The sequence below is a fragment of the Zeugodacus cucurbitae genome, chromosome 4 (assembly GCF_028554725.1).
Source record: "Zeugodacus cucurbitae isolate PBARC_wt_2022May chromosome 4, idZeuCucr1.2, whole genome shotgun sequence".
NCBI classification, from domain to species: Eukaryota; Metazoa; Arthropoda; class Insecta; order Diptera; family Tephritidae; genus Zeugodacus; species Zeugodacus cucurbitae.
In genome coordinates this window covers 56535332-56795191 of record NC_071669.1, presented here as the reverse complement: position 1 = coordinate 56795191, position 259860 = coordinate 56535332, and the positions used below count along the sequence as shown (strand labels likewise).

The window sequence follows — 259860 nt, the reverse complement described above, 5'->3', positions numbered from 1 at the left end:
CTGTTCGATACGCCATTCTTCAAATTTTCGAAAATTGGCAAATAGAAGATAGCTCCCAGCATAATTCTTGAACTCTAGCACTTTACCGATATGAAATTAGAAAAATTCTCAGTAAAGTGCTTTTGCGAATTATAATAACAACAACAACAACTATTTTGCTTGAGTACAAATTTGTAAACGAGTTTGCTGCAACGCTCGACCATCAAAGTTCTTTGCATTGCATAAGTTAGGGGTGCCAAACTAATACACTCATGCTCTTATTTACAAAGTCACATATGTCATATTTATATAAATATTTTTGAGAATCTACATACATACTATGTGTATTTGTGTATGTATGTATGTATACATGAGTATTTATGTATGTATGCATGCAAACACGTAGAAACCCCTGACCTGTCTTACGAATTTTTCAAAACAGCAGATTTGCAAAGATACGCACAGACGAAATGGTTTACTCACATACTCATTTATATACATATATGTATGTATGTATGTGCTTGAGATTGTATATTCCTGTTTTCTTGCACCTAGCTATAATTACCACTTGGAGTTTGTCTGAAAACTGCTTTCAAAATTTCTTCACATTTATTTGGATTTAAGTATTTCTCAAATGCATACGAGCATAAATTCGAATGACGTGAAGAATACAAAATTAAATGAATTTGATTTATATGTATCCATAAGCTTGGTTTGTTCGTATCCTTTTGATAATACTACAGAACTAGTTACGGACTATATTGGCTCTATTTCTGAATTAATTAATTACTTCGGAACAAGTGCAGAATAATACAAACAGATTTCGAAACGAGTTTGGGTTCCCTTAGAGTAGTACGGCACCATTTTAAAGTTAGTAAAAAATATTTCGAAACCAAAAATTTTACATTCGGGACCTTTTCGGGATTTGACATTTTTTTTTCGGAACCAAGGTATAAGAAATAGTAATTCAATAAAAAAAATAATTTCGAGACTAATTCAGAATCAGTTCGTAAATTTCGGCACTCATTCGGGATTTGTCATATTTTTCGAGGCTAAGTTACAAGTAATAGCAAATCAAGAAAAAATAATTTCCGAAGTAATTCAGAAGCATTTCGAAATTTCCGGGACATGACATTATTTCGGAAATTTGATACAAGTAATAGCAATTCAATAAAAAATAATTTTCGGGACTCTTCAAGATTTGACATTCTTTTGGGGACTAAAGTACAAGAAATAGGAATTCAATAAAATATTATTTTGAGAATAATCCGGAATCACTTCGTAAATTTCGACACTCATTCGGGATTTGACATTGTTTCGGAATTATGGTACAAGTAATAGCAATTCAATAAAAAATAATTTTCGGGACTCATTCGAGATTTGAAATCTTTTATTGGGACTAAGGAACAATAAATAGCAATTCAATAAAAACAATTTCGGGACCACCACGACATTTTGGTCAAATGTGACAAATATCATTCGATATTTGACATAATTTCGAAACTATGGTGCAATAAGTAGCAATTCTATAAAAAAATAATTTTCGGTACTTATTCGGGATTTGACTTTTTTCGGGAGTAAGGTACAAGAAATAGTAATTCAATAAAAAATAATTTCGAGACTAATTCAGAAGTACTTCGTAATTTTCGGGACTCATTCGGGATTTGACATTCTTTTCGGAACATATTTCGAAACAATGATGCAACATTTAGTAATTCGATAAAAAATTAATAAATAATTTCTGCGCTAGTTCGGATTTACTTCGACATTTTCGAGACTAATTACGGGACTAATTCTGCATTCGCTCAAAATTAATTAGAAAGAAATTTTTCCGGCATTTTCGGGATTCAATCAATTATTGAAGAGGAAAGCTCACTTTTGGACTATCTGAGCATAAAAATAATTATCAGACCGAAATAGTCGTCATAAAGGACGAGAAAGTAGTAGAGCTGATTATATGCCTTAAAAAATTTATTTAAAAAAATTCTAAGAATATTGGTCAGTTTATGCGTAATTTAATTTTGGAAAAAATATTTTTAATCTACAATTTGATTAATATAATTTTGAAGATTTTTTATGTAAATTTGTATACATCTTACCTTAATATATATATTTCATAATTTCTGTGTTGGCATAACCTCAGAGAAAAAATCCAAAAATACACATCAGCAAAGTGTGCTTAGTAACATGTCTACTACAGGATATCGAATTTATTAGATTTATCCTTGGGTGTATGTGTACTCTGTAGCGCTGTAATGTGATCCTCAAAGGCATAAACTCGTGAGCCACTTAAGCCAAGGAGTACATAAATAACTGTAGATACTCACATACGCACATACAATCCAACAAACCAACAATAGTAACATTCCAGCACAACAACAACAGGAACAACAACGCCGGCATACGCAATATGGTCGCAACAAATGCTGAATATATTTGTCAAACGCACATACTCGCATGTACACAGCAAAAGGCAAATAGTAAAATATATACATATGAAAACGCTCAAGTCATTTGAAGAAAAATGTTTAACTCTCGACAATCAAAGTGTCCTGCGAAAAGGACATTCACATTCGAGAGTTCAAATAACAAGCAGCAGATGCGCACAAATGCCACTTCCTACATGAGCACAAACACACACACACATACTCATATGCATTCATATACATACATACATTTCGTAGATAAACATAAGTGCACAGACATTTTCGTTAACTTGCCTTGACTATTTGTGCCGTTCAAACATGTGCCGCAACAACAAGACAGATGCGAATGCATACTTGTTTGTTGGTTTCCATAGCCAGCAAGTAGGTGCATATTTCGTCGTCCTGTAGATGCATGTTTGTATGTTGTTGTAATAGTTGTTGTAAGTCGTGCGCGCCTATAAGAAAATACTATCTATCTATCAGCGAAGGAGTGTTATAAAATTAAAGTAGCAGCGTCAGGAAAGTGCAGCTCACTTAGTTGAGTATCTACACATGTACATACGAACACACACACACTGAGGCGCATGTGCACACGGTTGTCTTAATGCTTGCATGCATGCATACTTATGTGAACGCTTAAATAAATAAAATACTTGAACAGAAGTTGAATGTACGCACGACTGCAATTGTCATATATGTATGTGTATATATTTATGTATCTCTCTATGTCATAAGGGTGGTCCTTAAGATCTAGAAAAATATTTTTGACAACAATTTTTGCTCTCAAAGCAATAGTCGAAACTATTACAAATAAGAAAATGTGATCCTCATTGAATATCGGGTCCAACTTGGGTCAATATACAGGTTTTAAGGGGTTATATACAGTTAGAATTTTCAAAAAATCGATTTTTTTTATTTCATTTTCTTAATGTACATATATTTAAGAATACACACAGAAAATTTCATATCGTTCCGGTGAATATTTTCAAAGTTACAAGCAAATTTGAAAAGGCATTTCAGAGTGCTTGGAAGTAAAAGGACCAAACTTTAAACGCGTTTCTCTCAAAATGGTGTTTTCAAAGTCGGTGACCAACATTACTCGAAAACGGCTAGACCGATTAGTCTCAAATTTTAACATGACCTTCTTAAATATATTTTTTGGTAATTAATCGAAGATTTTTTCTCTCCGATAAATATTTTTTTTATAAACAATTTAAGGCCGAAATTTCGGTGAAGAATCGATTTTTTTTTTTGAGAAACCGCCATTTTGTCAAAAAATTTTATTTTGCTTATTTCTTCGATTAATTACTAGATTTAACATTACTTTAACGAAATCTGTTTGGTTTTTTAATTTCGGATGATCCAGTTCCGAGATATAGTGGTCACCGCAAAACGTATTTTTTGAGAGGAGCTCCTGGAGATCAGCTGTAGCTCTTTTTCAAATAAATATTTTTACTAGTACTAAGTCTTAAAATACAGTTAAAAGATACCATAATATGTGTGTAAACTTTTGGATCAATAAATTAAAAAGTTTTCTCAGAAAAAATTCTGGAAAATTCACTTTTTTTCGGCCGTCTAACTGTATATAACCCCTTAAGATGGAAACTTAAGCGAGACCAAAAATTTAGTTGTGATATCCCAATATCAGCGATTTTTCTTTCGAGATAAAAATTAAATTTTTTTTATTTCGAATGGATAATTTTTAAATTTAAATTTGAGCAACCCATTAGGGTTTAAACGGAAAAGTTAAGGCAGTAGTCTGCTTTAGAAGCCGAAAAAAATCGTTTTTTACCAATTTTTTTTTTTGAAAGAGAAGGAAATGTTTGCGGTAAACAGAATTTTAAGACGATAGTGTACTATATTTAAGGCTTAAAAAACTATATTTATTAGTAAAAAATATTGAAATTTTTTCAAAGTTGTAAGTATTTTCCTGGAGCGCCTGGAGTCTGCACTTGTAAATCGGTGCCGGTGATGGAGGTCGTGCGATGCATCTGAAACAGTCGAACCAATATTTTGTTTTTTAATTTTTATAAGTTTCGTTTTTTTATGAACTAAAAAAATACCGGAGAAGTTATAAAATTCCAAATTTTTTCGAAGTTTGAAAAAAAAATTCACTTTTTTAAGAAAAAAAATTGACTTTAAGTTGGAAAACAAGTAGTTTAAATAATACTTTTGTCCGACTTTTTTAGTTCAAATAGAAGATAATTTAATACTGAAGCTAGATTACTTTGGTTTTTTTCGATCGGACATATATTCTTTTTGCTATCGGCGGCACCGTTTTCCAACTCTTGTGAAAATGAAAACTCGAGAAAACGCGCTTTAAAGTCTGCCTGAGCATTCGCACCTGCTCGACGCTCGGCCACTAAAACTGTTCTAACTTCGAAAATATGTCGAATTGGCCTCTGGAATTTGAAAGACATATTCTTGGATAGTTTTTGAAGAGATTTAAATCAAAACAAAAAAATCGATTTTTTGAAGCCTGTAAATCAGACTACAGCCTTAAATAAAACAAAAACGGGTTTGGGATATCAATGAAATTCCATATGACTGTGAAAGTACATTCGATGCCATTATATATGGAAATCAATTTCTTTTGCATGGTCACCACGGGCACGTTTGCCGAAGTCCAGACGCTGAAAACAATCTTCGACGGTTTTCAAGCATAAATTGGCCGATAGTGCTGCAATTTCAATTTCGAATTTCGTACGAAGCTCATCAATCGCTGCTGGCTTGTTGCCAAATCGCATAACCGGGGCGGCCAATTGACTAGGTCATTTGAGTTAACACGTTCACCAAATTTGGTTCTCAATAAATCGATTGAGACATTCAAGTCGATATCATCCAATTCGGGCCAAAAATATTCGATTATCATTGAGCGGTATCGATTCCCACTCCCAATAACGTGCCTGTCCAGATCATCACGGAAGAAGTACGGCCCATTACCCGCGCTAAAAGGGTGGAGGCCAAGATCTTTTCGCAAAATTCGCCGCAACGACGTCACAGAGATGCGCATTGCTTGAGAACGACTCGTTGTTGGATCGTATATCTGATGATGATCTGATCCATGATGAAATGTCAAATCTTACTGAAGAGAAATGTCAAAATAGCGGGGAAAAACATGGAGTTGTTTGCTGTCCCTATCGGTCTACTTTTGTAGCGCCCCTTTTGAAAACCCTTTATTTTTAAAAGTGATATAAATTATTGGGGAACTTGGAGTAAAAAAATATCTTATTTAAATACTCGTATAACTTTATGAGTTACGTCGAAGAAAGTGCAGAATAATGTGAAACAATTTCGGAACGAGTTTAGAACCACTTCGAAATTATATGCTATTCACTGAACTATTACAGAACCATTTAATATTTAGTAAAAACTATTTTTGATCATAAAAAATTGATACTATTTTGGAGAAATGTTCAACAAAATGAAAAATAAAATCGGGACTAGTTCGGGACCACTTCGAAAGTTTCCGGACTTAAGAGGACTATTTCGGGATTATTTTAGAATTATCAGAAAATTATTCCGAGAGAAATATTCGACACTTTTATGGGTTCTGAGACAAAAGAAACAAATATATTTTATTTGGCAATTTTAAGGACAACTCTAATGTACATATCCATACATATATGTATGTATATAAAGCTGAAATAGGATTATCTTTTCTTATTGAGAGATTTAGCATAAACATTCGTTCAATAGATATTTTTAAGAACCATCCTAATTTACCTACATACATATATGTATGTAAGCATGCATCCTGCTGTACTAGGACTCTCTTTATTTCACAGCCACATTCCTTGTTGTCCTACGAGTATCGTAGAAACGCTGTGAGAATTGACGCCGCTGGCTTAAAAAGCGAAAATTTCTCAGCGCATGAGTGCTGTTGCAATAAGTTTGTCTTTGCAGTAAGCTCGAAGTGATGAGAACCAATACAACAACAACATCAAATGGAGTGTCAACAAGCGATAGTTATGCCAAGGAAGACGCTATCGTGTTGACACACACATACACAAACAGGAGTATATGTATATATATATTCTTGATGTTTATTGTGGCTTCAGCGTGCGAAGCGCAGAGGCAGAGGCAGAGGTAAAGCACGAAATGCCAAAACAGTAACAACAAAAGTACGTTCGCCACTTCACACAAAGGTGCACACAGTTCTCTCTGTATATTTCTGTGTGTGTGTTTGTGTGAGTTCCTGTGCCTGTGTGTATGTAGGTATCGATGAGCGCACACCGTTGCCAACAAACCAAATAATGCATTAATATTATGACCTTTGTTATAGTTGTCGTTGTTGTTGTTGCATTTGTTGCTTTTATTACTGTGTGGAGTTTTCAGCTTTTCCGAAATCATGAAAGGAGCAGATGTTAAATTTTTTCCATTGTTATTATTATTATTCCTTGACATGGCTCGGCGCGGCTGGGCATGACTGACTCGCTATTGTTGTTGTTGTTGGTTGGTTGGTTCGTTGGATGCCTGTTTGCAGCCTGCCAATACAGTAACCAACTAGTACAAACGCAAATGCTGATCATTGTTGTTGTTGTAAATTTCGCTCACCTATATGTATTTGTTGTTGTAGCTATTAATGCTGTTGTTGTTGTTACTATTCGTATTGTAGTTGTTGTTACTGTTGCTCTTCCTTTAGTGACTTGATCAAATGTAGGCACTGTTGTTGTTGTTATTATTGTTCTTTTTTTGTTGCTGTTGCTGCTGTCATCGACGGACACACACACACATTCATACGCTTGCAATTGTTTTTGTTTCTCAGTCCTTTTGCCTTTTTTAAAGCGATTACTTACTGCATGGTTGTCGTTGTTGCTATTGCTGTTTTTGTTGTGCTCCTTGGCACATTTGCCCTTCGCATTGCGCAATGCAGTTGCTGTCATGCAATAAACTTAATGATGTTCCTAATGATGGTGTTGTTATAATTTCATATTGTTGTTGTTGTTGTTGCTGCTGACACTTCGACTGCGGCAGATATGATGATGTGTATTGCAATAATGAGGCTCTGACGCTCATTTACATAAACTAGTTATATACTTATATATCATTGTATATACATATGTATGTCTGTATGTATGCACATCCGTTTTGGCCATAATAGTTTTTGTTGTTGTCCTTAATTATCTTTGTTATATGGCGAATGTACACTTGAGTGCATAATTTGTATGTTGTTGTTGTTGTTGTTGTTGCTTCATTTTAAACACTCCATCGTTGTTGTTATTGTTGTTGTTGCTTGCTTGTTTCGCTACGTACGCCATTCGCGCCGCAGCAGTTAATGAAGATGAAGCCATTCAACGCTTCCTTTCATGTGTCAATATCCTTGTGAGGAAATTAAAAGGCACGAAACTTTTGTTGCTAGTACTTCGTTTACAACAACAACAGCAAATATAATATATACATACATATTATATCATCATGCAAAATTGTCAGAGGGTTAAAGGATCTATTGCAATCGACTTGTTGTTGCTATTTGCAATTGCAACCGTTCAACTTGTGTTGTTCGCATTTTTAATAACTCGCTTGTTTTTGCGCGCGAATGTTCAAAAAGTTTCGCAACATTACTCATTTGAATAAAATATTAGTTGTAGTAAGTATATTATTTGAAACGGAAAATATTCAAAAAAAAATAAAAAATACAAATATGTTTTCACAGAAATTAATATTAAGGCCTTTGAACTTTTAAAAACACTTAATTGTTTTGCAAAGCAAAAAATTTTAAATTTTGAGAATTTTGTAGTACAAAATTTTCTAATCGAACTTTGTGGAGCCTTGCTGGTTGATTATACCATCTTCATCTTACCAAAGTGTTTCGTACCAAGGTGTTCGTTTATAAAAATAAAACCTTTATTACCCATGGGAAATTATACTAAATTCTCTCATTAACGTCTAGGTGGAAATAATTCCAGTTCGCCGAAGTTAAAAGTCACATTATCATTATGAAGTGATAGTAAAGCTTCAAAACCAAACAACCGAAGTGTTCATGAACTACACTACAGACATTTTGTTATCGCTGTAACAAGTTTACTGTTGTTCCGATTCTTTCAAAGGAAGGTCTCTAAGGTCAAAAGGTTTCTTCTTCAGCATGCAGTCTAACACAGATAATTATCCTAAAGATTTCTGTAGTGGTTTTAGGCCGGATAGATCGTCTACTGTTTCCAAAAGTATGTAAGTATGGCTTAGATTAGTACATCGTCTTCAAAATGCAGTTTGTTCCAGAAACCTGTAGCGATTATTTTCACTGCGTCACCACTTTTAGTTCGAAGAACATAATGTTTTTAGGAAATTTCTATCTCTTCATACATAGATCACTACCTCTTTATACAAATAGTTATCTCTAAAAGATTTCGGCAGTCAGAGTCTATGTTTTTGAATTGATCTCTTGCTTAAGCGGTTACATGGGTTTCGTGGGTTACATAAAACATAATTTTTTTTGTTTCATAAATTTCTGCAACATCTCAAGAATATTATTCTAAATTTTCAAGTTGATCAGAATAATAGTTTCGGAGATACAGTCTTTGGAAGGTGTGCGCTCCAAGTCAGGTATTGTTGTTACTCAAAACTTTAAACTCGTTTTTCTCGGAACGGTGTTTTCAAAGTCAGTTGTCAAATTTTCTCGAAAACTACTACCGACCTTGATGATATTTTGCACAGGTGTTCGAGATACAATTTACTCGTGCTTGAACAATTTTTTTTTTTCAATTACAACTATTTGAAAAAAAAAAACAAAATGTCAAGCAAATTTGGCCCAATTTTTTATTTTTTTTGGAAAAAGTCTGCCAAAAATCCAATTTATACTTTTTTTTTGTCTTTCCTTCGTTCAAGCATGAGTTTATGGTCTTACCTAAAACACTTATTTTTGTTTTTTCATTTCGGATGATCCTATCAGGAGTTATGCTGACAACTAGGACGCACCTTTTTCCGAGGAATCAGTTGGAGTAGTTTTAATTTTTTTTTTAGAAAATTTCAGAAATCGTTCTTTATATATGTTTCTATAAAACAGAAAAAAGTTTGAATTAAAAGTAATTTTTGGAAAAGTGTCTTAATCAGTTATGAAGACCATGTACATTATCGCTCAGATATTTGAAAATCCAGCTATTAGTATTGCCGCCAATCTCTGCAAATATTTGTATACAATTATTCAATCATTACTTTAAAGGAACTTATCCTGAACAGATCCTGCAAATCCTGCAAAGCATTATTTGGGTCTCTTTAGTGGCTTTTAGTATTTCATAACATTCCTTAGCTTTCTATTCGGTATGATCGTTTATTATCATGAAGAATAGGCGCTCGTTTTCCAGTATTGAACTTTTTAGTTGTTTTCGTACAGGTTCGGTATTCTGAATTGCTTTCACCATTTCTATGTCATATTAAATTTGAATTTCGCATATCGGGAGTTTGGGCTTACAAACAAAATAGTTGAAGGCTGACAGATGACGGCTCTATGTCTAAGTTGAACTTAAAGTCATGTGGTGTGACTTTGAAATTTATGATACTGAAATATTTCTAAAAGCTGAATATTGTACGAGAAGCTATTCTATAAGAAGTTCGTCTCAAATCATCATACAATTATGATTTATTTCACTAAAAAATATTTGCCATATAACACTAAAAATTATAAAACCCCAAAAATCATTTAATCTAAGTATGAAATTGTTCATATTTTTCAAAACTCAGTATAAGTATTTTGAAAACCTTCACTGATCTAAATTTTCAATTAAAGGAAATAATGAAGTGTGACATTAAATGTAATTTATTGCATTTTAACAAAGGATATAACTAAATGTATGTATGTTTGTAAGTAGGTACTATTATACCTTTTCAACTTTCTCAGTTCTACGCAACTCGGTAGGATACCACCGAAGGATCGAAGGATTCTGATTGTGTGTTTGAGTTTCTAATTTTATTCTCTCATTTGCCTGATACTACAATTATCACAGTGGTGGTTGTACCTGAGTATTTGTATTTGTGTTGCTTTTGATGTTCTCTCGCATTTTTATGTAGGGATTCAATACTTGTATTTTCGCACAACACGTTTGGGATTGAGGTAGCTCTTTAAATTAAGGTTCAGCAATTTCTGATAAGGCTTCGTTCTTCGTTCGTTTTCACATTGTCACAGTTCAAATCCAGAAGAGTCATGGAATTTCTGCACTATTAATTAGAGTTAGAGCGATTGGAGTAGAAGTGGCAATTAAGACAAGTAAGGAAGTGATGCAGATATGTAGTACTCATTAACGATGAGATGTGCCTGGCGCTGGGTACAAGGGAAACCTTAGATCATCAATAACTCTCTTCATTCAACTCAAGAGCGCGCGAAAACTAATTCAGGATATCAGCAAAGTTAAAAAAATATTGTTGTAATTCAACATTGTTGTTGCATTATTCGTACTGTATTTATACATAAAACTAAAGATCTGGTTTGTGTTGAATTTCCTGAAAAGGGCTGATGTTATACATTAGATTTGAGTGATGCCTAAATTTAGTTTGATATCAAAGTATTTAATTTCAATTAATATAATGGTTATGTGAACCTCTTTCAGGAGTTGAAGAATGATATTAATGCTGATCTTGGTTTAACTTAAAAGATCATAGAATGTAACGTATCGTCTAAATATCGTTCTGTTATCCAAAACATAGAGCAGTACTCACGTTATAAGTGATCACGAGAGCTAAGATCTAAAAGTTGTCTCAGGATAATAAAAATTGTAAGGGTTTCCAAGTTGTTTTATTCGTTTATCGAATCATAGTGCTACAGAATCTCTCAGATCAAGATTGTAGATTCAATACTCCTTGTATTACCTTAAATATGAATCGTTTGGATTCTGAAACTTGTAACATATGTTTCATCCTGTATTGTGAAAATACCATTTTTAGTTGTTGCGTCATTATGCATGTTCTATCAACTCATATCCAAAGCTCTATAGATTCTTGAATGTTTGCACGTAGAACAAAAATGTTTACCAAATAGTGAAAGCCAAAATTCTTGATAATTGAAAGGAGCTTCAATATAGGATTTTTAAGTACTGATTATCTGGAATATTGATATTGAGAACTTTTTTAAAAAATATCTAATTTCTAATTTTCTTACCTTTTCCTTAAGAATAATTAATTTATACCAACTCATTATTTATTTTTTAATTTTTAATAAATCTATTTATTTTCAATTATTGACAATAATACAAATTGTTTTTTTTTCACATTTTATCGCTTTTAAATTATGTAATTATTACAAATATCTTTTTTTTGTTTTGCTACAAATTATTTTATGCTAAAGATCGTTGAAAGTGTTTTTTCGCTTTTAATTTTTTAATGTTACATGATTTGGAGTTTTCACATGAGTGTTTTTTTGCTTTTGTTTTTGTTTTTGTTTTTGTTGTTCGCTAGCATTTTGTTTTAACAAATTCGTTACATATAAATTATTTAAGTCTCCATAAATTAATTAAGTAAAACAATGATGGAAGAGCGCATGCGCGTGTGTGTGTGCTGCCGCAATTCTACGCGTGACTGTATGCCGCAAAGCGCTTGTTGTCAAGCTGATGTTGGTCCACTCAATTCGCCGCTATCGTACAAACGCAACAGCTCGGAAACCAAAATGAGTCCGTGTAGAGATTCTGACCGTTGGCCTGCAGCGCGATCAACCGTTTCTGCACGAATTTCTGTTCACATCTGGAGTTGTAACCGTTGGGCAATTGGCAGAGATTCGAGCAGGTGTTCGAACTGCAAAAAAACGGAGTAATCGGAATACAAATGAGAATGAGGGCATAAGATAAATGTGAAATAAAGTAAAAATAAAAAATAAATGAATTTACAATAATAACAACAACAACAATATGTGTGCTATAAGAAATGCGCTTTAAAGGTGCAATAAAAGCGAAGTGGCTGGTTGGCGAGCGGAGTATGCCAAAAATGCAACAACAACAACAAAAACAGTACTGATGATACGTGTGCAGCTCAGAACGTATCCTGTGTGAGGTTCGCACGCAATTTTTTTGCTGTTTTTTTGTTGTTTTTCTTGTAATTGTTGTTGTTGTAATTTTTTGCTGTTGTTTTTTTTTGCTCAATGCACAATTTAATGCATATTACACACCCATACATACTCATCTGTGTATATTCTCTACCTTTGCCTCCATGTTGCACACATGCGCGTTAGCGCCGCCACCGTAACAAGTGTTTGTTTAATTAAAATTTGTGTAGGTAGATATTTCTCTAAGGTAATTCGCATGGCTACTCATTGTAGCAAGGAATTCACATATTTATATATTATAAAAAAAAAAAATAAATATTTCTCAATGCACCATGTTGCATGCGCGTGCCTTTCCCTACCATATAGTATAAACGTTTTTTTTTTTTTTTTGCATTTCGGTGCCCCTCTCAGCTGGTATCCCCTTGTTGTTTGACGTGTTCGCGTGGCTATCGCCTTTATTTTTGTCCCCTAGCAAATCATCTTGCGTTATCCCCTTTTGCTGCAAAGTCACTTTGTACGCAATTTTTCTGCTAGGGGAACCTTTCGTAGCATATGCCACACACACACACGCCATACACTCATATAAAGGGTAAGTATGTACCCTTGCTCTGTCGAGCAAACCCTGTGCCAACCAATATACGCATACTTGCGCACAAATAACAAGCAGGACCTTCCTTAGTTCCTTCGTTAGCATCGCCAGCCAGTCAGCGGGGTTTACGCGCATGCGCAGACATTTCCTTTGCGTTGTGACCCAATTTCAGTGCAGTTATTTTTAAGAATTTTTCACAGAAAATTTCATTTTTGAATTATTAGTGAGTGCTTGTGTGTGTTTGCTATTGTTTTTTTGTGCTGCGAGGTGTTAAAATGTATTTAACCGCAATTATTATTGGTCTGTGTGATATCATCAAAAATATTCCCCGAAAAGCAGCTCAAAGCAAGCAGGAAACTATGTGAGCTCCCTCTCTCACTCTCCTTCTCTTACTCTATCATTGCACTCATAGCACAGAAAATCGCATTCAAATTTGAAATATGCAAGTAATACAATGCAAGCTCTACCAAATATACTATGTACCGTTCTTTCAGTGTGTACCCCTGTGTGTGCTATGAAAGCTTGCATGCAGCTAATTTGTTCCCCTGATTGATTGTTCGTTTTGAGGGTTAGGACTGTGTCAGTTTGCCTTTGATTTTCATTTTATTTTACTTTACAGTTATATTATTTATGTGTCAATAAGTGTGGCGTGCAGCGCGCTGAAAGCATTGAAGGGGTACACGCTTTGTTCCCAAAGAAAAAAATAAAAAAAAATTGGCATTTATTTGGTTATGCATAACGCCAATTATAACTTATTTAATTCAACAAAGCGTCAGTTGTGTGTAAATAAATATGTGTTTTAGGGTAAAAAATGCTTTCCAGAGCTTGAATGCACATGGAATTTGGCACGATTTTGTTCCACTTCTCTAATTTGTGCTCCCCTGCAATTATTAACTTGAATGGATTTCGGAGTTGGATAGTGCATGCACCTATTTGGACAACAAATAACGGTATTAAATTCACTTAAAAATTGATAAACTATTTATTGAACCGTAAGGGTTCCAGTATTTCGCATACTCCCAACAAGATTCTATATTAGATCATAAAAATCTATGTGGTGACAAAAAAATACATTGATGATGCACAAATTTTGTGCAAATTCTTGACCACTAATGATGACTAAGACAGCAAAACAGATATTTCATTTTGTCCTTCTTCATTGTTGAACTCTAAATTCAATATAATAAACACTGATGACGTTGTTTGGAGTGACCTCTGAACTCACGACGGAGCGCTAGGCATCGGATTAAGCTTTTACAGGACCAATCCAATCAATTAAGATTTTTGAGGGACTAACCTCTCCATTTCGAGCTTCCGTACTTTTTAAAGAAAAACACGGAAAATCAAATTTAATGGAGAATGTTTATTGTCATTCGAAGGAACATTCTTGGGAATTCATTCTTTAAAGATTATCGGTGTGATTTCGCGATCTTGGTGGCCAATCGACCGGCACATTATCTTCCCACCGAAGTGTTCTCCCAATAAATTCATTGATTGATGCGATCTGTGGCAAGTGGCACCGTTTTGTTGAAACCAAATGCCGCCGAGATCACGAGCTTCAATTTCAGGCATCAAATATTCGGTTATCATGGCGCGGTAACGGTTTTGAAGAAATATGGACCGATGATTCCACCGTCCCATAAACCACACCAAACTGTTGTTTTTTATGGATGAAATGGCAGCTCTTGAGTCTTTTAAGGTTGCTCTTCATCCCAAATGCGGCAATTTTGCTTGTTTACATACCCATTGAACCAGAAATGGGCCTCATCGCTGAATAGAATTTGGCTCGAAAACGTCGGATATTCTTGGAACTTTCCAAGAGCCCATAGAGCTCTCCACGGTTTTCGTGTACAGTCTCAGCTACAGCTGCTATATTTTCTTCACTGCGTGCTGGACGTTGTCTATTCGGTCGAATATTATCCAATAATGATTCTTTACAGAACGTGAAATTTCATAATAAAGTTAAACAATTTGTGAACGTTATACTGACAAAAATAAGATGATAGCTTGACACGACTCACGCGTTATCTGTCAGAAAAAGGCTATTGATAAAAGTACCGCTGCTTGGATCACCCTTTATATATAGAGTGCATAGCTATAGTGATAACTTTAGACCTATGACCTTTAGACCTTTCTTCACGTTTCCCTAAAATCTGAGAGGTGTCAAAAAAGTAACTTATTTGAAAAAATTTTAAGATTGAAGCTCTATTCTTAGCGTAATTAAGGAAGCGGTGTTTACGAAAGATATCCAACTATATTTCAACAACTAAGGGTAGCCTCTTTGACTTGAATCATTCAGTATAGGAGTATGCAACCATCTTAATGAGTTTGAGGTTATGGCTTCCGTAGCCGTTTGCAAAATGTTTGGGAATTTCCCAATGTTTTATTTTTGTCTTTGAAATATCACTATCAAATTAACCGAAATTAAAAAAATGTATATTTTTTCAAACTCTCTATCCTTTCATCAAACTGAAATTTAATTAATTTATTTTCAGTGTGAAAACTCTTCCCAGTAGTGGTATTAATTATTTATTTTCATATCTAACACCCTGTGCTATTTTTTTAATTTTTAAATACATTTTAAACACCCTACAAAAGTTTCTGCGCACTGCTGGCACCTTGTGTTTATAGTAAAGAGTAACTGTATAATTGGTTATAGCAAACTTACGCGCATAATTCCGCCTTTACCATTTGGCGCGCTGTACTCGCCTCATTCACCACGAACATCCAGTTGCCTAGCAAAAAGATAAACAAAAATGCTATAATTCTACAAAATAAAGAAATACACCACGAAAACTGAAACTCACCTTTACTGTTGAGCGCCGCTTGTGGTGTAATAAATTGTGAAGTCGTCTTGCAGAGTGTCTCCCGACCGGGACTTTGACGTTTGGTACGCGTTTTGGCACCCTTATCGACGCCAACGATATCCAAGAGATCCATATTAAGTGAAATGTCACGTGACAATTTCGATGATGATGATGTGCTTTGGGAGGATGAAGAAATGCTAAAGAGAATGAAAATAGAATTTAATACTATAAGTCAAGGTTGTAGAGTCTCTATGCAATTACCTGCGTTTCGCACGACTGACCGACATTGGATCGGCATCGGTGTCGTATGTGGTCAAGGCAGCGCTAAAGTTACCGCCCACCTCCACGCCCACCACGCCGTCAATATTGCGTGATATGCGTTTAAGCCAAAAGGCGGGGCTATTCGACGTAGCTTTGTGACTACTACTCTCCCCTCCACCGCTGTAGCTGTTCACCTGATTTTTGTTCAACCGTTGACCAGCAGAGGTGTAGAAAAGAAAGCTGAAATTGTTGTTGTTTTCATTACTTTGGTTCAAATAGTAAATATTTTGCACTCACGTTGGTGTCTCTGTTGTCTGTGATTTTGTTATGATGAATGTATTTTCACTGCTGCTTGCAGCCCCAGCTCCCACACCGCCATTTCCATTTGCACTCGGTGTGCTATATTTGTAGCCATTGAAATCGTCCCCACTATTGTAAGGGCGATTAAAAATAAAAGCTGGATCATAGAAGACTGGAGACTCGTGCCACGTCAACGCCGCGAATTCATCCCAAGATTCGTCCACAAGCAAATTCTTGGCCTCGTAACCCCATTTATGTACGAGATGCTTGATGAGATAGCTGTAATCATGCAAAATGAACTTAGAAAGGAGTTCAGGAGCAAGGCGGTATTAAAATTGAACTTAGAATAAATTTTGTATTGCTAGATGCCTTAATCCGAATTTTCTTGCATAAAACGTTCCCTAATGTCTTAGTTAAGGTAAATTGAGTAGAAAATAGTTTTGAAGTCCTAGGAAATGAATTTCTTCAAAGACGTGTCTAAAACCTTCTTTCTTGAATCAAAGTCTCTAAAGTCATTCTAATCTTGTCATATGCTTAGGAATTCATCACTTTATTCAGCTACCTTTCCCTTGAGCTGAATAAGTACTGAGATCCAAAAGACCTTAAAAGTTTGGGTAACTTTCACTCTTGATGAATTCTTAAGTAAAGCCTATAAAGCCATGCTAAGCTCTCCAATGTGCTTTGGCATTCAGCATTTTATCCCAAAGACATTTTAGAATTAAATACTTTAAAGACATCTCGTCATATACTTAAGAATTCAGCTTTTTATTCAGCTACCTTTTCCTTGAGCTGAATATGTTAGTGCTGAGGTCCAAAAACTTGAAATTTCAAATAGATATTTGGGATCATGGGCATGGTTTTTATATGCCGGACTCCATAGATGATGGATGACTTTGAGGGCAATAACGAGCACATCATAGGTGAGATTGAAAACCCTTAACTATATCTAGAAATCATGGGATAAAAGGAATGGAGGACGATGCAGATTCTCCCCGATCCAGAGGACAATATTTGAGAAGTTGATATAATATAGGGATTTTTGGAACTGTAGCCAGATAATGTCAAATCTTGAAAATGATTTTAAGTTATGGAAACATTTATCAGTAAATGCTATAAGATATAGACCACTGCAAAAATTTACCGCAACACTGTGCACACATATATGACTATAAAAAGCAAAAGTTAGGTGTAACTTTACACTCCAACCGATTACGTATATATACAAACTTGCTTTGTAAAATTCATTCAAAACTCGGCCGCCACAGTTAAATCAACACATCGAACAACTAATTCTAGTTACGTGCCAACAAAAATGTACGAAACGGTAAAAGTGTGCGAGACTTAAATACAAAAACAACAGCGCCACAAATAAAGTTAATCATAATGTAGGCAATCCATCAGTTTATTGTGTTTTGTGTGACATAGAGACGGACAGATGGACAGACGGACAGAAAGCGGCCTCAGATAGACGGACAGTCCGACTAAATGAAATTTTGGTGACTAGGCCAACGAAACAGGTATTTTCTCCAAAAAGATCAACAACAAGCCACTAACAAAAATAAAAAACCCCAAAAAAAAAAACACGGAATAAATAACAATAAAGTTGTGTAACAGGCCTTCGCTTAAAAATACTCGTACACTTACACTTCTACGGAGACATGTGTTAGCTTGAATTTACATAAATAGTATATGTTAGGCCGCAGGCGTAGGAGGCTTAAAAAGCAGCTATTTACCAAACGCATAATATATGAGTTTTGTTGTCTAAGTTTCGGAGCTAATATCGTTTAATACAGTTAATAGTATAAGATATATTTGTAGGCATTGATGAAGGATCGTTTAAGCTGTCACTAAGTTTGTCTGCTGTCATTGACCTACTTCTTTATAGAAATGTGTGTCTTGGTTCTTTGAAAACTGGTTTGTTTTCTCTCTTCTCTATTATTGATTTTGCTATGATTGTGATATGTGAGCCCTGGTACTTCAAAATTATACAGAGCCCATAGCCACTGAGTAGACAACAGACAGTAGATCCAAGCAAGAGGATTTTAGAAGAAGGTTTAGAGAAGCACTAGGAAGTGTTCTAATAAGCTATAAGGTTTAATAGTGTGTATTCAGTTATCTAGAAAGTTTCCTAACAATCGCTAGTTATCAATTCCAAGATTATACTAGGCCTAGTAAAAAAATCCATTATTTTTGGATAAAATTTAATATTTTATTTAGCATAGCTAGAATGATACGATTTCGGTTTTTGATTTTCGAAACATGCACCGTTTTGTTAGATAACTCCTTGACATTTTGAATACATTTTCATAAAAACCTGTGTTCCTCCTAACAAAAAACAGGGACAGTCGATTTTTACAAGATTCTTTTGAGACGAATTTTTCATCAGCAAATTTATTCACCATAGACAGTAATAGGTTGTAGTTCCAGAACCGTGCTATAAGTGGAATGTATAAGAACTTGCTAAATAAGCTCCCAAAACTTCTGACGAGTTACTATCGGTATTTGTAGCCTTCAGTGATCCTAATGGAAAGTGCCGCCTGACCTTGATTCGATCACGGCCGTTTTCTCTTGAAATTGGTGCTACTGAACCACTTTACATCACGACTACTCATCTGATGTAGAAATCTATCGATTTTGTGTCGATTCGCTGTTGGAAATTCGGTCCATAAGGATTTTAGCGATAACTCGAGTGGCACCCGTGCAGGGAGTTTTTTTTTGTCAAGTAATATCAAAATTTTCTGAGAAGTTTCTTTAGTACGAAGTTGTATCTTTATAAGCGTAATCCGAAAGCATACAATGCGGCATACAATTCTCTAAAGCTATATGTATATTGGAAATTTTATATTGGTATTTCCTATTACTAGACCTTATATACATATGGAGATGGGGTCATGTGTTGAAGTTCCTGCCATTCAATTGGGACGGGCAGGAACGATTCCTTTGCATATTTCTCAAGCAGCTCACGACTTATGGTTTTAGAACAAGTATGCTCTGGGTACACAACATACATCCGTTTGGAGGTGAGTTAAAGTGAAAAGGCGAAGACTCCTTCTGTGGTTGTGCGTAGGGGTTGGAGACCCACTACATAAAAACCCATCAAACACCAAAAATGAAAACACAGGCTATAATCGCAGAATACGCCACATATATATAATATATACCTATATATGTTTCTTTTGGTCCGAAATTCAGTTCATCAACCTTAAAATCAAAGAACAGATATAAGAACTGAAACGTCTCAGGCTTAGAGTGGTTCTTACCGAGGTTTCTTCGACTGCTCTAGGATCAAATGAGAGTTTTCAACGCTCCAGATTAGACCATTTTTCTCGTTTTTCCACCGGTTGAAAAAAAATCTCATCTAAAAAGTATATTTTCATATCATTGTTCCAAGATATGGTAATGACTTTCTGTAGAATCTTCTAGCAACTATTCCAAGGGCATATAACATGATCTCTGGCGAAGTTAGACAATTGATTTTATTTATCCAAATTGATCTCTTCAGTTTCTTTACTATTCCAAAGACATTAAGAGGTTAGACTTTGTAGTTCGATAGGTGAGAACACTTAGATTTCTAAGAAACTCTTCTTTTGAACTGTTGTTTGTTAGTTCGTATGTATAGAAGATTTATATTTAGATTTATGGCTATGCAAATGAAAATTGATAATGGCAAACAAGTGAATTAATCCGGATAAGAAATAAATTTTGTTTTTGTATTTTGGTAGACGTGTTTTAATTCTTGTTGTTTTAAAGATTTTACATTTTAATTTCATTTACTGGTTATATATTTTTTTTAATCAGTAGAAGTGACAACAAATTGTGTGTTGTTTTTACAAGATTTGTTTTTTGTTTGTCTCGTTTTTTTGAGAACTGGACTCAGTAACAGCGGCATTTGGAGCAAAATCTTATTTATTGCCGCTAACTTAGACTTATTTTGTAAACAAACAACGAGCATACGTAAGCAGTAATTTATTGCCACTTAAGCCTTCAGACGTCTACTACACTTCAGCAATGACCACTTTAAAACTACTTGTTTTATAAAAGGCCTCTAAGGAATTTCTATATAGCAGACTACAGACTACAGACTACAGAAATTGTGATTGTTAGACAAACCTACTTAATTAGCACACCATACCATAAAAGTACCAATATTTGCTATTTTTATGAACTTCGTTTTTTGTTTATTTTTTCTAGACCAGGTTTATTTTCTGTTCATAATTTCGGTGAGCAACAGAAAACTATAAAAAATATTGGCGCCAAGACAGTCACCGTTACCGGCTTTGCTTAATTGCTTAAATATTAGCCACTGGTGTATAGTGGTTTTACCAGAAGATTAGCAATTTGCTTGACCTTTGTTTAATTAGCTAATAATATTGAAAAATGCGAATTTGCCAGCGTAAAGAATGCTGGTGCTCATATCGTCTCCGTGATATACATATAACATTTTTTTTAATATTTTTGTTGGGCAATTTATGAGGAGTACATAATATAAATTTGCATAACTTAACGTAACGTAACTTAACATGAATCAACGTAACGTAACTTAAAGTAACATAGCATAACATAATATATCACAATATAACATAACAGTATGACATAATTTAACTTGACTTAACTTAACTTGACTTGACTTAACTTAACTTAACGCAAGATAACATAACAAACATAACATATCACATTATAACACAACAGTATGTCATAATGTGACTTTACTTAACTTAACTTACCGTAACGTAACGTAACGTAACATAACTTAACGTAACATAGCATAACGTAACGTTACAACGTAACACATAACATAATATTTCACAAAAACATAATATATCAAAACTTAACTTAACGTAATTCAACAACATAACGTAACTTAACGTAACGTAACATAATTTATATAACTCATTGAAAACTGACTATATATATTAGCCGAAAATAATTTTTTATTGACTTACCCTGGATAATTGTCCACGTGCTCGCAATATGTGCGACCGGGTCGAGCACATGATGGCGTTTGTCCCGGCGGCGATGGTACAAACTGGCACGGTGGCGCTCCATATAAACCGCAAGACGGTACACTGTGCGCTAATGTTGTATAAACTAGTATCTGAAAGAAAGAATATGCAAGATTTAACAATCCGAATGACCAAACCATAACAGTTAGTAAAGTATTTTCTAAATTCAAGAACCCAACCGCAACTTTCTACTCACATATTACATAACTATTTACTTCTTATTATTATACTTATTGATTCGGTGAGATTTAATGCTACAATTAAAAAATCGATTTTCACACTCGAACTAACTTTTAATTGCCAGCAGCGACTACACAATGTGCTGTCAAGCGGCTACATACATAAAATCTTGACCAATAAAATTCTCATATGTGACTAACTACTTGTGATTTAATATGTGTTTGCCGCTGCTCGTTAAACTAAATGCATATATTTTAGCAGCTATAAAATATGTGAGTGTGTTTGTACAACGCATTCAACTTACCACATAAATAAGACTAAAGCCATAATTACTATAGAAACGAGAAATAATACTCTTCATTGTGACATAGATGCGGAGATATCTACGAGTAGTCTATGCATTTGTGTGTGTTGACGTTCGAGCGCGTTGAAACAGCTGAAAAGAGGAAGCAAAAAATCGAAATTATTCTTTGTTAGTTAGTTGATTTGACGGAGATATTGGTAGATTTCAATATAATAATATGCATTCCTATATACTACTTTACAATAATTACTTTGAACATAAATCCAAAATTTCAAAACAACTAATGAATACTGATGATTTATTGAGAATTATGGCATAAATGGTGGGGGTGTGGGTATGTAGGCATCAAAATGAAAACTTCTTAGTCATATGTCAAGTTTATGGAAAAAATAATATTTAACGGTATGTCTTGTCTACTTCATGCTTTGCCATTTCAATGACAACTAATTCAACTAAAGCCAAATAAAAAAGGGCTCAGATTGTCATCAGTTTTGGCATTTTATTAATTCATACTAAATATTATGGAGGGACATAGGGAGCGTTTCGTCATATTTTAAAAATTAGCCTAGATAATACAAATGTCTATTAGTAAAGTGTAAAAACGCCCAGCCAGACATTAGATGTTTTTCTGTATTTACTGCCTATAGATCTATTCTGTAAGCAGCAGACATCGAAATCTGTCTTTTTAGAAAAAATAGATACCAAAATCATCTATACGGATAGCCAAGCGGCTTTTAAATCACGAAGTCAAATAGAATATCATTGAAGATAATGAAGGAATGCTTGGAGCTGTTAAAGACACTAACATCATATTTCACGATGAACCTGCAATGGGTTTCAGGACACAGTGATATTCCTGAAAACTGCGAAGCAGATAAACTAGCCAGACGGAGCACCACCTTACATTATTTTATGCTAATCAAGAGGGAATTTACATACCTCTGGCAAAGTGCAGATATTTCTACAATTATATAAATGTGGCCTGAGTGGAATAAGAGCCGCATATGTCGACTATTAAAATTTAAAAGGAATGACACAATAACCCACTGTCTAATTGGGATACACGCCAACAGAGGGGATTACTGAAGAAGCTGTCAAGAAGTAAGGAAGAAGAAACTATAACACACCTTCTGGGAAAAGAATCACAACTATCGAAAGCGGTTTCCTCGATGATGTGTCGGAAGTTGCACATTTCAAACTATGCGGAATTAGATAATTTTATCAAGACCACAGGGTGCTTCAAAAAGGCCTTAATAGTGTGAAGGGATCCCAGTCCCAAAGGTCAAGCTGTGTCGACAGTCAACCATCTAATCTAACCTAACCTAAAGGGTATTTTTTGGACGTATCGTTTCTTAATGAGGCTATATTTTTTCAGTGGTGGTCTTTGGTTGGACGACTGTTACTTGATTTATGCTCAGTTGGTTTGACAGAACAGACTTACTTAGGAACAATGATTGAGACGTGCGGTCTCAATCGCTTCTATGCTCATAAATTGGGCATCTCTTGACATTAATCGAGCGTTTTATTTCCTTTTAAAAACTACATTCATGTCTAACAACAAACATCAAACCACATTATGCTACTTATGACCTTCTTATCTAAATTTATTGATATATCTCACTCACTCGTTATGACAAGTTAAGACACTGAATCACTTTAGGCGATATTTATGATATTGATCCAACTACGTCAAAGATTATCAATCAATCAATTTATCCATTATTAAGCGAGACGCTCTAAAAGAAAGTGTTCCATGAGAAGTAGGTTTGGTTGTAGCCAAGCACTTTTTTAAATGTTTAGCCTATTCACATGACAGCCTCCTTACTGTCAAATTCAATTACTTTAGGGGTGACACTTTAAAAATCCATATTTTGTATTTTTTGCATATTCGATAGTTTATACTTTCGGTCGTATCTTGAATAGTTTTTGAATGGTAGCGTTGTAAGGAGTGACCGCTTACAGGTATAAACCTCTATAGTTGAAACTTTAAACACGTTTTTCACGAAACGACATTTTTCAAAATTGCTTACACATCATAACTCAACGAGAAATTGACCGATCGACTTCAAATTGAAACTGAGTATTCTTGAATATATTTACTATATAATTACCGATGATTTTTTTGATTGGTTGAAAATGGCCATTGTGGCAATAAAAAATGACAATTTTTTCACTACTCATTCGGCCGGAATTATGTCAGCAGTTGGGGAACTTTTTGTTGGTACCCACGAAGACAGCACATATCTCCGTTAATTTTCAATATTTTTGTAAAAAAATCTTTAAATATATATACAAAATATTAAAAAGCTACGAATAGGACGACCTATCAATTGAAAAAGAGGTCAACTGAACTAAGGATCAAAGGACCCTTTATTGATTATTAAAAACAACTTAACTACACGATCTTTTTGAAGAAAAAAATGTTTCTACAAAAGACCAGAGAACAGCAAATCAAAATTCAATAATAGGTTTAACGCTAATTGAGTTCTAATTTATATATATTTTTGGCGTAGGAACCGCTATAACCGCTTTTCTAATTTAATCTTATTTAATTTGGAGATAATTACTTTTAATACATTACCACAATTGACAATTTAGCAAATGCATCAAAAGTTAGTGCCATTTAATTAGTTACTTAATAAGTAACAATCATTTCCTAAACCCATTAATTCAAGCAAATCAAAAGCAAATACTATAAATTAACAGTTAATAAGCACGAAATAAACGTCAGCGCAAGCGCAAGTGGGCGTTGTGCCCAGTAGTCACTCATTAAGATGAATAAGTACTTACTAAGTAGTTAACATGTCATAACTATCAATTAACTATTTTAAAAATATCTTTCGTTTATATCTTTTCAGTATTTTGTACTGTTGCTTTTTATTGTTAGATGTTGCATATAATTAACGGGTGTCTTTAGGCGCTTAGGCAAATAAATAGAAATTGTCTGTTACAAAAGTGATAAAAAATACTATAGTAATATTGTTAAAAGTGCAACAAAAACAAAAATATGCACAACAACAAAAAAGTGCAATAACAACAAAAAAGTGAAACAAAAAAGTGAAGCAACAACAAAAATGTTGTTAAAAATGCCGTCATGACTGGCTCATCGTTTGTTAGAAATTAACAGTCAATTGCTGTCAGTTAACTTAGCCATGCTTAATGCCTTAGTGTTGTTGTTGTATGAGTAAGTAACCATTTTATTTCTCTCATTAGAAACGTGTGAAAGGTGACAATTGGAGATTTCGATTTTTTTCAATATTTTTTCCCAACTTTTTATTTGCAATTTTTTTTTTTCATTTATTCCACTTTCCGCAGCTTGTTCACTGATTTCGTTGCAAAAAATCTCAATTAACTTGTTTATTGCAGTTTTATATAAATTAAATCTAATTGTGTATTCCAGTTAGTACTCGCATCTGTAAGGAAAAGTAAAATGTCGTTTTTTTTTTGCTTTTATTTTTATTTGCCAATTTTCATTGTTTTGCGCTGCGTTCATTCGGATTACATGTGAATTTCGCAGCAACCAGTGGATTATGCCGGTTATCTAACGTTTTGTGAACTGAATTTTAAGTTACACATTATTCTTGTAATAACGAACAGATGTTTTAACTTTGACGTACGTACACACTACATTTGATATCGCCACTAAGTAAAAAAGGCTAGAGTAAAACTGGGTACCAACAATATTGAGTAGGTTAGGTAGTAAAACACCGGATATAGTTTCCGGAAATGGTAAGGTATTAACGATCTAGCTGTAGAGAGTTGGTATGTCGTGGAAAACCCTCATGTAACCAATTAGGAATATCCAACATGTTTTATTTCAAGTGCGACTGTTTCTGAATATTTAATAAGTCAACCATATAATATTCCCAACTAATAGATTTAGATATTGTATAAGAAAATGAACATGAAAATATTCCTCATTTTTGAGTTGCTTCTGTTGATATTAAACGTTAAATGAAGCGCATCTTTAGCATCTGAAGCGGTCTTTAGCCAGCTACAAAGTGATTTAAATAATTTTTACGAAGCGTTTTAATTTTGAAGTAGGCAGTTGAAGATTACTTTTTCTTATACTTATAACTTGAGTTTTCTTGACTTTCCGGTCTACCACATCTATGGCGAGTGCCGACTAACAATAGGTTAAACTCCAGTCGATTATACTTTGATGTGATATTGTGTAATTTGATCGAAAAAATTCAAAAATTTCTAACGCCTGAAAAAAATTCTGTCGACAATTAATACCCCTGACAGACGGCGGCGTTAATCCGATTAATTGGAGAGTTATCTCAGTTAACTCCGTTTGCTAACCCCCATTTAATTCTCAAAATTTTAGAGAGTTAGTAGGAGTTAGTGGCATTTTTGTTGGCAACATTGTTAAATTAAGCGTTTGAAAATCATTCACAGTCGATGACCGGTAGTCCATAATCGCTCAGTAGGGTTAAGATATACATAAAATTTCAAATCTATACCAATATTATAAAGAAGAAATATTTCTAGGTATGTTTGTAATAAATGAATTCAAAAACTACTGTACAGATTTCAAAAATTCAGTCACTATTGGAAAGCTACATCCAGATCACAACTTTCTGGAAAAAGTTCCCTGGTGAGGCTATCAAAAAGCCTCCGTAATGGAGAAGCTTAATCTGAAACTGAAAATCGTCTTGCAAGTAATTCTCTTCGCATCGCAAAAGAGTCGACTAACGAGCGCTCGCAGCTGCTTGCCGAACAAAATTTTAAAACATCGCAAGTACGCGCTTGAGAGTCGAGTACGAAGCATGAGCAGCGGCTTGAGGAACAAAATATTAGAAATATACAATCTAGTACCAGGGAGTCGAACTCTGAGCCATTCCCAACGCCTTCATAACCAGAGAGAAAGACAACTGACATCAAAGACTAGAGGTCGTAATCATGTTTTTGCTCATTAAAAAATAGTAATTTCATGTTCCAATTTTCCTCATTTTACTTTTTTAAAATGAACCCACGCAAGAAACGGGAAAGTACATACACATGTATGGGAGAGTGTGTATATGTGTGTAAAAACGTATAACTTTTAAAATGTTTGTTTAAACCCGAAGTCGGTGCGGTCTGCTAGTAAGAATTATAAGAGAAATAGAGGAAACCATCTACAGCTTTGGATTGAGCTGCTATCATACCACAAAGAAAAAACACTGCGATTGAACCCTTTACTTGTTCGTATTGTTGTAGCGTTAGAAAACATTCTTCAAATTATTTAGAGAAATGCTGCCGTATCTACAGATTTGGTTTTGAGTTGTTATTTAAACCGAATTTATATAGATATGCCCAAATGTAGACCATTAAAACTATTCTCGAACATTCTTTATTTAGTTTTATATTCTAAGGCTCATAGACTTTACATCTCACCTGCTAGAAGTATATTAGAAAAGTATCAGTGATTCCTCCTTCCATGCAGTATATATAGTTTTCAACTCTTCTACGATCACTACGCCAGTGATATCAGAATCCGCCCTATCTTTAGAGGTATTCTACCAACTAAATCTTTAGTGTACCATATTTATATTGCTTTTTTCTTCTTTTCTTTATGACATTGTATTTTTCTAACTTCAATACTGTAAAATAATATAATAACACTAGACTATGTATTGGTTCAAATAATTAATTGTTTTTTTTTTTAGATTCAGTCATAAATAGTTTATAGTTTAATCTTTCTTGGGTCATCTGATGTTATGTCGAGGTATTTGGGATAGAAATGCATCGACCTAGAAATTTCAACAAGATATTATATTGCAATATTTTTAAATCTAAATAGCATAATAGGTAATAGGATACAATTGAAACGCTTTCAAATACGATCCATTTTATATATATCGATTGAATGATGATCCAACAAAAATACTAATATACCCCGTTTCTATAGTACATTTTTCCACCAAAACAAAATGTAAGAGAGAACAAATATATTTCTCTCTTGTGTAGTTACTGAACCCGAATTTTCAGTGAAGATTTATAGTTCCTTTATCCGCACAACTATCGAATAGTTTTTATAAATATCGGGGAAGTACTTTTCTCACCTAAGTGAGCACATTGACTTAAATAAATCCAAGCCAAAATGTCAAACCAATTTATGAAAGCTTGATATCATTAAACTCACCTAATAATTGTTTTAATTGAGCGCTTAATTTTTAATTGCTGCTTAATTAGTTAATTTCGCTAATGAATACCAACAATAAAAACAACGGTAGTAAATCAAATCAATTACCAAGCACTACTTTAAACTGATACAACTTTTATTAGCAATTTTTCCAACTTAATGACTATCTAAATGACGTTCTGATTAGTTATATATGCGCAGTGCGAAAAACTATAACACCTTGTAAATTGCGAGACAAAATGTTTTCGAGATGTTAACAAAAAGTGTATTATATAAAAGCGATTTTTTTTAATAAAGAACCTAGATTGTTAAATTGTATAATGAATAATGTATACTTAAATGATTGTTATACCATTTAGTTTTGGTATTTGATTTTATAAACAATTATGGTGCAATTTATTTGTTAATATAATCATTACCTATAGTCATAATTGCGTAGTTAAGGCGTACACAAACTGCTTTGAAAGGCAGGCAGCAGTGCGAATAAATGTGAAATAAAAAATTCAATGAAACAATAAAAAATTGTTTTGTCATTTTGTTATATGCACATTCACTTTTAACAACTCAATTAGCACGCAATTCAATTGAACTGAAATAAAACGTTTTCAGACCGTCAAATGTATGCGTAAACCAATAAATTCGATACAAAAGCTGCGTTAGCAGATCAAACCACTTTTTATGTCGAGCAATGACGTACAAACTATTTATTTAAAAAATAAAAAATAAATATAACAACAACAAACAAACAAATCAATTACAATTGGTGTTTCAAACTACTTTCAAGTATTCAGTCTGAGCAACGATTTTCAATGTTCGCCTTGCATGGTCATTGAAATACGCCACACACATGTTGTTCTTGTTATTGTATGCACACGCAATAACAAGCTTGAAAACATAAGTTGGCCGTTTTTTTCCTCTTTTAATTAAATATAAAGTCATAAAGTGTTTTATTTTTGTTCCCACATAGCATGTACTCATATTGTCTTGGTAATAAGAACCTGCGCGTATGTAGACTTCCGGGAGCGTAACATGGCAAATTGAAAGTACAGAAATGTGGTTCAATGCTTGGGCAATGGAAATTTACATATGTGCAAAGTTTATGTACACAACTCAATATGTTTAAATGCTCAGTCCTCTTAAGGAGGTTGTCGGACTACTTTTACATTTCTTGCTTTAATTAAACAAATACATTTGGAGTACATAAACTATTGAAGAGTAAATGAAAAATATTTTTGCCGGAGGACTGGTCCTTATGAAAGCAATCTGAGATCAGTTGAGAAAGATGATTACTTGGACTCCTTCATATTGATTCCTGCGTCGAAGGAAGCCGACCTTCTGTTCATACTGATCTTACAAAAGGAGAAGAGGTCCTAATATCGACCCAGAAAGTCTTAAATAATAGAAAAACTGTTTTAAAATATTGCTCAACCTTTGGTCAATAATTTTCAAACCCAAAAATATACCTCTGGCATTCAAAGGTTTCAGATAAAGCCTATCCAGTATGCAAAGGGCTTTCTAAACTCATCGATCTCGAAATTATAAATTTTTTTTTTGAAATTAGTTCAAATTTTAATCCAAAAAAACGGCTGACTGTTTCGCACATTCTTAGAACAAATACATCCCTGATTTCACTTTGCTTGAAAACGTATTCAGCGACCCCGAAAACCACCGAGTAACCAGTTTCGAGCGATTCAGAATTAAAAAAAAGCGTCGTCCATTTTAAATCCGCAATTTTGAATTTTAGAAAAACCGACACCGGATTTGGAAACAAAAGCTACCCCGAAAACCTCCGAATAACGAGTTTAGAGTGATTCCGATGAATTTTTCAAAATAGCGTCCGCCATATTGAATCTATTTTGAATTTTGAACCCGATTTGGAAACAAAAGCTACCCCGAAAACCCCCGAATAACAAGTTTCAAGCGAATCCGATGAAGTTTTGAAAACGCTGTCTGCCATATTAGTTCTATGACAGAACCCTGATCTGATGGCGTTAAAAGAACCTCGGATTCGGATTTAATGACCCGAAAAAACATAAGGCACACTTAGTGAGACCACCAGGTCATGACACAAATTATTTTTTGTGTGACTGTGTTATCTTTATCTAAAAGTTATTTTGAAAGAAATATGTCCAATTTCGTTCCTTTTATACCAACTTCTTCTTTTCTTATGCATTTGGTACCAGTCGACCATTTTCGATTCACCATTTTTATCATTGGGTATAATTTCGCATAAATAACAAATCAATTTTATTGTTCAATGCGCTCTATTCATACCGAATGCCATTGACACACCAAATACACAAAGCACTTAACTACATGCGGACCTTAGGTCATTCTTATTACCACTTCAACAGGTGTGTATGCGCATAAATATACATATAAGTCCATTCTATGGACATATGTACCATTTGCATGAATATTCATGAGGGCGCGTACAATGCGCTAATTGATTTTGCAAGTTAATCAATCAACTTTTTTTACAACTCTGCATTGAGGGTGCCAAAGTGCGAAAAGAAAACAAAAGTAATATGTGAAAGAATTGCTCAACCTTGTTTTAGTGTTTTACTCCACTTAGCGGTATGTCGTAATAATATTTCCTGTGAATTATTTGTGTTTGTGTGTGAGTTATTACTTTTCTTCCGGGTACAATGCGGAAAAGAAATATTTGTATTAAAATTCTTACATAGGTGATCTCAGGAACAGATTAGAAAAGATTAAGATCTTCTAAATGCTCATTTGACATATCTCTTCAGTAAGATTTGACATTTCATTATCAAGAGCGGCCGGTTATTGTGAATGGGAATCGCTACCGCTCAATGATAACCGAATATTTTTAGCCCGAATTGGATGATATGGACTTGGACAATATGTGATTCCAACAGGACGGCGCCACAAGCCACACAGCGAATGTCACAATCGATTTATTGAAAACCAAGTTTGGAGAAAGTGTTATCTCACGAAATGACCCAGTCAATTGGCCGCCTCGGTCGTGCGATTTGACGACGTTATACTATTTCCTGTGGAGCTACGTCAAGGCTATGGTCTATGCCAACAAGCCAGCCAAGATGATTGATGAGCTTCGTACGAGTATCGAACTTGAAATTGCAGCACTTCCGCCGATTTATGCTTGAAAACTGTCCAAAATTGGGTTCAGCGTCTGGACTTCTGTTAGCGTGCCATGCATCAAGTTCCATAATGGCATCGAATGTACTTTCACAGGAGTAAAGAATTTCATAGGTACCCCAAACCGTTTTAGTTTTACTTAAAAAAATTAAAACTTTTGTAGCACTCTTATTGAAAACCCCTTTATATACGAAATACCAAACGGAGGGCGAAAATAATGATTAGGGGTACAGTATCTATCAATATATTGGGTTAGGGGATGGTCTATACTAAAGAATATGAAGGCTGGGATAATTCGTGGACCTTTTTCATTCATCTTCGCCTCCAAGCTATATTATAATCAAGATTATTGTCATAATTTTGCTACGACATTTTTTTTCTTTACCGCTTGGTATATGGTCCAGAGCCAACCGGAAGTTTGAATATAGGGATTAGGGGGATTACTGGATCGTATTTATTAATTTATGAATAATTATCTGAAAATTATAGATTTTGAGAAATCTTGATAGATTGACTGATATTTTCATTGCTAATAAGGTTCTCATATTCCGTAGCTGAGGGCAGGAAAAGCTCGATTCTAATTTCGCGCTTACCATTCTCCCCACCGGTCCGTCCCAAAACTCAACCAAGTTTGTTCGAGTTATTTGGTACTGTGGCGATCTTGACATTAGGATTAACCTAAAATTTTCGATCTGATTGAGACTTATACTGAGTGTTGATCACTCTATCAATATAAACTTTTAAGCAATATGCAATTTTTTCAGTATTTTGAGCGTTTGATGCACTCAATGCAATATATTGCTAGAGTATAAAAAAGAAATTTGGCTTAAGTTTGGAATATTTATGGAGGCACAACCAACATGTTCATTTTAAAAGTGGGTTAGATCGCGAATGTGATAAAGAAAACGAGAGAAAACTGGCTAAACTCATTAATGATGCGGAGTATTCTCTCAACTTTTATATACGTTATCAGATCACTTAAAAGATTTACGTGACAAATCAATCTTATAAGAGACTTATTCCGCATAATAAAAACTAATTCAAAGAGATCAGAAAACTATACAAACAAAAACACTGCAACAACAGATAATACAACAGAGTAACGTAACGGTCAAACCGCCCGCACTACAATAGATCACTTTAGTTGTCTTTTTGTTGTTGTTTCGCACAATTTCGCGCATTTATTTGCATTTCAATGCCGGTCACTGTGCTAGAGACTAGAGACTAGCCCAAAAAATTCAAATTAAACGAACAGATTTTATTAACGGGTGATTTTTTTGAGGTTAGGATTTTCATGCATTAGTATTTGACAGATCACGTGGGATTTCAGACATGGTGTCAAAGAGAAAGATGCTCAGTATGCTTTGACATTTCATCATGAATAGACTTACTAACGAGTAACGCTTGCAAATCATTGAATTTTATTACCAAAATCAGTGTTCGGTTCGAAATGTTTTTATCGACAAATTTTGTTCAGCGATGAGGCTCATTTCTGGTTGAATGGCTACGTAAATAAGCAAAATTGCCGCATTTGGGGTGAAGAGCAACCAGAAGCCGTTCAAGAACTGCCCATGCATCCCGAAAAATGCACTGTTTGGTGTGGTTTGTACGCTGGTGGAATCATTGGACCGTATTTTTTCAAAGATGCTGTTGGACGCAACGTTACGGTGAATGGCGATCGCTATCGTTCGATGCTAACAAACTTTTTGTTGCCAAAAATGGAAGAACTGAACTTGGTTGACATGTGGTTTCAACAAGATGGCGCTACATGCCACACAGCTCGCGATTCTATGGCCATTTTGAGGGAAAACTTCGGAGAACAATTCATCTCAAGAAATGGCCACCAAGATCATGCGATTTAACGCCTTTAGACTATTTTTTGTGGGGCTACGTCAAGTCTAAAGTCTACAGAAATAAGCCAGCAACTATTCCAGCTTTGGAAGACAACATTTCCGAAGAAATTCGGGCTATTCCGGCCGAAATGCTCGAAAAAGTTGCCCAAAATTGGACTTTCCGAATGGACCACCTAAGACGCAGCCGCGGTCAACATTTAAATGAAATTATCTTCAAAAAGTAAATGTCATGAACCAATCTAACGTTTCAAATAAAGAACCGATGAGATTTTGCAAATTTTATGCGTTTTTTTTTTTTAAAAAGTTATCAAGCTCTTAAAAAATCACCCTTTATAACCTCATGTATTGTTCCATATATACATATATATGCATATATTTATTTATATATATATCTTATATATATCAAATGAGTGCTTGGAGTTGCTCGCACAATAGATCACACATTTTTTTTGCAATGCAATTTACTTTTGTATATTTCTGTATGCTTTTGAATTTCTGCTCTATGTGTCCTCTAGCCTCTACTAGCAACTTTAGTATATTTACTTCCCGGCTGTGTTGCGCAGCGTCGCTGCAAAATGTTTGACAGCCATGACAGATATTATGCAAAGCAATTTTTAACGGTTATTTCAACACTTTTTCAGCAATTTTTATTTAGTCGCTTACCGCTTACCGAGTTGTTGTTGTTTGGTGTTGTACACAACCAACTGTTGTTTGACAAAATCTATGAATTTTTTGACAGTCGAGTTGACAGCAATAGTTTTACCCAAGTCACAAATGTATGTATGTATATATGCGTTGGTTGTGGGCTTTTTGTTTGCTGTTTATGGTTTTATACACTTTAAGACAGCGTTAATGTGTTTTATTGCGTGGAAACTTTGCACGGACCATAAATGAAGCATCACAGCGCATAGTTGCTGAACTGTCAGATTTTTATCTGGTTGTGTTGTGATAGTGCGCTGTGCTTTTTTCTGTTTTTCTTGTGTTTTGTGTTATTAGCTAATCTCAACAAAGCCGGCTTTGGCCATGATCATTTGACGCGTGTAGCTATGCTTTGAGATTTGACAAGTTTTTGGCGTTGGCTTCAACTATTTTCTATCTATGTATGTATTTATGTATGTATTTATGTGGTTGTATTTATGTGTGTTATGTGACGTCTACGCCCTCAGCATGCACTCAAAGTCACGCAATAGTTGTTGTCTGTAGCTGTTTTTAGACATAAAATTTTGACGAAACAATAAGTAAAATGAATCAACGAAGTGTTGTTGTATGAAATACAATAAATATATATGTAAATATATATACAAGCATTACTATTTATATACACTCGTAAAACTATAAAAAATCAAGCAATATGCGGCTGGTTAAAAAATAAAAAAAAATTTGTTAATAGCTCTGCGGTCATATCAATCAATCTTGTTACTTAATTAAGTGTGAACATTTGAAAAATATTTTTTTTTTTGTTTTTTTCTTTTAATTTTTATGTGCTAAATGGCTTTGTCGCTTTAACCTTCAGTACTAAGTTTATTCGCCCAAATTTGGCATTGTCGCCGATTAGTGTCAAACTGCCTTCCTAGTTTCCTTAAATTGTCTAGCGATATCTCTTGTAGATTTATGTTAAGTGTTGGCCAAAATTTGATTGGAAGAAAAAACAATTTTTTTTTCTGTATTTAAAAATCTTTCAAATAGTCTTTGCTAATATAATTTTACTATAAATAGCCAGTATCCATTTAGGCATAAATGTCACTCGACTGCTATATAAATCAATTATAGTAGTTCAGCTATTATATCCAGCGGCAGTTAATAACAAAAACGGTAAAGATTAATCTCAGAATAAAATGAAAATGTTACAGTTTCGAGCTTAGCGCTGCTTAATATGCGCTAATTTGGCAGTCGAATGAAAATGGTTAACAATATAGAAAGATACTTATGCCTAATAAGCGTAAAGCGATCAACTTAGAATGAGTAGTGACCATGAAGATATAATAAATCAAAATATAGTTAAAGAAAATACTACAAATGGCGGTAGTTAGTAGTCGCTAGACAAGATATGATGTCACGTGACGTGCTGTAAAAGGTGTTATGATTTCGATATATAACGTACTAATGCTTCTACAAAACAAATAATACTGTTATGCAATACAAACTATTGAGAAGAATTATGTGCAATTTAGATATTTGATATGATGTGATACTAAGTCATGTGATAAAAATCATGTGATGTGACTTAACGTCACGTGATGCATTTGAAGCAATAAAATAATGTCAAAAAGTGAAAAGAACTTCTGGAACTATTTATTTTTAATTAAATTTCTCTTCTTATTTAATATTTCATCAATAACTTGTTTACAGTTCGTCATGTTGTGATATGCATTTCTTTGATGTGATGCATAGATCTCATGTCTATCAAGTAAGACATTTGATGAATTAAAAAATAAAATAAAATAATAATTATTAGTTAGCGAATTCAATAAGCAGTATATTTTCCCCAATTTTTCATATGCAATTTATTACTTCTATGGAAGTGTGTCTCAAACTCGTTTCCCGGCTTCTTATCGGCATATTCTGTTAACTAAAGTTGCAAAACGCCTAAAAATCATCCTAGCAACCTCTTATATCAAATTTGTGAAAGTTTCAAAGCGCTTAATTGAATCTTGTGTATCTCTGGCAACCATTCACAAGAGTTTGAGATATGACACAGGACTGAACTCTTGTCATAAGGATCCGTACATTATGGGGTTAGGTAGTTTCAAAAATTTAAAATTTTGAAAAAATATTGTCTTATTAAATAGCGCAATATGTTTAAAATATTATCCAAAATATGAATTCAATCCGAGTTATATTCTAAGAGATATACCCTTTGGAAGTTCCATCCATCAGGCACCGTCAGTACAAATGTTAAACTTTAAATACATTTATCTCAAAACTCAAATTTTTAAGTCAGTGTGCACAATATCTCAAAAAGTTATGAAGCGATTTTGATCAATTTTTTTTTTCAAATAGTTAATGAACGAAGGATTTTTTTTATATCTTTATTATAACTATCAAGCCAATATATGCCGAAAAATTTACAAAAAAAAGTGAGTTTTTTGGTTAAAATCCCGTAAAAAATTCAAATTTCAATTTTTTTGGTTTCCTTCGTCCTTTAACTACAGCCATCCATATACTATCGAAATATTTTTGGTTTATTGATTTTAGATGAACCAATGAGTTATGATGTCCATCGCTAGACCTTTTTTTGTACACGTCATGGGAGATAAGGTGACAACGGAGGAGTTTTCGGAATTTTTAAATAAACATTTCACAAAATACTGTTTAGATATGTATTTTTGATACGCTGAATTGTTTAAATGAAATATATGATTGTATATATTTAAAAAAAATTGTGAAAATTGCCCTCTGAAACCCACTTAACCCCTTGATAAAGCTGTTGACTATTATTATCACCTGAATATAAGAGAAAATACACTTCGAAGAAATATTAAATATGATATCCTAAAATCTCTCGAACAAATTTTGGGATACAACTCGGAGCGGTTCCCCTTAACAATCCATAGAAAACGATCACGGTCAATTATCTTTCACCTAATGATGATAACCTTTTACAGACCCATTCCTGGCTAAAAATTCAGAAATATGATTTTTAGACATAATTTGACCATGGCGCCACCTGGAGGGTAAATTTTTGCTAGTGTGATTTCCTCTTCCTTGCCTGTAAATATCTCCTACATAAGTCAACTCCACCGAGATAAGCAATAATTGATAGTTTTGGGGAATAATTCGAGTAGTTTAAGGACCAACGACGTCCATATATAATCTTGGATGAAGTACGTCATCATTATTTCAAAGGAAAGACCAGTCAGCTTGCATAGGTATGGTGTCTATAATTTTAGGGCGCGCATCTAATAAAATCATTTTATTATCTTCAAAAGCTAAAAAACCAGCTAAGAAGGTTGAACGAATTAGCGGAGAGACAACTTCATGTGAAGCAGAAGAAAGCAAAGAAAAAAGAAGAATGTCGCTATAATCGGTGCAACGCCCTCAAAGGCGATTATGTTGAATAATAAAATTGATTTAAAAAAATTATTTTTTTTTAACCGATACGAACAGGCTAAAGACTGTCTAGTAACCAAAACAGTTCAAATAACACATAAAAAAATTATATAATTTATAAATTATAAATAAATTATGCAAAAATACAAAATTCACAAATCACACAACATTTTCATAATAACTTCTAATAAAACTAGATTAGAAAGGTATAAAAATAACAAAATTTCAAAAATCACACACCCACGCACGTACATATATATCCTAACAAATATATATATATATATATATATATATATATATATTTATATATATAGATATATAAGAAATCACTTACATTTGCTTTCGTATTCTGTTCGCGTTCGTGCACTTTACAGATTATTCACACTTGTGCACGCTCTTTATATAATCCACGCACGTGCTGCTTCAAATCGAGCACTATCCAGGCTGTTTACGAATGACAAGTAACTGCCTAGACGAATTCGAATCCGAAATGTGTTTTGGGCGAATGCAAAAGAGCTACAATTTTTTTTTACTACAACTTAATGAAATTCAATGCGAACCGCTAAATTCAAATAAACAAAAACAAAAACGAAAAATTAAATAGACACACACAACTGTTTTGTTTTAAGCCAATTCTTCAACCGTTGTCAGTTGGGCGTACAACATCCGCACACAAATCACAACAATTTCACTTGTGTTATTTTATCGCAGCGCGCATCGAACGCACACATTTAAATTTAAATTAAATAAAATTTATTTTTGTTTTTATTTTTTGATTTTATTTTTATATAAAAAAATTTAAACTTTTTTGAATTTTTTTTATTTTTTTTAATTTTTTTTTATTTTTTTTAATTTTTTTTTATTTTTTTTATCTTTTTTTGTGTTTCAAACAAGCAAAATTACCAATTTGAGACACGATTTAACGCAGCTGAATTTGTATTACTTTTTGATTTCCTGAAAATTCGCAAATGAATACAAATGGGAGTATAAAATATTTCGGGCTTTAATGGCAAAAGTGTGGACTATTTGCTACAGCGATTCTGGTGGCACACTTCCACAAATATTTAAGCAGTTCAATTTAAGTATTTGAAACACTGGTTTAGGTGCAAAACAACAGAAAACAAGTTGAAAGCTTTCTAAACGCTGTGAATTTTTATTTCTCTATTTATTTGCTTTATTTTTTAAATTTATTTGCTTTTTGCACTACTCACACACACAACTAAATCAATTCGAGCACGTTTTTTTATTATTCGGAATTTGTAAATTCAGCAAAATCGTTTAAAATTTTTTCTTAGAAAAATATTTAAATTTCAGCTTAAAATTCTTTACTTTACTCTTTTTTTTCAAATAATATTTCTACAACGACTGCTATTTCGTTTCACGCGTCGCCGCAAAAGCACGTCCGTTCAGTTCGGTATAACTCGTCACTTTGCGCAAGGCATGCGTTCACTTCGCTCGTTTTCGTGCTGCTCACCGTTGCCAACTACAAAACCTACTGACGGCCTTTGCGTTTTTTTACGGCCAAAAGTCTGGACCTTTTAGTCGCTCACTTCACTTGTGTTTTTGGGTTCACTCACGTAGATGAGGTTTTGTGCGCTCAGTTGGGTTAGCTCGCTTCGAGTTTGTTGCTTAAATCTTTCGTTTCGTTTGAGTGATTTGGTAAGGCGAGCGCCTTGCACAGTGTGTTGATACCTTATAAATAGTAGATATAAATATTTTTTTGGGATTTATTGTAAGGAATTTATAAAGTTAGGTTAGGTTAGTCTAAAAATAAAAAAAATAAAATATAAAAGCGGCCTGAATTATTTTTGATAAAGCAAAAGCAAGAATACAATAGATGGATAATAAAGAAAAGTTAATGGATAGATAATCATAAGTATTATTCATTAATTAGTAAACTTAAGTCGCCGAGGAGCAACATTTAATATTTAAAAAATTCTTTATTTAATTTAGGACATTTTAACGTTAAAAATATAATGATCGTTAAACGCAATTTCATTTAAAATTTCTGGAAATATTACAGTAATAAACGAGATATACTTTCAGATAAGACTCGCGCTATTCAGAGAAATGGACTAAATATTGAGCTTTGTGGAATATTAAAAATTTCTGGGACCCTCTCTCAGTATTCTAGCGCAATATTCTTCGAATAAAGTTGTTTAAAATCAAATTTGTGGAATACTGAAATATCTAAAAGCCTTTTTAGGGGTTAGGGGTAATCAGAGACACGAAAAAATGAAAATTTTCAGTATTATTTTTTGCTATTAAATCATGTCATTTTATAAAAGTAATAATATGGCATTATTACACGATGTTTTGACTTGACGTCACGGAAATTTGAAAAAAAAAATTATAATTTCCAAAGTTATAGCTGATTGTGTTGACCCAGTTCCAAAAACATGCTTCTTGCGTTGACAAACATAAGTAATTGGAGATTCAACTAAAATCATTCGGATAAGAAATATTAGTTTTATAAATACTATAGATAATCCTGGACCTGGATCGAAGCTTTGTTGTGTCTTTTTTTTTTAATTAACAAAATGGCGGCCTCAGGGAATTTTTTTCTAGATTTTCGAGAAAAAATGTACAGTTAATTGGTCTTGAAAAAAACAAAATAAAAAAAAACCAAAAAGCTTCGATCAGGCTCTGAATTATTATGTATACTAAAAGCTGTAGAAATTTTATTAAAATCTACTCAGCGGTTTTCGAGTTACAGTTGTCACCAGTTCAAAAATCATAGTTTTGAGAAAAATACATTCACCCTAGCGTTTTGGAGTGCTCTAGCATTGTTATTTGTCGAATAACTCGAAAAGAAATTATCGGATCAATTTCAAAAATTTCAGAGAATATTTTAAGATATTACACTTAATGAAAATGGAAAATTGATTTTTTGATCAATCACGGTTTCTTTCCATTATTACAAAAGCTTTGGAACCCAGAGTTATAATCACTATATGGATCTAATCTTATCACAGTTTTTCATATTCCTATTCTTCTTCTTTACTAGCATAGACACCGTTTGCGCGATTATAGCTGAATCAATAAAAGCGCGCCATTTTTTCTATTTTCCTATTTTTCTCGCAGGTCGCTCTCCACCTGATTTTTCCAAGGTCTTCCTCTTCCTCTGCTTTTCCCGGCGGATACTGCATTTTATAGATTATAGATTCTCACGATTGGAAGTCAGCCTGAGACACCTCAGATTGAAAAAAAATTCGTATTGAAATCTCCTCAAACTTTTTCAAACCATCATATCACTGAGATTAAAAAAAATTTTAAGAACTATATAACAATGCCGACCAGATAACGGTGCTTTAGTTTTTATTTTTTCAGATACGGATTTATGGACTCCAAGCATACGCGTAGATCCTATCTATCAATGTAGAATAACTTTTTTTTCAATTTTTTTTCAAGCTCGCCCCACTGTGCGCACGCAAGACGCTCTAGCAGAATGTAGGCGCATCGAGTACATATTTTTTTCTATAAATGCATTTATTTTGTTTTTTTTTCAACTTCAAAAAAAGAATTTTAGATTGCAAAGCTGTAAGCGAGTGCGCATGTGTGCATCTGTTTGAGGCTCGTAATATATACTGTTGACGGTGGGTAGGCAAAATGCCGGTTTGGCAGCGCGTTATTACAGCTGTTTTTGTCGTAGCAACTAAACACAATTGATTTGCTTTTGTCTAAATTGAATTTGTGTGCTTTTCGTTTTGCTTTTTATTTACTTTTAATTTAATTCTTTTAATTTTTTCTAGCGTCTGGCTTTTATGCTCGCTATGAACTGGTTTTGAGCGTTTTTCTATTTCATTTGCCTTAAACGCGCACTCGCGCTCACACTTTTAAGCGTTATTAATTAATTATTCCATTTCGTTACGAATATTTCGGTTTGTCGCCACTTGCACGCGATAACTCGGCGCTGCGTCGACTCCGACTCCGAAGCCGAAATTTTGTGAGTCGCCTGAAATTTCGTGCATATATGCATTTGACCAGATGGATTATTGTGCGCTTTGTTGCTCGACCGGCTTGGCATGCCATTTAATAGTAGCGCTGCGTACATTGTTGGCATTTGCTGTGAGTTGTTGTTGTTTTATAATATATTGTTGTTCGCGCCGGTAGCAACGTGCGCGTGTTGTACCAGCTGCTGTGTTGCATTTTTGTTAGTGTTCTTGTTGTTGTTGTTGCTGCTTTAAACACCAACTGTGATGTCACATCGCACATGGAGGTTGCTCCAAAAAGCCAACGGCATTTTTTCAGCCTGACGTATCAATGCGATCGCGCAACTTGTCGACGCATTTGCCGCATACATGCATACACTCATATGCAGTTGAATGCACGCGCATTTACATATTTCAACAGATCTTCCATTTCTGGTTTTTGCATTATGGCGCTTTTCTATTGTCTCTAACTATTTTTAGACAATTTATGTGCTATTTCGTGCGGGTTATTTATGGTTTTATTTCCTAAAATTAGCTTAAAATTTTCCTCTTCTTCTTCTTCCTCTTCTTCTTAAGTGTAGGCATGTGTTAAAAATGCATAAATATTTTGTTTTATTTAATAGGCATTTTGTACTATGTGCTGCGCAACAACTTTACAACCTCCACGTGGTTAAGGTGAACTATGGTTAACAAGCATTAGTGATAATATATATGTATGTATATAATTAGTTATTTTTATTTTCAACGCTACACATTAAAGAGAAGTGAGCTAAAATTTTGTCACGTACGAACTACTGATAAGATTTAGTATAAACATCCATAGAGTTAATAAATGTGTATATAGTGACCGATCTAGCTTTCTGAGAATTAACTGCTACAGCTAAACTTATAACTACCACGTTCAATTGAGATAAATATGTCACATTTGTGTTTTTGAACATCTTTTATTTTAAAGTGGAGTTGAAAAAGTGATTGTACAGTTCAAGAGAAGAAAAAGGGTCTGAATAAAGAATCATCAATAGACTATTTTAATATTGTTTTTAGACTAAATTGATACATATTTATAGAACTGCACTGCGACGTAGTGCTGAGTTGGCAGCTGGAAACTTTGAAACGCGTTTTTTTTTCAAAACTGTGTTTTTCAAACTTTCCTCCATCGCACTTTAAAAACGGCTTGACTGAATTACTCGAAATTTGTGAAAATTTATCTATACTATTTATCTATACTACTATTATTATATCTTTTTACTGAATAAACTCAAAAACTACTACTACCGATTTCAAAAATTCTTTCACCATTGGAATGCTACATTCACCATGAGTAACATAGGCTATATTTAATTATTATAGAATCTTATTATAGTCCTCAACATTGCGTATAAGGTTCTGTCGAGCGTATTGGGTGAAAGACTAAAGCCCACCGTCAACAAACTGATTGGACCTTATCAGTGTGGCTTTAGACCTGGAAAATCAACAACCGACCAGATATTCACCATGCGCCAAATCTTGGAAAAGACCCGTGAAAATAGGATCGACACACATCACCTTTTTGTCGATTTGCGCGATGTCTGAATTTGGTATCCCCGCAAAACTAATACGGCTGTGTAAGCTGACGTTGAGCAACACCAAAAGCTCCGTCAGGATCGGGAAGGACCTCACCGAGCCGTTCGATACCAGAAGAGGTTTCAGACAAGGTAACTCACTATCGTGCGACTTCTTTAACCTGATGCTGGAAAAAATTATAAGAGCTGCAGAGCTAAATAGAGAAGATAAAATCTTCTACAAGAGTGTACAGCTACTGGCGTACGCTGATGATATCGATATCGTTGGAAACAACACCCGCGCCGTTAGTTCTGCCTTCTCCAGACTGGATAAGGATGCGAAGCGTATGGGTCCGGTGGTGAACGAGGACAAGACGAAATATCTCCTGTCATCAAACAAACAGTCAGCGCACTCGCGTCTTGGCTCCCACGTCACTTTTGACAGTCATAACTTTGAAGTTGTAGATAATTTCGTGTACCTGGGAACCAGTATTAACAGCAATAACAATGTCAGCCTGGAAATCCAACGCAGAATCACTCTTGCCAACAGATGCTACTATGGACTAAGTATGCAATTGAAAAGTAAAGTCCTCTCTCGACGAACAAAAACCAAACTCTACAAGTCCCTCATCATTCCCGTCCTACTTTACGGTACAGAAGCGTGGACGATGTCAACATCCGATGAGACGGCACTAGGAGTTTTCGAGAGAAAGGTTTTGCGGAAGATTTATGGTCCCTTAAGAATTGGCAACAACGAATACCGCAGATGATGGAACGATGAGCTGTATGTGTTATTCGACTACATAGACATATTCCAGCGAATAAATAAACAGCGGCTACTCTGGCTAGGTCATGTTGTTCGAATGGATGAAAGTGATTCAGTTCTGAAAGTATTCGATGCAGTACCCGCCGGAGGAAGCCGAGGAAGAGGGAGACCTCCACTCCGATGGAAGCACCAGGTGGAGAGGGACCTGGCTTCGCTTGGTATAACCAATTGGCGCCAAACTGCCAGAAGGAGGGATACGTGGCGCGCTGTTTTGGGCTCGGCTATAATCGCGTAAGCGGTGTCTACGCCAGTCAAGAAGAAGAAGAAGAAGAAGAATCTCAACTTTCTGAAAATAGTTCCCAGGTGAGGGTATCAAAAAGACTCCGTGATGGAGAATCTTAATCTGAAATCTGAAACTGAATTTTTTTTTTCAAATGTCTACCAAAAGGCCACCGCTAATTTTTTTTTTTATTTCCGATAAGCCAATCAGCCAGAATCGAGCAGGAAGCCCTTTTATTCGAGGCGTTGTTCAGAACACTGTAACTTATGTTCTACACAATACTTTTAGCATAAAATTTTTATTTATCTTGTCGATATGATAATAAACTTAACCTATCTATTTACTGGACGTAGAAAAAAATTCTGAAAAATCACTAAAAAAAGCCGTCACATGAGATGACCCCCTTAAGTCAAGAAGAATTAAAAATGCTGCTTGTCTAATGGACGTTACACGTTCTATCGAGTATCCTGACTCATTTTACTTGCAATAGCAGGCTAATCAATGAGTAGATGCGCAGGTCTTTCTGTCTTCAGGTAAAAGAAACCACATTGATCTGACGAGCAGATTCCCTGACAGTGCACAGCGCCACTATTGCCTTAGTTTGTTCCTTGAGAGCTTCATTATTTGCTTAAACCTTTTCTGGTTATAACCCCACTACTTGCCCACTCCTCTTTACGTTGGTAATCTCTGAAGAAATGTAGACCCACTGCAATAAAGGGCTCTTTTGCTAGTTGGTCAACAAGTTCCCTGCCTTGTATGTTTTTGTGCCAAGGATCCATGCATAGTTATACGAGGGCTGCTATATATATTTCTGGCCTAATAATGAAAATAGGAATATTTATCAACGAAAATGGTTTTATTGTTTTTCAAAATATTCTCCATCAAGATTTATACACTTTTGCATGCGCTCAAACCAACTTTCGAAGCACTTTTTTTGAGCGATTGTTAAATTGTGCGGGATCCAACGAGAACAAACCTTTTTTACGGCCAGGTGTTGCATGCAATATCGAATGTATGCTGGTCGTGCCTCTATCTGAAGGTATGTTACATGGCGGTATTGCATTATCAGTTCACGTACGGCATCGATGTTTTCTGGCACAACGGCTGTTTTTGGACGACCTTCACGGAATTCGTCTTTGAGCGAGCGTCGGCCACGATTGAATTCGTTGTACTAGTTTTTCACAGTGCTATAGGATGGTGCTTCATAGCCATACAAAGATTTTAGTTCATCGATGCACTCTTGTCGCGATAATCCACGTCGAAAGTTGTGAAAAATGATCGCACGAAAATGTTCACGAGTTAATTCCATTTTTTGACCGAGATAAATTTTTTAATTCCCTGTAAATAAAACAATTCACGATTAAATGACAAAACGTTCTGAGTGATATTATGCTAAAAAATGTCAAACTTTCCAATGGAAATGTCAGATTGCACCTGGCAACACTTAGTGTTGCCTAGGCCAGAAATATATATAGCAGCCCTCGTATTGTTGTTGTGGACAAAACTATTGAGCATTTTATTGCAATCCAGTGCCAGTCTCTATTTGATTTCAATGGATCATACTGTAAAGAGCTAAAGCTAAAAAGCTACTTGACACTAACTAACAATAACGTTATTTTTTCCGAGCTGGTTCCTCTCAAGAAAAATCTGATCGCACTTAGTAATGGCATAGACTTCGACTAGAAAAATTATAGGGAAACATATCATGGACACTAACAGCTTGAGGCGTGATCCTACCTGGAAAAGGTGTCGTATTTAAGTATTCCTTGAAAGTGGGGTCCTCCCAGTCGTTCTTGTTATTGTTTTGATGATAGTTCAAACTATTAGATTAATATATATATATAATGAATTTACCAATTGAATTTGGCTAAATTGAATTTGGCTAAATTTCTATTACAAGAAGTAAGAAAAGGCTAAGTTCGTATGCAACCAAACATTTTATACTCTCACAATTTATTGATGAAATTTTATTAAGACAACACACAATATACTAGTCATATACTAGCCATAAAGTCCAATATAATAACGAAAATCATCATATATAGTAAATTTAAAAACTTAGAAAATTTACCTTTAGGCACTGAGGTCTTCATGTTCGATATCAGGGACCTTGAAAAATTATAGTCTGATCTCGACAATTTTTTCACAACATCATTGTCACATCTCAAGTACAATATTTGTGTAAAGTTTTATTCCGCCATCTTTATTGGTTCCTAATGTATATATTATAAAGTGAAGAAATAAGATGGAATTCAAAATTGAGTTGTATGGGAAGTAGACGTGGTTGTGAAGCGATTTCAACTATTTTCATGGGGTACGTAAGGGAAGTGACTGCAGAAAGTTTGGTTCATATAGCTTTATTGATTTGCGAGATATATATAAAAACCCTAATTGGGGTTGGGTCTACGTCAATGTCCCACAAAAATTACATCCAAATATGCCAATTTCTAGTGCGATCTATTACACATATTTTATGATACAGTCAACCTGCTTTCAGATTAAAAAAAGGAGAATGGGCGTGGGAGCAGCGGCCCACTTATGGCTCAAAAGCATTATCTTTGGAAGTACTCGACCAATTTCAACTAAATTTGGTACATAATATTTTCTTTATATCCTGATATTATATTCTGAAAATGGGTGAAATATGGAACTCGGACCAATAATCACCACATCTTCCTTATACTATATAAAATGATGTTCGCAACTAGTGAATTTTATGCCGAATACGAGCATATGGGTCAATTGTGTATTATCTTAAGAACTAATTTACTTAGCAGGAGTATAAAATGTTCGATTACACCCATACTTAGCCATTCCTCACTTGTTTAGATTTAACATTGAACAAAATGTTCCCAAGATCAATTAATTTCGAAAGTTCCCAAGAGCTGATAATAATATAATGAGATTTTTTTTAGATCTGAACTAGTTATGTATTCGCATTTCCATGCAGAATATGAAAAAAACCGATAATTATCATGCCATCTATGGTACAAGTTATCCATAACAAGTTGCAACTGTTGCTAGCTCAATTACAAATTGTTGTTATTGAGTGGTTGTAGATACAATAAAATAAATAAGCTTGTTGAAATGTTACACATTTAACCATTTATCGGCGAACACGAATCAGCAAATTTATTTGCTTAGCGCACTTTAGTTTTTAATCTCAAATAAATAACTAAAACGGCGATTTGACATGCTAACGACAACGAGTTCCGTGTCGCCACTCGCAACCAAATGTTATAGTTTTAATTGCTTGGCGATAGATACTGGCGTTGTATGCGAGATATGTGAGCATAAATTAGAATAGAACATGTCACGAATTCGCATGCGAACTGACACAGAAGTGACATTTCAGTTACGCAAGGCAGGTGGGCAAATATGCAAGATTTCCATTTAATTTTTTTTTTTTTGCTTCTCAAATGCATTATGACCACCAGATGTAGTGGCTACACACGCGACATTATTTAATCAACTCCGTAGTAGACTTTTACAAAGCAAATTATTAAATTATTGTGGACGCTTTTTATTTTTTGGGTGGTTGACTATGAGAAACCGGAAATTTCAGCCAACTCCGGAAGTTGACAAACTGCCTTTGGCCAATATCGATTATTTATGACCGACTCGTTTCTAGAGTTATTTGCTAGCAGACATCAGCTCGTTTATACATGCATGAATATTTATCTGTATATACAGACTTACTTACCATATGTTTAGCCTTAGTCCGTTCCTTGTTCGGTTGCTTGTCTTCGTGCTTCTTGTTCACGTTTCTGTGATTTGGACAATACTTGTCATTGTTTGTTTTACACTGTGTGGCCAAACATATGCAAATTGCATGGATTAGTGATGAAACGAATAGTGGAGCATGTATTCGGTTATTGTAAACTCTTTTAAACATTTTAGAAAAATCGAAATTTCGAAAAAAATCAAAAAAAAATTATTAAAATAAAATATATATCTCTATAACTCATATCTCATAGATAGATTGTCTAATAATTTCCTTTCCGATGATAGCCGACACATCTGGGTCCATTTCGGTTTCCCAGACCCGACAATTCATCACCTCTTCTATTCTATTTTAAGGTGAATATTAAGAGTAATACAGTCTTGAAAAGATTACCGATGAACTTTTAAACCGACACTGATAAAAAATGCGTGAATTAGAACAGAACGATCAGAAGAACTAAAATGAATGTGTAATGAAGGAAAAAAAAATAATTCTCCCAGAAGCTTTAATTTCTTGTGAATCATTTAGTTGAAAATTATGTTTAAAGATGACCCAAAAACTATTTTCCAAGTCTGAAATATTTGCTTATTCTTAATTCTTATCGAGCTTTAATAGCTTTTTTTAGAGTATTCATTACTTTTAAATGACTTAGATAATTAATCATATTTGCTTTGACCTTTAAGAGTTATTTTTAATTCTTATCGAGCTTTGAGAGCTTTTTTATAGTAATAATTACTCTTTATTGGCTTTGAAAGCTTATTTTTAATTCATATTGAGCTTTTAGAGCTTTTTTCAATGATTCATTACCATCGAATGACTTAGAAAGTTATTCTGAATTGTTCTCGAGCTTTTGTTTTAGAGTATTCACTACTAGCAAATGGCTTGGAATGTTATTATTAATTCTTATTAAGCCTTTGGAGCTTTTTTTTATAGTATTAATTACTATTTAATGCTTTGAAAGCTTATTTTAAATTCCTATCGATCTTTTAGAGCTTTTTTCAAGGATTCATTACCATCAAATAACTTAGAAAGTTATTCTTAATTTCTATCGAGCTTTTAGCGCTCTTTTTTCAAGGATTTATTATTATCAAACGACTTAGAAAGTTATTGCTAATTGTTATCGAGCTATGAGAGCTTTTGTTTTAGAGTACTCATTACTAGCAAATGGCTTAAAAAGTTATTATTAATTCTTATTGAGGCTTCAGATATTTTTTTCGAGTATTCATTCCTATCCAATGACTTCGAAAGCTTATTTGTAGTTCCTATCGAGCTTTAGAGCTGTTTTCAAAGATGTATTAATAGCAAATGGCTTAGAAAGATATTCTTAATTATTATCGAGCTTTTTTAGAGTATTAATTACTATCCAAAGTCTTCGAAAGCTTATTTTTTAATTCTTATCGAGCTTTTAGAACTTTTTTCAAGGATTTAATACCAGCAAATGGCTCAGAAAGATATCCTTAGAGAGCTTTTTTTAGAGTATTATTAGTATCGGGTAGTCATTACGATCCAATTACTTCGAAAACTTATTTTTAGTTTCTATCGAGCTATTACGGCTTTTACGGCTTTTTTTCAAGGTTTTATTAAATGTCTTAGAAAGTCATTATTAATTCTAATCGAGCTTTGAGATCTTTTTTTAGAGTATTAATTACCATCCAATGACTTCGAAAGCTTATTTTTATTACTTATCGAGCTTTTTTTTTAATTTTAATTTTATAAGATATACATCACAAAGACAAAACTTTGATACATGGCTTCTCAGCCAATAACGGCACAGTAGCCCCTTTCTTGCGGTATTCTTAATCAAAAGCTCAAAAACTTATACTCTGTACCAAAATATTTAAGATTTCCTTATTTGCCTAATGAGCTTCAAATGGCTTATGGGTTGTTCTCTTCTCTAACATTGTTTTAATGAATCACTTTCGATTTCGTCCATTATTCACAAAAAAATGTCTGGCGATAGCAAACTAACTCCCATAAAAGAATTGTAAATTACTCATACGCTCGCCAACTCGCTTTCAGTGGAAAAGAGTTCTTGCGACATAGCTCTGACGTGTGTTTTCGTGATCTTTTGGTTTTGTTTCTCATTTTTGCTAATGACCAAGCCTATCTGTGATCATATGGTTTTCGGTCTTCTTTTATTTTTAGTTTTTAAAAGCACGAAGGTCATTTCCAAAGAGCTTTAAACTCATTGTTTCACTTTTATTCGCCTTTGTCCGGCTTTTCTATAGTTTTAGTCTTTTTGCGTCTAATTTAGTGTTGCTTTTGTTGTTGTTCTTTAGAAATTCTGAAACAAAAAAAAAAATTGCATACATTAACTTATTTGCGAAGACGTTGGCATAAATTTCAAATTCCGGCTTCATTTTACAGTAGCAAAAACATACAAACAGACACACTCATATATATATATCTATAGTTATATATGAAGATTTTGCAAAGTGACCATAACCGAGAGATGCTCACTCGTTTAAAGAAGCATTGAACCGCGCCGATTAGTCACTTTGCTCGTGATATACGCGTTTACTGCTCTGACATTGTACCCCAAATGGTGGTGTGGTTGGCATGCGGTTAAAGAATTTTTATCAGCTTCTAAATATGTAGTATACGAAAATACTGAATTTAAATTGTGTTTGAAAATTCAGAAAAAAAAAATCATTAATTTTTTTGTCTTTTTTGTCTGCCATTGGCGCCGCTTATTAAGTCTGACTGCGGATTCAGATGAATTGATTACAATATAATTTTAATGACCATCTTAATTATGCAACCAACTTTTTGGTGAATTTAAGTTCGCTATATGCTTATAAAGAAAAGATAAAGAATTTCACGAATCGTTTGAAATAATAACTCAAATGTGTTTGAAATCGAAGTGAAGAAGATAATATAACAAAGTGGAGAGAAGAATAGAGTGGTCAGCAGCAAAGCAGAGAAATCACATTTCGCATCAAGTAGTGTTTTGAGAATTTTCTAAGCAAAATGAAGTTAGTAAATCAGTTATTTTAAAATTTAGTGATAACTTTCTGAGGTATAGAAAATTAAATAAAGCACATTCTTTTGAAAATCATACTAACTCTACTTCAGAAAATTACCTTGTAATTCTTTTCACCGGAATAATAATCGTATTTAAAAATTAGGAAAATACAGCCCGATTTCTCTTGTTCTGTGTGAAAAACTTGAATACTTTGTCAGATCATCCATCATCAAAATGACCCTGAAAAGTACTTATCGAAAAGTTAAGTATCGACATTACGATTTTAGTAGACAAATTTTCAATATTTTTTCCAAAACTAAATTGCTATCATGGAACCGTTCTCCATCATCAGACCTATATTAGATTGGCAAATATCTCCCTTCCACTTTTTTTGCTCTTTATTCAATGATTTATAAAAAGTATTACAGTGGTCGGATTTAGTTCAAATATGCGCCGATTCGTTCGATAATCTGTTTCCATCTAGACGGCAACTTCATAATACTCCCCTCGTGGAATCCCTCCTCCTTATTTTCGAAGAACTCGGACAGCCACTTTTTACAAGCCTTTTTTGAGTTCAACTCTACACCACCAAGGGCGTTCGCCATGGACAGGAACAGGTCACTTGGTGCTATGTCCGGGCTATATGGTGGATGCGATAAAACCTCCCATCCGAGCTCCCGTAGCTTCTGACGGGTCATCAAGGAAGTGTGTGGTCTGGCGTGTTCCTGGTGGAACACTACACCCTTCCTTTTGGCCAATTCTGGACGCTTCTGGTCGATCGTCTCCTTCAAGCAGTCCAGTTGTTCGTAGTAGATGGTAGAATTAAGCGTCTGGCCATATGGGAGCAGCTCATAGTGGATGATTCCCTTCCAATCCCACCAACCACACAGCATAACCTTCCTGGCCGTCAATTACGACTTAGCCACTGTTTGGGACGATTCACCGGCCTTCGACCACGACCGCTGTCGCTTGATATTGTCGTATTGATCCATTTTTCGTCGCCAGTCACCACCCGATTCAAAAATGTATAGAGTTCGTTCCGTTTCAGCAGCATATCGCCGGCGTTGATTCGGCTCAGAAGTTTTTTTTTGCGTCAAATCATGCGGCACCCAAACTTCAAGCTTTTTTGTGTATCCAGCCTTCTGCAGATGGTTTAAAGTGGTTTGGTGACTAACTCCCATCTCCTGGACGATGTCACGACATATATAGTATTGCCAGATACGAGCTCTGTAGCGATTTATACATAGCCGCGGAATTCAAAAAACAAAAAGGCGGAAGGGAGAATTTGACAACCTAATATATCAACCATGTGATCCATCTAGTACGAGTTCTTAGATAAATTATACTATCGACTCAAAGTGAGGGTTTGAAAAAATAGACTGGTATTGTCAAAATAGACTGACAGCTTACATATTATAGCCCCATAATTGAACAGGTTGTAAATTATCTTAAAATTCTGTCAAGCAGCGTAGTGGTGGTTCCCATCGCTGATAAGTAAGGCATCTTAAACTAGAGACCGACCGATTAATCGGCCTTGGTATCGGCATCGGCCAGTATCGGCCACAAAATTAAGCATCGGCATCGGCCATATTTGGCCGATTCTTAGCCGATTCTTTCTACTTCTTTCGGATTACACTAAAATACATTTTTTTACTTTTTTGATTTCTTTAAAGCATAAAATTTGAATACTTCTGTTTACCATATAAAACACAGTGAAACACATTTGACTAAACTAACAATTCATCATGATGATAATTTAAGCCTAGTATAAAGAAATTCAATAATTTTGCACTAAATTGAAGGTTTTATTTAGCACTGGTAGAAAGATTCGATTTGTGTCAAATATGTACAGTTTGGTTTAAAGTTGTTGAGATTTTTAATGTCATAAAGCCACTATTATAGAGCATTCGTAACTAGGTTAATCTATTTTTAAAAGTTTGCCATAGACAGGGTCAAGTACAATAATCACTTGGTGCTGGCCTGGACTATAAGGTGCATGGAAAAGAACTCTCAGCAAGCTTCCGAAGTTTCTATTGAGTCACTATCACTATTTGCCGCTTTTCACAATACGAGATATAAATTACAAAAGTCAGCTCTTTCTTTTTACTAGACCTACTATTTTCGAATATTGGCATTAATGCTCATATTTGTCCTTAAGGGGTAACCCAGTGTAACCCATGAAAAATTAGGCGATTTTAGTGAATTTTTTTAAAAAAAGTATTCGGTCGAATGTTTCGAAGTTTTTTGGACATAATAAGCTGTACTTTCAACTATATTTTAATATTTTTATTTTACAAAAATTTTGAAAAATAAAGGAGTTATGGGTTATCTTGGGAAGTGCCAAAAAATCCCCAATTGCTGACATGATTCCGGCCGAATGAGTAACTGAAACACACAAATTTAAAAAAGTTATTAAAGTTGAATATATTTCCTATACAATGACCTACAATTATTGAAAAATATCAAACATTAACAAAATGGCTTAGATCTGAAAAAAAAAATCGATTTTTTAGGTAGAAAATGGTCGTTTTTTAAATGCCAAATTGACAATTTTCAACAAATCAAAAATATCGTAGGTCATTGTATAGAAATTATATTCAAGAATATTCAGTTAAAATTTAAAGTCGATCGGTCAATATCTCGTTAAGTTATGATGTCAGTAATTTTGTGAAAAGTCGTTTCGAAAAATACGCGTTCAAAGTTTCGGCTATAGCGGCTTATACCTGTGAGTGATTGCTCTTTAGAACGCTGCCATTCAAAAACTATTCAAGATACGACATTACCGCTTTCACAGGATATTTTTGAAATTATAATCTATCGAATAAGCAAAAAATAAAAAATCTATTTTTTGAAAATGTCACACCGGTATACCCCTTAAAGAAAAAAAGCTATATTGCTGATTCGCTTTGAGAAAACGCGAATAACTTATTTGTTCTATCAATATATATCTTATAATAATAATTTATTTAGTTTTGAATATTAATTAAATGAATAAACAACTTAATGTTTACATATGAATTGAGTTGTTTACTTATTTTGTGATGTTATTTGTCTTTGTTTTTATTGTGTTACTATACTAATTTACCAAATAAAGTTGTTGATGAAAGAATCGGCATCGGCATCGGCCGATTTTTTGCCAACTGGCCGATTAATCGACATCGGCATCGGCCAAAATTTTGGTATCGGTCGGACACTATCTTAAACTAAGCTACTGACTATCCGTAAAATATAAAAAAAAAAATATTTCAATTTTAATACTGGAAACCAAATTCCATTTACTCTCTTCGTTATCCACGATAATAGATTGGCATTCATTCCTCCTATCTATCCGAAAAAGACCCGTCTAAAATATTACTGACCTATTTAATTAACTATCCTAAAAGTAGTCTCAAAGAATCGGGGTTTTTAAATTGTAACAAGTTATTTGATATGCTTTATTTCACTTGTCCGACCTACAACAAGTATTGCTTGATTTTATGTTTCAAAATGCTGAACACATTCCATTTTATTGGCTTAGACCAACGAAAGTAAACTAATACGTAGTATTTAAGTGCTGGACACACCACACATAAATTTACGTTGCTAAAATGTGATTTCATATATCTGTGCCAAATATGAAAAGTGATTTAAGTAGATAAGCAATAATTACCCTGCAAAATATATAATTTAATAAACCCAGCACATTAAAAATTGTAGAATCTTAATAACAAATATTATATGAATGCTAGCCACCTCTAAAACAACAAAAATGCTCATAATTTTTAAAAGAAATATCAAAAATTTTCAACTTTTTATTTTTTTTTCTCAAATCAACTTAAGCGCTTTATGCTCTTAGTCACATCATATGTACCAATGTAGGCTCGCAGCTTTATTGCAGACACATGAACGCATATTTTTTGGCAAGCGACGTAAAATGCTTTCACACTTACGAGTATATTACTAATAGGCGTAGACGTTTTTAGGGATTTTCCCAATTTAATATTCAGGTCTTGGTATTTTGAATTTTTATTGTTAGGTTTAATCTCTTGATTTACTGCTGACAAGTTTTTTTTCTATTAGTTTTGATAACTTTACTAGGTCAAGTCTGGCAGATTTGTATGAAATGTGTAGGGCTTATTATTAAAAGCTTGGTTTGGCTAGCAGTACCAATTTGTCTTGATTTCTTGTCTATTATGAATTGAAAAGTTGAAACTAGACAAGATCGCGATTTTTTTTTTTTATTAAGTGGTATGAAAAGCAATGCATACAATATTTTATACGTATACTCATCATCATTATTTCGGAAATTAAGCAACGGTGTGAATGTATTTTATGTGGTACCAGAATAACGCATGCTTTAACTATGAGATCTTCTTAATACCGTATCGGAAGATTTCAAATATCTAGTATAAATTAGAAATCAAAACCTTTAAAATTTTCTTAAATCAATACATAATTTATGCTCAATTGCTAGGGGTCGAAAAATGGGTCTCTCGGCTGGAAACTAATCGAACTAGACGCGGTGATCACTTGCTTCTTAATACCGTATCGGAAGATTTCAAATATCTAGTATAAATTAGAAATCAAAACCTTTAAAATTTTCTTAAATCAATACATAATTTATGCTCAATTGCTAGGGGTCGAAAAATGGGTCTCTCGGCTGGAAACTAATCGAACTAGACGCGGTGATCACTTGCTTGAAATTTTTTAAACATTATGGCAATACCTTGTCTTAATAATAAAGCTAAATTCCTGACCAAAACATTAAATTATATGCGTGTTATTCCTAATTGAAACTTGCATGTCTCAAAAAAACACCCTTTATAAGAAATATTTTTTCTAGCACCACCCTGTAACTATAACAGGGCGCACTTGTGGAAACAGGTAATCACCATCGGTTTGCGCCTTAGCTAAGTTCGAATAGTTTGCCTTCGAACACTAAACTGGAGGCTATATAAAATATACAATGCCACACTCATTCTCAGTTGATTGGAAAATCCAGTTTAAGGAAACTTAAACTAGGCTTAAATTGTTTTCATTTCACCTAATTATTGTTTGAAATGCTTAAAAATCAAAGTTGGTTAAATTCAAAATCATGTTTAAGCATACTTAAGGGGTTGGATGGGTTTCAAAATTTGAAAAAAAAAAAATATGTTTAGAATATTCGTCAAAAATTTCGATACAAAATTTCGAAAATAAATAATTTTCGAAAAATCAATCCGTGTAAAATTCTAAGAGGTATACCCTTCGCAAGTTCCGCTCATCCGGCCACGACACTTTCAACTTAAGGGGTTCATGGGTTTTGTCCCGTAAAAAATCGCCTATTTTCATTATTTTTTTTCTATGTAAAAAAATACTTATTTCATTCAAACTTTTTTCGGTCTTATAGATACATATTTAAAGAATGATTTCTCAAATTTTCAAAAAAGAATTAAAATTCCTCCATTGTAACGTCATTTCCGGTGACCCCCCGGAAAAAAGGTGCGTCCGCATTATTAGCATAACTCCTGACAGGATCATTCAAAATGAAAGTAAGTGTTTTAAGTAAGACCATAAACTCGCGCTTGAATAAAGGAAAGACAAAAAAATTAAATTCCAAGTCAAGTACTATTGTTACTCAAAACTTTAAATGCGTTTTTCTCGGAACCATGTTTTCAAAGTCAGTTGTCAAATTTTCTCTAACAGCATCAATTTACACATCAACTGGGATGTTATCATCTATCTTACCTTTACCTAAGTAATCAAGACCTATATACCGAAAATCGGAAAAAATATACAGTAAAAGCTCTTTATTCGCGGTGTATATGTTCCATAAATATGCCGCGAATACAGAAACCGTGAATACGGGATGGTAATTTATATGGGATTATAGGGGATATGTTCCTAGGTGACAAAAAAAAACAAATAGGTATATAAAAAAAAAAAAAATCAACTAATTATCTTAAGGATTAGGCAATGGTTTGAAGAATTTTGTAATTTCTTCTTGCTTAGCAGTTTTCAAAAGCTCCTACAATTCAGACTGATACACATCAGTCGCATTAGCAATTTGTCTCTTAAAAATTAGACTTCGTTCCATAGACGGATCAATGTTCATAAAGAAATCGCAGAGCTCATTTGCCATTCTTAAACCTTCACTCAGATTTTTCAAATTGAATGTCACGTTTCCAGTGCTTATTGAAGCCTCTTCTTCAATAGGTTGTGTTCAGTTCCATGTGAGCCCCTTTTTAATGGAAATATTACCAAAAGGTCAAAAATATTGCGAAAGTAGTGGAATATTAAAAATTTTCTTGTAATAAGATCTATTTTACTTTATTATTAGGCCATTCGACAAGAATATTGGGTTGGATACCTATTGGAATAATTTTATTATTATGTATGTGCTAATTAGATCCGCGAATAAAAAAATTTTTAGTCGCGAATATAGAAATTGGGTCTAATTTTTTTAATCCGCGAATAGTGAAAACGCGAATAAAGGATGCGCGAATAAGGAGCTTTTACTGTATATGAAATTCAGGAAAATTAAAAATACACCGTTAATGAGACTATATTACATAATAGCCTTTTCACACAGAAGCAAATTGATCAATTAACCGGCCTTTGCTCGATTAAAACCCTGATTAAGATCGATTTACCATACAAAATAAAAATCAACATTAATTTCTAATTGAATTTTAATAGACTTGAAAATTAAATGAAACTCTGCAACATAGACGGGCGATATACATACTTTCTTTGTCTACGATTGGCTGAATTTTTTGATAAAAGAAGCTACGGTCGCTGTCGCTGCTAAAAATAGCAATCAGCTGATGAAACTTACCAAGTTCTTACCAAAAGCAAAAACAAAAACATATAACAGCTGATCGATTATCGAGTAGCGGGCAGTGTGAAAGGCAAAAACTGATTTCTCAATCAAAATTTTAATTGATCAATTAATTTGGCTGTGTGAAAAGGCTATAAGGGAATGAAATGAGAAGGTTTTCTATTTAAAGTTTTAAGAGGTTACATGGGTTTCGTGGATTAAAAAAAATAATTTTTCGAGCCAATAGCTTATTAATTTCTACAACTCGCAAGAATATTATTTTTAAGTCGATCCAAATAATAGTTTCGAAGATACAGCCCTTGGAAGATGTGCCAAAATCGTATTTATATTCCGATTTACCACATATTTGATTAAATAAACTCAAATGTCATTCTTAAACCACTGTATCTAATGTGGTAAGGCCACAAGAACAAAGCGCTTAGTGCTGATAGCAGGAACGACGAACTAATTTCCATCGGAGCATAGACACACACACACACAACAAATAATGGCACACAAACGAGTGAGCCAGGTGTGGAAAAGCAGCGAAAGTGGGAGAAACGAAAATGAAAACAATCGGAAATTATGCGCTCCGCTTTCCCAACGCGCTAACACAACAAAACTAGAATGGGGAAAAAGCAGAAGAAATGCACAAATTAAATAATAAACTCAAGAGCAAAACGAAATGAACAAAAATAAGCAAAAAGGCGAAAGGTGTAAAGGGAAAAATTATTACAAACACAACAAACAAACCAAAGCAAATGACTGTGACAATGAAAAAAGCCGAAAAATGGCAAAGCTTGCAGAGAGATAACGCTTCTGGCGTGAAGAGTGGAGAGCGTAACGCCACTTGAGGCAATCTGAAGAGAGCGAGAGCAACAGTGACGCAGAGCATGAGAGAACGTGAATTTTCACTACGCAGGAAACGCCGAGCCGTTTTCCACGCAGCGAGAACTTGAGCAAACGCGAAGGTTAGCGAGAGAGTCGCTATGCGAACAAAAGCACTGTACATTCGTCATTAGTTCGTCCATTCGGATTCGGCTGTGTGTGTTTGCTTGGAAAACTTATGACGACCGTGCGCTGTCAACGGTTTAGTGGAGTAACGGCCACAGCTGCAAACGGACGTCGGTAGAGCTCAGTTGCGTACGTTGAAAGTATTGGGGTGCTCCCATAATCAAGGGAAGGCAAGCAAATGAAAAAAAAATTAAATTGTAAAAAAATCGGAAAAATATAGATTTTTGTATTTTGTGTTGAGAAAAGCAAAAAAGAATGAAATAAGCAGGAAAAAGTGTTGTTGCCTTGAAAAATGAAAATTGGCTGAAAAGCGCAATGCAAAAAAAATAAATAAATTAAAAAAAGCAGCATTTTAGCTCGTTGAAAATTTCAAGAAAAGTAAAGAAAAGTGCGTGTGTGTGTATATGTGTGACACAGTGTATATATGAAGAAATATACATATAAGTATATATGTATATATACTAAGGGCAGTGAAAATAATTTCGTGCATTAATACATATACTGCTGCTGTTTGAAAAAAAGCATATACTTCTAGCAGTTGCAGGTGGCAGCGCAGTAAAGTAATAACAATTTCTTCGAGTGAAGAATTTTGCTAAACGTTTTTGCAGCAGAACTGGCCTGCAAGTGTCTATGCTGAAAAGGTAAAAATAACAAGTCAACAACTAATATGTAGCAGGCAAGCAAAGTGCAAAAGGCCTACTTCTTAACGATTGGCAGTGACAACGAAAAAAACCTGCTGTCTGACAAATGAAAAAGGGCGACGTTAGCGAATGTAAAATATTCGTGTGTTTGTGTGTGTATGAAGCATATTTTTTATTTCTCATTCATTCGACAGTTTCCTATTTCTGGTTAATTAAACAGTTTTTCTGTCTGGGTATTTAATGTTTAATTTTTGGTTAGTAAGCTACTTAATAAATATGTATTTATGTATATCGAATGAAGCTTCGAATCTATAGTATATGAAGAGCTGAGTGTCGTTATGTGAAAATGTTTTTTGAGCTATTTGGAATTTTTTTTTTGTATAACCACAACAAATCGTAAATACATTATAACAAACATATTTGTGGTGAAAATTAACATTTATGTCACAGCTGCTGTTTGGAAAAAAATCAAAATAAAAAAAAATATTTTCGAAATTAAAAATTGAATTAAAAAGAAATATTTTCTAAATTAAAAAATATGTTATAAAACAAAATATTTTATAAAAACAATAAATTTTATAAAAAGCAAAAAAAAATAAAATATTTTTTACCGTTTTTTTACTAATTAACAACAACAAATAGTACATTATAACAAGCATATTTGGGATGAAAATGAACATTTACGACACGGTTGCTGTTTAGAAAACAAATTATGAATAAAAAAAAACTTTTAAAGAAATATATTTTCTAAATTAAAAAATATGTTATTAAAAAAAATTAAAAATATTTGCTAAATAAAAAATATATATATTTCATAAAAATATTATATTTTATAAAAAAGGAAAAATAATATATTTTTATAAAAAAAAAATTGTCTGAATAAACAAAAAAATTGTAATAAAAGCAAAATATATTTCTTTAATTTTCTTAATAAAAATCAATTTTTTTCAAACTTTTTTTTCTTCAATTTTCAATTGTTCAATTCACAAATATAAAATGCTAAATATATATGCTAAATAAAAACATATCTATTTCATAAAAATATTATATTTTATAAAAAAGCAAAAAAAAATTAAAAAAAAAAATATTTTTATATAAAAAATATTTTCGAAACAAACAAAATTTAATAAAATCAAAATATACTTTTTAATGTTGTTAATAAAAATCAATTTTTTTCAAACTTTTTTTTTCAAAACTATTTTTTCTTCAATTTTCAACTGTTCAATTCGCAAATCTAAGACAGAAGAGCTCTTACTTAAACAACTGCAGTGTTAAAACCCAACAGAAAATCATGAAATGCCAACAAAATGACCTTTAATATATCCAATATTTTCTAAACTAAAAATGCTAATTAAAAAAAAAATATTTTCTAATTAAAAAATATTTTATATAAAATAAAATTAAAATATTTGCTAAATAAAAAATATCTATTTCAAAAAAATATTAGATTTTATAAAAAAAAAACTAAAAATAAAATATATATAAAAAAATAAAAATAAAATATTTTTTTTTATAAAAAAAAATAAATAAAATATTTTCTTAATAAACAAAAAAATTTTTACAAAATCAAAATATTTTTTTTTCATTTTCTTAACAAAAAGCAAATATTTTTTCCAAACTTTTTTTTTCAGAAACTAATTTTTTCAAATTTGAACTGTTTAATCAACAAAAATAAGACGTAAGAACTCTTACTTAAACCACTCAAGTATTAAAACCCACAAAAAATCCAACAAATTCCAACAAAATATCCTTTAATATATCCACTTTATCCGCCAAACATATGCAATGCTCAAAATTTTCTATACAAAAAAGGAGAAAATTTAGACGCATTGGAAAACAAAGCGAATGCATGAAAAAGCGAACGCGCGATCAATCAATAAAAGCAAATTAATAATTTCCAACCCTTCGAGACAAAAACGAAAAACAATAGCAACAACAACAACAACAGTTATGAATTTGACAAATACTACACGCAATGGAAGAGGCAAAAGAAACGACAGCGACATATGAATGACTCTAAGCGAAAGTGTGGCTGAATAAGTGGTAGCCGAGTACGAAGTATTTGGTAAACGAAGAAAAACAACAAAAACAAAAAAAAAATGAAACTGAAACTGAATGAATTGCTGCTCCTTTGGGAGCGCCAGGAATATAAATAAATAAATGAAATGTCGTAAAGAAAAAGGGCGAGCAAAAGCAAATATGTAATGCAGAAAGGACAGTTACGAAGTATAATATAAATATAAATATTTGTATGTATGCTTGGTAGAGCAATATATTGTTTGCCTGTTATAGGAAAAATACTCCTTATTCTTTAAAAATTTCAAAATTTGATATTTTTTTGCGCGGCACATTGTTTTCTTTTTCCTTTTGGTTAACTTAAACCGAATAAAATAATTCATAATTCCAGCGATGATCCTATACCCTGCCTCAAGCAGCTCAAAATATGTATTATTTAACTTTCTGAAAGGCAAATGTCAAAGGTTATTCACTTGCTGTAACGCGAATAATAATGCAATTTTCTACCACCAGAAGAACTTAAATTGATATCAGTACATTTAGTGAAGAAAACAAACACTTTAAGACTGTTAAACTATTATTTATTTACTGGCAAATATACCTGAAAGAACAGAGTTTTTAGTCAATGATTTCATAGGCATTACTCTATGGGCGTGCTGACTAACAAGGAGAAGGTTTTGGAAATTGTCTTCAGTTTTCACTTGTCCCAAATACTCTTGAGTTAGGCCTACGGCCCTTTCAGCAGCGTCATTGATAACAGGAAACGTTGTAAAAAATTCCTTCGCAATAATAAAACTTTTACATGAGGCCCACTCAATTGGATCAATTTCAACCTTCGGAAAATTTTGAGAGAGTTTGGACTTAGTAGCTCACAAAAACATTTTTCCAGAAAATTTGCAACATCCAGCTGAACGTCGGGAGGCATTTTTCTGGAGTGTTCTATATTCATCGTGAAGAGCGATAATTTTTTTCACCACGTAAGCTTTGTCACTAGTAGGAATTATTGCTGGTTCTCAAAACTCACAAACAGCATCTGAAGTCATCCGACTTGCTTCCGAAACACTGACACTTTCATTCCTTTCTTGCAGTTTATTAGACAAATACCACAGCACTTGCAGACGGGGTGGTAGTTTCGCTCCCAGTATCTCTTCCTCACTATGGTCAATAAGATATAAATGCTTCCTTATTTTAACACCACCCATCATGACACTTGAAGCCAGAAATCCTCAAAAAACACAACTTAGTTTACGAAGGATAAAGAAAACTTTAGACAAGTTAAAACCTGCCCTCAGTCAAAGGGGCTAGGCGCGCGAACGAAAAGAAATACTTTATTGACTCAAATCGCGGAGTATAATAGAAGTTGATGACGAACTACATATATTAGCTAAGTAAATGCAGTTGGGCATACAGCGGTATTTATTTTTATATTGCATATGAATTAAAAGGCAGATACATGAGAAAAATTACTTCTCTCAGATGCCAGACTGCCAAAGTTATAAAATATTGAAAAAACGTAAAACTTCGAGTGCCTTGAGGCAGGGTTTTCGTGTTTCCAACAGATTTGAAATTTTGTAGATTGATTCAACGTATCGAAAGAAAAAAAAAAATTGTGTTCCACATCGTAATTCTTAATATTGCATTTTAAGGGACACCCTAATACTCCTATAATAAAAAAATATAAGCAAATTTTTTTTAAATATTTTTTACTCACTTCTTGCAAACAACTAAGAAAAATGCTGTGCAAATATTTTGAAAAAAAGTTCTAGAATACATATCTACAAGACATAATAAATGTCAAATTTTTTCTGTAACTCATACGCAGTGTCATATCTCAACTATGGTAGGGGTTACTCATACGCACCTACCAACATTTGTCTGCTTTAGAGTTTGGAAAAAAATTAAATGTAATCTCATGCAGAGCCTTTAACACTTATTTCCGGTTTATTCGTAAGAAGAGCTCTCTTCTAACTTTAAATATTTCTAATTATTTTTTGGCATTTTTAAGATGGGTTTCAGTGGCTAAAAACAAGGGTATTTTCAAATTTTTTTTATATATGTATGTGTACAATCATTTATTTCATTTAAACAATTCAGCGCATAAAAGAGACATGTTCAAACCGTATTTTGTGAAATTTTTATTTAAAAATTCCGAAAATTCAGTCGTTGGCACCTCATGCTATATTAAAAAAAAAGGTTTTGCTGTGGACACCATAACTCATGATTGGTTTATCTAAAATCAATAAACCAAAAATATTTCGATAATACATGGATAGCTCAAGTTATTGAACCAAGGAAAAAAGAAAATATTGAAATTTGAATTTTTTACAGAATTTTAATTAAAAAAATCACTTTTATGGTCAAATTTTCGACATACATTGGCTCGAAAAAAATAGTTGTAATAAACATAAAAAAATACATCAATCATTAACTATAATAGATAATGTTGTTCCAAAGATGTGTGCAAACTTGGAACAAAATCGCTTCATTGCGAGCTCAGCATTCGGTAGCTCATCTTCTACAATTCGGAGCAAATAAATATTTTATACGATTCACCTTAACTACCCCAAAATCCAAATAAATACACAACCGTCAGTGCTGTCAACATCCAAGGGACCTTTTAGTTTCAATTTTCTGCCACTTTGTTAATTAGTTACGCACACATACTCCTACACATATTCCTCAGGCAACATATAGCATACACAACACCTTAAAATTTAATCATTTATTTTATAAATTAATATACGCCTAAGCAAAGGCGCTCGCTCATCTTTCATCTCAACTCAAATTTCCACACAATCTGCCTACCTGAGTTGTGTCTAAGGTCAGCATACGCATTATGAGGCTGTTACAAGACTATGTGTTTGTGAGGGCGGGCGAGTGTGCGGTGCAAGAGCTACTCATTTGTTTGCTGGCATTTTGAACTTGATAATGAGACTTGTCATTGTAGAGGAATTATGCTGGCCGTGTGTAGCATAATTGTGTTTACGATGTAGGCATTGCTGTAGACTATTTCAAGTACAGATGTAAGTAAATATAGATGAATGTATGTTTGTATGTATGTGTGCATCGATATTTTATGGCTTCTAAACATGATGCCATGGTTGTGATGCCATTACATTTGTATTTGAAAAAAAAAACAAAAATTGGCAGCATAACAAAATAACAATACATAGCGAGATTTAGCTGAATACATATACTAGGATGGGACCAATTTTTTGAAATTATTAAAAAAATTCTAAAAAAATTATGTTTTTTTTTTATTTAAAACAAAATTCAAAACAATTCTATTAAAATTTCAATATTTAAATTTTATTTCAAAATTAAAATTTGTTATTTAAAATGTTAATATCTTTTATTTCAAAATTTAAAATTTTTTATTTCAAAAATTTAAATTTTTTATTTAAAATTTTAAATTTTTTATTTAAAATTTTAAAATCTTTTTTTCCAAAATTTAAAATCTTTTTTTTCCAAAATTTAAATTTTTTTATTTCAAAACTTAAAACTTTTTATTTAAAATTTTAAAATCTTTTATTTCAAAATTTAAAACTTTTTATTTTAAAAAATAAAATTTTTAATTTCAAAATTTAAAATTTTTTATTTCAAAAATTAAAATTTTTTATTTCAGAAATTAAAACTTTTTATTTCAAAACTTAAAATCTTTTATTTCAGAAATTAAATCTTTATTTATTTTAATTTAAAATTTTTTATTTGAAAATTAATTTTTTTTTATTATATTATTATTATAAAAAAATATTCTGAAAATTTAATTTAAAAAAATATAAAAATAATTTTATATTACATTTTTTCAAAAAATTTCCAGAATTAAATATTTTATACTTTTCATGCATAATATTTCAATATTTAAATTTTATTTCAAAAATTAAAATTTTTTATTTCAAAATTTTTCGAAACCAAAAAAATTATAACCACCCACCCTATTGTTCTCATACACTTCTGCCAGTGTTCTTACCATCTGAGCGTCGCATCAGCGGCAATTCCAATAAATTTTGATTTTTCCTTCGTTTCACTCGTTAATGGCTTTTCCTCTATTTTCATATTCGACAAGCACACGCACCCACACATACACACCAGCACACACTCGCACTAATATACACATGTATTTCGTCCGGCTGTTTGTTCAGACGACCTATTAATAAAGTAAACTTGAGCTTCTTTGTGTGCATAAATATTTTTGTACGGGAAATTGCAGAAAATGTCAAATTTTATTGCAACAAACAATTTGACTTTTGTATTTATTATGTACATATGTTTGTAAGTAGGAAGTTTATACATAATTTCTTGGTTTGTTAGTTCACTCAGCCGTTCTGTCCGTTCGGTCTGTTCGTGTGGGTGACGTTCTAGCGTTGTTTATGTGAATGGTTTTGTGCCTATAAGTGTAGAGCGGATGACTTTTGCTATACTTTCGGCATAAAATAGCCTTGATATGTAAATATTCTTATTTTAATCCGTCAGCGTGTGGCAGTGGCAGCGTGGAAGAGCCGTAAAAATGGTATTATCTTCTAGAAATGGTTATTTTTATGTTTTGTTTTTGCTCTTGGTATTATACCAATCATTATAAAGTATTCTAATTTTAGTAAAAAATGCATGGAATTCTTTTATATTTTATTGTTTTTGTTGTTGTTTTTTTAAGTACGCAAGTGGAATTATAGTCTCATCTGGCATACAGAAAAACAATTGGTGGCAGTTTTTTATTGTTTCTATTCTTTTCCACACTTTCCGGTTATAAAAAAGTTCAATAAGTTCTATAATTTTCTTTTAAGCCAAAATATACAAATTTCTTTAATATTTTGCCGCAATAAGATCTCGAATATTCATAATTAAATGTAATTTATGTACATACATATTATTTCCGCATATTTCTCCAATATTATTCATGAAAAAAAATTAATTTCGACACTTCAACTCCTTATAGTTTTTCCACCGAGATCAGTTTTTTGAAGTATATTTTCATATATACTTCATATATATATATATATATATATATATATATTTGGAGTAGGAACCGGTTTAAGCGATTATAGCCGAATCCAGCAGAGCGCGCCACTCGTTCCTCCTATTTGCTTTTTGGCGCCAACTGGAAACACCAAGTGAAGCCAGGTCACTTTCCACTCGATCCTTCCATCAGAGTGGAGGTCGCTTTTCTTCCGCGGCTTCCTCCAGCGGGTACTGCATCGAATACTTTCTGAACTGGAGTGTTTTCTTCCATCCGTACAACATGACCTAGCCAGCGTAGCCGCTGTCTTTTTATTCGCTGAACTATGTCAATGTCGTCGTATAAATCGTACAGCTCATCGTTCCATCGTCTGCGGTATTCGCCGTTGCCAATGTTTAGAGGACCATAAATCTTGCGCAAAACCTTTCTCTCGAAAACCCCAAGAGTCGTCTGTTCGGATGTTGTCATCGTGCACGCTTCAGCGTTGCGTGAAGGAAATCATTCATTGTTTGCAAAATTCCAAGATTAAACTATTATTTGTATATATATAGTGGAATATACAGTGGAACTTCCATAACTCGAACTTCTATAAGTCGAAGATCTCCATAACTCGAACTCTTAAATTAGCAATAGAAGTAAAATTCCATACAAATTTTCTTCCATAAATCGAACTTTTCGACCAGGACATAATACAATATTTAAAATTTGACTATTTGATCGACAAATAAAACTGTAAAGAAATATATATTTTCCAGCTTTTTGAAAAATTGTATGTTTTAAGGAAAATTCTATAACTCGAAGTATCTAAGTTATTTTGTGGATTATTACGATTCGAGTTAGAGAAGTTCCACTGTATTAATAAAACCTTTTGAAACTACATTTCACCATTTGAAAACTATGGAACGATGTTCCTTAATCACTAGCCTCTAAATCATAAATAGCTTTAGAAAAACTTTCATCTGCATAAAAGTATTTCTCTACTCAAAATACCCTGAAAATTAAGACCCCTTAAGCAAATTTAGTTTCGATAAGCCATTCATTCAATCTTAAAATAAAGTTTTGGAACAAGCATCGCTGAAACACATCTCATTCAAAAAACCTTCCTTCATGAAAGATCTTTCAGCACTATTTGTACTTACAGGGAAACCTCTGCTAACGGACCTCTCTGCCACTATTGCACGTACATCTCCCTTGTGAGAAAATTTTTTCATGTACCAAGATCTATTTTTAGAACAAATAAACCTCTCTTAGTCGTACACCTCTCTTGGGCGCACAAAAATCGCTCGACGGTAAGAGACCGTCCAAGAAGATAATTTTTTTGATTAAAGTTTCCATACCTAATTTTCGTATAGTTCTTCAATTTAGGGCTCTCGTTACACCGTGTCTAATGTGATTTAGAATAATCATATTATATCCTGTATTAAGTCATAATTTAAAATCATTAATTATCAAGAGCCCGTTTGGACTCGAAAATAAAGCAATATTTCCTTCAGGTATTATCAGAACACTTGTCTGTATAACAAACTTAGGTCTCCAAGCCTGCGGTACTCTTAACCTGCTAAGCGATGAAGGTTGAATTACACTTCGAGTGATACAGAATATTAAGTTGATTGATTTTTTCTACTCCTTATAAAGGGGTTTTCAACAAGAGTGCTAAAAAATTGAAATTCTTTATTCATGTGAAAGAACATTCGATGACATTATGTATGGAACTGGATTTCTTTTGCATGCCCATCACGGGCACGCTTGCAACATTCCAGACTCTGAACCCAATTTTCTACGGTTTTCAAGCATAAATCGGCCATACTGCTTCAATTTCTTCAATCGTCGCTAGCTTGTTGGCATAGACTAGACGAAGCCCCACAGGAAATAGCCATACGTCGTCTAATCGCACGACCGATATGGCCAATTGACTGGTCCAAATCGATTGTGACATTCGCTGTGTGGCTTATGGGGCCGTCCTGTTGGTACCACATATTGCCCAAGTTCATATCATCAAATTCGGTGCAAAAATATTCGGTTATCATTGATCGGTAGCGATTTCCATTCGCAGTAACGAACCAGTATTGATTATCACGGAAGAAGTACTATAAACCGCTCCAAACTGTAATTTTTTCAGGATGCAATGGTGATTCATGAAGTATGTGTGGATGACTGCCTGACCAATAACGCATATTTTGCTTATTGACGAAGCCATTCAGTCAGAAATGAGCCCCATCGTATGGCGAAGCGCTCTTAAAGTTGAGGCTACTGACCACGAATTTCGATAGTAAAACCTTACTGAAGTAAAATTTAAAAAAGTATGGAAAAATATAATGTCTTTTGCTTTTACTTACTTTTGTAGCTTCCCTATTGAAAAACTCTTTGTTTATCTAGTGATTCAGAAATGTATACTGTTCCTAAGCTTATTATCTCTGGGTGGATTTCCCGAATCGTATGGGTCTGGTGGTGAACGAGGACAAGACGAAATATCTCCTGTCATCAAACAAACAGTCAGCGCATTCGCGTCTTGGCTCCCACGTCACTGTTGACAGTCATAACTTTGAGGTTGTAGATAGTTTCGTCCACCTGGGAACCAGCATTAACAGCAATAACAATGTCAGCCTGGAAATCCAGCGCAGAATCACTCTTGCCAACAGGTGTTACTATGGACTAAGTAGGCAATTGAAAAGTAAAGTCCTCTCTCGACGAACAAAAACCAAACTCTACAAGTCCCTCATCATTTCCGTCCTACTTTACGGTGCAGAAGCGTGGACGATGTCAACATCCGATTAGACGGCACTAGGAGTTTTCGAGAGAAAGGTTTTGCGGAAGATTTATGGTCCCTTAAACATTGGCAATAGCTAATACCGCAGACGATGGAACGATGAGCTGTATGTGTTATTCGACGACATAGACATAGTCCAGCGAATAAAAAAACAGCGGCTACGCTGGTTAGGACATGTTGTCTGAATGGATGAAAGTGATCCAGCTCTGAAAGTATTCGATGCAGTAAACGCTGGTGGAAGCCGAGGAAGAGGGAGACCTCCACTCCGATGGAAGGACCTGGTGGAGAGGGACCTGGCTCCGCTTGGTATAACCAATTGGCGCCAAACGGCCGGAAGGAGGGATACGTGGCGCGCTGTTTTGGTTTCGGCTATAACCGCGTAAGCGGTGTCTACACCAGTCAAGAAGAAGAAGGATTTCCCGAATTTTTAATGGTTTCTATTCTTTTTTTTAAATTTTCATACTTTAGCAGAATTTCGCATTGCTTCACCTTTATGTTTCTTCTACGATTATGCTGATATTTGGGATCTGATATAAAGAAAAAATTATCCATCGATTAGGGATATTAAATATTCCTATACAATATATTGATATAGTCATGAAAGGTTCATAGAAAAAGTGCTTTACAGCAATTTCCCATTCTTATAAATTGATATTTTGTATGGATAAATCTAACAAATGTTTTTGGCTATTTAATAAATATATTTACTATTTATTTCTTTAAATATTTTGGTTTGTTCCAGTACTCAAAAGTTCTCTTTTCTTTATTTAAAACGCCACGCTGTGAAATCACTTGATTGAAATTGCCATTTTGCATTCAATAATTGGCAATAATTAAAACAATTTGTTCACTTAATTGTTGAACAAAAACAGTTAAATTTTCGTGCAACAACTTTTACACTTACACACAGACGAAAAACCAGAAACGCAAGCAAAGTATGCAGTAAATGAATGTCAATTACTACAAAAAGGAATTCGAACTATTCGTGCGCAGTGAAAGGCGCTCAAAGGCAGCAGCTCAACAGCAGCAAAAGTGGCTGGAAAAAACACCAAGTTGTTTGTGAAAAAATGAAGAAAAAGCAGTGAAATTGAGTTGCGACGTGCGTGCGACAACACAAAACAACAACGAAAACGAATTCAAATGGCAAAGGACATGCCCGGTTGAGGAGCGTACAGAAACACAGGCACAGCCACACACTCGGTAGAAGAGAGTTATTTGAAGTTAATACGAGTAGCTGGAAAACGACGCAAATGTTGATACTTAAAAGAGAGCGCGGCTCTTTTCATACCTTTAGTGCGACAAAAGAGTAACTGTAAGTTTTCACATTTGTTGAAGGCTTATCCTGCTACAGGAATTTTATCACTTATTAGCTCTGCATAACTTAACGGCATTTTATGCGCTCTCTGTTATTGCGCTCGCGCTCTCACTCGCTCAATCTCTCTCTCTCTCTCTCTCTCTCTCTCTCTTTTACTCTGCAACAATTTATGCACTCGGTCATTGCCTCGTTTTGTGCTCGGCTGTGAGCTTTGCTTGGAAGCTATGTCTTTTTGGCTGAAAGAATGGTCAGTTCGCAGGAACACGTCAGTGCGTCGGGTATTGTTTGTCAGTTAAGTTTGACAGCGCGTTGGTTAAGTGAAACGTTTTGTCACTGCTACCAAAAAAAAAATATACACACACAGTATGGAAAAAAAATATATATGTAATTGAAGTAATTATTCGTGTGCTGAAGGGCAAGTGAAAAGTGAGATTTAAAAAATAAAGTGAATTTATATTTTAAAGTTTTCTTCGCTGAAACTGCTTAACAGTTAGCTAGCAAAGTGCTGGAATCCTTCAAACTAACCTCAACCTATAAAACTCGTTTTCATTTTGTTGTTGTTTTTTCTTTGTGTGTAATTTTTGTTGTCGCTTTGCTGCGCAGTTGAGCAGCTCTTAGCTGTTTACACGACGAACTCCGCGTGGGGGAGTACTTGTGTACCGTTAACTTTCCAGGACTTACTGCAGCACTGCTGTATGTGTTTGTGTGTCTATATATATAGATTTCTTGAATGAATTCTGGAATTGTTGCTGCTGACCTTACTCGCTGGTTACTCACCAACAAACAACTTCCATTTGCAGTATGTTTTCTGTTAACGCAGAAACTTTGGTCTTCACTTTACTATCTACCAAAAAAAAAATATACACAATTTTCAAACACACACATACATATAGACACTTCCCTGTAACACGTTTTCTTTGGAAGCGCAGCTATAGAAACTTAGGCGTGTTCGAATTAGGGAGCAGACCTCACATACGCACAAGTTGTCTGCGCTGAAGTACACTGACAAGACAAGGGCGCACAAACTCATCATATAAACACATACAAACAACTAGATTAGTTATATATTTCTTATTGTATTCAAAAAAAAAACAACAACACCAAATCATGTATTGTAATCGCTTAAAATTTACATAATGTAAATGTCTAGTTGAATGACAGCATTAAGTTGGGCAGGAGGTCGCTGTCGTCGGTGTATGTGGTTTCTGTTTCTGTTTCTGTTTACAATATCTCTCTTGTAGTTCGTATAATCACGTACATCCATGTGGCTACTTTCATTGTCAAGTTTAGGAAGTCTTCTCTCATGCGATTGTATGTTCCCAAATGTGAGCGACAGTGATTTGTGGTTTTTGTTTCTTTCCAAATAATTTATTGCAAAATGTTGTTTGGAAAATGAAAAATTGAAGAAAAAACAAACGCTAAATGGCATAATTATTAATGGCGCCATACCACCTGTGAATAAATGGATACATATGTATTTCTCCAGTATGAAAATTTCGTAATTATTTTACACCGACAAAAACAAGGTGGCGATGGCACGGCCTTAAAGCAGACTATGTTGAGAGATTGGTAGGAATTGTGTAGCTTTTTAGAGCAAGTGTGGTGGTAATTGAAAATGTTTAAGGCATTGAACAGAAATTTATTTAAATAAATTATAATTGAACATATTTTTGTTTTTGACTACCAACTCAAAGTTTTTTTTTTTTCAAAATTATTTATAAAAAAAAATAAGCATATAAATAAAATATGAGTTTATTCAGATTAATATGCAAAAGATTATATTTTATTCATGTAATCAAATCTTTAATAATTTATTATTTATTTTCTCGAAATCTACTTTCTTATCAAAAATGTCTTTATGGATGAAAGCAACAACAATGAGCAATAATTTCAAATACAAGAATATAGAGTATTAAATCGTATCCAAAAACAATCAATTATCTGCTTGTGCCACTCTGCTAGATTTATACCAGTTGACTGTTCGTTTCACTACTACCCAAGTACTGATAGAGATACGTTTCATTTCTAAAAACTTTGCTGAAGTTCAAGTAATTTTAGTATATTGAATTAATATGAAATAGGTTTCTTTTATAATTGACCGCCGAAAATGTCGTATAACAAGAAAAAACGTTAACTTCGGCTGTACCGAAGCTAATATACCCTTCACAGGTGCATTTCTTTTAGTAACTACTTATGTGTTTAAGCAAATCTAAAGACGTAAGAAAAAGTAAGTAAAAAAAAAGAAAACATTTTACTAATTATTTTTAGCCGGGTTGTTTGCTAGAAACATTAAGGTTATATAGTTAACCGATCTAAACAATTTCTTAGGAGATTATATTATTACCTTAAGCAGTAATCCTTGTCAAATTTCGTGAAGATACCACGTCAAATGCTTAAATTTTGAAAATTTTCCATACAAGCCATTGATTCCGATCGTTCAGTTTGTATGGCAGCTATAGTGAACCGATCTGAACAATTTTTTCGGAGATTAAATTATTTCTATGGGCAATAACTCACACCAAATTTCGTGAAGATATGTAGTAAAATGCGGAAGTTTTCCATACAAGCCCTTGATTCCGATCGTTCAGTTTGTATGGTAGCTATATGATATAGTGGTCCGATATCGGCAGTTCCAACAAATGAGCAGCTTCTTGAAGAGAAAATAACATCTGCAAAATTTCAAAACGATATCTTAAAAACTGATGGACTAGTTCGTATATATACAAACAGACAGACGGGCATGGCTAAATCGACTCAGTTCGACATACTGATCATTTATATATATACTTTATAGGGTCTCCGACGCTTCCTTCTGGGTGTTACAAACTTCGTGTCAAACTTAATATACCCTGTTCAGGGTATAAAAAGTTTAAATGAAGGAAACTGCTACCACAGAGGCGGTCAGTCACTTCCAAAAGGTCTGTTAAAACATATTTCTTCTGCTGTGGAATAATTGAGACGATTACATTAGATTTTTGTAAGCATAAAGAGTTGTCGTGATTGATGAGTGGATGAGACAAGACAGGTCTTAATATTGACTAAAGCGGGATTATCCGTATAGACTTTAGGCTTTACAAATCCCACAGGAAAAAGATTAACGGTGTTATATCACACGATCTTGATGGCTAATCGACCGACCTAAAACGTGAAATTATCTGCTCACCGAAGTGTTCTCTCAATAAATCCATTGTTAGATGCGATATGTGGGAAGTGGCGCCGTCTTGTTGAAACCAAATTTCGCCGAGATGACAGGTTCATTTCATTCATTTCAGGCATCAAATAGTCGGTTATAAGGCGCGATAACAGTCGCCATTAACGGTTTCGTTTTCAACGAAAATCAAATCTTTTTTGAATAAATATGGACCGATGTTGATGGATCACTAACCCATGGTCTATTCGGTCGAATATTATCTAATAATGTATGCCGAGTCTCAAGATGAGTGATGGTGTTGCGAATAGTAAATAAATAAATTAAAAAAAAAAAATACCTCTGCTTGGATCATCCGATATTAATCTCATCCTATAGGCTTATCTATTGAGGTCTATGACTTTTAACTTATTGTGATTTATTTTTATGACATCGTTGGAAGAATTATTCTTCCTGCTTTATACTCCAACCGTGAAAAAAAAGTATGTTTAAGGCTGTTGTTGGTTTTGCGTCGTCCCAAGCGATCGGATAGTTCACGGAATATTGTCCTTATACAATTGTTTTTGGTCAACCAAAAAAAAAATCTATCGAGAGGTTTTTTATTCCTTCTAAGGCCAATACAATGACTTCCCAACATTATATTCTTCGTCCGTTCTATGCCGTTGCATATAGTATTTGCTAACTTTTAATTTCTCGTGCTTTGAAAATTTTCTACGAAATTTTAAGCACTTATACTCTCATCAATATTGTAATTTCACTTTGAGCCAACACTGTCGCATTGGAAATTTCTAATTTATATGCAAAAGCGCTTGCCAAGTTTATTTTTGGGAAATCATTATCTTACCAATTCTTATGATATTATATACTTATCCTTTTTGTCTTCAGCTCAACGCAACGCAACTCAACGCTATTGACTTTTATATTTGTTTGGCGTGTGTTGTACTATGTAAATTTCAGCCTTTATCACCTCCGCAGCGGACTGTTGAAAGTAGATATTGAAGACTTAGACACACACACACACTTTACTTCCGCCTCCTTCGTTTGCTGGTGGTTGTTGTGGCTGGCAATTGTGGCAATAATTATTATAATTTCCTTTCGTTCTTTTTATTTTCATTTTTATTTCGCACATTTCGTCCTTTTGTTGGGTTTAAACTTCGCAAGTGTGATTAAATTACAAGCGTTCGCTGCATTTTAAATAGCATTAATTTATGTATATTTATGCTTTACTATTTGTTTTTTTTTCTCTTTTCTACTTGCAGCAATGGCGAAATAAATGTGCTGGAAATGTGGCTATGCAAATAAGCGTATAAGTGAGATTTAATGTCGAAATTTTTACATAATTGGCTTTCGGCTAATCTGCTGATTCAAATTAAAAAAAGAGAAGAAGAAGAAGTGAAGCATTGTCTTAAAATGTGTTGAGGATTAATAACGGAAAATATATATACAACAAAGAGTCAAATATATATAACACATATATATATATATAAATATATTCATAAATACCCTGCTTTTCAACTACGCTATTAACCTGCTACTTCGTAACAAAAACAAAAAACTAAAGCTTCGCGTGACCAAATACTCATTGAACAAGCTGATTATATGTGTATAATTGAGTGGCGAAAGGTGAGTGAACTATTATTGTTTTAATTTAAATCGATTTAAATAGTATTTATTTTATTTTTTAATACAAATAATAATTCAGACTTAGAAAAAATAATTATTTTTGATTGGGGTTGATTATAAATTGGGGTTGATTTTAGGACAGATGAAGTCTTCTGATTTAGTTCCAACATTCACCGTTTTGTTCAATAATATGCTCTATTTTTGAAGGTGGTTTCTAAATGCCCCTATCAGAGGAACCTTTGCCTATATTTAAAAAATTTGGGCCAGTCGATTTTTACGAGATTCCTTAAACGAACATTTCACCAGCAAAATCATAAACCATAGAACAAGAACAGGTAGTAATTACTTAGGGTCTGAACCGATCTATAGGGTGGATGCATTAGAATCTCCCAACTAAGCTCTCGGAGCTTCTGTCGAGTCATTGACGATTTGTGTGACCTGTTGGAATACAGTTTCTGTCCTATTGGCCAAAGCTGTCCACTTCTGAGCTATTGCTTGCATCAGACGATCCAATTGCTAATAGTACTGGTACTTTTTAAGAGTTTAAGATGATTCCCAATCCCACCAAACACATGGCAAAACCATCCTGACTGAAATTGAACTGACACAGACTCAGAGAGCAGACTCTTGATAATGCTGAGAAGTTCAAAAAATGTTCGGTGTTTAGCTTGGAACCATTTTAGAAGAAATCCTCTCACCATACTGCTGTAGAGGTTGCATATTTATTTCAAATGTTCCAATATGAAATATTGGAGACTAAAGAATCAAGTAATAGTATACGAAGATGGATTATGTTATGAAAATGATATATGATACAGCTAAAGGGCTTTACCAGTGTAACCCTTGAACAATTAGGAGATTTTTGTGAATTTTTTTAAAGAAAGTACTCGATCGAATGTTTCGAAGTATTTTGAACATATTAAGGTATATTTTCAGCTATAATTTAAGATTTTTATTTACAAAAAAATTTAAAAATAAAGGAGTTAACAAAATGTAGTAGTTCTGAAAAAATTTACAATTTTCAACCATTCAAAAAATGGGTCATTATATAGTAAATATATTCAAGAATACTCAGTTTCAATTTGAAGTGGATCGGTCATTTTCTCGTTGAGTTATTTGGAAAATGTCATTTCGAGAAAAACGCGTTTAAAGTTTCAACTAATAAGGTTTATATCGACAAGCGGTCGCTCTTTAGAACGCTGGCAACTCTGTTAGTCTTAAATATGACAGGAAGGATAAACGAAACAATGGTTGTGTTCGATTCGACATTTCTCTGTGGCTCTCTTATCAAAAAATCTACATGGAAATGCAACAAAAAAGTTGAATACGATGCAAGCGAGTATACCGATGCGTCAATAAAATGGTATAATCGCTATTTTCAATGCTGACAAGTTAATTTGACCATTTTAGACCAATTTTACCATTGAACCTAAGATAGCTAATATCTAGGGAGTACTGTTGGGATGTGATTTTTTATGGACTCTAGTAATAATCACTATAGCCTTCTTTTTTGGTTGTTGTTGTTATTGTTTTAACAATTATCCAGCCATGCTGAAACGGAAGGTATAAGTCTATTTGTCGTCGAGGTCCTCTAACGAGAGGGCCAGGAGACGTCCTGTTTCGATGGAGTCGAACCAAAGGGAAAGAGGTGTTAGATGAGTTGGGTTCGTTGCAAAGTGGTTACTAGTATCATGCGTGGACTCATTGCATGCAGTTCTTTCTTTTACGATTTCACAGACTTATACACACTATATAATTGTAAATATGTATTCATTTAGATTCCATCAACGAACTTTTTTTAATTTAACCTACTTAATGTATATGCTTCTTTTTCATTACATAAAATCTCAATCCAACAAATAAATCTAATAAGACGACCCATGTGTCCTTGCTTTGCGTGATTTTAATGCAAACTTGGCGAAAATTTAAGCACAACCGAGGCATAAGCGAACCAATCATAAAGGCTTAAGTACAAGAAACAGGATACACTCAGCATAACGGACCTTTTTACAGGCGCAAAAACAAAAACAAAGAGACATAAAACTATTTTCCTGATGACAATCACGTGTGTGAGTGGGTGTGTATGTTTGTAACAAAGGGTAGTCGAGTATCACGAAAACACAATAAAACTTTCTCCATTTGGCGACTAAGTACGAGCAGGCAAATATAATATTTACTTTCATTTTCGCTCGCCGCTCTACTTGCTTTTCGCCGACGTTGTAGTTTGTTTCATAAGTGCTTTTGCTGCCGGGTCTCTCTCATATTAATAGCAGATAATATGCGATGTACAAGCATATTTACTTTGCTTTTGGAATTAGTATGTTTGTATGTATGTGTGTGTGTCCTCTTGTTTTTATATTCATTTTCTGTTTATTTGTTGTTTTGTTGGCATTGTTATCGTTTTCTGTCCACCGTTGCTGTGGCAGCCAATGCTCATTTATTAGTGTTATTGGGTTGTTTGAACCCAACCAACCAAGCAGCCTCCACCTACACCGATTCACCGATTACAATGCGCTCCAATTGCTATCCGCTGCTACAATGACAGGGTGGCAGCGCACACATACAACAACAAAAACACTCGAACGACATGCCATGCCATACACGAGCTTGTCAAAGGATATTATTATCTATTTGGTATTTTGTACTGTACTGTGTCTCCACTTATCCGCTATTCTCATGCACCCGCTTGTCAGCGCTTGCTTATCCTTTTCATAATTCCCTTTTATTTTTACCATTTTTTATATCTTTATTATGCCAATTGTTATTATGTTTTTCATGTTTTCATACATTCATCAGAGAAGCTTGGAAAAAAAAGCGCAACAAAACTTGTCCCCTTGATTGAACTCAGATAACTGAGAGTGTGTTTTCATATTTTGTTCGAATATGTGTAATTTGACCCTTTGTTATTTCGGGGATTTCAGGATTATACAACTCATCTTTTTTGATATTTTGTATAGATCGGCATTGAGTGGTATCTCGAAGCTTTATTTAAAAAACTGATGATAGTACACTTTTGCCTCTTTATGAAATGAAAACACAATATTGTAAAGCTGAAACCACAGTGAAGTGGAAGCTTAAGTTCTGTCATTGAGTAAAAAAACTCAGAAGGGAAGAAATCTCTAATCATCTATTAATCCAGTTAAAGTTTCTTCCTCTTACTTTCGGATAGGCGTCTTAATGTATGCTGATAAAAGGTTGTGTAAACCCCTTAACCTTAATCTCAATTTTGTTATCCCTGATATACACTGAGGTCTTTGAAAGTTGCAACCCAAGAGTACTTCAATTTTGTATTTATCATTTATGGAGTTTCAACGCAGTATCCTCAGAGTGATGGTTCAATACCTAAATCGGTTAAATCGGTTGCGTTGGAATAGAAATTTGTTTTCTTCCCAGTTCCTGTGAAAGTACATTCGATGCCATTATATATGGAACTCGATTTCTTTTACACCACGGGCACGCTTGCAGAAGTCCACACGCTGAATGCAATTTTAGACAAGTTTTCAAGCATAAATCGGGCGATACTGCTGCAATTTCACGTTCGATATTCGTACGAAGTTCATCAATCGTCGCTGGCTTGCTGGCATAGACCATAGACTTGACGTAGCCTCATAGGAAACAGTCTTATGGTGACAAATCGCACGCCCGAAGAGGCTAATTGATTTGGCCATTTCGTGAGATAACATGTTCACCAAACTTGGTTTTCACTAAATCGATTGTGACATTCGCTGTGTGGCTTGTGGAACCACATATTGTTCAAGTCCATATCATCCAATTCGGGCCAAAAATATTCGGATAACATTGAGCTATCAGACAGGACGATTATGACGACCATAAATTGGACTTAAAGTTGAGGCTACTGACTCCGAATTTCGGTAGTAAATTTTAATAATTTCGACTCGTTGTTGGATCATATATCTTTCAATGATGAAATGTCAAACTATACTGAAGAGAAATGTCAAAAAAGCTGGAAAATATATGTCGTTGTTTGCTGTACCTGTCGGTCTACTTTTTTAGCGTCATCGTCCCTTTTGAAAAACCCTTTATCTTGGGACGCTGGACTTCTATTATTAGTAGACACTATTTGTACTAGAAAGGGCCTTCTTTCGTAATGTAGTATGTTTCAGAAATCACTAGAAGCCTAAGATCGATCGGATTGAACCTGATTTGAAAAATTTTGCTTGGGCTAAACAACTCAATCTGTAGAGTTTTAATCCGTGTCATATTGAGTAACGAATTTCCGATATATTATAGTCCAATAATGTTTGTAATTAAAATTGGGGAAACAGGTATAATGAAACTGGTATAACATAACTTTCTGAAAAGAACTGTTATAGAGTCTAATTTACATAGGGATGAGAAATGAAGAAATGCAATGATTTCAAAAATATTTGAAATACCAAAAGGTATGGTATAGGACTTTCGAAATATTCTGTTATATGCTAAATATTTTGTAGACCTAATACCAAAAGCTAAGCCATAAATAATAGGCATTTCAATGGTAAGCAGTTATGAGTATTTTATCTTTTCATAAAATACCCAACGAAACAAATATTGGAAAACCATAAATTTATATCAACCTAAGCTGCATTAAACAAATTGTCAGTTAGTAGATATGACACAATGACATTGTGATGAAATGATAAGAATATTTTTTAAAAGATAAACGATAATGAACCGCTGCATGTTGTTCTCCGCAAACCATAAATTAGTTAAGCTTTAAACACTGATTAACTAGGTACACTTGCACCGGTATTATATGTCGATATAAGTGGAAGCATAATTTCAAATTTTCGAGAATACTCCATCAAATAGAAGATTTGCAATAAATATGTAATAGTTTTTTATGACAAGTTTTCGTATATGCATATAATATTAGGGTTTTTGAGATTAGTCAATATCTGGAGTTAGAAAGCTTTTCGAATAACAAAATTCCTGTTGTTGATTACGTTAAACATGTTAATCTTAATAAGATTATAAAATAATTCACAGAACTTGAAAACTAATAATTTTATTTATAATAAACCGTTCCTGGAACAAAAAACCCCAGTCGTCAGAACACAGATCTAAAAGCTTCCAGAAATTTTGAAGTATTAGAAAAAAGGACTGACCTGGTATCAGTACACTCACGTGTTTATCGTTCGTCGACTTATTATTGCTGAAAAGTATTTGAGAAAAACTGAAATCTGATGTCGTGGGATTATTTTCTGACTATATAAACCCATATTTTGTGTAAGAAGATGTATAAGTGAAAACTCTATGGGGGAAACAGCTTTAAATAAACAGTTGGAAATTTTGCAGAGATCTAACGTCTTTGGAGTCATCGGGACCTTTCAGAGCACACAAACTTTGCTATTGAATCTAATGTTGCAGATAGTTCTTACTGACTTTACTAGTCAAATCGTGATAATTTTTAATGCCGTTTCGGAGATGGATGAATATGTTGGAGGTTGAGCTCATTTAACGGACTTTTCCCCTTTCTTAAGTTTAAGCATACTGCATGAGGGTGTTCCTCGTTGACGTGGTATAACGATATCATAAGACTAAGATGCTGTACAGAAATAGTCTGGAGAGGTTTTTGAATTTCCCATAACTATGTTTAGGAATTAAGTTAGGTTATATGAGTATAGATATGATATCTCCCGAGACTTTATTCGGGAGCACAGTTCCTCTGCATGTTTCGGAACAATTGATTCCCAAAATTTTACTTTTAGTGCATTCTAATTCTACAATGCACCTTTCGTTGAGCCGATAAAGTTGAGTTGCTATAAGCTATTAACTCACCCCCCTCTACTAATGTGAGCCATGAAGTAAATGTCAATAACTAATTACGATATTTAGGCTTCTGCGTGAACAATCTTAATGTATTGGCACAATTAGATTAATTAACCTGAAAAGCTCACAACAACAACAACAAACTACAATAAATACAAATGATAATAATAACGAAGCACTCAGTGCGCACAAAGCAACACCAAAAGTTCTGATTTCCTTTCATTGCCTAATGTAACCCAAAGAGTCAAATCGATTTTCTTAATGGAACTTACTTGTTATTGTTTTATTACAACTTCATTTGTGTGTGATCATAGATTGTCGCTGCTTGGCTTACTGATTTACAATTCGAAGCTAATCCACAAATACCAAAGCTCTAATGGGGAATGCTTGAGAAGCAGCTTGAGAGGCAAAGTGATGCCAAAGCGTTTGCTAAGACAGTAACGGTAACATTACCGACATTGTTGACGCCAGCGACTACTTTAACGGCACAACTGACAAACAGACACACACAAAGAAGCTTCTAAGACACATTTACAACTAAATAATATATGGAGTAGAGTTGCAGAGGATCAATAGTTGGCAAAACGCCGAATGCATTTACGCTGCCAGCAAACACACACACACACATTAGCAACTCTGTCAACACACACTCTCTTCCATATAAGTATGTAAGCACATTAGTGAACACACAGGCTTTGAGTAAACTAACTACTGGCAGGCACACAACAAATTGCTTAGCAAATGAGGGTAAATATCAACAACAAAACGACAAACAGACCCCAAAAATATAACAACGAGATAACAGTAAACATTCATACGCTTTGTCTTCCGCAGTGGTTGTATATATAGAAACGGTATAATATCAAAGTATTCATTTGCTTTGTCTCGCTCTCTTATCTGCAAAATTGTGTTAAATGAAGTTCACATTCATACCTCGGCACACCCTCTACCCTTATCCTTTTGTTCGTTCTGTGAAGTTGTTTTTCATAAAAGTTATAAAAGATACAATATGAACTGTTTTGTAATTTATTTAGCTATCAAAAGCTACAAGCAATTATGTGTTTTTTGCTACTGTTGACACAGTTAGTACAATAGTAAACAGCGGCGGCCATTGAAAAAGGGATAGCGGAAAAAAGTGTCTAAAAATGGCGAGGAGTGTCATTTTCGCGTTGATTTCAAACTCTAAAACCGTTATCATTGTACCAATTCTTAAATGTAGGTCTTTGTCTTTTTAAGTAGACCTATAAGGGGCTATACCAGTGTAGCCCATTAAAAATTAGGCGATTTTCGTGAATTTTTTAAATGAAAGTAATCGATCGAATGTTTCGAAGTTTTTTGGACATAAGAAGGTATATTCAGCTATATTTTAAGATTTTTTTTACAAAAATATTGAAAACAAGTAAGGAAGTCCTAAGTTCGGGTGTAACCGAACATTTTATACTCTCGCAATTTATTTATTTAACTTTATTTATATTATACGAGTATAATACACAATTTGACCCACATATTCGTCATATATATTGTATAAAGTCCATTGAAAGTTTGAAACCATAATATTAGGTTAGAAGCACCGAGGTCCTCGTGTTCGATATATGGGGCCTTAAAAACCTATGGTCCGATTTCGGCGATTTTTAGAATGGGGCTGCCACACTATAAAGGTAGTATTTGTGCAAAGTTCTGCACCGATCTCACTAGTACTTACTTTATATATTGTAAAGTAAACGATTCAGATCGGCTTCAAAGCTCATTATGGTTGTGAAGCGATTTGGCCTATTTTCACAACATATCATTGGGATGTAATTAAACTATTACAAACCAAGTTTCATTGAAATCGGTCGAGTAGTTCCTGAGATATGGTATTTGACCCATAAGTGGTTGACGCCAAGCCCATTTTCCATTTTGTAAAAAAATCTGAGTGCAGTTTCCATCTGCCATTTCTTGTGTAAAATTTAGTTTTTCTGACGTTTTTCGTTAGGGAGTTAACCCACTTTTAGTAATTTTCAACCTAACCTTTGTATGGGAGGTGGGCGTGGTTATTATCTAATTCTTACATTTTTGGACTGAATTACGAAGTGGCTAAAAACAACGACTGCAGAAAGTTTGGTTTATATAGCTCTATTGGTTTGCGAGATATGTACCAAAAACTTATTTGGGGACGAATAACCCCATATCTAACTCGTTTAGTTTTGGGTGTTACAAACAACCGTTATGTGAACAAAACTATAATACTCTCTTTAGCAACTTTTGTATTGAGTATAAATATCAAAAATTAACAAAATGGCGTAGTTCTGAAAAATATGTAACTTTTAGGTAAAAAAATGGTCGCTTTTTAACAGCCAAATTGACAATTTTCAACAAATCATATAATAAATATAATATATTCAAGAATACGCGGTTTCAATTTGAAGTCCATCGGTCAATTTCTCGTTGAGTTAGGCTGTCAGCAATTTTGAAAAATGTTGTTTCGAGAAAAACGAGTTTAAAGTTTTACCTATAGAGGTTTATACCTGACCTTGCCGATTTCACAGGATATTTTTGAAAGTATAAACTAACGATTAAACAAAATAAAACCGATTTTTTGAAAGTGTCAGACTGGTATAGCCCCTTAAAAGCATTTTTTAGCAATTTCTTGACCACAACGCCATCTATAGTTAGAACTTGCGTGGATTTAGGTACCAAAAAAATATTCAAAAATGTTACTTTTGCCTTAATTTTCTCGCTACTTGTCGTAAAAAATGCCTTTTCTTCGACAAAATTAGAGTTCTTGAGCTTTCAAGACTCTTTTCTCTTTAGTGTGAAATATGAAGATCGGCATCCTAAATGAAGCTCTGGTCTGTGGATGTACTATTGGACTTTTTGAAAATGCAGGAAATGCTTTTTTTACACCAACAGTGTTAGTTCGAAATAATCTGAAGAATTTAATGATTTTTCCGGGAGTCTTTACACAGATCTCTGCTGGCTTTTGGTTAATCAATTAAACAATTGCTAAGTTTTTGAGTATAAGAACACTGAATTCTTCCAGATCAAATGTTCCATAATCCATATAATTATCACAATTACTTCATAAAACTTTATTCTGGACTTTTTCAGAGACAGATATTATGAAATCAATACTAATAATTTATAAAATTTTTCATTTTATTGAGATAAACGCTTTTCTTAATATTGGGAAAGATTTTGATTATAATCCCATAAAATACTCATTAAAATTTCATTTATAAAAATCATGACAGATTCGTTATCTTGAAAATTCTCATCCGTCCCCATTTCAACGCACACCAAACGGGGTACGTGTTTGTAAAAGTTCTCAAGTGGAGGTAAGCTTTTTGAAAGGATTGCCAGATTCACGTGGGTGATGGTAGTGCCATACTCCCCCACTCCGCTGCAATGACCATACTTACTTTGTTGGCATATTTTGCACAAAAGAAGTTAAGCAGTAGCAAAGTAGGTAAAAGACATAAGCATTCACCATACTCAACACATATGTTCTACTTACAAATACATTTATTTGCCATAACGGGTTTTATTTTTTGGCAATCACTATGTGCTTTCGAAAGATGTCGTTGAGTATTTTTTTGGCGCTCTTTAACCTTTCGTTTGTATTGTGTGGGTGGAGAAACACGTGCAGATTGCAATCGCACGATATTGTCGTCACGCTCAAATAAGTGCTTGCGTGAAAGAACGAAATTAACATGTGATAGTGAAACCAACTAAATTTTTAATGGAGTTATTTAAGTTGTTTTGATGTCTCTTTGACCTCACCTTGAGTTACATTTCCACTTTTCCGTTTATTACGATATTGTGACAAATTTAAGTAACCTGGTTTTGATTTCGTTTGTTTATAGAGATTCTTAAAGTGTTGAGTACTCTTAATAAATATAGAATTTTTTCCACATATAATTTTTATATCAAAACTAATACTTATTAAATGAGATCAATATAAATCAAGCTCCCAGATATTAATCGATTACTATCGAAATCTATTTACTGCCGAAATTCGGAGTAAAAGAGGTAGGAGTTTAAGAGGGCTGCGTCCATCGTCCTGTCAGATCAACATTATGGGCCGGAGGCGTTATTAAGCCGTACTTCTTCGTTGATGGATATGGACATGGACACTATGTGGTTCCAACAGGACGGCGCCACAAGCCTCACAGCGAATGTCTCAATCGATTTAATGAAAACCGAGCTTGGTGGACGTGTTATCTTTCGAAATGACCCAGTCATTTGGTCACCTCGGTCGTGAGATTTGACGCCGTTAGACTATTTCCTGTGGAGGTACGTCAAGTCTATGGTCTATGCCAACAAGCCAGCGACGATAGATGAACTTCGTACGAATATCGAAGCAGTAAACCGTCGAAAATTGGGTTCAGAGGCTGGACTGCGGCAAGCATTCCCGTGGTGGCCATGCTAAAGAAATCGACATCGGAAATCGAGGAATTAAGAATTTCATACATATTGCTCTGGGATCCTGTTCTGAAAGACTATGAAGATAGATAGAGCCTCAGTTGGAGTCAAAGAGTTGAGCCTTAGATTGATTGAATATTCAAAAATATAATACCGCTAGGTCGCGCTGTGTTAGGTTACTTCGGAAATTCATGAAAAATACCTTCTAACTTTGGGTCTCTAAGTACTAATGCTAAAATATATCCCATACTTTAATTAAAACGTCGGAGTGATATTATCTTCACTCTCTCTCTCTCTCTCTTTTGCATTGCATCTTCGCTAACATATGTTTATACACCTACAGAGATATTCATGCAAATTGCCAAGTAACAATTGCTGACGCCTAGCAATTATAGTCAGCAGCCGCAGCAAAGAAAGGAACAAAACGGCACTTAACCAATTTATTCATGTCTGTTTAGTGTTGCGGTTGAGCTAAGTAAATATTCATCATTCATTACCAGGTTGCTGTCGTTGTTGTTGTCATTGTAACAACTTCTTCTTGCCAACCATACCAAAGTTTGAGGAGCAATGCGTACTACAACAATAACAGCAATGTCGACATTGACCACAACAGCGGCTGCCAACACATTCATCTTCGCATGTTTTGGGCGAAGCCGTCAAAGGATGTCCAGGGGCGTATGTACGCTTAAGACCACACAGAGCGGTCGCTCAGCCTTAGATTTCGGTTTGCATTCATTTGCTAATTTAGTGCGACGTGTAAAGTAGCTCATCATCGACTAGTATACATCGCTTAAAATTGATGACAACCACAAAACTTTGTAGATTAATGATCTAATTTTCGTGGTAAATTATGCGCTGTTAACCACAATCGTTATGCACTGCAGTTGTTGTATGAATGATGTGCTCTCGTGTTGATGCGTTTATCATGCGGAAGTGTTTACCTAACAGCAGGGAAATGGAAGGAGATAGTGAATTGCACATGTGACAAAGATAATGACAGACAATTTGATTGTGTGCTTTCGTACACACAAACCGAATGTTTATTATCAGTTAGTAACGAGGATGTTCGTATAGTAACCATATAGCTTTTTTCGAATTTATATTTATAATAAATATAGTCAGTTTTTCTCTTTCTGCTTCCTTAAGCTTAAACTAAAATTTCTCTCAATAAGCTTTAACTTTCCCTGTTTCATTGGGTCTGACGAGAGATCGGACTTTATATCCATTTACTTCGATTCAGAAAGGTAGAAGAGCTTTTCAATGAATGGTTCAATGCTCAAGCGATTTACCAGAAACACTAATCGACTCTCAAAGGACTATCCAATATTTCAACAGAATCGGTAGATTAATTCTCGATAATAATAAAGTCGGTTGGCTGACTTAGTAAAAATAGTTTTGAAAAACACATTTAAAGGTTTGAGTGACAGCACAGATACCCTGGAACTAACAACTTCTTCAAACTGGAACTTTAAAACTATTACACGGATCGACTTCGAAACAATCCACTCAGACCCTCAGCAAGGTGAAAAGTTCTATATATATATATATATGAGTTATACCTGACCAGGTTAGTTAGGTTAGGTTAAGGGGTAGATCTCTGTAACTGCAGAGAATCTCACTTAGACAGATTCGAATGCCTTTTGTGACATCCGGAAAACACCTAACAGATCACTAAAACCCTTGTGATACGACAACATAATAATAATAATGTTCTTAAGTCGGCTAATGTCAATTATAGTCACTTCACTGGGTTCGCCGACGATGTACCCACCGAAGTGCTTTAACCTAAGTCTGGCGAATGCTGGATATTGAAGGGGAAGTGCTTGGATGATTCCTCTTTGTCTTCCTCCAAACAGCTTTGGCAACTAGCGTGATCTGACTTGATCCCTAGCCTCACCACGTGTGTGTCAATTGAGCAATGACCAGTAAGCACTCCAATGATTGCGGAAAGATGAACCTTACTAAGCAGCTGTAAGGACCGTTTTCGATGCACTGCGGGTCAAAAAGACTGCGCGGGTGCTGGTTGTTCTCCAGCGTTTGGCGAGCTTACTCGAAGTCAGTGTGTCCAGCGTTCTAGCGCTCGGACTACGTTTTCATTCCGGCGTCGACGTTGTTAGCGTACTCTCTATTGCAAGCTGATCCGCTTCCAGCGATTCCGTGGTGGGTACCCACATATGTCGGATTATAAAGTAGTTTGAAGCTACTGATAACGATGTTAGACACTCCCTTACTAGCTTAGAGCGTACTGTCATCGAATCCAAGGACAGTATTGTCGCTCTGCTATCGTAGTGAATACACACCTCTCTGAAGGATGCCGCACTTCAAAGCAGTATATCTACCTCAATATATATCTGATCATCGTGAGACTAAAAATTTCTCGGATGTCTACTGTTGAAGTTAGGAAAGAATTATCTCTAGACTTTTTTCCGAGCAAAGGTGGAAACACATTGTATCTCATAAGCTCAGACTTCTAGAAAAATTCCGTCAAGTCAAACATCACTTAACACATAATAAATGAGCTCGAGATGCTTGAACTTGCACTAAAAATAAAGATTCTTCTCATTTTCAACCAAAATTTTAACTAAACAGCAGGTCCATATCAATGTCACACCACAGCATAATAATAATAACAAACATCTCTGTTTCTTGGCCTAATAAATTCGCTGAAATATACTATTGTTGACTTAATTAAACAAATATTTGCCGTTTGCTGGCAGTTAATTACCTTTTCGTATGGCGATTAACTTGTTAGACGAACTAATTATTTGTTGGTGTGAAAATTTAATGAAGTGTAATGATTTACTATGTTGTGATTTAGGCGATATTATTTATTAGGTAAGGCCGCTTAGAAAGCAATAAATGTGTGCCGAAATTTAATGAACTCGCAATTTGAAAAAAAAATTGTTGATAAGGGAGTTAAAAGACAATAAGGAAATAATAATTAAAATCAAGTTCTACAATTTCGTATTTTACTGTCTTAAAGCTAGCAGAAAATCTGGGATATTTCATTTAAACCATATGGTCCTACATGTCGTATGAGTAACTTTATGAATATTCGCGCAACTTTTACCAACTGCATGCCGTTCATGAATTTAATAAATCTTATGTATGTCTATCATTCATTACAAAGTTAATTAAACTTGGCACAGCCTGCTTGAACAAGCAAAACACTAACTATCATAACTGCGATATTAAGCAACTCAGTCGTGTGTGCAAACAAAGCAAATGTAATTATGGCAAATGCAAACGCTGCACAGACAACATTGTCCTGCAGCTGTAAATGCAGCTAAGTATTATCAAAACAGCCTCAGCCTACTTTTGCTGTGAAATTTTGAAAACAAAGCAGCAAACGGCTCATAACGGCATATGAAGTGACACAAGGTAAACACTTAACAATGCCAAAGCATAAGCTTAAACCATTCATGCGAGCGACAGTACAACTATATGACTATATAACTGTATAGATGTATGTATGTGCAACATGTGCAACAAATGACAGCCGACGGTTGTGGTTGCTGCAATAACTAGCACAGCTTACATATGTTGGTGTATTAACTAATGTGCTAGGCCTACTTGAAGCGTAAATGCAATACAATGGCTGAACAACTTGTTGTGTTGCAGGCTGTGGCAATAAATAGTCTCATGAGAGATAAACCGCTGAATGCATGTGCGTAGTCAAAGGTAGTGGTAGCAAGTGTGTTATTATATTTGTAAATTACACCCACCATGTTGGAAATATAATTATTGCAAGATATTTAAAAAATTAAAAAAAATTTTAAACAGGTGGCAACCATTTACAAAAATATTTCTGATAACCTTGAAAATTTGTAGAGATTTTGCATACATTTTTTTATTAAAATGTATAAAAAAAAAATTTTAACAGGTGGCAACCTTATTTCCAAATATTTTCAGTTTAACTACTACTACTTTGTATTTCTTAACTTTTTATATCAATAATGTATTTTTTAAACTTATCTCTTTAATTTTATTACAATTTATAAGAAAATTTTTAAAAAGGTGGCAACCTTATTTAAAAATATTTTCGATTTAACTACTACTACTTTGTATTTTATAACTTTTTATATCAATAATTTATTTTTTAACTTATCTGTTTTATTTTATAACAATTTTCAAACGGGTGGCAACACTCATAAAAAATTTTAATGACAGTTTTTCTTTTCATTCCTTTGATAATTGCTAAATTAATTGAGTGTTATTTTATTTTACAAATTTTTTCTTTATTAAATTTTTGAAATAGGTGGTTTTATAATTTTTTAGCTCGTCTGTTTTATTACATTAAAATTTTCAAACAAGTGGCAACACTAAATTTTTTTTATTTTTATTTTTTTTCATTCTATAATAAATTGTTTATTTTGCGTTGTTACTTCATTTAATAAACTTTTTGCCTTCAATAAAATTTTCAAACAGGTGGCAACGTTCAACAAAATTTTGCACTATTAAAATTCTAAAGCCTCTTTCATTTTTAGTGTTTTTGAAAATCAAGTTTGTAAACTTAACTTTTCTAAAACAGGTGGCAACGCTCTTATTTTGTTCTTAAAGTTTTAATAAATCACAGTTTCTCTACGCGAATATTTAATCTTTTTCATTAAAAATCTTTAAAAGAGTAAAAAGTGACTTTTGATACAGTCACATTTGTGTTCCATGGATACAAAAATATTTTCCCAGCACCCACTTGTTGTTGTTCAGCATTTACTTACATATATATTTTCCTATGTGGCATGTTTTCTTTTCATTATTGCAATTCATATTACTTTTCCGTTGTTTTTTCTCCTTTTTCTTTTAATCACACGCTCGTTTTCACTTTTACATGTTTTCACACTCGTTCCATCAGCAAAGGCACTCAAGTGACTATGTGGGTTTTCCGCATGCATTACATAACGGTATGTTAAAGAATGTTGTCACTTGTTCTTCTTGTTCACAGTTGTTGTTGCGTGCCCTTGCCGCGGGGTCTATCATGTGCTGACTGTCACTTGTGTTGACGGTAAAGCGACAAGAAAATTGTGCTAAAGTGCGAATTAAGAATTTAATCAGCAAAATAATAGAATATGAGTTAATTTAGTGAGATGAGTAGACAGTGTTTGAAATGAGTCTTCGAATGTACGTAAAAAAAAATGGAAAAAATACATATATTAAATTCGGAAAATAGTTTGTGTTTTAAGAGATCTATTGGATTATTTTATTTTAGTTTTAACTTTCTATGAACCTTACCGTAGATGTCTTCTGCGTTAGTTGGTCTAAGCCATTATTTCATTATTATTATCAGTGCAAATATAAAGTCTCAAGAGATGATGCTTGAACAAGAAAATTTCTCGTTCAATAATCCATCCGATCTTAAACTCTCGTCGTTATTCTTAATAAGTCCAGGTCTCTAATTATGTTGAATATGACCCTACCCACATTTAGCTTGTACTTTTGTAAAGGAGGCGTTTTCAAAATGGCAAATTTAATACCTGAATATGGACTGATCGTCTATTACGAATAAATATTACAAGCAGAACTAGGTCTGAAGACGACGTCTCATAAAAAATAAGCCCGTATACTCGCTTTAGGTTTGAATTTGGCACTATAGTACTCTTTCACCATCCGGAGACGTTCCGAACATGTCCCATTTTAATCTCTCAATATAGGTGTAATTTTATATTGAGAGATATGCAAACTTGATGGATGTTGTATTCTTCAAACAAACGGTTTTATGAGCTCGACTTTTGTGACAAAATCTAGAATCATAACTGATATAAGGCCTGCTATAAATAAACTTTAATTAAAGAGGATAAAATGACGCCTTATAAAATAACACTAATAGCCTTTTCGCACAGGAGCTAATTGAACAATTAACCGGCATTTGTTCGATGGAAGCGCTGATTTCGATCGATTTATCATAAAAAATAATAATCACAAAATGAAAATCTTATTTTTCTACATTATTTTTTAATCGAAAATCTCATTTTTCTCCATTGCTTTTTAATCGAATTTTAATCGAGTTGAAAATTGAATGCAACTCTGCGACAAAGAACATATTTGTAATTCCACTATTTTGTAATTACATACACGTTCTTTGTCTCCGAGTTATTGTCCAGTAGCAGTAATACTACTCGGGGGTAGATGCCGATGCTGGAAATTATTACAGTGGAACTTATTTATAGTGAACTTCCCTACAATGAAGCTCTCCCTATAATGAAGTAATTTTGAAGACACAGCTTTTTGGTTCTACTTTCGGTGCATTTTTGTCTCCTTATAATGAATTTCTATATAGTGAAGTTTTCTATATAATGAACAAATTTTACTGCTTGAAAATCAAGCTTCATACGTTTTTGTCTCCGTATAGTGAATTTTTTTAAATATGTTTTCGGTTACACTCAATTATTCGTAACTGTGTATTCTCAGAAATAAACGAAATGTAGAAATGTAATACGGGGAATCTCAAAATGAAAATACATACATATGTACATTGTAGTAGGAGTTCAGTTGTGTTAAGAAATTGAAGTAAAAATGACGCATCGAAGCACCACTTCACTTGAAAAAAAGCTATTAATTATTAACAAAATTAAAGAAGGGAAGGTATGAAAAAAAGATATTGCTAATCAGTTTGAAATACTTCCCAGCACTAAAAATGTAGAATGTAAATGGAAGAATGTAATTCAAACCAAACTTACTGATTATTTTAAATAAAATTAGAAAAGAAAAAAATGAATTTCTATATAATGAAGTCTCCATATAGTGAAGCGATTTTCAGGTCCCCTGCGAATTCACTATAAGGAAGTTCCACTGTATTAGAAAATAGAAATCAGCTGTTGAACAGCTGCTCGATTATCGAGTAGCCGATAGTGCGAAGAGCATAAACTGGTTTCTCAATTAAAATGTTAATTGATCAATTAAATTGGCTGTGCGAAAAGGCTAGGATGCAATAGATAATGTTTATGACAAGTGAGTGAGTGAGTGGTGAGATTCCATGAACTCATATGCGTACTAAGCAGATATTTCTAGGATTAAATATATACTTTAATAAAATGAACTAATTTATATCAACAAATATGATAATATTTCTGCCAAAACCTCAATATGAGCAAACATAAATCACTAACTGATTTAAAAATTGAAGAGCTCTCTTACATCGCGCAGAAAAACAAAAAATCATTGCTTATAAAAATTGCCGCACGCACCCATAATTTCAATTATGTACATAACTAGAGTAGGAAAGCGACCAATAGGGTAGAAAAAAACAAAACTTAATAAAAGTAATATTTTACCAACAGCCGGAAATGAAGAAAAATGGAGTGGCGGTGGAAAGGACAAACACACACAGTGGCAGCATAACGGCGCAACGGTGACGCCAAGTGACAGTGAAAAGCATTATTATTACCGTTACGTGTATAATTAATTATGCGTCGAGCAAGCGAACAGCAGTGCAAACGGAAAGCGAAAGGAAAAACCATACATATGGTCAGTCGGACATGAGCGATAACCACCAACAGCAGTGGCAGCAGCAGCAGGATATCGTGTGTAAGCATAAGGGCGCGCAGCAATAAAACAGCCAGGGGTTTTTTGAGAGCAATCATGAAACGCACATAAAGTTCTTCACTCGCACTCGCCTTAAGCATGTGTGTGTAGTGCTTTGCTGCTGCTTCTTCTTCTACTTTTTCTCTGCATTTCGTATTCTGCTGCCAGGGAGACCAATGACAGCGCGAAACCGTTACAAATGCAGGATACTTCGGTATATAAATATGCGTGTGTGTGTGCCTGCATTCATTAAACATTTGCACAGCTGGTGACTCAGCGGTGGTCATACAAGTACAGACCGAGACCACGTTCTCTATGTATTTTATATTTGTTGCATATACACATATATACACATACATATATATAGTAAATATAAACATATATGCCTTCTAACTCTAGCGCTGACATGAAAAAAAAAACGCTTGACCGTCGCGCGTACGTGAGTAATTATATAAATGAGTTTAACACTGCGACAATAGTTTACATTTAGTTATTATCATTGTTGCGCATAAACTGGGTGCACCACTTTGGGAATTACTTCATTACAAAACTGTTTGTTGCACGTTCAATTTATTTTCTATTTCAAAGTAAACCGTTATACATAAATGTTGTTGTTGTTGTTGTTGTAGCGGCATTAAATATTCACCCAACAATTTGGGTGAAAGCCGCCCTGATGTGAGTCCTTTGTTGGGCATAAATTCGACGCCTTTGAGTTTACCTTGGCTATCAGAAAAAGTCAACATGTGTATTATTTAAACCTGATAAACTCTGACCATTGCCACATCCACAAACTGGCGCAACCTGAAAACCTATAAACCATGAAATTCGGTACATAATACTTTCTGAACACCCTGACGACACGGATGGAAAATGAGATCACCTCGTATCCGGTTCCGGTAACATCATTTCCGGTTACCACATATCCGGTTCCGGTTGCTCCATTTCCGGTTCCGGTAACATCGGCTCCTGTATCAGCATACCCAGTTCCGGTTACCCATTATCCTCTTGGACTATTTCCGGTTCCGGTTTGCCTCATTTCTTGTTCCGGTAATCCAAAACACTTTGAATAGTCATAACTCTAATTTTATTTTTATTTTATTTTTGGAGATAGCGAAATAAGTAGTAGTTTCATTTGTGGAAAAATGGGAAATTGAAATCGGACTATAACTTTCGAAGGTCCCGGATATCGATCATGAAAAACTCAGTGCATTAGGGTATTTTTTCACCGAAAAGATCGGTCAATCTCTCAGATATTTTAAAGTAATTCAGAGGAAGTTATTTTCTTCTAATAGTGTGTCTCTGTTCCAAAAATTATTAAAATTGGGTCATAAATACCCTTAGCTCCCATATACCTAATTATAGTTTTTTCACGGTGGGATTTATTCCGGATATATCGGTTAATATGTGAGATATTTTATCAAAATTAAGTGAGCGTATAGTCTTAGATATAGTGTACTTTGGTGGTGAAAATGAGTAAACGAAATCGGTTCTGGAATTACCTCAGCCATACTATATATGATGGTTTTCGTTATTCTATTGGATCAATATATGGGTCAAATTGTGTGTTATATTAATAAAGAATACATCATCATTCTTCCTCTTACTACTGTGAAACCTCCGCTGCTCATTTCACCAGAACTATTTTCTTATTACAGTTCATATCATTCGAAGCATTTCCTACCGATTATTTAATGAAAATATGAAACATAATTGAAAATCCATAAACAAGCCAATTTTATGTTTCACTAGCAACTCATTAGCATTTTGAGTTTATTATTAATTCTGTGTATGATTATTCCACCGTTTCCAATGAAAAATAAACAAAAACTTTTTAGACAGCGAAAAGTGAAAATGCGTTCTACGAAATTCAAATTTATTCAATCAATTAGAAAAAAAAAAAACAAAAACTGAAAACTATAAATAATATGTTTGTAAATTTTTCAAAAATGATTTCAAGGTCAGAAACGTCATATTTCAAAGCTTTCAAGCCTATAGGGTAGCATTTTCCAGCATATTTTAATGAGCGCATGACAGCGATTTCCGATAAAATGAACACGATAAATTAAAATTTCGGTTTCAAATAGAACAACAATGCTACTACAGTAGAAGCATGTTGTTGTTGCGCCTATTCACGTTTCTATCATAATTAAATAAATGAAATCTTTGCGATTTTTTTTTTCAGTAGATTGCTTGTCTGCTGTTTACTTGTAAAATCAATCATTGTCTGAAATTGAAATTTTAATTAAACGAAAATAACACATCTTAAAATATTTGTATCTAAAATGGAGAGGAGCTCTTGCAGAAATCTGAAATAATTTTGAAATAATAAATATTATTTTTTGATGAGCATCTGTTTAGCAATAAATTACTTATGATGTTATAAATGTGGCATGTAAGCACATACATACATATATGTATGGTCAGTTTATATTGTTTTATATTCAAAACGGAAATTTCACACAGCGTATTCGTAAAAACTGTCAGAAAGTGCGAAGTTTTCAATGAGTTTCAATCAATCTACAAATCAACGCAATATGTTTCGTGTATGTCTTCGAAAATACAGTAATTTCCGATTCATTTCACTTCGAAAATTCCATAATTTTATTTGGTAAATTAACAGGAAAATTAAGTAAGTGTTACTTATGTAAATTGTATCCAATAATTTTTTACTGTATGTATTTTGAATAATAGGCAAGTACAGACCTTTTTTCTGTTTCTCAGTTCCCAAGTCGTAATTAGTATTTAATCTTAGGTCTTAATCAAATTGTTCTCTGTACAGCCTCAAAATGGATTTAAAATCGATTAATAACTGAGAGTTTCAATGATTCGATTAAGATTTGTTTTGTTTTATAAATATTTATTATCATTCGAAAGAACATTCCTTGACATTTATTTTTTAAAAATTATCTCCTTCAAATGTTGACCGCGGCTACGTCTCAGTTGGTCCATACGTTGAGACCAATTTTCAATGAGTTCGACTGGTAATTGGCGAATGACATGATGATGTATTGCTCCGAGGCCTGAATCGAAGCTGGATTGGCCGCAAAGACTTTAGACTTTACATAACCCCCTGAAAAAAGTCTTACGGTATGATATTACACGATCTTGGTGGTTAATCGACCGGTTCAAAACGTGAAATTATCTGCTCACCGAAGTCTTCCCTCAATAAATCAATTCAATGATGAGATATGTGGGTAGTGACGCCGTATTGTTGAAACCAAATAGTCGGGTCATGATGATAACGGTCGCCATTGACGGTATATTCTTACCGAGATAATTTTTGAAAAAATTTGGACCGATAATTCCAATTTTAATAATTTTCATTTAATTTTCAAATATCGATTATTCAATTTTGAGATTTTTTTTCTGGAACGATAGACGACTTGGGGTAACAAATATGTTGTTGAGACCTCTAGAAAGCATAACATTCGAATATAAGGAGTAAATAAAATCTTCAATTTTCTGTTTTATTCATGTTATTGATCTAGAAAGCATAACATTCGTATATAAGGAGTAAATAAAATCTTCAATTTTCTGTTTTATTCATGTTATTGATCTTCTTCCTTCGAAAGTAAGTACAATTTTTGATCAGAAAAAATTCAAGCTCAAAGTAATTTTGTAGTAAATAATAATAATTGCAACGTCTTTCTTATGATTAACAGAAAATAAAGGGACAAATTTCAACATATCGATAAATTGTGTTATAAAATATCGATATTTTTTTTCAAATATCGATTAATATTTAATATATCTAAAATTAGTACAAAAGACCGATTATTTTGTTTAAAATCAATTAATTCGGATGCAAAATATCGATTATTTAAAAAAAAAAATATTAATGAATTTTAGAAAAATCTATTAATTTTGATAAAATATCGATTAATTTTGGAACATAATATCGATAATTTTAATTAAAAGCAATCGACTAATTTTAGTACAGAAAATATACTAATTATTTTGGAATCTGATTCTAATCATAATCCAACTGGTTTAAGAATTTATCGTGAGAAAATGTGCTCTTGAAGCTGAAGGGTGTGTGTCTGAGCTTTCTCTGAAAATCTGACTTCCTGAATTCAAATGTTACAACTCTTAAATCTGTTCTTTAAAAACCCGCCGTACTCCACATCTTTGTCCGCAACTACAAAAATTTCGCATGATTGATTCCAAATACACGGTAAGAATCCGAGGAGAAGAAGAATACCTTGCAAATTACCTCATCATTCTGTGAAAGTGGAATGAATGATGCTGTAAGCGCACGCCCCACCCACATACCGCAAGCAAATTGTTTACTCTATTCAGAAAATGGAGCTGCAATAGAAATTAGCACCCCAGGTTACAACCTACTATCCCACTCCTCCTTGAGCCATCAATGTCCGGGGTGGCACATCCGTTTATTGATTTTCTAGCCGCCTAAGTGATAGTACTTGCGACTGTTTGTGTGTCTATATGGTGTGCGCTGCAATTGTGTATGGTCCCATGATGGGATATGCGCATTCGTAGCCTTTGAGGCATTACTGTGTCTTTTTCTCTGTATGTGTGTGCGTGTGCGTGTGAGTTAAGTTGATGGCGTTGATAACCGGTCGAAGCGAAGGTTGTTGAAGAGCAGCTGGTAATTGCACTTTGATGTGAAGCGTTAGTGTTGCCATCTCATTAATTGCGTAAAGTAACGGTTTGTATGTGTGTGTGTGTGCGCGTGTACGACACTTTGTATGCACGAGTATGTACTCTAAATAGCAATTGATTGGAAACTTTTTCACGCTGTCAACCTTTTTTCCACTCACGCGATTCTATAAAAAGCGAAATTAGACTTGATTACGCACACAAACCACACTCACAACCGCAAGTACCACAAATAGCTGACACACACACTCAGAGTATATACATATATAATAATGATATATAGTATATATATCTTCTATATAATAGTAAAGCACACATCAGTTACGTAGCGAGACTTTGTCATGCACTTTAATTAATGTCTTAATTAAGTTCGAAGTGATGGCGTGGAAAATCTTTTCAAATCGATTATATTGCCAACTCAATCACGAGCTGTGTAGCGGATGGCAATCAATTGGCCGCACACAACGCTGTTTCTTCTGCTTATCTGCTTGACAATAGTGATTGGCTCGAGCTGGCGTGCTTTCAGGCGAAAGTTGCGAATTTTAATTAAAGGCACGCAATGTTTTCTTATCGCTAAAATAGCAAATTCCTACGCTTATTTCCTATGTGTATGTGTATGTTTGTTTGTATGAGCTTGTATCTAACAGTTTATTCTACTTATATACTCGTTTGCTTAGGCGGAAGCACGAACATAGACGTGTTTGTATATATAATGAGTTAACCTCAGATTTTAATGGATTTGGCGAACTCGAAAAGCAAAAGAGGTTCAGCTATATACTCTCTTAAAATTACAAATAAGATAAACTTGTATAATGTTTTAACACAACAGCCTCAATTACTTTAAGCTTACTAAGATTAGCTCTCTTCGATTCGTCATTTCTCTGCGCACTATCTTTCTGCTTTGTCACAAAAATTTGCCTGGGAAAAGCAACAACAAAGTTATCGAGTGGATTCTCTATAAGAGAGTATAAAGAAACGTCATTAATAGGGCTTAAAAGCTACCAATTTTCACTTTAAAAATTTTAGACCAGTTTGTCTATTGAAAATGGCTCAAATATCAAATTAGTTTTAAAAATGAAATTATAAATATTTTTATAGGAAATTGAAATATTATTTATGTATATGAAATAAATTTAAACTAAAGAGTTGCTATTTTTTTATGGGGAAAAATTATTTATTCAGTAAAGGCTACTTTACTCAGCACTATTGCGTATGCATCAGAAGTTAGAATGATTGCATCTACTACAAACTACTGTCAGTTTGCACAACTGGTATAACTTGTTCGATTGGTTAGTCTCTTACGCTTTACGTATCCAAGACCACATTTATAACATATGGATATGATTTCTTACCATATCATTCATATGTATAGCCCAGATAGTTTTCTTTAGCCTCTAAATAAGCATAATAATTACTTCCAATACCGTGTGGTTTTGTTTTTCAAGTTTATACCTTGCATATCGATTAGAGAACGAGATATTTCAGTATAATGAAATGAGAATATTACCTTTCTCATAGGTTTGAAATTTATTGAGTTAGTCCATAGTTTCCCTTAACTCCCATATAACCAAAATAACAATATTAATCCAGTGGGTCTGTTTTATACCATATATATTGGTCAAAATCTCAGATAGTGCGGAATGTTTAAAGTAGTTCAAGTAAAGTTTCAAGTTCCTTAGATCTCTTTTTCGAATACCCAATGGAATGATTTCCATCTTTCTGGTTGACTGAAAGCTTTACAAGTCACACAGGTAGTTTTGTAAGATTCCAAAATTTTAGCTGTTTGTGTTGCCCCAGTTCCAAAAGTAAGTCCTTAGAGATTCATCTTAAATCAATCGGATAAGAAAAATAACTTTTATAAATAGATAAACCTGGGCCAGAACGAAGTTTTTCTGTTTTTTTTCTAAAAAAATTAACAAAATGGCGGCCGCAGAAAATTTTCTTCTATATTTTCGCGAAAAAAAAAAATCAACAGTTAATTGGTCTTAAAAAAATCGAAGTTTTGGAAAGAAAAAAGATCTCATCAGGCTCAGGATTACTATGTATTTTAAAAGCTGGTGAAATTTTACTTTAATTTTCTACTGAGCGGTTTTCGAGCTACAGTTGTCACCAGTTCAAAAAAAAATAGTTTTGAGAAAAACGCATTTAAAGTTTTACACTAGCGTTTTGAAGTGCTCGAGCGCTCTTTGTTATTTGTCGAATAACTCGAAAGGTAATTATCGGATCAACTTCAAATTTCCAGAGAATATTTTTATACTCTCGCAACAAATGTTGCTAAGAGAGTATTATAGTTTTGTTCACATAACGGTTGTTTGTAACACCTAAAACTAAACGAGTTAGATATCGGGTTATATATATCAAAATGATGAGGGTGACTGTTTCTTTTAAATCGGATCATAACCACGCCCACCTCCCATACAAAAGTTAGGTTGAAAATTACTAAAAGTGCGTTAACTCACTAACGAAAAACGTCAGAAAAACGAAATTTTACAGAAAAAATAGCAGAAAGAAGCTGCATTTTTTTACAAAATGGAAAATGGGCGTGGAATCGCCCACTTATGGGTCTACTACTCGACAGATTTCGGTATATATTCGGTATATAATATTTTCTTGACACTCTGATGACACGTGTTGAAAATGGATGAAATTGATTGACAACCACGACAACTTCCCATAAAACTCAATTTTTAATTTAATTTGATTCGTTCACTTTATACCATATATGTATATTAGGAACCATTGAAGATGGCGGAACAAAACTTTGTACAAATATTGTATTTGGGCTGTGGCACCATTTGTGAAAAAAATGTCGAAATTGGACTACAACTTTTCAATGCCCGGAATAACGATCATGAATGACTCAGTGCTTAAGGATAATTTTTCACCGACAATATCCGTAAATCTCTCAGATATTATTATTAAATTCAGAGGGAACCTTTTCTTCTAATAATGTGTCTCTGTACCAAAAATGGTTAAAATCTGGTCATAACTTCCACTAGCTGCCATATACCTTATATTCGGATTATCAAACTTCCGGTGTGCTTTATACCTCATATATCAGTTAATATGTGAGATATCTTACTTCATTACTTGCCTGTTTTACAAATCGGTTAGTGGGTAGTTTAGTAGCATTGCTTATATTATCTTAATTATTCACAAAATAATCAACTCTTACAAAGTGAATCAAAAATTATATGAAATGTATTACAAATAAATTTATTTCATTTATTCCTACTAAATATTTAATTACTATTTTCTTTGTAAATATACAATGAACTCATAAATTTCATCTTTTACAGGTATGTAATTGCGTAATCCATTTATTTGTTTTGCTCAAGATATGTAATGATTCTATTTATTTATTTATGCATTACTGGGTGTAAGACTCCTAATGGTTTTAAATAAATAAATAAACAACAAAAATAAAAAAACTATATATTAGGAAATAAAATATATTTTTTAAATTTCAAGTATTTACCTTTCAAAATTTGTTAAAATAATGTATAACTAAAATTTTTCTAAATAAACAACTACATTATTTCCCACACCTTTCAGCATTCCAGCTGCTACCGCTATTTTAAAAATAAAAAAAAAAAACTATAAAAATTTCCACAAAAAAAAATAATAAAAAAATAGTATTTTTATAAACAATGCCAAGGCACAGGTGTCTAACTATTTGACCCAATGACTTGACTCCCGGAGAGGCTTGGCAAGTTATTTGTTTGTAAACTAATTGGCAAGAGATAAACAATGTTATGATTTTCATTTCCTTTTTTTCTACCGCCCGATTTCTATCTGAAGTGTTTATGACAACAGACCACCCACACAGCGTGGTCGCTTTGATGTGCACACACATACAAATATTTGTATACAGTTCATACATACATACAGACACTTTATTGTGCGATTTTAGCATATCTAATGGCAATTGTAGGGTGTGATGGTATATAAAAATTATTCTTTTTTGTATGTGAATGTGTTTCCCCTGTTTGTATGCGTGGTCATCACAGATTTATTTGTTTGCTTTTGTTGTTATTTGCGTTTTTAATAAAAGTTGTGTTCATCATTTATTGGACAACAATGTCACTACGCCCAATGGCAGCAAGCAAATTGCATGCATATGTTTGTGTGTGCGTGTGCGTGGGTGTTGTGGATGCATTCTTTCATAAAAACTTCATATGAAATCACTTTGAAATATTAAAAATCTCTTTTACAGCATGTAAATTGCAGCGTACACATATGTATAAATGTAGGCACAAGTCCACTTTGTGTTACATACGTGGAGAATAGTTACGTTGCATAAGCAACGCAAAGTTCCTAAGTGGAAATGTTAAGTGCTTACCATTATCTATATTAATTTTTGTATAGTACAAAAATCCAAATTTCTAACATTGTAATTTTTAACTAATATAATTTAAAATTTTCTAAAGTAATATATTTAGAAAATTAAAAAATTCTGGCAACCCTATTTCTGTTTACATTTAATTAAGACCGACATTTATCAAACACAGTCTCGTTTATTTGCAAATATTAAATTTATTTTGTTATTTTCAACAATTATTTGGAGTGGCAACATCACAGAATTATTATTTTCTAAAAAACTTTCTTGAAAATCATAAATTTCCTTTATATGCTGTATCTTTAATTAATCTAAAATAAAATATTAAGAAATTAAATAAGAGTGGCAACCCCCTTTGTTTTTATATTAAAATAAAATCCACATTTTTCAAACACAACCACGTTTAATTGCTAATCTTTAATTTATTAATTATTTTTCAACATTTATTTTTTAAACATTAAGTGGCAAAACGTAAAAAAAAATATTTTCTAACAATTTTAAAAATTTCAGTTTCAATTAAATTTCAATTAAAAAAACGTTAATTTCCTCTATTTGCTGAATATTTTTATTTCATTTAATGTAAAATATTTAGAAAATCAATAAGGGTGGCAACCCTGTTTTTGTTCTGATATAAAAAAATTAGTACTGAAAAACGGAAACAACCACAACTAATTGCATATGTTTATTTATATTTTTATTTTTTTTTATTTTTATAAAAATTCAGTGGCAACACCGTAGTGTCATTTTTTCTTTCCAAAACTTGTTAAAATAGCGCATGGATACCCATATTATACCTTTTTTATTTTTATTTAATTGATAATTTTTTAATTGAATACATATGGCAACCTTTTTTTAATTTTCTCACAAAGCTCATAAATCTGAAATATTTTTTGTTAAGGTCTGCTTTACAGGCTTCAAAAATTTGATTTTTTTGTTTTATTTTAAATCTCTTCCAAAACTATCCAAGAATATGTCTTTAAAATTCCAGAGGCCAATTCGACATATTTTCGAAGCTAGAGCAGCTTTAGTGGCCGAGCGTCGAGCAGGTGCGAATGCTCAGGCAGACCTTTAAAGCGCGTTTTCTCGAGTTTTCATTTTCACAATTGTTAGAAAACGGTGCCGGCGATAGCAAAAAGAGCATATGTCCGATCGAAAAAAACCAAATTGATCTAGCTTCAGCATTAAATTATCTTCTATTTGAACTAGATAAAAGTAGTTAAAGTTGGACAGAATTATTATATAAACTACTTGTTTTGCAACTTTTTTTTTTTTTTTAAAGTGAATTTTTTTCAAACTTCGAAAAGATTGGATTTTTATAACTTCTTCGGTATTTTTTTAGTTCATAAAGAAAAGAAACTTATAAAAGTTAAAAAAAAAATTGATTCGACTGTCTCAGATGCATAGCACGATCTCCATCACCGGCACCGATTTACAAGCGCAGACTCCAGGCGCTCCAGAAAAATGCTTACGACTTTGAAAAAATTTCAATATTTTTTAATAATAAATATTGTTTGTTAAGCCTTAAATATAGTACACTATCGTCTTAAAATTCCGTTTACAGCAATCATTTCCTTCCCTTAAAAAAAAAAAAAATTGCTGAAAAAAAGCTTTTTTTTCGGCTTCTAAAGCAGACTACTGCCTTAAGAGAAGGTTCATCCGAAACAGAATCCGAAACTTATTGCTTCAATTCAGCTGAAATTTCTGATTAAAAATCCGACAGCTTCTGAGTTCAACCTTAATAGCCTTTTCACACAGCAGCTAATTGATCAATTAACCGGCCTCTGCTCGATTAAAACGCTGATTAAGATTGATTATAGAACCCCTGGAGTTTGCAATTTGTGACACCTTTTCGATAGTCTGTGCCAACTCTTTTTAACTTTGTCTTTGTCTTTGTTTAAATGATATTCATTCCAATTTAAAATTTGTGGGAACCGCTTTTTCCAGTATCCCTCTCGGTTGAATAGAATTCTTAACAATTTATAGAGAACTTTTTATTTACTAGAAATATTTGTTCGTAAAAAATTTCTCAACAGCCTCACAACACATATGTGTTGTATTAATATACATAAATACACCCTTACATGTTAACATACAGGCCAGCACGAGTACAAATAACCATGTATAAGTATATTTACAATATCACTAAAACAAACTGTCGCAACCAGCCATTCACACTCACACACCCACACATTATCAAATTTGCACACCGACACCGCACAAACAATTGCTTTTATGTTCTACAAATTACGAATTCGCCCGCTGCGCTTTTACAATTTCCCTCGATTTTTTCACAATGTCCACTTTGTAAGGACTTTTTTCCGTTTTTCAGTCAACGTCAATTTGGTTTTTCCTCTTTTTCGAACTGCATAAATCGTGTTGACGTTGCGTTTATGGCATATAGTCGGGGAAATGCACATTTTTCCATCAGCTCGCCATAATTCAAAGCGGATAGCTCGGCGTTTAGCTTTACTCTTTCGCTTTTTTTTCATTTCTTACGCTCAGTGTGTACAATTCTCTGAAAAAATGCAATGTCCTTTTTCTGCAATGTTACTAAATTGAAATCTTTTTATGGCTCACTCTCTCGCTTTGCTATGCAACAGCAGCATACGCTTGGCATTTAACATTTTATTTTCCGACTTTTTTTTCATTTAGCATTCGCTCGGTTCGTCACGTAATGCGCCATTTTATAGCATCCTTTTGTTGCAAAATTGCTGGATTTTCGGTGAATTTAGAACGAGTTGCTTACGCATTGACAATTTTCGTATAAATTTCACGCTTTTGTTTATGACTGTGCTTTGACTGGCCGGAACAATGTTTCTAATTTCCATGAAATTGTTAGTGACGGCAGCGATTTTTTATCAAAACAAGTAATTGTTGGATTACTGCAAAGCTTTTTTAACAGTTCTGTGATTATTGCAACTAAAAAAGGACGTTTAATTCGTGAGAAAATTCAATTTGTTTTTTGTATAAAAAATACCCAGATTTTTTGTTAACAGCTTGGATTCAACTAAATCAACTTTAGACCTACAAATTGTCAATTTTGTCATCTCCAAATTGCTGATGGATTAAAAAAAATTCAAATATAGAAATACATTCAATATTTGCCGTTACTTGGCTATAATCGACTACTATTAGATACAACATTTTTTATTGCACAGAACTGAAATGGATGTATTATTGTATTGATTGTAATGTAGAGGTTAAATCGAAAATAAAATATACAAGGAGAGGCTAAGTTCGGGAGTTACCGAACATTTTATACTCTCGCAATTTATTTATGTAAATTTATTAAGATAACACCCAATTTGACCCACATATTCCGCATAAATTCCAATAGTATATCAACATATATAGTATATGAGGGCTTAGGTAATTCCTGAACCGATTTCATTCAGTTTTACCACCAAGGTACACTATATCCAAGACTATACGCTCACTTGTTTTGGCTAAGGTATCTCACATACTAACCGATTAATAAGGTATTAAGCCCATCGTATTTTTGAAAAACCTATAATTAGGTATATGGTAGCTAAAGAAAGTTATGACCCGATTTTAATCATTTTTGGTACAAAAAAAGATTCCCTCTGAATTACATTAAAATATCTGAGAGATTTTCCGATATTTTCCGTGAAAAGTTACCCTTAAGCACTGAGTTCTTCATGTTCGATATTCGGGGCATTGAGAAGTTATAGTCCGATTTCGACAATATTTTCAAAAGTCATACGACACCTCAAATACAGTATTTTCGTAAAGTCGTATTCCGTTATTTTCAATGGTTCCCAATGTATATATATAACGTGAACGAATCAGATGGAATTCAAAAATGTATATGTGGGAAGTAGTTGTGGTTGGGAACCGATTTCGCCCATTTTCCATCCATGTCATCAGGGTGTCAAGAAAATATTATATACCGAATTGCTTGAAGAATCGGTCGAGTAACTCCAGAGGTTTTTGACCCATAAGTGGGAGACGACACGTCCATTTTCCTTTTAGTTTAATCTGAGTGTAGCTTCCTTCGGCCATTTCATCTATAAAATTTAGTGTTTCTGGTGTTTCCTGTAGTGAGTTAACGCACTTTTTGCAATTTTCAACATAACCATTGTATGGGAGGTGGGCGTGGTTATTATCCGATTTCAACTATTTTTATGGTGTGTAATGGGGTACGTAAGGGAAAAGACTGCTGAAACTCGGTGAAGGTATACCAATTTAAGGACAATAAATTGGTATATATGTGTTTTTTAAATTTTTCTTGATATATTTCTGTATTTATACTTTTTATAGAGGATATGTGGAATCGAAAAAATCATAATCGATAAATATCGATATATTTCAGAAACAAACTGATAAATATAGGTACATTTAAGTCTTAAAAATATTGAATTAAAAAAAAATAATTTTTTAATCAATCCATATCGGAATGTAACTAAAAAATCGATTATAATTTTTTTAATAAATCGATAAATTTTCGATTATCGATATAAAAACTAATTGCGTGTTCGCACAGTTTTTCTGCAAAATAACATAAATATCTATGCAGGAGATCATTTTGAGCATATATTACCAAGTCTCCAACTTTTTAAGCCGATGCAAATCCATATATAGTTAACTGAATAAAGCTTTTAATATTTTTATTAATATTAAATAAAATTTAAGATTGATTTTAAATATTATTAATTTGATCTTGTTCACAAAAATCATTCCAAACTCTTTAAGTATTTATTTTCAGAGCAACCATTAAATAACCTCTAACCTCTTGCAGCACAGAGCTTCATAATCCCTAGTGAACACTGCAACATTATTAGCAACACTTGAGAACATAGCCTTTGGTGACCCAACTGTCGCAAGCTCAATGTTTTTATTAAAAATAAAACTTTATTCATTTAGCAGCAGCAACAGCAACAACAACAACAACAACTGTTGATGACGCTACTACTTATCAGGTGGTTTTGTTCGACGGCATTACATTGCAGCTAAATTTAGTTGTTGCACATGCTGTGACTCTTGTTGCTTACATTGTTGTTGTACAAGAACATAGCTAAATATATACACATGTGCATTTGTAATTGTTATTGTTGCATTTTTTGTGTGTGTTTTTCATTATGCACTCTTCGCAGCGTTCCCATTGCAGCCTCAACTAGTAGTTGTTATTGTTATTGTTTTTGTTGCTTTTTCAACAGCTGTGCGGCAATGTTTGTGTTGTTTTTGCGTTAATTTTAACAATTTATAAATAAACCAACATACGCCATCGTTTCTTGGATTTTCGCTTTTTCGCTTTTTGTGTTTTTGTTTACGTGTCTTTTTGCTGCCTTGAAGTTTGCAATAAACGCGCCGCTTGCGACCATAAGAAATCAACATATGAGAGTTGCAAGAAGAGAAAACTGCAGTTGCCTATTATAAAGTGAGTGTGTGTCTAAAAAAAAAATTAGAAAACAATATAAAAATGAAATGCAGATAGGCGCCTGTCAATTTGTATGCTTCCTCAGTATCATTTCTGGATTGTCGATCTTTTGCATTGATTTCGATCTGATCGTAAAACAATTAATTTATGTGCATGTATTGTTCACGACCTAAAAAACCAAAAATAAAATCTCATTCATTGATACAGTTAGAAAACGGACAAATAAATTTTCAACTAAAAATCTTTAATCTTAAAGGTATTAGGTGAACAATATATAAGCATATAAGCTAATTTCTTTGGGATAAGACAAATTGAAATCCATTCAACAGCATTAGGGGAGTTCACTTTTTGAATAAAATAACCCATTTTCCATAACCCGAACTTCTCTAGCACAAAGTTCTCCATAACTCGAACTCTTGAATTGGCAAGAGAAGTTAAATTTCATACAAATTACCTTCCGTAACTTGAAAGCCTTTCTAACTCGCAGTTTTTTTAGTGGATTATGGTGATTCGAGTTAGGGAAGTTCAACTGTAGTTCCAAATATATATTACAAATATTTAAAAAAATAAAAGATAATTAGAGCACCCCTAATTATCATGTTTTACAACTCAAAACAATGTACATGACATTGAAGATGCCAACAGAAATATTTTTGTTTTCGTATAATTTATTTTCGAGGTTAAGCCTCATATGCCATTGCCCTTTTCACATCAATATTGATTAATTAGGAACATTTCAATTATTTATATACAGTGTCTATTTGTATACTTAAATGATTAAAACAACAAGAGTTTAATTTATTTTTAAACGCACAAATTCTTTTGGAAATTGCTACAGTGAAATATATGCACACGTAGATAAATTACTTTAAGGTCGAAAGCTAACACATAGTGATTAGAAATAACTGTCATATGGAAAAGATTAATACAGATTCTATAAAATAGTTGCAAATAATATTTTTAAATTTTATGTTAAAATTTTTTTTTTTAAATTAGGCGATTTTCGTAAAATTTTTTTAAAGAAAGTACTCGATCGAATATTTCGAAGTTTTTTGGACATAATAAGGTATACATATATACAGCTATATTTTAAGATTTTTTTTACAAAAATATTGAAAAATTAACGGAGTTATGTGCTGCCTTCGAAGGTGTCAAGAAAAAAAACGTTCCCCAACTACTGCCATGATTCCGTTGTAACTTTGCGTACATTTATTTGAAGACTTAAAAAGAATGAAAAAATTGTAAATTTTTTGTGATCAAACAAAAGCCCTTCTTTTCAGCGGCGCATGTGCTTTCCCCTCACTGGAACATCTGAAACCAAAAATTCCAAGGGCATTAGAAAGAGTACATGTTTGACTCTGGTATGAACTAGGATCATTAATTTCGCACAAAAATTAACAAAATGGCGGACCTAGTTCATACCATAGCTATATATGTATAGAAGAGAAAAAAAAATTTGGAACCGATTGGATTAATAGGTTTTTAGTAACCTTATGCGCCAGTCGTAAAAACACTGTTTCGAGAAAACGCGTTTTAAAGTTTTGAGAAGCAAATTCTTGGGTATCGAACCTACCTACGTTCTTATATCTCACGTTGCTGTGTATTCTCTTACCTACTCTTTATTTCGATAAGTAGGGGGGACTAGAAGCAGATGATTTAGGCAGGTAGTCATAAAATATGCCGAAAGGTAACCCATGAAGGGACAGTGGCACTAATAAGTTCTAGGTACCTGCGAGGTGGCCCATGCGTGCGCACTCTCGCCGCCGCCCGACGCTTCCACCACAAATCGGTTATATTTTTTTGGAAATTTTCACTCGAAATTTTAAAGGAACCTTCTTGAATAGTTATAGTTTCGAATTAAATAAAAAAATCGATTTTTTGAAACCGAGAATGGGGGTCCTCTTAAAGTTGAAGATATTTCCTATACAATGACCTACGATTTTTGAAAAATATCAACAATTAATAAAACGGCGTAGTTCTGCAAAAAGTATCGTTTTTTAATGCCAAATTGATAATTTTAAAGCAATCAAAAAAATCGTAGATCATTTTATAGTAAATATGTTCAAGAATACTCAGTTTAAATTTGAAGTCGATTTTGAAAAAATTTGAAAAATGTCGTTTCGAGAAAAACGCTAGTTTCAACGCTCTTTGGAACGCTGCCGTTTAAAAACTATTCAAGATACGACCTTAACGATTTCACAGGATATTTTTGAAAGTATAAACTATCGAACAAGCAAAAAAGAAAAAAATCGGTTTATTGAAAGTACCACGCTGGTATAACGCCTTAAATAAATTGTAAGTTGCCACCTGTTTGAGTATTTTGTTCCAAAAATTTATGAATGAAGTGATACTGCAAAGCCAAACACGTTTAATACTTTATACTGAGAAAAACAAATTTTTAGAGGGGGTTGCCACTTTTTCAAGAAATTTTATAATTTTTTTTTTTCAAAATTCAACGAATTATTATTGCATGCAAATTAATAATATTTGTTATAACTTACCTATGAAAATACTTTTGCGTTACCACCTACTCAAAATTTGCTTTTAAATAAGTATAAAGAAATTAATAAATATTACAATATGGGCATCAAATTAAAGAGGCTTAAGAAGGCTTTCTATTAAAGATATTTAAGTAATTTATAAATTTTAAATTTAAAGTAATTTATATTGGTAAATACCGGTATCGAATGAAAAGAAAATTAAAATGTTGAGCAATATCTATTTTACATTCCTTCAAAATCAAATGTTTACCATAAACCTATGGAAAATTTACTTTTTCGCTTCTAGATCAATGCATTCGACATATTAATTCTTTACTAGCCTACATAAAATGGTCTTTTAGAAGTTTTCTAATAAGATTAGCAGAATTGAGAATAAGAAGAAAAATATTAATTTAATTGGAATATAAGAATCATCATATTATATATGTAAATAAAGCTTTGAGGTATTTCGCTAACCGGTTGCTTCATATTTTGTAAGTTTTTTCTTCATTTTATTTTATTTTACTGGACAATTTGTGTAAACATCACATTTATTGTAATTTTGATAGTAAAGCTTGATTACTCATACGCACTGTCAACCCATAAAGACGATAAAGATGAAGTAAAGGTTTACAAAGGCGAATTTTATGGATTATTTTGTTATTGTAATAATCTCAAGCAGTTTAATAATATTATTTGATGGATTTCAAAACACTTTCTTGTATTTTTGATAGATTTTCGACTAAACAAAATTGGCTTCCTTCGAGCACTTACGACAAATTTCGAGCAGCTTAAGTAAAACAAAGCTCTTAAGCACGCTTTTCAGAAATTATAATATTTAAAACGTATATTATTAAGCAAAATTATACCTTTTAAAACTTTAATAAATGTTTATTTTACAAAATTGGACACTAGCTAAATTTCTCGAAAGCACATAAGAATCTCAAGCATTTTCATTAACCACACACCCACGTGAAGTGCATAAATTTCCGCAAATTTATTTGTTTGTAAACAAAATTTTTAGCGATTTTTATATGAAATTATTGAAAAATATTAGCGACTAACAGGGCTTAGCGTGCCAATTTTTCTATATGCAAAGTGGGCTGAAAGGGCTATTACGCTATAACTGTGAAAGCCAATCAGCAGGCACTCCAGCGTAAATAATAAAAACTACTTACAGTTATATTTAGACACATGTGTGTGCACATATAGACTATATAAATCATGCGCCGTGTTCGAAGTGCGCTCGAAAGGTTAAGTAGCTGCATGAATTTATTTACACAAGCACATATGCCACATCTGTGTGTGGCATAAGCAAACACTTGAGCGTGTTCCATGTGCGCTCGCTCGTAACGCCAAGCATGCCAAGCAGGCATTTCATTAAGAAGGTCATTGTATTTATTTTCGATTCAAATGTATATTTTTGCCATTGCGTACTCATAATGCGTGGGCGCGCTTGCAATGCGGCGTTGGCTGGCGAATCAAACTGCAAAACTATTGCTTTGCATTTGCATTTTTTTCACAATTTTCTTTTTTATTTTTGTTTTTTTTTTTTGTTTTTGTTTTTGTGTGTTTTTTACACATGTAAAACATTGCGTTTACACAGCCATTTGATTCAGCTTTTATTTCCGTTTATTATGTCACCTATGCGATGAGTAAACATTCAGACGGCATAATAATTTCGATATAAATAGAAAGCTTAGAATTGTTAGCCGCCAATGATATTTTCGTGTGGGTGAGGCGAGCTTATGCATAGAATGTGACACATACTTACATACACACTTACCATATATATTATATTTGGAAAAACACTGCGAAGCAATTTGAAAATGTTTTGCAAAATGCTAAATTTACGATTTGTGCGTGTTAAATAAATTTTCTGGAATAATCCTATTAGTGCTGATTGGCGTTTTATACGCACACATACACACGCACGCACAGTGTAAAGCAATAAAAAAAGAAATAAATGATATTAATTAGAACAACAACTAATCGAAATAAGCCACCACATTCGCAAAGCAACAGAAAAAAAACAAAATTTCAAAATCTGGCAACTCTGTACTGAAAACAAATTATGCCAGGTACAACATCAGATAAGCGTGGCAAGTAATCTCACTCGCAGGGAAATATAAAAAAATGTAATTTCAAAGTCTGATACATCTGGCAACTCTATGCCGAAAATAAATAAAACCAATTAGAACATCAATTGAGTGACAAGTAATCGCACTCGCCAAGAAATATATTTTTTATTAATTTCAAAGTCTGACACATCTGGCAACCCTATGCCGAAAATAAATAATTCCAATTAACAAGAAATTGTTGTGGAACGTAATCACGTTCGCAAAGAAATATAAAAAATAATAAAATATTTAATTTCAAAGTTTTACACATCTGGCAACTCTGTGTCGAAAATAAATAAATAGTACGAATTAAAGTCGAATGAGTGCGACAAGTAATCAGAATCGCAAAGAAACAGAAAAAAAATTAAAGTTTTACACATCTGGCAACTCTAGGCCGAAAGTAAAAAATAGCAGTTAGATCATCAAATACTAACAAATGCGTGTCGAAAGGCCGAAAGTAAAAAATAGCGGTTAGATCATCAAAGACTAACAAATGCGTGTCGCATGTAATCACACTCTCAAAGAAATATAAAAAATATAAAAATTTAATTTCAAAGTCTTACACATCTGGCAACTCTATGTCGAAAATAAATAGTACCAATTAAAATCGGATGGGTATGACAAGTCATCAGAATCGCCAAAAAGGCGGAAAAAAATAAATTTAAAAAATTTAAAGTTTTACACATCTGGCAACTCTAGGCCGAAAGTAAAAAATACCAGTTAGATTATCAAATACTAACAAATTCGTGTCGCATGTAATCACACTCGCAAAGAAATAAAAAAGAGAATAAAAAAATTAATTTCAAAGTTTTACACTTCTGGCAACTCTATGTCGGAAATAAATAGTACCAATTAAAATCGGATGAGTGTGACAAGTTATCAGAATCGCAAAAAAACAGAAAAAAATAAATTTCAAAAATTTAAAGTTTTACACATCTGGCAACTCTGTGCCGAAAATAAAAAATATATGTGCATAAAACTAGCAAATAATCTGGCAACCACACACACGAAGAAATAGAAAAAAATATATTTTTCCTTTCAAAATCTGACACATCTGGCAACTCTATGTCAACATTGTAAAAGCGCTGGCTTTGCTGCACTCTACAGCTTTCACACCCAGCACCCAGTAGTAGTACTCTAGCAAGTACTGCGGCTTAGTAAACCGTTACATTTTTAAATGCACACTCACACACAGACACAAACTCACAACGCTAGCAGAGCACCGCTTTCATAAATAAAGTTAATGTCTCTACACGGCCGAACGTAAATCATGAGTTGTGTGGTTGCTGGTGAGTCGAGTGATTTATGAGCTCGCCAGCTGTGGAACGGACAAACGCCGCGCTGGTGTTGGTGTAACTGTAAACAAGTTTAAATTTACAATGCAATTGTTGGTGGCTGCAGCAACTGCTGCTGATAGCAACGTCTACCAGCTTACTTACTTGACGGCGGCGCTTGATAGAGGGAGCTTTAAAGGCAAGTACACACGGTTCGCTATCGTCGAAAAGAAAGCTGCAAGTTGAAAGTAATAAAATGAAATGCTTGGCTGCTAGCAGTTATCAAAGTTTGCTCTGACGGTCCGTTAGTTATGATTACTTAAATATATCAAAGAACCTATTTAATGCAGGCAATTGCATTATTAGCTGTTTGTGAAAAATAAATTGGAATTTTCTAACAAAATTTCATATTTTCTAGTTTCTTTTCTGTCATTTAATCATATTTATGTAATATTGTTAACAGCTGGTGTGCTAAAGCTGCTTAATTGCAGTGTAATTATACTTAATTACTCATACTCATGCGTACAAATCGTCATCCGAGTGCAAATATATTTATCAAACGGCCAATTAAATATTGTTTCGCCAAAGTGTACCAGCCGTTAATCAGATATTTATGAGTTTGTTTGTTTGCTGCTGTGGCTGTTGCTGTTGTTGTTGCGTGTAAATAAAGATGATACGGAAATTAAGCAAACAACGGCTAAAGTGCTTACTGGTGGTACAATATACTAGGGCGTGCCGAAAATAATTTTTATTATATTTAAGTGCATTTTTTTTTAAATTTATTAAGAGAAAACTTTACAAATCTTAAAAGTTTTGCTTAAAATATTATTTAAAAGTTCATTTTACATTTTTTTAGTTATAGATTTTTTATTTTTTAGAAGAGATATACCCTAATGTATCTACTGAAAATATATATTTCCATTTCATTCAAGTTTTATTTCTTTGTTACATTTTTCTAAGTTTTTTGATATTTAAATAATTTCTTTTTCGTATTAATTTCCTAGTGGTTACTTGATTAGTAGTTAATGGACTCAACTTCTTATGCCATACATTTGGCATTAAATAACACTTTATTGACTTAATATTGGGAGCATTTTATATACAACCCGCCGGTGCAAGGTTACCATAACCAGCGCTTTGTGGATCCGAAATAGTACTTATTTAAATTGACAATTAGTAATCATTTTTAACAGTTTTAGACACAACAACTATTATAAATAAATAATGCTAACTAAGGTAGTCGAAGAGAAATGATAATGGACGAAATCGGTTGACAATCACGCCTATTACCCTTACGATACAATTGTAGATTCCATCAGATTCGTTCACTTAAGGGTTCTGGGATAGTCAGAGACACTAAAAAATTAGAATTTTCAGTATTTTTTTTGCTATTAAATCATATTATTTTACAAAAGCAATAATGCCGTATTATAGCACAAAGATTTGACTTGAAGTCATGAAAATTTGAAAAAAGGTTTATAATTTCCAAAGTTATAGCTGTTTGTGTTGGCCCAGTTCCAAAAAAGGTCCTTGCGGTGACAATCATAAGTCCTTGGAGATTTATCTAAAATCAATCGGATAAAAACAATGAATTTTATAAATAGACAATCCTAGGCCTGATCAAAGCTTTCTTTTTCAAAAATTAACATAATGGCGGTCTCAGAAAATTTTTTTCTGGACTTTCGGGAAAAAATAGCATTTAATTGGTCTTAAAATAGCAAACTTTTTGAAAAAAAATCCTGCGTCAGACTTGAGATACATAATATTCTAAAAGCTGTAGAAATTTTATTAAAAGTTACAGTTGTCATCAGTTCAAAGAACATATTTTAAGAAAAACGCATTTAAAGTTTCACCGAGCATTTTAGAATGCCCGAAAGCTCTTTGTTATTTGTCGAATAACTCGAAAAGTAATTATCGGATCAAATACAAATTTTCAGAGAATATTCTTGATATATTAGATACACGAAAAGCCAAAAAAAAACCCCTGACTTCCCCTAACCCCATCAAAATGGCAAATCTAATTGCTAATTGAGCCATAAATTATATGGCTGCACTCCTACCTACCTACCTCCCCTAACCCCTTAACAACATATTAATAAAACATCATTGAATATATCGGAATAATACTTTGTACAAATTCAGCTTTGGAGGTGTGGCATCGCTCACCTAATCTCAGTCCAAATCGAACTATAATTTTTCAAGGCCCCGTATATCGAACGAGGGCATAATGGAAAATATTTTTACAAAAATATCGCTAAATCTGTCTTACATTTTATAGAAAATCAGAGGAAATTTTTTTCTTCTAATAATGCGTCTCAGTGCCAAAAATGGGTAAAATCGGATCATAAGCTATGTTATATACATATACATAATTTTAGGGATTTTAAAATTCTGATGGATATATGTATCTTCTCTTTCCCTCGCAATTCGGCGCCAGTTGGAAAAGCCAAGTGTAAGCAGGTCGCTCTCCACCTGGTCTTTCCAACGGAGTGGAGGCCTTCCTCTTCCTCTGCTTCCACCGGCGGGTACTGTATCGAACACTTTCAGAGCTGGAGTGTTTTCGTCCATTCGGATAACATGACCTAGCCAGCGTAGCCGCTGTCTTTTTATTCGCTGAACTATGTCAATGTCGTCATATAACCGGATATAAGAGACCGTAAATCTTCCGCAAAATCTTTCTCTCGAAAACTTCTAGTGCCGTCTCATCGGATGTTGACATCATGCACTCTTAGTAGCATCTGTTGGCAAGAGTAATCCTGCGTTGGATGTCGAGGCTGACATTGTTATTGCTGTTAATGCTGGTTCACAGATAAACGAAATTATCTACAACTTCAAAGTTAGGAAGGTCAACAGTGACGTGGAGGCAAGACGCGAGTGCGCTGACTGTTTGTTTGATGTGTTTCGTTCAGCACCAGACCCATACACTTCGCTTACTTGTCCAGTCCGGAAAAAAGCGGTTGGCGCGGTTGTTGCTTCCAATTATCCGCCAGCAGTTGTACACTTTTATATTTACCTCCTTTGCCTTCTCTATTTAGCTCTGCAGCTCGTATTATATTTTCCAGCAATAGATTGAAGAAGTCGCACGATTGTGAGTCACCCTGTCTGAAGCCTCGTTTAGTACTGAACGGTTCGGACAGGTCCAGATCCTGACGGAGCACCCTTATTTGTTTAAATATCCAATTTAAAATGTAATATTTATTAATCTATTATTTAAAACATCACAATTCACATATGCTTATAAATATAAATAGCTTAGCGACAGCTGTTGGAAAATCACATCAATTTAAGCTCTATATCATATAAAATATATGTAAAAAGTGCAATTTATTTTTTGCTAAAATTGCTTGCATGTTTTACAATAAATTTGTAAAATGCACACACAAGCGCACAGTAAATAGCTGACGTGACTGCAATTTGTTTTGTGACTGAAGAATGCATATGTATTTGTATATATAAAAGACATGCATAATGCATGTCTACACATATGTGCATACTAATATTTAGTAATGGTTTTGTGCCGATGGGAGACCTGTAAAATGCAATTTTCCACGCAGCTGCTTCCAAAACGCATATTGCCTTACAGCATTGTTATTGTTGTTGTTGGTGGCAAGCCCAAAGCGCATTTGCCATGCAAAGCACTTATGCACACACATAAATATAGTTTTAAATATACATATGTGTGTGTGTGTTTAAAATAAATATGACACTTTCTCCCATTTACATGTATGTATGTATGTAGGTAGACAGGCAAGCGCCTACACAAAAGGCTGGCTGTAAAACTCTTCAGGGACGCTGACTGCAGTCGCGCGCACGCCACTAGTGATTTTGTGCAAGCGTCAGAGCGCTGCAGCATGTTGCAAGTACATGTTGCCAGCATAAAATTTAACGACGACAAAAGGCCTAATTTGGCATGGTAAACGAATCGACATGCAGCACACAAGTGTTCAGGCGTAGCATGCTTTCAGGGTTTCGGTGTGAGTTGGGAGAGTTAAGTATAATTCGTGGCATTTATTGCATTACAGGTCAAAGTTTATGAAATATGTTGCTTAAAATAGATATTTTTTCTTTCCTAAGTCATAAAAAGTATATTTTAGCCTAAAATGTTTTTGTAAATTTAATGGGCATATTTCCAATACAAAACAGGTTCGAAGGAAAATATTAAAAATTTTGAAAATTCTTGAAATTCAAGAGCATAGTTTCAAATATGAAAATTGAAAAATGGTATACTCCTCTAATATCTATTATTTTTCAGGGCATTCTTCTTAACTTGTCTTCTCAAAGATTGGCTAGCAATATGAACGCATTTCTGAAACAAATTTATTTAAATTCCATTCAAATTAAATCTTTTCTTCAGTAGACTAATTGTACTAGCAAATCTTGACCTGACTATAATTAAGTTTTCTAAAATTTCACTTTGTTCAAATTTCACTATCTACCGAATAAAAAGTTTTATTCCCGAAATCCTAGTATTATTTTAATATTCAATAAGAACGCTACAAAAACGGTTTGGGATATCAATAAAATTCTTTATTCCTCAATTCCACCACGGAAGTTCACACGGCGAACCCAATTTTCGACGGTTTTCAGACATAATGTATTTTCTTACGAAGTTCATCAATCGTTGTTGTCATAGACCATAGACTTGACGTAGCCCCACAGAAAATAGTCTAAGGCCGTCAAATCGCACAACCGTGGAGGACAATTTACTGAGCCATTTCGTGAGATAACACGTTCACCAAACTTGGTTTTCAATAATGCGATTGTGACATTCGCTGTGTGGCTTGTGGCGCCGTCCTGTTGGAATCACATATTGTCCAAGTCTATATCATCCGATTCGGGCCAAAAATATTCGGTTATCATTAAACCTCCCATTCACAGAACCGTGCTGGTGTTGATCATCACCGAAGAAGTATGGCCCAATGTCGCCACCGGTCTATAAATAGCACCCTCAGGGATGCAATGGTGACTCATGGAGTACGTGGGGATTGCTGTCTGACCCATAATACATATCTTGCTTATTGACGAAGCCATTTAGCCAGAAATGAGTCTCATGGAAGGAAATAATTTTTCGATGAAAATCCGTATCATTTTCAAGTTGTTGCTCAGCCCAATTCGCGAACATACGACGATTCTGGTGGTCAAGAGGCTTCAGTTCTTGCGTCCATTTGATCTTGTAAGTAGGTAGGCCAAGATCTTTTCGCAAAATTCGCCACAACGACGTCACAGAGATGCCCGACGCTCGAGAACGACGTGTGAGAGACTGATTTGAGTCTTCCTCAATTGATGCGCTAGCGCCGGCAATATTCTCGACACTACGGAAACTTCTTGTCTCACTGGCAAGGAAACATTCTGTACTGTTCCTACAGATTCAAATTTTTTCCATAGACACTCAATTGTTTATCTGACAGGACGATTATGACGGCCATAAATTGGATATTGCGCTGTTGGATATTGAAGTTGAGACCATTGACTCCGAATTTCGGTAGTAAATTTTAATAATTTGGACTCGTTGTTGGATCGTTGGATCTTTCCATGATGAAATGGCATACCTTACTAAAGAGAAATGTCAAAAGGGCGTGAAAAAATATGACATCGTTTGCGGTCACTATCAGTCTACTTTTGTAGCGTCCCTATTATTTTTCTGTTAACATTAACGCTTCTCTGATGATATTAAGTAACTTTGGCGAAATTTATATAATTTTTTTAAATTTATAAAAATATAAAAATAAATCGTTAACGCTTACAACATACCACACCATCGTACAAGGTCAGAGTGTTTCAGTGTCAAAGTTCACATAAACAATTTCACAACACTAGCGTGCGTTTTAATCCAATTGAGTAATGGAAATATTGCAATAAATTAATTCACTTGCAACTATTTATATATTTAACAAAGCGAGATGAATGACCACTAACAGTTATGAGTACAGACACAATATTGAAAATGCCACATGTATTATCTCTGAATGACCACAAGGCACAAGAGCTTAACTCCAAAATAGCAAAATTGTATTAATAACACTACAAAAGTGACCAACACGAAACTCGAAGTTCTAATTTAAGTTCTAATAACGCCGACTGTCAAAGCAAACCCGGAAACCACATTCATAATTTCTGTTGTTGCGTGTGGAGTATAAATCCAAGTCAATAACTCAAAAGCATAGCAACTTGACTTACGCGCTTTGATCAAGTGCCCACAAATATGTGAATGTGCTAATTTACAAATAAATGGAATCGCATGCGCGCCTATTAATAATTAAAAACACGCATATTTCGTTGAAAACACGTTATTTTTATGACGGCGTTGAGTGCAGTTTGAGTAACGAGCTTGTGAAGTGAGAAGGCACAGCGGCTGCACTCAGCCGCATTAAATGAGTACTACAAATCGCAAATTTTAATTAATACAAATCGCAAATTTAAAAACGAAACTACAGACCGACTACCATACATAGACATAAGTTATTTGCAATTGGCAATGCAGCTGATGTTCTTGATGTGATTTTTTGCTTGAAATTATTATTTTGTAAACAGACGAGTACAAAGGCGCTTGCTCTGTGAAGTCGTTACTTGAATTATAACTGCATTTTCAGCAAAAATAAAATTGCAGGTATTTCTGATGGGTGTCTGTTGCAGGTGAGTTTATTGAATGAGCGATTGCCATTCGTGGGGCTGTGAGCACACTGGAGTGCAAATTTTGGAATTTTAAAGAAGATTTATGATAGCTGTTGAATTTTTGAGAAGAATTACCAACATTTTAGATTAGAGTATAATTAAAATTAGTTGTTTGTTAACTCTTCTCACCTGTTCATCAAAATTTAATATAGAAGAATCAATATCTATAAAAGTAAACATATTGTCCTAGTATTATAATAATTAAGAAACGCTTCCTGGTTTATAGAAACATAAGCTTTTAGGACCCATACACTTCTGCCTTCAAACAAACCAGAACACTGTACTAGCATACTATATGTATATAGGCTATTTCATAAATGTCGAATTAAAATGCTTCGACGTTCACCTTAGCTATTGAAAACCCCTATAAACATCTATAAATAGTCCATTTCGGCAATTGGACCAGCAATTGGTAAATTGTAAAAGAAATTATTTTCTCGACATTGCAAAGTGATTTCAAACAAGAAAAAACGTTAACCTCGGCTGTACCGAAGCTTATATACCCTTCACAGGTGCATTTCATTTAGTAACTATATATGTGTTTAAGCAAATCTAAAGACGTAAGAAAAAGTAAGTAAAAAAAAGAAAACATTTTACTAATTATTTTTAGCCGGGTAATTTGCTAGAAACATTAAGGTTATATAGTTAACCGATCTGAACAATTTCTTCGGAGATTATATTATAACCTTAAGCAGTAATCCATATCAAATTTCGTGAAGATACCACGTCAAGCCATTGATTCCGATCGTTCGGTTTGTATGGCAGCTATATGCTATAGTGAACCGATCTGAACAATTTTTTCCGAGATTAAATTATTTCTATGAGCAATAACTCACACCAAATTTCGTGAAGATATGTAGTTAAATGCGGAAGTTTTCCATACAAGCCCTTGATTCCGATCGTTCAGTTTGTATGGCAGCTATATGATATAGGGGTCCGATATCGGCAGTTCCGACAAATGAGCTGCTTCTTGAAGAGAAAATAACATCTGCAAAATTTCAAAACGATATCTTAAAAACTGAAGGACTAGTTCGTATATGTACAGGCAGAGGGATGAACAGACAGACAGACGGACATGGCTAAATCGACTCAGTTCAACATACTGATCATTTATATATATACTTTATAGGGCCTCCGCCGCTTCCTTCTGGGTGTTACAAACTTTGTGACAAACTTAATATACCCTGTTCTGGGTATAAATATGTTTACCAGACCAAAGATATATATAAAATAATTTAATTTTCATGCTTTCTTTAAAATAAGCAAGTTCTTTTTCCATGCATTAACACAACAAATTGAGAAATTGAAAAAAAATCTTAATGATTAAAATAGCAATACTTTCAAAAAACCTTGCATTCAAGCATAACCCAAAAACCAAAAATTTTAAAATATCTTACAATTTTTTTAAGGTATTAGGTGTTATCGATTCATCACTTCCCTGATAGCTACCTTGGAGAGAAGAGAGAAATTGAATTACGAATTGCATGTGTTGGTCTTTTTGAATAGCTGGTAGAGTTTGTTCGATTCATTACTCTCTAACGACGAATAGAAAAGAACCGTTGTTGTGATAAATAATGATAAAGTATTCATTGTTGTCTTTTATAAATTTTTTTTTTTAGATAATAACAAGTCAGGTAAGGTTAATTTTTTATACTCTCGCAATTTATTGATGTAATTTTATTAAGATAACACTCAATTTGACCCATACATTCGGCATAAAGTCCAATAGATTAACGAAAATCATCATATATAGTATATGAGGGCTGAGGTATTATCTGAACCGATTGCACTCATATTCACCATCAAGGAACAGTACAATATATCCGAGATTATACGCTCACATAATTTTGCTAAGATATCTCACATATTAACCGGTATATAAGGAATTAAGCCCATCGTATTTTTGAAAAACCTCTAATTAGATATATGTGAGCTAGTGGAAGTTATGGCCCTGTTTTAATAATTTTTGGAACAGATACACGTTATTAAAAGAAAAAAATTCGCTCTGAATTACATTAAGTACCGATAGTTTTGGTGAAAAATTACCCTTATGCCTTGAAAAGTAATAGTCCCATTTCGACAATTTTCCACAAGTGATGCGACACCTCAAATACAGAATTTGTGTAAAGTTTTATTCCGTTATCTTCATTGGTTCCTAATGCATATATTATAAAGTGAAGGAATCAGACGGAATTCAAAATCGAGTTAAATGGGAAATAGACGAACCATAGTGAACCGATTTCGCACATTTTTCATCCGTGTTATCAGGGTGTCAAGAAAATATTATATACCGAATTTCAATGAAATCGGTCGAGTAGTTTCTGATATATGGTTTTTGACCAATTAGTTACATTATATCCAAGAATATACTTTCATTTTAATTTTAAATTAAACCGATAAATTTTAAAATTCGAATATTGGGTATATGGGAACTAGGGGAACTAGGGGACTTCCCCTATATTGATCCCCAATGATCCGATTTTACCCTTTATAAGAAGATAAATACTATCTCTGAATTTCTATAAAATAAAAATTGATTGGTCAACTTTAATTGGTATAATAAGGCCGTCATTATCGTCTACTACTTATAAATATTATAAAAGAAAAATGTATATATGTATGTATATTTCTATATAATCGCCAAGTGAGTGGCTTTTATTGGTTTAGGGTTATAAAAGAGGTAAAATAAGGTATTAAAAAAATTAGATTTGAGGAATTATTTCTTATTCGAAGTATTCAGATAAACTATGGATATTAAGCGATTTAGTATGCGGATTCAATGAAGCACATTTCGCAGTTATAAATAGGGTAAAAGTTAAAAATATAATATTGTTTATTACAAATTTGGTGTGAAAGATCGCAAAACTGAACATCGAAGTCTAAAAATATAACAATTCAGAAATAGACCCAATACTATTATTAAAAGCAATAATTTAAGGTGAATTTACAAGTGAACACACAGCCATAATATTAGTTTCCAACAATTGTTTTGGGTTTTTTCCCTAATCACGCGTAGAAACAAGTAATCATGGATGAACTAGAAACCAAAATTCGCTTAAAATACTACAGTTAACCTAAAAAATATGCGACTGTTCGTTTGTATTGAAAAACCATTAAAAATAATGTTCTACTTAACCTTAGATAATCCGATGCACGAGCATACATACCACATATGTATGTCCGCAGTGACACGAGCAAATGCCAAATTATGACACATGAGGTGGATTCTACTTTGTTTTTCTTTCGTTTTTTATTTTATCTCTTTTCCCCTTCTGACGTCAGCGAAAAAAAGCATGAACATGGAGGTTGCGACTAATTAGAAAACGCTTAGTTTTCTACTTATGATTTGCAGAAACGTGGGAGAATGTGGGAGCCATCAGTGCCATTGCTGCTGACTTGCCGATATATATAAATGAATATTATTGGCAGCATAGAGAAAATCGTAAATCGTGTATTCACATTTTAACGACAGCTAAACGATGAATTTAAAGTGCGCTGTTTAGCTGTCAGTTGATTGTCACGGCAAAACACTGCAAATAAACTGCCAAACGCCAACGCGATTTTATAAATATACAATCACAAATAAAACGACAAAAACACACTGCTCTACAAGTAGATATGTAAATCTATATAGTATATAGCTATGTGTTGTTGTCTTTTGCATATATATAAACAGATATTTTACAAGCCTTCTGCCTCTAGGCGCTGTTGTGTTAATACTTTCGTTATTATAAACAAGTTTTGTCGCTCGGCTGGCATTGGGCCCAAACGTCCAAATTTTGCTGGCATGCGGAACTACGTTGCCTCCCGCGCTCATGTAAATCGCAATAAATAACTATTAAAATTCGGGTAATAATAGTTTTCCATAATTTACATTTATGTGCCCACATATTTCGCATATTGGAATTTCAGTTGAAATTGCTCTCAATTTGCTATAAGCATGCCGAGGAGTTTCGAAGGTGGTGGTCTATAAAATTTTCACAATTTGAGGTTATGTTGTTATGCACATGATTATTATTCAAATAAATATTAGCTTTTATGTTGTGCAATCATTTATAATGAACTCGTTTTAATACTTCTTAACAAATAAAATTTATATTATTGACTTTATTATCGATAGTAATTTTAAAGTGGGTTGCCAAGTGCACTGAATAGTGGAACACAAGTGCAATGTTTAATAAAAATATATTTTCAAACTGATTTGAGTTTTAATGTATTTATTGTACATATGAGGTATGTCAATTTGATCCAAGCTTTTTATAAAATATCGAAAGCAGCTTATTTTGGTTCTTGAAAAATACGAGAGGGATATGTATATTCCAATTCCCATACTTTCGGGTATGCGTAACGGAAGCGGACCCAGTTTCTACCCGTCTAAGGACGCGAATATTTTCTGCGGATACAACAACAATAACATATATTCAACTTCTCACAGATTACTCCAGTTTTTAAAATGTCAAAATTTGGAAACACATTTTCGAAAAACTGTAAATTTGTAGTTTTAATTTTAGAGAAAATAATTTTTGCAGTCATCAAGTCCCACATAATTTGACAAAAAATGTAGAACTTAAAAAAATCCAACAAAATTCTTACCAAGTCACTTTAGTTACACCTCTTATCACTAAAGAACGAATCGACCGATTTTGATAATTTCTGAATTGAACATAAATAGCATAATAAGTACTAAAATATTGGTCTAAAAATTATCTAAAGAAGTAAGGAAGGGCTAAGTTCGGGGGACATTTTAAACAGTCGCAATATAATATAAATTAAATATATTTAATTTCATTAATATAACACGCAATTTGCAAAATAAAGTCCAGTGGAAGTTGGAAACCCTAATATGAGGTATATGGGAGTTAAGTGAAGTTGTGACCCGATTTTATTTATTTTTGGGACGGCGACATATTATTATGTCTGTATTTATACAAAATATCTGAGATATATTCCTATATATTCGGTAAAAAAATTCTAAGAAGCACTGAGGTCCTCATTTCGATATATGGGGCCTTGAAAACTTATGGTTTGATTTCGGCGAATTTTGGAAGGAAGCTGCCACACTATAAATGCAGTATTTGTGCGGAGTTCTGTTCCGATATCTACACTAGTGCTTACTTTATATATGGTAAAGTAAACAATTTAGATTGACTTCAAACTTCTGGTATATAAGTAGTAGGCGTGGTTGTGAACCGATTTGACCTATTTTCACAACAATTCATTGGGAACCTAGGAAGATATTATGAACCGAATTTCATTGAAATTGGTCGCGTAGTTTCGGATATATGGTTTTTGATCCATAAGTGAACGGAGCCACGCCCATTTAAAATTTTGTATACCAATTTGAGTGTGGCCCTTCTGTAGAATCCTTATAATGAAATTTAAGGTTTCTGGTGATTTCCCTTACTAAATTAAATAATTTTTAGTAGTTTTCAACCTTTGTATGGGAGGTAGGCGTAATCCGATTTCCTTAATTTTTAGACTTTAAAAGGTAGAATTATGTACAAAAACCTTAGTAGGGGCAGGGCCACGCCCACTTCTCTAAACCAATTACTATCAAATATGCCCCTTCCTAGTGCGATCCTTTGTACCAAATTTTACTTTCATAGCTTTATTTATGGCTTAGTTATCACACTTTCTGTGTTCTCGGCTTTCGCTATTTTGTGGGCGTGACAGTGGTCCGATTTAGCTCATCTGAGAGTATAAAAATATATCGAAAGACACAACACTAGAAACGAAGTATAATTAAGAAAAAGTAAGAATTCTTACTGTTAGCCTTAGCTACTTGTAATTGAGTACAAAATTCAACGAGTGAGCTAGTTAATAAATAACTAATAAAAAATCTCTGATCTAGTCCTGTAATTCCAAAAACAAAGAACAATCCGACATATATAAAATTGTCTATATATATTGAACTTCTATTATCATTAAACAAAATATGACTTGAAATAGCTGACTATCATTTAAAAAACAGCTCTGATAATAGATCTGAGAACAACTTAAAATCAGAGCGAATTTTAACAGAATTAATAATTAATTTCTTATATCGATCTTATGCTTCAGACAATCCATATATTCATCCACCTACCATATCGTTTAAAATTCTATGAAATCTGAATCTTGTTATTTAAATAAAAATTCATATTTACTAAAGTAAAAATATATGACAAATCTTAATCAAATAGTAAATGCAAATTTAAGGTAATAGAATATTTCAAATGTTCCTCAAAAAATGTTTTTACTATATTGAACCTACATGACGTATACGTAACATATAAGTATATACTATAAATCAACCAAAAAAATTATGTGTTGTTTACCAAATTTTTACTATCGAAACTCTAATTCAGTACGAAGCATGCATTTTTCTTGCAACTTGCATCATCCGATTGAATTGAGTGTATTTCTTCCTTCTTATTTTTCACCAAAGCATTTTTCTGCACTGTCTTAAATATTTTTCATACCTCAGCAATATATTGAACACAAAAACTCTCTTCGCACCATGCTTCTCTTACTCAACCACACTCTCGCGCTCTTTGTGTACGACAAATACAAAAACAGAATAGAAAAAAAACGCGCCAAGTGCTCGAAACATCAAAGGCCTCCTAAAATAGGTCGGCCTCAAATTCGCGTCATCAAATTTGCAAAATTCAATGACGTCATTGGTTGTGCTTTACGCTTTGCTGCGCTCATTCGCCACGGCATAACACTGAGCGCCGTTGGCTTTAGAGTGCTCGTGTACTTATATGCATTTTCAGATAGTTCTGTTGGTGCGTTTGATTTTCTACTCAGTGCGCATGTTCGCTTTGCATGCTCTCTCGTTTGTTTGTGGCGCCCAACAATGCCTCGGAAATGTTTGGCATGCCATACTACTTTCCCTCTTCTGCGTGCTCACTGGAATATTTTTGTTGTTTTTGTATTTTTTTGTTTTTCCTGATTAGATTACCGTCATTGAGGAAATGCTTTGCGTTCACGGTGATTATATTTTGGAATGTGTTTGCAGCTTACTAGGCTTTGATGAAATGTGTGGCTTTTTTGCATAGGAAAGAGTTCAAAGTTTTTCTTTTAGTTAGTTAGTTGTTTAAACATGATAATTGCTAAAAATTACCGATTAAGGGAAATTTATCGAAAAAAACATATATTTGTAAATTATATATTAATTCCAGTGGGGGAAATAATAGTTCCAAAAATCGGTAAATGTTTACTTTCTTTATAATATTTTGGTCTATTGGATCTTATATCGAAATATTATCAATACTTAAAATTAAAAACAAAAATCGAAAAGAGTAGGAAAAAATGGCAAAAATCATGTTTTGTTGTTGTAATAAAATTTTGTACTCTATATTTTGTTAGCATTTAGGTTCTTATATTATAAAATAATAAACTTATAATAAATAAAAAATTCAACCTCGCTTGTTTTAAGTTGATTATTCCAGTTTCCAAAAAGTACACAAAATGCTAGTTTGATTGTCACCAGAAATCTTCGGTTTTTTTCAATGAAATTCTTCATATAGCTTATAGACATATATACCTGTACAAAAAAATTCTCAAAGATTCAATAAACTACATATATTAAATTTAATATCGTAGAGAATCATAAAATTATCTGAGAAACGCTGCACTAACCCCATTTTTCTCCCGTAAGTGAACGACCCGAAAGAAATTACACCCATATTATTATGTAATAGCCTAAGTCCAGTCGCCTTTAGGCTACCGTAGCCCGAAAAATTCATTACTGGCGAATCTGGCAGGCTACTGATCGCCAGCCATATTATCTATTACTATCATTCCTCATTATAGTGAACAAAAATATTTAATTTGAATCCAAATATGTCAAAAGCAGACTAAGGATTGGAACGATCTCTAGTTAGCCGTCGAATTAATGTGACATTCAAGCTTTCCTCCCGACTTAAGAAAAATATTTTATAACTACCCATAATATTTTTTTTTATATTTGGATTCAAATAAAATATTTTTGTTCACGTATTTGTATTTTTAACTGCACAAATTGTCACTCACATTTGAATAATGCTGTGTGTCAAAATAAACGTCAAAAATGTAAACTCAGGGCTGTTATCTGCGTATTCTAGGCAATTAAGACAAATAGCTTATCGCAATATGAAATCTAGTTTCAGTAGCCAAGATAACTCCACTGGCAACCATACGTCAGTAGCCTTACACAATTGGGGTGTTAGTCACACCGCCTGATGGCGCCGCTATAGCAAGAAATCATGTAGTACATTCTCGAAGGGGACTACGTCCCTGTAAGTATTTGATAATTTGATTAATACGAATGGGACTCATAACGGGAAACGAACATGCCCGTTTTATATTTTTGTTTTTTGAATGAAAATCACGCAGTCGGGCACCACATGAAAGCTGACCTTTGATGGGAACCGTCCAAAAGTGCCAAAACAGCTACTTCATTTGGTTCAAACCTCCTCCACCGACCGACTAAATTGGTCGTCACGGCTCAATTGGTCAAATTTAGTAGTAGAAAAAATCCGAATAAATTTTTTATGCCGCCACAGTGACCTACTTCGCAGGCCACCAGAATAAATTTCAAAAATGAAAAAAAAAAAATGTTCTAATCCTAATATATATTGGTTAAAGTACTGATATGATATTTTATAATGAATTATTGAAAAAAAAATTATATAAATTTAGACATTTTGAAAGTTAGCATGCAATAAATTGCCCAAAGTATTAATATTGTATATCAGAATGCTTCCAAATAATGTTTAAGAAGTATTATTTTCATTATTCTAATTTCAAAAACTTACAAATCATAATTTTTAAGATTTTCAATTGCAACGGTTTGATTTTTCGATTATACAAAATTAAAGAATACTAGCTTTCCGCTAGCAACAACATTATAACAAATCCATATATATATGTATACATATTAATGTTCATATACATGCTTCAAATATTTGCTAACACTTACCGCCAAGATATTTCCAGCATAACATAGTTTCTTTCATTGTATATAACACAAGTAGTGTCAGAAAAAGGACTTACCACATTATCTTTCTTTTACTGGAATATTATAAATTTCCAGGACACTTACACACACACTTATACATACACATGCATATGAGTATAGTATCTTTTAACTCCATTTAAGCTTCCAGCAACCGTAACCTTGCTTATACATAGTGGTCTGCTTAAAAAGAGTTCACCGTTACCTGTGCATTTGCGCGTCTGCGCATTGCCAATTCGAAAATATTTCCACAACATGCCAGAAATGTCAATGTGCGAGCAATAAAATGTTTGTTTTATTTTTTGTTGAAATTAACCGAGAATCACTTGGTTGAATTTGGGTGTGTGTGTGTGTGCACCGCATGTTTTTGGCCAGCCACAAAGAAAGTTTGCTGTGGTGAAATTTATGCAGACAGCGCGCTGTGGCTAGAGCACACATTGACTGGCCGTCCAGCGGGTTTTGCTGTCAGCACACACTCTGCTAGTAATTGTTGTAGCTGAATTTATGGAATTCAGACATTTTATCATTTCCTTTGACCGCGTGGTTTTTGGCTTTCGTGTGCTTATGGCGGGGAATTTGATAATAATATGTATTACTATAGTGACTAGAGAAGAATTTAAGAATATTTATTTTTATACTCTCGCAACAAAGTTGCTAAAGAGAGTATTATAGTTTTGTTCACATAACGGTTGTTTGTAACACCCAAAACTAAACGAGTTAGATATAGCGTTATATATACCAAAGTGATCAGGGTGAAGAGTGGAGTTCAAATCCGAATGTCCGTCCGTCCGTCTGTGCAAGCTGTAACTTGAGTAAAAATTATGATATCTGAATGAAACTTGGCACACTTATTTCTTGGCACCATAGGAAGGTGCAAAATCGGACCACTGCCACGCCCACAAAATGGCGAAAACCGAAAACACATAAAGTGCCATAACTAAGCCATAAATAAAGCTATGCAAAAAAAATTTAGTATGAATGATGGCACTATGAAGGGGCATATTTGGATGTATTTTTTTTGGGGAGGTGGGCGTGGCCCCGTCGCCAAATAGGTTTTTTGTTCATATCTCGGAAACCAATAGAGCTATATAGCCATTTCTTAATACAGTCCAAAAATGAAAGAAATCGGATAATAACCCCGCCCACCTCCCATACAAAGGTAAGGTTCAAAATTACTAAAAGTGGGTTAACTCACTAACGAAAAACGTCAGAAACACTAAATTTCACATAAGAAATGGCAGATGTAAGCTGCACTCAGATTTTTTTATAAAATGGAAAATGGGCGTGGCGTCGCCCACTTATGGGTCAAAAACCATATCTCAGGAACTACTCGACCGATTTCAATGAAACTTGGTTTGTAATAGTTTCCTTACATCCCAATGATATGTTGTGAAAATAGGCCAAATCAATTCACAACCACGCCTACTTCCTATATACCAGAACTTTGAAGACGATCTGAATCGTTTACTTTACAATATATAAAGTAAGCACTAGTGAAGATATCGGTGCAGAACTTTGCACAAATACTACGTTTATAGTGTGGCAGCCCCATTCTAAAAATCGCCGAAATCGGACCATAGGTTTTTAAGGCCCCATATATCGAATACGAGGACCTTGGTGCTTCTAACCTAATATTATGGTTTCCAACTTTCAATGGACTTTATACAATATATATGACGAATAAGTGGGTCAAATTGTGTATTATACTCGTATAATATAAATAAAGTTAAATAAATAAATTGCGAGAGTATAAAATGTTCGGTTACACTCGAACTTAGCCCTTCCTTACTTGTTTATTTTTTATTTACCATTTATTTCTTTCAAATACCACGCGTCTTATCTCTACCACCACTCATACAGACATAAAACTCACTACTCTCAAGTACCATTGTATTTGTTGTACGCTTATTTGATTTACTTTCTTTACAATATTTCTGTTTTGCTTACTTCTTTATTCCATTTTATGTACGTCATTCGTTGGCATGACCTTTTGTATTTTCTACATATATATATGTATGTATTGTGTATTATACCGCGCATCACTGTCTCCATTAAGACTGTGTCATCGTCATCGTCGTCGTCGTCTATGTGCCACACTGTATCCTTGCCAACGCACCCTAGGCATGCCAGCCAGCCAGCCAGCCAAGTTGTCAGCATCGTATTTTACTATGTTGCCGCCTTTGTCTGCGCTGTAAAATGTGGATTTATAGCGGTATGCTTTTGTTAGTGACATTTTGACATGCGTCGTCAGTCGCACCAGAAAGGATATGCATATTACATTCAGCGCTTCATGCGTGGATATACTCCTATACATATTCATATACATTTGTATTTATTATATGTATGTTTGTATACATTTATGTAAAGTTGCCAACATGTAATTTTATTTGTATGATATCGGTGTTTATATCATTTTCAATTCACTTCAAAGTAATACGCTACTCCACAATTCGGTCGGTTCGGGTTCAATGTGTGTGTCTATTCAATTTCGTCTTACAACCGTGCGAGTTATTTGCATAAGACTGTTATTAGAAATGGCAATCAGTCGCATGATATTTAATGTATCTCTAGGAAGTCGACATTTACATGAAGGGAAGTGATATTGAATTTCTGTATTTCATTTTGCAAATGAGGAATTCACATTTTTTTTTTTTTGGAGTCAAAGTTTCAAAGTTATTGGTGAATAAGTTGCTTCATTAGTTTATCTAATAAAATTTATTTTTTGTAAAATTCTTAATAATTTCAGAAAGTTCTTTGAGAACAAATATAAACTATAGTTCTCACCGATAGTTTTGAAATATATTTTTCTAATAGTGCAACTAGAACTTTCTTATAAACATAATGTGTTTCGCTATGTCGAGGATCATATAAGTCTTAATGGACCTTCGAATGACTGACCAAGCAAGGTATGTAAAAATGATCACGAAGCTTCCATATTATCTGCTGAGTATTTTGCCAAAATTTCTAAGATAACTTGAGTTTTTATGCTACGACTTATTGATTAGTAGTCACATTAGATAAATAAAATTAAATTTGATATGAGGAAGGCACTGCGGCCTAAGGTATATTGCGCTCTCTCCTGTTATCACAGAATACCCTGCAATACTGTCACTATAAGAAAATTTAGGAGAGCTACAGGGCTGATGGAAGCGATACTTTCCCTTTGGCAATATAGAGACTCCATTGCCTGACTCCTTAGCCTCGCAATCGCCTGGCAGCCAAGGAGTAGATACTCAGGTGCTTCGGCTGTTAGACCATAGAACTTGAGCTGATCCGTCGTCGAGCAGATTCCGATTTTGTTCAGATGATCCCTTAGTCTAAATTGGCCAGTGTAAAGTGTCTCTAGTTGTCTCACATTATTTCTTGAGAGCGAAATTGGTTGTTTGAATCTATTTCGGTTGTATCTCCCTATAAGAAGTTTGAAGTGGTGAAATCCCTGCAAGTGCATCCAGTAGCGGTTCCTACTTGCCAATTCATCGTCTAGTAGTCGATTTCAAAGAACATGCCGACCAACAGCAATGATGGACTCCGGCCCTACCGGTCTAGCAACCGCGGTCTTTTTAGCTAGTTAGTCTGCAAGTTCGTTTCCTTGTATACTTTTGTGTCCAGGTACCAAGAAAAAGATTAAACTGTTAAGTTTTTCGATGCAGTCCAGAACCAGTCCCGAATCTATTTCGAAGGATGACAATGCCTGTAGAGCCGCCTGGCTATCACTGATGTTGGCAATCCGTTCACCGTGATAGTTCCTGTCCAGCGCACTTGCTAATAGCATATACCTTAGCTTGAAAGATACTGGGATATTATTCCATAGGCACAGACAGTTTGAGGCGTGGTCCCGTTAGCCCAGCATTTATTCCATCTGCTGTCTTAGATCCGTCCGTGTACCACTGTTGTGAACTCTTGCTTATAACTTCCTTAAGGAAGAATCCCCTCAGTCTCTTTTATTACTCAGAGCTATCTTGGATCGTCTTTCATAGTGCACCTTATTGGTAATATCGTCCTTTGGAATGATGATCCCCAATTGTCGTGCGTTTATCATCCTGTCGTTACCTGGTCTTGATCTCGTCAGCGCCAGTAAAGTTCTGTTTTCTGTAGTATCTACCAGTGTCTTCAGGATTGCCTCCATTGTTGCGGTTGGAGACGTTCGCATAGCAGCAGTGATCTTTTGGTCAAAACTTTGAACTTTAACACTTGGAAATGAGATGCTCAGAGAGCGAAAGCATTATCATCTATGTATTCTATATATTTTGGATTATATTAAGGAAACCATATTAACTAAATCATACATGCTCTGCTCAGTAATTCAAAACAGCAACTGAACTTATCAACTGAATATAATATAATTTTTTTACCAACAATATTTGTATGGAGACCCTATTGTTTTCTTATTTAAATTTATACCTCTTACCACAGTGACAACGAAATTGGATATACGTGGCGTATACGCAACATTTGATAGAATTGAATTCCAACCTTATTCGCAATATTTTTACATACGTATGTTGGAAAGTGGTTTGTAAAAATAGCATCACACACATATACACACATCGGGTTATTAACCTTTTGTAAAATAATACGGAAGTGGCAACTGTAAACTGATATATTTCGGATATTCGATTGCAAAGCTACTTAAGCATTATCTGCTGTGCATATCAACTTGGCAACTTAAACAACATACAAGCACTCAAAATGTTCATTTCCACTGTCTATTCGCGTGTTCCCTTGACATAACCCCGAAAATAATTGACGTCATTTACATATAATCTCCAACTGCTTAACCCTTACCCACACAACAAAAACAAAGCACAGTTGTAAGCAAAGCAAAAGCAAAATGTCTGCTTGCTGTCAGCACACACATGAAATTGCACCCAATTGGGTTGCTGGCTTAACGCTGTAGAACTCGATATCAAACAAACAAACAAATAAATCTTGAGTTTGTAAGTCTAAAAATCTATTTTTAGCCGCCATTCAAGCGATTAACTTGGCATATCAGGCTTTCTTGTGCGCGCCAGCTTCCTTCCCACTGTGTCTTGTCTTTGAAGGCAATCTTTTGAGCATTAAGTGTGCCAGGCAAGTTGTGAGCATGTATTTCTGCGTAAGCATTGTAAAAATATAACGGTGCACAAACACATACACGCTTACAAATAAACGAAAGTGGTTATGGAGCGGAAATTACTTTTCCTCATTCACATGTGTGTGTCTTTTTAAGAAAAGCAGATTTCAGCAGATTTGTTCACTGACGAGTAGCGCTCACTTTTATACTAGTTGTGGCGCTCTACTGTGGCTAAATAGAAATCCAGGAAATACCGGATTTGATAGACACAACCATTCATGATATATATATGTATGTATGTTTGTCGTATATAGTTATGACACTTGCGGTCGCGTGTCTTTGTTTAAATGTTGATTTAGCCATTTCGGTTTGTTTGGTTGTGTAAAATAGGGTTTCCTTCGGCTTAGCATTTTTGTCATATGCTGTTGTTGTTGTTAGTAAGTGAGCATTTGTGTATTTAATTGGCTACTGAAAGCTGTATACCATATTAGGTTACAAATCGCTCAAGTTCCTCGTGCTAATATTTTTTTTTTTTGAGATTTTGATTTCAAACCATATAAATAAATACAAATATTTTTTTCATTTAAGGGGTTAGGTAGGTTTTAAAATTTGCAATTTTTTATCTTATTAAATATTATCCAATAATATCAAATCAATCATAGAAATATGTTGAGTGATATACGCTTTAGAAGTTCCGTCCATCAGGCCACGTCAGTATGAATCTAAACCTTAAACGTGTTTATCTCAAAAATCAAATTTTTTAGTCTGTGGACACGATATCTCGAAAAGTTATGAACCTTTTTGGTTCACACATCTCTGGCATAAGATTATCTAGTTAATGTACGAATTATTTTTTTTATATTTTTATTACAACTATTTTTTTCGAGCCAATATATGGCGAAAATTCTATCAAAAATGTGAGTTTTATTTTTAAATCTGAAAAATAAAAATCTTAATATTTTCTTCTTTCCTCCGTTCATTAATTAGATGGATCCATTTACTATCGAAAAATTTTTGGTTTACTGATTTTGGATGAACCAATAATGAATTAAGTTATCGGAATTTTTTAATAAATATTTCATGAAATACTGTTTAAATATGTTTCTTTGATATGCTGAATTGTTTAAATGAAATGTATGATTGTGTATAGTAAAAAATAGTAAATATGCCCTTGTTTTCTGCCTCTGATAACCAACTAACCCATTAAGTCAATATCATAATATATAATTTAAATATTTTTCTGTTATATTTAAAATATGGATTTAGCCATAATTCAGTACTTCATTAGCTACACCATGAATTATCTAATTTTTTTCGCATAGATTAGGTTAGTTTGGTAAGTCTCAGCCACGCATAGCTCAATTTTGGTGTTTAGCGATACCAGATGACCAGCCATCATGTAGTTCATGAGGAGAAGTCATCCTTTAGAAAACAAATTTACATTTATAGCGCCATCTGGCGGATCTAAAGTGAACCTTGCTTCAACAAAAAATTAAATTAAAAAAACTTTCATTTATCTTACTTATTTTTTTCTAAGTTTCTCCTTTAGCAATTCAGAATATTACCTTTTTGTTTTGCCAATAGTCCAGTCATTTTTATATCGCCGGCATTCCTCTTAGTAACCAAAGCGAATTTCAATTGTAACTTTAATGGACTTTAGTACCTTATTCAGTGCGAAGTGAAACTTGGCAATTGAAGATTGTTTTGTTTGTTCTTCGATTGCAATTTAGCGTTTAGGAGAAATACGGGAATTTTGGTTCAAGTTTTGCGAATTAGAGCTTTAAACCAGTCCTATTGGAAATAACTTTATGACTTGTGAATTGAAGATTATAAGTTTATTACAACAAAAAAAAAAAATCTATTTGTTAAAATCCGTTTAGAAATATTCAGAGAAACACTTAAGGGCTATACCAGTGTGACATTTTAAAAAAATATATTTTTTGTTTTTTTGCTTATTCGATAGTTTATATATTTTCAAAAATATTTTGTGAAAGCGGCCGCTGATAGGTATAAGCCCTTGTAGTAGAAACTTTAAACGCGTTTTTCTCTAAACGACATTTCTCAAATTTAAACTGAGTATTCCTGAATATATTTACTATATAATGACCTATAATCTTTTTGATTGGTTGAAAATTGTCAATTTGGCATTAAATAACTACTATTTTTGTAACCTAAAAAACCGACACTTTTTTCAGAACTACTCCATTTTGTTAATTTTTGATCTTTTCAAAAAATCGTAGGTCATTGTATATGAACTACCTTCAACTTTAATAACCTTTTTGAATTTTTTTGTGTCAGCTACTATTTCGTGCGGAATCATGTAAGCAGTTAGGAACTTTTTTTTTGGCACCTCCCAAGACAGCACGTAACTCTGTTATTTTTTAATATTTTTGTAAAAAAAATCTTAAATGCCTCATTATGCCCAAAAAACTTCGAAACATTCGATCGAGTCCTAAAATAAAAATCCACGAAAAGCAACCAATTTTTCATGGGTTACACTGGTATAACCCCTTAAATTATTATTCATCAAATTTACGTTATTTTGGTTCATAATCTAAGTTTAATTAATTTTTTTTTTTTTCAAATTTAAAATAGTAAGCTTAGTACATTCATTCATCTTCATTTATCACTTAATTTAGAATTGTAACACTCGCAGTAATTATCATGTCAAAATAGAAAGCTGCTGAAACTAATTAAAAAATGTTCACACACACGCGGCGTTCTATCCATCACAAAAACTTTTTCGTTGAGGAAAGTGAAGAAAGGCAAAAGGAAAAGCTAATAATGCTTTCTCTTCGTGCCTGCAGACTGCATAACAAACGCGTAGCCACACGATTAGCCACATTCGCTTTCGCAAATTCGCCCTTTTACTACTTAAATCAGTCACAGTTATCTACTGTTTTTATTGCGAAACTTAATTACACCGAAGTAATTAATTTTCTTTTGGCCACAACTGAGAACTGGCACAAAGTTAGCAATTAAAATTTTTATACCAAAATGCAGATGTTGCAATTTTTTTTTTTTTTTTTTGAATTTTCTCATATTATTTTATGAATAGGCTTATTCTCGCTGAAGCACATACTTTCATACTGTCATAAAATCTTTATTATGTTCATATAAAATATTAGAATATAAATAAGAAGTAAAGTAATATTTTTCAAAATTTCAAATTTTTTGCATTGTATTGACATTTTCTTATTCAATTTCGCATTTTGTATTCCTTTGTGCTTCAGTTTTTTAACTTAAAATTAACTATCGCCCCATGCTGTCTGCCCGACCCACTTGGCTGGCACACGCATCCGTTTGACTGAGCACATCCCTTTCTTCTAGCAACATAATGCTCCACATGTGGTCTTCAAGCTTTTCTTCTGTAGTTAACGGCCTTTACGTTTTTTGTTCTTGAGCTAAGAAGCTTATGTGCCAAAAGCAAAGTAATTTTTCGCTTCGCTGACTTAAAACTTCAATATTTTAGCCACATGCTAAAAAAGTGGCATAGAATGTGGTTGCAAGAACTCTAAATTGTTTCATTTGCATTTTTGATATACAATATTTAAACTATAGCTATTGAACTTATGTGATATTCTTTACCTCTTATATAACCCATCTCTATAAAAAAAAAATCATATTTTTCATACTTCAAAAACTAATTTAAGACTACTACTGAATGAAAGTAGTAGTTTGTTTTTAAATGCTTAAATTGAAAGCTGCGTGGTTTCTTATTAACCTTTGAGAGACTCATAGATTAGGTTAGGTTTATAGGCAGATCTCTAAATACAGAAGATCTCACTTAGACAATTTAGAGCGCTGTCCATTGTGATACCAGTAAACTCCTTCTGGATCAAAGACCCTTAAGATTCAGCAAAACTATCGAAATCTGTTACGAATTTCTTTTGTCTGCTAATGTCGATTCTAGCCAATTTGCTAGGATCGCCGAAAATGGGCCTTTTGAGGTGTTTAAACCTCAGTCTTGCAAAAGCGGGACAATTGGAGAGGAAATGCTTAGATGATTTCACCTCGCCTTCCTCCATACAGGCTTCGGCAACTTGCTTCTGCCACGTTCCCAAGTCTCAACGCATGGTTACCCATTGGACAATGTCTAGTAAGCACACAGTCGCCAGCGCTTGGCGAGTTCATGCGTAGTCTGCATGTCCAGCGCTCTTGCTGGACCATTGACTACCAACCTGCTCCCATTCCGACGTCAATGTTTCTAGGGCACCTTCTCTTGCAAGCAGCGTCCGCTTTACAGTTACCAACGATTCCGCGGTGTCCGGGTATCCACACAAGTCGGATAGCTTGAGAGACTAATTCTTCATAGAAAATTTGTTTCGGAAATTTCGACAAAATCTTTTAAGCAATTATTTAAAAAAGCAAATGAGCTAAGCTAATGGGTTTGTCTTATTATTATTTAGTCTTAGCTTAATCATGAACTCTTCTTCTTTCGTGAAAGTGAGTAGAGTTCCGAGGGTAATAGTAGAGTACTGAGATCGAGGCCTAAATCCTTTTCACATGAAAGTCTTTCTTTAACGATATGCTTAGTTTATATTATTAATCAGATGGTCTGGCCTTGCTCCGAATTGACTTTGGTGGCTTAAGTGTGCTTTTGTAAATAAAATATTTAATAAGAAATGCCGAAAATATCGTACTTTTTATAGATTTATCATACTCGCTTATTCTTATTTCTCAAAACACGAGTACAATTGAACTTCCCTAACTCGAATCACCATAATCCACAAAAAAAAACTTCCGAGTTAGAGGTGCTTTCAAGTTACGGAAGCTAATTTGTATGAAATTTTACTTCTCTTGCCAAATCAAAAGTTCCAGTTATGGTGAACTTCGAGACGTAGAAGTTCGAGTTATCGATGTTGTTTAAAATATTGAAGAATTTCTGAGTTTCATTCTTAAGCTACGAAAATTGGCTGAGACCAAAGCTATTAAAGCTGTCAACAAAGCATGAATAGTAGCGTATCGAACAAGCAACTGGTATAAATGATACAAACTGGCATAATCAAATAGAAGCTCTCTTCAATTCGGTACTCATCAAGTTTTGCCCAGTCGAAGGTAGCATCTTCATATTTATTTTTACAACTGGTGGCGTATCGAACAAGTGACTTCTGAGTAACGGAATTGTTGTTAAAAATCTAGAAGAATTTCCGAACTTATTTAATCATTCTTAGCTACAAATGAGACCAAAGCTATTAAAGCTGTCAACAAAGCATGAATAGTGGCGTATCGAACTAGCGACTGGTATAAATGATACAAACTGGCATACTCAAATAGAAGCTCGCTTCGATTCGCTACTAATCAAGTTTTGCCCAGTCGAAGGTAGCATATATTCACTCGACTGGCAGAAATTAAATAGACTTTCATAAACGAAAAGAGATATTATTAAGAGAGTTTAGACCACTTTGAAGTAGTGCCCGCATACTCAGTAGTTTTGAATAAATCAGTAGGGCTCAAACGAATATTTAAAATTACAATAAATAAATATTTTTTCGGCGCTTATTTCACAACTCACCTCTCACTTTCATATATATATTATTTACGTACAACCGATATTCCGATTTTAATATTACGTTTCCAGTTTTGCAAACACTTTCGCTTGTATGAGTACGTCGAAATTTCAGTTTATATGGTAAAATCACGCTTCGCTGATTGTCGATTGCATTTTCGGTGCTCACGCGGCCAGCAGCCAAATGTTTTGGCTTAAATCCAAACAAATAAAAACCGTATAAATGTGAAAATTTGCAAAAACTCAGCAGCAAAGCAGAACAAAAGAAAACGGCTACAAATGCCAGCAGCAGCAGCAGCAGAAAACAACTGCCCCGAGCGCGATTGGACTGGCGGCGTTGCTGGCCGTTGATGGCAGCACGTTTTGCATACGCGATCATAAAGCGGCTTAAAACGCCAATTTCCCTCGCGCACAAGTGAATTCGACGTGGTAATTCATGGCGTTGTGACGTCATTACTGGGGCATCAATAAAACGCTGCATTCAATTTGTTGTTTTCACAAACACGCCAGCTGGGCCGAAGCGGCATATTTCGTTTGTTTAATGATGGGAACAGCGTGTGTGAGAATTTGATTTGCTTTTTTTTTGAAAATTCTATTATAAATATCGATATATTTATCGCATATATACAACCGATATATATATATTTTATGCGTATGCTTTAAACTTTTATGAGTTCAAATATTCACTTCGCTTGCAACAATTTCTGCGCTAATTTATTGAGTAAGCAAATCAAAAACGATGGCGTTGCACGAAAACATAAACACGGAAACAACAATGTATGTGGTAGTTTGGACACCCCCTGCATGCCACACCACGCCGTGGTAGCGATAAACAATGTATGTATGCAACACTAGTAGCCAGCATTTGAATGGAAACTCGTAAAAGTTGCTTAAAAACCACAAAAAACCAATGAAAGTAAAAAAACAAAGAAAATAATAAACAAAGTCTAGAAAATTTTGTATGCAAAGTTGTTGCCATTTTAATTGGAATTTTCATTTAATTTTTCGTAAATAAATTCTAAGCAATTTGTTGCAAAAATATTTATTATGAAAATAATTACAAATGGGTTTTTAGACCGCCATATTGTTGTATAGCTAAGCGTTCAGATGTTTATGTGTTCGTTGGTTGGCGCCAAAGCACTCACTCTCGCTTGTTTGGCGTTGAAGCAAATTTTTCTTAATATGCCTTTTTTGCTGTTGTTGTTGTTGGTTGTTGATTTGAAAAAATCCGTTTTAAGTCGCTTTTGTAGGCTTTTCGCATTCAGCACACTTTGAGGCAGTTTTTACTTAGATACTTCATATATGGATACTATAATATTTGTAAGCTCATAAGGGTGGTGCTTAATTGTAGAAAAATATTCTACAGAAAAGTATCAAAGAACTACCTCAACTAGGAAGTTTAATAACTTCTAATACCTAGGCTTTGAAAACTGGCGATTCGAACTAGTAACTGATATAAGTTCTATCATCTACATCATATCTATCAGAGATCTACCTCAACAAACTAACGTTTAATTGTATATATTCTCTCATAAAATTTCTAATAAACTAGCTTAACTAGAACTAGAGCGTAAATCGAACAACGAACTGGTCTAAATTATCTCTTGGACATCATATTTTTCAAAGAACTACTACATGAAACAAATCAACTATTTTCAAATTGTTGGAACATTTTCTTAAATCAGGTTTCTTGATAATTATTTTCACAGCGAGAATAACTAACTTCTAATGAAAGCGTTGAAGAGTGGCGCTTCAAACATGTAACTGGTATAAATTCTGGCTTCTAAATTATGTATCTCATAGATCTGCCTCAACAACGATATGAACTATCTTCTATATCTATAATAATATTCTTACATCTGGTTTCTGAACACATGAACTAGTCAATGTTATTAACTAGTGATTAAAAGGCTTTAGAGAGTGTCGAATCGGCCAAATAACTGGTATTAATTTTCTCTTATTCATCATATTAGGTTGGCAAATATCTTCCGCCTTTTTGTCTTTCGAATCGCGGCTATGTATAAAGCGCTACAGAGCTCGTATCTGGCAATACTATACAACTTTGAAAGGTCTTCACATAACCTACAAAACGACGTTATGCATAATTAGTTTGAATATTGAGTTCAACAGTTATAGACGTGTAAACATAGAGTTCACTAACGCCGAAATTCGCGCTATTGTTTTCCTTCGTTAAAGGCAAATCCACTTGAGAAACGTTCCATGAGATTAATTGTTTTGTCTATCACTTCGAACTGCGGAGGAATGGTTTTGACGATTCAGTGCGGGTGATATTAACACCATGGATAAGCCAGCCGGCGGAAGACCTGTGACGACGAATACCGATCAAATCATGGAAAACATCGAGTTAGATGCCACATGCCATCTCGTGACATCGCCCAGGAGATGGAAGTTAGTCACCAAACTATTTTAAACCATCTGCAGAAGGCTGGATACACAAAAAACCTTGATGTTTGGGTACCGCATGGTTTGACGCTAAAAAACCTTCTGGACCGAATCAACGTCTGCGATATGCTGCTGAAACGGAACGAACTCGACTCGACTGGCGCGAAAAATGGATCACATACGACAAAATCAAGCGAAAACGGTCATGGTCGAAGTGCGGTGAATCGTCCCAAACAGTGGCCATGCTGGGATTGGCGGACAGGAAAGTTTTGCTGTGTGTTAGGTGGGATTGGCAGGGAATCATCCACTATGAGGTGCTCTCACATGGTCATCTACTGCGAACAACTTGCCCACTTGAAGCAGGCGATCGACCAGAAGCGTCCAGAACTTGCCAACAAAAAGGGTGAAGTGTTCCACCAGGACAACGCCAGACCACACACTTCGTTGATGACTCGTCAGAAGCTACGGGAGCTTGGATGGGAAGTTTTATCGCATCCACAATATAGCCCGGACATAGCGCCAAGTGATTACAACCTGTTCCTGTCCATGGCGAACGCCTTTGGATGTATAAAGTTGAACTCAAAACAAGCTTGTGAAAAGTGGCTGTCCGAGATCTTCGCAAATAAGGATGGGGCTTCTACGAGGAGGGTATTATGATGTTGCCGTCTAGATGGAAACAGATTATCGAACGAAACTGCGGATTTTTGAACTAAATCCGATCACTCTAAGACTTTATAAAACAGTGAAAAAAGAACAAAAAAGCGGAAGGGAGATATTTGCCTACCTATTATTTATCAAAGATATGAAGTAGATCTTCATCGGTATTAACAATATGCATAATGAGTAATAATATTTTTGCATCAGTGATTAGAAGTCTTTATAGAGTGGCGAATCGAGCAAATAATTGAATAAAAAAATATAAATATAATAAGAAGCAGGTGTACCACTTTAATGAGATGTCCACAACCTTCCTTACATAAAATTTTACTATATAATTTTGTTAAAAATGTCTTACACAAGAAAGACTTCTAAAATTCCAAGAAGAATGGCGAATTATGGTTGACATTATTTTATAAAGTCTTCAAAAGGTATATTCAGATGTTACTAACAAGACTTAAATATCGATATTTCTTCACTTGGAGACATCTTATAAAGATTCAGACTCTGCTATATAATTGTCGAGGACTTTCAAAATTTGTTGGAAATCTAGATTTTTCAATAGATTCTCTAAAACTTTGTGGTTGTTCACAATTTAGACACAAAATCGATAAAAAATTAAATTAAAAATCGATAAATTAGTTAAAATGTTTTATTTTCTAACCCAAAGTATATACTTACATATGTAACTAGAAGGGTGCTTCGATAGGGGAATCTTAGCGCTCTTTGTTATGAGACACCTATTACCCATCTGAAACCGTTTGCATGAGATATATTTGCACATAGTATTAATGACTGAGAAATTGAAAAAAAAATATATTTAAAACAGATTTATTTATTAAGAACCACCCTAAGCTGCATGAATATCCATGTGTAATGTACATACACAAAAAGTACGAAATCAGGAAGCATTCATGGCAAGGCAGACATTTGCCGCCACAACAAATTCGCACGCGCACGATTGAGGAAAGACCAAAAACAGCAACAACACGGTGTAATATTACAATAAATATAATATATGTATAATATATATGAATATGTAACGCATTTGCGTGAAATATACGCGAAATGATAAAATAGCAAAAGGAAAACGCACATACATTATTTGAAACGAAAAAAAACACAGTAACTGCCAAGGATTAAAAGTAACAAGAAAGATAAAAATAAAATATGAGAGCCAACAAAGCAAAAAAGGCAGAAAATACAAGGCACGTGCTTCAAATAACCCACCCACCAGCGGCGCGCCCACAAACGACGCACATGTTTGGACACATTTCAGCGGTCTATAGCGTCATTTTCATTTCATACACATATATGTATATGTTTGAATGTGTATGTGTGTGTCTGTGTGCTAATGGTAGTGGTCTGCCTCATCCACATTGGCTGCTGTTGCCACACAACCATTGCGATCTTTCATTACGCCACTCACAATTGCTGACGTCGGCGCTCAAGTATTTGCGATAAAATCATGCATTAATAAGTGTTAGACACGCAATTCGATAAGCGGCTGGTTGCATAAATACAAATACGACAATAATTCATTAAAAATTCGGTTAGACGCCCACAATGTAAAGCGACTTCCTTAAGTTTGTTAGCCTGGCTTGTTAGGCCACTCACTCTACCAATCTACTTACATAAGTTGGTTGTGCGTAAGGAAAAGCGCTGATTGCGAATTCCTTTCAAATCCATTGTATCGCAATTACTTACATTTTGAGTTATATCATAAATAATATGAATTTTGGGCCATCAGAAAATACTTAGCTTTGAAAATGTAAGGTCTGCAGCAAAGTTTTTCCTGGGTTTTCTACTGAATGTATTAAAAACAAAAAAAAACGTTAACTTCGGCTGTACCGAAGCGAATATACCATTCACAGGTGCATTTCTTTTAGTAACTATGTGTTTAAGCAAACCTAAAGACGTAAGAAAAAGTAAGTAAAAAAAAGAAAAAATTTTACTAATACTTTTTAGCCCGGTTGTTTGCTAGAAATATTAACGTTATATAGTTAACCGATTTGAACAATTTCTCCGGAGATTATATTATTACCTTAAGCAGTAATCCATGTCAAATTTCGTGAAGATACCACGTCAAATGCGAAAATTTTCCATACAAGCCATTGATTCCGATCGTTCGGTTTGCATGGCAGCTATATGCTATAGTGAACCGATCTGAACAATTTTTTCGGAAATTAAATTATTTCTATGAGCAATAGCTCACACCGAATTTCGTGAAGATATGTAGTAAAATGCGGAAGTTTTCCATACAAGAAATTGATTCCGATCGTTCAGTTTGTATGGCAGCTATATGATATAGTGGTCTGATATCGGCAGTTCCGACAAATGAGCAGCTTCTTGAAGAGAAAATAACATCTACAAAATTTCAAAACGATATCTTAAAAAGAAGGACTAGTTCGTATATATACAGACAGAAGGACAGACAGACGGACATGGCTAAATCGACTCAGTTCAACATACTGATCATTTATATATATACTTTATAGGGCCTCCGACGCTTCCTTCTTGTTGTTTTCTTGCATTCATCGGTTAATTTCCTTAATTCAGTTAACCCACTAGTTATTTTTTTGGACCAAACTGTTTCTCGGAGAATATAATCTGTAAAGAGCAGACTAAGATGTCATCTGTACAAACTGGAAATCCACTCGTCGGATCTTTGTCTGGTAGCGGAGACACCTGAGCACTTACTCCTTGACTGCCCGGCGATCGCGAAGAAAAGGCGGCAGACAATTGGGGTTTTGCATCCCCAAAGAGGTAGTATTGCATTCATCGGCCCTGCAACACTGTTAAGGTTTCTTAAAGTGATGGGGTTGGATGGTATAATGTGATAATTGGAGAGGGCACAGTAGACCTTAGGTGGCCGTGCAACCCTCAGTATGTAATCTAATCTAACCCCACCATTAGAAAAGCTTTCGATCTTACATTAAAATCTCTTTTTTAATAAAATTTATAAGCCATCTTAACGTTAACCTTTTCCAAGTATATACATATGTACATATAAATATATCCATAGAAGTATATATAATATTTTCGCCTCAGACAATCACACCTGCTTCTCCAGCTGCCCATTGATACTTATCCCCACTAAATGATAAACAAAAAAGCTTAACAATACACCGTCGTTCACACTTCCAACACTTAAACTTGAATACATAAATATCTCACAGTTTTGTGAGAAATGCCTCGCCGCAGCGCTGAGTGCCAAAAACAAATTTCGGTATATTTTTCTTCTCATGCTTGCTGCTTATTTTATGAAAGGTTAATGGATTTTTAATAGATTCGTAAGTAAATAAACTAATCTCCTTTTTATGCCGCCTTAAGAGACTATCTACCATAATTTATGGCTCAAAATGGATGTATGTACATATATACTATGTATATGTAAACAATCGGTTTATTTACACATAATCCATATCTTGTATTTATTATGGTCAATTTATAGTTTTAGTAAATTGCTTTGCTTTGGTAAATTTAATAAATTTTTTTCACTAAAAATATTGTTTTTTGTTTTTACTTTCAGAAAACCATCGGCTTGCCTGTATGTTTAATAATGGTAAGAATTTTTGGCATAAAATGTGATTTTTTTTTCAAAAATTATTACAGCTAGAGGCCTTTCAAGGGCACCTCTAAAGATTTGAGCAGGCAATTACTACTTTGTATATTCATTTATGGTAGTTCAGTTAAAATAAAGAGGCATTTTTGGATTTTTAGTGCTTTCAAAATCATTTAAATAACATCAAGTACTCTTTATTGCCAAATACTCTCAAATATCCCCTTGGTGTGAAAAGTCATCGTTCCAACTACATTCTAATCTATGTCATACAATTTGACAGAAGTTTCGAAGTTTTTTAAGAACTCGTTGAGATATTTTTATGTAGTAATTATAGGATATGTAGCAAACGGTTAGTTTTAAAAAATTACATCTTCATTAATTATTGAGTGAGTATCAAATTTACTGACACTAAACTGACAACAGTAACAAGCTCCAAATTGATAAGTGAGTGAGTGTCAAATTTACTGACACGAAACTGACGATTCAATGACATGTGATACCATTGCATCACGAAATAAGTTTGAATAATTGAAAAGTTAGTTTCGAAAAATCATATCTTCAAATTAATAAGTGTGAGTGTCAAATTTACTGACACTAAACTGACAACAGTAACAATTCAATGACATGTGATACCATTGCATCACGAAATATGTTTGAATAAGTGGAAGATTAGTTTCTAAAAATCATATTTTCCAATTTACAAGTGAATGAGTGTCAAATTTACTGATACTAAACTGACAACAGTAACAATTCAATGACATGTGATACCATTGCATCACGAAATATGTTTGAATAAGTGTAAGGTTAGTTTCAAAAAATAATAGCTTCAAATTAATAAGTGTGAGTGTTCAAATTTACTGACACTAAACTGACAACAGTAACAATTCAGTGACATGTAATACCATTGTATCAAAAAATACTTTTCAAATAAAAAGTTAGCATATTCAATATAAATTAATGGCTTCTCCTATTGGCAATTTCTTCGAAAAAAAAAATTAATTTGACATTAGTTTGACATTCTTTTGACAATGACTGTCATTATTTTGTAACTGACATAATTACAACTACATGTAATATAAAGACATTTAAAGACTGCTTGAAAACAAAAAATCACAAATTCGGAGCCTGAGCCCACTCTGAAGCCATTGTTCTTTATGCTTATTTCCACTTGACAAACATACTTTCATTTCTCATTTGTTGGCGGTGACAAAAATGCATATAGTAAAACCTTTCTTTCTTATTTGGAGTCTTATATTTTTATTCCATCCTCTTTATGAATGCTACATCCACATACATGTATGTAAATTTCTTTCCAAAGATATACTTTGTGTCAGTCTCAATTGTCACACCAGCAATTGTCGTTCGGTCGTTCACAAACAAAAGCTGCTAACAAATGTGATTGACAAGTTTTCGTTGTACAGTGACGGGCATGACTTGTGGCCTGATTGGTAAGTCATTTGCCATTGTTTTCGTTGCCACAATTCTGTCACTCGCCAACAGCTTTTTAACGAGCAAATGTACGGTTAACAGATAAGGGTGTGCACATGACATAAGTAAATGTTGATATTCAAGGATACACGAGCAGAGCCTTGTCTAGTGTCTACAACAGGATAGGCTTATGAATATTAGGCATATACTGTGTAATAAAATGTTGGACGCTCTGCGGTAGATATCATGGAATATATAAGAAAATGTCGTTTATCATAAGAACTTACTTTTGAAATATTTTTCAACTCAAAATTCATTTAATTAATTTGTATACTCTCGCAACAAAGTTCCTAGAGAGTATTATAGTTTTGTTCACATAACGGTTGTTTGTGTCACCAAGAAATAAAAGAGTTAGATATGGGGTTATATATATATAAATGATCAGGATGACGAGTAGAGTTGAAATCCGGATGTCTGTCCGACCATCTGTCCGTCCGTCCGTCCGTGCAAGCGATAACTTGAGTAAAATTTGAGGTATGTTAATGAAACTTGGAACACATGTTCCTTGGGACCGTGAGAGGGTTGCTTTCGAAAATAGGCAAAATCGGTCCACTGCCACGCCCACAAAATGGCGAAAACCAAAAACACATAAAGTGTCATAACTAAGCCATAAATAAAGTTATAACAGTAAAATTTGGAATAAAGGATCGCACTAGGAAGGGGCATATTTGGATGTAATTTTATTGGGTAAATGGGCGTAGCCCCGCCCCCAAATCGGTTATTTGTATATATCTCACAAACCAATAGAGCTATATAAACCAAACTTTCTGCAGTCGATTCTCTTACGTACCCCACCACACACCATAAAAAAAATAGTTGAAATCGGATAATAACCACGCCCACCTCCCATACAAAGGTTAGGTTGAAAATTACTAAAAGTGGGTTAACTCATCAGTAACACTAAATTTTACATAAGAAATGGCAGATGGAAGCTGCACTCAGATTTTTTTACAAAATAGAAAATGGGCGTCACCCACTTATGGGTCAAAAACCATATCTCAGAAACTACTCGACCGATTTCAATGAAACTTGGTTTGTAATAGGTTCCTTTCCTCCCAATAATGGGCTAATTGTGAAAATTGGCCAAATCGCTTCACAACCACGCCTACTTCCTATATACCAGAACTTTGAAGACGATCTGAATCGTTTACATTACAATATATAAAGTAAGCACTAGTGAAGATATCGGTGCAGAACTTTGTACAAATACTATGTTTATAGTGTGGCAGCCCCATTCTAAAAATTGCCGAAATTGGACCATTGGTTTTCAAGGCCCCATATATCGAACAATAGGACCTCGATGAGTCTATCCTAATATTAGGGTTTCCAACTTTCAATGGACTTTATACAATATATTTGACGAATATGTGGGTCAAATTGTGTATTATATAACATAAATAAAGTTAAATAAATAAATTGCGAGAGTATAAAATGTTCGGTTACACCCGAACTTAGCCCTTCCTTACTTGTTCACTTTAATTTTTTATGATAAGTGGTAACTCTGGTTTCATAAAGTCTAAATTGAAAATATCTCAAATATCGGTTGAAAGAGTTAATAAACTCACTTGATACATTTGTTGGCATAATTTACCTTATCATCAGGTGGCAACGCTATTCTAAATTTTTCATTTCTATATTAAATATTATTAAATATTTCCTTGCACACTTTCTGTTTATCACATGAGCACAATGATATTATAAATATAATACTTACCAAGAACTTGAGCTGAAATTTCCTCGAAATATAAATATTACTCATACGCCATGTGGTCCACTCATGCTATTAAAAGTGTTTATTATAAACATTTACCACGTAAAATACATAAAAAAATTTAAAACTTGAAAAATGCATAATAATATGCGAATTATTTGAAAAATATTAGTGAAATTTACTGAAATTTAATAATTCCTTATTTTTCAAAGACAAAAAAATTACACAAAATCCATGAAAATTCATAATAAAATATATGTAAATACAAAGCAGAGTGTCTTCAATATACTACACTTCTGCTTAAATATACTGTCAATAGCTTAACAGTAACTTCAGTGCAGGTTATCTCTCACCCCTGTTTGGGTTATCAAGCAATAATACAAAAACATTTAACGCTAATTGCAAAATGGACGAGCGCTGGGCACTTTGCTGTCACAAAAATTCAGGTCAGTTCACCTTCTCTATATCTATACATATACATATAACGGTATATACCTACTTACACTCTAACCCAAAGGACGGCACATGAATGAGTTGTCTTTACTCAAATCCCAAAGCAACAACGTCCGATAGCCACAACACAATACACCATGTGCCAAGCAATGACTCGCTTTCGTTCAATAAATTTTTTTTAGGTCACACAACTTAATATGCATTAAATGAGTAATAATTGAAAATCGATTGATGATTGCACAAACAAACACAAATTTATCCAGCCAGTCAGTCAGTCAGTCAATACGTGGAAAACAGAATAATAAATTCTAATTAATAATGCAAAGTGAAGACAGCATGCAATGTCTGGCTTGATTTTTATATATAACAGGGACAGTTCTGCAATAATTTTGCTTTTAATTTTAGAATTCTTCTCTTTAAAAATTTTAATAAATGCTTTTATATTGAAAATGAATATATCACACCCACATTCAGCTCATAATTGCCGGAGCCACGCCTTGTGGTGCAAGCGCAACAAATGCAACCCTGCTCAAATTGCAAATAGCTGGCGACTTTAGACTTTGTTTGCTTATTTGTTGTTGTTACTAACTTCGTATCCACCATTTAGTTGCATGTCCTTCTTAGCAGTAGATACACACGCCAACGCTGAATGTATACATATAATTTTCGACTTATACTAATCGTGTCTAATGTTCATGGGAACGGCTTTCTCAGAATACCGTTATTGCAACAAAGGTCCGGATATATATGCACATACAAATTGATATATAGGTTCATATATTTTACATTAAGGTCATTCAGATTGCCAATTTGAAAAAAAAAAATATATTTCAAAAAAAGTAAGGAAAGGCTAAGTTCGAGTGCAACCGAACATTTTATACTCTCGCAAATTTTGCTATATTTTTTATTAAGATAGCACAAAATTTGACCCACATATTCGGCATAAAGTCCTATAGAAAAACGAAAATCATCATATATAGTATATAGGCTGATGTAATTCCTGAACCGATTTCACTAATTTTTATCACCAAGATACAATACATCTAAGATTATATGCACACTTAATTTGGCTTAGATATTTCACATATTAACCGATTTATAAGCTACTAGCTGACTCCGCAGTCGTTGCACTGCGTGAAATTATTTGTCTTGAAAACAAAGTTGAATTTGTATAGTGTTTATTTGCGATTTTTTCTAAATTTTTTTTCCAATTTAACGCAGCTTAATAAACAACATTTTTTGTTTTCTGTTCCGGTGCGTAAATGTACAGAGAAGATGATTTTTCAACTCGTGAATGAAATTTATGCCACACTCGTCCAGCGACTGTCTTTGAGACGTGTTGATTGTCATCCCAAATGCAAGTCTCATTGGAAACTGAATACGTCTGAACTGAAATGGCAAATCGTTGGAACTCAAAAAAATTCGTGGAATCAAGCATTCTGCCCCCTTGTAAGTCCCTTTAATGAATTCTTGCAACTATTACATTATTCGATAGCTGCTTGAAGATTGCGAAGCATAATAAATGACAAAGATTTTAGAAATTTCACTGGATAATTCACAGCTTCGTCTTCATTTTCAATATGATCGATCGATGTGTATGAACGCAAAATCCCGGAAGTTGACTTTAAGTCGTATAGATTAAGTCATCGACATCGGTAATTTTGACAGTTAAAAATCTGCGTGCACTCAACCAATCGTAGTTACTTATAATTTTGGCCAATGTATTCGTCTTTCGTTGAAGTGTGTTGACAAAGGGCAGGTGGAATTGATATCAAACCATTGAAAAAATCAACCGGAATTTGTCCATTTAAACTTTTTAACAGTTCTTCTGTGGTTTTATCCTGTTGCAGGAACACTCGCGTATTCATGGTCAATCATATGGTTTTCACGTACCGCCACAAATACTATGACTTGAGACATTCAATTCATCCGCCGCTGTTGATTTCGAAATAACAGAATGTGTTTGTCAATAACGGTATCATTACGCCACCAAAGCGATAATTATTATTCCACAGATCTTGCATTGTTCTGTCAAGTGCTTCTAGAAAATTGCGCTCAGTAGCGTTGCTGCAATTCCAGTAGATGCGAGAGCCAACGTAATGCCATTTTGAGATCGAATTGTTGCCAAAATCCCGTTTTTTACACATTTACCACTGTTTCTTCGCTCCTATTGGTAGTGATGCTATATAGCCTATAGCCTTCCTCGATAAATGGACTATCCAACAGAAAAATAATTATTCAATTCGAACCAGTAGTTTCGGAGATTAGCACGTTCAAACAAACAAACAAATAAACTCTTTAGCTCTATAATATTAGTATAGATTAAGCCCATCGTATTTTTGATAATCCTAATATTAGCTCCTATATGAGAGCTAGGGGAAGTTTACCATTTAATTTACCATTCACCGATTTTAACCATTTCTGGTACAGAGACACATTATTAGAAGAAAAAGATTTCCTCTAAATTAAATTAAGCTATCTGAGAGATTTACCGATATTTTCGGAGAAAAATTACCATAAGGCACTGAATTCTTCTTATTCGATATAGTCCGATTTCGAAAAATTTTTCACAAGTGATGCCACGGATCATATACAGTATTTGTGTAAACTTTTATTTCGCTATCTTCATTTGTTCCTTATGTATCTATTATAAAGTGAAAGAATAAAATGGAATTCAAAATTGAGTTACATGGGAAGTTGTCGTGATTATGAACCGATTTCATCCATTTTCCACAAGTGTCATCAGGGTGTCAACTTTTAGTAAATCTTAGTAATTTTCAAGCTAACCTTGTTATGGTAGGTGGGCTTGGTTATTATCCGATTTTATTGAGAATTATGAATATACGCATAAACTTCACATATAGCATAAAACGAGCCGCTTAAAAATTTATGGAAAAATGCTTACCATTTAATTACACATTTATATATAATTTTGAGAATTTCAATTAATAGAACGAATGCATCAAAAATATTTTTAAAGAATTATTTTAAAAAATATTTGCCTCCCTAATCTATACAAAAATATATGAATGTAAAGACAATTCCCCTGGGACAAAGCTTTTAACGCAGTCACGTCGCCTTGAGGTTAATGACTTTTGCTCGTAATTGCGTTGTCATTCAATTAGTTAATTATTTAAATTGAATTTGCTAGTATACAGCGTTTATAAGGCAATAAACTATTAGAAATATAAGCACAACACTGCAGGGTAATTGTATACATCAAACTAGTTACACGCGTGCATACGTACTAATGGACATTTATATATGTATATGTATCTAATTGTATAAATTAGATATATTATTTATATGGTTACTGCATTGAAGTGAAGACAACTACTTTCATAGAAGATGGTTATATACGTATGGTAAAATTGAGTACTCAAAATTTTTATTAGAAGTGTTAAATCATTTTTTTCATGCTCTTGTCGTATTGTAGATATATTGGTCAATATTGGAAGAACAGAGCAGATCTGACAATTTAGTATGAGTAACTAGAAAAAAGTCAACACACTTCTGAATTTAAAATACATTAAAATAATAAATTCCAAAATAATGGTAAGCTTTTCGTTTATGCAATGTGAATATAGGTACGCCATGGTGTATGAGTAACATTTCTGAACACATTTATTAGGAAGCGAAAAATGTTATCTTTAAATGCTAAACAATATAGATTTCATATGAAAACCCAAAACATATTTATTAGAGCCTGAAAAATTCAATAAGAACAGAACAAACATTTTTTTTAATAAAATAAAAACGGTTTGGGATATCAATGAAATTCTTTATTCCTGTGAAAGAAAATTCGATGCCAGTATCTATGGAACTCGATTTCTTTAATTTTCGACGGTTCAAGCATAAATCGTCCGATACTGCTGCAAATTCGCGTTCGATATTCGTATGAAGTTCATCAATCGTCGCTGGCTTGTTGGCATAGACCATATGTAGACTTGATGTAGCCCCACAGGAAATAGTGTAGCGGCGTCAAATCGTACGACCGAGGCGGCCAATAAAATCGATTGTGACATTCGATGTCCATGTCCATATCATCCGATTTGGGTAAAAAATATTCCATTATCATTGTGCGTAGCGGTTCCCATTCACATTAACGTGCCAGTCTTGATCATCACGGAAGATGTACGACGTAAGTGACGCCGCTGGCCCATAAACTGCAGCAAACCATATTTTTTTCGGAATGCAATGGTGACTCACGGAGTACGTGTGGATTGCTGCCTGACCAATAACACATATTTTGCTGATTGACTAAGCCATTGAGCCAGAAATGAGCCACATCGCTGCAGATGATTCTTCGATGAAAATCCGGATCATTTTCAAGTTGTTACTCAGCCCAATTCACGTACATAGCGCGATTCTGGTGGTCAAGCGGCTTCAGTTCTTGCTTCAATTTGATCTTGTTAGGATGTAGGCCAATATATTTTCGCAAAATCCACCACAACGACTTCATAGAGATGCCTAACGCTTGAGAACGACGTGTGAGAGGCTGAAAGGTCTTCCTCAATTGATGCGCCAGCGGTAGCAATATTCTCGACACTATGGGCACTTCTTAGTCTCACTGTCACGGGAGTATTTTGTACTGTACCTGTAAATTCAAATTTGTCCACTAGACGCTCAATTGTTGATCTGACAGGAAAGATTATGACGACCATAAATTGGGAGTAGCGCTCTTAAAGTTGAGGCCACTAACTCTGAATTTCGGTAGTAAATTTTAATAATTTCGACTCGTTGTTGGATCGTTGGATCTTTCCATGATGAAATGGCAAACCTTACACTAACGGTCTAATTTTGTAGCGTCCCTTTTGAAAACTTTTTATTATTTCGTGAATTTAAGTTTTTCATAGGCTTCCACCATCCTATCTTGCTCTCTCAGTATCAGAAATCAGAGTAAAAATTATCAAAACGGAAATATTTGTGCTCAAATAAACGAATTACCTTTAAAAACAAAGTTGCTAAAGAGAGTATAATAGTTTTGTTCACATAACGGTTGTTTGTAACACCCAAAACTAAACGAGTTAGATTTGGAGTTATATATACCAAAGTGATCAGGGTGAAGAGTGGAGTTCAAATCCGGATGTCTTTCTGTCCGTCCGTCCGTCCATCTGTGCAAGCTGTAACTTGAATTAAAATTAAGATATCTTGATGAAACTTGGAAAACTTGCTGCTTGGCATCATAGAAGCAGGATCGCACTATGAAGGGACATATTTGGATGTAATTTTTTTGAAGAAGTGGGCGTCGCCCCGCCCCGTACTAAGTCTTTTGTACATATCTCGTAAACTATTTGAGCTATATCAACCAACCTTTCTAGAATCGTTTCTTTTAGGTATTACCTTATACAATGCAGGAAATCAGATTATAACCACGTCCTCCTCTCATACAAAGGTTATATTGAAAACTACTAAAATGCTTTAATTCAGCAAGGGAAAATACCAGAAACCTTAAATTTCATTATAAAGAAGGTACAGAAGGGCTCCACCCAATTTGGTATACACGACTTTGAGTGGACCATAAGTTTTCAAGGCCGTATATATCGTACATGAGGGTCTCGGTGCTTCTAAACTAATATTAGGGTTTCCAACTTTCAATACCATATATATGACGAATATTTGGGTCAAATTGTGTTAATAAAATTAAATAAATAAATTTCGAGTGTATAAAATGTTCGGTCAAAACCGAACTTAGCCCTTCCTTACTTGTTTTCATATATTTCTGTGAACTCATAATTTCAACCTCATAAGGCTTTCTTGTCGAAATTAAATTTCTTTAAGCCATATCCTTAATTTATATAAGTAATTACATAATATAGGTTATCACCAAACTTTCATAGAATCTGATAGTGTTTCTCTCACTTCCATTATAAAAGCATAAATATTTGATTTTTATTTTTTTTTTTCATATTTATTTTATTACATAATTAGATGCAATCGCCACATAACTTGATTACAAGATTGCATACACTTTTATTGTAGCCATACAAATACAAATTTAACCGTTTTAGTACCTAATATATTATTTTGTCGGAAGTACAAAAACTCTTGTCGACTTGAATTATCGAAAGCAAAGAAATCGTGGTAATAAACCAGCAGAAGGACAAATAAATCGACTGAGTGGGTGACGCGAAATTTCTGTTTGATTTTGTAATTGTTAGTGTTTTTTTATTATTTTCAAGTAACCCACTCACAGTACGAGCACTGCGCACCCACGCACACTTTGGCGTCGGCAAATTGTAATTGTATTTTAAGTGCAAATTGTCGAAATTTTTCACTACAAATACGTGTTTGTTACAATTACAACAAATAAATTAGAGTTTAAATCTTGACCAAGGCCAGCTGTCAGCGGACAACGCCAACGACATTGGCCCAAAATTGGCGTGCCAAAGTCCAATAAACTTGCGAAATTTCACAAAACGCCAAACTGACGAACATATACGAGTATATACTTGGATAACACTTGGCCTATCAATCGTGTAGCTCCTAAAATAAAGAAAGCAACAACACCAAAAACATGAAGTTAGATTTCAAATGCTTGAGAGGCGTTAGTTTTTATATATGTACGTGTGTGCGTGTATTTCGTTCAAATGACCAAAAGCGTGCGAAACGCAATCAAGGCCTTAAGTGCAGCGGGTCAAGTTAACGAAAGCCCACAAAGGCGCGTATGAATATTTATATCTACTTATATGCATTAGGGTGGGTCTTAAATATTTTTTTTAACTAAATTTCCAAAATCTCAAACCAGCTTAAGGAGATAACAAAAAAATATAATATATAAAATTGAATGGTATAACTGTATTAATATATGTATATTGCATGAAAAATTTATATCCTATCGGAAAGGATTATGATAATCTAGACTTGAACCTACTTAGAAGTATCCAATTGCATCAAAGTTGATATGAGATACCTCTTAAATGATCAATAAATATGAACAATAATAAAAAAGTCCTTTTAGCACCTTAAAGTACCACCCTAACACTCAAGTAGGCCCAGTAAGACGCGCGAGAGTCATCACTTTGTAAATGATTACGCTATCGAACGCCGTCCGCGTTAGCGCCAGCGACTATAAATGCATTTCGAGTAGTGCTGTGCTGTCAGTGCCTTGCATTTCACTTCACTTCACTCTTTTGCATTTCAATTACATAAGTACAAAACGTTTATTTACGTACTCGGTGGTCCGTCTAAATGGCGGCAAGCATCAATAAAGTACGCATCGCGCTGACAATAAATTTTACAAACGCAAAACAATAAAAACATACATGTATGCACCCTTTACCAATTGTGTGGCAACTGCTAAGACTTTCACATTGGCGAGCGTGCATATTGAATTTCTAAAATAATGTCCTAAATATAAAATTTAGTTGTCCTTGTGACGTTTATATAGTTAAAGAATCTAGTTAGAAAGCTTCTATTCACAATTTTGTGAACAAAATTTTGTACAACAATTTTGTGATTCAAAATTGGGGTCTCTCATCCGAGGCTATTACCGTTGTTTTCCTTGGGGAGGTTTTCGTATGTGGTGGGTCCCAAACCCTACGCACGACCGCATAAGCGTGATTCGGCTTCTTCGCCTTGGTCTAAGACCGGAAGTCGTGAGCTGCTTTAACCACATGAAAGAGCACTCGGCTATAACCGCATAAGCGGAACTCCCACGCCAGTCAAGAAGAAGAATAAGTATGTATATGGTTCGGATATTATTTGATTATGGCTAAGAAACTGAAGTCCAACATTCCACATTTCTCGACATATTGTATGGCTATATCTTACCTCACGACAGTCTCATGATGGAATACTGAACAAATATTTTTAGTAGTGTTGTGAGATCGTTTTTGATCCTATCAATAGATAATGAGATTCCCACAATCTCTGCCTAAATTAGAACTATTTTCTTGGAAGCTATCTAAGGGTCACAGTAATAATCTGCTCCTCAGTCTGTGTGACATTTTTTCTATCAGTATGCTCAAGATTATCTTACCTGAGACGAAACAGCCTTATCACAGAGGTTCCAATCTTAAAATAGACTGTTTAAGTTTTATAAAGAGTCTGAGGTTGGAACATTCATTCAATTCAATCATATTTGGCCCATAGTTAAACCCTATGTTTTTTGTTAGGCAACCCTTTCTAAAGAATTTGTATACTCTCGCAACAAAGTTGCTAAGAGAGTATTATAGTTTTGTTCACATAACGGTTGTTTGTAAGTCGTAAAACTAAACGAGGTATATAAAGGGTTATGTATATAAAGGGTTATGTATAGCAAAATGATCAGGATGACGAGACGAGTTGAAATCCGGATGTATGTCTGTCCGTCCGTCTGTCCGTCTGTGCAATCGATAACTTGAGTAAAAATGAAGATATCTTGACGAAACATGGTACACATGTTCCTTAGAAGTGTAGGAGGGTTGGGCGGAATCAGTGCTCCGATTCCCACAAAATGACTCCTTCTCCCACAAAATGGCGAAAACCGAAAACACATAAAGTGTCATAACTAAGCCATAAATACGTGGGTCAAAAACCATATCGCAAGCACTACTCAACAGATTTCAATAAAATTCGGTATATAATATTTTCATGGCACCCTGATAACACGGATAAAAAAATTTCAAAATCGGTTTACAACCACGAACTTCCCATATAACACAATTTTGAATTCCATCTGATTCCTTCACTTTATAATGTATGCTTCACTTGTGGAAAAAGTGCCGCAAACGGACTATAACTTTTCAAAGCCTTGGCTATCGAACATGAAGAACTCAGTGCCTAAGAGTAATTTTTCACCGAAAATATCGGTAAATCTCTCAAATATTTTAATGTTATTTAGAGGAAATTTTTGTCTCCTTATAGTGTTCCAAAAATTTTTAAAATCGGGTCACAATTTCCCATAACTCCCATTTAAATATAAGTTATAAAAATTCGGTGGTCTTTATTCCTCATATATCGGTTAATATGTAAGATATCTTAGCAGAATTACGTGAGACTTTACGCTTGGATATAGTGTATCTTGGTGAAGAAAATGAGTGAAATCGGTTCAGGAATTACCTCAACCCTCATATACTATATATGATGATTTTCGTTATTCTATTGGACTTTATGTCGAATATATGGATCAAATTATGTGTTATCTTAATAAAACTATAGCAATAAATTGCGACAGTATAAAATGTTCGGTCGCACCCGAACTTAGCCTTTCCTTACTTGTTTGAGTAGTATTTTCTACATGTTAAAAAGTCGCGACTTGCTTTTTTGGTCAAACCTCTATCTGGTATTTCCTACAGCAATATGGGGAAATAACATATTTCCATAAAAAATTTAAGAACCATTCTAGTGGAAAAGGCACCAAACCATTTTCAGTTCAAGTTTATACATAGATCATACATTGAAAAGGCGTACAAAATCGACAATTTATCAAACCGGTTGGAAAAAATTCTGTGGTTCGTTATTTGGTAGATATATATTGCTTGCACTTGGTATATAACCATGGCATATTTTAAAATTTAGAAGCTTTAAATTCTTCTTTCTTTGTATATATTTGTGTATATATTTTTATTGTTGTGTCCACTCAGTAATTTAAATCCATTACACATTTCACTCCATTCGATTTATTTAGCCATTACCGAGCAAACACTTTGCATTTTATCATTTTATTTGGTGGTGTTGAAACTCGAGTTGTTGTTGTTGGAGAAGTGAGTAAAGTCGACCGAACACAACAATAAAAGTGTGAAATATTTAAATTACAAAGGATGTGAGCAATAAATTTTCAGCCCGTTCCTGCTGCCGCCATTACTGTATGACATTTTTGGTGACACGCCAACAGCGGGACTTTCGTGATTCCATTTACTTTTTATTTTACTTACTTTTGTACTATATTCAATCTGCACAACTCCAAGTTAACACATTTATCGTGATCCATGTGTGTATGTTTATAGTATACTATAATATGTACTCGTGAATTTTAAATTTCAATACTCTGCTATCACTGCCAACGTAGAGAATAGTGTATGTCTAACTTTGATTGTTAACTTCGTGATTCATGGTACTTTTTCGGATATATTTTTGGATTACAAAGTACAGTTTAGAAAGCCATTCAATCAAATATTTAAACTAACTAAGAATATCATGAATGCTTTTGTGTTCTTTGGCAATTGCTTCTCAGTTAAAAACAGTCAGACATATTTCAGACTTTTATACATTAACATATACTATTATATATCTGGTGAAACCTAAAACCATCTCGACAGAATTCTGTCTGATTCACCACTATCACCACTCAAAACGATGTCCGTTTCTAAAGAATTAATATTCGTATTAAAAACCATGTTTTAGCTTTTATGAAATGTTGTCTGGCATCTCGAATCGTGAAGATTGTTCAGTGAACCGACCAATTGCTCTGTTATCTGATATTACTAATATACCACTTTAATGCCAACTATAGTATAGGATCACTCGGAGTGTTATGCTCATTTCAGTCAAAACTTAGTAACTTTGACATACAGAGCTCCACCGAATTCTGTATTGACTTATTATATCTTTGAGGCCCTATGTTCCATCTAAGAACTTTGGGAAAATATATATATATATATATCTTTATATATATATATATATCTTTAGATTTCAGATTTCATTATGTCAAATTTACTGACAAAAAATTTGACAATAATTCAATATCGAATAAATATTTCATACCAATTTGATTCGTCTACTCAAATTGGACTATGTTCACTACTTCTTGGACATGAATTTCAATAATAGCAAAATCACAACAGTTGCCATTTATTTAACCTTCACTGTCATTAAAATTGGCATGATGAAACCCACGCTCGAAACAATTTCAATGAAATGAAATAATTTGTATAAAATAACGAAAATATTTCAATATCACTTGTCACGAAGCAGCTCCCACTTTACTCAAACAATAAAACGTTACGAAAAAGCCAGTGCATGTCCGAAGGTGACAAAACAACATAATTTCAGAAAATTTCATAAAAAGTATAAATTTAATTACACTTTAACTGAAGGTAATATGCAATCACATATAAACATGTGAGGAAAAATATATAATTTCTGAAAGGTCACTTCACCCAGTTATGCCTTTATATTATTTGTAATATGCAGTTGCACCAATGTGTTGCATGTTAATGTTGCAACGCTCCACTTAAGCGAAGTAAACCAATTAAAATTGTATTTTTTAAATATTGTTAAAGTGAGAATAAAACAATTTGCAGCATGCAAACTGTTCGAAAGTTGTTAACAAGCAAATGCAAATGCGCTTGAATATACATATTTACTTGCAATAATTATACAATACCATTGGCAATTATTGCAGTTTATTGGCAGCAACAAGCGATGTTGGCGTATAAGAGGTGTTGCAATTTGTTGTCTTTGTAGGAAAATGAATTTTTTTCCAAATTAATATTATAAAAAAAAATATATTGTTATTTTTTACAAAATCCCTATTCTCGACTAAATCAACTAATGCTTTCAAATTATCTTAGTTAGTTTAGAGAATTATACATAAATCAGGAGTCAAAACGAAAGGTAGTATAATGGGGTCTATCAAAAAGAGTGCTAAAAATTAAATTCGTTTTTCCTATGAAAGTACATTAGATGTCATTATGCCTGGAACTCTATTTCCTTTGCATAGCCACCATGGGCACGCTTGCAGAAGTCCAGACGCTGAACCTACTTTTCGGCGGCTTTCAAGCATAAATCGGCCGATACTGCTGCAATTTCACATTCGATATCCGTAGGAAGTTCATCAATCATCGCTGGCCTGTTGCCATAGACCATAGAGTTGACATAGCCCCACAGGAAAAAGTATAGCTAGTATCTGGCAATACTTGACATAACCTATAAAACGACGTTATGTATGTTTAGTTTGAATATTGCGTTCAACAGTTATAGACGTGTAAACATGGAGTTCACTAACGCCGAAATTCGCGGTATTTTAAAGTTTTCCTTTGTTAAAGGCAAATCCGCTAGAGAAACGTTCTGTGAGATTAATGGTGTTTTGGAGGATGGTACTCTATCACTTCGAACTGCGGAGGAATGGTTTCGACAATTCAGAGTGGTTGAAAACGACACCATGGATAGCCAGACGGCGGAAGATCTGTGACGACGAATACCGATCAAATCAGGAAAAACATCGAGTTAGACCGGCATTTGGCATTTCGTGACATCGTCCAGGAGATGGGAGTTAGTCACCAAACCATTTTAAACCATCTGCAGAAGGCTGGATACAAAAAAAAAAGATTGATGTTTGGGCGCCGCATTATTTGACGCAAAAAAACATTCTGGACCGAATCAACGCCTGCAGCGAAAAATGGATCTCATACGACAATATCAAGCGAAAACGGTCGTGGTCGAAGGCAGGTGAATCGTCCAACACAGTGGCCAAGCCGGAATTGACGGCCAGGAAGGTTTTGCTGTGTGTTTATTGGGATTGGAAGGGAATCATCCACTACGAGCGTCTCCCATATGGGCAGACGCTTAATTCTACCATCTACTGCGAACAACAGGACCACAAGAAGCAAGTGATGGACCAGAGGCGTCCAAAATTGGCCAACAGGAAGGGTGTAGGGCTCCACCAGAACAACTCCAGACCACACACTTCGTTGATGACTCGTCAGAAGCGTTGATGACTACGGGAGCTCGGATGGGAGGTTTTATCGCATCTACCATATAGGCCGGACATAGTACCAAGTGAATACCACCTATTCCTGTCCATGGCGAACGCCTTTGGTGGTGTAAAGTTGAACTCAAAAGAGGCTTGTGATAGTGGTTGTTCGTGTTCTTCGCAAGGAGGAGGGCTTCTACGAGGGGCGTATTATAAAGTTGCCGTCTAGCGCATATTTGAACTAAATCCGATCAGTGTAACACTTTTCTGTGTAACACTTTTTATAAAGCATTGAATAAAGAGTAAAAAAGTGGAAAGGAGATATTTGCCAACGTAATATTCACATGCCTTTCTTTCTAAAAGAAGTTTATTCGACAGAAATAATCGCTAAATGAAAATGTCTTCAGTAGATAATTATTTTGTAAAAAAAAGACGCTATATATATGACATTAATCTCAAAAGGCCCAGATTTGTATATTGGAAATATTGAGTTGAGATGGTATAAAATACTTTTCAAATTTTATAAAACGAAAATCCACATTAAAATATATAAACATATCAGGATCAACAAGACTCTAAAAAACCGCCGTACTCCATTGCACCCGAAAAGTGTGATAGGACCTCGAGAGACCAGTAAACATTTTTTCGTTTCTATGAGTGTTTTTATAAAGAAATCTTGGATCATGGAAGTAGATACCCTAATGAACCCTTTAAACCTACAACAATAACATAAACTATATAAAACAATCCACCTTTTAAAAACAGGCAATATCGCCGACAGTTAGGCGAAATCAAATCAACACTTCCCTCCTCTGAGCATCTCGTTTTAACAACGGTGAAAGTTCAATCCATTTGGCATGCACTGAAGACTGCAAGAAACACCCATTATGCACGCGCGCATGTATGTTAACAAGCTTGTATAGCTTGAGCTGAGCATGCCGGCAATAGGAGCAGCAAATACAATTACGCGTAACAACTTTTTATCACACGATCGCTAAAGGGATACACCAGAGGTGTCATTTTCATGCCACATTTACTAATGTTGCTGGCGTGGGCACTGTCGTCAATGCCATGCCATGTCATGCCATGCTGCTTGTGGCCACTTATTGTCGCACACACACACACACAGGCATATAGACTCAATATGTAGGCAGCTGGAAGTAACATAACGGTTGTTGTTGGACCTGGCGAGAATGCTGGCTATGCATGCTAATGGTTATGCGGCTGTTACAGCTTGTATGAACGCTGCCATGGCATACGAACTTGTGGCATGCTTTGTTTGCAACAATGAGTGCAACATACTGACGCACTCACCCCTTCTGCGCCGCTGAAAGCTTTCACTTTGTGCACTCAAGTGCATTTTGCCATTCTTTTTTTCCCCTTTTTTGCACTTGTTATTGTTGCTGTTGCTAAATAGTTGTTGCACACGCGCGCGTACGTGCTGCGGCATAAAATTCTATTGAGCAAGCAACAACAACAAAAATTATTATTATTTTCGCTCGCCTTTGTTTTTGTGCGCACACACCTTTTGATATTGAAGTGACACGCTTTGTTGTTGTTGTTTTATTGTATTCACCTTCTTTTTTTTTTGTAATTCTCAAAACGATTTTTGTTGCATTTGTTTGACAATTTATTGAATTGTTCAATTTACTTTCGCACGCTGCACCTTTTATTCAATCACTTTCGCTGTCACACACCCACACACACATTGCTGAACTTGTGGAACACCCAGCATTTATACACCCCTTTAACTTGGAGGTCTCTAGCACTAGGTTAGCTAAGGTGTACTCTTGCAACATGAGTGTGTACTATTTTATGAAATGCCAAATGAACACGCGCCTCAAACGCAGGTGTGTGTGCGCGTCTTCAAGTGAGTATACACGGCATTTGCTGGCATAGAAATTGCAGCAGAAAATGGAGCGAGGTCATCGAGGTTGTTAGAAAGTGTACAAGAAAGTGCTGCACTACACACACACTGGTATATTAGTGTTTGCATGGCCGTAAGTGGACTTGAGTTATATATTATATATATATATGTAATGTGTGTCTTCGTGCGCAGCAAACAACTTCCCAACTCAACAAGTAGTCTCATGCAATATGCATGCGAGTATATCCACTAGCAAAGCCCTTACATCCGCACTTGTGCAGCACTGAAAAGTACTTGGCAGTAATCATTTTTCACCGCTTTTTATTAGAATATATGTAAAATATGCGCGTTCTGCAACTAATAGCATTTGCATTGTCTTCATAGGTACTTAACGCTATGTGAAGACAATAAACAATGGCTATGCAACACTGGCATTGCACTCGATATACTCGTATGTGCAACAATTTACTGCACTTCCGTTTCTCCTAAAAAGTTCCCTTAAAACTTGTTTTCAACGCTGAAGGTCAAGCTTAGCGCTTTGACTTACTTCTTCAGCTAAACCAAGTTCTGCTACTTCAAAACAAAGCATGTGGGCACTTAGCCGTAAAGCGCATAGATATGCATAGCAATGACGTCACAACTGACTGTGTGGCGCTTCAAGTGGATGTGCTTTGTTTGTGAAGAAACTTTCGACCATATAATAAGTGAAACAAAGAGTAGCTCAAGATATTTGAATAGATCTAATAAAGTTATATGTAAATTTTTATTGTTTTATTAACTTTCAATATCTAGAAATTTTATTAACCCTGTGACAATCAAGTTGGGTCATAAAGAGCCGTATTGTTTATACATTCCGGAATCCCTTTAACCCCATCAGATCAAGGTTTTAAGATAACCCCAGAAAACCAATATGACACACAGCGTTTTTTAAACTTCATCGGATTCGCTTGAAACTCGTTATTCGGTGGTTTTCGGAGTCGCTGATTAGGAGTCCGTTTTTTTTTTTCAAAATTAAAAATGGCGGATCCAATATGGTGGACGTTTTTTGAAAAATCCATCGAAATAGCTTGAATCTCGTTACTCGTGGGTTTTCGGGGTCACAGATTCGGATTCAGCGACCCCAAAAACATATAGCACAGATACTAAGACCCCCAGGTCATAACAACAAAAAACAGTTTGGTTGTGTTATCTAAGAATTGTTGAAAATTTCCGATCAAACAATCCAACAAGAAGAAAGCCGGAAAGGAACAAATTTGAAGATCTTGGCAGTCTGCAAATTTTACTATCAGACAACGAGGTTGTGACTATGACGCATGACGCGACATCATGTTTAACTCGATAATGAAGACTTTTTTCAATTAATTGCGGGCAAAAATGATGGTACCACATCTATCGATATTGACTTTTATTGATCGTTTCGTTTTGTGAAAAAAATTATTATTCAGTGATGGCTTTAGCACCAACTGTAACTTGATATCAATTTGTAGAAATGTCTAATTATAATCTAGTTGAAATAGTAATAATTTGAAAATATTATATTTAGGGTACTCATAACTTGCCATAAAGTTATAAGTCATAAATGAAAATGTTAAACAATACGATAATTATTTGATTCTGTGGAAATAAATTTACTGATTGACTGAAAAACAACGATTTTCAATATTTCCATAAATAGTTATTTCGATGAAAAACACCAAAAAAAAATTTAAAAATATAAAATAATAGATCCGCTTTGCAAGAGTCAACATTAAACCTCATCCTACTAGACTCCAGCGAATTTTACTTCTCGATTTGTTTAAACTATTTCCTTATTTACGGCGGCGATGATGAAGATACAAATGACATTTATGAAAGTTTCTCATTGAGCTTACTTTTTTGTTAAATAGTCGCAGAAGTGTCCACATCGGAGTATCAAAGTCCTTCCAATGGCGACATAACGTACTCGGAAACTTTGATGACAGACGACGAAATGTTCAACGAAATGGTTCACTTTCACCTAGACAAATTCCACCGTATCTTAGCTTATATAAAGGACAGCAGTCTGCCTAACAGAAAGGACGACAGTATATTTAATACAAATTGTAGTGGAGCAGAGCTTCCAATAGATGTGAAACTAAAAATCCTAAAAAACTATTTGTTATTTAGAATGGGCTCTCGCAATGATAGATTATTCTTTCGTAGGGTTGTTATACTCTTTGGTGTGGACGATATGTGCACTATACTTAATGTAACTAGGCGGGTATTTAAGTAAATATTGTGATTAAATTAAAAGTTTTTGCTTGGGTCAAAAGAAAAAAAACACAAATTAATAGTAATGAGAAATCAATTATGTACAACGAACAGCACATATAGCGCAGTTGTAAATGCGCAAATTTATTTTTCTATGCAATCCAACAACATTGCAGTGTAAAAGTTGAAGACTTTATGATTTTAGGACACTTTATGTCAACTTGTGAGTACCTCAATTGAGTTCTCTAAACCATAAAAATCAATGGAGCTCAGTTCCGGAAAATATGAAAGATATGCCAATGAATCAAAAAGTCTTTGACATCGTTTTTATTGATTTTTGAAACTTTCACAATTGTGAGCTTGTTCGATGTTACTTTCAATCAACTTGATCTTTGGCTAATCTAAAAATATCAGATTTCGTACGCCCTGGAGATCTCAATTGGCTTATAAAAATTCGCAAACCACTCAAGAATAGTTACTCTTCCTGATGCAGATCCCACTTTTGGTATTAACATCATTTTTTCATAAATATTAGGCCAAACTGCCTTCATTTAAAATGCTATATCTCACGAACTATTTATCAAGTTCTAACTACAAAACATATGGATTCAATACAAGTGACGTCATCTCATAAAAACTTTTCAAACTTTTCGGTTCGCCAAAGAAATCCATTAGAATCGTGGATATAGATCCGAAGTTTTCAACTTCATAGACTTATATGAATCTTAAAATTTATTATTTGATTGGAAATATAAACGCCTCACTTTTGCAATATCTTTCACCATGATCACATATTATTATCTCTATCGATGACTTATTTGTATAAAAACTAATACTAAAACTAACAAATGTTTTATACAGCTGCAAAAGAAATATTCAAAAAAATTTAATACTTTCATTGATGCTTATGGACCCAATCATGTATGTATGTAATTGGCGTTGAACCGTTTAGCCGATTATAGCCGAATCGATGAGAGCGCGCCACTCCTATCTTTCCTTCGCAGTTCGACGCCAATTGAAGATTCCAAGTGTAACCAGGTCGCCCTCGGCCTGGTCCCTCCAACGGAGTGGAAGCTTTCCCCTTCCTCGGCTTCCTCCGGCGGGTACTGCATTGAATACTTTCAGAGCTGGTGTTTTTTGTCCATTCGGACAACATGACCTAGCCAGCGTAGCCGTTGTCTTTTTATTCGCTGAACTATGTCAATGTCGGCGTATAACTCGTACAGCTCATCGTTCCATCGTCTGCGGTATTCGCCGTTGCCAATGTTCTGAGGACCATAAATCTTGTGCAAAACCTTTCTCTCGAAAACTCCCAGTGTCGTCTTATCTGATGTTGATATCGTTCAAGCTTCAGCACCATAGGATGGGAATGATGGGGGACTAGTAGAGTTTAGTTTCTATTCGTCGAGAGAGGACTATACTTTTCAATTGGCTACTCAATCCAAAGTAGCACCTGTTGGCAAGAGTGATTCTGCGCTGGATTTCGAGGCTGACATTGTTGGAGTTGTTGATAATCATATTAGTGTATTCAAGAGCTTTTGTGAAAACAGAAGAGTATATAGAACTCAGTCCTGAAATATCGGTACTTCAATTATTGCAGAAACCTGGACATTTTTCTGTAAAGTTGAAACCCGCAAGATTGCTTCTATATGAACTTATTGTGCCATTTGGCTCCTAATATCTCGTCAATGGCAAGGAAAATACACACATATTGAGAGAGGTAGTATCAATGGTTCTGCTTAACGACAGTTGATTGTGCTGGTAATTTCATGAAAGTCTCAAATACTTTGACGTCTCACTAAAGTGTTGTAGAATCACGTATAATTATATGCGATATTTTCTAATCAGTCAATTATTATTATAAATCCATGCACTAAACCCATATAAATGTATAGCCATAAAGCGACTAAAATCAAACTTAGGCCATTTAAGGCAAGCAAAGAGGTGCTCCACCAACGCCTACACTGATTTACCAATAATAATAATACAAATGCTAACAACAACAACAACAAAGCGATTTACACAAAATGTCTACTACTTGAAAATGCCAAACTGTAATAACTATGAAGATTCAAATGAAATTGGCTTATTGTTCATATGAAATACCTAACTGTAACTGTAACTGTATTGCTATTATTGTTGTTTTGTTATTACTGTTATTGTTTAATAGGTTTCATACAAAATGTCTAGTTGCTTTGACGCTGATTGACATTGGCACTGCCACAGTCAGTCAAGTCAAGTAGTGTGGTAGATTGGCTGCGCCTACTATGGCTTCGAACGAAGACGACCATTCAAAATTATTGACCAAAAGCTTAAAATATTTAATACACAAGTATTGGTGTACACTTGAGACTTGTGGATAAGAGTGAAGGTCGCCTGTGGTTAATCGTAGCTGTGTAATTTGCCAAAGCCATAACAATCACAGCTTGAAAAGTGCACGGGTGCTTGAGAGATTGTTCGATAATAACAATAGTCACTGAGTGGTGAGAGTGTGGAGGGTGTGGAGGGTGTGAAGGGTGTGAAGGGTGTGGAGACGGTGTGAGGAAGGTGTCTGGAGTGTGTTTGGAGGGTATTTGGAGGGTATTTGAAGAGTGTATTCGCGCCAGTATTGGTTTGAGGCAACACAATAACATTGAAAAGCACAATATTAGCGAAAACTTGGACGCTTCAAAGCTTAAATTACTGACATAAATTTGTTGTTACACACACATACAAACATATATATACATACATAAATACAAATCGTAGCAATTTGGTAGCTATTAAAGGTGAATCTATTTGTATATGGTATGTTGTTGGCTCATGAGCAGACATTTTGTTGTTTTGTAGTGAAATTCTTGCGCTTCAATGAGCTTAAATTTTTACTCAAGCACACACAAACATATGTATATCTGCATGTCCGTAATTTAGTGTGTTGCAAAGAATTATTGTTTGCAGTTATGTTAACCTTGTGAATTTGTAAATGAGTAGTCGTAAATACGAATAGCTTTGCTCCATTTTGTAACGGAAGTGCAACGCCCAATTGTTAGTTTCGTGCTGTTTCCGTTAGCGGCCGTTACTCGCCAACACCAACACCAACACCACCACCTCCCAGGCGTGCTTTGGCAAGCAAAATGTTGTTATTACTTAACTACCATTGTACAGTCGTTGTTATAAATGAGCGTCTAGCCCAAATCGCACCTCGGCTGTCAGTTTAACACACACACACTCACATGCTTACACTCATATGATATATATTAGCATATACACATGTATGTTTGTGTGTAAAATCATGTCTGCTGTGCATTTAGTTTACATTTTAGCTTGATTACCATCATATTTTAGCAGTTTACAGTTTTCCTTAACCTTTGACGTACTTATCATTTGCACTGACAATGTGTTTCTGTGGGGCTTAGCACGATTGCATACTGCAACATTTTACCTTAAAAGCATTTGCATATGTATGTGCTACTATTTTATTAAGCACATTCATGCCATCAGTTATTCTGTTGGACTAAGTAAATGTGTGTGCATATATTAGCTGGTTGAGCATGTCAGTAGGAAAAATAGGATTTATATGTATAGTAATATAAATATTTTTTCTATGCTTTTTCTATCATTTTTAACAATATTTGTTTTAATTTGTACTAAAATTTATTAAAATAAAATATTAAAACTATTTAAAAATATTTTACTACTTTTTATTGAATTTAAAAAAATGTTAAGGTAAATATATGTATATACCATAAGATATCTTCAGGTAAATTAATAAAGTTTTTTTACATATTTCTAAAAAATATTAAAATAATTTTAAAAATAATATGTATAATTAAATGATTTAAAAAAATATTGCAAAATTTTTTCCTTAAATTTCCAGCATGGCATTTAAGATATATGTATTTCATGAAAAAAATATTAAGGGTTTAGGGGTGGTCAGACACACGAAAAAATGAGAATTTTCAGTTTTTTTGTTTTTTGCTATTAAATCATGTTATTTTACAAAACTAATAATATGGCTTTATCACATAAGGTTTTGACCTGAAGTTGCGAAAATTTGAAAAAAAAATATAGATTCCAAAGATTTAGCTGTCTGTGTTGACCCCGTTTCAAAAAAAGGTCCTTGCGGTGACAATCATCAATCCTTGGAGATTCATCTAAAATCAATCGGATGAAAAAAATTAGTTTTATAAATAGATAATTCTGGGCCTGATCCGAAGCTTTTTTTTCAAAATTAACAAAATGGCGACCTCAGGAAATTGTTTTTTTAGATTTTCGGAAAAAAATCGAAATTGTTGGAAAAAAATCCTTCGATCAGGCCTGAGTTTATTATGTATTCTAAAAGCTGTATGCATTTCATTAAAATCTACTTAGCGGTTATCGAGTTACAGTTGTCACCAGTTCAAAAATCATAGCTTTGAGATAAACGCATTTAAAGTTTCACACTAGCGTATTGGAGAGCCTGAACGTTCTTTGTTATTTGTCGAATAACTCGAAAAGTAATTATCGGAAATTTTTTTATATAAAATTTAACAAAATTGCAAAAAAACAAAAAATTGATTTTTTGAAAATCCTGACTACCCCTAATTTAAAAAATAATAGGTAAACTTAAATTATTTAAAAAAAAATTACAAAATTGTTACATCAAATTTCCCACATGGAACTTAAGATATATTTCTATCAATTTTGAAGATATTTATTTTAAACAAAATTTAAATATTAATAAAAAAATTATAATTCAAATATTTTATTTAAAATATATATTTTTTTAAATTTCATAATATTTCCTACATGGCACTTAAGATATATTCCTATAATTTTTCAAAATATTTATTCAAGAAACTGCTAATTTATTAAAAAACACAAATTTCAATTTTGGCTTCCGCAATTCCTATATGGCACTTAAGATATATTTTTATCAATTCTACAAATATTTTATTTTTTGTTTTTATTTGTTATATTTATTTTTAAAAATATTTAAACAATTAAAAAAAATTATATTTCAAATAATGAAATTATATTATTATCAAATTATATTTCAAATAATTTTTTTTAAATATTTTATTGAAAGTAAATTTTTAAAATTTTTATAACAAATTTCTTACACGGCATTTAAGATACATTTTAATAAATTTATAATATATATATTTATTTTAAAAATATTTAAATATTAAAAAAAATGTTGAAAACTTCTTAACAAATTTCCTACAGGGCACTTAAGATAAGTCACTGGTCAGTTGAAAGCATATGCTGCAAATGCTTAGTTCCTCCAAAACCTTGCATAAAGTCATCCATTGCACTCACACTTGCATTTTTAGTAAGAGAATTTTATATTTGAGCTTACTATTGCATTTGCATTTGCTTATAAATATTTAAAAAATCGAGTATTTTGCTTATTTCACAAATTCATCGGAAAATGGATACATAGAAAGTTTATATAAAAGACTGAATACATTCGTTTCTGCGAATTAGGGCTAACTTGGAAGCCATTGATATGCATATACTTATTTGATTGAATTATTCAAATGAAATATTACTCATACGCAGTGGTGCACATTTATATGCACTTGCAAAACAGAACTGATTCAGCCTGATTGATTTTGGAAAATATAATAATTTGTATGCAAATATAACGATTGATAAATTGTAATCCAATTTAGCAACATATCATTTTGATTTGCTATAAGGTTTCATCGCTCTAAATGGCATAAATAGGGTAAAGGAAAACTGCTAGATTGATGTGTTGGAACTCCAAGATACGCCATAAACTGTGTCTTAAAGTAAAGAGCATTTTGAGCAGGTTTCTATAGCAACCCCTGTCATCTACAGCGTTGCTGAAACTGACCAAGCGTCGCTCCTAAAGAATCACATATAACTTTACCACTTTTATTAGAGTATTCTTAGGTATCCTAAACAAGATATAAGGGCAGCTAACAAATAGGACCTAGGCCAATAATCCTATATTAAATTGTTTTGCCTCCCATATTTAATACAACAAATAGTAATTCTGAAATAAATTTCGTAATTTATTCCCTTTTCAAAATGAAAATAGACACTTTGGCATTGTAGGGAAGAAAATTTTTTTTCCTAATGGATTCTGAATAAGTTAGAGAGGTGAGGTGGTTTTGATCAATATATTGGTTTTCTTTGGTCTATTCCACATAATAGTTGATATAGAAAAGTAAAGAATTATCTGCTACTCTGAAACAAATAGATTATAAGGTAAAGTCTGAAAATATTTTCGTTCAATCTCGAAAAAAAATTATAAAAATATCGAATTTTCTTCTGTATAAAAATATTCAATTTAATGATAAAATAAATAGGCTTATCTCATAACCAAATAAATGTCACTAATGTCATAAATCTAACATTTATTGCAATTTTAATCGAATAATAATAAAAAAGTATCATAAATTCAACACTACACTGAAATTATAAATATATTAATATCTCACCAACAATAATAACAACAATATTTGATTAAAAGCCATGACCAAATATTTATCTAAATAATCTTATCCTCCACTTTCTTTCAGATACCGCTACAACTATAGCCGCTAGCATACATACATACAACCCGATATACAGACAGACATATATTGATTTGATTCGATTGTCATCATTAAGTGCTATTCACATTGATAAGCTGCCAAAAATTAGTAGAATACGCGCCGTTGTGATACATAAATGTGAAAAGTGCGAAAACGATTTAGTATGAATAGTTGACTGACAGCGCATTGAACGGACACACGTCTACACATATACATTTATAGTAGAGTATTTGAGAGCCAGAGGAACTCAATAAGCTGTGATTCAAGGAACAAAAGACATGAGGAGTGGCCGCTGCTCAACACAAACGAATAGTTTCAAAGTGCTTAATACCGTTATTACTACAGAGCATTTACGTGGTGAATTGAGATCTTAAACAGTTGCAAATATTTTGTTTGCATCGATTTGAAAGCTGTAGACGCAACGGAAGTCAAAAAATTCATTCATTTGAAATTGTGAGACTATAATAACAAAATTGATGCAATGTAGCGGTGAGTTTACTTCAAATATTGTCAATATTATTGAAATTAGATCAAAATGTTTTTTATCATTAATTACTTTAATAACTACAAACTGAATACGATTTTCAAGCTTAAAACAAAATTAAAATTAAAAAAAAATTGTCTTCCATGGCTTATGGTCACTAGATCTAGGAAGGTGGTTGTGTTGCGTAATGACAGAAAATATTTCCGTAATAATTTTTAGGGATACTGTCAAATTGCCACAGTCCAAGGTCGGATAAAAATCCGAGTCCGTTCTAATTACCAACTATCTTGGAATCGTGGAATGGAATTATTAAGACTTGATTTTATCGATTTCCATTCAGAATCGCTTACCAAATCTTTTTAACACTACTTTATATAGAAAGCATAAACCCAATCTAATCCACAGCGTTTTGAAGTTAATTAGCTTTAGTTCGAATGTGCTTCTCACATCCAGATGCGATCGCGACCAGCTATTTGAATAGCAACAAACTAAGAAACAATCTTTCCACCGGTTTTCCTAAATTTATTGCTAACATCCACTGTTCCAGGATCAGAAGATTAGGTTACACCTTTATTTTTCCCGATCAAACACTAGCTCAAAGCAAGATAAAAGAGAACTCTGATATCTAATGTTCTTTCAGGAGAGATTCGTAATTACCTCTATACTTATATTAATTGTCAGAGTAGTTCTCAAAAAAAAATTAGAAAAAAATCAATTTTCTTAAAATCGTAGTCATCTGCTGATCTTGAGTTCATTTCCGACCTCAAAATAAAGGACAGATCGCACCCCACAAAATAATGAAATTCTGATTCACGGAAATATAATATCTTCGATCAAATAGATCCAAATCCGGAAACACTGGTATTGAGTTCTTGGAGAGTAGATTCTGAAACAATTATCCCAAAGTACAAAGATAGAGATAATTGATTATCGGATTTTCTTTCCTGCTAAATATTCAAAACTTGTAACTTCGATACAAAAATATCAGTCATATCCCTTTCCTTCTTTCTATAACGGTTTGAATGATATTACATAGGTGTGGTCTGGTCTGAAGGATAAGAGACTGCTTATCGACAGCTGATCCTAAAATAACTTCAGGAGAGATTCGTATTTACCTCTATACTTATATTAATTGTCAGAGTAGTTCTCAAAATAATTAGAAATAAAACTCAATTTTCTTATAAATCCAAGTCATCTGCTGATCTTGTGTTCATTTCCGACCTCAAAATAAAGGACAGATCGCACCCCACCAAATAATGAAATTCTGATGCATGGAAATATAATATCTTCGATCAAATAGATCCAAATCTGGAAACACTGGTATTGAGATCTTGGAGAGTAGATGCTGAAACAATTATCCCAAAGTACAAAGATAGAGGTAATTGATTATCGGATATTTTTTTTTCTGTTAAATATTCAAAACTTGGAACGTCGAAACAGAAATATCAGTCATATATCTTTCCTTCTTTCTATAATGGTCTGAATGATTTTACATAGGTGTGGTCTGGTCTGAAGGATAAGAGACTGCTTATCGACAGCTGATCCTAAAATAACTCACACCTCTAACTTTTGCTAATATCATTCGCAATAGTCGAATTAAGGTCCTGAAGTATTCAATCCTAGATATGTTGGAGATCGCACACCGATTTCAGTCGGGGCCGATTTAACTCTATTTACTTGTATGAAAGATTCAGGCTGAATTTAGGACTATCATTACTATTCCAAATGTAATCATTACCTCATATCAGTATTTTATTGTTATGTTCTCTTTATTTTCTTACAGTGGCGGACTTATGGTCGGCGAACGCGATAGAGACCGTGATACGGTACGCTGGGAAACGGGTGATGCAACACCGCCCCAATTTAATAATGGAGGTATGCAAATGGTCGGACAATTGCATGGTGGACAGGCTGCTAGCCAACAACAACAGCAAAAACAACAACAGTCGCAACGTGATCTACAGCTACAACAGCAACAGCAACAACAACAATTGCAACTGCAACAGCAGCAACAACAAATATTGCAACAGCAACAACAACAACAACAGACCAGTAACTGGATTGAAACCGAAACGCTTGGTCGCAACCCGGCAACTGGATCGGCCAGTGCCATTGGCAACATCGGTCACATCCAAGCGCCGGGTTACGGCATTGGTGTCGGCATCGGAATCGACGTCACACACGAACCGAGCGACAACAACGATAATCAAGCCTACTACGATACAAGCGGTAATGTCGATTGGGTCCGAGCGATGGGAACCGGTGGAGCTAGTTCATTTGGTTGCGGCACTGGAGCTGTCCCAACAACTGGCAATCTTGCTTATAACAATGACACAACTGCTACGGCTGCCGGCGCAGTCAACATCAGTCAACGTAATCTCAACAATATCGCCGGCGGAGGTGGAGGTGGAGGCGGTGGCAGCATTGGAAACTTGGACTATGCTGATGGCGGCAGCATTACTGGCGCATCCGCCACAACCACGCACACTGCCGGCGGTCCTATGGGCAATGGCGGTATCGGCGGTGTCGGCGGCATGGTCGGCGGTGGTAGTCAAAATATCGTCGGCATTGGCGGTGCCAGCACCGGTGCTGGCAGTACCGGCGCTGTTGGCAAAGAAGTACGATACGCTCCATTCCCGATACCATCACCGACACATTCGAATCCGACAACTTCCCAGCTGCACGGCAGCATGGGTGCGGGCGCATTGCAACGCGCACATTCCAGATCCATGTCCTCCATACCACCGCCCGAACCCTTTATGATAGCGCAATCGAAGCAAATGAATAGTCGCGTCTCCATCAATGTTGGCGGTGTCAAGCATGAGGTATTGTGGCGTACGCTCGAACGATTGCCGCACACACGTTTAGGTCGTCTACGTGAATGTACCACACACGAAGCTATCATTGAACTATGCGACGATTATTCAATTGTCGACAACGAGTACTTCTTCGATCGACATCCGAAGAGTTTCAGTTCCATATTAAATTTCTATCGCACTGGTAAATTGCACATCGTCGACGAGATGTGCGTACTGGCATTTAGTGATGATCTCGAGTACTGGGGAGTTGATGAGCTGTATCTGGAGTCCTGCTGTCAGCACAAGTACCATCAGCGCAAGGAGAACGTGCACGAGGAGATGCGCAAAGAGGCTGAATCGTTGCGACAACGTGACGAAGAGGAATTCGGCGAAGGCAAATGTGCCGAATATCAAAAGTACTTGTGGGAGCTGCTCGAGAAACCGAACACCAGCTTCGCTGCGCGGGTAAGTTGAAAGTTGTACTGGTAACTGTTTGTTTATTGATCTACATATATATTTTATAAATATATATATATATGTATAATTAAAACTACGTATGTATATCTCTTCTGGCCAAAATAATAACCGAATAATATTTAACTACAACTTTAGTAAGTCCCGTTTTTGGAAGCGAAAATGTTTTTGTTGTTGTCAGTAAATTTCTTGTATTCTATTATTTATATTTCTTATTGCTATTTTCTCAGTAATATATTTAATTATAATAATTTATTTCTTATTTAATTGTTTTATATTTGTTAAGTTTCTCATTTTCTTTAATTCTATTGTGTTTCACATAACTTTAAGCAATATCATCGCATTTATTTATTTAAGTACTTTACATCAACTATATATTCACATATACATATTCATAAGCATACATCTTAAGCGATAGATTTATTCGTGTTTGAATTGAAATCAAGCAAACTCAAGCTCAAGGCTCAAGCTCTAAAGGTTTTGTTAAAGTGTCTAAGTGTTATGAACAATCAAATTAGAAAAGCTATTTTAAGTCTTCAAAAACATTAGTCAAAGTGAAAATTCAGTTAATTTAATCGAATTTTAAAGTATGGAGATATAATTCTTGCCAATCCGTCCCATCTGCCACCCTGGTAGAACCATGTAACCTTTATCAAAATGTCTATTTATTATTAAAAAGCTTAGTACATATACTACATGTTTGTAAATCAACTGTACTCAAAACTGTAATCCATTCCGTAAATTCTTCCTTGATATCATAGTCAGTCTAGTAAAACTCTCTCTTACTTTTAAAAGTGCAGTCAAAGCTAAAGAGATTGCAGTCATATCATCTGATTGAGAACGAGTCAGAGGACGATTGTTTTAAGAATTACTGATCTATGATCGGTACTAGTGTGAGTCCACTGCGTGATCGGAAGATCCTTTTAACCAGGGATGAATCATAAATCAATAGTACTCAAAACTGAGATCCATTCCATAAATTCTCTCTCTTAAAAATGAAATCAAAGCTAAAGAGATTCCAAGGAAAAGCACTCTTAACTCATATCATCTGACTGAGAAAGAGTCGAAGGTCGATTTTTTTCAGAATTACTGTTCTAAGATCGCTCCTATCGGATGTCCACTGCGTAATCGAGAGATCCCTCTTATCAGTTTTGAATCGTAAAGAATCCAGTGTCCCCTTTCGCGTTTTCTTATATTTACGGGTTTTAGTAACGTATTAAGTCTTTTGCCCCTGAGCATCCTCCAAGAAAGCTTATAAATATTATCGAATGTTAAATGACGAAGTTGTCCGAAGAAGTCTGGGTAGATTGAATGCTCTCTTTTAAGAGATTTATGTATAAGCGCTTTGGATGTCAAGTCTTCAGCCAACCGAATGACCTCACTGTCACCGAAATTAACCGGAAAGTCTAAAAGTCTTAGCGAATATTATATGTCAAAGTTGTCCGAAGAATGCTGGGTCGAATTCCTTCATATCTCCTCTCTTTTAAGAGATTAAGGTTTAAACGCTTTGGATGTGAAGTCTTCAGCCATCCGGATGACCTCAGTGTCATCGAAATTAACCGTCCTATTCGCAGAACTGCTTTATTTTCAAAGAGAACAAAGAGATAATATTATCAAACAAAAGCACGACTATTAATCGACCTATTTATAAGGTCATCAAAGAATCCTAAGTCTATGCTCTCCTAAAATAATATAAATTTTCTCTGAGAAGTGAAGTAAAAAAGAAAAAGCACTATTGACTCGATTATCATCAGACTGGGAACGATTCGGAAGTAGATTGTTTAAAGATCCCCTGCGTGATCGTAAGATCCTTCTAACCAGGGTTGAATCATACAAGTACCAGCTCACGTTTTCTATTGGAAGTTTCGATTCTACTCTAGATATACGGGTTTTAGTAATCATTTAAGTCCATTGCCCCTTTTTCAGCCATGCGGAAAGTCTAAATATCTTAACGAATGTTAAATATCGGGTTTGTCTGAAGAAGGCTGCATAGAATTTCTTTATGTCTGTTCATTTTTACGAGAATAAGATGTATATGATTGTTTTGGAAAGCCACTTCTAAAGTAATCATTTCAAAAGCTATTAGAGCTGCACAGAATTCGATTATTTTCGAAGCTAAATGAGAGATTATGCTATCTAACAAATTTAACAACGCCTAATTCTCTCAAATTCTTCCACCTAAAATCAATGTTTAAAAGAGCTAAACCTTCTGTGTCCCACTAATGTACTATTTGAATATAGCGAAGAACCTTTTGAACTAAACACTGTAACTTAACACTTTAATTGAACCTTAAAGCTATAAAAAAACTATCATTCTTTTGCATTAAAACCAAAAAAATAAAAAACCAACAAACTAAATCTTATCGCTTAAGACAATCAACTACACAATGAAAGCTGTAAATTTCTGCCTCAGTCATCACAGTCGAATAGTCGAATCACATATAGTAAATATCACTTTTTATCACTTATTTACTATTATACTCTGCTTTATGACTACAAAACAATAAAAGAAAAAAAACTACAAGCATACAATATATAATAGATATGCCATGTTTAAGAACTCATTGGACAAGATATATATTTATACATACATGCCTACATGTTGAAATTGATGTTTCTCGGCTTTGTTGTGTTTGTTGTGCAATAAATATGGCAAACCGTTATATAAGTTACTTTTACTATAGCAAAAAATCAAAAAGAAATATATATTCTATCGATTTGTTAACTTCTTATTGTCAAACTTCTAACTATCAATGCTGCAAGAATATAATAATTTCCACCATTTTGAAAATCGGACAAAAAAAATTCGCTAAAAATGCGCGCTGTAAATAAAAGCAACTGTTTATTTTGAAATATACATATATATAATACTTGCAACCGCAATTTTTTAATGGCCGCTTACATTTCCATTACGTATTTTCAACGTTTAATGTTAGTGTGACGTGAAGAGTTGAAAGGTGTCAAGCATACATACATATACTCGTACGTTAGCATATGCCGTTGCCAGTTCACTTTTTATGAAATGTTCAATATGTGTGTTGTTGTCGTTGTTGTGTTTTTTACAACGCAAGCCATTTTGAAAATATGCATATATCGAATATATACAACTAAGTGTATCTTTGCTGCTAAACTGCTGCTTCATTTGCATTACCGGCTGGAGAGTTTTGCGAAATGGCCAAGAGAACGTAATAAATAACTTTTATACTATATATGTAAATATATGTATGTGTTGTTTTGAAGTCCTTTTATTATATATACATACATATATAAAGTTTCTAACTGGCGTTATATTTTTGATGTGCTTCAAGTATGCCTACATACACATTTTCAAAATAATTTGCATACTCGTACTGTTGAGTGACGTAAATTCTAAACTCTCCAAAAAGACAGTACCGTTAGAGCGTGAAATGTCATTTTGACGTATGCAGATGACATAGCAAATCGGTGTTAATTTAGTTTAAAAATAAAATACAAAAAACTCCAAGCTAACGGCAGCTAACAAGCCTGGAAACCTCCTGCTTAAGAATCTCATAGTTCCTAACCTACAACTGTCCATATGATTTCTCATCATTGTATTTTTGTGTATTTTTCTGTGTTTTCATTTCGTTCTTCTCGTTAAATGTTGTAAAATATTTTCGAATTTTTTTTATTTATATATATATTTTTTTTTTAATAAAAAAAAAATTAAATTTTTTTTCAAAAAATTTTTTTTTTTTAATTTTTTAAAAGTTTTTTTTTCAAAATAAACAAAAAAATTTGCAAAAAAAAATTTTTATATAATTCAAGAAAAAAGAAAATTTTTTTTATTAAAAAAAAATAATTTTTTTATTTCAAAAACAAAAAAAAATGCAAAAACAATTTTATTTTTTTTAATTTTTCAAAAACACTTTTTTTTAAATATACAAAAAAAATTTGCATAAAATAATGTTTACTACAATTCAGGAAAAAAAAGGAATTTTTTTATTAAAAAAAAAAATGTTTCAAAAACATTTTTTTTTACTTTTAAAAAAATTTTTTTTCCAAAATAAACAAAAAAATTTGCAAAAAATAATGTTTACTAAAATTCAAGAAAAAAAATTTCTTTTATTAAAAAATTTTTAATTTTTTTTTTAAACAAAAAACAATTTTATTTTTTTAATTTTTCAAAAGTATTTTTTTTTTTCAAAATCAGCAAAAAATTTTGCAAAAAATAATGTGTATTAAAATTTGATTCGATTTTATTAAAAAAATTAAATTTTCAAAAACAATTTTTTTTTAATTTTCAAAAGTTTTTTTTTCAAAATAAACAAAAAAAATTGCGAAAATAATGTTTACTAAAAGTATATTTGTTATTTGTTTTTTTTTTTTTGTTCAAAAATATAATTTTTCTTTTCTTAATTTTTTTTTAATATTTTTTCTTCATTTTTTTTATATTTTTTTACAATAAAAAATTTTGTTGTCCACTTTTTCAAACAAAAAAATATTATTTCCGTGTCTTTAAAGTACTTCTTTTTCTAGGCTAACAAATTCGTAAACTGTGTATTCAGTTGTGTTTGTTTTTTTCACTAGTCCGCCAAGAGATGCAATGTGGAAGTAAATAGCTAGAATTTGAACAACTAATCAATATAAATATATATATAAATATTTAATTTTTACTAATTACTTTTCTATTAATCTAATTATACACACAGCACGTGCGATAAACGTTCAAGTGTTGATGCTTTGCAAAAACAAAAACAAAAAGCTAATAATATGTATATCTTACTAAAAAAATATATATTTATGAAAAAAAACCAAATACGAACCAATAACCATGTTTGGGAATGGGCAATAAGCGATATGACCAGGCGGCAGGTGTGCTGTAGAAATCCTCGAAATAAATTTTTACACACAAGAACTCTGGGGAGAAGTGGCCAAATACGTGTTGTAATACATTTCCGCTTTATATATATAAGAAATTATGCTAGTGCCAATCAAGCCAATAAACCAATCAACCAACCAACCAATCAACCACCAACCATTTGCTTTGCTTGAGTCCACCCGACCATCCAACGACCATTTGTACATAGCAAACAGTTATGATATGTTACATATGTAAGCCTATAGGTTGACTTATAGTCTTATTGTGCATAACATTTTTATAGGTATCTTCTCTCAAACCATGCTCACGCTCTCAATACATATGTAAATAACTGTCTCCTCCTCTTGCTTCGTCAAACATTCTCACTCAAGCGCTTCAAGCAAACCCGTCTGCAGCCAGAGCTTAGTATTTTATTTATAATTTTTCTTTTGATTTTCATTTATTTTGCAGAAAGCGGAAATAATTACAACATATTTGGGGACATCTCTTACAATTTTTCAAACTTTCTATAACAATTTCTTTTGTATTCCTCACTAATTTTTAAATAAAAAATATTTATTTTTTTCTTTTTATTTTTTGTAACTTTAGTTAAATGTTAATACATTTGATTAAACAGAAAATGTAAGTACTTCCACAGTAAATGGTGTTTAATTTGGTGTAGATCGTGGTAGACGTAAGAAATCAGTAAATAAATGTTTCGTACTTTATATACTTGATATGTGTTTAATCTGTGTGCCTCAGTGTGACAGCTAATTTCTACGAAATTTTATTACAAATTTATAATATATAGGTATTTCATACATTAATAATCGAATATCAATATAATCTTTCACCGAAGATGCTCAATATTATTCGACTACAATGAGGAGCGATTCGAGAACATATAGTAGAAATTGCTTCGATAAAAAAATTCTCCATTAGACTTCCATTCGAAAATTCACTTTTACGTTCCCAAATTTTAGAAACATCCTGGATACTTGTGCTTTATATCATCATGAAAAAATTTTCCGAAAAAAATTTGCAGAAGTCGTTCTTCGATAGTTTCATGCCTGTAACGGTACCCCCGTCTTCACCAACAAAACAAGTTTACTACATATTTTGTCAAGGACAGAAATTTTCATTTGTAATTCCGAAGACATCAAGAAACAGTTTATTGGACAATTTATCCAGAAAGAGTTCCTCAATAATTTCATATGATGAGCGGAGCTTGTTCCCAGAGCAGTCCAACGATTCAGACAACGGCACTTGTCTTAAGAATCTTAATGAAACTCTGATAACGAGCTAGAAATTTAGTGGTCCAATTGATTAAAGAATGTTTCATTGTTCCGCATTCAAAGATATTTTAAAAGGAATATAGCTACCGAACTGGCATTCAAAGCTCTCTCGACGAAGAAATTATGCAGTCTTAGTGTGGTTAACCTAACCTAACCTAGTGTGTGACTATCACATCGTAGATAGTAGGTTAAAATTCGCGTCGAAAAAGGATAAACTTAAAAATCTGTTATCAAAGACTAGTGGAAGCCACCATTTTGTTGCATTCCTTTGTGACATACTCCAAAAATGATAGTTGCACATATTATAATCCACATCCACATATTATTATGCCACGTTTATATCTCTACGATCCTCCAAATCAACACCTTTAGCAAGTACCATTTTTTCAATTAAAAAAAAATAATACTTTACTTTTCTTAATTTCCTATCTTTCAATTAACCACTTATTAATATTTTCAAGATCTCTTTTATGTTTCTCGAAAAATTTCCGGAGTTCTTCGTCAGTTGTGCTGTTTTTCGAAATTTATTCACTTTCCAAAAATTAACTACAAAATGATATTTGATTATAATTTTCTTTTTCTGATATACCGCCCGAAACCACATCCTTTTTAGAACGATCAAAAGAATAATATGAGAACCAACAAACTATATATATATATATATATGAACATATGTTTTATTATTATTATGATTTTCATTTTCGTTTATCAAGTTAGTACATATTGATTGCTTCAGACATATACCCACATAAAAAAAATCTATAGTAGTCCCAATAACGAAAAATCAAAAATAAAAAAATAATGAAATATGAAAAAAGCAACGAGTTGAAGAAATATACAACGAGTTGAAGAAATATACAACGAGTTGAAGAAAAATGCAACGAATTGATGAAAATTACAACGAGTTAAAGAAAATTAAAACACAAAAATTAAGAGTACAATTTTCAAAACCAAAAATAACTGAAATTAATTCTCACTTCAAAAAACAAAAAATAATTAGAGATTTAATTTAGAATACTCAAAAGCTCTTAGGCTAGTTCATTCACGTTTCAAGACTCGTACAATAACAAAAACTTTCACAAACTTTCTTGCAATGAAAAACAAAAGCAAAAGAATTTAAAAAAGCAACTTTTAAAATCCTCTCGTTGTTGTTGTGCTATCATCTAACTACTTGAATCTGTCTATTCTTTATTACAACAAAAAATTACACAAAACACTTGTAAACGTATTCACATTGTTTTCGGTACAAAAATTTAAACAGACTTAGTGTAGTCTTTGTTTTTTTGTTTGTAAAATTGGTGGCGTAACTCTCAACTCCAACGAAACTATAGTTTTCTAACTAGTAGATAACGTTATAGACTTTCTCGTACTCGTATTATGTTTGGCAATAATAGATTGATTGCTTGTCAGCTAATCTATTGTTGTTACTTACTTACTTACTTATGTGAGCAACAGTCGCTAAATGAACCGTTATATACTACATACTATACATATATATATTTTTTTTTCTTGTACTAAATTTGTTGTGATGTTGTAGTGGCTTTTGCGAAAGCTTGTTACCACAAAACTCGTATACTCGTAACTGTAAACCCGTAAGAGAATTTGTAGTAGACTTTCAAGTTCAAGATTTTATTAACTCCTTCTGTTTGTACTTAATTTTTTTTATAATTAGTTAGTAAAATGTGGCTTTGTTTAGTACATTCGTACTTACTATTAGCTAATAGTGATTTATAAAAAAAAAAAAAAACATTTTTATTTTCAATTTAAGTATTTTAATTTATTTTTACTTTATTCTCATTTGTTTTCAATCCCATTTTTTCTACAATTTTGGTGTTTCCACGGTGTTTCTCCTTTGTTGTAGTATTGTTGTAATAATAATCTCCCGCCAAATGAAAATGGTGATTCATATACATTAATGTAATGCCTAACAAGCAATACAAAAACAAAAAAAATGCAAAAAAAAGTTAATCAAACAACAACAATTTCCATGCCATTCCGTTGTTTGTTTCGAATTTTGTTTGTTTTCTTTGGTAAAGCCAAGAAAAGGATGTGAACCACATGCACTCCACAAACCCCATAAGTACTCCAGTTTCTTCATATATATGTCTTTATATATATTTACATATATATATTTCGTATGTTTTCTCAAAAATACTGTTATGTCTAACAACTTAGTATGATAATAGCAAGTTTATTAGTATACACGTAACAACACCAGATTGCTCGATGCTTACATAATATACTACATACCAGCCACTGTTATGAAGAAAAAGTAATAAAAAAATTAAAAAAATAATTAATTAATTTTAAAAAAATTTCAAAATATTTGAAAAACAATTTTTAAAGATTTTAAATACTAAAAAACAAATTTGAAAATTTTGAAAAATAAAAATTTTTCAAAAAAAAAATGTCAAAAAAATTTAAAAAAAAATAAAAAAAAAATTGCAAAAAACAATTAAAAATAAAATTCTCAAAACCAAAAACGCTCGAGACAAGTGTGTGCGTACTTTGTACTCATTTTTGTTCTGACATGGAATGGAGTTATTTTTACCCTACTTTCTTTAATTTGAGTTTGCTTCCCGTAAATGCACCATAAACAGAAAAAAACAACAATATTGTGTAGTTGTATGTATGTAAAAAACTATATAGCAATATATGTAAATAATTGTAAAATCAGGCATAAGTACTTATTAAAAAAAAATTATTTTCGATTACTTTATTTAATTTATAAATTTCGGTATTTATTTATGTATATAAAAATTATTATTTTTTTTTAATTTTATTTATTAGTTAGCACTATGTATATAATAGTACCATATATATATATTTGTATGTATGTAAATAAATTAGTTTGTAAATAGGCGTATAAATGCATTGCTTCAATGTGTATATATATAGTATACAGTATGTATGTGTATTACTCTTTTTATTAGAAATATTTTTTGAATTATTTATAGAAATATTGAAATGATTATTTGCATGCTATTTGAGTTAGATTCGAAATTGGTTATGCTTAATATGAACTCTGCAGCATGTTGGAATGTTACACATACACAAGTGACTCATTATATAATAGTACATAGTTCTAAATAGTTGATGAAATCGATACACTGTATGGGTGCTGAAATCGTTGCCATAAATCGATCTTTAGTTGAAGTCTAGTATATCTTCAAAATCTCTCCATAAAAATGTATTTCAAAATACCTTTCGAAATCATTGCTCACTATTTTATAGGTTAGGTATACGAGTATGTTTATGGTTAAGGCAGATCCAGCTGACTTTTAGAGACAGAAAAACACTATATGAACTGCAATCAAATAAATCAGCATGCATTGATTGCTTTCTCGAAAATAGTTATCATAATATATAAAACAAAATTATCAGACGAATAAATTAGTATGATACACTTGATCTGAATAAAATGACCAACATTTTCAAATAAAAAATTTAGCAGTAAAATTCCTGAGAGATTGCCAAAGTGCATCTATCCATTTCATATTCTGTTTTAGATTTTTTTTTCCAAAAATTATATGAAAATGATTTATAAATACAAACAATTAGTTATACACTAAACTAGTTGACAGCCAGATTCAAATAATTGTGCCAAACATCAAATAACTGTCAAAAATATATGAGTATGAAACAAATCGCGCTAGTGTCTAGTGTATTATTGTTATCAATTTCAATAAAAAATATATTTTTGAATATTGAGGTATGAAGATTTTGTGGTATTAATGCTTAATTAAAGTTAAATATATTAAAGTTAATATATTCGCTTGTCACTGATGAGGCATAAAATTCGTCTCGAACAATGCACGGAAACTTTTGTTGTTCATCATCGGCAAGTTCTAGTGTTGCCCACTTTGGTTTTATCAATTTTTTTACGCTTAATTTATGCGGTAGATCAAACTATTTTTCCTTATTCACCATTTTCGAAAATATTTCTATTATAATATGCATATTTGTATACAGCACTAGCGCCTGTGCAGTTGCGAGGTATTGTTGGCCCACAGTGGAGCGTAAAAGGTCCTTCGAACTGCTTTCTCTCAGCAAGATTCATCTCGGCGCGCTCATTTGTTTGAGACTTGGAAACCTGCATATGCAAGTTGCCAAAGCTGTTTGGAGAAATACGAGGTAGAATCATCTAAGCATTTTCCCCGACAGTTTCCAAGCGTTTTGCCGAGTCATAAGCGTGTTTTTGAGGAGTTTATTGGTATCACAAAGGACAGCGCTCAAAACTGTCCAAGTGAGATCTTCCCGCATATGCAGAGATCTGTCTTCTAACCTAACTTTACCTAACCTACATAGGAGAAAACAAAAGTGTGTTGTCCAAGAACAAGCAACTCGATATTCTGGTCGCTCTCTGGCCGATATGCCATGAGTTGCAGCAACAAAAGTCTTCACATATGAAACAGACTTACTTGATGTGACATCTACATTTACATATCATGGACGTACTTTAAATTCATATTCATAAAGTGGGGAATATTATAGAAAGAATAATATTATTATTATTCTGTATTCAACGATCTGATTACAGATTTACCTTAAACATAAAAGATACAAACTGCAAAAATGGGTTATGTCTAGCGCTCTATTTAAAAGTGTCATTTGTTATAAGACAACAATTTTAAAAATCAGATCTGAAAATGGCTTAAAAACTACTCTATTTCCGGAACTAAATGTTAATCCACTAGGAAGAAACTTTCAAAAACATATATAACAAGAGCCCGACTCAAAATATTGTGAACTTTGTTATAAGCTCTATCAAACAATATTCGACAAATTCATTCATTTAATAGATTCTAATTTAAATATATTACGCTGTACTCATACAAATGAAATAAATACTGATCGACTGATCGGTACAATAATTAAATGAAAATATAAAAATGTTTTTAAAATCATTCCAATGCATTTGTAAATAACTCCAAGACCTTCATTCCATTTAATGGCTTCAGAAGCACTTTTGAACTTACTTTTTTATATTTTTTTTATTATTAATTTTTATGTAATGAATTTATTTCCCCTCGTTTACGATTTTTAAACTACTTTTCCTCAATTATTCGAAGCTTTTGTGTACAATAATAAGAACGTCTAATAAATATAATACAATTTTTACGATATTTTTAGTAATACTTTTCCCAAGTACTTCATAATTGAATGACAATTAAGAGAAGAATGAGGTGTTCCATTCAATTAGCGTCCTGCAAGTTTACTAGTTTTATTCCAATTTATTTATACACTACCGATTATGCTATGATTTGCAACAACATTCAAGTTAAAAACATGTTTTTCGAACTGTCAATGTATTAGTGAGCTCTGTATGCCTCAACCCCCCCATTTAGTGCCTTCACCCCTTTTGAACTTGCTGATATGGAATTTATTTAATAATTAATTTAAACTAGTTTTTTACTAAATCTCTCACTTTTTGTAAGCAACTATACTTGAGTATGTATGTACCTAGACTTTATATAGACCCTCTCCTGCAATTTTCTCTCTAACCCCGTTGACACCAATGTATTTATAATTTTATTGTATGCATTTACCAAAATCAAAAAAAAGAAAAAATCAATTGTCACCTTCAACATTGAAAATGATTATTAATGCGTTGTTGCGTACAGTGTTCGCCATGGTAGATGTGGACCAATTCACATATTCACAAAAACAGTAACAGAAACAGAAACAGAAATCCATATACAATACTACATAACTATACTCTCTATATATTTCTGCTAATTACTTACACAACAAGCGAGTAACTAGATATTTAATGCCTGATTTTGGCCACTCCGCCCCCCGCCCACAAATTAATTATCATAGTTACAACAACAAAAAATTAAACTAAAACAATTGCAAGGCTTTGCATTTTCATCAAATATTATTGCAAAGAGAAAAGTGTCAAATCGAAGGTCAATATCAGCTGTCAGCCACAAACAACGTGTTCATTATGCTGGGAAATATAAAATAATATGGATCGTATATTAACTGTAACTATGTTATATACGATTATATGTAGGTTCGTAAGTGCACAAAGCGGCAATGCAAGCGGCCATGTGGCCAAGCGGTAAGCCATGAGTCCTGTGGCTCATAGCTCGCATTTAAGTGTGTGTTGCGTCGCAATGTGCATACTCGTATTACAATATTTCAGTACCCCCACCCGACCAGCTACAGTGCCATCCCAATACAGTTGTTATAATATAAACAGGTTGTGTGTGTATTTTTTTTTTTGTTACTTCAGTAAAATATTGAAAATGCGTTTCAATACTGCAGTTAAATATTGTGTCATTGCTGTGCTAATTTCAGGCAGTGTTCGTTTTTAATGGGTTAAAAAATCATTTTTTTAATTTTTTCAATTTTTTCCAAAGCAATTTTGTACGCTTTTTAAATGCTAAACAGTTATTGACTGGTTCCAAAAGTTCATTAATTGAATATTTGCCGTTTTTTGATATAATTATTCGAAACTAAAAGTTGACTTGCATTGTTTGTAGTTGTAATTGTTTGAATTGGTTGCGAGCGCTTAGAGTTTTGAAAAATTTTCTACAACCTACATATTGTGTTAGATTTGAGCCAAAAAAAAACGTATTGCAATTGCCACATATTTTGCGTTTTTCCAGCATATATTTTTAGTAAATTAGAATTTTCAGTTTTCTGTGAAAACCAAAAAAAAAGTAAAAAAAAATATTCGACTTGAATTGTAGGCGCCACATTTGTGTTGCTCTTTTTTTTATGTTTTTCAATATATTTTCCAAAAATTACTTTTTTAACAATACAGAACAAAAACAGTACAAACAAGTGTTTTACCAAAACAAAGCAAACAATTTAAAGTTTATTACTGCCATTATTGTGGGCATTTGTTGAAATTATATCTGATTTTCTCGTATTATATAAACAAAATAAATCGACTGCAGACCCGATTGTTAGTATTGTGTATGTCCAAACTCACCTTTGCCCTACAAGATTAGCTTGGTGTAGCAATAAACTGTAGTTTTAAGTAGTGATTTTATACAATTTTTTGGTTAATGCAAACTTTGTGTCTTTGACTGGGGAGAAGTGAAGAAGTAAATAAAAAAAAATATATTTTTAATTAATATTTTGAAATATAATATCACTAATCAATTTATACAGTGAAAGCTTGATTAGGCTCAACAGTTTCAGCCTTCTCATTTGAAGCACTAGCTCTAGACCTATTAGTGATATATGTATTTAAAAATAACGTATATAATGGAATATACTAAACATGAAATTCTACGAGCTTTCGCAAGCTTTTGTACTATACTTTAAGTAATATTCTTAACAGCCGAAAATCGTTATCCATCTGTGTTTAAAATCCCTATATAAAGTAATAAAACAGTATATTACGCAAAAATTAAACTTGAAATATATGATTTCAGATGACTTCTGATGAAGTTTTCAGAAATGTTTTCTCGTCAAAGCTTCCTTCAACTTTCATTCGGAAATAGGCTCTCACGAAAGCTAAGCGCTTAGCCACGTATATTATTTCTGATGCAAGACAAATATTTCTGATGCAAGCTTAGTGATTACTCATTCAAGAACTAAGCTTGTTGTTTTCCTTTTTGTATTTCTCATCAAAGCTTTTTTCAAACTTTCATTCGGAAAATGGCTCTCACGAAAGCTAAGCTCTTAGCCACTTTTTTAGACAAACATTTCTGATGCAAGCTTAGTGATTACTCATTCAAGAACCAAGCTTCTTGTTTTCCTTTTTGTATTTCTCATCAAAGCTTTTTTCAAACTTTCATTCGTAACATACTTAACACTCACTTAGCCACGTTTTCAGACAAACATTTCTAATGAAAACTTGCTGACTACGCTTTCAAGAACTAAGATTTATAAAGCTTTCGTTTTACAAGGCATTCGAGAAACGCTCTGATGAAAGCTTTTCTTAACTCAAACAATTATTTCTGGTGAAAGCTTTCTGACTTTGCTTTCGAAAACTTATTGTGATGAAAGCTTTCATCAACCTTCAAAAACTCTAATGAAAGCTTTACGAAACTATCGTTTTCAAGCAAATACTTTTGATACCAAAGCTCTGAAGAAAGCTTCACTTAAATTTCGATTAGCCACGTTTTCAATCAAATATTTCTCAAAAAAATGTATTGAGAATGCTTTCAAGAACCAATTCTCATGAAAGCTTTCGCTAAGCTTTTATATAGCTTTTATGGCAATTTGTTTCTATTCCAATTACACACATATACAACGTTTATATCTTTTAAAGTAAGTAAAAGTAAATTATGTATAGTCGAAACAGCTTTCCCTGATTCTATACTTTATAAATAAAAATTATAAATTCAAAGGGCAACATCCTCAAAAATTCACCAAAACCACAAAAGACGCAAAGTTATGCATTATTTCAAAATTTTTTTAATTTCTCATTATCACCATGCAAACCAAAAACAAAAAAATTGTTTCATAGTAGTAGTATACGACGCGCCTCACAAAACCCACTCTATAGTAGCGCTAGTTAGATGAAAAATTTGTTAGTGCTGCGATCACATTTCTAGTCAAGTAAATATGCGCCCCCAAAACTATGCTATAAGTAAACTAAGCCAACTAGCTGCAGCAGCAAGTTCAGATTAACCTAACGAATTTTTTATAAATATTTATTTTTGAAATTTTCATTTTGATATTTTTATTGTGTGTAAGCTATTTTTATGTAACTGTATAATAAATATTTTGTGTACTTAATTTTATTATAAATTGTTTTTTTTTATTGTAATATAAATGTTTTATAATAAACCACCAAATGCGTATAAGCAAACTGTGTTTAACCCTTCTATATTTTTTATTATCTGTTCGTAATGTCCAAAACTCAAAACTATAATAAAAATGTAACGGTATATTTTTGTGTATTCTGTTTTGTGTTGTGTGCAATTGTCACGTCAATATTATTATTATGATTATTTTTTAATATTTTTATTTTTAACTACCTCTAAGTCTTAGAAATATATTTTTTTTAAATGTAAGTCAATTTAAATTAAAATTATAATTTTTTCATATTTTATTCCTGTCTTTGTCACACGTCTCTTAGAATGCGTACATAGTAATTGCATAGTCATGTGTTTCATGTCTACCCCCACTCCCAAATCCAAGTAATTATGTCCACTAGTGTTAACACTAAACACAAAACTCCATTCGGCGGTCAAGGCTCTGTCATGTGGTGTATATAACTCGCATTTCTGCCAGATCAATCAAATTTAAAAAATATATATACATATATCTAGGTTGTAATACTATTTAGAGAGCTCGTAGGTATACATATATTTTTAATTTATTTATTATTTTATTTTATTTTTTGTACAAATATGTATATCGTCTAAAGTAGCTTACAAGACCTCGTCCAATACCCTTACACCATGTTCTCCCAACAGCTAGTTCTTAGCGAAACTCAACACACTATCTTTATAATTCACAATTATCTCTAACATGACTCCCATATGTAAATATGGTATACATGCATACTCTTGTATATAAAAATCGCCCAGCAAATAAGCTGAAATGAATTCTTTGGAACTGGTTTGTAGCAGACAAGCGGAAAATGCTTGACAAAGTGTGTGTGACTTGCAACAAAGTAACCAACAACAATTTTCAGCGCCTTGACTGAGTTCTCCAATTAAATAAAAGCCACAAACATAAATAAGCTTTGACGAAATGAGCTTATTAAGCTCCCAAAAGCTTTCACATTCTAAAAAGCTTTGTTTTTCTGCGTTTCAGACAGAAAAAAAGAAAGTTTCATAACTTTTTCTAAAGTGAAACACTATTTTGCACTAAATCCCTGGAAGCTTTTAAGCTTCCTAAAGCTTTCATGTCTTAAAAAGCTTTATTTATCTGTGTTTCAGATACCATAAACAATTTTTCACGTTTTTCTAATAAGTGACATATTATTTCTGCACTAAAAACCACGAAGCTTTTACGCTCACTGAAGTTTTATAACTAAAAAGGCTTTGTTTTTCTGAGTTTCATAGACAAAACAAGCTTTTCCTAAATATTAAACATTTTAAAGCAAATATCTATAAGTTTAAAAGCTTTCTACAGCTTTCTGCTTAAAGTAGTTTAAGTTTTCACAGTTTTCGAGACAAAACACAAATATTCAGAAAATTTTAAAACTGTAACACTACCACCTTTCTTCTTTTAAATTCCTGAAGCTTTTCAGCTGCCAAAAGCTTACTCCCCTAGGTCTTTCTTTTAAGCTTATAATTTAGTAAATTTAAATCTTATTTTTGTTAGAGCAATATTAAGTATTAAAAGCAAAGTAACTCCCTCTTAACGTTTGGCGCAAAAAAATACATTAAAAAAATACAACAAAAACATAATGCGATTTTCTAGGCAAAAAAAAAACAAAAACAAATTTTTTTTTTAACCAAGTTTAATGCAAAGAAATGAAAAAAAAACTGATCAAAGAAACAAGCGTCTGAATTGAATCGAATTGAATTCTTCTCAACAGGTTATCGCAGTGATATCCATACTATTTATAGTCCTGTCTACCATAGCCCTGACGTTGAACACCCTACCACAACTACAACACAGTGAGAATGGTACACCATCTGATAATCCGCAATTGGCTATGGTTGAAGCCGTTTGCATATCGTGGTTCACCTTAGAATATATACTTAGGTTTAGTGCATCACCGGATAAATGGAAATTCTTTAAGGGTGGCCTTAATATAATCGATCTATTGGCAATACTCCCATATTTTGTTTCCCTATTCTTATTGGAGACGAATAAGAATGCAACGGACCAGTTCCAGGATGTGCGCCGGGTGGTGCAAGTATTTCGCATCATGCGCATCCTGCGAATCCTTAAGCTGGCCCGTCACTCAACGGGCCTGCAGTCGTTAGGCTTTACGCTACGTAATTCATATAAGGAACTCGGTCTACTAATGCTGTTCCTGGCAATGGGCGTTCTCATATTTTCTTCGCTGGCATATTTTGCCGAAAAGGATGAAAAGGATACAAAATTCGTTTCAATACCGGAAACATTTTGGTGGGCGGGTATTACAATGACAACTGTTGGCTACGGGGACATCTATCCCACTACTGCACTGGGAAAGGTTATTGGTACTGTGTGTTGCATATGCGGTGTTCTGGTAATCGCTTTGCCTATTCCCATCATCGTTAACAATTTTGCTGAATTTTATAAGAATCAGATGCGACGCGAGAAGGCGCTAAAGCGACGCGAAGCGCTCGATCGGGCCAAACGTGAGGGCAGTATTGTATCATTTCATCATATCAATTTGAAAGATGCCTTCGCCAAATCGATGGATCTCATTGATGTCATTGTGGATACAGGTGCGTGCAACTCTCTCTCTCTTTCTCTATATATATATATATCACTTTTATATTTAACATTATATATTTATAATATAAATATATTAAATTTTTATATAAAATACATTAAAAATACACACAACAAATATTAAACATTAACCAAAATATATATTTTTTGAAAATAATTATCAGTTATGCATTTCAAAACATACTTCACATGCTTTTATGTCATACAACTTCATTATATAATAAATTTATTTGTGTTAGTAAATATATCGAAATTATTTAATAATACACTATACTAACATTTAACCTTAAATATCATAAATTTTTATAAATTACAACAACATTTACAATAAACAATATATATTTATTGACACCTACATAAACGAACTTTGACCTCAAGCTCAATAATTACATTAAAATATAATAAAAATATATATTTTTTATTATATTATAATAAATTTAGGTATTTGTTGTTATAAAATATTAAAAGCAATAATACCTTAACACTTATTTATTAAAATAAAACAAAAAAAAAAAAAAGATTTAGTTAAATCTACAAATTGTAGTTGTAGCTGCTTTGAAGTTTATTGCTTAAATTAATTTGCTTAATTTCATTACTTCTGAGTTCGTGCGCTTTTCCTAAATATTTTCAGAAACACTTAGTTACATTTCTCGTTGCTTTTCCTTTAGCAGCTTGCTTTTCCAAATTCCATATACTTAACAATTTCCTTATTTTTTCTTCAACAATTATTAATAATACTCTTAATAGTATAACAATTGGCGTTCCGCATGCATTTATTTTCAATATTTTTTAAAAACAATATATTTTCACAATTTGTTTTTCAACACAGAAATTAAATTGCAGCGAAATTTCCAAAAAATAATTACTATTCTGTAAATATTTAAATAATACTCTGATGATAGAAATTTTCAAAATAATTAGTTGTAGCTTAAAACGTACGATTATGTAGCTTAAATAGCTTAAATAGCAAAACACATTTAAGAATAATACAATTAGTTAGTAAAAGTATATATATAAATACACTTATAGCATTTATGAACTTATATTAAGTGAATGTAATTATCTATTAATTATAAGCAAATTATAATGAGCAACTATAATCGTCTTCGATTCACCACTTCTCTGTTCACTATGCTCAAGCTCTACTCCCTTCTGGAAAGTAGTGAGATCGTGAACAAAGTTACACAATTGATTTCAGTACAAGCGTGTTTTTGAGTGCCCATTTAATGTAGTATAACAACTTAGTATATCCCTATTTGATTATACCAGTTTATTTGACTTATACCAGTTCGATCGAGTATTCGAGTATACAATTTTAAGAATTATATATGTATGCACACGAAAATCTTGCTAAAATTTATACTTTTAAATGATAAATTTTTAGAAAAATTAACAATTTTTTTTAATCGAATAAATTATTAATCCCTCTATTCCTCGAGAAAGTACAGTGGAACTTCCATAACTCGAACTTTTATCACTCGAAGATCTCCATAACTCGAATTTTGAACTGGCAATAGCGTTCAGAAATCAAAATTCCTACAAATTTCCTTCCATAAATCAAACTTACATCACTCAAAGTTCTCCATAACTTGAACTCTTGAATTGGCAATAGAAGTCAAATTACATACAAATCTCCTTCCATAAATCGAACTTTTCGACCAGGGCATAATACAAAATTTATAATTTTACTGTCGAGGCACAATTTGAAAAGAGTTCGTCTATAACGTATGTAGGAGAACAAAAAATATCATATTACTCTAATGGATTTTATAAATCATGTAACAAAAACATGGAATACAGACGTCGAGAGCCAGACAAGAAACAAAATTAAAGAATTTATGTTTTAACGTATTTAAAAAAACAAGTTATGAGAAGTAAATAAATTAAACTGTGTATAAATTAATATTTTACAGCATTTTAAAATAAATGTATGTTTTAATGAATTATGGTGATTCGAGTTAGAGAAGTTCCACTGTATATAATTAGTGCGGTCTTTTGGTTCTACAAGAACTTTCGCAAAGTAAATATCTTAACAATTGTAACAATTTTCTTGCGGTAATGAAGAATATTTAATTTGGTATAATTTTTTCGACCAAATCCGGCGAAGTTTTAATAGAATAAATAAGGGTGAAAATTTTTACCATTATATTGTATTTACACTAATTCACAGAATTCATGATAAACTACAACAAACAAATTATATTCTCAATATCCATTAGCCGCGCAAAAGTGCCTTCAAACTATACTATGAGTGTGAAAATCATCCTTGGCTATAGAATATCTGATTTTATTCGATAAAATCCATTTAACCTTCTTGAACCATAATGGTCCACTTAGTCTACCGGGACAATGATTTCATAGAAATAAGGGTTGTGTACAGTGTTGACTGGTTTACTCGCGAGTTTATTAATAAATGAAGAGAGTGACTAGTGTCAATTACAATTATTAGATGAACTCATAGCCACGTATGCAAACCCAATATTCTTAAGGGTTTAAAGGTTTAGCCAATACAATCCCATTAAAAAAAAATAATTTAACTTCAAAATTACTTTGAAAATCTCTTAGAAGAGAGAATGAGTTCCTTTCCATGAGTTCGATGCGAACTGGATATGGATAATGGATAAACGAAGGCATCAAAATGTATCGCTATGTATCTAGGCAGTGTGTTTTCAAATACAATTTTCAAATAATTAAAGATCGAGTTTTGAAGTTATTAATCTCTCAAACTAGAGAGTTTACTGGTATACTTTGGTAATCTCATAGGCTGTATCTCGTTGGAAGGACTAAGTTAAAGGGTTAGGGGTAGTCAGAGACACGAAAAAAAATTATAATTTCCAAAGTTACAGCTGTTAGTGTTGATCCAGTTCCAAAAAAGAGTCCTGGCGATGAAAATCATAAGTCCTTGGAGAGTCATCTAAAATCAATCGGCTGCGAAAAATTAGTTGTATATATAGATAATCCTGGGCCTGATTATTTTCAAAAATTAACAAAATGGCGGCTTCAGGACATTCTTTTCTAGATTTTTGAGAAAATATCAATTGATCTTAAAATTTTTTTGAAAAACAAAAAAGCTTCAATCAAGTCTAGGATCTACAGAGCGGTTTTCGAGTTACAGTTGTCACCAGTTCAGAAAACATAGTTTTGAGAAAACGAATTTAAAGTTTTCCGAGCGTTTTGAAGTGCCCGAGCGTTCTTTGTTATTTGTCGAATAACTCGAAAAGTAATTATTGGATCAACTTCAAATTTTCAGAGAATATTTTTAAGATATTTCACTTAACGAAAATCAAAAAACTATATATTTTATGAAAATCCTAACTACCTCTAAACCCTTAAGCAAGCAGAATATGTAGATTAAATTTCCCTTGAGATGATAGACAGATATAAATATATAAAATATAGATCTAAATATATATATATCTTGATATTCTTAATTATCTGTTCGAAAATTGTTCTATTTTCAATAAAACTATGAAAAATCTACTTATTTTGCTATTCATGGAAGCAACTTGGGAAATGTTCCAATAGTACTTCAAGAGAATACCTGTATTCAACCGTTTCATAACCATTTTTCCCACACTTTGAATATACTTGAATTTACACCCACAATATTAGTAGGTGACTGAAAGTACTCAATTGGAATTGCGCCTGCATACCAATCACTTTAAGTAGATTAATTAAGTAAATGCCACTGTATTTTAAGCAAAGCATTTACATGACATTAAGTTGGTGTTATGTGACCACAAGCCAATGTTAAGCGAATAACTATTACACAAACGCCAACATCCAACACAAAAGCAACAAAAACGAAATGCAAAATACACAAGCAACGACAAATAGTTACACTCACTGACACTCTTACAAATATTACTGTATAAATGCTTGAATAAAAAGTAGCAAAAGCAACCAACAAAAAAAAGCAAAAACAAAAACCGGAAAACGACAGCAAAAAGTAGCTTAGCAAAAACAACAAAAACAAAATGGCTTCAAACAGCGTTGCAATCGTTTACCTAAGTTTCAAGTGCAAAATGCTTTTTTCTCTTCTTCTTTTTTTACCGTTTGTATCTTTTTTTTGCGCCATCCCTATCAATGGGAACTAAGTTAAAGTGCAAATGACATCACTCGGGGCAATTAAGTGTGCCCCCAAAGTGTAGGTACCTACTTGTCGCATAAGTATTTATACTCGCAAACGTAATACGTAAAAACTCTTACGTACTTACGTACTTAACATACATACATTGCATATGTGTAGTTTTAGTGCGCAAAACGCTTTGAACTTACATACTTTCATGTGTTGTTCTTATGTATATGTGTGTGCTATGTATCTTGTAGGCAAGCAAACAAATGTCGTACATCCGAAAGGTAAAAATCAGAAAGCGCCAAATATAGGAAAACAACCATTGAGCGCTATAATCGCAGGTGAATACATATACTCGTACTTAATTAGCGTAATTTTTTTTCTCTCACATTCCTTTCATGTTGAGCTTTGTATAGCAAAGGCGAAAGCCAAAAGCAAAAAAGCAACAATAATAAAATCACATTTGCTTCTACACCGTTTCAACTTAGTTTTTAGATAAAACAACATACAAATGTACATACATACAAACATACTAAACGGTTTCTATAAAGGAAACGCTTAATATTGCGACACTTGCGGAGATAACTGTACACTGTAAACTTGCCACATTTTCTATTTTTGAGAAATATAGTATAAACACATTGCAATTTTGTTTTTGAGGTTGTACACTTGCAATAAAGAGATTTTGAATACAAATTTTGAATTTTGAAAATTAGTTTTTTTTTTTGAAAATACACAATGTTCACGTTTTAATGAAGTAAAAAAACTAAAATGAAATTAAAACAGCCAATGAACGTTATTTAGTGATAGAAGTAGTAATTTCGATTTTTTTTCCAAAATTAGAATAGGTTAGGTTAGTCTGGTTGGCCAAAGCCACACATGTTGGAGCCGTTGCCTTGACAATGCAGGACAAGAGCACAAGAGATGTTCCATTTTTACTCTCTTATCTTCAATGCCTTTGTGACCTGGTATCCAGTAGTAGTGTAGCCATTTGTTCCTGGCAAACTCCGTCCACTGCCGCCCTGATACTCAATACACTTCCGCAAACACCTCCACTTAAAATACGAGGGCTGCTGTATATATTTCTGGCCTAATAATGAAAATAGGAATATTTATCAACGAAAATGGTTTTATTGTTTTTCAAAATATTCTCCATCAAGATTTATACACTTTTGCATGCGCTCAAACCAATTTTCGAAGCACTTTTTTTAGCCTTTTTTTGAGCGATTGTCAAATTGTGCGGGATCCAACGAGAACAAACCTTTTTTACGGCCAGGTGTTCATGCAATATCGAATGTATGCTGGTGGGAGAAATGCATAGGCATGCCTCTATCTGAAGGTATGTTACATGACGGTCTTGCATTATCAGTTTACGTACGGCATCGATGTTTTCTGGCACAACGGCTGTTTTTGGACGACTTCACGGAATTCGTGAATTCACAGTGCTATAGGATGGTGCTTCATAGCCATACAAAGATTTTAGTTCATCGATGCACTCTTGTCGCGATAATCCACGTCGAAAGTTGTGAAAAATGATCGCACGAAAATGTTCACGAGTTAATTCCATTTTTTGGCCGAGATGAATTTTTTAATTACACTTATTGTTGCCTAGGCCAGAAATATATATAGCAGCCCTCGTATACAAAGCGATACAAGCCGCTGAACCCATTCCATTGGCTTTACATAGGTTGATTTCCATAGGCCCGTCCACCACACAATAGCACCATAGAGCAGAATCCATCTCACTATTGCTGTGGAGCACCAGGGCATAAGTGAGGGAGAAATCTTCCAGGTTGGAACTACCTTCATGCATACAAGGAATGCTGGCTTTTCTTACCCTCTCTTCCACATTGAACTTCCACAGCAGTTTGCTGTCCAAGACTACCTCTAGGTACTTAGTGCGGTCCTTCGGCGAGAGTTCCGTTCCAATTAACAAGGGGTACGAATTTTGTATTTCCTTGTAAAGAGAGACAGATCGGTCTTCTCTACGTTTAATCCCAGACACGCTTACGTTGCCCACCTGTGGATAATATTAAGAGTAGTGGTCATAACGGTGCTAATAGTAATGGTTCTCCTAGTCTATGCGACCAATGATTTCATATAAATAAGCGTTATGTACAGTGTTGACTGGTTTACTCACGTCTTTTTCAATAATTGAAGAGATTGTTAGATTGTCTAGTGTCAATTTCAATTATTATTAGGTCTACAATTTTGCTTCCGCCGTTTCCCAATAGATGTCTCTAGGGCCAAGCACTGGTCGATTAAATCGTTTTATATCGATCTTGGACATTTGTGTCAACATTAACCCAACAAAATATTTGTAGAGATCTGTTTGCATCCCAAACGTATTCTCAACTGAAAATGTCACTTTTTGAGCCGAATTCTCGACATTTGCGGGAGATTTTTCTTGTCTTTTTTAATTTCAAGAAAAGTGCGGCTGAGGCTCATCGACATTTGTAACCGTTTTTAAATTTCCAAATTTTACTTAAATTTACAAAAAAAAAAACGGCGGAAGCAAAGTTGTAGACCTAATAGATGAACTCCTATATATTTATTCTTCTTTAGGGATATCTCTTGAACAAACATACAATCCCATTAATAATGTAATTTAACCTCAACATTATTTGAAAAATATCTTAGAAGAGAGAATGAGTTCCTTTCGATGAGTTGAATCTATTGCATCAAAGGATGCGAACTGTCGAGATGTAGAAGATTATATATACATCTATATAGGCTTATAAATGGATAAATAGACCCTTAACAAAGTTCCAATAAGCGTCACGATACCAAAATTTAAAATTATTAGAAAATGAACTACAGCTGATCATCAATAATCTTGTCACAGGAAATAAATTAAGACGATTCATTTAGACAATAAAGACCCATAGAAAAGTCTGTTCTCCGTATTTCTACTATACCCTATACAATTAATCAGTCTCTGAGAGAAACAAGCTGGTCAATATTCTGGCGTCAGGAAAATAAACATTTTCAAAAGCTTTTAGGGCTAACAAGTCATCGAGTTCCAGCAAAATATATTAGATTCTAAGCGTCAAAAAATATGAATAATAACCTCAATAAAAACGTTGTAGTCAATAAGTATGTTAGAAAAAATAATAATTTTTACTATTTTTGTCGTCCGGTAATCTTAGTTACTCACAACCACACACACATCAAGATAAAATTTTTATCATAAATTTGTAAAATATAAATTTTGTTGTTTGACTATCTGTGTAAAGGCCATTCAAGTCACAAATACACACAAGCTCACTATATAGATTTATTATTAGTTAAATTAGGCGTATTTATTATATGTTTTAGTGTTAAGTACTAATGTTTTGTATATAGTAAAAAAGAAGTCGGAGACATTTGCTTCGCTATATACACCTTTCTACGGATCCAATGTATGTACACAAATAAATAAATATATATATATTTATTTATATATTATATAAATAATTTGTAAATATATTCAAAATATAAAAATTTATATAATCTATGGAACACCATTGAATTGGACATAACTATTAGTGTGCTATGAGTCACCTGGGATCCAGTTGCTGCTGTAAATAACAAAGAAACACACCAACAAAACGCACGCCGTAATGATTACTAGTATTATATTTAACGGTATAGTTTGTTATAGGGTTACCATGTGTACGAAAATTATTAAAGAGATTTAATTTAATTTGAAAAAAGATATAAGAAATTTGTATTCTGAAGTGAATTTAGCTTAAATTATTGCTGATTTTGTGTCTAAATTTTGCGCTTTCGTTATTATTTCCAAGCGTTTATTGTGTTGCGTTGCCTGTCTGCATATTTCAGTTGCGTTTTGCAGGCGGCTTTCAGAGTTTTTCGAAATTTTTATTTACAAAAATTTGTGATTTAAGTATGGCAGCATTAAGAGATTTCTTTATTTTCTTTTTAGTGTTATTTTTTTTATTATTATTATTTAAAAAACATAAGTTAGCAACAATTGCGTTTTTATTTCCCCAAACATACACCAACAACAACAATTCCCAAAACATATCGTATTGTCGAATTGAAAGTATGCGATTTTCAAGTGCTGAAATTTTGTTCTAGAAAATTGAATTACCGAAAAAAAAATATTTTATTCTAAGTATGTCATGAGCATTTAGCAGAAATTGGTTTCAAATTTTGTTATAATAAAAATAGTTTTCTAAAATAGTATTATTAAAAAACAATAAATATTTTTCATAGCGAATTTCCTAAAATTTTTAGAAAACTCATTTTTGCATGAAAATTATATAGATTTGCAGTTTTCAAAAAAAAAACGGTAAACGATGGTAGCGAACATTTTAAGCATTTTCCAGTAGCATTTACATATACTATATAATTTTTTCATAGAAAAATTTCACAAACACTTTCTAATTAGGCGACTGCAACTGATGTTATTTTTTAGTAAAAAAATATTTCAATTAAATTTTTTCCAAATTCGAAAATTTTCAAAAATTTTTTTATTTTTTTAATTAAATTTTTCCAAATTCGAAAATTTTCAAAAAAATTTTTTTTAGCATAACTGATTTAAAAAGCGCATATTTTTCGAAAGAAAAATATATTAAAATTATTATAAACCTTGTTTCGAGTATAAAATTTGCAAACCGTTATAATTTCGAACTCATAAAAATATAAAATTTTACTACATAAAATTAATTCGGCTCCACATATTTCCTCCGTGACCAACAAATCAGTTGCAGTAGTATAATTAAAAGTTTAATAGGAATTTTAGAACCACCCTACTAGAGAGTACTATTACAGTTATGTATATACAAAAATAATAATAGTTCATTAAAATTATAGTGAAATTGCTTATATTCAACACACCACACCACATCACTTCGCTTCAACTGCTCCTCTCTTAGCTTCGTACTATTGCCGAAAATTGCGCTCCCTAGCGAGAAAACAAGCAATTTATAAATACAAACAAAAATTTTAAATCTAAGTAGTTAGTTATATATACAACAATACTTATATATTTAGTGAAACAAGGTTTTAAATGTTTATGCTAATAAAAGCTAACATTTTCACTTAAAAAAACTGTAAAATCTTCTCTCTTTTCTCTTTCCTCTCTCTCACTCTCAACGTCAAAATGTTCATATTTGTCAACCGTTTGCCGGTGCAAATCATCATCAACATCATAACGCTCATTTGAATTAAAAAAAAAAAAAACCAAAAAAACTGTATATTACATAATCACAACAACAATTGTCACAATCACCGCTAACAACAACAACAACATACCATGCAAACACCTTCACCAAAATAATATACCAAATCAATACCACAAACGTCATAAACGCCAACAACAATGCCTACCTATATATATATATATATAAAAATACACCACTTATCCACCACACCACATCTGAAAAATAAAAAAAAATATATTTTTTTATTGATATTATATCTGTCATACAACATATTGGCGCCTCATCAACCAACAAATAAAAAATATAAAATAAAAAAAATATGATTACAACAACAACCCAACTATAATCGAATTTAAATTTTGCGTACCGAAAAAAAATACAAATCGCTTTACCGTGAAAATGGCCGTCGCTCATGCAATCATTACGGCACTTTCACGCTTGGCGCCTAAAATCGCACACCACCACCTACTACTGCGGCACACAAACACACACACGCGCACACATTCACACGCAATAAATCTCGTTACATTTATCACCCGCTGGCGGCCACAAAATTCGCCGGAAACCGTTTAATTGCACCACCTGCCTGTCGGCCTGCCTGTTGGCGTCGTCGTTGAAGCAGGTGAAAAGAATACACTAATCGAACAACCGCCACCGCCGACCTTCAGCACGCCACGGCGTCGTGCGCTCTCGGCACGCATACAGGAATTGAATCGCAGCCTGTTGGAGGAGCGTGAAGCGCAAAATCAGAATAGTTCCAGTGATAATGAGGATAGTAGATAATTTTCAATGCTAAGCAAATGCAAATACATCCTGCTACACATGATAACGGTGAAATTATGGCAACAACAGGAACAACTACTCGTACGATGGTTGGCGAAGAGAATACGCTTGATTATACATCTCAACAAGGATACACATAGAAACTAGAGCATTGAAGTAATATATATAGAGTTCAAGTTTTTTTACTGAACGAACGTAGAAGTTTGAGGGATTATATAATAATCTTAAAAATGAACTTGTAACATGATCACACACGCACACACACATATTACCACACAAACACATACATTAAAATCATTACACATAAACACAAATGTATATGAGAATACCCGGTAGTGAAATGTGCTAGTTCCAAACTACTTAACGATTAGTACGAATCGGACCCCTACTAGTCATCGTATTATTATTTAAGTTAAAAACTTATGGAATAAGGCTCTTTATTGCATTATTATGTTTAAAAATATAATTAATTTATTTATATATATTATAATTTTTATAATAATATTTTATGAATGAAATAATTGGTTAACGAAGGCTGAGATCTGAATTAAAGATCCTATTGAAAATATAGCTATGCATAGCAATGTATGTAGATTACCCACCTTCATCTTATTTGATTTCGAACCCTTGTTTTATATTTCAAAAAAATTTCAAACAGCTGGCAACCCCATTCAAAATATTTTCGTATATTAAACTATCAAATTTGAGTTCGGTATTGGTGCTTAAATGATTATTATTTCATTACTTTTATAAATAATTTAATTTCTCTCAAAACAATATCAAATAGATGCCAACCCTGTTCAAAATAGTTTCAACTGGAATCTTTTTAAATACTATATATTAGGTTGGCAAATATCTCCCTTCCGCTTTTTTGCTCTTTATTCACTGTTTTATAAACAGTCTTACAGTGATCGGATTTAGTTCAAATATGCGCCGTTTCGTTCGAAAATCTGTTTCCATCTAGACGGCAACTTCATAATACCCCCCTCGTAGAAGCCCGCCTACAACCTCCAACTATCCACCACCAAAGGCGTTCGCCAAGGACAGGAACAGGTGGTAATTACTTGGCGCTATGTGCGGACTTAGTGGTGGATGCGATAAAACCTCCCATCCGAGCTCCCGTTGCTTCTGACGAGTCATCAACGAAGTGTGTGGTCTGGCGTTGTCCTGGTGGAACACTACACCCTTCCTGTTAGCCAATTCCGGACGCTTCTGGTCGATCGCCTGCTTCAAGCGGCCCAGTTGTTCGCAGTAAATGGCCATATGAGAGCAGCTCATAGTGGATGATTCCCTTCCAATCCCACCTAACACACAGTAAAACCTTTCTGTACGTCAATCCCAGCTTGGCCACTGTTTGGGACGATTCACCGCACTTCGACCACGACCGTTTTCGCTTAATATTGTCGTATGTGATCCATTTTTCGCGCCAGTCACCTCCGCTTCAAAAATGGATCGAGTTCGTTCCATTTCAGTAGCATATCGCAGGCGTTGATTCGGTCCAGAAGTTTTTTTTTTGCGTCAAATCATGCGGCAGCCAAACATCAAGCTTTTTTGTGTATCCAGCCTTCTGCAGATGGTTTAAAGTGGTTTGGTGACAAACTTCCATCCCCTGGACGATGTCACGAGATTCCACATGCCGATCTAACACGATGTTTTCCATGATTTGATCGGTATTCGTCGGCACAGGTCTTCCGCCGGCTGACTTATCCATGGTGTCGTTATCACCCGCTCCACATGATAACGTCGAAACCATTCCCCCGCAGCTCGAAGTGATAGAGTAAAATCCCCCAAAGCACCTTTTAATCTAACGGAACGTTTCTCTAGCGGATTTGCCTTTAACGAAGGAAAAATTTAAAATAGCGCGAATTTCGGCGTTAGTGAACTCCATGTCTACAAGTCTTTAACTGTTGAACGCAATATCCAAATTAATCATGCATAGCGTCGTTTTGTAGGTTATGTCAAGACCTTTCAAAGATGTATGATATTGCCAGATACGAGCTCTGTAGCGTTTTATACATAAACGCGAAATTCAAAACACAAAAAGGCGGAAGATATTTGCCAACCTAATATTGTAATATTTGTATTATGTAATTTTTTCTGAATTAGAAATTTTAACTGGTGGCACCTATCATCGAAAAATGTTTTCAACTTAACATCTTAAATTCGTTTTTGATACCAATTTGGTACTAATTTCATTTTTTTGTACAAAAAAAATTTCAAACAAGTGGCAACCTTGAAATCTTATTATTTTAAATATTAACTCGTCTCTATAGTTATATCCTATATACAATTAGCTTAGTAAAAATTTGAAATTATATTATATAGTTGATCGATTTTACTGCCCTAACTAGATCTAGTCTACTCATTTCACTGCTGGGTATATACAAATATACAAAACACGCACACATCCAAATGTTAGTGACTGTATACTATATACATAGATAAAAAGAAGCTTATTGTATTGCGTAAACCTAGACCTGTTGAATTAAATGCTTAGCTCTTTATATGCCTACAAACATACATATATATGTATGTGCAACAAATCCTACATTCTATAATTAAGTCTTAGCCGTTGGTCGTGGCGATAACAATACAATGAACTTGCGCACTTATGTTCAGAAAAAAAGCCCTAAATACATAAGAACCCGCTTTCCATAGCAGAAAATAGCATAAATACATATAACTATAGTCGAACTAAAGCGCTGTATAGAAGTTGATATTGAAGGAAAACTTATTGCTAAAAACCGTTATTTACCATAAACCGTTGTTTATACAAGTCATATTATGCTTCGGTGCATTTTTTATACACATCACTATGCAAAATGAAGACGAACAATAAAAATAAGGCAAACATAAAGAGTACATAAAAACATAAGCTTCCAGATAGAGAACAACTTAAACTTCCAGTAAAATGCTTACCACTAAAATAAATATATCGTTAAAATAAAAAAACAACAACAACAAAATATAAGAGCCTTCAAATTGTAGGATTATTTTGCAGTCTTTATTTTATTTTTAATTTTTTTTATTTATTTTTTATTTATTTTTTTAATATTTTTTTATTTTTGCAAAACCCAAATATCGCTGTGTTCTAGTAAATATAGTATATAAAAACGCGAAATTGTTGTATAGAAAAAATGTTTATAAATGTCATTCCATTTACAAAACCAAAAGCAAAGCAAAAAAGACAAAATGCAAAAAAAATATATTGTATTGTAGTATATTCAAATATATTGTATGTATGTAAGATTAACGAATTCCAAGGCTTGAAATATTTTATACACCAACAAAAAAGAAATTAGGCTGCGAGTATGAAATACTTGTTGTTGTTACTAGTAATACATGAATTACATTATATATACATATATGTAGTATATTAAATTTTGCATACAATTGTATAGATTTACATACAGACATACATACATATGTACGTAGTTTTTAACGAAAAGCGATTGTTAGTTATACACAATATATAGTCCTACATACATATAAAAGCCTAGGTTGTAAGACAGAGCAGTAGAGTTGAGCTGAAACGAGCGTGGGAGCAGCGTGAATGGATGATTACTACATTCAAAAAATTCAGTTCCAAATTTGCTATAATTTTGAACAAACCCTATCGATTCCTTTGAAGTTCACCGATATATATGTGTATAGTGAATTGACTGCAATAAAAAAATTCTGACTCATTTGAATTTCCATTTTTAAGACAAAATTATGTATATTTACCCCTGAGAACAGGTATATTTTTAGTAATACTCACTCTCTTTCTAATAGTTTTTGTTGCTTTCCATACTATGCGCTTGAGGTGCGAACCAAATGAGGATTTTGATCCCTCTTTCTTAAGATCTAGAAATCCAAAAATCGTGTTCAAAGAATTTAAAATGAAACACGATTAGTGAAACCAAAGACAATCTCGACAGAATTCTATGTGATTCGTCATTATAACCACTATAAACCATGTCCGTTTCTAAAGATTATTATTTGGATTAAAAACCCAATATGTATAGAATGTTGTCTGGCATCTCGAATCATTAAGATCGTTCGGTGACCCGGCCAATTGTTAGATTATCGGATATAACTAATACACCACTTTAATAGCAACTCTAATATAGAATCACTCGGACTGTTGAGTTATGCCTATTTCAGCCAAAATGACTTTGTCATTCAATTATCATTTTAAATTGATGATCTCGATTAATGTAGGTTCAAAAGAGTTTGAGAGACCAAATGTCATAATATTAATAAATATCTCATCATCTTTTCGAGTCTTCCGATTATCGATAACACAGCCACACAAAAAAAAGTAGTTTTATTATGACCTGCGGGGACTTACTTTTTGGGGTCGCTGAATTCGAATCCGAGGTCCATTTAATCCTATCAGATCAGGGTTTTGATCCCAGAATACTATATGGGGGACAGTTATTTTTTAAATTCATCGGATTCGCTTGAAACTCGCTACTTGAGGGTTTTAAGGGTAACGGATTACAAATCCGGTGTTGTTTTTGTTAATTCAAAATGGCGGATCCAATATGGCGAACATTTTTGTGAAAAATGCATCCGAATCGCTTGAGACTCATTACTCGCGATTTTTCGGGGTCGTTGATTACGAAATTTTACTTTTTAAAAATTCAAAATGGGAACCAATATGGTGGACACATTTTAAAGATTATAATTATCCTTGAAAACTCCGGTCAGGTTTTTCTTGATCCAAATTCTTAATTTTTAACGGGAAATTCTCCAAATCATTTACAATACTGTGCTGCTAACTTGAAGGATCCAGATCTTCCCATTTGTTTTTACGGAACTTATATTTTAATTAGCATAATACCGACTATTATAATACACTACTGGAAAAAATTAAGGGATAAAAAAAAATCGAAATTTTTGGGCAAATATCAACAGACCGTAACTTCGAAAGAAATGGTCGTACAAGAAATCGATAAAGAAGGAAATTATAGCTCCAAGTGTCTAGTTTTTGGATTAGAACTTCAAAAATTTTTAACCTCTGCGGTTTTTTAGTAATAGTAAAAAAACCAGCAACAAAAAAATTTTCAAAATTTTATTTTAGCTTAACCACTATAAGGATCGGATACTTTGTTCATTTAGCTTTAATTTGGTTTTTTGAACACCTCGATACGTTCACTTCTCGCCAAGATATCGATCTTCAAATGGAAAAGGATCCTTTTGTCTTTGATTATCGATATCTCAGCAACCAATGATCGCACAGAAAGTTAAAGGAAAGTTAAATTTTGTTGCTGTTTTTTCTACGATTACTCAAAAATTGGAGCTATAATTTCCTTCTTTATCGATTTCTTGTACGACCATTTCTTTCGAAGTTACGGCCTGTTGAAATTTGCCCAAAAATTTCGATTTTTTTTTGATCCCTTAATTTTTTCCAGTAGTGTAGTTAAAAATTAAATTAAATTTTTTTCCAAAAATATCTTCAAATTATTCAAAAAATAAAACTTCATCTATTTACGCTGCAAAAAGTTAAACTACAGTAATGATAAAAGACAAGCCTACATGAAGAAATTAGGATAAATTTATCACAAAATATCAAAATATTAAATGTGATTAATTCGTTAGTGAATGAGTCCTAGTAGTCTATAAAAGAAAACTATAAATATTTAATATACTATATGTAATAGCGAAAATGTAATGTATGCGATGCAATATATACATTTACACCGACGAAATCAATGCTTCCTCGTTCCATAACACGCAACACCACCCAAACACAATTCCATACAAACATACAAACATACAAACATACGATACATTCCACACATACATTACACAGATACATACACATACAAATACGCAACCAAGTACATAACTAATTAACTCGCGTTTAGGGATAATGCTTTTAACTACATAAGTACGCTCAAAATCTTATTTAGCCGACTTATACTAGATTATCCAAGCAGTACTGCAAACATACATACTTATATACTATTATATATTACTTACTGTACTCACATTTGTTTTCAAAGTCTGCATTGAAAAAAAATTTTGAATTTTTCTTTGTTTTTCTTTTTGCTAATGTTAAAAGTTTTGCAATCAAAAAAAACGCAAACAAGTTGCCTTAATATGATTTATATTGTTGAAGTGAAGAACCTATTGGTGACGCGACAAAGTCAGCACTTGAAAATTTCATGCTCACATGACAGTTTATTGCTTTTTCTAAATACTATATTCATATATTCAATATACAAACTATCTATTTAATTTAGTTTTAGTAAGTTTTATTACAAATTATGTGCGGAAATCAGCTCTATAAGAGAGATTTTAGCTTTTATTTATTTACGTTTTCTCTTGAAGCGCTATAGCTTTATTTCTATGACCGCTACTTTTATGGATTTAACTTGTTATGTTTAGAAAGAAGGCCGTTATTTGGAATTCAATTTCACCAAATGGTCTTTAGAAAATTATAAAATCTTTATTGGGAACCAAGAGTACCAGAAGTAAGATTTTGAAACTCATTGGAGTTCTAGATGGAATTGGAAAATTTGTCTCATGTTACTGATAATACTACGACCTATCAGAATATTATGTATATATTGGTGAGATGTAGCTGGAATATCTTTCGAAAGAATAAAGAACAGTTGTAACAGTTTTTAAAGCATCTATGAAACAGATTATGATTCCCAAATATTAAATGAAATGTTTGTCTATGTAGACAACTCTGCAATGACATGAAAGATAATGAAAACTTGACAAATAGTTTCGAACAAAAGCCAAGAACTTTTGTGGAAGAACACTACATATAGACAACGGAGAGGATTAATGGTACTTGTAGGTTAGTATATAGACTAAAAACTCCAAAAAAATTTTATTAGTCAAATTATCATAGAGAAGTCCTCCCAAAAGAGATTTCAGAACCAAGCTGATTCAATGAACTAAATTCAAAGGAAATCAAACGGAAAAGGGATGATTAAGCAAAGGTCTATAGATTACTTGTACTACTATGCCAGTATGCACGTTGATGGCGTGACAATCTCTCACCAATTCGTAAGCTCTGATACTTGCAAATACTCTTAGCATTATGCTTTCGGATTAGGCTTGAAATATGTCAAACGTTGAATTGAGTTTAAGGGGCTATACCAGTGTGACACTTTCAAAAAATCATTTTTCTTTATTTTTTTATTCGATTCTAATATATTGAGGAATCGTCAAGATCGTATCTTGAATAGTTTTTGGATGACAGCGTTCTAAAGAGCGACCGCACGTAGGTATAAACCTCTGTAGTTGAAACTTTAAACGCGTTTTTCTCGAAACGACTATTTTGAAATAACTCAACGAGAAATTGACCGCTCAAATTGGAGCTGTATATTTGAAAAAAAAAAATTATAATTTCCATAGTTATAGCTGTCTGTGTTGACCCAGTTTCAAAAAAAGGTCGTTGGGGTGACAATCATAAGACTTTGGATATTCATCTAAAATCAATCGGATAAAAAAATTAGTTTTATATATAGATAATGCTGGGCCTGATCGAAGCTTTTTTTTCAAAAATTAACAAAATGGCGGCCTGAGCTAATTTTTTTCTAGATTTTCCGGAAAAAATAAAAAGTTAAAAAATCGAAATTTTTGAAAAATAGAAAAAGCCATAAACCGTCCCTAGATAATTATGTATTCGAAAAGATGTATAAATTTCAATAAAATCTACCGAGCGATTTTCGAGTTACAGTTGTCACCAGTTCAAAAAACATAGTTCTGAGAAAAACGTATTTAAAGTTTCACACTTGTGTTTTTGAGTGCCCGAGCGCTCTTCGTTATTTGTCGAATAACTCGAAAAGTTATTATCGCATCAACTTCAAATTTTCAGAGAATATTTTTAAGATATTACACTTAACGAACGAAAAATTGATTTTTTGAAAATTCTGACTACCCGTAACCCCTTAAAGCTTTTAATTTAACGGCTTGAGAGGTCTCTGCTAATTACTCAAAATCTATCTGTATATCAGGTCTTATAATTTGAAATTTGTATGGCAAATTCTTTAAGAATATTATTTCAAAATATATTATGTTGTGAAAGGGTTCTCAGAACAATAAAGGTGATATAATACTATTAAACAAGGTTATCTCTGCCACTCTCTCTATCAGTTAGGATAAACTTTGAGCGCGATCTTACATGAGTTCTTTCATCAGGCCTTTATGTATTTGAGAATTTATTATTTAAGTATGTTTTCTTAGCATTTCTATTATTTAGGTGGTGAGGTTCAACTTATTGAGTAAATCCCTCAAAAACGTCGGTAAAATTAATATTATTCACTACAAAATTTAAAACAGAAAATTTTAAAAATTCTTATTTGCTAAATTAATTTATTATTATTTATTTTTTATGAAAAATAATTTATTTTGCGCAAATTGACAGTTCATAGCTCAGCAAGAATTTGATAATTTTAAATTATATTTAACTAAATATGTATGTAAAAAAATGAAAGCCTTAAATTAATTTAGCTTATAAACATTTAGAAAATATACATATATGTAAATTTATATTAAAACGACAATTTATTACAGTTTGTATGTATATATATATTGCAATATTTACACACACATACACATATATAAAACGCATACATACATATTAAATGTATATATGTATGTATATGTGTATGCATATAATAAATGCCTTATTTAATGATATTGATTTTAGCCAATGCAGTTTTTTGATATTTTAAAGTAGCTAAGCGATTTGAAAACGATAATCAGTAAACAACAAAAACACTGCGATTATGTAACAAAAATTAAAAAAAAATATAGATTTATATAAAAGAAAATTAAAAAAACCAAAAACTAAATAGATTCGTATAAAAAAAACTCGAAACGCATTAGACACAAACTAGCAGTCGGTAATTACGATATAACGAAACTAGTTATCGTAAATAGTATAGTACCTATGTGCATAGCTGTTGTATATAATTACTATGTGCGCGTAGTGAAACTATGATATACACCAATTAAGTGAACAAAAAACACAGTTATTAAATATATTATACATACATACATGTCTTATATATTATATATAGATATGTCGCATATGTAATAGCATTATGTATGTGTATGTATAAAAACACACTGAACGAATGTTGTTGTTATGCGTTGTAGAATATAAGAAGAAAATGTTATGTTTTGTACAAAATTCGCTAGTTTGAAGTAAATTTTTTGAAAAAAAAAAATTGAAAAAATGCAGAAAAATAAAAATTAAAGTGAACACACAATGAATGTTTAGCATGTAAGTATGTTCAGTGTATAAATTGTATGTCAGCGTTGTAGTGTGCTAAAATTATCCAAAACCGAAATATATATTGGATTTGTTTAAAACAATTGAAAAAAAACAGTTGTTTTCTTAGGTTCTATGAAAGGGCGAATGCTAATTTTTTTAATTTCTGGAAATTATAGCAGTTTTTAAACACATCAAATATTTTATTTAGCAGAAAACTATTATGTTAAAATTTTGTAAATTTCTATCATCGAGGTAAGGCATACTTATAACTATTTAAAGACAAAAATAAAGCCAAGTCTAACAAAGTTTTTTAATCAAATATTTAAGTATAATTATTTTTAATAAATCTATTTATTTTTAATTATTTTTTTTTGTTTTGTTAATATTTTTTTTTAACATTTCACCATTTTAGTTCAAAATTATTTTTTTATTAACATTTATTTTAGTTAATTATTTCTATATGCGGGTATGTAGTTCATATCAGTGATTCATCTAACCAAATTACGATTAATTCGGCCAATTTGTCATGTCTTTGATATAGTTCTCAAAACCACAGATTAACTTGCATAATACAATTACAATACAAGAAATGGTTAATGTATATACCGATAACATTTTTATATTAAACTAGCAGATCGCTCCGGCTTCGCACGGGTTTAAACAAATATTTCAAAAGTAATACGCGATTGCGATGCGAAGAGAATTACTTGCAAGACGATTTTCAGTTTCTGATTAAGATTCTCCATTACGGAGTTTTTTTGATACCCTCACCTGGGAACTATTTACAGAAAGTTGAGATTCTAGGAATAAATATAGCCTTTGTTACTCGGAGCGAATGTAGCTTTCCAATGGTGAAAGAATTTATGAAATCGGCACTGTTGTTTTTCTGTTTATTCATTACAAACATACATACAAATCTTTCCTCTTTAAAATAGTAGTATAGATAATTTCTCTTCAAGCATCTCTCTTTTATATTCTGTGCTGATTTCAAAATTATGGCTAATTCCAAGCATGAAATTTCATAATGATTCAATTATGTATATTCAACAAACAAATTAAAAATAATTAAGCGAGGGGTAAGGGTTTCCACTTTCGAAAAATCGATTTTTTTGTTTTATCTTATTGTTCAAGAATATGCCCTCAAAATTTTAATCCGATTTAAGCAATATTCTTGAAGTTATTGTTTAATTCGTCTCAGGGCCTTTAACGCTCTAACTCTAACAGCTACGGCTTTAAACGCGTTTTTCTCAAAACTACTTTTTCGAAGTACGTGTTCACTGCCATTTGAAAACTACTCGGCCGATTCATTTCAAACTTTGAACACATTTTCTTCGTATAAAAGACCCCCACCCCCCTCCCCCTCGAAAATAACAGTTCACACTTTAGATGGCCGCCAAAAATTTTTAAATAAAAAAAAAATAATCAGAGAACGTTGGGGGGAAGATTTGTTTAAAATTTAAATTTCATTTTCGGATAATTTCCGGCCGAGTTACAGTGAACACCGCAAATTGTTTTTTTTTTTTTCAAGACGTCCTAGGGGAAGCTCTGTCACGGGCTAATGGTTTAATATTTTTGCATGAAAGAACATAGTCAAAACTATGCTCAATAATATATACAAGGTTTGAATAAAATTGCTTAATCGATATTTGAGATAAAAAATCACAAATAAAGTGTTTTTTACGCTAAAACCCTACCCCTCCCTTAAATTAGCTTAGTTTTAGTCTTCGTCTCTACTATTAAATTCACAGTATTTTAACCACGCAAGTGATATTGGTTTACTGTGACCCGAGTAATATTATGTAGCTTGTTAAAGTATTTATTTCAGAATTTCAGCTCACTAAGGTCAATGAGTTTTTAGCACAATCGAATAGAATAGCTAAATTCACTTAACACAAGGGCTGGAATTAAACCGAAACATATGTTGGTTTAACTTTTTCCATCTTCTTAGATTATAAGACTAACAGAATGCCTTTTTAAAGTAGTGCCCAGGAACGGATTACATTATTATTTGATTTCAACAATGGGTCTCAAGTATATTGTCGACAAGATACTAAATAAATTCTTGAAAATATGTGTTCACGAAAATTCTAAAATTTTTTTAGTTTAATTGTCCAGAAAATTGTCGCTAATCTAACAAAGTACATTGAGTTTACTTTTTTTCCTTTTTACATTATATCTGGTTATGTAAATACTGTCCAAAAAGTGTACTAAATTTAGTATTTAACTCTTAATTTATTACCTACTTCAATAAACAAGAATTATATATTAAAGTATTGTGAATTAAATGATTATCGATAAATCTGATTCGCATTTAATTGAGGTGATAATTTGCCTATAGCCTTTTCACACAGGAGATAATTGAACAATTAACCGGCTTCTGCTCGATTAAAACGCTGATTAAGATCGATTTGCGATACAAAATAAAAATCTACATTAATTTTTGATTGAATTTTAATCGACATTAATTTTTGATTGAATTTTAATCGACTTGCAAATTAAATGAAACGATAGATGCCGCTGCTAAAAATAGTTATCAGCTGATGAAACCAACTTCTTATGAAAAGCAAAACCAAAATCAATCAAAATTTTAATTGATCAATTAATTTGGCTGTCTGAAAATAATAGTATCAAAATTAAATTAAATGCTAAATTAGAACTCAATTAACGCTAATCTACTTATGTTTACAAATTTTGGGATCAAAACAGGTTTCTCAATCAAAATTTTAATTGATCAATTAATTTGGCTGTGTGAAAAGGCTAATTAAAAAACAGTTCGAGAATTTATCGTTAATAAATATCATAAAAACATTGTTATAAAATTTTATTAAATTCTTACATTTCAGTTCAATATCCATGTATCTTTAAGCCCTAAGACAAAACCAGGAATTATTTAATTTTCATTCAATTTTTAATTTCTGAGCAGCATTTTTTCCTTAAACAATTAAGAATTATATTATTTTTATATATAACACTTTATTTTAAATTTAATCATTTTTATTAAGTTTATGTCTATCGAAAATTTTATTTATTTCTTTTAATTAAAAATCCAAAACTAAATTTGAAATTAAGCAGCAATTTAATTTCTGCAGTGCTGCTCTAATTGTGCACACTTTAATCTCTATAATGAACTAATTTGCAATTCTAAACTTAAATAATAATAATTCTTCATATACGTAACATACATTTGTGTTGTACTGCAAACTGAATGCGAATGCGAAATTTTCTCTACTACGTAATTAAAATGCATGCGCCACTAAAATACAAAATATGCAAAGTGCCAAATGCACTCAGAAGTAAATAAAACTTAATTGCATATTTAAAAGCCGACACTAAACTCCGCTCTCTGCATACATAATTATTTATAAAATAAAATAAAAACAATTTAAAACTAAAATTACGCATAATTTCACTGTGTTATGTGCTCTTATTTGTCTATAATACGCCACTATGTATTCGTAAGGTGTCTCTAAAGTAGTAAACAACATAAATGGTAGTAAATGTGTGTGTCATAAAGTGCTAAATCTCGATTTGTTATTATTGTTATTGTCAAACTTAATGCCGCTATAGCAAGTGTACCGCAATGTGTGATTTTAAGATTTAATATTTACCATATTTGGTTAGTATGTTTATGTGTAGAACGCTCATAATCTATCATATGCTAAGCATACAATAAAATAAGTGTATTCATGTGCTCAAAATACACCGGTTGAGATACATATTTCTATTAGATTTTATCGCTTTGTGTCATTGCTTACTCAAATAAAATATAATATTTCATTTGGATCTGGTGCCTTTTGACCACTTCAGTTAAGACTTAAGCTAAGTGGCTTTCATTTCTAAAATTCATCAGAATTTAATTCAAATAGTATTTGGTATTCAGGATTGAACTCATTGATAATATTATCACTCTTTCATTAATTAAGACTTTTTCCATATTATTAAAGATTTTTGCAATTTAAATTGGCTTTTAAATTATTATATCAATCTTTAAGTAATTAAATCATCAGCAAATAGTTAAATAAGGCTAACGAAAATTAGTAAAGTTAACAGAATATAAATATAAATATCGAAGCCCATTTGCAACTATCATCCGTAACATTTTCGCCATATCCATTTTCCATCGATTCATTGAATTTTGATCATAACTTCACTTCAAACCATTTCAATTTGCAATATTTTCTAGAGGAAATCGAGAGCTTATTTATTACAAATGTAAACAATAATTTATTTTTGCAGAAATATAGCTTACTTGAGTTTAAAACTAAAGTGGATGGACCTTCGTATTGCATAACTTTCACAAAAAGTAAAAAAGTAAAAGTATTTACTGCATTACGCCAAAATGTATGCTATAGAATTTGGCAGCAATCCAGAAGCTAGCTGTTCATATCATGTTTTTATAAATTTTTCAGACGATTAGAGAAATATTTAGCAAAATTCAAAATACTAAACCGACTAAAACAATTTGAGAGAAATATTTGGCGAAATTTACAAAATTCTATGTTTCCATAAGCTTTTTTTTTTGAATGGTTGAATAAGGTGGTTAATAGTTATTCATTGGATTACTTATAATTTTAAGATTTCATCTGTTGCTTAATTTTCAAGTTAAGTATATGGAGCGGCTCAAAAATACTATAATATAATGTAGTATTTTTTTTTTTGGGGGGGGGGGGGGTTGATCCAGCACCGATCATCTACATTATTTTCATATTTATCTGAATAATAATTTCCTCAGCATAAAAGATATCGGAAGTATATACATATTTCTATATATATCGCATTTTAAAATATTCTCTCGTTTGAAAGGCATTTTATAAATTTCAAGCTTAGCTTTATGTGTATACTTTATCTATTAAACTATGTAAATATAAGCTCTCGACGTATTTTTATGGTATCTCTATAATGATCGTTTGTCGGTTCGCTATTTACCATGAAGCTAAAGTAAATATTTTGGTTTACGAAAACATTATTTTTGTATTTCAGTAGCCTTTTACCTCTGTTCTACCGGTTTGTATGAGGTTTAATAACTCATGGAGTAGAAACACTATACCTGAAGAAATTACAAATTCCAACTATATTATTGTTCTGTTAGATACAAATAAATAGAAAAGATTCTGTAGTTCTATATAGAATTGCATTAGCAAATAGGTTATCCAAATCTGAATTCCACTACGGTGGTTTATAATATTTTTTTGGATAAATTATTTTTCAATAGACATATATTTTTAATTTTTTATACAAGGAAACAAATCAAACTGCATGTAGATTATAAAATTTGTTTGTTCTTCAAGAACTATTTATAGTTTTATTTGATATTTCATTACTGGAAGAAATTTAGACAAGCTGAGTAAGCAGGTTCGTCTTGAAACGCCGTACAGTAGATTCTGAATTAGTGGAAATCTTGTATTAAAAATTACGATTTCAATATTAATTCACCTCACTTAAAATTAAATTGAAAGCTCTGAAATCTATTCATATAGGAAGCCGCCACTTCCTCAATATATGGGTTTCCTATATAGTTCTAAACATTCATGTATGTACCATCATCCCACGATAGAATTCCAAAGTAATAAGCCATCAAAAAATCAAAACCATTTTATTCCGTGAGTAAATTTGCACACCCTGCACCTAGGAACACTCATTCGTAACGCACAGTGTAAACTTGCAGTAATTATAAAATTCATTAAAAGTTAATTTTAGCGTAGAACTAGGTCCATTGTAGAAATAAATAGAGTGTTTAAGCATGAAAGTTGCTACTAAATATTAGCATAAGATAGCACTAGTAGACCTTATTATGTAGTTAGTAACTTCTTATAGGCGGTACAGCAATGTTAGATAGTATGTGGTGATAGATACCGAAATACATGTTATTAGTTAAATTATAGAACTCAAATTTTTCTCTCAGCATATCTATCGCACACTTAGTATAAAAATGGCATAACTCAAAAATGGTAAACTCTCAGAGGTATTTAATATTTTTTTAATACTTAAAGAAGCAATCTATGTATTAAAAAATTATCTCTCAGAAATAAAATGTAATTAGCAAGTAAGGAAGGGCTAAGTTCGGGTGTAATCGAACATTTTATACTCTCGCAATTTATTTATTCAATTTTATTAGTGCCCTTGAAAGTTTGAAAACTCTAATATTAAGTACATAGGAGTTAGGGACCGTTATGCCCGGATTTCACACATTTTTGACAAGGAGACATATTATTAAAAGAAAAATATTCCTTCAAAATATCTGAGAGACTTACTTATATTTTCGGTAAAAAATTTATTCGAAACTCTGAGGTCCTCATGTTCGATATATGGGGCCTTGAATACTTATCGTCCGATTTTGGCGATTTTTAGAAGGGCATTGCCACACTATAATTGCAGTGTTTGTGCAAAGTTCTTTTCCAATATCTTCACTAGTGCTGACTTTAGATATCGTAAAGTAAACGAATCGGATCGACTTCAAAGTTCTAGTATATGGGAAGTAGGTGTGGTTGGGAACCGATTTGGACTATTTTCATAACATATCATTGGGAAGCCAGGAAGATATTATAAACCGAATATCAATGAAATTGGTCGAGTAGTTTTGGAGATATGGTTTTTGACCATAAGTGGGCGGGGCAATGCCAATTTAAAGTTTGGTATACCATTTTGAGTGCAGCTCTTCTGTACCATCTCTATAATGATGGTGGTTTTCCTCATTGAATTAAAGCATTTTTAGTAGTTTTCATTATATCCATTGTATGGAAAGTGGCTTGCTAATAATCTGATTTCTTAGACTTTTCCTTGGCATTTCCTTGCCTGAAGAAAACGACTCCATCCTTGATATACATAGCTTTAGTAATTTGCGAGACTCAAGACATCCGGATTTGAACTTTTCCCACCCTGATCTTTTGTATATATATAACCCTGTATTTAACTCGTTTATTTTTGGACTTACAACCGACAGTTATGTGAACAAAACTATAATACTCTCTTTAGCATCTTTGTTGCGAGATTATAAAAATAAAAGATAGCAAACAATTGGTTAACGAAAAAAGTTTTATATTGAAAATATTTGAGTTATGTCATTTTTGGGTTTAGCACGCGTTATATCTACCATAATATGTGTCAAAAATTAAGCAGGGAAATTTTTAACTATTTTTTTTTATTAAATCTCGATATTAATTATATTTAGTGAATGTGCTAAATAAATGTCTATCTAACAGCATTATTTTTCTAAGAACTTCTTAGCGTTTTTACGAAATACTAACACAAAGCGGCGAGCATAAAAAATATAAAATTATTTACCAAAAAAAAAAAAGATATTAAATGTTCAAATATATATACATATATAAATGTATAATCAACACCTACTAAGCACAAATTGAATATGTATCTAATTATTTGTGTCTATATATATATGTATGTATAAACATATTCTCGTACTATTGTTGTACTACTACAAAAAAAAAGTAAACAAATTATAAGTACTATAACTCAGTATTTTTATGTCGTCTCATCAACGCTCAATGTTGTTGTAAGTTGTTGCACTGTCTCTCCAATACTAGAGACTTACTTCACAAGCGTTCTCAAGTAATATTAAATTAACTGGAACTATTCTCTTCCATACTTTCTTCTCGTTTCTGCTCACACAATTAATGAAAAAATGTAAAATTGAACGAAAAAATGCTACGTTAAATTTTTAAATTCACAAAATGGCGTTTGTAACAATGCAAAACGGTGGAACAAATGGCATAAATTTTGTATTATTGGAAATAAAAAAAATTCCAACTGGCATTCATGGCTGATTGCGCGCCGCAAACGACAATGAAAAAATATATAATTTATTTTAATAAATTATTGCAACGAAAACAAATCAAATCAATCAACATGCATACAATCATCAACAAATTCATCAAAAAACAACAACAAAAACAAAAAAATATAAAAAAAATGCATTTGTTTATTTAAATTCAACCCGATCATGGCATACAATTCCACACGCGCTTTACTTAATGCACGCCACAACAAATTGTAATATATTTATCGTCGCTACCATCAACAACCACATCACTCATTATCACACTTGCGCACGAAAAAAAAAATTTAAAAAAAAAAAATAAAAAATTTAAAAAAATCCAAATCCCTCAAAAATGCCTCAATAAACGAATGGCTGGCTGCACGCATGCATTGCAACAACATCTTTCCACGCACACGCACACTCACGCACCCATGCAAACACGATCATGCAACGCTATGCAATCACTCTATACATATATATGTACTCGTATATATATACAAACATATATATGTACTCGTATATATGTGACATGCAAAATTAGAAAAGCGTGAAAGTCGCACTAGATCAATAAAAAATTGGCATCGTTTAACACACGCGCTACGCCGGTCCTCCACAGGGCACAATCTCTCGCAGACCGATGGGAATAGCACCGAGGATGGCGAATCCACGAGCGGCGGTGGTCGCAATCCGGCCACCACGGGCGCCGGCTGTTACCGCAACTATGATCATATGGCCAATATGAGGAATTCGAATATGACGCATCACGTAAGTTTGACGTAAGACCACGCAGTCTGTCGTCTCTACTCTACACACATACATATATGTGCATACATGTTTCATACATACATATGTATACTAGAATATACATACACGTAGATGTATGTATGTATGTATATGTGTTGGTGTACGTGCGTATGTATGTGTCTGTATGTATATGTATTTGATTAGAGCGCGCAATTGTTGTGAGTAATGTTTATGTGTGTTTGTTTTTTTTTTTTCTAACTCCCACCGCAACTAACTTTTTCGTATCTTTTACATGGACTAACTAACTAAGATTTTGTGCAAGCATACTCGTTTAAAGCATAATAGTAATAATGAGTATAGCGCTAATACTGAATGTGTTCAAACTCATCTAAATGTACTGCATATGAACGTATATGTATATATACTATCTACTATATATAACAACCAACTAATAATGTTTTATTTCATTTACGAACTTCGTCGCCTCTAATCACGCATAGTTTCGTCCATCTGTACCTGATCAGGAATCAGTTCCTCCATATAGTTATGTCGATACTCCGAACGCCCACCTTACGTCCATGACGGCCATGGAGAGTTACAAGCGTGAACAGCAGCAGCGTCAATTGCAGGCGCAGCTGTTGCGCGAACAGCGTGAGAAGCTGGAGCAGTTGGCGGCGCAACAGGAAGCGGATGCCGCATTGCTGACAACAGCAGCCGCCACACTTTTGAATGTCACCAAACCGTTAACCACCACCACGCCAGCCAACGCCAATGTAGTTGGCACTGCGAATGGTGGCGCGAATGTTGTGTCCGGCAGTGGGAATGCGGCTGGCTCGGGCTCCACTTCGGCGACAGTTGCGGCAGCGGCAGCGGCAACAGCATCAGCATCGGCAGCGGATCAGGATACTGCCGCGAATTCATCGCAAGCGGGTGATAGTGTATCGTTGGTGCCATCCGGTCCACGGCCATTGCAAATGATGATCGCACCTGGGGTAAGTGGAGTTTAGTTTGTTTAGAGAACACATACACACACACACACACGCAAACATACTATATATGCATAGACACTAATTTTAACAAGCACTTATGCCCACTAACACATACATAAATTTAGATTTTCGTATTGTCTTGAAGGCATTTATCTCGTGAACCTTGTGAGGAACATGAATTTGCTCTAAGTAGTAAACGAAGTTCTTGAAATAAGACAACTATAGATGATGAAAGCATTTCCGCCAAATGTACATATGTCAAAGATCTTGATATTAGTTAAAACACATTAGCATATCCTTCGACTAAGTTTTTAATAATTTATAAAACTAACCTTTAGTTTTGCAGTAATATCTTTTCCAAAATAATTACTTTACTAGTTTTGAGATTCCTTTGTAAACATAAAACCCATATAACCTCAAATGATATGAAATCCATTTAATCTCAAAATATCCTGGGAACAACCACTTAGACTAGGTTCGCCGATCACTTATTTACTACCGACAATTTCTTATATACTTCAGTCAAAACTCTGCTCGGAATATATGTAATGTTGATTGACTCAAAAAAGATGCGCTTTATAGCCTTTTCACACAGGAGCTAATTGATCTATTAACCGGCCTCTGCTCGGCTCGATTAAAACGCTGATTAAGATCGATTTACCATACATAATACAAATTTACATTTATTTTTAATTTAATTTTGAGCGACTTGAAAATGAAATCCAACTCAGCGACAAAGACCATATTTTTAATTATATATACGTTCTTTATCTGCGTGTTGTTGTTAACGCTACACGACGGTAGATGACGCTGCTAAATAAATAGCAGTCAGCTAATGAAACTTACAAACTTCTTATGAAAAGCAAAAACAAAAATGTATAACAGCTGATCGGTTATCGAATAGCCGACAGTGTGAAGGGCAAAAAAGGGTTTCTCAATAAAAATTTTAATTGATCAATTAAGTTGGTTGTGTGAAAAGGCTACTAGATTGTTCCCAAGTTATTTGAGGATTTCGAAAAAAATTGTCTAAGTATGTTATTAGCTGTCGCAGAGAGATATTTGTTATAATACACTAGTGGAAAAAATTAAGGGATCAAAAACAAATTCCAAATTTTTGGCCAAATTTCAACAGGCCGTAACTTCGAAAGAAATGGTCGTACAAGAAATCGATAAAGAAGGAAATTATAGCTCCCAGTGTCTAGTTTTTGGATTATAACTTTAAAAAATTTTAATCTCTGCGGTTTTTCAGTAATCGTAGAAAAACCAGCAACAAAAAAATTTTCAAAACTTTTTTAGTTTTTTTTTGGTCTACGGGCGTGGAAAAAATCTTTTTAGCTTAACCACTATAAGGATCGGATACTTTGTTCATTTAGCTTTAATTTGGTTTTTTGAACACCTCGATACGTCCACTTCTCGCCGAGATATCGCTCTTCAAATGGAAAAGGATCCTTTTGTCTTTGATTATTGATATTTCAGCAACCAATGATCGCACAGAAAGTTAATGGTGGGTTTCAAGAACTTGAATGAATTCTCCTTAACGACTAGCCATTGTTTTTCCGAAAAAAAATTGTTTTCTTATTGTCACATGAATTTGAAAAAGCAACAAAAAAGGGCTTTTGGTGGTTTTTTGGAAAATCGAGCGCTAGATCGAAAATATTGAGGAAACCACTAATGTTAAGTGTGCCTTTTACAGTTTAATATGTCCACAAAAACCCTACAAAAACTCAAATTAATCCAGCCAGCCGTTTTTTTGTTTCACTCGATCGAATTTTTGAAAAACTTAAAGGTTCACGTTTTTTGCTCTGAAAAGCTCATCATTTTAAAAAATGAGAAAAAAATCATTTTTCCAGTAGTTCCTTATTATTCGTTAACTGATATGTCAGTAGAAAAAAGCATTTTATAAACCATAATTAACCAAAAATACACAACCCAACCTCGAACAATAAATATTCCTACCTATGAAAGGAGAATAACTAATCATAGTAATTTCGTTGAATTAAAACACAACCATCAGATTATAGGAAACGGGTTATTTTGTAATAACAAACATAATTCACCAAATTCAAGTCTCTCGATAATATTTTACTATACAAAGACTTCTCATTAATATTGAAGAATATATTAAGATTGCATCGAAAAATACTACTTGGTTCGAAATTAAAACCAGACGTGTCTTTCTACTGAAAATTCTTCCCTTTTTAAAGCTGTAGAATGACAATCGCTAGAGTTTAGAGATCACTTTTATTTCATTAATCACTTGAGTTAGTTTGAATTAGTCTCCATATTCGTAAATTTCGAACTCCACAGATTTCGTTCAACTTCATTAAATCACACGATGTTGTTAAAAACAGCAAAAACGTGTCCAGGGTTCAGTTTCAAGCTGACTTGTGGCTTTCTGATCCTTTGCTGAAAACAAAATCGATAAATTCGATAAGAAAAGAAGTTTTATATAATTACTGTATATTATTCTTATGACAATTCCAGTCATTAATGCTTATCGGATCATCAATGTGGACCGATATCTTAAGATTCTTATTTGAAATATTTTTATTTCATTATAAATAATTCCACAATGGATAGATATTTGGCTTTCACTTACCTATATGTATCCTATCATAAACCACTATAAATGGAGCAAAAAAACTTTGTACCCTGGTTCTCGAGATATAGCCTTCAACAATACACTTTACTGTTACTTTCTCACACGCATACAGCCACATTAATATGGACCAACTACCCACAAGCAAAATTTGTAGTCACATATAGTTTCTAACATCCGCCCACCTCCTTTATTGGTACTTTATAATCGTTTTAGTAATTGTATAATATTTGTTTCAAGTTGAATTAATGAATATGTTTCAATCACTAAAAATCACTGTGTTTATTGAATTGTTTTCAAACTAAATTACAATTAATTATGTGTCATAAAAGTTCAATTCATACAAATCTATAGCTAATCACTGTGGCATAATTATTTATTACATGTTTTATAAATAACTGTACATTATTGTTTGCCAATTATAAATAATTACTTATAATTTTGTTCGCATTATCACTCATCGTAATTGAATTTTTGATACACGCGCTGTCTGTTGTCTAGTCTTCGACGGAGATTCACTGCACTTGTGGCATGTTGGTTGAGGTTGCACGCTTTTCTCGTGCAACAATTGGTTGCCATGCGAAACTTGTGAAAGCATTTTCGAATTTTTATACCATATGTATGTCTGTATGAGTGTACAATATTCACATCGTGTGAATTTTGCAATTGCCTGCTGTCTGGGCCACGCTTCAATTGTATCTTTATACGCTCGCGTGATAATCACAGGATTAGCTGGCACGCAAACTCGCCTTCATGTCAGTTGCCATTGAACTTTTATTATGTGTTTAACGGCATTTTAATTGTGTTTCACATTTGTTAACTTGTTGAGTGACATATAATGAGATAATGTAGCGCTATGTATGTCGCTTTCAACAATTATAATTAGTCGAGGTACTTATTTCTTAATTTCTCACGGGTCGTGTATTAAAAGTGCATACTTAGGATCTCCACTCCGACCTCTAATAGAGGCTTTGAAATACACATGTATGTTCTTAGTTTTACAAATAATATGGATATAAACAGAGAAAACAGTTTTTAAATCCTTTTTTAGAAATTCTTAATGAGATATCCTAAACACTTTTATTGTGATGTGTTCCCAGAGTCATATTTATGCTCATGTCAACCACTGCTCTAAATACAGTTAAGAATAATCTAGTATAATTCCTAGAGTTCAAATCGTTTCTCAAACTATCTGTCATAGAAATCATAAAAAGAATGATCCAATTCGAGGTTCCCTACTTAAAAAAAAGCACAGAAAATTCAAATTTAAAATTTAATGGGGAAAATTTCGACTGGTAACTGGCGAATGGCACGAGTGATATTTTGCTCCAAGGTCTGAATCGAAGGGGGATTGCCCGCATGGATTTTAGACTTTACACATCTCTACAGAACACGATCGTGGTCAATCGACCGGCCCAAAATGTGAAATTAATTGCTCACCAAAGTGTTCTCTCAATAAATCCAATAATTTATACGATGTATGGGAAGCCAGAAATGAGCCTCATCGGTGAACAGAATTTGACTCGAAAATGTCAGACGAAGCGATATCGCCTTAGAAGGTCGTGCGGGTTCAGTTGTTGCACAAGCTGTATTTTTTACGCTTTCAATTTAAGATCTCGACGATAAATGCACCAAGTCTTTCCAAATGTCAGTCCAAATTGCTTTGAACGGCGCGGAATCGACTCTCCACGGTCTTCGTATACACTCTCAGCTACGGCTGCTATGTTTTCTTCATTCCGTGCTGGACGTGAATTTTCGCAATAAAGTTGAACAATTTGTAAAAGTTGTTCAGGAGTAAGTCTTTCCATGATAAAATGCCAAACAATACTGAACAAAAATAACATGACAGCTTGACACGACTCACGCATAATCTGTCAAAAAAATACTATTTAACAAGTAAAGAAGGGCTAAGTTCGGGTGCAACCGAACATTTTATACACTCGCAATTTATTTATTTAACTTTATTTATATTATATAATATACAATTTGACCCACATATTCGTCATATATATTGTATAAAGCCCATTGAATGTTGGAAACCCTAATATTAGGTTAGAAGCACCGAGGACTTCGTGTTCGATATATGGAGCCTTAAAAACCTATGGTCCGATTTCGGCGATTTTTAGAATGGGGCTGCCACACTATTAACATAGTATTTGTGCAAAGTTCTGCACCGATATCTTCACTAGTGCTTACTTTATATATTGTAAAGTAAACGATTCAGATCGTCTTCAAAGTTCTGGTATATAGGAAGTAGGCGTGGTTGTGAATTGATTTGACCCATTTTCACAACATATGATTGGGATGTAAGGAAACTATTACAAACCAAGTTTCATTGAAATCAGTCGAGTAGCTCCTGAGATATGGTTTTTGACCCATAAGTTGGCGACGCCACGCCCATTTTCCATTTTGTAAAAAAATCTGAGTATATCTTCCATCTGCCATATCCTATGTGAAATTTAGTGTTTCAGACGTTTTTGGTTAGTGAGTTAACCCACTTTTAGTAATTTTTAACCTAACCTTTGTATGGGAGGGGGGCGTGGTTATTGTCCGATTTCTTTCATTTTTGGACTGTATAAGGAAATGGCTAAAACAAACGACTGCTTTGGTTTATATAGCAATTGGTTTGCGAGATATATACAAAAAACCTATTTGGGGGCGGGCCACGCCCACTTCCACAAAAAAATTACATCCAAATATGCCCCTTCATAGTGCGATCCTTCATACCAACTTTTCTTCGGTTTTCGCCATTTTGTAGGCGTGGCAGTGGTCCGATTTTGCTCATTTTCGAAAGCAACCTTCCTATGGTGCCAAGAAATAAGTGTGCCAAGTTTCATCAAGATATCTTAATTTTTACTCAAGTTACGGACAGACAGACAGACATTCGGATTTGAACTCCACTCTTCACCCTGATCACTTTGGTATATATAACCCTATATCTAACTCGTTTAGTTTTGGGTGTTACAAACAAACTATAATACTCTCTTTAGCAACTTTTGTTGCGAGAGTATAAAAAGTACCAATACTTGGACCATCCGATATTTTGATAAATTGGCATAAAAAAGTTTGGGGAATCGTGCGTTTCTTAAAAACCTAAAAGCCCTCTCGATCTTTTCGATTTTGGATTGCCTACATGAATATCAAAAGAATCTCTCCCCAACAACTCTCCCATACCACGAGAGAACATCCTCAGTATCAAATATTGTTATGAAGATATTCAAATATTCAAAATTATTTTCATTTCATGATCATTTTTTCGCTCATAGGAATTAAATAACATCTCATAAATTAATGTTTATTGTTTAATATGCTTTTTATAAACTAAAATATACATATCTTATCAACTTAACCAAATAATTAGCTGTTTTTTGTAGATATCTAGCAAAACTCTGTAATAATGTGTTTCATTTCATTGATGTTTTTAATTACATAATAAATTATAATTACATATAAATTACAAATACAACTCTACAACTATAACTATACACTTTTTACAAAGAAAAATCTATTAATAAACTCTAATACCACTTTAATTACAAAAATACAATACAACTACAACTACAACTACAATTTCAAATACTGCAATACAACTATAACATAACATAACATTTCTTAACCCATACCAGACCTTACGGGGAAAGAGTAAGGAGGTACAAAAAATATCAAACATTTCACTTATTAATTTGCGTACTTATTTTTATACTTTCATATACTACAGTTCTTTAAACAGTGAATGGGTTTTGCAAATTTGTCTTGACTCTTTAGTGGCTGCAGCATTACCTCTAGCTACATACATAAATGCTCATGCTCTTATGAGAATTGTGATTTGCAACCGCAAGAATGTAAACGCAGCTACATACATATTTCATATTTAAATACTACATTTCACTTAAATTTAAAGTAAATAAAGTTCGAATAAAAAATAACATTTGCTATGTAAAGTTTTGCTTTTGAAATAATTTTAGAAGTAAATATTTTATAAAGTTTTTAAGCATAAACATTCAATACTATTTTTGTTATTTAATAAAAAAAAAAATTAATTTTAATAATAATAATTCACACTTAACGTACGAAATCAAATAACAACCTTAGTAGTGCTGAACAATTATTAAAAATTAGAATTAAACGATCTAACCGTGGAACTGAAAATTTAACTATTTTGAAAATATATATATTTTTAATTTTCTTATCAATTTTGATTAGTTTTTCAAAAAGAAATTTAGAATTTAGAAAACCTGTAAATGCATGCTGCTGCCTACCTTTAGGCTCCATTTATTTCTCATGGTAATTCGGTATCTTCAAAATATGAAGTCATTGTTAAGGTTGATTGCACCACAAGTAAGCGGAAAGAGATTACAAGGTAGACTAGTCTATACATGATTAATATATTCAAAATCTTTATTGATTAAAAGTATCGTAACTGTATTTCTTATATACATTAGTCTGAAATCTGAAGCATACTTTTCAACATTTTCCAAAATCAATATCTCATTTGATTTATACAATCAATTTTTTCGATAAAATAGACTATCAAGTATTAAAAAGATGCAATTAGATGTTCTGGGATCCAAATGGCCATTACTTCAAGAAAAAGTATTATCTACAAGTCGAAGAACTGTGCGTGGAGTGTACTCTTCAAGGAGCTCCACATAGAGTTATTTCCGATAACCAACTTCAGCCAGTGAGGAAGGAGCTTGGTATTGAGAGAACTTTGAGATATTCTTCTATGTGAGCAGGTCCTAAATAAATATTAGGTCTACAACTTTGCTTCCGCCGTTTTTTGTAAATTTAAGGCTTTTTTCACTTAGAACAGCCTCACCGTACGTATCCGAAAGCATTCGATGAGCCTGCAAACAGATCTCTACAAAATTTTGTTGGATTAATATTGACACAAATGTCCAAGATCGATATAAAAAAATCGATTTAATCGACCAGTGCTTGACCCTAGAGACATCTATTGGAAAACAGCGGAAGCAAAGTTGTAGACCTAATATATTCAAATAAATTGGGGAAAGCAAAGCACGCAATTCGAATCGACTTAAAACACCTTCAACGCGTTAGAATTTATGAAACAAAGAAACATATTCCAAATAGGATTGTAAAGAAAGAGCAGGTCCTCTGTCTTTAAAGTCAAGCTCTTTAATGAACGACAATAATCTTCTCATACACAGTGTTTTCGAAAGCTATAACCGCGACGAGAACTAGGAATCCATATTAATTCCCTTTCATACCTTCGACCTTCCGAATTTTAGACGTCATAGAACACCAAATCAGAACCAGATTTACAAAATATTCGAATACATAAACGATACCAGATAGTATTGAAATATCTAAGAAAAATTTCGAAGTGAGAACCTAAGAACCAAAACAAAACCGTTCCAAAAAAGCCCACCTTTAAATTATATAGTCATTTATTATGGTTATGGAAAGTGAGTGGACATGAGAATTAAATAAAATAATCGAAAATACAATAAACACTCTTCTTTTATGAAGTGAAGTGCACAAAACAACACAAATCGTTTCAGAAATACAGTTTACAAAAATATACTGGCGATGAAGGGGAGCTATATATATCTATAGATATAGTAGAGGGGGGGAGTAAAAGGCATATTTCAAACTTAATCGTAATCATAGTCAACATAAAGTGGCGCCGGCTCGGCTGGTAACTGCTGCTCTTGCATTGCCAACACTGGCGGCACAGCTGTCGGCCGCTCCGCCGCTGCCAACGGTTGTTTCAACTTATCCAACAAGCTACCGATATCGAACTTCACCGTCGGCACGGCAATACCTTCGGCCGCCTGCAAGCCGACCATTTGCGACGACAGCGCATCCACATCTTGACGCGCCGCAAAGAGTAGCTGATCGTGCGCGGCCAGCTGCAGTTGCGCCGTTTGTGCGCGTATTGCCGCCGAAGCGACCTCTTGTTGGGCATTCTGCAGCGCCGCCGTCACGCTGCGCACATGATTGGCCGCCTCCTCCAGCTGTTGCTGCGCCGAATTGGCCACCGCTTGCGCCTTCTTGATCTCAATGGCTTCGAGTTGGACGCGCGCCTGTGCCACATACAGATGTTGCACCAGTGAGTGCAGCGCGCGGGTTTTACCCTCCTGCTCGGTCAGTGCAGCGGGTGGATAAAGCGAAGAGGGCGACAATAGGGCGCCATCATAGGAACCATTAGCACCAGCGCCACCAGGCAAACTCTTCACAGATATACAGGTGGTCGCCTCCACGGGACGCATATATGGATAGGGCATTGCGGCTGGCTTCTGCGTCGGCTCATCCTCCGTGCACGTTGTCGTCTCAACTTCGGGTATGCACGTTGTCGTTGTTGTCGCCGCATGCGTTGTAGGTGCGGCCGTGGTACGTGGAGCATGTGTTGTAGTCGTTGTTGTGGTTGTTGTAGGTGCTGGTGTTGTTGTGGTCGGTTGAGGCGTCGTTATGATCGCACGTGTTGTCGTCGTTGGTGATTGTCCTGGTATAATAGCGACACACGTCGTTGCCACCACACCGTGCGAGGTGTGTGTGTGCGCTTCAACATGTTTTGGCGGTGGCTCGGTTTCTAGGAAAGATATATAAAAGGTTGATGAAACATAACAGAAAGCAAATTCTAAATTCCTTCACAACACATACCGCATTCGGTCGTCGTCTCTGCTGAACGGGGGAACATAAGATAGTCCGATTCAGAATCGTTGGGTTGATAGTCGGTGTCGGCTACATTGGCACTCTGCAAATAGTCCATGTCATCATCCATGTCGGAGTCCAAATAAAAGTAATCGTCACTACGAAACGGTACTGGAGTTGTACTTGTAATGTGTAAAATCACCACCAGAAGTACTGCAAAGAAGTGAGACGTTGAAAACATTTTCGAAAGCGTAATAACACTGCATTTAGGACTCGCTGAACTCACCAACCCATATGCAGCGCCTCAGTTGCATTGAAATAACATTTAGGGTTCTTTGTTATTTTGTCTTCACTCGTATTCCGAATGCAATTTGTCAAAAACTGGTCGTGCTAGAAATAAATAATAAATAAACAAATCTGACGTACATTAAATTTCTGTTTTCACTCAAAAAAATCAATGACAGTCTTTCATATTTTTCAAGAACACGAATCACATAAAAAACAAAATGATAATTTGAGTTTTCATACGTTTTTGATTTTGACGCAACGAATGAGAATGTGAGGCCAAAAATAAAAAAAATTATATGAATTTGTAATGTTAATTACAGAGTTAGGTGGCAAGGTTGTGTAATTACAGTGTTTCACCTTGATAAATTGTAGTTAAGGGTACATTTTAATTACTGTTATATTTGTTTTAACACCTTCGTTGCTATTCATTTTCTGCTATTTATGTCCGTGGTATATACATATTTATCCTTCCTATATATTTTATGAACTAAAAATAAATCTTTATAAACCCTTCAACCATCGTAATCGGGTTGGATTGCTTGGTGATAAATTCCAATCCCACATAAGAAAAAATATGTATTTGAAATAAATTAACAGTTAAGTTCTCTCCTTTGGCAGAATGTGTAATTAGATGTAGTAGGATAAACATACGTGGAGACAGTGGCGGATTAAGCAAGCGCTGGGCCTGTAGCAAATACTGTTTAAAGGCCCTTGCTTTACTATAAGTTCTCAAGTTAAGGTTATTAAATAAAACAAAACTGTTACAAATGAATTTTTCTGGACTTAATATGGGCAAAATGTAGAGATAACACTTTCAAAATCGATTTTCAAAGCGCCTTCGTAGCATCAGATCAGGCTGACCAACTAGTGTCCGACAACCCTTTCAAAATCGGAATTTTTGACATAGCATCTATCAAAGTATTCGTAAGAAGACCCCATCGATAAATAGAAACCAAAAAAAAAAAAAAATGCATAGAAGTAATTTCAAAAAATTCAACGAAATCAAAGAAAAATAATGCTCCTGTTCAGAAGCCTACAGCTACAGGGATTATATTCTGCTTACTTATTTATTGCCTTGATTCGTGCGTCTATTTCCCACTCATATTGCTGGCATTATTGTAGCTTTATTCTACTTTGATATCAATGCCACATTCACTTAAGAAATTTAGAAAATTTGAATCTAGTTGTTCAGCTGTCCAAGAACTTAACGAATCTATCCACTGGTCCAGATGTCATCAGTGTCCAGATAGCACATTACCAGATTCAGTTGGTCTGCATGCGATATATAGCTGTAGTAGAATCCAATGAAGCTGAGTACTCTTTGTATCTCGCAAAAAAATTATTTAAGAATACATGCAATCAGGTGAATGAATTTCTCACGAGTTTTTTGATAAATATCACGTACGTCCTTTTCCTTTGATCCGTTTAAATTTTTACAATAGTTGATAAATTTTACAGTAGGACAGATGTGGGACCGTGGGGCCCCATAGCATTTCCTACTCTTACTACGTGGCTAATCCGGCACTGTGTGGAGAATGCAATTTATAAGATGTTCTGGACACAATTAAGGTGTTGGGCCACCTATACCGAGGAGATAGTGGGCTTATTGTAAACAATCCTTCCTCTAAAAATCGATCCTTTATATTTGTTGTAAAACCTTAAAATTATTCGATAAAATTATGGTTATTTACTGTAAAGGTTAAAAGTCTAAGAAAAGACTAAGTGTTTTAAAAACCACGAAGAGAATAATCGATTATAGCGATAATTAAGCTTTTAATTTTTGTTTTTATTAAAATACATATTTACTTCAAAATAAGCCTCAATCTCTGGAAGTATGGGAACAGGAAAAAGGTTTTGAAATCGTTTTCATTGGCTGGAGACTCGGCAATATTACCTCGATTGTATGCTCGAGCTCGAGCTTTACACATAGCTTTCGCATAACTAAATAGTCATAAACGATATAACAACCACGTGCCTTACGATCTTCCAAAATACTTTTAAAGACTGATTTGTTGTTCCTTCCATACAACCTCTTTTGTATGCCTGTTATATTTGTCGACTTAGGTGTTCGAATAGTCGTACGGTAATTAACCATTCACTTACGAATGGATGCATTAAGGCCTGTTTGGGAATCGCTTGATTTTTTCATCAAGAAGTGGTGTTAATTAACACACGAAATTCTTTTTGTCTGCTTTTCATAATACCAAAATATTTGTCCTTCCATAAATTAGACATTTTCAAACACAGAAGAAGAATTAAATTTCATACACTACATACTATAAAGTCTATAAATTCTGTTTGATCTACATATAGGAATCTTCTCATATCCTAGTTTTCAATATTATTCCAAAAAAATCGTACACTTATTTATTAACTTTCAAGAGGAGTTCAGTTGATAAATGCAGAACAATATGACATTAAATCTTCCCAAAATTATTTCTATATGAATATAAAGCATACATTTAGGAGCATAAAACTTCAACGAATATTAAATTTTACTTGACATAAAAAGCCACAAGTCGCTTAAGAGCTAACATAAACGGAAGCTTAAAACAAGTGCCTAAGTATTTCACCGCACAGTCTTAAACTGACACAAATTGTTGCAGGCGGACTAAAAATATACATACACTTGTACATACATATTGCAATGTATGGGTAGTATAAAGCTTGAAGAATTTCTGTAGCAAAAGCGCTGAAGAATGTGCTCACACAGAGCAAGCAATTGCAATCAAGCAGTGAAAATGCACAAAGCAACAAATGAAATCAATTGCGAATGCTGCGCCTTGGGTATTCTTCTGTTGCGTGTTGTGGTATATACTCGTACATATATACCTATATAAGCACGTACATACTCTTCTATATATTATAAGTTATTAACCCACAGAAGAATTTTATAATTCAGACTAGTAAATTTAAAGCCTAGATAAGGACTAGTTCATATCCAGAGCATAAAAAATAATAAATTTTTGAATAATATATGTATATTTTAACTCTTAAATACTTTTCCAAGCCAAGAATTTATAAAAAAACATCAAGTATCACTAGTCTATAAAAATACTTTTCAATCAATCATGCAATCTTTTATGCCTTTGGCATCTATATTTGGATACTAAATTTAAGACTCTATCCTTCTTAGTATGTAGAGTAAAATGAGATCCCTTTCGCCCGCAATTCTCATAGTTATAACAGCAATATATTTTCTCTACAATACTGGTCCATCTTTCCAAGAAACCACTTTTTCTTCTGTACGATATTTTCCATGACTACTATAAGTACTTGAGTCTTGAGTTTGTCAGTCTCCTTATGCGTCTGCACCAAACTCTTGACTGCATATAGTATATATGTATGTATAAAGGCATATAAATAATGGCTTAGAAAACGGATGTGAAGCACGCTTAAGCGCTTCTCAGTTTCGTGGCCAGCAATATGAGCACATTCCACTAACGGAAAAGATAAACGCAAAACTCGACTCAAATTAGACTTGTTGAAATAAATTGTTTGAGTAAGCGTTATTTATCGTGTTCTTTACTTTTCCTGTTTCTTCTAGAGAATTGAGATAAGAGAATTTAATTAGCAAATTAGTTAAACAAAGTTTCTTTATATATGTATTTAACATATAGCAGGATGATGAGTCATATTTGACTATGATTGTCTTTTAAAAGTTAAAGTGATCGAAGGTGAGACTACAAGTGATTGAAAAACTTTTCTGAGATCTCAGAATTCGTAATTTCAACAAGGGTTTTAAAATCAGATTGGATCGTGGATGGGATCGGATCGTCTTAGTTAACTGTATTAAGGGGTTGGGGCAGTCAGCGCACGGAAAAAAATGAAAATTGTCAGTCTTTTTTTTTTGCTGTTATTTTACAAAAGCAATGGCACTATTACACAATGTTTTGACTTGAAGTCACGAAATTTCGAAGTCAAAAAAAAGGTCCTTGCGGTGACAATCATAAGGTCTTGGTCCTAAAATCAATCGGATAACAAAAATTAGTTTTATAAATAGATAATCCTGGACCTGATCGAAGCTTTTTTTTCAAAAGCTAACAAAATGGCAGTCTCAGCAATTTTTATTCTAAATTTTCGGGAAAAGAATAAAAAAAATCGAAATTTGTGAAAAAAACGATAAAGCTACGATCAGGCACAACTGTCAGCCACTATTCCGTCAATTTGTATTGCTATGAGTCATTTAGTTTGTTTACGGGGTCATTAGGAACAAGTCAACCTTTTGTGTGCGTTGCAATTTTTACTATGAATAACAATATTGAACAGAGAGGTTATGTGCAATTTTGTGTTTCAACGAAATTTCTTGTGCCAAAACGTTAGAAATGTTGAAAAAACATTTGGTGATTCAACCATGTCGAAAACTCAAGTTTACGATTGGTATAAATTGTTCAAAGAGGGGCGAGAAGAAATGAACGATTTGCCAAGTCCAGGAGGGCCTTCGACCCTCAATCAACTGAAGAAATCGTCGACAAAATTATGGAAATGATGCTCGAATATCGTCATTATAGTTTGAGAGCGATAGCCCAAATAATGGAAATGTTTCATGAAACCGCTCGTCATCTTTTGGTTGATGTTTTGGGTATGCGAAAGATCTGAATTTCCATCAACGAGTGAACGAGTTTTAGAACAAAAATTCAACAAATATCAGCGAACAACACCCGTACTCTCCAGATATGGCCCCGTGTGACTTTTTCCTGTTTCCAAAACACAACTTTGTGGAACCCGTTTTGAGAGCATTGAAGGCATCAAAACTAATTCGCAACGAGAACTGAATGCCATCCCGGAATATAGCTTTAAAGGTGTTTCAAAGATTGGATTGTTCGTTGGAAGAAGTATATTGCCTCAGAAGGCCTATTTTGAAGAGGATATAATAAATTTAGATGATTGATGATTGACTTATTTGACAAAATGTATTATGTATTCTAAAAGCCGTATAAATTCTATTAAAATCTCCTGAGCGGTTTTCAAGTTACAGTTTTCACCAGTTCAAAAAACATTTAAAAAACGCATTTAAAGTTTCACACTAGTGTTTTGGATTGCCCGAAAGTTTTTTGTTATTTGTCGAATAACTCGAAAAGTAATTATCAGATCAACTTTAAATTTTCAGTGAATATTTTTAAGATATATCTTATGTAATATATTACATTTCACGAAAATACAAAAAATATTGAAATATATTTCCTTGCATTATGCACCATATCTTGAATAGCAAAATAATTGGCGTGGTCGGTCCACATCGTAACTGAAATGATTATATCGTTCTTCCATTCTTTCTCCACTATTTTTGTAGTCTCGTGATCGTCGATATTTCCAATGTCGTTCGATACTCTAGCGAACAATCTCTTGAAGTTTGAGAATATAAAAAAAAGTCTGATTTATGAAATTTTTAATAATTTTCCTTAATTTCAATTACGGTTCATTGACTTCTTTGAAAGCACTTCTTCTTCAAATTTTGCAATGAAGTTACATCAAAGTAGCTGCTGGTAATCTTCACTTTTTCTATACAGTTTCACGTAATATTAAAATATTCAGGTTTTTTACGTTTAAAAAGCTTGAAATTCCACCATCAATAAGCTGTTGTTTTTGATGGATTGTGATTTTGGCTCTCCCAAAGCATACTCCGTACAACACTTTGGCATACCCAAGTGTTCACGAACGATATATCCAACATAGTATTTTGATATCTTAAGAATGTCAGCTAACTCAATTTGCTTTCTACCGTAATTTGGGTAGTTTTTTTTTCGACGTTTCGAAATTAACCCATTAAACGCGAAAGCTAAATAGCAAAGATAGAGGAACCAAACTTTGTGTGGATAAGGGTTGATATGTACACAAAACTACAAACAAAAGTGTCGACCCCTATCCGGGGGGGTCTGCACGACCCGTGACATATATGTAACGCTCGCGGGTTTCTATTATGTAATACAATGTTTGATACTAACATGTAAATAAACATTTCCATTGGATTTAATTCATCAATTTTATTATTTTAATTATAAAGTTTACAAAAAGAAAACGAAACAAGTACAAACGTATGAAAATTCATCAATTTTTGGTTGAGAAAGAAAACTCAAACTGGTCTAAAGTGAAAGTTGTAGAAACAATCCACACACAAACCTACGTCACACATTACACATTTGGTGTTTATTGATCGCTGGCAGTTGTTTCCAGCACAGCGTCTCCTGTTAGGATTTCTAACTATGAAATGGCCAATTAGGTCATATCAAGCATCAAGCTCAATTTTGCGAATCCGGACGTCTAAATCCCCATGGTCCTCGGACTTATCCATAAGTACGACAAAAGTGATTAGCAATGGTTCTTCTAAACTGTAGCTGGGTTAGCCCGTGTCCGCCTTTTCTATGTAAGAGCCAAGCATTTTGAAGGGAGACATCAACCAACCAGGTAAAAATTGAGAACCACCACTTCTTCCCTCTAGCTCCAACCCTGTAAGCGTTAACGTTTTGGTCCATTCGGTCTGTTCCGCCCATATTCTTATTATACATTACGATAGCATTGGGGACTTGAACCTGAATTCGAGCATGTTCTGCCCTAGAGTATCTTCCAGCTGTCCCTACCGGTTCCTTCCCAAATAAAGTTGATGCAACGGAAACTACTGCATTGTCTACCCATTTCGTGACTGTAATATCGCATTCAGAAATCCGGGAACTAACCATATAACCACGTTCCTTTTTTCAACTTATCCTTCAGTGGCAAAGGGCAAGAGATTGGTATTGAATTTTGCCGAATTGTTCCAGTTCCCTCATATCCCATTTTTTTTTTAATCCAACCAAAACAGGTATTGAAGTGAAGAGATTATCGAAAAAAAATTGAAATGGAAGTGGCTTCCACGTTTTATCGAATTCATCGATCATTGAAAACAACGGAGCAGCGTTCTTTCCATAGTTTGCAGCGTACTCTTCGTTCGTCCTAGGGTTTTTTCCCTGATACATCTCGAAGTTTAGAAGATAACCGGAAGGCGTATTTAGACACCACATTTTATAACCAAATCTCAACGGTTTGACTCTAATAAATTGTTTACAACCGTGTCTATATCAAAGTCGGTATTTTTTCTTGTAACAATTTTACAATCCTCGACAAGCTTCATCTGCCGAATCATCACCTGAAAGAGCACCCGCGTCAGGAGCCTCTATATATATAGCTTCCACCTCTTATTCTTCATTATTTGTCAATTCGTCCAAAACTGCGCAAACTTCTTCAACAGTTAGTTTTGCCCTAATAACGAAAGAACACGCACATAAATATGTATATTATATATAGTTATACAATTCATAAGGTGAACCCGCGAACGTGACATATATGTCACAGCTACACAAGACGAAAAAAAAGCTACAAATACAGTCATTTAAAATTTTTTTTTTATTTAGCATAAAATATCAACCACTATCAAAATATACAAAACACTCTTTTCACATAAATCGGTGACACTTTATTAAAAATCGTACTTACCGACAACGTGTTCCCATATCGATAGTTTTTTTAGGTGTATGAAATCGGCTTCATGTTCACTGCGCTACTAATTTTGCTACACTAAACGGAAAAGGCAAAATATAGCGCACACTTATTCTTTGATTTGTTCACTTCAATTCTAATTTATAATCTGGAACATTTAAAATTGCATTTCGAAAAAGTCGTAGATTTATGTGAAAGATCGGAGCGTTACATATACGTAACACTAGCGTTTAATGAGTTAAAAACTTTGCAGTCTGCAAGTGTAATTTTCTCTATTGAGTTTCGAAGATGAAACAAATAATTATAAAAAATGTTGAACTATTCTTCATTACAAATACTAAATATATACACGTCAACTATTTATATATACACACATGCATTTAAACATTTATTTCAATATTTTTTTTATTATTTCAATCATTTTGTCTGTGCACACATTCTCTAATAAATGCAAATATTATATTCATGCAAATGAAAAATGCTAATATTTACCGCAAATTAAATGTTAATTAACAATTTTCTTAATTTATGCAATAACTGTGTACGCACATGCACCGCTGCTTTTAAACTAATATCTAAGTGCTCTCTTAACATAAGCTCCAGCACAAGCACTATCACAATTGATTAATCACATGCGTTTAAGCACAGCCAGTAGTAAGTATGTATATAATGACGCGTTGCCACTACTCAGCCACTTTCTACTTACCACTTGCCATCATCTTGATACTAAACAGCGATTAAAATGTCGAGAATGTGATAGCACCGCCCAACAGCACTAACACTTTTCTTTGTATACTATATACTATATAAATATATATATATTTGTAAATAACTTTGCACGCACATATCTCTTTATACACACATATATCTAACTCTAGCACCATTTTATGCATTTAAGTTTACTCGCTATATATTTGAGCTGCTGCTTGGCATGCAAAGCACTAAGAGTACTTTCTGAGCGTTTCTGTTTTCTTTAACACTTGAGATTTGTAATTTTCCACTCTAACCCCAAATCCTGCCAGCCATAATTACTTCCTTAATTCACCTCCACCACAACAACAACAATATCCTATCCATATCCAACATTCCACATCCCATACAACCAAAAGTATAGCCATCAACTGTCTTCCCCGCCACTTGTAATTGCGTCCAACTATTCCAACAAAATAACCCAAAACAAAAAAACAACAAACATAAAATATTAGCAAAACTCTATATTAAGTGCAGTGTAGAACAGCAAAAAGAAACAAAAACCAAATTGTTATTCACCATTTTATAGGAAGTGGCCGAGCTGCGTCGTCAGGTGGCACTTGAGAATTTGCAAAACCAAAGAATGGATAATCTGGAGCAGGATGTACCTGTGGAATTTGAATGCTGTTTTTGCACAACGAAGGTATTTTCTTTACTCATATACTTATTTAATTATTAAAGAAATAATATTAATATTAAACGTATGAAACTTGTAAATACACTCACAAACATAAGCCAATAGTCTAACTTGAAATTAAAAGCTTAAGCAAGAGTAAAGCAGAAAATAAATTTATTGGTAATGCATGCTTGTTAGTTAATACTTTTTGTTCGTAATTTTTGTTAAAAGTAGGCATTAGCATTGTTATATTTTATTTTAATGCCATTTGTTGCACTTTACTTTCATATTTTCTACAGTTGTTTGCATTGTGTTTCCCGCTATTTTCATTATCATGCTTTAAATAACATTATCTTTTGCACTGTTTGAAAATTAAATGATTACTAAATCAAATTGTTATTACTAAATCAACTAGATCATTATTTTGAAATCACTATAAGTCACCACAAATACCTGCCTTCTATGCACTATATGCGGTTTGAAAGTGTTAACCCTTAGTAGGACACATGGGTTCCGAAGTTCAGTGGAACTCCATAACAAACTTCTATAACTCGAAGATCTCCATAACTCGAACTCTTGAATTGGCAATAGCGTTTAGAAATCAAATTTCATACAAATTTGCTCTCATAACTCAAACTTCTATATCTCGAACTCTTGAATGGGCAATGGAAGTCAAATTTAATACAAATCTCCTTCCATAAATCGAACTTTTCGACCAGGGCATAATACAAAATTTAAAATTTTTCTACCGAGGCAGAATTTTAAAAGAGTCACTATATTCGTATGGAGGAGAACAAGAAAACGTCAAGAGCCAAACGATAGCAAAGTGCAACAGTCAAAATTACAGATGACATGTTTTAATGTATAATATTTATATTATACTTTATTTTTTTTTAAATAAAAATTTTTACGAAGTAAATAACTAAAACAGTGCATAAATCTATATTTTACATCGTTTTGAAAAATTGTATGTTTTAATGAAAATTTCTATAACTCGAAGTCTCTCTGACTCGAAGTTTTTTTGTGTATTATGGTGATTCGAGTTATAGAAGGTCCACTGTATTTTCAAATTCTTTAAATAATGGTGATTGTTTTCTTTAACATTTTGAGTTTACGTTTATTTACAAAACTATCTCTATGTTTTATTTTTTTAACACGCATACTTTCAATATTTAATTTAATGTTCATTAAACGCCATGCGCCTAATTAAGGTTAACATATTCGAACCGTTTCATAATCAACAACATTGACTTCATTTAGAATTTTGTGAGATTTTTTAGTTTCAATATCTTATGTATATTTTTAGCGCACTAGAGCACTTGTAGTATTTCTTCTTAGCTTTGATTAGTAATCAGTTGTTTTCATACTTTAATTATAATAATTCAAAAAAATATAAATCTCTCTTTTATTAAATTAACGAACGAAAGTATATATGTACATATAGCTGAATACAATTTCGTAGTTAATGACACGCAAAAACTGTCAGATATTAATAAATTATTTACTGATATTTATTTTATGATTGTATATTTCATGATTTAAAAAATCCCAGTATTAATCTAAAATTTGTATAATTCAACTTAGAATCACGAAAACTTGATAATTTCTATTTTTTTACAAGTTTTCTTTTATTATATCAATTATAAAGGGGTTTTCAATAAGAGCTCTAAAAAAGTTCAATGAAATTTTTTATGAGAAAGTACATTTAATGCCATTATATAGTATATGCAACTCGTTTTCTTTTGCATGAAGTCCAATTTTCGACGATTTTCGATACTGCTGCGATTTCACGTTCGTTATTCGTACGAAGTTCATCAATCATCGCTGGCTTGTTGGCATAGACCATAGACTTGACGTAGTCCCACAGAAAATAGGCGTCAAAACCCACGACCGAGGCGGTCAATTGATTGGGCTATTTCGTGAGATAATACGTTCACCAAACTAGGTTTTCAATAAATCGATTTTTGATCCGTTGTGTGGCTTGTGGCGCCGTTCTGTTAGAACCACATATTGTCCAAGTCCACAACATCCAATTCGGGCCAAAAATATTCGGTTATCATTGAGCGATAGCGATTACCATTCACAATAATGTGTCGGTCTTGATCATTACGGAAGAAGTACGGCTCAATAACACCGCCGACCCATAAACCGCATCAAACCGTAATTTTTTTTGGGTTCAATGGTGACTCATGGTGTACGTGAGGATTGTTGCCTAACCAATTATTTTTTAACCAATTATTTTGACAAAGCCAGTCAGCCATAAATGAGTCTCATCGCTAAGTAAAACGTATCGCTCTTAACCCTTTCATACCAAATGTTGCCTATAGGCAACATTGTACTTACCGGCTTCTAACTCTCGTTATTTAAATATTTTTGACCAGCGTTTTTTTCAATTATGTAGACTTATGTGTTGTGCAAGCTTACAGTTACATTTTTTGTAATGAGCTGTGCACGTATTCATTCAGTATGCCTTCTCCGCAGAGTGGAACTGTCAAAATCGGTTACGCGAAAAAGTTATACTTAAGTGTTTATACAAAAAGTGCTCAAAAACATAAAAAAAAATGTTTTATTTTAAAACAAAGTGAACTATATAAATAAGTAAAGATAAGAGAGTTATTAAAAAAAAATTTCACGAGAAAAGTGTTTAGTTTTTTATAATAATCTAATTTGTGCCTATAAGCAACATCCTGTAACTAATGAACGAGGATACATAGGACTTTGAAATTTTTATAACTTCATATTTGAGTTAAGACTAATATATATCTGTCCTAAAAAAAATGTTAGCTCCGCCCATTTTAATTCTGACATGAGAGGGTTAAAGTTGATGCCACTGACCCCTAATTTCGGTAGTAAATTTTAATAATTTCGACTCGTTGTTGGATCGTATATCTTTCCATGAGGAAATGGCAAACCTTACTGTAGAGAAATGTCAAAAGAGCGGGAAAAAACATGACGTCGTTTGATGTCCCTATCAGTCTACTTTTGTAGCGTCCCTTTTGAAAAACCCTTTATAACAACAAAAATATTTTATTAAATTCTAAACAAAAAATAAAAACAAAAATTATTTTCATTATAGTAAATATGGAAATAATAATAGCAATTGAGGATTATTACTATAGATTTCGAAATAGTAAGTCAAGCTTACCACCGAGTAAGGCTCTAAAATATAACCAACTAAGGAGAAAGACTTATATTGAATTACGAAATTCTTAAAAAAATGCTATTCAACAAAAAAATGTAAAATTCCATGCTGTTTACCTTGAACACATGTACTAGGTGTAGATCTTTTCAAGAAACATCGCTCCGTATTTTTTTAAGATTGGATCCTTAGTCTATCTGGGTCAACTGGACAAAAATCTAGCAATATCTACACAAAAGTGGAATTCAGTTCTTCAAACTGGCACTAGTTTATGTTTTAATTGAAGCTAATAACAAATAGCTTTAATTAAAAAAATTAAATTAATTAATTAAATTAATTAATTAAAAAAATTAATTATATTTTTTACAGAAATATAAAGGCTATATACATACATTCTTCAAAAGTTGGAATCACCTAGAAAACTTCTAAATCACATAATCAATAAAAGAAATTCAGTTTCCAAGGATATGAGAGGTCTAAAGATATATTTAAATTATACTATTTATCTACCAACATACGATGTTACTCATACGCCCCGTAGTATGTTTTCATCTTGTTACACTTACTATGTACATATTAGTTAGGTGATTAAATTTGAAATAATGAGAACAAATTGAATGGAAATCGAATTGGTATTGAAAACTTATTCTTTATGCAAAATACATGAATATTGAATCAATTGTAGACACTTAGTTGCTCGATTCATTTTTGCTTCGGCAACGTTAATTAAATAGTCTTGTATTGGATTGGATTGGACATGAATTGAGAAATAGAGAAGACTAGATCAATGCTACGCCTTCTTCTTAGGTTAGGTTAGGTTAGGTTTGTAGGCAGATCTCTGTAGATACAGAAGACCTCACTTAAACAATTTGAGCGCTATCCCTTGTAATAGATACCAATAATCTCCTGATGAAACAAAGCTCCTTAATATTCAGCAAAACGCTTGGAATCTGTTACGTATTTCTTAAGTCGGATAATGTCGATTCTAGCCATTTCGCTAGGATCGCCGAAGATCGGCCTACCGAGGTATGTCAACCTCAGTCACGCAAAAGCTGGACAGTGAAGGAGGAAATGCTTAGATGATTCTACCTCGCCTCCCTCCAATCAGCTTTGGTAACTTACATCTGCCAAGTTTCCAAGTCTCAGTGCACGGGCGTCCATTGGTTCTTCTTCTTAAAGTTAAAAAAAAAAAACAACCAACACCAACAAAAATAATATCGAAGCCGCAGCTTTCTTACGAAATTAGAACAATTCAGTCCATTTTTACGATGTGATGGTGATTCTCATCAATCGGATTAACATATACACCATAATCCTAATTCACATACGAATGACACATATAAGTACACTAAACCAAGTTATTCAGTGCCTTCCTCTATATAGAAACAACAAGTATTTCAAAACTACAAACTACTGTGATAAATTTCTGAGATGTTCATTCTGAACATGGTAAAGAGGTTCTTAGCAGAATCACTCTTTTATATGATGACTACTGTAAATATATAAATAACGCATATATAGGTTTAGTAAATCACAAGGACACATCGCCACCTATAAATACCTCCATCAAGTAATTTCCTGTACAGTATTCGATGTAATGCCGCCATGATTATACGTAGTTTATTAATTCTCGAATATTTTCTGAATATCTATACATGTAATTTGCAGACTATCGATACAAGCTTACCACAAAATCTGCGTACATTTGTAATGAGCGATACGCTTAAGGATCGTACACATGAGTTTTGCATTGAATAGGCACCAGCTCGCAAGCAAAGTATACAAAAAGTCATTCAATAGTAATTCATTGGTAACATTTGAAATGTAGTTAATAATTGGTTATGTATTAAAAAAAAAAAAAAAATATTGTGTGAAAATCACATACATGTACTTGTATGTAAATAGTTATTGAATAAAGTTAAAGTTGGAAAATGTTTTAAAACTAAATTTGATTGTAAACTTACAGAATCGCGTTTGTGTATTTCACGGTCGAGGATACACGATGCAAAGATTAGCGAGGCCACCGCCCTCGCCAAAGAATTTCTACGCACTCAAGCGTATGATTGAAACAGGCGAGGTCAATCTCTACTACATTTAGGCGAAGTTATGGTAAAGTGCAATTGTTTTTGCCTTTTGAACGAAAAGTTTTTCAGAATTGTAGAGTTTCAACTTTTATTTTAACAGTTTTTGTTTGAATTGTATATAGTTTTTCGCAGTGTAGATATTTGGTATTCAGCTCGAACTACTCGTATGTAAATGTTGCTTTCTATGCTCGTAGGGTTTCTCAAAGTAATGTTGTAATATACTACTAGAGCTGTGAAAGGATGTTTTTAAATGGGTATTATGTGAAGTATTTTGTATTTATTTATGTGTAATATGTTGTTGTTGTAAGGGCATAAAACATTCCCCAAATAATTTTGAGGAATGCTGACGATTTGACAGCCCTTGGCCGGATAAAAATCCGGGTCCGTTCCAGTTACGTAGTCGTGATTGTCATGAGAAGGGATATGTAATATTCATTAAGTACTTGTACCATCGGCTGTATAGAAACCTGAATCCTGAAAACCTGAAAGAATCTGAAACAAGTAAATATTAAACAAGTTCGCTTATTGGTCCATAAATAAATACAAAACTGGAAACTGCCTGACTGACTCCAATAATTTTTATACTCTCGCAACATGTTGCACAGAGTATGATAGTTTTGTTCACATAGCGGTTGTTTGTATCACCCAGAAATAAAAGTGTTAGATATGGGGTTATATATATAAATGATCAGGATGACGAGTGAATTTGAAATCCGGATATCTGTCTGTCCATGCGATATCTGTCTGTCAAGCGATAACTTGAGTAAAAATTGAGATATCTTAATGAAACTTGGCATGGCCCCGCCCCCAAATAGGTTTTTTGTTTATATCTTGCAAACCAATAAAGCTATATAAACCAAACTTTCTGCAGTCATTTCTGTTAGCCATTTCCTTATACAGTCCAAAAATGAAATAAATCGCATAATAACCACGCCCACCTCCCATACAAAGGTTATGTTGAAAATTACTAAAAGTGAGTTAACTCACTAACGAAAAACATCAGAAAAAGTAAATTTTACACAAGAAATGGCAGATGGAAACTGCACTCAGATTTGTTTACAAAATGGAAAATGGACACGGGTGTGCCAACTTCCCATATTACTTAATTTTGAATTCCATCTTATTCGTTCACTTTATAATATATACATAAGGAACCGATGAAGATAGCAGAATAAAACTTTACACAAATACTGTATGTGGCTTCACTTATGAAAATATTTTCGAAATCGGACTATAACTTTTCAAGGCCCCGGATATCTACATGATGAACTCAGTGCCTAAGGGTAATTTTTCACCGAAAACATCGGCAAATCGGGAAAGAGGAATTTTTTCCCCTAGCTTAATTATGTGCGGGCTTTATTCCGCATATATCGGGTAATATGTGAGATATCTTATCAAAATTAATTTAGCATATAGCCTTCTATATAGTGTAGCTTGGTGGGGAAAATGAGTGAAATCGGTTCAGAAATTACCTTAGCCCTCATATACTATAAATGACGATTTTCGTTATTCTATTGGACTTTATGCGCAATATATGAGTCTAATTGTGGGTTATCTTAATAAAATTGCATCAATAAATTGCGAGAGTATAAAATGTTCGGTCGCACCCGAACTTAGCCTTTCCTTACTTGTATTTGCATGTACTTCGCAATAAGGTCATGCCAATATCGAAATATTGCTGTACCGACAATAAATGAATTTCTCTAGATGGAAATTATTTCCAAGAATATTTATAATTCTACTAAAAAAACCTTATATCATCATTTCCAACTAAGACATTAACGCCTATAGTGTAAGGAACACGTCGAATATAACTTTCCAACTGATTTTTCGAAGATGTTTTCTCCTAAAAACAAAAGGTGTAATGAACCCTCATAAAAAGTAATCCAACGAACGGTCAAATCATCTGGCCAATCGGACTGCTCATTTCTTGGTACGATTTTGTCATCAGAAATTTATCCCACTGAAGTGAAGTAAACGTCAAACACACGTGCCAACTTTGACAGCTGGTTAGACAGTAATCTCTCCAGGAAAGTCCACGTCTCTGAAAAGACCATTATCTGACAGCTATCTGTCGACAAATTGTCAATACATAACAAACTTCATTTAGTTATCTCTCTCGAATATTAGTTCATATTCAAATAGTCAGGCAGACAGTCCGTCAGATGCGCCGATCATTATTAAAGTTTCACATCATTTGTTTTAATATTTTTTAATATTTTAAAACCATACATACATTGTACCATAGTTAAAATATCACTTTAAGCTCATGAAAGCTTTGAAAAGCTCAATTTTTACGACCGACTTCGAATGCCATTCACTAAAATTACTTTATTAATTATATATGTAAGTACTTATAAAAAGAGAGCAATCTCGAGCGTACTCTTCCAGAACCATTTGTATAGCGTTCATTCATTAGCCATACTCATCTCGTGAATTGTTTCTGTTGCATATCGATCTATCAAACACATCAACAAATGTGTGTTTTTTATTCTCGTTCCAAAGCCATTTATTCATTCATGTGTCTACTATAATCCGCCATCTGTGCCCATCTCTCATAAATGATATATATATAAATATTTGTTTTTCTGTTTCAGTTTTTGATATTAATTTGCTTGAAAATTATTTAAGAAAAAAAGAAGTAAACAATTGTTTATTCCTATGCGTAAACTAGATAATCGGTTTGATTTTCTACATTATTTCTAAAATTATTTTAATTTTCATTTTTTTTTTTCATTTTTTATTTAAAGGGCTATCCACGATGTCAAGGCGAATGTATACCATTACGTGCGAATAGCGTTTAAAATTTCACAAACAAAACTAAATAGTCATACATAGTCAAATATTAAAACAAAAAATAAAGCAAATTGCATACACACACATGTATACTTAGAAGCACCCTGACCAAGTGAAACTATTAAGTACAGTTAAATGGCCTTGCGAATTTTTCAAATCAACTGAACTCATACTCGATTTGTTTTTTTTTTTTATGAAACACACACACATACATGCATATAAATATATATATAGTATATACAAAGTAAGCGTATTTTCTATGTTCGTATGTATGTTTATGCAATTGTACCCAACGACAGTTAAGAAGAAAAAATTTTTGAAATTTTTTTGTCTACGAAAAATTCATAAATATTAGCGAATAATTTGAAAGCAAAATGTTTGTATGATTGAATTTGAGGGCGTACCACACGATATAAATGCAACCTAAAAGACATAGAGAACATTAAGAATTTGTTTAAATGAAAATTGTGAATTTTTGTATGACAAAAATGAAGAAACAAAACTAATTACGAACGAGTGAAAATATGTTAAAGGAAAACGCTTTAAAAAAATAAGTTAATTAAATTAAATTAAATTAAATGGCAATTAATTAATTCATATTTTTTTATATTATTTAGTATTAAATGTAGGCATTACATGCATGCATACAAGTACAGTGTCGGGTAAAATATTTGCATTTTAGTTTTTGTTTTTTATTTTAATTAAAAAAAATTAAATATTTAAAAAAAAAATTATTTACATACATATTTATTTAAAAAAATATGACTTGCTTAGAATTTTATAAAATTTTCCCCTTATACTCGGTAGTTAGTATTTTTTCGCAGTCCACAATTTATATGATAATATAAATCTCAAATTCTTAAAAAATTCGACGTAATTAGTTGAATTTTCAAATTAGATTGCAATGGCAAAGTGTTAATCACTTTTGCGCCAAAAACTTCTTTTTGTTTTTGTTTTCTATTTAGGAACAAAAAAAAGAAAGAAATCGAATTGAATATACTAAAGGTCTACCATGACCGATAAATGTATACCTTTCGGATCCGATCATAATGCTAGTTCAAAACTATACCAAAACATATATTTGGGATCCGGTCATTATCCTAGTTCAAAACTATACCAAGTAAATTCCCGGTAATTGATGGAACAGAAAGAAATCGAATAAAATATGATATAGAGGTATTTTAAGACTGAGATATATATTTGGGATCCGATCATTATCCTAGTACAAAACTATACGAAGTAAATTCACGGTAATTGATGGAACAAAAATTGAAAGCAATCGAATAAAATTTGTAATAGAGGCCTTTTAAGACATGGATAGATATTTGGGATCCGATCCTAAACTTAGTTCTGAACCAAAACACTTAAGTCACCAATAATTAAAGCATTAAAATCTTCAAGATCACTGATATCTTTATATATATTTTATATATTTTTTGAAGTTCTGAAATTCTATAAATCAAATCGGAAGTTAACGAAAAATAAAAAAAACTAACTTCAGCCATCTCAAGTTCACGATATAAGTTTGAAATTGGAAATATCAACGCCGATACGGTATATGTATGTATGTATGCATGTATGTTAAAAATATAAAGTTAAGGTGATGATATGTCTAAAGAAATTATAAATTAGCCTATAAATTTAAAATATAACAAACAACTCAACACACGCTTTAAAATTTAAATTTTTAAGTAATGCAATTTATTTAATTTAATACTTTAATTGAATTGTAAATTAATATAATTTAAATATATTCAAATATATAAAAACACGAAAACCAAATTTTTTTATTATATTTTTTGTCAATTTATTTTTGAGTAAAAATTTAGTTTCAAATGCAACATTGCACTGAAATAATATAAAGCAGATTTTTTGTTTGAAATGTATTTATTTTTATTTTTTATCTTTATATATTTTTTTTATCCAATAATACCGTAGTTATAATAAAAATTTTCATTTTGCAGTTTTTTCTAATTTTTTAATATTCTTGATTTTGTTACTAGATTGAGTTTCACTTTATAGCGTTTGCAGCAGTAGTTGTTTGTAATGAATTGTGGTTGTAGTGGTAGTTGTAATAGTTTTTTAATAAAAATAAAATCTAATTAACCCAATTGGACACGTTGGACAAAATTGAAATTAGTAAATAACAAAACAAAAACAAAACATCAAATAATTTTACACATACTCCAACTCAAAATTGATCACTGTCGAATCTACACCAACCCAATTAAATATAAAATTTTTTCAGCGGTAAGTATTACAGACTAATAAGTGTATTTTTTTTAATTGTCACTTTTTTAATTTTTTTTTTATTTTTGTGCTGAAATATTTTTTGTTTAATTTATTTTTTTTTTTTATGTAATATATGATTTTTTCCAAGTTATTATTATTTTTTTTATTTTTACTTAGAGGTTACGCCACCCTGAACGCATGAAAATCGGAAGGTTTTTTAGGAATTTTTTGACAAAACTGTTTGAGCAAGGACTTATTTACATGTATTGCCAATTTAATACATATATTAAGCTTTATAAATATTTAAAAAACAAGTTTTTAGTTCAAAATGGCAAAGATTTAAGCATTGGCGTGAATCAATTTTTCCGGAGCACTCCTTAATGGTGTATATGATTGGCATTTCAATTTTTATCTGAAACAAGTAAAATAGTATTTTTCTTAAAAAGTTATAAATTTTGAACTGAGTGACGTGACCGTTTTTTTAAACAAAATTTACGCAATTACAAGCACTTCAAATATTTATTTTATATTTTGGGCTAAAAATAGCGTATAAAATATTTGATAAAAATTCAAATTATTCAATCAAAAAATCACACGTCACTCTGTGAAAATCTATTTAGGAAGATGTATTTTAACATTCAAGTCAATCGGTTGAATAGTTGTTGAGTTAGCGTGTACACCGTCTTGAAAAATGTGGTTTTGAGAAAAACGCAAATGAAGAAAAAAGGCGTGCTCAGCGTTGACTTCTAATGGTCATAACGTTCGTAATTATAGAGATATTGTTTACGGAGACATCTCAAAATACTCTTTAGAATATAGACTTTGAAATTAACTAGAACACAAGAATTTTGTCAATTAAAATTAGTAATCGCATGACCTTCAGGAGGAGTAAGCTTCATTATTGTTAAAGTTGGATTCTTGAAACACTTTTTAAATATTTTCCATGTTGTAATTAATGGACCTTCCAGTACACCTAATATTGATAATCGAATTTGATCAGATGATGGCCTATGAGACATTTTCTTTGAAAGGTAATAATAATAGAATACTTAGCTGAGGTTCGATATATGGCGCGATGCCACACTATAAATGTAGTATTTCTACAAAGTTCTATTTACAAATTCAGTTACATGGGGAGTAAGCGTATCGAACTTAATAGAAATCGGTCGAGTAATTTCTGAGATATGGTTTTTGACCCATAAGTGGGCGACGCCACGCCTATTTTAATTTTTTTTCTTTTTTAATCTAAGTGCAGTTTCTTTCTGCCATTTCTTCTGTAAAATTTAATATTTCTGAGGTTTTTCGTTAGTAACTCTCAACTTGTGTATGGGTGGTGGGCGTGGTTATTATCCGATTTCATCTATTTTTATGGTGTATGATGGGAAGTGACCGCAGAAAGTTTGGTTTATATAGCTTTATAGGTTTGCGAGATATATACAAAAAACATATTTGAGGGCGGGGCCACGACCACATTCACAAAAAAAATTACATCCAAAATTTCGAAGAAATGGTTTATAGTTATAACATATTTAATATTCATTTTAATACTATTTAATTTAATTTTTTTTTATTTTTATTAATTACTATTTACCACTTATCATAATTCTTTTTAATAAAACAAAATTTCGTTTCATTCGCACAATATTGGCGTAAATGCATATTAATGTTTTCTTTAATTAAAAGTAAGCAACGTTGACACACATCACTGATCACCGTTAAAGTTCCACAAAGCACTAACATCAAACCAACACCTCAGTAGTGGCGCACTAACACACGCACAGCATATGAACATGAAAAAGTTTTCTAATCTGCATATGTAAATAGATTTGCAGCAATTATGTTGTGGACAACAAACACAAACAAAACATACACCCACCCAGCGCATGCCACATGCCACATGCCTCTACTTTAATCCACCATCAACATGTTGTCCAACAACTTTTCGTCACATACTCACATATGTACCTATTGTGTATTGTGGCGAATGTGTCAAATTAACGTACTCTTTCTCTTGCTTTCTTTGTTTTTGTGCAAATCGCCCTTGTCTTTGCAGGACTTCAAGGAGTTCACCGATGCCGAGGGTGTAATTTCGCTTCCAACGTCGGACTTCCACAAGTCCGTTTGCCTGGAGATGCGTATGGCTGCCAATCAGGCGGCGAACCGACATCTGCGCGCCAATCAATACGGTTTGCTGGCCCCACCTACACATATGCCCGGTCCGTTGCTGCCCACGTCACAGCCCCAGCTGGCCGGCACAATTGCAGCCGCAACCGGTGACGCGCATGCCGAAGTCATATTCTCGATTGGCGGTGGTGGTGGTGGCGTCGCTATGCGTACACCACACCATCTGCCCCACCACACTGCCACTGGCCTTGCGCCAATTGCATCGCAATCATCGTCCACCTCATCGTCGTATGGCACCACAACGTCCACAACAATTGCGCTGCCACTGGACGCCACGCCATTTCGTTACCCACCTTTCATCACCAGCTATAGCAATAATAATTTCAATTATAACTATAATAATAACTTCAATACCACATCGGTGGGTGCGTGTCCCGGTCTGTCAATGGCCACGGGTAATGTTGCGCTGACATTGGGTAGCAATCTGAATAACAACTTCAATGTCAATATAAACAATAATAATAATGCCGATTTGGCGAGCGTCGATAGTTCGGACACGTATGCCAGCTGCCAAACACATCCATTTCATTCACAAGGTGATCTCACTGCCGATTTGGCCGACGAAGCATGCGCACTGGACATTGACATGGATAATTTGTATATAAATCCATTGGAAAAGGAGACGACAACATCAGCGAGTGGGCCGGGCACAACGGGTTACATCGTTGGACTGCCACCAACCGGTGCCACTGGCTTGACTGCGATGGGGCTGGCGCGTTCACAGGTGAAGAAGAGCACATCTGGCGATACGGCGCTGCGTAACTTGGCCGCTGGCGGTCTCAGTCCCATGGATGAGATATATCAAAATTTCGAGGTGCAAGAACGCGGTAGTCGTGTTAGTCTCAATGAGAATCCAGTGCCAAAACATCGTAAGACACGTTTCCAAAGCTTCACGTCGATATCGGGCGGCGCGGGCGCAACGAATAAGCCGCGTGCACGTTTCGAAGAGGTCAAGATCATACAGGATGGTATGAGCGGTAGTCACGAGAGTAGTCCAGCCAGCAGCGGGAGTAAAAAGAAACGTTCCTCTTTTATGCCCGGTAAAAGTTTAGCCACTGCCACCAAGCTGATCAATCAGCATCTGTTCGGTATACAGAATGTTGGACAAAAAGGTAAGAAAGAATGCATTAATTTTAATATATCCCTGATTACTGACTCATCTTTTTGGTCCACAGCCAAATTCGAAAGTAAACATTCCTCCTCGATAGATTCTATCGATGCCTCACCAAATCTCGAACAACATCGTCGCTCCAAATCGATACTGAAAAACAAGTCGGATATCTCACGTGTTCTAGCCGATCCGGAGAGTGAGCGTTTGCTCGCCGACAACATGTCGGGTTCGGGTGTTTCGGACAACGGCACCGTCATGGTATTTATTAAAACTAATATTAGACGATTAACAACTTCCTAACAACTAATCGAAATTCAGTTTTGCTTGCAGGGCGAATCTGGCAGCGATTACTCACCGAATAAATTACCTCACTCAATTTTAGCCAAGTCTATTTCCCCACCACCATTACGGCATCGCATGTTGATACAGCAACGCTCCGGACCAGCGAATCTGCAGTCGCGTCCTACCAAATTCCAAACACCACGCTATCCCGAGGAGCAAGCACTGCGTCAAGTCAAACCGATGTTGGCACGTTCCTCGGCCACATCGCATATGTCTGGCGACAGTCGCTACGATTCGACCAATAGAGATAGCAGTTTAGGTAAATAAATGCATGAAGCTTACCAATATACGAACAGTGGTAAAGTAACAGCGCAAAATTTACCGTTATTTGTGTTCTTTTATAAACAAAAAAATCATACTTATTACCATTAACCAGTCATTTTCGAAGCCGCATTATAAATCCTCAAAAAAATCTCATCAATATGCATTCGTCATGTTGAGTCTCCATTGTGCACACGAGGAAGCATCGCATGTCTCCATTGTTAGCCGTATTCGAATTCTAAATTCAAGTCGTCTGTTGGTATGAAAAATTCAAAAATCCTATCGCTTTTTTACTTCAACGCTAAAATTGAAGTTTTTTTTTTGTTTTGCAAATCACTTCATATCACGAAGCTTTAGTAGAAATTGTCTTAAATTTTAATATATAGTATATCAGAATCAAAAGCACCAATTGGCACTTGAAAGCTTCAAAGCACCAAAGCATTTTTTGTTGTTGCAATATGTAGATCGTTATAACTGTTGAGAAATCCATGCATATTCTTGAGAAAATTAAGTAATTAGTTAGAAAAAATTGGATGCCCCAAAACTGGAATATATGGAAGAGCTTTCCGCAAAAGCTTATAAAAATTCTACGTCCACTTGAAAACTATTTAATTTAATATTTTTATTTATGTTATTAGTGTTCCATGTTTTAAAATCTTCACTCGAAATAACTCTTTTCCATGTAAAAAGTATTATAAAAATTGGATATAGGTTAGGTTATGTTGCACTGGTAGGCCAAGAAGCCACACATAGACCAGTTTTGGTCCTTTGCGATACCAGATGGAGTGCCGTCACGTTGTTCACGAAGAGTAGTCATCTTTTAAGTTATGTGGCTTCACTATCGATACCTTTTCTTCTCATATTGTGAGGCCTCCAAGTGGCGAAGACGTTACCTTGACAATGCAGGACAAATGCACAAGAGATGCTACATTGTCCTGACATTTCCTGCAGTCAGTGAGTATTCCAACCAAACGACAGTAGGACTATTAGGAGTTTGGCTTTAACGTTTTACACCGCGGTATATTTTCCAACGTGATTTAAGATTGGATATAAAAAACTATTAGTTAAGTACATTGATCAGAATCACTAAAAAATATATTCCAAAAAGCTTTCATTTACACCCCTTATTTTTATTAATTTTGCTCATAAGTAAGGTTTTTTATTAATAATACAAATTAAGTCATAGAAGAACTATGTAAAATATCTTCCGTATCGATATCTTGATTTACATGCTATAAGCTTTTTAAGTAAGTCTCAAATAAGAGATAAGCTGCTCTTCGTTTTCCAAAATTTAGGGGGACTTCACTAGGCAATGCAGAACAGCTGGGGAATTCATATACTCTAATGTATCTTCTTAAGTCAGAGCCGATATCCGTCTCAAAAGAAGGGAAGGAAACGTTTTACATCGCTGGATCATCATAGTTTGATTCTATGTCGATGTATTGAGTAACTCAGCGTAGACTTAACTCTTACAATAAATACAGGCTTAAGACTGCCAAAACATTTCAGGATACGCATGAAAGTAAAAAAGAGATATACCTTCCAAAAAATGTATGTGGACATGAAGTATCCAGGAAAACTCCAATCGTTTCTCGAGGTTTTTTGTCGGCATCTTTATTATCGTATTAGATCCCTGTATATGTATGTATGTGATTGGCGTTCAACCGTTTAGCCGGTTATAGCCGAATCGATGAGAGCGCGCCACTCCTCTCTTTCCTTTGCAGTTCGGCGCCAGTTGGAGATTCCATGTGTAACCAGGTCGCTCTCCACCTGGTCCCTCCAGCGGAGTGGAGGCCTTCCCCTTCCTCGGCTTCCTCCGGCGGGTACTGCATCGAACACTTTCAGAGCTGGAGTGTTTTCGTCCATTCGGACAACATGACATAGCTAGCGTAGCCGCTGTCTTTTTATTCGCTGAACTATGTCAATGTCGTCGTATAACTCGTACAGCTCATCGTTCCATCGTCTGCGGTATTCGCCGTTGCCAATGTTCTTAGGTCCATAAATCTTGCGCAAAATTTTCCTCTCGAAAACTCCTAGTGTCGTCTCATCTGATGTTGACATCGTCCAAGCTTCTGCACCATAAAGCAGGACGGGAATGATGAGAGACTTGTAGAGTTTGGTTTTAGTTCGTCGAGAGAGAACTTTACTTTTCAATTGCCTACTCAGTCCAAAGTAGCACCTGTTGGCAAGAGTTATTCTGCGCTGGATTTCGAGGCTGACATTGTTCGTGTTGTTGATGCTGGTTCCCAGGTATACGAAATTATCTACAACTTCAAAGTTATGACTGTCAACAGTGACGTGGGAGCCAAGATGCGAGTACGCCGACTGTTTGCTTGATGACAGGAGATATTTCGTCTTGTCCTCATTCACCTCCATACCCATTCGCTTCGCCTCCTTATCCATGCGGGAAAAAGCAGAACAAACCGCGCGGTTGTTGCTTCCGATGATATCAATATCATCGGCGTACGCCAGCAGCTCCCTGTATATGAACCATCTATAATAAAGATTGACATTTAGAACTCTACTAAACTCTCGAACTCTACTAGACTCTCGATTCATGGTCTTCAATCTAAGAGAGAGGTATGAGTGTTCCTTGGAGTTTATTATTGCAACATTTATCTCCGAGATCGGTTCCGAAGAGTGTATTCAAATATCTGACTGAAGAGTACTCGTACAGGCAGAATCTAAAGTTAGTAATAGAGTTAGTATAGATATGAAAATGAGAATGAGGAACCTAAAGTTCCTCTTCTGGTTTTTATTAGATAATCATAATGATCACAGTTTTATTCACTTGTATACATACAATTCACAAATGCAATACACACCCACTCAAGAATCAAATTGTATATATAAAATAGCGGTAAATTTAATTTTTTTTGGATTATCTCTCCACTCTGTAGACTCGGAGACCACATTCACATCCAATGTGAATATACGCAGCGATCCCGGTGATGGTGGTGCCACAGTAAGCAATGGCGAGGCAGGCGGCTCCAGTGATGAAAATCGTTCACTACTACAACGTGGCAACTCGGATGAGCAAAATGAGCGAGATGACGGTGCTGGTGGGGATGCTGGCGCCACGTAGCAATTACTGAAAAAGCCAAAGAGCGAATAATAACGCCTACTTTCCGCTCCCTCCGACAGTGACAGTGATAGTGAATAAAACGCTTAGCAATCAGCGATTAAGAACATGCAAAACATACAAAAAAAAAAAACAAAAAAAACAACAACAACAAAGTTAAACTTATTACATTTTATATAATAATTAAAAGTAAAATTCATATACAACACGCATACATATAAACATTTACTCATACATATACATACATATGTAGATATGTAAGGGTGATGTTTGAAACGTCATGTGAAATGAAAAGCAATGAACATTAACATTTAAGTGGAGGAGTAAAGAAGATATTTAGAACGTACATACATACATTAAATTAAGAAGATTCACACACACACACGCAAACTCACAAAAAGAGGCACAACGCTGTACATAAATGCAGAATGCAAAAGGAAAATCCAATATATATATTATCTAATATTAACAGCTGTTGCGCCGATTAGCAGAAATTTAATGCATAAATATTTCAATTTATTTTACATACATACATACATACATATTTACATATAGCATATGTATAAAATTCCCTTGGGACAGTATGCAAGCAAGAAAAATTCACAAAAATAAAATCTTCAAAAGTATTACTCCATTTTTATACAATAACTTCAGCATAAAAAAACAAAACAATATTTACCAAAAATCGCTTTTTACCTGCATACATGCATACATACAAGCATACAAACATGCATATATACTTATATATTTGCAACTCATATACAAGCATAATATGTACATATGTAATATTAACGCCAAGAGATATTTATGTATATACAATCACACGTCTACACGCATGCGTATTTACATAAAATAACCGTTAAAAGCGCGTAAATAATTTTTGATCAACATTTTGAAGGAATTAGCTGAATAAAATTTCCATTTTCATGCACATTTGTACAATTATTACACACACACACCCATACACAATTTAGCTCCGTAAATGCAATCTTTAAGGGAATAGTAAACGCAAACAATCCAGACTACATTCACGTGCATAAAAAATGCATTATTCTTAATATTTTTTTATATGTTTGCACAAAAAAATAAAAAAAAACAAGAAAAAACGTTAACTTCGGCTGTACCGAAGCTAATATACCATTCACAGGTGCATTTCTTTTAGTAACTATGTGTTTAAGCAAACCTAAAGACGTAAGAAAAAGTAAGTAAAAAAAAAGAAAATATTTTACTAATTCTTTTTAGCCGGGTTGTTTGCTAGAAATATTAAGGTTATATAGTTAACCGATTTGAACAATTTCTTCGGAGATTATATTATTACCTTAAGCAGTAATCCATGTCAAATTTCGTGAAGATACCACGTCAAATGCGGAAGTTTTCCATACAAGCCATTGATTCCGATCGTTCGGTTTGTATGACAGCTATATGCTATAGTGAACCGATCTGAACAATTTTTTCGGAGATTAAATTATTTCTATGAACAATAACTCACACCAAATTTCGTGAAGATATGTAGTAAAATGCGGAAGTTTTCCATAGAAGCCCTTGATTCCGATCGTTCGGTTTGTATAGTAGCTATATGATATAGTGGTCTGATATCGGCAGTGCCGACAAATGAGCAGCTTCTTGAAGAGAAAAAAACATCTGCAAAATTTCAAAACGATATCTTAAAAATTGAAGGACTAGTTCGTATATATACAGACAAACGGACGGACAGACATGGCTAAATCGACTCAGTTCAACATACTGATCATTGATATATATACTTTATAGGGCCTCCGACGCTTCCTTCTGGGTGTTACAAACTTCGTGGCAAACTTAATATACCCTGTTCAGGGTATAAATATATATATGGTTATTCATTTTTTTATTGAATAACTATAATTTAAATGTGCTTCGACTTCGATGGAATATTTTTAAAAGGAAACTCTCAAAGTTTTAATATATTTGTTAAATTATAACCTATTTTTATATTAGATTAACTTCAATTTTTCATCAAATGAGTGTTTTTAAAACCATATTCGGTTAACACACCCGTCTTCTTAGTGTAAAGGAGTTTTTAAAGGAACCGATTCCCCTACGACAGAAATTAATTTCACTTGACAAGATAAAGTTCAGCAAAAAAATTTTCTTCGTTAAAAAAAATACCAACGGGTTTCTGGTTCAAACTTTGGAGAGAAAATTTGGCAAAAAAAATAATGAATGTTCTTAATCCAATGTGAGAGGCGCAATTCCGCAATTTATAGTGATATCACCTA

At 33.4% G+C, this 259860-nt stretch overlaps 3 protein-coding genes across 18 annotated transcripts; 1 reads left to right on the top strand and 2 right to left on the bottom strand.

Annotated features, from left to right (window-relative positions):
• Nucleotides 1-11528: 11528 nt before the first annotated feature.
• Nucleotides 11529-38471, bottom strand: LOC105220906 (protein spaetzle 5). Of its 7 annotated transcripts, none has more exons than XM_029046061.2 (9): nucleotides 38178-38471; nucleotides 37301-37528; nucleotides 21814-21945; nucleotides 21270-21421; nucleotides 16324-16605; nucleotides 16027-16266; nucleotides 15766-15962; nucleotides 15627-15693; nucleotides 11529-12122 (listed from the first exon to the last, which is right to left on the bottom strand). In XM_029046061.2, exons 3-9 carry the CDS (start codon nucleotides 21868-21870, stop codon nucleotides 11954-11956), a joined length of 1164 nt encoding a protein of 387 aa, XP_028901894.2. In that variant the 5' UTR covers nucleotides 21871-21945; nucleotides 37301-37528; nucleotides 38178-38471; the 3' UTR covers nucleotides 11529-11953. The 7 variants fall into 7 exon arrangements, with proteins under 7 accessions (XP_028901894.2, XP_028901896.2, XP_028901899.2 ...); XM_029046063.2 differs by having other exon boundaries at nucleotides 38296-38471; XM_029046066.2 differs by having other exon boundaries at nucleotides 37301-37435; nucleotides 38296-38471.
• A 19511-nt stretch (nucleotides 38472-57982) lies between these two features.
• Nucleotides 57983-257958, top strand: LOC105220908 (potassium voltage-gated channel protein Shab). Of its 10 annotated transcripts, XM_054228690.1 has the most exons (14): nucleotides 57983-58607; nucleotides 74067-74430; nucleotides 145162-145194; nucleotides 172071-172574; nucleotides 174353-175832; nucleotides 192418-193261; nucleotides 197598-197684; nucleotides 220914-221062; nucleotides 221542-222033; nucleotides 240288-240401; nucleotides 252679-253921; nucleotides 253985-254178; nucleotides 254251-254521; nucleotides 257424-257958. In XM_054228690.1, the coding sequence occupies exons 5-14, from the start codon at nucleotides 174363-174365 to the stop codon at nucleotides 257606-257608; spliced, it is 5049 nt and encodes a 1682-aa protein (XP_054084665.1). In that variant the 5' UTR covers nucleotides 57983-58607; nucleotides 74067-74430; nucleotides 145162-145194; nucleotides 172071-172574; nucleotides 174353-174362; the 3' UTR covers nucleotides 257609-257958. The 10 variants fall into 10 exon arrangements, with proteins under 10 accessions (XP_054084665.1, XP_054084661.1, XP_054084660.1 ...); XM_054228686.1 differs by lacking the exon at nucleotides 197598-197684 and having other exon boundaries at nucleotides 57984-58607; nucleotides 220839-221062; nucleotides 257424-257957; XM_054228685.1 differs by lacking the exon at nucleotides 197598-197684 and having other exon boundaries at nucleotides 57984-58607; nucleotides 220839-221062; nucleotides 254239-254521; nucleotides 257424-257957.
• LOC105220907 (mucin-5AC) lies at nucleotides 230037-231726 on the bottom strand. The gene is made up of 3 exons (XM_011197468.3): nucleotides 231534-231726; nucleotides 231257-231460; nucleotides 230037-231185 (listed from the first exon to the last, which is right to left on the bottom strand). Exons 1-3 carry the CDS (start codon nucleotides 231559-231561, stop codon nucleotides 230248-230250), a joined length of 1170 nt encoding a protein of 389 aa, XP_011195770.2. The 5' UTR covers nucleotides 231562-231726; the 3' UTR covers nucleotides 230037-230247.
• Nucleotides 257959-259860: the final 1902 nt, after the last annotated feature.

Excerpts from the sequence above, each read along its gene's own strand:
- LOC105220906 (XM_029046061.2), bottom strand. The coding sequence starts at position 21,870 with ATGAAGAGTATTATTTCTCGTTTCTATAGTAATTATGGCTTTAGTCTT. Across the intron at positions 16,606-21,269 it reads CACGTGGACAATTATCCAGG|CTATCTCATCAAGCATCTCG; the intron begins GTAAGTCAATAA and ends GCATGATTACAG. Across the intron at positions 16,267-16,323 it reads CAGACAACAGAGACACCAAC|CTTTCTTTTCTACACCTCTG; the intron begins GTGAGTGCAAAA and ends CAACAATTTCAG.
- LOC105220908 (XM_054228690.1), top strand. The coding sequence starts at position 174,363 with ATGGTCGGCGAACGCGATAGAGACCGTGATACGGTACGCTGGGAAACG. Across the intron at positions 254,179-254,250 it reads CGGACAACGGCACCGTCATG|GGCGAATCTGGCAGCGATTA; the intron begins GTATTTATTAAA and ends TTTTGCTTGCAG. Across the intron at positions 254,522-257,423 it reads CAATAGAGATAGCAGTTTAG|ACTCGGAGACCACATTCACA; the intron begins GTAAATAAATGC and ends TCCACTCTGTAG.
- LOC105220907 (XM_011197468.3), bottom strand. The coding sequence starts at position 231,561 with ATGCAACTGAGGCGCTGCATATGGGTTG. Across the intron at positions 231,461-231,533 it reads GAGGCGCTGCATATGGGTTG|TACTTCTGGTGGTGATTTTA; the intron begins GTGAGTTCAGCG and ends ACTTCTTTGCAG. Across the intron at positions 231,186-231,256 it reads AGAGACGACGACCGAATGCG|AAACCGAGCCACCGCCAAAA; the intron begins GTATGTGTTGTG and ends TATCTTTCCTAG.